The sequence below is a fragment of the Pinus tabuliformis genome, chromosome 7 (genome assembly GCF_031772625.1).
Source record: "Pinus tabuliformis cultivar Carrire ecotype Pingquan chromosome 7, CPIR1, whole genome shotgun sequence".
NCBI lineage: Eukaryota > Viridiplantae > Streptophyta > Pinopsida > Pinales > Pinaceae > Pinus > Pinus tabuliformis.
In genome coordinates this window covers 1,142,666,464-1,142,954,821 of record NC_142293.1, presented here as the reverse complement: position 1 = coordinate 1,142,954,821, position 288,358 = coordinate 1,142,666,464, and positions in this window count along the sequence as shown.

The following is a 288,358-nucleotide window of genomic DNA, read 5'->3' as shown; positions in this document are numbered from 1 at the left end:
TGCTTCTCCTCCTGGGCTGCATGCTGAAATGGGCATGGCTACAGTCACGGGTGAAGGGTCCTCTTGGAGCTTTTGACAGGTATAGTATGTGGGCCTTCATGTATTTGATTTGTCCCCTGGAAAAAAAATGGCAATCTGAGGAAAACAAGACTTTTTACATGACTGTGCAGGGGTATAGGACCAAATGGTGGTAATGGCAGTGGAAAGAGAGGAAACAGGTGATGGATGGGACAAAGGGGTGGCTGCAGGCCTCACCAACAAACTTCAACTCTTAAATCCTCCTCCAGAATCGATTTCAGCTCGTATAAAGATTCTACAGGATGTTTCCTGTAGAAATGCAGAACTTCCTGTAGAAAGCCCTGAAACTTCCTGTAGGAGGTTGAATCTTGACCCGAATGTGTCCAAATCCTGGAAAAAGTGTGTGGCCATGGAGGGAGTGTCGGTGAGGATGCCTGGTAGCTTGGGATGGACCCCTGTCCTTGGTTTGCACGACCCTCTTTATCTGCATTATATCCCTGCAACCTGCAATAATTTCAAAGATCAGACCTGTTTTTTCCTTTTTTCTTTCTTTTTCTCCTTGTTTTTTCCTTTTTTTTTTTTTTTTTTTTGAGAGACAGCAGGGGTGCCTCTATGAGGTTTTCACCCCCACTATCTGCCCTGGGCACCTCAAAGAGGTTTTCACCCAAGGATCTTTTTTATTCCATTTCTTTATTTTTCGAGAGACAGCAGGGGCGCCTCCATGAGGTTTTCACCCTCACTGCCTGCCCTGGCCGCCTCAGAGAGGTTTTCGTCCAGGGATCTTTTTATTCTTCTTTTTTTTTGATGATCAAGGTGTGGCCAGAACAGAGGCAGAACCCTGCTCTATTACCAGCACTGATTTTTCCACAGTTTCAATGAATTCCTGCCTCGAGAGGGGTTTCTTGTAGATTTTCAGTCGATGTCCATTGACAAGCATGGGGATGGCCTCTTCATCAATGGTCCTGATAAGGACTGAACCATTGTCGTTACATTTCTCCACTGTATATGGTCCTAACCATCTTGTCCTCATCTTCCCTTTGAAATCCTTGTATCTTGAGTCATACAGCAGTGCCCAATCTCCCCGCTGGAATTGTTTTTCATTTAGGTGCCGGTCATGCCATATCTTGCTCTAGAGTTGAAATACTTCTGAGTGGAGGAGGGCCTGCATTCTTTGTTCCTCTAATCCATTCAGCTGCAATAATCTCTCACATTGAGCATGGCTGAGATCTAGGTCCAGCTGAGCTGCCACCCTCAATGTATTGTACTCGAACTCTATGGACAACAAAGCTTTCTTCTCGTAGACCAGCTCATAAGGTGTGAAACCGGTTGTGGTCTTCCAAGTGGTGTTGTAGGCCCAGGTGGCCTCAACCAGGCGATCTGCCCAATCCTTTCTGCTGCTGCTCACAACCTTGGTCAAAATCCCTTCCAATGCTCGATTAGTGACTTCCACCTGCCCATTTGCTTGAGGATGATAGGGGGTGGAAGTCTTGTGCTTGATCTTGTGATGAGCGAGCAAATCTTCAATCAGGTTGGAGGTGAACTGACTCCCTTGATCTGTGACTAACTCTCTTGGGTAGCCAAACTTGTAGAAGATATTTTCCCTCAGAAACTCAGCCACCTTTTCTTCTGTTGCTGCTTTGATTGCCTTTGTTTCTGCCCACTTGGTCAGATAGTCGGTGCACACAATGATGTAAGACCGTTGCTTTGAAGGAGGGTTGATAGGACCCACAAAATCCATGCCCCACTTCTCAAATGGCTCAAAGGTCACTTGAGGTTGGAGAGGCATTTCATCTCTTGGAGTCGGTTTCCCCATCCTTTGACATTGGTCACACTAGCTGACGTATCTTCTGACATCCTGATGGAGAGTAGGCCAATAGTAGCCTGCCTGTAGAATTTTGAAGGCAGTCATTTTTGCTGCAAAGGGGCCTCCACAAGGTCCATTGTGATAGGTTAGGAGGATGTCAAAGACTTCCTCCTCCCTAACACAACGTCTCAAGATCTGATCTGGACCAAGCTTAAACAAGTTGCCCCTGATCCATGTGAACGGGGCACTCTTCCTTACAATTCTGCTCTTCTCTTTTGAGGACAGATGCAGAGGAAACTGTGCTGAGACCAAGTAATTTGCTATATCAGAAAACCATGGAGAGAGTACTGAGATAGCAAATAGATGTTCATCTAGCATCTGGTCATCCACTGTTCCTTCTTCACCAGCAGGCAAGTCCACTCTAGACAAGAAGTTAGCAACAACATTTTCCTTACCTGGCTCGTCAACAATCATCAAATCAAATTTCTGTAACAAAAGTAACCATATAATAATACGAGCATTGACATCAAGCTTATTCATTAAATATCTAATCACAGCATGATCAGTGTGCACAAATGTTTGATAACCGGTGATGTAGTGTCTGAACTTGTTTAGGGAATGGACTACGACCAGGAACTCTTTCTCGGTTACAGTATAGTTCATTTCTACCTTGGACAAGTTTTTGCTGACGAAGTATATGGCATATCGGAGTTTCTCCTCAATTTGTCCTAAGGCTGCCCCTATGGCTTTATTCGAGGCATTAGTGTGGATGTGGAAAGGTAGGGCCCAGTTTGGACCTCTCAAGATCGGGGTGGACACTAGCTTTTCTTTCAACTCATCCAATGCCCCTTGACAGTTGTCAGTCCATTTAAACTCAACATCTTTCCCTAAGAGTCCAAACAAAGGCAAGGTTAGCTTGTTGAAGTCTTTAATGAATCTTCGATAATATCCTGCTAAGCCTAGGAAACTCCGAACATCCCTTACCTTTTGAGGAGGTGGGACCCTTTGGATGATAGCAATTTTATTAGGATCCACCTGTAATCCTTGGCGAGAAATGGTATGTCCTAGCACGGTCCCTTCAATCATAAGGAATTCACATTTTTCAGGACTGAGGGATAGGTTCATCTCAATGCACTTGGTTAGAACTTTTCCCAGATTGGTCAATGCTTCTTGGAAGTTGGACCCATAAGGAGTGAAGTCATCCATGTAGATTTCTACCGAATCATGGACCAACTCAGAAAAGATGCTCAATACTGCTCTCTGGAAAGCGGTAGGAGCATTGCATAGCCCAAAGGGAAGGATGCGATAGGAAAAGGTACCCCAAGGACAGGTGAAGGTGGTTTTATCTTGGTCTTCCGGGCTGATTTGGATCTAGTTATACTCGTTGAACCCATCTAGGAAAGAGAAAAACTTCTTCCCTGCTAGTCCATCCAACACCTGATCTATGAAAGGCAAAGGGAAATGGTCTTTCTTAGTGGCTTTGTTAAGTTCCCAGTAATCTACACAGATTCTCCACTTCCCGTTCTTCTTGGGCACAAGCACTAGGGGCGAGACCCACTCACTATCAGAGATAGGATAGATGAATCCTGCATCCAACAATTTTTGCAATTCTTCTTTGACAATGTCCTTAAGGGCTAGATTCATTCTCCTCTGAGGTTGCCTGATTGGTTTACAATCTTCTTTAATGTATATGTGATGGGTATAGACCGAAGGATGGACTCCTTTCATCTCCTTATAGCTCCAGGCGAAAGCATCTAAATGTTTGTTCAGTAAGCTACACAGCTCCTTCTCCTGGGAAGGAGATAGGGAGGAGCTGATCTTCAAAGTTCTTTCGGGGCCAAACTCCACATTCTTAATTCTGGGAGAGGTTGGATCAGTCACACAGAGGTCCACTAAGGTGCTGGCTTGGGTATCCTCCACCAATTCCTCTAAGGACAATGCACTGGGAGGTGGATTCCAAATCAAGGTCTCAATCAAATCATCCTCGGTTTGAGGACCTCTCCTAGTGGTTTTTATGGTGCACAAGGGTGCAGAGTATACCTCATCCTCATCTCCTTCTTCTAGCCAGAGCGGTAATTCATGTTCTAGCAGAGGTTGGGCAGGACGGTATAGGACTAGCTGCTTGGAAATAGGACCATTTTTGATGGTCATGTTTCCAGCTCGGCAACTGATGTAAGCATCCACAGTGGCTAACCAAGGCCTTCCTAAAATGAGGGAGTATCCAGTAAGCTTTGCCTTTGGTTGAAGGACTAAGAAGTCCGCAGGATACTCCCAAGAGTCAACCGAGACCAAGACATCCTCCACAATCCCTTCGGGAGTCATGGTGGCGCGATCTGCCAATTGCAGGACTGTCGAAGTCTTCCTTAAGGAACACTGAAGGTTGAGTTTAAGCATGGTGTCCCTAGTCATCACATTAATGGCAGCCCATAGATCAATCAAGGTATGGGGGATAATGGTGCCATCGATGTGGACATCAACTATAGGACTCCCAGGGTCCAAATAGTTTGGACAGATTACTTGCCCCAACATTAGATCAGATAGTTGTCCTATGACATTGATTGTTAAGGCATCTCTCTTTCTCCTACCTGGGTGCCTAAAACACTTCTCCTTAATCAATTTGTTGTATATCGGTACATCTTTGATGGCCTGGAGAAGGGGTATTTTCACACACAACTGTTTTAGTTCCCCTAGAAGTTCAGTCTCCTCTGGGTTTGGATGTGTGGTTACTGTTAGTCGCTCAAGAAAGGGTGGAATGGATTTGGGTTCACTTTCCTGTTTCTCTTCCTCGTCCTCTGGGGGAGGAGGTTGGCGATCTGGAAGGGTCTTTCCGGATTGCAGGTTGATCTCCTGGATCTCCACAACATAGGTAGGACATGTTGTTTCCCTAGTGTATACCTGCTGGGCCTGTCGGTTGTTGGGGTTCGGGTTTGGTTGGGCAGGCATCTAGGGTTGTCTTGGAGGAGCAGGAGGTAATGGTTGTGGTTGAGCCGGTGGTGGAGGCAGAATGGCGGGAGGAGAGTTGTATTGGGGCCTCCACCCCGGTTGAGGTGCATTCCACTGAGGCTGTGGCTGGACATGTGAGTGAAACGAATGAGCAGTGGGTTGAGAATGGTATTGAGGTGGATAAGACCACGGAGGAGGTGCAGACCAAGAAGGATGAGCAGGGGGACCCCAAGAAGGCATGTGAGCAGATTGGTTGGGGCTATAATAAGCTTGGGATGTCCCTTGCATCCCCTGCTGGTAAGGTCTAGGTCCATGCGGTCTCCTTTGGTTGAGGAAGTAGAGAGGTTCAGTGGGTGCCTCAGTCCCTTGGTACATGGCTTTGAATCCGGGCAAGGTTGGGCATTGGTTTGTGGGGTGGTTCTCCTCACAAACGAAACATACCTCCACTGAGTGCAATGGACACTCGTTCTTAGGGTGCTTCCTCGTACATCTGGGACAGAAAATGGCCAAAGCCCTCTCAGCTTCCTCTTTCTTTTGTTGGATTCGGAAAGTATCAAGTTGCATGGCAATGGTCTGTCTCATCTCACTTTTGAGGTCTTCCATCTGATTAGCAAACTCATGCTTGGAGAAGGTAGTACTAGCTGAAAGTGGATTCCCCCTACCTCTTTTCCGGGCTGCCCTAGAGTGGTTTCTAAACACAGTCTTTATGTCCTCATAAGGTAGTTGGTAAATATCTCCTCCAGCTAGCATGTGAAGGGTATCTAGAAGGTCTTCATGGACTCCTCGGAGCAGAACCAGCGTTAGAGATTTAGGGTCAAGTGTGCACCTGGCCCGTTTGTAGCTAAGTTGGAACCTGTCCTCATAGTCCTCTAGAGACTCATCATTTCCCATGGTCATTCGAAAGATTTCCCCCTTGGTTTCCTTTGACCTACAGTGATCCCGGTATTTGTTGTTAAAGGCTTGCTGCATCTGAGCCCAAGCAGTGATACTGTTTCTAGGTAACCCCATGAACCAGTGTAATGCTGCATCCTTGAGGGTAGAGGGAAAAAGTTTCAACTTTTTCTCATATTCTGTATAGTCATAAGTTCGACAAAGGACAACAAACTCAAACAGGAAGGTATCAGGGTCTTCAGTGGTCAATCCATGGAAATGAGGTAAGGCTGAGGGACTTATGTTCTTCATTTTCATGTCCTCGTTAGTCTCTCGGATGGGGAAGGTACCTTCTATTCTCTCATCATCGTCTCTACCATTTCTGTTGTCAGCCATAGTCTCACAAGGAATATTTTCTTGCTCTTCTTCTGTTATAGGATCTTCGTATATCTCAGGAGGTTCACCTATAGGTTCTTCTGGATCACTGCCACCAAAGAAGAGTGAAGGGTGACTTAGTGAAGTGGTGGGGGTGTTGGGTAGGAATTTTCTGGTATTATCTCTGTTCCTACGAGGCATGAAAGGACTTTTGGTTGTTTTTGCTTATTTTCTGCTTGTATCTGCAAAACTGAAACATATGGAATTGCAACTAACTAAAATCTATCTTGCAGAAATGAAAATGCGGAATTGAAATGAAAGCAGGGAAAGACTAATCTATTTTGCTGAAATCAAATTGCGAGAAGGAAATACTAGACTACACTTGCAAAATTGAAATTCTATTCTACGCTTGCAGAATTGAAAGGTTAATCTACGAAAGTAGGAAATGTCTAGTTTACTTTTGCAGAAATGAAATTGCAGAATGGAAATGAAATAAACTACTTAGCAGAAGGCGAGAGTAGGAAAATAGAAGAAAAGCAGCAATCACAAATACTCTGACGCTTCCCCGGCAACGACGCCAAAAAGAGGTGGTGAGCTCCAGTATTGCAGCAATAATGCTACAACTCCTGGGACTCCCTTCTTTACTTTTATCGACCCGGTAGTTCGTAACAAACTTGGAAGCGACAGTGCTGTATGCACAAGTACTAGCTCTTGCCGCATCTGTCACTTGGTCAGCTGGCACAAGTCCGCTAGGGGCTCAAGCCAACTTTTATGGGCTCTGAGAAGAAGCTTTTTAACCGATGGACGAAAGCTACTTTAAAGAAGGCTGATCTACTTGCAGAAAGGCAGTGAAAAGCTAAAAGAAAATGCAAACCCTAGCAAACCCTAATTCTACCAGCTAACTCTACTGATGCCAAGAAGAGGATGAAAACTACTTAAGGAAATGCCATTTACTTCTAGGAAGGTAAATACATGTACCTAAGCTATTTCTACAGTAACATATGAAAGAAACGTCCTTTTGTATTTTCGAATAAGTTGCCAGAGTTATTATGCATATGATTTGACTGTTTTTGGGCTGTGCAGATGTTATAGACATTTTTGTGCCTCGCAGCATGGAGCATGAAATGTCAATAAATACAGGGATCCTCAGTCCCTAAACATGTTGTTCTTACCCCTAAAAGAACAAGGTCATCAAACAACAGCACTTCCAATCAGTTCTCCACCTGAAAACACTTCAAAACAGGCTAATTTTGGATCATGTCAGCTGCTCCACTGAGCATCTGCGCTGGAATGCAACTGCTCCTCCTTGTACCTGCGCTGGAAGTCAAATCTAATGAAGGCTACCTGCGCTGGGCGAGATTGGCCAAGTGGCACAGTCATTCTGCAAGGTGTCAACTGCCCAGGAAGCTTCCAAACTGACACTTGGTTCATGAGATTCGCCCTGTGATGAGTAAGAGGTACTTGATCACCATGTGTAAGCAAGGATCTCCAAGTGGACTCAAGAACTGAAGATTAACTGAAGAGGGAGAGGACACTAGTCAGCTCTATGCCAGCCTCAAGCTGACTCATCCTCTCTTCTTCTCTCCTATATATAGAGCTCTTCTATGAGGTCTAAGGAGGCTGGAATTTTGTGTAAAGCAAGGAGGTGCTGTTGGTTTACAGTTAGAGCTATTGGGTGATTGTTTTACTAGAGGTGAAGAGGAGAGTTCTTGCTGCTGGGGAGGTGCTGCTGGATTGGAGCCATCAATGGTTGTAACCTTCTCAGAACCCTGTTACTTCTATCAATAAAGTTTTGCATGTTCTCCTATATACTTGTATTGCATTGATGTATTGTATTTACTTGTATATTTGATTCACTCTAATCCATGCATCAGTTATGAGTACATGTATCTTGTAGTTTCCTCTCTTGTTTGTGCAGGATCTGTGTGTAGCTGGACCGACAAAGAGAGCAAGGAGCTGGGAACAAGAGACAAAGAGAGAGGATAAGGATCGACTAAGCGAAAGACACCAGGTTGGTTAATCTTTTCTTCCTTCTCTCTGTACTTTCATAAAGGAAAATATCAAAGCTTTACTTTCAGTTGTTGCTAAAGACTGTCACCTTTAGAGTAGGGATAGGGTCATCCAGGTCGGATACTTTTCCCCACAACAAACTGGCGACTCCACTGGGGAGCCTAGTATCTTGTTGGTGTTTGTAGTATCTTTGCTATTCATTTCCTGAACCAAAGAGTACCGAATCGAAAAGCTTTTGACTATATCAAAAGCGAAGTAGAGGGGCTGCTACTCTTGCTCATCTTTTGAGCAAATTCAAGATTTGAAGAGCTTATCTACAAAAGACTCTTTACTCTTTGTGATAGATCTTCATCCTCTTGATCATCCCTTAGCCTGTACTTGACCTATAGCTTTTTATTTCAGCAAAAACAGTGCATTTTTGAGCTTTTTATGACCCGGAAAACTTTGTAGACGCAACTCTCGTGTCCCAGAGCAGGCTGTCCACTGGCAGTCTGCATTACAGCGCAGGTACTCCCTTCGGGAACTACGCTGAGAGTCAAATTGACAGACCAGAGCCTGCGCTGGTCCAGTTAGCCATTGTCTTGCTCAGTTTTCCCATTGTGTCTTGGCCCTGTTTTCACTGATTTTTGCTGATTGCTTGCTGGTCATTGTACTTGCTGTAAACCACTTCTCCTTGACATTATTCCGCCTCAGTTGTGTGATGAAGCTGTGATTGTTCTTTCAGTATTTCTTGTTTCAGTTACAGTTTCCCATTGTGAAAAGCGAACCAGTATAGCTGTGACCTCTTAGATCCTGAACTGTAAAAGTGTCTTTGTGATCTTAAGAGCTAGTTTTATTACTGTTCATGGCTGTTTGAGTTTGTTTGTTTTTCATATTATGGTTTGAATTCATATATTTTTAGTGTTGAAACAAGTACCTGTAAGGTGTCTTTTCATTTTAGACGAAACTTGTTTGTTTACGCTTCAAATTGAATTCGAAAATTATACAACAATTTCCTTTTGTCTACATCAACATTAAGGGAAAAGAAAAGAAATACATGCATCTTGCATTTGCATTTTTGATAAGTTTGCGTGTCTGATCTAGGAGAAAGTGCATTAGTTTGTGCTTTGTGCTCTGTGTGGAAAGATATTGTTTTTCTCTCCCCTCAGTAGTTAGGATTTTCAAAGCTAAAAAGATTGTAAAAGCTTGCTTATCATTTTAGCTGCATTTAGGAATTTGTACCAATACATCTCGTGGTGATCCTGAAAGACAAACTGATAAACAAGATAAACTTAAAATATATTGAATGAATCTAAAAACGCATTGTAACATAACGCTCACAATAGAGGTCTAGGTAGAGACGTGTTCCGGCATCGTTAAACGTAGTGACTGTTGATCTCTACGAAGGTGGGTGATTCCTCCTGAGGGACGATAGCACTAATACGGACTTGAGCTCCCGCGTACCGTCGCGTATATTGGGAGACCCCTATAGGCAATTATCCTTTATCCTTAGGAAGCCGTGTCGACCGCCCTACTGATCGCGATGCAGTGAACACAGCATTCACGAAGATCGAGCACCCGTACCGTAAAACGTATTCTGTGGTTTCGCGAAAGGTTTGGCACACCCTCTGCCTAGATCTCCAGAGCAGTTTCTTTTGGCCCTTTTCAAACTCTATAACTGAAAAGGTCCAACCGAGCATTTGTCACTTCGGGCTCGTTAATACATCGAAGGCGACTAGAGTCATCTTTAGCTTTTTCTCGACTCTTAAAACATGAAAAAGCAAAGTTGTGTCTAAAAGCGTCTAATAAATTTCATTCAATACGGAAACATAATTCCCCTTTTTGTATTTTAGTTGATCAAGTAATCCGCAACCGTGGAGGAAAGTCAATTAAAACTCCGTCGTTCGGGGAGACTTGCGAGTCAACCGTCTTTGTCTCCGGAACCGAGAGTAGTACGGACGAAGCGAACTCGCTGGACCAGGTCAAAATCTCCTTTTAAAATTGGAACGGAAGTTCCAACAACATCTGAGATTCTGGTCACTCCCGATATTTCTGGAATCCCTGCCTCTATTGAAGAAGTTCAACAGCAACAGAAGGACAGTTGTACTGATCCTAGTCTGAAAACAAGTACTTGCGTAACTGAACCAGTTCCATCTGAAACCGGTCCACAGAGTCTTGTTGGTCAAACAACTGTCGCTGTCGAAGCAACCCCTTCTTCGGCACCAGAAATCTTTTACGGACCTGACGGTCTTCCTCTTCCTCCTGGTCTGATTGCAATAGAGGAAATCGTAGAGGACCAGCAAGCAAATACTCCAATTCACTTTGGAGTAAGTACCCCTCTTTTTCCTTCTGCATCAGAAGTTTGTCTATCGCCACCGGAAGTTCCTGAAGAATCGTTAGGAAGTTTATTGGATAGACTTAAAATGTCTGAACAACCGTCGACATCTAGGACTGTGCCAAATGACACAGCAATAGCAGAAGCTCCTGCTGTCACTCCAACGATGTTTGCCGGCATACCATCTGTCCCAACTAGTTCTCATCAACTAGAAGGAGTCCACCCAGGGACTATTATGACAACTTGGTCTGTTCCAGTTTGTTCTTCCGGTATAATACCCGGTAATTCTTATGTTGAAACTAGACAAATTGATCCCTTTGGGAATCAGTTTGGGCCATCCAGTCCTCAAAGGCCATCTATACCCTTGAGCTCCAGATTGTTACCATATGGGGGGCAATATGCCCTTTCACTTCCCCTTCCGGGGGGATACCCATACGGCAGTTTTCAACAACATTCAGGTTTGACTGAAGTAACGACGAGTGGTTGGGTACCTATGTTACCCCAACAACCAAGAGTTGTATATTCCATGCAACAGTGTGTACCTATGTCTAGTATCCCGACGACGCCAGCAATTGTAACCGTGTCGCAAGTTCAATCGATGCCTGTTGTATGTCAACCCCAAGTTGTAATGCAACAGCCAATTGACCCTGCAACACAACCACAATCGCCAACTGCCGGGACGACACAGATACAAACGGGAACCATAACCCCGCATCTTGGTCCGTCAGTTAGTGTCGCAAAACAAAACATGGCTTCACAACCATGGATGGTGCAATACCAACAACCTCAGTTTCAACAGGTGTACCAGGGGTCTGAGCAACAGATCTTTGCAAATAGTGGGCAACCCTATATTCAGAATGGGTTAAACCAACCACTTTACAGTGGCCAAGCCCACCAACCATATCAGTCATATCAACATCAGTTGCATTATGCTGGTGTGCAAAGGCCTACTGCTCAGGCAATTCCATCGTACCCTGGGTACGCCTCGCCAAACCTGAATCAGCAGTTGCCATTCGTGGCGACCCTAGAATTACCAGATTTACATCGATTAACGAACGATCCAATCGCCTATGCCCATTGGTGGCCAGCGATTCCTCACAAACTTCCTTCGGACATTCCTAAATTCAATGGAAATCCTGGCGAAGACCCGTCGAATCATGTGATGACATTCCATCTGTGGTGTTCATCGAATACCTTGAATGATGATTCGATAAGGCTTCGTCTTTTCCAGAGGACATTGACTGGTCTGGCGGCCAAATGGTATATTGAATTACCTAGAGCCTCGTTCGACAATTTTAGTTCCCTAGCCACGACTTTCTTAACACACTTTCAGTTACCTATAAGGTACGAAACTGGAACAGAGATCTTGACCAATTTCAAGCAGACAACAGCCACACATATATCAGATCATATACATGAGTGGCGCCGTCGGCGCAGAATGGTAAAAACCTATGTTCCAGATCAGCTATTAGCTGAGTGGTTTATAAAGTCGCTTCTGCCTGCTATAACAGAAGATGTGGCCAAGGGAGGCGTCGTAACAGAGGAGCAAGTTATTGCTCGTGCTCAATATTTGGACTTAGTATATACTCAGTCGGGCACGCTCTATGATAAGATACCTGACGCCCCCAGACCAGAATTTTCAATCCCTCCTCCTCCCGGATCGAATAGTGACTCTCATGCCGGTGATGGCGTGATTGGAACTGCAAACGCTAAGTCGACAAGGGATTCGAATAAGAAAGCCCGTAAGACTTCGAATCAAAAAGCAAATCAAGAGATTCTTGCTTCGGAGGTAAACGCTGTATCTACGGATAAAGACAAAAACTCCAATCAACCAGGAAGCAAGAAGAAACAAAACAAAGGGAAGAAGAAGAAACAAGGTGGGTCATCCCCTCAAAAAACTTCTTCAAACCCTCCTGGGCAAGGGAAACAATTTTATCCATGTCAAATATGCGATGAAAATCATTTGACAAAGAACTGTTCGTTCAAAGCTGAGTTAAAGAGGTTCTTTAAAAGTTCCCAAACTTCAGCTGTGTTAACTGATCCATTTCCCGCCCCAGGTCAAAATATGGTTGATAGTGGAAATGCTTCCCCGTCTCAAGTGCTTATGTTGTCGGTTTCTAAGCAAAATGATGCTTTGATCTCGACAAGGAATAAAGATTATGGGAATCCGCCGGTGTCGAACGACAAAGGGAAAGATCAACCCAGTAGTTCGACAACAACTTCGGCAGAAGTTGTACCCCCCCTCACGCATGAATTAACAATAAAGCCACCTAAAGGAGTAGTACACAAGTCGACATTTAACCCTCGCGCCAGAGCGGCGCAACACTATAATATAGTGGAGGATTTGGCCCAATCGCCATCTGCTATGTCGACTCTTGAGGTACTGCAAAATTGTCCATCCCAAAGGCAGGCATTGTTATCAGCAATTGGTGGAGTGGATCCTAAAGATTCCAATCTTGTATCCTTTGATCACAAAGGATATGATCCTCAGTTACCAGCGCAACTAGCTTTCCTTATTCAAGTGAAAGCACTCAACAAAACTGTTCATAGAACGATTATTGATGAGGGAGCATCGACATGTATCATGTCGATGAGTTGCTGGAAAACTCTTGGATCTCCAACCTTGTCGCGATCTTCGACGACATTGAAAGCATTTGACGGAAGGACGTACACTCCGTACGGTATCCTAAATAACTTTAAGATTGAACTAGGAGGAAAAACAGTAGAAATTGATGTTGAAGTCATTGATGGCAATCTTGACTATAACATCCTACTGGGAAGACCATGGATATATGCCATGGCAGCTGTAGTGTCGACATATTTTAGGAAGATCGCATTCCCGTTTGAAGGAGGAATTACGATCGTCGACCAACAGAATTTCCTCCCTAATGGTTCACAAGTTACTGGAAGCATTCCCCTGATCCATGGGAGCGACCATTCAATACAAGATATCGGAGTAGGCTTGCTAAAAGATCCCACAATGATGGGAACTTTCACGTTGCCACCTCCTTTCCATGAAGGGAATATCCCGTTTGTAGCAACATGCAACATGGTATCTTCGTCAAAGGTCGCAGAAGACAAAGTCGTCATGGATTATCAAGTGGTTTTGCCACCTAGCCCTATTGAAATATTGTAGCAATCAATGTTTCAGGCATGGAAGGCGAGCCCAAATCAACGCTCGTCAAGCGTTTGGGTAGATAGGTCCGAAGAATATGGTACCCCATTAGACCCTTGGTCAAAAGTTCATGGGACTGACGAAGAAATCTTACAATCATTAATGATTGGGGGGGCACCATGGAATGATCACCACCATCGTTCCCTTCTTCCAGAATGTGAAGAAGAAACTCATCACGACCTATATCACCCTTCAGTGTTTGAATTCCTAACAAATACTGTAAATACGGTGGATTCAGAGAGAAACCTATCCAATATTGAAGAGACCGTAGCCGTAAACATCTCGACAAAATCTGATGTTGTAGAGAATATTCATGTCGGCAAAAGTTGTTCCCCTTCAGAACTGGAAATATATAGCGCTCTCTTTCGCGAATTTAGAGATGTCTTTGCATGGTCATATGATGAAATGCCAGGCATTGACTCGAGCATAGTTGAACATGAGATTAAAATGTATCCTGATGTCAAACCAGTAAGACAACGGCTTCGCCAGGTTCATCCAAAGAAAGCCGCTGCCATTAAGGCAGAAGTTGAAAAACTTCTCCATGCTGGATTCATCTACCCGGTTCCTCTAACCGATTGGGTATCGAATATTGTCCCTGTTATGAAAAAACAAGGGACGATAAGAGTGTGCGTCGACTATAGGGATGTAAACCAAGCTTGTCCAAAGGACAACTACCCTACACCCTTCATCGACCAGATAATTGATGAATGCGCCGGATGTGAAATCTTTTCCTTTATGGATGGATTTTCCGGGTATAATCAAATAAATATCCGCCCACAGGACCAGTCTAAGACTGCATTTATTTGTCCGTGGGGCACATTCGCTTATCGAAAATTACCCTTTGGTTTAAAGAATGCAGGGGCGACATTTCAGAGGGCAATGAATTATGCCTTCCATGACATCAAGAACATCGTTCAACCTTACCTCGACGATCTTCCGGCTCATTCGCGGAAGCGGACTGATCATCCGCGGCATTTGAGAGCAATATTTCTACGTTGCCGACATTACAAGATAAGACTCAATCCGCACAAGTGTGTGTTTTGCGTCGGTTCTGGTCGTTTACTTGGCTTTGTGGTCTCTAAGGACGGGATTCGTCTCGACCCTTGTAAGGTTCAGGCAATCATTAATTTGCCTCCACCTTCAAATTTGCTTCAGATCCAGAAACTCCAAGGGAAAGCAAATTTTCTAAGGAGGTTCATTCCAAATTACGCAGAACTTGCCAAAGGTTATACTCGTCTTTTGAAAAAGGATGTACCTTTTGTCTGGGACCAGGTTGCGCAAGCTTCCTTTGACACTCTAAAAGATTCTCTAGTAAGAGCATCATTAATGTACGCCCCGGACTATCAAAGAGATTTTAACCTGTATCTAGCTGCAGCAGATACGACCATTGCGATGGTCTTAGTGCAAGAAGTCGATGGAATAGAACATCCTATTTATTATTTAAGTAAAAACTTAAATGAAACAGAAAGTAAATATTCCTATGTTGAAAAACTAGCGCTTGCTGCTGTTCAAGCGATTCAAAGATTTCGACATTATGTCCTCTTTAGGAAAACTACCGTTCTGTCAGATTGCAACCCCATGACGTATATACTGTCGCGACAGTTGCTTGGGGGCAAATATTCAAAATGGATAGCGATCCTTCAAGAGTTTGATCTGGATTTTGTAAAATCCAAATCAAAGAAAGCTCTAGTTTTTGCGGAATTATTGTGCGATCTCCCATCGTCGTCCAACGATGAAACATCAGAAGAGTCAATCGTGGATGAAAATTTGTTTCTGATATCAGTAAGCGATGAGTGGTATGGAGACATAATTGTTTATCTCCAAACCCAAAAATTTAGGCCTAATACCTCACACTCGGAACGGAAACGTATACGATACCAATCTAAAGACTACATGATCGTCGGTGATACACTTTACCGTCGTGGTGTCGATACGGTTCTGAGGAGGTGCCTTACCCATGAGGAGGCCGAAAAAGCCCTGAATGATTGTCATTCAGGCGCGTGCGGGGGACATCAATCTGGATATGCAACAGCACAAAGAATCTTACGAGCAGGATATTTCTGGCCAACTATGTTTAAAGATTGCATAATAGCTGTCAGAAGTTGCCATGCATGTCAGATCTTTGATAGCAAAACCAGAAGACCGCCCGCACCCTTACAGCCGATAGTTGCTGTTGGGCCCTTCGCCAAGTGGGGCATCAATTTCATGCAATGTAACCCCACCCCGACCGGGGGGCATGGGTATATTATAGTCGCTGTTGACTATTTTACCAAATAGGTCGAGGCGATGCCTACATTGGATAACACTGGTGAAACAGCTGCCCTTTTCTTTTTTAATCATGTAGTCGCCAGGTTCGGCGTTCCGCAAGCTATAGTGACAGATCATGGATCGCATTTTCGCAATCACATGATGGTTGAATTAGCTGCCAAACTAGGGCTATCTCACGACAGCTCTACCCCATATTATCCACAAGCCAACGGACAAGTTGAGGCAATCAACAAGATCCTGAAGCGTATGTTGCAAAGGATGATCGGGGTTCACAAGAGAAGATGGCATCTAATCCTGTACTCAGCATTATGGGCTTACCGAACCTCGGTAAAAAACGCCACTGGGTTCACACCATTCCAATTGGTGTATGGCCTGGAGGCAGTATTACCGATCCAGTGCGAAATTTCGTCTCTTAAACTCGCAATTGACCTCCTCCCCGGAACCTCAGAAGAAGAGGCTCGTTTCTTGGAATTGATCCAGTTGGATGAAAACCGTCGTGACGCCGCTTTGGCGAACGAAGCCCATAAGAAACGAGTCAAGGCACAGTTCGACAAAAATGTCAAACCTCGTATCTTCTCTGAGGGTGACTTGGTTTTGCTTTACGACCAAGAATCCGACAAATTAGGAGCAGGAAAATTTAAGTCCTTATGGATGGGTCCTTTTATTGTTAAAAGGGTGTTAGCAAAAGGAGCCTACGAGTTAATGGATTATGACGGAATACCACTGGCGCAACCCCGTAATGGGTTGTACCTCAAGCGTTACTATGCCTAAATAGTAACCTGAGTGCTTTTGTTGTATTTTGTTTTCGCTAAAATGTTTGTTTCGGTTAAAGTAATCCGCCCTTCTCATTTGTTGCAGATGTCGAATTATTCTGAGACATATGTGGGATATGCTGACGGAGCGAGTCGTAGTACGCGGAATTTGTCCTCCGCAGCCTGGGCCATTTTTGATCCAAGCGGCGAGTTAGTGAGTTTCAGAGGTGTGTGTATTGGGCGGTCAACGAACAATATCACTGAATATAGCGCGTTGATTGAACTCCTCTCTGATACCATCGCTCATGGTATACGCCGACTAATTGTTAGGCTAGACTCACAACTTGTGATACTACAACTCACTGGTATATATTTAGTTCGCAATCCAGCTATTTATCGTATGTTTCTAAGGGTTAAGATTTTGGAAAGAGAGTTTGATTTAATTCAATACCAACATATTTCCAGAAACTTGAACACATTAACAGATTCATTAGCAAACTATGTATTAGATAGACATCTACAACATATATAGAAAGAGATGCATCGGTGCTATGCAAGTGGATCACAAATAAACTGAAATAAACTCCGAAAATCAAAATATATAAAGCTGTTTATAGTTTGTACATAATGTGCTGTAATCAAAACAAAATTGGTCATATGACCTAGAACTCAAAAAGATGCTAGGGGGCACCCTAGCCTAGTGGTGCTCATGAAAGTACGTCACGGTCTGTGCGATCATGCGCAAGAGACGAGTCCATCGTCTAGGCACGCCAATAGTGTGCCGCTGCAACTGTAAAGGTAACTCGTCAATCTGTACATCCGGAAGACCACGAGTAAGGCTCTCAACCTGCTCCTGCACAGCTGCATGTATCTCAGTATCACCAAGGTCGCGAATAACAACTCTCCTAGCAGGCTCTGCTGCTGGGGCAGCAACTGGCGATCGTGGACGAACTACTGGACGAACAGGACCAACATCTGCATGCACCCAAGAGTTTGATCAGTTTTGAACAGTAACATCATGAATAAAAACAATAAACAGTGATATGGTCAGAGATTTTACCAATAGCGCCCCATTGCTCGCCATCCGGAAGCACCAAGTCCGGATCACCTCGGTAGTCCATACCCACATATGGATACTCAGAAAATGCCATCTCCTGACGCTCAAACCACCTAAAGAAGGACTCAATGAAAGTGATATGAGGTTGACCAGCATGCCGAGACATATGGTCAACCCACCTCTGCATGCGTGGCTCGGTCGGAGAAGGCAAATCAAGCATGATGTACTGAGGTTGCATCAATGGGATTTTCTCCAAGATAAAGGCAGTCAGAATAGAACCAAATCCAAAGTTCTTCAGCCCCCCGTCCTTTACCTTGGTCAATTGGCTTTTCATCTGAACAAGTACTGCATCACACCAGTTAAACACTTTCGGTTGGAGACACTCCAAGGCGTGCTGCATATAAGATCTGTTGGCAACATGTAAAGCTGCACTACCTGCCATCCTACCAATGGTAAACAGAATGGACCTGAGAGACCTGTCAGTGATGTCACGGATATTGATCTTGCCGTCTTTGCTCTGCTGTGAACCTTCCCGGCAATACTGACGAATGTAGTCCCTGGTGGAATTAGTCCCTCGGACCATACCTGACAAAGAAATGGGGGCACCCCGCCTTGACAGCCCAGTCAAGAAGTACATGTCCTCTATGGTCAAGGGGATGGTTTTCCCCCTAATCTGGAATACTTGGTTAACAGGATCCCAAGCATCAAGCATATACTGCAGTAAAGAAATCTGTGCTCTCATGCTAGAGATACGGAAGAACTTCAGCAGGCCACAGTTCCGAAGCGCGTTCACCGTGACTGGGTCATGGAGTGCAACCATGTCCTCTGCTTCATGTTCTCATTCTCGCCATGTAAGGGACATTTTGTTCAAAGTTCCCTACAATCAAACAAGAGAATGAGTAAGTTCCTGATTTTGATGAAAATCTGGCGAAAAATCATCAAAAAACTCATGCAAAATCAGCTTTTCTAGGTCCAGCGCAGGCAGAGAGCCTTCCCCTTGCGCTGAGAATCAGTCTGCCATAAGGCTGCCTGAAATACAGCGCAAGTTTCGAAAGGGGAACCTGCGCTGATGCCAGGGTGCCCTGATGAAACCCCTGGGGCCCAGAAACCCTGAAAAACATGCATGAAACTAAAAAAGGAAACCATGAAAGTGAAGGGCTAAGGTTTAGCTCCTACCTGGTCCAAACAGCGCCGAAAATCGTCCACAGAATCTCCCGGAATCAGCTGGTGAAAATCAAGGAAGAAGAGGCACCTCCAGAGCTCCAACAAGCAAAATGCAAATGAAATGGTAAATGAGAGGTAAAAACCCCTTTTTATGACTTTTTACACAGTTTAAAGTTAAATATTAGGGTTATAATCTCGTTTTCATGCAAATATTGTCCATTTCTAACAAAGTTTGTTGCAGCAATTGAAAATGAAGTACTACATTTGAAAAGAGAAAAGCTAGTAAAAGTAAAAAATTAAATTTGACCATGAATCGAGCAGTTTTACCTCGAATTTATGCTCGTTAAAAAATAGAAAAGTGTGAGCAAAGTTTCCAGCAGAGTCCAAGCTCATTAAAAAATGAACTTATCCCGGTAAACAACCATTGCGATCGTAAAGTTATCAGCCTTAAAAACCTTGGTCGTGTTTTCATCCGTCACCTCCACTGTCATTTGGCCGATCGTTCACCCCCATATGTGTGTTTACCCATTTTGAGGAACATCTGCGAAGAGTGATTTTCACCTAGCCATCCTTGCGACACTACCGTGATTGGAAAATTCCAATTTGTACCTGGAATCTGCTGCTATCCCTGTTTATCACTCGTTCCTCAAAAGACGAGTCTTCTTTGAGCTCTTTTCACTGACTCGTAAAAAATGAAAAGTTTGCCGAGTTCTGGCCTTCCAGCTCGTTAAACGACCGGAACGCTATCCCTCCTCTAGATTTTAATCTTTTTGGACCTGAGGGATTATTGCACAAAAAGATCGAGCACTTGCCTTGTTCGGCTCGTAAAAGTACCGAACAACCATCCCTTCTGTATTGTTTTATACTTTTTCGGACTTAAGGGATTAGATGACGAAAAAGGAATTATGGAGTTAACTTTCTGTACCTTTTCAGACTCTCTAAAAATGAAAAGGACCGAGTTTTCCTTGTCGTTAGACTCATTAAAATGATTAAATAGCGACAAACTTGTCTTTAGACGAGAACGAGTTTCCCTATTGCTAAGCTCGTTAAATCATAGCGATGGGCTTGCCCGAAGGTCAGGTTATAGAACAAGCATATGTTATCCTCCTCAAGCTTGACAAAAATAAAGAGGTACTGGTCAGAAATGACTGGGGAAAAATTGGGAGAACATCAAAGTTTAATGGTAGCAAGTCACTCTTGAACATGACACTTTTCCTCCATACCACATCGGGTTGGGTTGCTTCATTCACCGGTCTCATCACCATGGTCCTCGCCAAACCATCCACTTTTGGGGTAATGCTACCGATCCATCGCATCAGTGTCGTTATATGTTCAAGAGGGGTCATTCTGAAAGTGTCAACCGTGTCCCATCCACTGCCATACATTATCCTTCATCCATTCATGATCGCCACCCTGAATCATATGTCACAGTTTGTTTTCACCTCCACTAAAATCATTAGCTCCGTTCCGTGTCATTGATGTGGGATTCATTAAGGCCCTCCTTTGACGGATCGCTTCTTGTCGACTTCAGTTCATTATCCAAGAAGTCGACCTAGGAACACCCCCATCAGTACTTTGAAGCTTGCATGCCTCAATGGCGAGTTTCTCACTTCCGGCGACAGGTATACATCAATGACCTTCGACCAGAAGATTTTGCGTGGCGTTCGACGCCAAGTCCTTTATTCACGCCACGTGAATTGTACTGCAGTACCTTGAGGGTCATCGTCATTATTGGTGATTCCTCTCGCGCTTGTTAACGGTTTTCATTATTGACCGGTAATCAAGCGATGTCTTTCCATGTTCGACTTCAGCCAAATTCTCACATGGATCGACTTGTACTTAGAGTGAAGATCGAACGAGTTTGAAGACCCCGGATCTAGTTTCATCCATCCGGGCTGCGATATATATTCAGGAAATATAAAAACATTTGTCATGTACATCATTGCAGCAGATGATCATCCTATTCAAGGGATGATAATTTCAGTAGAAAATTATCAGTCTACCATCAGACGATCGTCTGTTCTATGTACCAAAATGTATTTATAAAGCTGAGCATGGGAATGCCCGCCTTAGCTAGATCATGAAAACAGAATGAAAAATAATGTATTGTATTGTATTGTATTACAGGGCGCCTCCTCAGCACTGGAATGAACTTCGGACCCTCTAGATAAAGCATTTCACCCGATAAACGGCCTCATACTTTAGGGGGCAACTGTTATAGACATTTTTGTGCCTCGCAGCATGGAGCATGAAATGTCAATAAATACAGGGATCCTCAGTCCCTAAACATGTTGTTCTTACCCCTAAAAGAACAAGGTCATCAAACAACAACACTTCCAATCAGTTCTCCACCTGAAAACACTTCAAAACAGGCTAATTTTGGATCATGTCAGCTGCTCCACTGAGCATCTGCGTTGGAATGCAACTGCTCCTCCTTGTACCTGCGCTGGAAGTCAAATCTAATGAAGGCTACCTGCGCTGGGCGAGATTGGCCAAGTGGCACAGTCATTCTGCAAGGTGTCAACTGCCCAGGAAGCTTCCAAACTGACACTTGGTTCATGAGATTCGCCCTGTGATGAGTAAGAGGTACTTGATCACCATGTGTAAGCAAGGATCTCCAAGTGGACTCAAGAACTGAAGATTAACTGAAGAGGGAGAGGACACTAGTCAGCTCTATGCCAGCCTCAAGCTGACTCATCCTCTCTTCTTCTCTCCTATATATAGAGCTCTTCTATGAGGTCTAAGGAGGCTGGAATTTTGTGTAAAGCAAGGAGGTGCTGTTGGTTTACAGTTAGAGCTATTGGGTGATTGTTTTACTAGAGGTGAAGAGGAGAGTTCTTGCTGCTGGGGAGGTGCTGCTGGATTGGAGCCATCAATGGTTGTAACCTTCTCAGAACCCTATTACTTCTATCAATAAAGTTTTGCATGTTCTCCTATATACTTGTATTGCATTGATGTATTGTATTTACTTGTATATTTGATTCACTCTAATCCATGCATCAGTTATGAGTACATGTATCTTGTAGTTTCCTCTCTTGTTTGTGCAGGATCTGTGTGTAGCTGGACTGGCAAAGAGAGCAAGGAGCTGGGAACAAGAGACAAAGAGAGAGGATAAGGATCGACTAAGCGAAAGACACCAGGTTGGTTAATCTTTTCTTCCTTCTCTCTGTACTTTCATAAAGGAAAATATCAAAGCTTTACTTTCAGTTGTTGCTAAAGACTGTCACCTTTAGAGTAGGGATAAGGTCATCCAGGTCGAATACTTTTCCCCACAACAGCAGAGGTGGATATGCAAGAAGAAATGCTTGGGAAAGGTCAAGAAGGTTCAGAGAGGGCCTAAGGGGTCCCTAACACCCTTCCATAGAGTTTCACCGAGTTTGGCTGTCAAGAAACCTCATTCGTGAGCCTCTACAGGAAGTCTGCAGGGGTTCTACAGGATGTCTGTGATTTTCTACAGGATGTCTAGAATTTTCTACAGGATGTTCAGAGATGAGGTTTTTGGTGGATGAATGGAGAGGGAAAGGTGAAGGAGTGAGTGTGGAGGTAGGGTGAGGGTTGGAGATGTTCTAGAACTCGGTGGATGGAGTTGTGGACAGGTGTGGATGGCTGCCTTTAAAACTCGGTTTGGTGGCCTGTGGAGCTCAATCTTGAGGGTGGAGATTTTGAGGAAGGCCATTTAATGCAAGAGACAACCTCCCTACGAATCCTCACCTCAAGCTTGGCTGTCAGATGACCCATGATTGCTTGGTTTTGCTCCAAAATTTGTCCAAAAATCCTGAAATAACCACGTATTAGCCTCCTAGGTAGAGTGACCACCCTTATTCATTCAAATAACATAAACATACTAGGAAAACATGCATAATCTATGAAAAATGGAGGATTGAACAAGGATAATTAGGCAAAATGAGCCCAATAGGTTACCCAATTTGGGGGCTCATCAGATGGGTGGCCACTAATATCCACTTATATATGTCTTGCCCCCTTAGGAAGCAATTCTATCCATTGCGTTGAGTTACTCCATGAGATGGGGAAACTTCTTCTAAAATTTGCCCCTAGTGAGCCATTTGCCTTGGTGCAGGAGCTGGCTTACTTTAACAACCCAATACAACTGGACCCTATGTTGGTGAGTGCTCTTAATACGTGTGTTCGTAATCTAATAAATTTTGCTCTATTCCATGCAATCTAGTTTGAGCTCTATCGGTGTTATCTGCTCTATGATTTTTGAGGTTTCCAACAATGATGGAAGGTATGGCAGAAGGTGGTCCACATTGAACATTGAGTGTAGGCCAAGTAATGGGCAGATACTTAGATCAAAAGCGTTGTCACCCACAAATTTGGTGATGGTGTAAGGTCCATAGAAAAGTGGTTAAAGCTTCCGATGGGCCCCTATAATGTGTTCCTTCTACAAGTGCAATCAAACCTTGTCTTCCACATGAAACTTGTGTGGCACTTGGTGTTGATCATGGCATTGTTTGTACTTGGTATTTTCTGTTTGCAAATATCATGGACCTATTGACATATGCATTGAATTAATTCAACAAACTTGGTAACTTTTTCGGCTTTAGATTGAACATGTGCAAATTCTACATGTGTAGTTGCAAGGGACAATGCAACATTAATGAGACACAAGGGTGGAAATACCAGGCCCACTTGAAAGGGGCTATGGCCAATTGAGGTATGGAGAGCTTTGTTGTAGTTTTGGTGAACATAGGGGAGACTATTATCTCATGTTCATGGATGCTGGGAGTTGTACATGTGCAAAATGTGCACGGTCATCCTGTTGACGCCCTCTATCTGGCCATCTATTTATGGATGAAGGCAGTTGATTTGGTGAGCTCAGTGTCTAACAATGACTAGAGGCTCGACCGTAATGCACTTAGGAGCCTAATATCTTGATCTAATATGATGCTCTACATGATCCCAAAATGTGCCCACACTTGTTTGAAGAAGAGCTTGGTAGTAGCTTTTGTTGTGATACTCTTCTTGTAGGAAACTAAAATAGCCATGTTGGAAAATCTATCAATGACCACAAACGCACAACATTACCATGATTGTATAAAAAATGATAGATATATATTCCATCGCAATGGATTCCTAAGGCCGGTATGGAGTAGGTAGAGGGGTGTAGAGGCCTTGATTCTTAATTGTTGGTTTGGTAATGGCACAAAGAGTGCAGGACTTGATATACTTGCCAACATCATGTCAAAGAGTCATCCTGAAGGCCTAGGAATCCCTTGACCAGTTTTGGCGGGATACACGGTAAAGCCTGAGGGAGGAGTCTCGGTTTAGGACCTGGTGATATGGGTTTGGATTGCGGTAAAGCCTGAGATATTGGTCTCGGTTTAGGTCCTAGTGATCTGGGAATGGATTGCTAAATTCTGAGATACAATGAAATGAAAAATTCCTCAAGGATAGTGATGGATTCCAAATGACATTCCAAGTTCGGTTTAGTTTTGTGATCGGAGCACTGGTTTTGGTGTGATCATGGTTTGGTGAGGGTGGAGGTGGTTTAACCTCTAGATTCCCTTGGTTGTTTTTCGATTTGTTTATCCATGAGATCCCACATTCATGCTTGGAATATGGCACGAGGGTGATTGGCTGAAAGAAAGATTTGGTTCAACCATGTCTATGGTCAGGTGGTACGTGGAAGTCCCGAACCTGGTTGGATTTTCCTATGATTAATGAAAGATAATTTCTCTTACTTTTGTACTTGTTTATATGTGGATTTAATGGTTGTTATATCTCTGTTATTTCCATGGTTTTATGTTGGTTATAAGCATGGTTAATTGACTGGTTCATGTCATGGTTATTTCATGTATTTACTTGTACTTGTTAAAATTATGGATGTAAGACCTAATTGAGGTCATAACAGTTCAAGGGAGAAGGTGGCGATCCTTCTTTTCATGTTTCATGGGAGTTTTTAGTCATTCATTCTCTTTCTTGCATCCTAGACCCGCAGGTTGCATTGATGCCAAGTTTTTGACAGAATCTCAATCCCAGTTGGGGATGGTCAGGCCAAGTCCCGAGATTGACTTTTGGTTTATTAGGATTTTCATCATGTCTTTGATGGACTCTGGAAGTTACAACAAGTTTTTGGAAGTGGCCGTAATTATGTGCTAGAAAAGTGCCTGGAATTTCACAGATGATGGCACAAGTCTATTGGGAAAAGTTCTTGGACATTGGCTTGCAGGCCTGTGAGAGCGTCCAGAGGTCCCTAGACGTTGACATGCACATAATATGAGAAAGTCTAGAGGTCAATAGGTCTAAAAGATCAGTGGGACCCAAGGGCAGGATTCCTGAGTGGCTAAGATGTCTCCTAGGGGTGTTGTTGCTGATGTGGAATGTATGGTTGATGTCTTTCGTCGATTCCATTTCCTTAAGGTCACCAAGGAGGTCGAATCATATCATAGTAAATTCTCATCACATGTTTACCTTGGTTGGCTGGTTACTTGGGTAGATGTGGGAGGAGGGTGTTACAAAGTGGTATCAGAGCATGGTTCACTCCTCAGACTAGATGGGCGGTGTGTTGGTCATGTATTCATTTCAGTGTCATATGTGTTTCTTATGCTTATAGTCCATGTGATAGTTGCATTTGCATGGTTTCAGTCATGGTTGTATTAATGTCATCATGTGAAGGTTGATGGTGTTGTTGTGGAATGTGTCATCATGAGTGCATGGGTGTATATGCATTGTTATGCATGCCAGTGTCTATATGCATGAATATTCATGGTTATGGTTATGCATGTAGGGTAGGTTAGACATGCATTCTGAGATCATTGTATGCAATTAGGTCATCATGATGTAGTTGTTATATTATGATTCTAATGTGTTGGTTGAGATAGAGCAAGAGATGCAGATCATCAAAGTGAAGTTACAACATTGGACCTTGAGGCAAGAGCATGTCCTCATACAAGTTTGGATGTTGGGTATGCAGGTATGTTAGTTAATAGATTGTTACATGCATTAGGGTTATATGCATTAGGTTTATGAACATGTATATTAATGTTATGGTTACATTTATGGTAGATTCTATTTGATTAGTGTAGTCATATGCACGTGTTAGATAGTCATGAGTGGTAGTAACATGTGGTTGTATGCATTTCTATTTTTGTTTTATGTTAGATAGCTTGAAGATTAGGTTATATGTTGTTGATGAGCATGACATATATAACTTGTTGTTGTTATATGCTAGTAACTTAATGATTAGGGCTATTACATTAAGATCTTGATGCTATATGTATCATACTAAGTTGGATTGGTCTATGCGAATGGTTAGGGTTATGAAATTCAGGTACGAGTTAATGTGTTGTAATATTATGTTATACTAATCTATACTGATGGTGCATATGTGATTATCATGTATGAATGACAAATGTTTATGAGTTTATGATGTGAACATGTTAGCTAGTGACTATTATGGATATCATGACCTTATTTATTTTTGAGTTAATATGTTGTGAAGTTATATCATGCTAATATGGATTGATTGTGCAGACAAGATAACCTCCCCTGAGATACATTAAGGTATGAGCTTCTAAATGTCATCTACTTTGTGCTTAATTGTTTGATTATGCCGTCTAGTTGGTGTTTGAGTGTTTGGTGTCTATTATGTCATCAAGTTGATTTATCTAACTTGATACGTTTATAGTTTGTTGAATTTTTTTATTTATTGCATGATATGAGTATGGATATAGATGATTACATCAAGGAATGATATTGTTTTAAGATGATTGTACTAATACATATGTGTTGAGACAATTGATATGTACTTGAGTGTAATAGGTGACAATTGTAGCATTATGCCTAATGACTATGAGTTGACTATGGATTATGACATAATTGTTAGTCTTGGTAAGTTTGATTACAAATTGATAGATATGATTGTCTTGATATTTGGAACATGTGGTTGACATGTGTGAACAGTTGCAGGGAAACATCCCTGGTATTAGCTTGACAAGGTAATAGTTGATGTGCTTATATATGCTTAATAGCTAGGTGAAGTGATAACATATAGTAAGACTCAATTGTAGTAAGGTAAATGGTAAAAGAAAATGAATTGGGCAATACTTCCTTTGGCTATCTTTGGAACCCCTAATTCTAAACGAATGAGTGTTTTGCATATAGGAAGTCTTCTTAACCTTAATCTTGCCTGACGTTATCTAGATATGTGCTAGATTCATGAACTTGTATTTGATAGGTATATTAGTTAGTCTCTAGTTATAGGCAGATCTGTCAAGGGAATTGGAGTTCCTTGAGAGATGGCGTGGCTATGTTCAGTTGCAAGAAACGTGCTTGGAAAAATAAGGTAAGGTAACCAGTTTATTGTTATGTTTATTTAAGCATTGACAATTATGTGTTGATGGCAGTATGATGCAGGGGATTGCATGGCAAAGAGTCTGCCATGAAATCTTGAAAAAGGGCTCGGGTTGAGCTTTCCTTTGGAAGCACTGGGAACCCTGGAGATTGAGTCATGATGTCTGTTGCTAGTATTTTGCTTTTGGTATTTTGTTATTTTCTTGCGCTTGATTTCTATTTTTGTTATATCTAGTGCATGATCATGCCACTTTGGTTGTAGTGTCGTATTGTTGTTGGTTTGCCATGGTTTTCCTCTTGTTTGTTTCTTGTCTTGCATTTTATGTTTGGGGTCTAGGGAATTGGTTGGGAAAGAGGAAAGTTAATGGAGATTAGGGAGAGATGAATGAAACCCAATAGGTGATGTAAGGCATATATGAAGCTTAATGCATGTATAAAGGAATCTAAAGGAAAGCGTATAACAACTAGTTGGATTGGTTGGGTCCATTGGATGGCAGGACAATCATGAGAAAAGTAATTGAGAAAGTAAAGTAAATAGATTGGAGGCGTTAGATGCCTTAGCTACGTTGGAAATTATTGTTATCGATGTTATACATGCATTGCATGGATAAAGGAAGTTCTCTTAACCTTGATCTTATGATATTTGGTAATTTTGTTGTGATCATGATTGTGTCGATGTATATATATGTATACATGTATGTATGTAGGTATGTCATTTTCTGATGAGATCATGACTATTTTGTGCTAATGTTATCTATATATATATATATATATAGATATATATATATGTATATATGTATGTATCTATGTCACTGTCTGACAAGGGCCTCAAGAATCGTTATTGTGGAGGAATGATTTCTTGTGAAGGTGAAGGGTATGAAGAGGTTCTTGGTTTATGAGGAATCAAGTGGGAATAGTAGTCACAAATATATAAGGTTAGTATCATGTGGATATGAATTAGTATTGTATGCTTGTAGTATGCCTATGTTTATGTTATGACATGTAATGTTGAAGGATACATCAATGAAATGAAAACAATGTGTTGTGCGATATGCTAAGATAAGCATGGATGGTAGAGAGACACTGGAAGCAAGGTTGCTTGGTAGAGACAGTGTGGTTTTTGACGTGTGGTAATACTGTTGTGCATATGTTGTATATGTTGTACATGTTGCATTTGTGATGTTGTGCGCATGCAGTGTTGTGCATATATAGTGTGTGTACATGTTGTTTATGAAATGTTATGTATATGGTGGTATAGATAGTGTTGTGCACATGTTAGATATGTAGTGTTGTGTACATAGGGTGCTATGTACATGTTGTATATGCAGTGTTATGTACATATGGTGTTGTGTTCATGTTGTACATATGGTGCTATGTACACATGGTGGTGTGTGCATGATTGTACAAATGGTGTTGTGAGCATGTGGTGCCATGTACATGTGTACATGTGGTGCCATGTACATGTCGTGCATGTGGTGTCATGTACATGTCGTACATGTGGTATTGTGTACATGTGGTATTGTGTACATGTGATATTGTGTACGCGTTGTACAGGTGGTAGGATGTACATGTGGTGTTGTGTACACGTTGTGAAGGTGGTGACATGTACATGTGATGTTGTGCACACATTGTGCAAGTGGTGCTTTGTACAAGTGGTACTGCGTACGTGTTGTACATATAGTATTGGTGTACATGTGGTATTGTGTGTGTCATACATGTGGTGTTGCAGGCATATGGTACTACATATGTGCATTGTGTAGTCATGGTATCATGACATATGTATTCATTGTGTTGTACTCTGTGTATGTATTTGTGTTGTGTTATACACCAGGTGTAGGTGTATGTATTGTGTTATGGTGTACACCGGATGTAGGCATGTGTATTGTGTTGTGCTGTACACTATGTGTAGGCGTATGCATTGTATGTCAGGTATAGGTGCATGTATTGCATGGTGTTGTATGTCATGTGTGGTTACCTGTGTGCGATGCACACTATGTGCACATGGTTGAGGAGAAGGCACTGGGTGTTTGTCAGGTGTGGAAACCGATCCAGAGTGCGTATGGAATAAATACAAAGGTAGAAGCTAAGGATTGAGTAAAGGATAAGTATTAGTATTTTATTTCAGTTTTATTACGCGTGTGAATTATGATTCTGGTTTATGATGGTTACATGTGATTTATGATTTTGATCTATGATGGTTGTGTTTTGAGCTAACCTGACGTGATATATTTATACATGATGATTTGGTCAAAGATGTTAGTTTGAATTGTTGTAATAGGAAGTAAACAATATTGCAAGTGTACCTTATTGACAAGCTACTAATGAGGTATGATTTAAGTTATTTCAATTTATTTTAATATAATGGAAGTTATGTGCTTGGTATAGGAATGCATGAAATTCCTAGTTGGGTGGTCGAAAATTACGACAAGAATTAGAAGCAATCACTAAAGGAATTGGAACATGCAACAGTATGTTGGTAAAGCACTTCAGGAGCAGGGCCATTGTAGGACACTGGTAGCTAATAGTGTCCATTAATTGCCTTGATCATGCTATGACTGGTATGATGGTTTGAGGCAGGTATATGCCTTGGTTGTTTGACCTTCCGATGCATGGAAACCTTGCCAAGGGATGGATTGCCCGGGATAGGGGAATTTGGGGAACTTGGAAGGTGAGTGACTACTCGGAAGGGGATGACTGGATTTCCTGAGGGACTGTGTAGTATAGAAGGGAAGGTCGGGGATATATTTGGTTTGGTCATTAACATTGCTAGATGGAATCAAATGCACATTGGGAGTGCACCTTGGAACTATGAGTCGGTAACTATTCATTGAGGGGACATGTAGTGCGGGATTGTAGCGCTGGACATTGGATGCAACTTTGTCTGTGGAAGTGGATTCTGGACTTCCTGGGAAGGAGGTGAATCCTAGTATTACTTTTAGGGCAGAGGTGTGAGCCTCTGGATTCCCTTGTTGATTGATACAGACATTGTATCCATTTATTTGTTAGTCTAGAAGATGTGAATATGTGGTTATTGTAAATACCATAATGAGTTATGTTATAAAGCTCCAGTATGTAGTATGTTGTCATGTTGTCATGAAGTTTTGCTTTTGAGCAGGTCATTCATTGTAAATACTGCAACAAGCTAAGTTATAAAGCTCCATGGGAAGTATGTTTTCTTTTCAATGGTTTTGCTGAGGTCATGGTGTGTTCTAACACTAAGGACATTGTTCCCCAAGGAGGAGGGTTCTGTAATAACCCTAGTGAAAATTCCATGTAATAAAAGTTAATAAAGGCAAAAATAAGACAATGGGTGAGGGACACGTATTCCAAGCTAAATGTTGGGCAAAGATATCCTAGTGGGCATCATTGGATGTGTTTATGGCTAAAGGTAATTGGAAAAGGCAAAGGCAAAGGCATTAAAAAGGAAAAAGGCATTTAAACACATTTGTTTATGAAAATAAAAGAAAATAGGAGAAAAGTAAGGTGGAAGGTCACATGTTGCATGTGAGGGGGAAATGAAGGAAAATAATGGAAATTGAAGACAATAGAGGCCTCGTTGATAAAAAGGCTTCTGCGAATCAATGGGTAGGCTTGGTTAGTGTAACCTTTTTGTCAGTTCAAGTTTTGGAACTCTATCATTATTCTCTCTCACTCTCTCACGCTCTTAGTCACTTAGAGTTTTCTTGGAGCACTCTAGCTTTGGATCAAGGAAGGAAAAGCAAGCAAAAGGAAAGGAAGGAAAGCAAGGATAAAGTAAGGAAGAGCAGGATTAAGCAACTTCAACAGGAATACTTGCAGGTAGCATATTGCATGTGTGATTTCCTAGCTCGTTTTGACATGCATGGATTTTCATGTTGGTGTATGGTTCTCTTGATGTCGGTGGCATGGTTATACCAGGTTATGACAATGGTTTTCAACCTAGCTTTTCCTTTTTTGGATGCCATGGTGTGTTGGGATGTTTGTCTCGGTTTTGAGCTTTGGATTTTTCAGATGGGTTTAGAATCTGGGGCAAAGGCCTAGGAATCCCTTGACCGGTTTTGGCGGGATACACAATTAAGCCCAAGGGAGGAGTCTCGGTTTAGGGCCTAGTGATATGGGTTTGGATTGCGGTAAAGCCTGAGACAATGGTCTCGGTTTAGGGCTTGGTGATCCAGGATTAGATTACGTTAAAGCCTGAGGGGCAAGGAGATGGAAAATTCCTCAAGGATAGTGATGGATTTTGGATGGAAATCCAAGTTCAGTTCGGTTTTGTGATTGGAGCACCAGTTTTGGTGTGATCACGGTTTGGTGAGGGTTGAGGTGGTTTAACCTCTGGATTCCCTTGGTTGTTTTTGGATTGGTTTATCCATGAGTTCCCACATTCATGTTTGGAATATGGCACGGGGGTGACTGGCTGAAATAAATATTTGGTTCAACCCTATCTACGGTTGAGTGCTACATGGAAGTCCCGAACCTAGTCGAATTTGCCTATTGTAACAACCCTGGTGAAAATTTCATGTAATAAAAGTATAAACAATAACCACGGATGAATGGACACTAATTCCAAGCTAAATGTTGGGCAAGACATCCTAGGGGGTGTTGATTGGTTGTTTATGGCTAAGGAAATTGGAAAAGGCAATGGATAAGGATTTGGAAAAGAAAAATGGCATTTTTGGCAAATTTATTTATGAAAATAATGGAAATTAGGAGAAAAGGGAGGTGAAAGGTCACAGGTTGCATGTGAGGAGGAAATTGAAGGAAAATAATGGAAAATGAAGAAAATAGAGGCCTTATTCATAAAAAAGGATTCTAAGTATCAGTTGGTAACCTTTTGTCAGTTTAGCTTTGGAGATCTTTCATTATTCTCTTTCTCTCTCTCATACTCTTGGACACTTAGAGTTTTCTTGCTACATTTGGCATTGGAGCAAGAAAGGCAAGAGGAAGCAAAGATCAAGTAGCTACAACAAACTTCATTGTAGGTATCAACTTGCATGTGTATTTTCCTTGCTAGATTTGGCATGAATGGGATTGCATGTGTTTCTTTTCCACCATGGCATGGGTTTTTCTCGGTGTGACAGTGTTTCCAACCTAGCCTTTCCATTTCCTGATATCTTTGATGAGATGGGTTCTCTCATTCAGTTTATGTGGGATGGCTGGATTGGATTCAAAGCTGAGAGGGGTGGATCTCTGAATTGAAAAACAAATGGTGTAGTGGTCCCTGAACTGGACTGAGGATGCAAGAAGCCATTGGCCTAGTAACCCTTGAACTAGACTGTGGGTTGCAGTAAAGCCAGATTGTGTGCCTCAGTGGATATAGGAATCCTTTCCAGTGAATGACGGGATATACGGTAAATCCAAGAGGTGGATTTTATCTCTGTTGGGCCTAGTGATTCCGAGATGGAATGCATGAAAAAGCCTAGAGAGTATGTCTTGGTGTAGGGCCTAGTGATCCTTAAATCAGACTGCGGATGCATGGTAAAGCTTGAGAGACTAGGAGGCACTCAAATTCCTCATGGTGTAGGCGGAGAACTGCGGTGGCATCCACATTGATTGGTGTTTTTGATGTGTTCTATGAGTCCCAAATTTATGCTTGGAATATGGCACGGGGGTGTTTGGCTGAAGAGAGACTTGGCTCAGCCAATCTATGGTCGGGTGAAATGTGGTAGTCCCATCACTAGTTGGTTCATTGCATTGATTAATGAGAAATTCATTCCATTGATTTTCATGTGTAAATTTTGTTGGTGTATATGTGGATTTTGATGGCTGATATGTTTATTTTATTTTTGTTCCTATTATGCTGGTTATGTGTACATTTTATGACAACAACTATGTATGGCTCTTAACATGTTTGTACTTTCATATGAATGGATAATGTGTCTATGAAATAATAGATGAATATGCAACAAATGACATGAGGGAACAATGGTTTATAGCGATTCTTAGATAAGTATGAGATCCCTACACTTAATTATGTTGTTTACACCTATAGGCTACATGTTGAAAATATGTTTGATGAAATGCCTGTCATGGCTAGTAGGGGTCTGGTTAAGGTATTGATCAACTTATTTATTTTGAATCATTGTTTCCCTGTACTTTACTTGATTCTGAGCTTTCATTCCATTCTGGGCAGTGGCCTAAGCTCTGGGCTTGAAAAAGTGGCTTAAATCTCGGGTTTGCTGGCACAAAACTGGAAAATTTAGTCCATAGTCACTAGTAGGCAGGCCTATGAGAGAGACTTTAGGTATCTGGTCGCTCCCTTTCCCATAACATGAGAGTGACTTTGGCCTAATAGGTCCTTAACAATAGTGGGACCCAGGGACAGGGTGTTTGAGTGGCCGATTTGTCTCCCGAGGGTTCTGTTGATGATGTTGGATGGCTGTGTGTGATGTTTCATAGATTCCACTTCCTTAAGGTCACATAGGAGGTCGAATATGATCATAGTAGCCTCTCGTCTCATGTTTACCCCAGTTGGCATGGTTAATTGGGTGGATGTGGGAGGAGGGTGTTAATGAGTGGTATTAGAGCATGGTTCAACTCGCGGATTGTATGAGTTGAATGTGTTAGTCATGCATGCATGTTAGTTGCATGTGTGTCTCTTACACTTATATACTTGTTGCAATTGCTTGAGGTTCGATTAGGGTTGTAGTATGGTTATCATGGAGAATTTGATGTTGATTCCATGAAGAGTATTTGACATGAGTATGTGACCAACTATATATGGTTATTTGTCACTTACATGCTGATTTTATGTCACCTACTTACATCCTTGTATGTTAGGTTACATTTTGAATATTTTGATTACATGTATTAGTCTTGTAGGTTGATTGCAAGAACTAATAGATTATGTTTGACTACATGAGTTTATGCATATTTTTAGTTGGCTAGGAATTTCTTATGCACATTGTCGGTTGCATGTGGCAATGTGTATAAGGGTGTAATGGTTATTGTCATGCATGGAGTCAGATCATGCATTGTTGATATGGCCTTGCATTGAGGATTCGATCCTAGTTAGAGTGATGTTTATGAGTTGATGCATTTAATTGCGTATGTCAATATGCTGTTATGATTATGTTATACATGTATCATGCTGATTTTGTGATCTTGCAGAGAAGGTATCCTCCCCAAGATATACTAAGGTACATTGTTTTATTGTGATTTTGTTTATCTGACATATTACGAATTGTAGGAAGAGAAAGATCAAATGATTAGCAAGGTGGTAGATTATGTAGAATCTCCCTATGCATCAGATGAGCAACATGGTGTGGGGCATACTTCTGATTTGGCCGATACATTGAGAAGCTTGAAGGAAGAGATAAGGAGTTGTAAGGCAGATAATGACCGGATCATATAGGCACAAGAGAAGCAGGAAGAGGTGAATGCTATACTTCTTCAGAGTTTGTCAGAACTGTAGCGACAAGGGCCACTTCGGATCAGCCATGCACATGAGGATGGGACTAATGGAGCATATGGTAGTAGATATCCTGGTAGACACAGGTCAGATAGATCTGACATAGTGAGAGATGGCAGGTTGTTGGACACTCCAGAAAGGAGGGGTGATGAGTACATGTATTATTATAATTATGGTTCTGATAGAAATCATGATCATCGTCGCTATCATCCTTATAGGAGGAATGATAGGGGATACTTTCCAGATGAATTCGAGAAAGAAAAACCACCTACTTTTGATGGATATGTGAAGAAGTCGAAAGATGCAGAGGCTTGGGTGCTTGGGGTGAATAAATTATTTGAGTTGCATGAGTACACAAATAACATGAAGGCTAGAATAACTATCTTTAGCTTGAAAGGTAAAGCACACATCTGGTGGGAAGATGCGAAGAAGGTCAGAGACATCAGGACAAATGACTTGAGTTGGCGAGAGTTGAAGAGACTTTTAAGGAAGAAGTACTTGTCAGAAAGGTAATATGACAGTAAGGCAAAAGAATTCTATGAGCTAAAGATGGGATCAATGATAGATGAAGAGTACAGGACCATGGTTCTAGAGCTATTGAGGTATGTATTATATCTTACTGATGAGAAGGCTAAAGTTCAGAGATTTGTCAGTGGTTTTACATTAGTGTTTAGAGATCGGATTAAGTATGATGAACCTTGGTCACTTGAGGAAGTTATTGGGAAAATGAAGCATTTCCATGAGAAATCAAAGCGTAAGAATGAATCTCAACATGGATGGAAGGGAACAGACATAGGTAGAGGTAAATGGAAGGCTAAGAGGAAACGGCCTCAAAATGAAGATGGGAAAGAAAATGTGGCTCCGCAAAAGAGATTAATGTAGCTAGACAAGAACATGGGTCACAACAGCAGTAGCAGCAACATAGAGGTGTTGGTACTAGTCGGTTGGAGTGTTGGACATGTGGAAAGGAACACCTTAAGAGAGATTGTCCACAGAACTAGGGTGGTAGGCCTCATATATACAATGCACAGGAGGCGCAGACTATTGGGGACGTTGGTCAAAGTATTCCACGTATCTATGTAGCAGTGGAAAACAGGTGGGCAGAACACCAGGCATCTATCTGTCATGTCCCTTCCTAAATTATTTTGGAACAAGATTAATTTTTGTATTATGGGGCCAATTTTGGAGCTACTGAACCCCATTCAATTTTATTAGGAGATTAGACTTAGGAAAAGTTATTTGTGTTGTAGTTAAGTTACACATGGGGGCCACCCACAATAGGGAAATACACACTACCTAGTTCTATTTGCATGGAGGTGGTTAAGTTTTGCATGATGGTGGTTAAATGAGGGCCCAAAATGGAGGACGAATTAGAGGGAAAAGTGCTCCATAAAATCTATATTAGGAAGTTAGCTCTCTTCATCTCATTCTTCTTTTTGGTATATCTATTTCTCTTTGGTTGCTCAAGCTTCTTAGTCGAGTCACTGTCTGTTTAGCACGAGTTCTTTAGGCTGATATCTCACCCTTTCTTCAGGGGAGTTTAAGTTCCACCATATGAAGGTTTTCTGCATTTCTTCAAGAGGAGGACCTCATTGTGATTTCCAGTAGTGGCATTCACTTTTAAGTGGTGCATATTAATAGAGGACACAGTGAAGAGGATGTTGAGTTTGTTGGTGGTGTCTTGTAGTGGAGTTTGGGTGTGAGAGTTTCTAAAGAGGAGGGTAGGGAGGATTTCCAACAGTTGGGATAGTTTGGAAGTTGGTTGTACTTATTGCTTTGTAGTGTGACTTTCACACTACTTGGGCCAGCACAGAGGCAACACTAGGAGCTCACTTGGTGGGTAGAGTATTAGTCCTTGAGGCTCAACTTTGCCATGGAGGTTAGAGGAAATACTTGGATTGGTGTTTGCTTCCCTTTCCGAGTTTGGAGGAGGATTTCATGGCCATTCCTTGCAAGTCATATTCTTGGAGTAGTTTGGAGGGCATATACCATAGAGGAGGCTGAATTTGGGAGGTTGGATTTAGGCCAAACCCTTTCTAGGTTTTTTTAGGTTTTGGACAAGGAGTGTGGGGTTGAAGTTTCATCATTTTCTGAGCATCAGAGATGGGGTTTCTTGCAGTTCCTTTCCAGCCAGCAGTACAGTTACTAGGAGACATCATAGAGCATTAGAGGAGGAGTCATCTTTCCAACATTGAGATTATTGTTTGACACCTGGGTTCTGTCCAGCTTACCCTTAAGGCAAGTCCAGGTGCATTTTCCATACTATTGTACTTGCTCCATTCCATTAATAAAATGGCTTAGCTGGTTCTCATTTTTGATGTGTATTGAGTGTTTGCTGATCATTTTATTTTCCTGTGTATAAATCTTATTTTCTTTTGCATATCACTTTTTGTTTAAGTTTGGAACATTATAGTGGTATTATAGCTTAGGTTCTGGCTCAGCTGTGCGAAAACTTTTCTATGAGTGAGGAGGACCGACAAAATATTATTTACAAAAGACAAAGGTACTGGAGCAGGGAAAGGGAGTTGGAGATTACTCCAGACATAGAGGATCGTGGGAATACTGCGGTAGAAAAAGATATGGAAGAGCCCAAGAGTAAGGAGGAGATGGCCTTTGATAGTCTCTTGAAGGCTTTGAGTGATTTGGAAAAAAGGCAGAAGGAGATATTGGATGCGATCAGGATGCAAAATTGGGAGTGGAACACTCACCAGGAGTTTGTAGTTGGAGAGACTTCAGGGGCCTCTCAATAGTTCGATCACCTTTCACCTACTACGTAGCGGCCATCCTCAAGTGAGCCAACTCGAGCTACTTTACCCTCTTTTATACATTTGGTGCAAAGTGATACTGGTGGAGGAGAGGATCCATTGTTGATGGGGGCGCATTTCAGGGAGTGGAAGTCCATGGGTGCAGACTTCAGAAAGGCTATGACCTTCGGAGACTTTTGCAAGCTCAACCAGAATGAGAAGGGGAAAGGATATGGTACACAGAACTATGAGCCACATCGTTCTATGGGGAAAATTTATTTCCTACATATGATGGCACTACCAAGTGCACAACACATGCTTAGGTAGAGAAGCTAGGCACATACTTCCAGCTGAATCAGATGATAGAGGTAGAGGCCATCAAGATGGTCACATTTCACTTGGAGGGGGAGGCACACGATTGGTGGTTTCATGGTTTGTCCACTCTGGGGCATGCCAGTGTGACCTCCTATGAGGAATTCACATGGAGAGTAGTGGAGCGCTTCGATCGAAAGGATCTAGAGGCTAAATTCAGGGAATTGACCTAGCTCAAATAGACAGGGCATCCACAGCATTATATCTTGGTGTTTTTGAGGGTCTCAGTCATGGTAGCTGATTTGTTAGATGCGAGGAGAGTATACAATTTGTAGAGGGGTTGACAGAGCCATTGCAGGGACTGGTGAATTCTCGCAAACCATCGACTCTTCTGGAGGCAGTATCTTGCACTCAGGATTTGCAAGGGGCTATCCCCAAGACCTGAGCTCCATTTCCTTCATGCACTCCCCACCCTCAGAAGGGAAGTGACACTAGAGAACCCACAACGTAGAAAGAAACTCAAGGGCGGGGTTAGTTGGATGACGAGACCAGGAGAGACCTCAGGAGGAGGAAGTTGTGTTTTACATGTCGAGAGCCTTAGGCACCTAGTTATCGATGCATAACGAGCAAGGCCCATTACATCGAGGTATTCTCAGACAGTGAAAAAGAGGATGATGGTGAGTTGGAGTTTGGTGGTGGAGATAGCGAGGATCTAGTAGGGAGAGGACCACCACCAGCACCACCTCAGGGAGGACCATCCTTCGCACCAACTAGGGGAGTCCTAGCTTCTTTGCGTGGGATTCCCAAATTTTTGACTATGAGGATCTGAGGTATGGTGTAGGGGAAACATGGTTCAGTCCTTGTAGACAGTGGGGCCACTGATAATTTTATTCTCAAATGAGGGGTTTTCAGTCCTCATACTAGGAGAGAGGACTATGCAGTGCACTAGATATGTTCCCGCTCTAACAATGAATATGCAAAACTATTCGATGACATACCACTTTTTCATGGTGGATGTACCAGACACCAATGTGGTACTAGGTCTCTAATGGTGTTAATCCCTTGGCTAGGTTACCAACAATTGGAAACAACTTGTGATGGAGTTTGTTAGACCGGATGGCAAGCCGATGGCTCGTAGGGGCATGCATTCATACCCCCCTCAGACATTTTCGACCCACAAGATGGAGGCTGATTTGAGGCATGGAGACATAGCATGGGTAGTAGAGCTAAGGATTTCAGAGGCTGGGGGAAAGAATATACCACCACATTTGGACAAACAGGCAGTATTGGATAGATATCCAGTAGTCTTTGGAGATATACTATTGGGACAACCACCTGACAGGGGATTAAAGCACACTATAGAGTTGGATCATGGTGTGTAGGAAATCATCACTACACCCTATAGGCATCCAATTCCTATAAGGATAATATTGAGAGAGCCATCATGGAGTTATTGGTGTTGGGTCACATCAGATCGAGTTCCAGTCTATTTTCTTCTTTGGTTGTGCTGGTGAAGAAGAAGAACGAGACTCTCTACATGTGTATTGGCTACAGGCCTTCAACAATAAGACGCTTAAGAACAGGTATCCCATTCCACACATTGATGAGTTTATGGATGAGCTTAAAGTAGCCAAGTAATTCTGTAAGATCAATTTGCAGTTAGGGTATCATCAGATCCGGGTGAGAGAGTAGGACATTCCAAAGACAACCTTCAGGTGTCATTATGGGCATTTCGAGTTCCTGGTCATGTCTTTTGGGTTGATCAATGCGCCAACTACTTTTCAGTCATGCATGAACCATGTGTTCTGAGACCAGTTGAGGAGGTTTGTATTGGTATTCTTTGATGACATATTGATCTACAACAGGACATGGGAGGAGCACCTACAACACTTAGAGACAGTCTTGCGTATATTGGAGGAGCAACATTTCTACGCCAAGATGCCAAGTGCGAGTTTGGGTTGAAAAAAATGCTTTACTCGGGACACATAATAGGTGAAGATGGGGTCAAGGTGCACAAGGAGAATATTAGGGCCATTTGAGATTGGCTAGAGCCCTAAGATGTGATGACATTGAGAGGATTTTTGGGCATTTGAACCTACTGTCGAAAGTTCATGAAGGGCTTCTCACAGTTGGAAGCACCCCTTACTGATCTGACTAAGAAGGGGGATTTTGCATGGACAGAGGGAGCTCAGACAACATTTTATCACCTCAAGGAGGTGATGAGTTGTTTTCCAGTATTGGCACTGCCATATTTTACTTATCCTTTCACATTGGAGTGCGATGCATCAGGTGTGCGGATCAGCGAAGTCTTGTCCCAAGGAGGGCACCCCATTGCCTTTGAGATTCCAAAGCTTCTACCTCATGAGTTGTCATATTCCATTTACGACAAAGAGATGCTGGCCATAATGCATGCATTGGACAGATTTAGACAATACTTGGTTGTGAATTGATTTCGGATGAAGAGGGATCACAACAACCTTCGCCATTTCATGGGGTAGTAGGGCCTCAATGATAGGCAATAGAGATGGGTCAGAAAAGTGTAGGCCTACACTTTTGATATTGAGTATATGTGGGGGAAGCACAACATAGTGGCGAATGCACTATCTAAGAGACAAACCGAGCTTTCACTCATGAGAATTTCTCATGACTGGAAGGCTCAGTTATTGGTAGAGTACTCCAAGGATTGTTGGGCGTGCGAGATATTGGAGGGTAGCTATGCATATGAGCGCTACAGGGTGATGGATGAGGTTATTTATTATAAGGGGCACATATTTTTGGTTTCAAGATCACAGCTAAGAGAGTGCGTCCTTCGAGCAGCTCATGATTCTCCTTTGTCTGGGCACGAGGGGTTTAGGAAGACCTATATGGTAGTGAGAGAGCGCTTCACTTGGAAAGGCATCAAGGGAGATGCGTTGAGGCATGTGCAGGGGTGTGAAGCTTGCTAGAGGAACAAAGGAGAGTTGACCCATCCAGCGGGATTGTTGCAGCCTCTTCCCATCCCTAAGGGGAAATGGGAGAGCATATCCATGGATTTCATCACTGAACTTCCCTTGGTGCAAGGGAAGGATTGTATTTTTGTGGTGGTCGACCGACTGACCAAGTTTGCACAATTATTTCCCATACCGACACGAGATTCAACCTCACAGGTGGAAAATTTGTTCTTCAGGGAGGTCTTTTGTCTGCACAGACTCCCTAAGACCATATTCAGTGACAGGGATAACCGATTCCATGGTGGATTTTGGTAGGAGATCTTTAGACTAGTCGGCACTGAGCTCACCCTGAGCACCAACTATCATTCGCAAACCGATGGTCAAATAGAGAGGGTAAACCAATGGTTAGAGGGATATCTCAGGAATTATGTGACAGGGTAGCAAAGGGCTTGGATTTGATGGTTGCATCTGGGAGAGTATTGTTACAACACCACCCATCATATGTCCATTGGTATGAATCCTTTCCATGCCTTATATGGTTATCATGCATTGTCTTTTGCTGATATTGTTTTTGGAGACAATAAAGCCCCAAAGGCCAAGGATTGGATCCTAGAGAGCTAAGATATTCTCAAGGCTCTTAAGAATAACTTACAGACAACCTAGAACCAACAGAAGATGTATGCTGACCAACATCGAGTAGAGAGGAATTTTGAGGAGGGGGACTTGGTCTACCTTCGATTGCAGCCATACTGACAATCCACATTGAAGCAGAAGGGGGCCGAAAAGCTGCAGCCGATATTTTTTGGGCCATATAGAGTGATCAAGAGGGTTGGAGAGGTGACTTATGAGTTGGAGCTACCGCCATGGAGCAAGATTCATAACATCTTTCATGTTTCATGCCTTAAGAGGGTGTTGAGGCAGCAGGTTACAACACTCACGGAGTTGTCTCCACTTGATGATGAGGGGAATTTGATCATAGAGTCAGATGCCATCTTAGAGACCAAGGAGAGGAAGCTTAGAAGCAAGATCATTAGAGAGAATTTGGTGCGTTGGAAGAGTTTACCGGATGAGGATGCCACTTGGGAAGGAGAGCACATTCTTGAGCATCCAACATTGAAGTTGACTAGGGAGAAGCAACATTTGGGAGGGGAGGATTGTCATGTCCCTTCCTAAATTATTTTGGAACAAGATTATTTTTTGTATTATGGGGCCAATTTTGGAGCTAGTGGACCCCATTTGATTTTATTAGGACATTAGACTTATGGAAATTTATTTGTGTTGCGGTTAAGTTACACATGGGGGTCACCCTCACTAGGGAAATACACACTCCCTAGTTCGATTTGCATGGATGTGGTTAAGTTTTGCATGATGGTGGTTAAGTGAGGGCCCACAATGGAGGATGAATTAGAGGGAAAAGTGCTCCACAAAATCTATATAGGGAAGGTAGCTATCCTCATCTCATTCATCTTTTTGGTATATCGATTTCTCTTTGGTTGCTCGAGCTGCTTAGCCAAGTCACTGGCTGTTTAGTATAAGTTCTTCAGGCGGAGAACTCACCCTTTCCTCGGGGGACTTCGAGTGCCACCCTAGGAAGGTTTTCTGCATTTCTTCAGGAGGAGGACCTCATTGTGATTTCCAGCAGTGGCATTCACTTCCAGGTGGTGCGTATTACTGGAGGATGCAGTGAAGAGGAGGTCGAGTTTGTTGGTGGTGTCTTGTAGTGGAGTTTGGGTGTGAGATTTTCCAGAGAGGAGGCTAGGGAGGATTGTCAATAGTTGGGAGAGTTTGGGAGCTGGTTGTGCTTATTTCTTTGCAGTGTGACTTTTGCGCTACTTGGGCCAACACAGAGACAACACTGGGAGCTCACTTGGTGAGTAGAGTATCAGTCCTTGAGGTTGATATTTTCCATGGAGGTTAGAGGAAATACTTAGAGTGGTGTTTTCTTCCCTTTTGGAGCTTGGAGGAGGATTTCGTGGCCATTCCATATAGGGCATATTCTTGGAGCAGTTTGGAGGGCGTAGGCTATAGAGGAGGCCGAATTTGGGAGGTTGGATTCAGGCAAAACTCTTTCTGGGTTATTCTAGGTTTTGGCCAAGGAGAGTGGGGCTAGAGTTTCATCATTTTCTGAGCACCAAAGACGTGGTTTCTTGTAGTTCCTTTCCAGCCAACATTATAGTTATTGGAGACATCGCAGAGCATTAGAGGAGCAATCATCTTACCAGCATTAAGATTATTGTTTGACACCTGGGTTCTGTCAAGCTTGACTTTGAGGAAATCCCTGGTGCATTTTCCATACTAATGTACTTGCTCCATTCCATAATAAAATGGCTCAGATGGTTCTCATTTCTGATGTGTATTGAATGTTTGCTCATCATTTTATTTTCTTGTGTATAAATCATATTTTCTTTTGAAAATCACTGTTTGTTTAAGTTTGGAACATTACACTATCATTGAGATGGATGGGAAGATCTGTGATCACGTTATTTCTATTTTGATTAACCCTGGATCTAATTATAGCTATGTTAGTCCTGACTTGGTGGATAAGTGTGGTTTGAGTAAGGGATTGCATGTAGAGTCTTGGTTAATGTAGTTGGCTATAGGTACAAAGAAGCGAATTCATCATTGGGTAAGAGCTTGCACATTTGATTTAAATGGAATGCCTACAAGAGCGCATTTGAACGTGTTACCGTTGGGATCATACAGTATGTTGTTGGGCATGGATTGGTTGTATCTACATAGAACCAAGGTTGACTATTATGACAAAGCTATTGAGTGTGTTGATGACAATGGAGAACCAAGAGTCTTGCAGGGTAAGAAGAAAGCCACATCAGTTAGGATGGTGACAACTATGCAAGCAAAACGTAGCTGTAGGAAAGGGTGCAAGCTATTTGCAGTACACATTTCTAGTGATAAGGGTAAGGAGGTTGAGGATGCAGATGTGTTGAACAAATATCCAGTGTTGCAACAATTTCAGGATGTATTCCCTGAGGACATTATAGAGTTTCCACCTCATAGGGAGGTAGACTTTTCGATTGAGTTAGTGCCAGGGGTAGCTCCAACATCGAAAGCACCTTACAGGATGAGAACACCTGAGTTGGTTGAGTTAAAATTGCAGCTGAAGGAAATGTTGGACAAGGGATACATTAGGCCAAGTGTATCACCTTGGGGTGCACCGGTCTTGTTTATGAGGAAGAAAGATGGTACCCTCATATTATGCATTGATTACAGGCAATTGAACAAAGTGACTATCAAGAACATATATCCTTTGTCGAGGATTGATGACTTGTTCAATTAGCTAAAGGAAGAATCAATGTTCTCAAATATTGACTTGAGATATGGATAGCATCAGGTACGCATCAAAGAGGAGGACATTTACAAGACTACACTCAGGACCAGGTATGGGCATTATGAGTTTATTGTTGTTCCATTTGGCTTAACTAATTCTCTAGATACATTCATATGTTTTATGAATAGTGTGTTGCGACCATATTTGGATAAGATTGTTATTGTGTTCATTGATGATATACTGGTATATTCTAAAAATGAGGAAGAGCATGCCGAGAACTTAGCAACAATATTGAGGTTGTTGAGAGAGCATCAGTTGTATGCTAAGCTCAGCAAGTGCAGTTTCTTTCAGACTGAGGTACACTACTTGGGGCATGTGGTCTCCAAGGAGGGCATTGCAGTAGATCCAGAGAAGATAAGGGCCATCATGGAGTGGGTAGCTCCTAAGAGTGTGGATGAGGTGAGATATTTCATGGGTCTGGCAGGTTATTATAGGAGGTTCATTAGGAAATTCTCATAGATTTCTTATCCCATTACATCATTGCAAAGGAAAGGTAAGAAGTTCGAATGGACAAAGGAGTGTGAAGCTAGCTTTGAGCAACTTAAGCAGTTGTTGACACATGCACCAATACTACATATTGCAAATCTGGACAAAGAGTTTGTGGTATGCACAGATGCTTGCAAGAGAGGGCTTGGTGGAGTCCTTATGAAGGATGGCAAGTGGTATGTTATGAGTCCCAAAAACTAAACAAGCACGAGAAGAACTACCCGATGCATGATCTTGAGTTAACAACAATTATACATGCACTGAATATGTGGAGGCACTATCTTCTTAGTAGGCGGTTTGTGCTTATGAGTGATCACATTGGGTTGAGGTATTTGTTTGACCAGCCAAATTTGAACACCAGGTAGGCTAGATGGTTTGCCACGATCAACAAGTTTGATTTTGAGATCAGGTACATCAAAGGTAAAGAGAACAGGGTGGGATATTGGAGGACATGTTGAGGATGTATGTGATGCATCAACAGTGGAAGTGGGAAGAGTATATTCCTTTGGTAGAGTTCGCATACAACCACGGTTATCAGGAGCGATTGAGTATGAGTCATTTTGAGGCATTTTATGGGTGGAGTTGTAACACTCCAACTAGTTGGAGTGATCCAGTTAGTAGAGTATTTATTGGACCATATATGTTGGCCAACATGGAACAAGAGATTTAGGTGATCAAGAAGAATCTCAAGAGAACACAGGATAGGCAGAAGAGTTATTTAGATAGGAACATGTTTTTTAAGGAGTTCCAGGTTGGGGAATATGTGTACTTGTGCATCAAACTAAAGAAGAGATCCTTGTGGATTGGATCATGTGCCAAGATGGCACCATGGTTTTGTGGACCCTTTAATATCATTGAGAGGACCGGGTTAGTAGCCTATCGACTTGCACTACCTCCGATAGTGAAAGTCCAAAATGTTTTCCATGTATCTTTGCTTGAGAGGTATGTGAAGGATGCTGATCATGTAATTGATTGGTCTGTATTACAGGTGGAACCAGATGGAGAATTCTAGTTGGAGCCTCAATGTATATTACAGAAAAAGGTGCTCATTCTCCATAACCGAGCAATCGAGCAAGTTAAAGTGCAAATGAAGCACTTTGGGCCTGATGAAGCTACGTGGGAGATGGTGGATCAGATGTGGGCCATGTATCCTTCCTTATTTTCCGGTTGAGGCAAAGCAACTTGATATGGCGGTTTGGTATTTGCTTTATGGTGTTTGATATATGCTATATGATCTTTTGATATATGCTTAGACATGGTGTTTAGTATATGTTTTGACATATGCTTTGGCATATGATTTGGCATATGTTTTGGCATATGTTTTGGTATCTATATTTATGGTGATGTTGCTATATGTACCCATGTGTATGGATGTAAATACCGTAACGAGTTGTGTTATAAAGATCCACTATGCGGTATGGGTGTCATGTCATTATGGTTATGTTATCATGTTATTATGCTATCATGTGGTTATGTTATCATGATGTTATGATGTCATGTGGATTGGCACTCAGCAGGATGATCATTGTAAATACCGTAATGAGCTGTGATATAAAGCTCCACTATGCAGTATAATCTCATGATTTTTTGCTCTTAAGAAGATCTTTCATTGTAAATACTGCATCGAGTTGTGTTATAAAGCTCCATGAGCAATATGTCTTCTTTCAGCAGGTTGCTGAGGTATATGAGTGATTGAACACCAAGGACGGTGTCCCCCAAGGGGGAGGGTTCTGTAACAACCTTGGTGAAAATTTCATGTAATAAAAGTTAAAAACAATAACCATAGATGAATGGGACACTTATTCCAAGCTGAAATTTGGGCAAGACATCCTAGGGGTGTTCATTTTGTTGTTTATGGCTTAGGAAGTTGGAAAAGGCAATGGCTAAGGCTTTGGCAAGGAAAAATGGCATTTTTGGCACATTTATTTATGAAAATAATGGAAATTAGGAGAAAAGGGAGGTGAAAGGTGACAAGTTGCATGTGAGGATGAAATTAAAGGAAAATAATGGAAAATGAAGAAAATAGAGGCCTCATTCATAAAAAGGCTTCTGAGGATTAATTGGTAACCTTTTGTCAATTTAGCTTTGGAGCTCTTTCATTATTCTCTCTCTCTCATACTCTTAGACACTTAGAGTTTTCTTGGAGCATTTTGGCATTAGAGCGAGAAAGGAAAATAAGGCAAGAGGAAGCAAAGATTAAGCAGGGAAAGGCAGGATCAAGCAACTACAATAGGCTTCATTGTAGGTATTGACTTGCATGTGTATTTCCCTTGCTAGATTTGGCATGCATGGGATTGCATGTGTTTATTTTATACCATGGCATGGGTTTTTCTAGGTGTGACATTATTTTTAGCCTAGCCTTGCCATTTCCTGATAGTTTTGATGAGATGTGTTCTCTCATTCAGTTTATGTGGGATGGTCGGATTGGATTCTAAGATGAGTGGGGTGGATCTCCAAATTGAAAAACACATGGTGTAGTGGTCCTTGAACCAGACTGAGGACGCATGAAGCCGCTTGCATAGTAACCCCTAAACCCGACTGTGGGTTGCGGTAAATCCAGATTGTGTGCCTCGGTGGGTCTATGAATCCTTGCCAGTGAATGGCAGGATATATCGTAAAGCCAATAGGTGGACTTTCTCTCTGTTGGGCCTAGTGATTCTGTGATGGAATGCATGATAAATCTTGGAGTATGTCTTGGTGTAGGGCCTAGTGATCCCTAGATCAGACTGCAGATGCATGGTAAAGCCCGAGAGACTAGGAGGCACTCAAATTCCTCACGGTGTAGGTGGAGAAATCCGGTGGAATCCACATTGATTGGTGTTTTTGATGTGTTCTATGAGTCCCACATTCATGCTTGGAATATGGCACGAGGGTGATTGGCTAAAGAGAGACTTGGCTTAGCCAATCTATGGTTGAGTGGAACGTGGTAGTCCCATCACCGGTTGGTTCATTGCATTGATTAATGAGAAATTTATTCCATTGATTTTTATGTGTAAATTTACTGGTGTATATATGGATTTTTATGGCTGATATGTTTATTGTATTTCTGTTCCTATTATGCTAGTTATATGCACATTTTATGACAACAACTATGTATGACTCTCAGCATGTTTTTACTTGTATATGAATGGATAATGTGTCTATGACCTAATAGATGAATATGCAACAAATGACTTGAAGTAACAATGGTTTATAGTGATTCTCAGATAAGTATGAGATCCCTACACTCAATTACGTTGTTTACACGTGTAGGCTACAAGTTGACAATATGTTTGATGAAATGTTTGTCATGGATAATAAGGTTCTGGTTAAGGTCTTGATCAACTTATTGCTTTTACATCATTGTTTCCTTGTACTTTACTTGATTATGAGCTTTCATTCCATTCTGGGAAGTGGCATGGGCTCTGGGATTGAAAAAGTGGCTTAGATTCCAGGGTCCTTGGCACAGAACTGGCAACTTTAGTCCACAGTCGCTAGAAAGCAGGCCTATGAGAGAAACTTTAGGTCTCTAGTCGCTCCCTTACCCATAGCATGAGAGAGACCATGTCTTAAGAGGTCTAGAACAACAGTGGGACCCGGAGACAAGTCATAACCCAGGGACAGGCTGTTTGAGTGGATGACTTGTCTCCTAAGGGTTCTTTTGATGATGTTGGATGACTATGTGTGATGTCCCATCGATTCCACTTCATTAAGGTCACATAGGAGGTCAAATATGATCATAGTAGCCTCTCATCTGATGTTTACCCCAGTTGGCATGGTTACTTGGGTGGATGTGGGAGGGGGTTATTACACCTATGATTAATGAAAGATAAGTTCTCTTGCTTTTGTACTTGTTTATATGTGGATTTATGGCTATTACATCTCTTTTATTTCCATGGTTTAATGCTGGTTATAAGCATGGTTAAGTAACTGGTTCATTTCATGGTTATTTCATGTATTTACTTATAACTATTAAAATGATGGATACAAGACCTAATTGATGTCATAACAATTCAAGGATGAAGGTGGTGATCCTTCTTGTCATGTTTCATAAGGGTTTTTATTCATTCATGCTCTGTCTTGTATCCTAGACCTGTAGGTTACATTGATGCCAAGTGTTTGACAAAATGTAAGTCCCAGTTGGGGATGGTCAGGCCTAGTTGTGAGGTTGATTTTTGGTTTATTAGTCTTGTCATCATGTCTTTGATGGAATCTGGAAGTTACAACAAGTTCTTTGCAGTGGCCAGAATTCTCGGCTAGCAAAGTGCCTTGACTTTCACAGACGCTGGCACAAGTATGCTGAGAAAAGTCCCTGGACGCGGGCTTGTAGGCCTGTGAGAGGGTCCAAAGGTTCTGGGATGTTGGAATGCCCATAGCATGAGAGCGTCTAAAGGCCAAGAGGTGGAAAATATCAGTGGGACCCAGGGGTAGGATTCCTGAGTGGTTGAGATGTCTCCTAAGGGTGTTGTTGCTGATGTGGAAGGTATGGTTGATGTGTTTCATCGATTCCATTTCCTTAAGGTCACCAAGTAGGTTGAATCATATCATAGTAGCTTCTCGTCACATGTTTGCCCCAGTTGGAAGATTACTTGGGTAGATGTGGGAGGGGGGCGTTACAAGGACCATGCATTGTAACTACATTATGCCAATGAATAATACTTGTTTTGAATGTGCTCACTAGTGTCATGCTTTTATGATCCAGATTCCAAATCTATTAGCATCACAAGGAAACTAATTATTGTTAATAACAACTTGACTATCATCTTGTTTTTATTTGTTTCTTCTTCCTTTTCATCGTACACAAATTATAATTCACTGGAAGGCAACTTTAATATGACTAGTGAGAATACACAGGAAAATTATTGTTTTCTCTCTTGCTTTCATCCCTTACTCTTTCGTGTGCAATTTGCATGTGCCTCAAATTTCTTGGGCTGCTAATGGCTATGAAAATAATTTTTTGTATGATTTTATGGGATTCTTAGGTGTATGCTATGTTTTATAGATATTAATGAATTTCATACATGAACTCATATGGCATGCAGATTATTTGATAAGTAGACTGCATGCTGATTCATGCCATGCAATTTAATTGGTGAATGAAAATCTAACATAACTTACTTCTTGAAAGTACTCTTGTTGGTACATATATTTATCTCTTGAATTGGATTAATTTTAGGATTAAACAAGAAACTAAGTAGGATAGTCAGAGAAGCAACTTTTCAATCATCTCACTGTGCCATGGATGTGCTTTATGGATTATGCCATCCTCGCTTCTTTAAATAGTATAAATACAACATAATGGAAATGAATCTTCTTTTTCAATGGTAAGAGAACAAGCTACCAAGAGGTCACTTTTCCTCTCTTAATCTATTCTTAACTACCATTACACATGGTCAGTGCTATACATACATTTATATGATATTCATACACAAGACTACACTTCAACTACTTTATTATATTAGACTATAACATATTTTTTTTTTTTTTTGGTAGGTAAGACCCATGAGGGATTTGAACCAGTGACCTATCACACAGAGTTCCTTAACAATGCACCCATTCACCATCAATCCAAAGCCCCATGGGCGACTATGACAGATATTACTAATCAAAATCCTATTTGATTTCTTTAGAAAGTAGCATCATGTTCCTTTAATAGCAGAGAAGTGAATTGCATTTTTTTTAGGTGCATTTAATGTCATCATATGGGACATGTTGATGAGTGGATGAGAGCTGCAGGAATTAACAAGTAACTTTATTTTTCAATACAATTGTAACTTTATTTTTCAATACAATTGTAACTTTATTTTTCAATACAATTTTGTCTTGTTATAATTCCTTGTTGTTGAACATATATAGATTTATCTAAACAATGAAAAGATATTGAGAGTCAACAACATATTTACTCTTACTAATCATGTTTTTGTGGCTTTCTACAATTTAAGCTTTCCATTTGTTCTTTAAAGGATGATCTAATAATAGAGATATTTTTTTCTAGTTTTGAAAACAACCCATGCCTCAAGGGTCCTAAATTGCAAGGGGGAGAAACATATGATTCAGGATGTTGATGGAAGCAAGAAGGATGCAAGGAAAGTTTTGTGGAGATGTCATTTTGTAAACAAGGATAAATTTCAGTCTCTCATATATATTCTCCATGTTTGATTGAAAAGAAAGTTCTATGGTTAATGTTCCTTTGTATGCAACTACATGTAGAAAATTCCCACCAACTTCCAGACCTGCTCTATTGGTCTATGCAATATTGTAATTGAACTAGATATGAGCTTTACTAAGAAATCATAGAAAATATTTCCAGATACTATGTCTGAGCAGTACTAGTTCTCTGCCATATATTGATGTATAAGACATGAATGCTAATAGATAATTAAAATCCTACTGCATTAAATGCATGAGAATGTGTGCTCCTATTGTTATGTGTTCAATTGTTATTACGATATGTCTCTCTGAAGAAAATAATTTAACTCCATTTTTTCTTGTCCTCGGTGACATCAAGCATGGAATGTGTCTTTTATTTAACTCTAATTACAATTCTCAGATTGGGCCTAAAGTTGTTTGTCTCCAATTATATGATTAAATCAACTAATGGAAGTGATGGGGCAACATTAAGGTAAATAAATTGCTCAATTCAAAAGCATCTTGTAGTTGTGAAGGAAGCAACATCTTCTCTTTGATTTTAAATTTAAGTGTTACATTAATGTAGACATGCATTTGTATGCACTTCCAAAAGGGATGATCACATTGAAGTCAATTTTACAATTTCTTGTATTATTTAGTGTCAATTTATTCCAAAAAGTCAAAAACTATTTTCTTGAATTGTATGAACTGTGGACTAATAAGATTGTGGTCTCATATAACTATGAGGTAACAATAGACGCAACCACAAATATACGTAATAGGGGATTTTTCTTCCTTTTCATTATTTCAATATGCATGTCATCTTGATCTGTAGCTTGTGAAAATGATGTGGCATAATTTAGTAAAGAATATATTCAGTTCTAGAATCTAGGGCATGGTAACCTATTTAAGATCTATTTTTTTGTTTAAGACAATCTAGTATATGAGGCTATCCTATTATTGTATCCTTTTTACTTCATTTCATTTTATTCTAGACTTAGCTTTGGCATTTTCTAGGAGTTTTTTTTGTACTCCCACATCATATAAGTAATCTACAACTTGAACTTTTTAGCATGTAACTTAGTTGACATGATTGTTCCTAAGATTTCCTTGAAGGTTGAATACTAAGTTTACCAAGGTGTTATTTTCTATGGTGACATTTTAGTTGCTTTCTTTATATAGGTTATCTGGCCACATAATGGCCACTATTGCCCAAATGAAGAAAAATTGTTCGAGTTTCTTTCTTTTATGGGGAAAAATGGCATTGACAATATTGTTGATGTTGAGGTATATATCGTATAAATCCTTTATAGTCTACTTTAGTTTATATTCCAGTGTTCATCATATTTCATGTCTTATACTCTGCATTTTGTCTTTTTTCTTTTTCAAAAAAGGAATTTAGTATTGATGGTAAGAAGCAGGAATTGAAGAAAGAGGAGAGAAATATCACCGGAGCAACAAAATGCAAATGAGGGGGAGAGAGAGAGAGAGAGAGAGAGAGAGAAGAAAACTGGTCTAATGGTACCCATAGATCCAATATCCCCCATAAGACACACACATAGAGAGTGATGGCCAAGTTTTTAGAGTTGGTGAATTCACCTACAATGCCTTGACAACATAATGATAATGTTTTGAAGTGATGAAACAATATTTAATGTGTAAATTATACTCCAACCAATATTAATTTGGAAATTCATATTGTAATACTTGACATTTTATATAGTATAATTTATGTGGTTGAAATTATTTATAGTTGCACTTGATATTATTTAGTATTGTAATTAACATATGTAACTTTGCGTTTTCATATTAAATGAACATGTGTTATACAAAATTTATACCTACGGATAAGTATATCTTCCCTAAGTGGGTAGTTACACTTAGAACAACTGAAGTAAATATGTTTAACCTTTTCCTACAATAAACAGATAAGATAAAAGAACCTACTTGTGATCCTTCACTTCCTTTGATCTCCTTTGAGTTGCTCCCATCGCTCCCGCTCAAACTGAATTCGCTCAATTGGTACCTGCCAACATAAACATAAGACGACAACAATCAAAGCATATGATCTATTTATTGTAAAAAAATGGAATCGATAACATTTGAACATACATTCATCATAGATATAGACAAAAGTATTGGAAAAGGAACAAACAACTTTATTGATTGATAGAAGGAGAAGTTACACCCAATGTGGTTCGATCTCGTGTCACTCATCCAGCTTAGTCCAAGCCCTCATCACCCAACATCAATCTAGCAGCATAACTTACTTTGACAATGATTTCAAGTCTCTAAACCAACAATAATTCTCTATAATATCAAAGCCCTTTGGCTCTATGATGGGAGGCCAATTTATAGATGAATGCAATATACTAAGGATCCAATGAAAATTTCAAGGATTCTCTCCCTGTGCATGCTTGAGTGGGCTTAGGTTCTCTACAATGTAGCCTTGAATGGGGCTACCTTCTCTACAGAGCACTTACCCTTGACCAGGGGTGCGCTGGTGACCCAAGGAAGCACTTCAGTAGGGTTTGAAGTCAGGAAGCTCTCATGGTTGAAAGCACTCAATGAGGTGGCATGTCTAGGGCATGTAGAAATTGAATTATAGTTTGATAGACCCTATATACACTGATTTGATCGTCGGGAGTGATGTGACCAAATAGACCTGTAACAACTGCCCCCTAAAGCATGAAGTCGAAAATGATAATGTTGAGTAATATGCCTTATGATGTGATGAGGAGGATCTAAAGCAGATGGTGACCTGCATCAATTACAATACATACTATCATGATATCTTTGAATTTTCATGAATTGCTGAGGGAAGGCATACCTATGATCAACATATAAAATTTTCATTACATGTACATAAATCAAACAGTTGTCTACAAATATAGACCCATGATAAGATGACCATCTATGTAAAGCCATCGTACAGACGATTTAGTACTCTCCTAAAGTTGGAGCTCGGATGGATGAAACCAGATACAGGGTCCTCTATCTCATCCAATCGTTTGCTCAAGTACGAGTCTAACCATGTGAAAATGTGATCTGAAGTTGAACATGCGAAGACACTGTCTGATTACTAGTGAAAGATGTACGCTGTTAACGGACACGAGAGAAATCACCAATAATGATAATGATTATAAAGGTACTTCAATACATTCTGCATGGTGTGAATAGATGTTTTGATGTCAAACACCATATAAATTCTTTCGGTCGAAGGCCTACGATGTCAACCTGTCGTCGGAAGCGAGAAACTTTCCATTGATGTATGCAATCCTCAAGGTACTGGAAGAGTGTTTATAAGTCAACTTCCTGGATAATGTGCTGATGTCAACAAGAAGTGACTCATCACAGGAGGACCTTGATGTGCCCCCCATCAACAACACGAAATGAGTGTAATGATTTTGAAGACAGAATGTGACTAATGACACAATGTTAGGAATGGTAGCCATGAAAATGAAGGTTTATGAGTATTGCAAAGGATGAAGTTTACTGAGTGACTTCTCTTGAATATGTCGGCGACACTGAATGAATTGGCAGCATTTACCAAAAACCAAAGTGATGGATGGTGTGATAGACCATAGGTATGATAACCATCAAGCAAACAACCCAACCCAAATAGGCACAGAGTTGAAGTGAAAGTGTCATGTTCAAGAGCGACTTGCTATCACAATGTGATTTATCCCTTTTCCCATTTTCCCTAGTCATTGCTGACCAATACCTCTTTATTTTTTAACAATCTTGAGGAGGATAACATATGCTTTGATGTATTATTCTACCCTTCGGGTGAATCCATCATTATGTGATGTTTTAACGAGTCTAATGAAGGTGAAACTTGGTCTTGTCATGATGGAAAAGTTTGTCGCTATTTTATGCTTTAACGAGTTTAACGACAATGAGAACTCGGTCCTTTTCATGTTTAGAGAGTTTGAAAAGGGACAAAAAGAAAACTCCACAAGTTCTTTTTCGTAAATTTGTCTCTCAAGTTCAAAAAAGCGTAAAATAATACAAGAGAGAACCTATTGACCATGTTCGATCAACGTATTCCTTTTTCATAAGTAATCTATCTCAGTCTGGAAAAGGGTTAAACTTATACTGAGTAGATGTCGTTTCCAATCCATTTACGAGTTGAAAAGGACAAGCGCCTGACAATATTTTCATATTTTGAGAGTCTAAAAAGAGATGAAAGAGGACTCTAGGGGGTTCCTTTTTCGATGTTTAACAAAGCTCGAAAAAGAGATAAAAGTATGCTCTGTGGTCAAAAGTACATTTTACGATCATGCACATCAAATTCACTATGTCAGCTGTAAACCTACTCAAAGAACCACCAAATAGATTAAACATACATGTTTCATTGGTAAAAATAGGTAAAAACTATAGTTTATTCATTTAATGAACATGAAATAACCATAAAACAAGAATTTACCAAGTCATTTTACCATTTGACATTTACCATTCAGTTTTGTGCTTTGAACCAATTTTTTACCTCAAACTTCAACAGATAATTACGAGAGATTCTGTGGATCATTCTTTGTGTCATTAGGACCAGGTAGGAGATCTACCTCTTCTCTTTCATTTAAGGTCATTCTTTTTCAATTTCAGGCAAAATTTTTAGGGTTTTGGGGTCCCTAGGGTAAATATATCATGCCCTAGGATCAACGCACCCTTATGCATCAAAAATTGCGCTGTAGAGTAGTCAAACAGAAGGGAAACTGCTCTGCATTGCACTGTCTAAATATCAGGGGTGCGTTGGGCACAATTTAGAAATTTGATTCATCATTTCTACCCAAAATATCTTTAGTTTTTTGCATGAAATGGATCCTAACTAAGCCTATGGTGTGATTTTAGACTTTGATCGGATTAGAATGGCTATCACATGGTGTGAAAGAGAACATGAAGAACAAGATATGGTTGCCCTAAATGATCCTGGTACTATTGAGGCCCTCAGAGATTGTGGGTTACTCAAATATTTCAGGTTATTCGGGATGAGGCAATAGTTAGAACTATTGCAGTTCTTGGTTCATTCATGGGATCCAACGGAACAAGTTTTTCACATAGGGGACAAAGTGCTCCCTATATTGATTGATGATATTTACTTTCTCACAGGATTGTCGAGACGTGGTGCCCCCATTTCTCTTTCAGGTTCTACCTGTGGGGGTGAACCAATGAGGGAATACATTCGACCATTCTGCTGGCCAGGTACACAACCTAGAAAAGATGGAAAGGTAAACATTAGGGATGTTCGTGATATGCCCTTGCGAACAATCCTCTTTACTATCACAAAGTTGGAGGGTAGCGTGATACTTCATGTCGCGAATACATCATACATGCAGTATGTGCTCGAGTTTCTCGAGCCAACTATATTCAACTGGTGTGAGGCAGTGCTCTCTTTGATGAAAGAGCATCTGAATAAAGTAAAAAGTGGCAAGACAAAAAATTTCAGCTATGGATCGATCTTGATCGCTTTTACTTTGGAGAGAATTCCATTGATGCAACCTTAGCATGTGACACTGTTAGCTAGTCCTAGAGATCCACGGATGTAGAGATGGGTAGAGTTGATGGCTAGACATGCTGGTCAGCCATCAGTCTCATTTTCTACCGCATTATTTATTTGGCTATGTCGAAAACATATTGTCATACAGGAGCATCCATATGCAGGGATAGATTTCTATAGAGATCCAGATTTGAGATTACCAGTGGGTGCTCAATGGGGTGCTATAGGTAAATAGTTTTGACCATGTATTTTTGATTTTTTGATTTTTTAAATTTTTTTTGTGTTTTTTGATGTTTCCAAGACTAAACTAAAATGTTCTCATGTATACAGATGTTGGCAATGTTCGACCAATGGGTCATCAACAGGAGGCGGGTGAGCCAACGGGGAGAAAGGTCGAAAGAGAATTTCTCTAGGATTTAGATCTGATCGAGACACTGGCGAAGTTGCAGCATCATATAGAGGGGTTAACCCTCTATATATTGGATGTTCGGATCGAGGAGTTACCGATGATACTACGATGCCATACTAGTAGTGTACCTAGCCGTTGGATGAGGTTATTGCGCATGATATCTTAGGCAGTGACCTGTTATCATGAACATCCTTAGATGTACTTAGGATGATTTACAGTATGCATTTTGAGGTTTTGAGGTCAGATGACCAACATGTCTTGGACACAAATTTTTGTAAAAACTTTGAACATCTATCTATTTTACTTTCAGTGTTTTTGTATGGTTATGTGTAATCCTATTCAACTGTTGATGTGAATTGAAAATTTACTCTTTACATATGTCGTAAATGTCTGTTTAACACGTAATTCACTAAAGAATCAGTCAATGTGTTAAAGTTTCTGGAAATGTGTTGATATTGAATGTAATCAAAATATCTTTCCAAGAGACGAACTCTAAGGAATATACGATGAATAGTTGGATTTCAGATGGTACAAAAATTCGTAAGTTGTAATATGACAAGTTGTGAGTCTAGCCTAATGATGATTCGATGAATGCCAAGTGAAATGGCATCAGAGAGGAGTTCAATCAATGCACTATACTTAGCGATATTGTTTGTAGAACGACCGATACAAATCCCTTGAAAACTCACTAACTCGCCACTTGGAGTGAATATGGCCCATGCTGTAGAGGATAGGTTCTGCGTACTACGACTAGCACCATTGGCATAACCAACAAATGGTTCCAAAGATTCTGACATCTGCAACAAATGCAAAGCAGATTAATAACCACATAAAAACTCTAAAAGTCACACTGTGACACACACATGCAATCAAAGCATATATACAATGTTTTTACTATGCATAATCAAGCATAGTAATGTTTAAGATACAACCCGTTTTGGGGCTGCAATAATGGAATTCCATCATAATCAACCAAATCGTAAGCGCCTTTTTCCAAAACACGCTTGACAATGTAGGGGCCCATCCATAGTGGTTCAAATTTTCCTGTTCCTAATTTATCGACTTCCTGATCATAAAGCAAGACCAGGTCTCCTTCTGAGAATATGCGAGGCTTGACATTGCGGTCATATTGCGCCTTAATTCATTTCTTATGTGCTTCGTTGGCCAATGCAGCTTCACGATGTGTTTCATCTAGATGGATGAGTTTTAAGAAACATGATTTCTCATCAAAAGTGTTAGGTAAAAAGTCAATTGCGAGTTTTAGTGATGAAATCTCACATTGTTTTGAAAAGATTGCGTTAAGACCATACATCAATTGGAAAGGTGTGAATGCAGTTGCGTTTCTTACCGAGGTTTGGTAAGCCCACAAAGCTGAGTACAAGATCAAATTCCAGTTTTGCTTGTGAACTCCTATCATTTTTTGAAGCATTCGCTTAAGGACTTTGTTCATGGCTTCAACTTGTCCATTAGCATGTGGATAATAAGGAGTAAAACTATCATGTGAGAGTCCTAACTTGGCAATTAATTCAATCATCATGTGATTGCAAAAATGCGAACCATGATCTGTAACTACAGCTTGTGGTACACCAAACCATGCAACCACATGGTTGAAGAAAAAAAGTGCAGTTGTCTCACCATTGTTGTTTAATGTAGGCATCGCCTCGGCCCATTTCGTAAAATAGTCAATGGTGATAATAATATACCCATGCCCCCCGACTGAGTGAGGGTTACATGTCATGTAATCAATGCCCCATTTTGCAAATGGTTCAACAGTGACGACAGGATGCAGTGGTGCAGGTGGTAATTGAGTTTTATGGTAAAAAATCTGGCATGCATGACAAATTCTGACAATAGTAATGAAATCATTAAATATGGTAGGCAGAAGTAACATACATAGAGAATTTTCTGTGCATTAGCATAACCAGATAAATGTCCACCACAAGCACCAGAATGACAATTATTTATAACTTTTTCGGCTTCCTCATGTGTGAGGCACCTATGAAAAATCGTATCGATACTGCGACGATGAAGGGTGTCACCAATGATCAGGTAATATTTGGATTGATATCGAATATGCCGTTGTCACAAGCGAGAGGTATCAGACCAGAAAGTTTGGGTTTGGATATAGATCAATATATCTCCATACCAAGGGTTAGATGACAAGATCATAAACATAGACTCATCCAGAATTGATGGTTCTGTTTTTGAGTCGATGGCGGTAAAGGGAAGGTCGCAAAGAAGCTCAGAAAAAACTAGAGATTTCTTTGACTTGGATTTGATGAATTCCAAATCAAATTCCTGCAAAAATGATGACCCATTTTGAATATTTCCCCCCCAGCAATTGATGTGACAAGATGTATGTCACAAGGTTGCAATCTGAAATGATAGTGGTCTTTCGGAGCAGGCTATAATGGAAAAATCTCTATACAGTTTGAATGGAAGCCAAAGCTAGCTTCTCCATGTAATAATACTTAACTTCCGTATCATTGATATTACAACTCAAATAATAGATCGGATGTTCAATCCCATCTTCTTCTTGGAATAAAACCATAGCAATGGTTGTATATGCAGCAGTGAGATACATGAAATAATCTTTCTAATAATTAGGGGAATACATTAATGACGCTCAGATCAGGGTATCTTTGAGAGCATCAAAGGAAGCTTACGCAACTTGGTCCCAATGGAAGGGAATTCCTTTTTTCAAAAGACAAGTGAATCCTTTAGCCATTTCGGCATAGTTGGGAATGAATCTCCTTAGAAAGTTAGCCTTCCCTTGGAGTCTCTATAATTGAAGTAAATTGGAAGGTGGAGGCATATCAAGAATTGCCTTAACCTTCAAGGGGTCGAGTCGAATTCCTTCTTTGGACACTACGAAACCAAGCAAATGACTAGAACCAACACAAAACACACATTTATGTGGATTGAGTCAAATTTTGTAGTGTCGGCATCGTAAAAAGATGGCTCTCAAATGTTGCTGGTGATCAACATGTTTCCGTGAATGAGCAAGTAAGTCATCTAGATAGCGTTGAACGATGTGTTTGATGTTGTGGAAAGCATAATTCATTGCCCTCTAAAAAGTTTCCCCAACGTTCTTCAAACCAAAAGGGAGTTTCCTATATGCGAATGTGCCGCAGGGACAAATAAAGGCAGTTTTAGATTGGTCTTCTGGGAGGATATTGATCTGATTATAGCCAGAAAAGCCATCCATAAATGAAAATATTTGACCAAAACTAGCATAGGCTTGTTGACTAGAACTTAGGTAAGCTTGCTATTGACCAAACCCAACATAGGCTTGTTGACCAAGTCCAGGATAAGTTTGGTACTGTTGGAATTGCTGTTGTTGATATTGTGGCTGCCACGGTTGTTGATACAACGATTGTTTCCCACCAGTATAAGTTTGACCAGGTTATGGATAAATTGGACTAGTATAAGTCTGAGTCATCCCAGTTAATGGTAAACTGGCCTGAGGTTGTTGGATTCCAGACATAAATGGTTGTTGTAAAATGGCCTGAGAAGATTGAGTTTGTAGACTTGGAACTTGAGGGTAAGAGGCTGAAGGACCAACTTGCAAAGGTTGAGATACAATAAACTAATATTGCAACTGTGGTAAAGTCGTAACGATGGGCATAGTAGGTATGGATGAAGCAAGTTGTATTGGTTGTGATGAATACACAAGCCTTGGTTGAACATGCATTGTAGGCTGCCATTGACAAATAGTCATTCCAGAATAAGTTGGACCTAAAGATGACCGTATACTGCCATATGGTGCCCCCCCAGAGTATGAAGAATAACCGGATTGGTCATATTGTTCTCCATATGGAGGTAATCCAGTGTTAAGTGGATACATTGGATGGTAACCAGATGGACCATCTTGATATTGAATTGATGGATCAAACTGTTTAGTATCCGTAAGTGAAGAACCAGGTAAAATTCCTGTGGATGACATGGGTGAATACCATGGACTAGAAGAAACATTGGAGTGAGTTCCAGATAATGATTGGTAACCCAATGGGACAGATGGACCACCATACAGATGTGACTCAGGTGTTGTGGTAAACATCGAAGAAGTAGCGACAATAGATGCTGTCACAGCTATAATAGATGATACAGTCTGGGATGTTGTTTCAGCCATAGTCAAATGACCCAATAAATGTCCTAATGAATCTATGGGAGTTTGAAAGTAAACAGGATCAAGAGGAGCAATATAAGTTAACCGAGGAAAAGAAGGATAAAGATAAAGCCCTGGTCCAAAACGAGTTGGAGTTCTAGGTGAAGTTTCTTCTTCAAATTCCTCTTCAATAGCAATCAAACCAGGTGGAAGGATTTCACCATCAGGTCCGTAATAAATTTCTGGTGTTTGACTCTGCGGTAAAGGAGAAGTCTCAACAGTTACAGATGTCTGAGGATAAATCGATCGATCGTCTTCCAGTACGGGAACAACTTCTGGTTGTTCAACTTCGAGATCCAAGTGGGATCCAAGTGTTCTAGTAAAAGAACAACAGGTTCAGGATGAATTTCTTGAACAACTTCTGGTTGAGGATCAAATTATTTTTGGACAACTTCAGTTGCCATTTCACTAAGTTCACTTCCAATGTCCTTAGGTAATTGTAAAGGTTCCACTTTAGTAGCAGATAAACTAGTAATAGTAGGAGTAACTGGAATCGTAGTACTTACTGGTATAGGTGACTCTGGTAAATTATATGAAGAACCAGAAGTTTGTGATGTACTGGACTCAGTTAAACGAGACTGCTTTCACCGACTAGGTGTAGCTTTAGGTGGTAAAGGTGGTTTACTCGCTGTCCTATGCGAACGATGGGGTAAAGGTTGATTTTCTTCCATGATTGCTGATTGATTTTATTATAAAACGAAATAAATAAAAAGAGGGTAATGTAGGCAAAATAATTACCAAGTAACTGTGAATTGATTTTCTTCCATGATTGCTGATTGATTTTATTATAAAAAGAAATAAACACAAAGAGGGTAATGTAGGCAAAATAATTACCAAGTAACTGTGAATTGCAATATACCACCTCAGAGGAGCCAAGGACTTAACATACGTGCAGGTAATCTCCCCGAATGCTATTTTCGGTGTATCACAATATACAAGGCGACTGATTTGGTTACATATGGATGGATATCAACCTAATGTAGTCCTCCCAAATATACCCGAAAGTATGTGGAGGCCTAATCCGTGTTAGCACTGTCTAATGCGAAACCGCACAGTGAGAGCATTCCCTTATACTTTTCGTACTATAACACCGCCCGATATACCTGAAAGTACGTGGATGAGCTACGATATACTTACGTACGTGGAATGAGGTATCACACTCGGAATGTATCGTAGACCATTAGTGACAACTACTATGTTTAACGATGCTAGAACACGTCTCTAGCCTAGACCTCTAAATGTTATGCGTTAAGTTACAATGCTCCATTAGGTTAATTGAGATAAATTTTAGTTGATCTTGTTTAAAAGTTTGCCTTTCAGGTTCACCGCGTGATGTTTCTAAAACTCCTAGAATGCAACTAAGATGGGAAACATTCTTTTCATTTGATTTAAACAGTGAAAACCATAACTAAAAAAGGGATAGAGCAATCATAATCTCTAAACAAAGAACATAGAGCACATCTAATGAAACTTTCCCTATACCATTCCTACAAGTAAATACACACTTCTAAATGCATTATGCATGTTTTTATTTTCATTCCTTTAATGTTTAGATGAACATAAAGAAACTAAATGCACAAATGATCAATCAATGCTTTTCACAAGAAAAAAGACTTTACGACAACTTCTTTTTCAGAAAAGTAAAGGCTAATAAATGTAAGCTAACTTTGGGATTGATTCGACAATGATAAATAAAACATAAAGAAACATTGAACAAACGAAGCCAAAGTGGGCATGGAAAAGAAATGCTAATTTGGACTTCAAGGACAGAGAAACATTGACCATTCAAAAAACAAGATGTGAAATAGTTTGGAAAAAAATCAAGCAAAAAGATGGGTTTTTGGCTTGACAGGGACCAGCGTAGCCCTGAGTGGGAGACAGTGCATTGCAGAGCACTGTCTCTAGGCTAAGGTTGCTCTGCAGCACACTGTGTCAAGAAAAATAGTGCGTTGATGCTAGAGAGCACTACCAACACACAAATAAGCACACATTTTGACCAAACAAGCTTCAAAATGACTGAATATAGGTAAATGAACTCAAGAAAAGTCTACTGGTGCTGCTAAGACAAGGGATAACTACCAGGAACGATAGTCACTCCCCAGTATGGTCGCCAATTTGTTATACGGAATTTATACCTACGGATAAGTATATCTTCCCTAAGTGGGTAGTTACACTTAGAACAACTGAAGTAAAGATGTTTAACCTTTTCCTACAATAAACAGATAAGATAAAAGAACCTACTTGTGATCCTTCACTTCCTTTGATCTCCTTTGAGTTGCTCCCGTCGCTCCCGCTCAAACTAAATTCGCTCAATTGGTACCTGCCAACATAAATAGAAGATGAAAACAATCAAAGCATATGATCTATTTATTGTAAGCAAATGGAATCGACAACATTTGAACATACATTCATCATAGATATAGACAAAAGTATTGGAAAAGGAATAGACAACTTTATTGATTGATAGAAGGAGAAGTTACACCCAATGTGGTTTGATCTCGTGTCACTCATCCAGCTTAGTCCAAGCCATTATCAGACCAATAACAACATCAATCCAGCAGCATAACATTACTTTGACAATGATTTCAAGTCTCTAAACCAACAATATTTCTCTATAATATCCAAGCCCTTTGGATCTATGATGGGAGGCCAATTTATAGATGCAAGTGGTTTTGTCATTAATATGGCATTGAATGGTTTTCTATAATTGGATGATTAGTTTCCATGTTCAAAGGGATGAGAGGATAGAGGATTATATGATCCAAGGCTATCCTAAGTCGAGCTCATCTTGATAGGATAGGAGTTGGGTTCATTCTAGAAGGCTCTAGAAAGGAGGAATATACTTAGGATCCAATGAAAATTTCAATGATTCTCTCACCAACGCAGGCTTGAGTGGTCATAGGTGCTCTGCAACGCAGCCTTGAATGGGGCTGCCTGCTCTGCAGAGCACTTACCCCTGACCAGGGGTGCGTTGGTGACCCAAGGAAGCACTTCAGCAGGGTTTGAAGTCAGGAAACTCTCATGGATGAAAGAACTCAATGAGGTAGCATGTCTAGGGAATGTAGCAATTGAATTAGATATTGATAGACCCTATTTACACTGATTTGATCATCGGGAGTGATGCGTCCAAATATACCTGTAACAACATGTACATTGTGTGACATTTATTTTATTTTATTTTATTTTAGTTGCAAAATCATACTAATTAATGTATGTTTATTAATAATGAACACAGAAAATCAATCTAAAACTACTAAATTAGTAGTTTATGTTGATTAATTATGAACATAAATAAAATGAATATGCGACTAAATTAATTACTTATAATGATTGTTAATGAAATGAATATAAACTACTAAAGTAGTCATTTATACAATGAATATGAAACTACCAAAAAAAGATAAATGACTACTGCAAATGATAAATTTGTGATTATAAATGACGACTAAATTTTGCATATATACGACTATTAGTATCTAATTTATAGTATCTTATAACATGACCAAAATTTAGTCATATTTCTTTTGCCATTAATTGGTTTCAAACGATGACTAAAATTTTCATATATATGACTATTAATAGCTAATTTATAGTATCTTATAACACAACTAACATTTTGGTCATATTTCTTCGGTCATGAATTAGTTTTTTTGGGTGATCATTTAGTAATATATTTTGTTGTATATTTGGTCATTAATTGTGGCAGTTAACGACTAAATAAATGACCAAATTAATGACTAAGCTAAAAATGACTAAAAGTGGTCACGTTATAAGATACTATAAATTAGCTACTATTGGTCACCAACCGAAAACTAGTTGTTTATATGCAAATTTTAGTCATTTTTTTAGTGACTAATTAACCATTTTGTACTAGTGTTCACTCTCTCTCACTCAAAATTATCATAAAAAGTTACAATACAATTCCATAATATAAAAAGAGGGTTGCCTTCTAGGGGAAAACCCTAAATTAACATAACTTCTATCGTCAAATCATCTGCCTAATGAATGGTCCAGATTGACTACGAAATTACAATATTTTATAAGGAATTGTTTCATTTATTTTTAGCTTCTGGGAATTGCCCCTGAACCCTTTCCGTGGGGGGAGGGGAGCCTCATAAATTCGTTGTCGCCCCCCTGTGTTATCACTTGGATTGAACCTTAGGCTGAAGGAAGGCAATGCCAGGGTAACCACAAACCACGCTTAACCAAGTAGCTAGCCCTACTAGGCCGGGAGAGGGCTCTCTCCGTAAGGATCTTAGCCAAGATGAATGGATCAGGAAAATAATTTTAGGCTAGGTATAGTAGCACAAAGTTTTGATTTGATTTTGAAGGGGTTTTGCTGGATCAGGAGGAGCTGGACAGTTTAGGTCTAGGGAATTAGGTCAAAATTGTAGGGTGTTCAATGGGGCAAGGTAGGCATAAGGTTTAGCACTTTATGGCTTGATGGGGTGAGATGTTTAAGACTGGTGAGAAGCTAAGAAGAGCATGTGAAAACCATGGATCCTTCCTAGACTGCAGAAAACATGAAATGGTGAATGTTTTCCCAAAGCAGAGCATTGATGTAATGAATTCTGCCTATCAACTTGAAAGCATTCACTTAGAAGTAATGAAATGATTAAAAAAGTATAAAAAACACATTAACATATGATCACAAAAGAATAAACTGTACTAAAACTCCATACCACATGGATCCCATAAAAATAGCTGCAATTCTTATTAATCTCCTGCTAAACTGCTACAAAATGATGTACAATCAAGGTCTGAGCATCCAGCTAAGTCCAACCCTTTAAAATGAGAAAGAAGAGGAAGATATAGGCTTTTTTCAACCTCCTCCATCCTCAGGGGTCGAATCCCTAAGATGAGGAGCTAATCTAACCAACATTGAACAAGAAACAGGAATATAGGCATCTTAACAACTTGCCTCTAAAAGTGAAAAACTGATTCATTTGAGCTCAAATTGACTTTTAATGCAATGAATCTACCCTCTACTACTAATTATCCATCATATTAAAATCTGAAGTCATCATTTACAATGGTAAAACATCCTCCATGAGAGAAAATCCATGAAAACCATAAAAAAATAGAAAAATAGCCATCCTGTGCAAAATCTGCCCTACGCGCAGCGCCACTTTCAGGTCCCTTTTGGAGGCCTTCCCGACATCCAAATTGATCTCATGATAGCTCATTGGAAAGGTCTTCCAATCTAGTTTCTTCATTTGATGCTCATTTGACCCATAAAAAATTGATTCTCCCAAGACTGCTTCTATGTGTCCAACAAGTGGCAGAGAGGTCATTTTTAGGGTGTTTTTTGACCTTTTGGTGGACCATTTCTACCCCAAAAACATAGAAAATCCATAGGGTGCATGTACTCATAACTAAAAATCCAAAAATGCAAACCATTTGTGCTTTGGGTGCCCCTAGTAAAAGCGCAACGCTAGTGGTGCTGCACGTTGAGGCATATTTTTTGTGTGTAAAATTTCAAAATTTGCAAGTGACAAAAACTTTTCCAAACTTGACCAAAATTGGTGAGAAGCACCATCATCAAGTATCCTGATGAGCCAAGGAAACTTCAACAAGAAACCTAACCCTATCCTCTTCCTTTTTGCCTTTTAGAGCTCGCCTTAGCCTAGCTTTCATATTTTTGACCCTCATGTTGCAAATTTTATTTTGAGTCCTGTAATGGTAGGCCACGTGTCTCATCATCTGGTTGTCTCTATTGGATTTCTGCAATAGCTTATGTAGGTGCAAATTGACTCTCTCAAGCCAAGTCTCTCTATCATATTCAATTTCCTTCTCAATAGGAGTCAAAGTGACCTGTGCTTCTTTGTCACCTTGCCATTTTACCTTGAGAAGTTCTAGCTCCATGAGGACCTGCTTGTCACTCAAATGCTTGTTTTCTTGTTCCAAATATGTGATGACATACTTGGCCCTCTCCAAATTGTCCATCAAAGCTTGGAATTGGGCCTCCTTTTCTTGTATGATGATTTCCATTATTGTTTCTTCGTCCTGAGCCTCTAAGTCAATTATTTCCACACCAAGATGAGTATAACGCTGCTCCAGCTCATCATGCTCTGTCAGATCAAAGTACCTCTCTTTCTCCTCATCATCAAAACTCTCCTCCGGCATCGTTTCCTTCTGTTTGTGCAGCTACTGCATCTGTCCCTGCTATGTTGATGAAGAAGGCAAAACCCCTTCCACATCCTGTGGAGCTAGCATTTGCCTATGGGTAGATGAAGAAGACAAGGTCCCTTCCACATCCCATGGAGCAAACACTTGCCTATCAGCTGCAAACAATCTCCTTGTGCCCCTCTGATATGTCATGTAGGTCCCGGGCACCTCAATGGCTTTAGTCTCTTTGACTTCCTCATTTGTTTTCACCTGAGCATTGCTAGAAGGTCCCCCTGCTTCTTGAGACATTGGTAGAGGAATTTGAGGACCCTTGAAGATGTCATGAGCAATAAATGTCTCCTAGGAGATGTTGAGGAGGATGAGATGATGAAGCACAATGATCTTGATCAGGGAATAATGATAGAGATTGCTCATCTGCTGAGGGTATGGATTTTTCTGCACAAAATGGGCCATCTTCTCAATATTCCTAAACAAGAAATAAGGGAGGTTTAGCATCTTCACCCTGGTAAAATGCATGAGGAGCCTGATGTGATAGGTGTACAACTTGGAAAATCTACCCTCACAAGTGAAATATTTCATGATGATTTTCATCATGGGGACATACTTGTCTTCAAGGAATCTGAAAGGAAAAAGTCTTTTCACCTCATTTCTGTACTGGGGTTTGATATAAGGCTCATAATAATGTTCATCCAGGTCTTGTGCATTGTACCACTTCTCCCCTACATTCAGAATCCTGGTTGCATCTGCAATGATGGAAGGTGAGACTGTGAATGTCACCCTAGCAAGAGTTACCCTGTTGTCCTGAGGATGGGCTACAAAAAGTCTGGTGAGCTCAGGGTGGTGTTGAACTCTCTCTACCTACTCACAGAACTCATAACACCCTAGATATCTGAAACAAGTGACAACTAACTGAGAGGCCTGCAATTCTCTGAGGTTTGATGGCTCCTCCCTGATAATTCTGCCTCCCTTGTGTGATTTTCTCTTATGCCTAGGTCTATCTGCTGAACTGTCACTACCTGTGTTTTCCTCCTCCTCATAGTCTTGGTCCTCTCTGTCCATGTTTGCAACGCTTAAGGTTGTATGAAGGGAATGAGTGAAAGTGTTTTAGGGGTGAGGGGATGGGAGATGACCTTATGGGCTAGAAAATGAATGAGGGAGTAGGAATCATAAAAATGAGAGGGAGGGCTTGGTTTGTTTGAAATATTGCTTTTTTGGAAGAGGGCTAAGTGGATGTGGTTGTTATGGAATGATGTATGGAAGGGGTTTATGGTTTAGTGATAGGTGATAGGGGGAATAATTGGGGTTTAGGGTTTTGGCATAACCAAGGGAGAATTTAGGGTTTAGGCATAACCAAAGGAAATTATGTCTAAAAGTTGAATTGCAAACCAACAATGTAATGCGAGGACAACTTACTTGTATGAAGGGAAGAGAGGGCAATCTTGAAATTTTTTGAAGTTTTGAGGCCTTTCTGGCCCTTCTGCTCAATGCGCAGTGGCAAGGCACAAATGCGCAACACCACCTCTAGAAGTGCAGCGTAGTGTAACATTACACTGTGAAAATCGCCAGATGCGTAGCACCAGGCCAAGATGCGCAACATCAGTCTGCCTACGCGCAACGCTACTTCACCACTGCGCCACCCTCCAGAAGCGCAACGCCACTTCTCTTTTGCTCAAAACTCACTCAACCTTTCCTCTTCTCCTCACTTTTTGACATCTTGCTTTCCAAATGAGAATGATGAACTTGAAAAATGAAATGTGAGACCTTGTATAGGATTAAATTTTTATTTTTCACTTGAAAAACCCACTTTCTAATGTTTCTTGACCTTCTTCAAAACTCTGTTTTTAATTCCTTTTCTTCTTTGTTTCTTTTTAGGTGGATAATGCTCAACTTGAACTGATTTTTGCAGTGTTTCTTTGTCTTGCAGCAAGGAGAGATGCTTTGGTGTAGCTGGGATCATTTATTACATAAAGTGACTTAAAATTACATAAGAAATACAAATTAACTCAAAATACTCTGTTTTCACCTCAAAAACATGTTTTTTGAGGTGAAAATTACATTAGTTTAAAAGATAACTATATAGTGACTATGACCTACAAGCCATCATGCTTGACTTATTTATCATCCTCATACCCTTGCTGCCCTTTATTTACACTTTTAAATCATGCTCTTGACCTTGGTAATGAAACCCTAAGACCTAATGAAAACATGCCCTATGACCTAATGAAAGCATGATTGAAAATTGACCATGAAACCATAACTGAAGACAACCTGAAGAAGGGTCAACAAGTATACTCTATGAGGGAGAAATTAGATTTTCTGAAGAGAAGACAACCATCAATGGATCAGTTTGACATGACCTAATGAAATGATGTAAAAATTTCAGTATGGGACCCCTAAAATGAAAATGCAAAGAGAAAATTTTGATCCCTGATGGAAGTATGCAGATACTGACACTAACATTGGCCTTATTGGGGATGGCAGCTCCTTGGAGGTGTCAAGAACATCGTAGACCAAGTGCCTCATCCATTGGGCAATACGGTCAAACAAAAAAAAATGAAAAATGACTCAATACACACTAAAAACTGACTCACAACCAACTCTAAACTTGACTATAAACCAAATCAACCAAACTTGACACAAATCATTCAAACTTTATAGCCTTCACTTTGGGCCCCAAGCTCAGATGACAGTGTACTTGAAACCTTGCAAGGAAAAGCAAACTGGTATATACAATGAAGGTGAAGCAACTTCAGGGAACAACCTCAAAAGTAATAGTGCTTTAGGAGCCTACCATTCACTGGCCCTCCTGAACATTCCTGACCATCCATTTCCTTTAACAAAAATGCATTCTGTCCTCGATAAGCTGAGATTTTATATGGTCCTTTCCATAAATTTTCAAACTTACCATGCTTTCCCTTTTCCTCACTCCGTTCATTCCACTGCAGCACTACATCTTCCAACTGAAAATCTTCGGCTTTGGTTTTGTGGTCATAAATTTTCTTTATCTTCTCTTGCAACCAGAAAGTGTTTTGGGAAACCTCTTCCCTTGTTTGCTAAAGATGAATCATTTGATTAATTCTACGCTGAATATCATCCTCTTCGCTGCTAGCTTCCTGTAATAATCTCACGACCGGAACTGCAAGTGATGTAGGAAATATTGTATCAGTACCATAAACCAACTCAAAATGTGACATACCTATTGATTTCCTGCTGCTCACTCTGTCGCCTACAAGGAATTAACAGGATTTCAATGCCAATTCTTCTTGTTTACCTCTAACATTTTCTTGGTAATGTTCACCAAGGATTTATTTGATGACTCAGCCAATCCATTGCATTGCGGGTAGTATGACGTGGAATGACCCAATGTAATATTGTACTTGTTGCAAAACTCAACCATCTTCTTGGACTTAAATGCTGTTGCATTATCTGTTATAATCTTGTGAGGGAAACCAAAATGAGACAAGATATTATATTCTAAAAATTGGATAATTACCGTGTTTGTGGCTTGCCTTGTCGGAATGGCCTCAATCCACTTAGTGAAGTAATTGGTAGCTATCAAAATCCATCTGTGTTGTGCTGATGATGTGGGATGGATTTCCCCTATGAAATCAAGTCCCCACTGCTGGAAAGGTGCATTTATTTCAACTGGCTTCAAAGGAAGAGGAAGCAATTTCCTTTTTCCTTGAAAAACTTGGCATTCATGGCAGGCCATAACTATCTTATATAAATCTAAAACAAAGTTGGCCAATAATATCCCGCTCTCAACACTTTGTTAGCTTTTGTTTTCCAAAACAAATGACTGCCACAATCACCTCTATGAAAATCATTCATTATCTGCTAAGCTTCATCTTCAACCAAACAATTAAGAAGAATTCCTCTCGGATCTTTACAATAGATAGCACTATTTAAAATGCAGAATTTTGCAGACTTTAGTTTTAGTGATATACCTTTACTTCTTGACATTCCAGGAGGTGGAAAAAGATGCTGAAGAACATAAACTATATCAGAATACCAAGGTGATTTGAGAAACATTTCTAATACTTGAATGAGTGAGCCACCATCTTCGTCCTCTGACATTGCTGCAATGAGATTTATGTCTAGAGCATGCAAATTTGATTCAGCCATCAGTTTTGCCAAGCCTTGTCCTTTGATCAGTTTGGTAGGTTTAATCTCAAGATCATACTCCAACATTACTGCTATCCACTTACCTCTTCTCCCCTCCGGATTAGTTTGCATGAGAACATCCTTGACTGCTGCGTTAGGAACATATGCTATAGTATGTGAATGCAGAATGTATACTCTGAAATCCTTCAATGCTTTTATAAGAGCTAGTGCTTGTTTTTCAATGATATTGTAACGCAAGGCAGCATCTCGAATAGTCCTACTAAAAAAAGCAATGGGTTGCTCCACCTGATCCCTCTTTTGCATCAACACCACAACCATGGTGTGCTCGGATGCAAATGAAAATATAATAAAATCATGAGTATAATCAGGACTGATCAAGACTAGGGCTGTGGTCAAAGAAAACTTTACCAAGTTGAACAATTTCATGGCATCCTCGATCCATTTCACAGTGCTTTCCTTTTTCAACATATTAGTTATTTCACGTAAATGCTCAGCCAAATTTGTTATAAATCTACGTAAGAAATTCATCCTACGATTGAAAGCCTGAATCTCCTTTTTTTTGCGTAGAAAGTCTATACGCTGGATTGCCTCCACCCTTGAAGGATCAATGCGAATACCATCTTTATAAATTATATGACCAAGGAGTTTACCCTCGTCCATGGAAAAAAGACTCTTTTTCAGGTTTAGAGAAATCCCGAACTTCCTACATTTCTAAAAGACAATCCTTAAGTGGTGCAAATGCTCATCATCAGAACTAGAAAATACCGTCAGATCATCTAAATAAACTACCAAGAAAACATCCTTCTCATTAGCAAAAGCTATGTCCATCACCTGCTGAAAAGTGGCTCCGACATTCTTCAATCCAAATGGCATTTTGGCATACTAAAAAGTTCCCCATGGTGTTGTGAAGGCAGTTTTGTCTTGGTATTTTTCATGCACCAAGATCTGATTATAACCTGAGTAGCCATCTAGTAGTGACATCTGTGATGCTCCAACTACTCTTTGCAGAATATGGTCCATCTTAGGAAGAGGGTAATTATCCTTTAAGGACACTTTGTTGAGGTTCCAGAAATATATGCACAACCTTATTTCTCCGGTCTTCTTTCGTACCGGGACGAAATTTGAAATCCAATCAGAAAATCTAATTGGAACAATGATGCCAGCTTTAAACAATCTATTTACCTCTTTCTCGATGGATGGCAACAGCTTTGGATTGCTTCTTCTCAACTTTTGTCTAAAAGGTTTTTGATCCGAATTGATAGGAATAGTATGTTGAATGATATCCTTGTCATACACTTTCAAATCTGAATAATCCCATGCAAAAACATCAGAAAATTCAGAAAGTAATCTAACATACTTAGCCTTTACTTCGGGAGACAATGCTTTTGATAACTTTATAAGCTTGGGATGGTCCGTTGTTCCAGGATTTACTTCTTCAACTCCTTTGTCCGTAAGAACCAAGGTCGGTTTTCTTGCTACATCATCTTGATAAAAAAGATCCTCTAAAGGTACGAGACCTCTAGGAATAATATTGTCCTTCAACTGTAAAACCTCCATCTGATTTACCTCAATATCTTGTTCATCGAAATCACAAACATCATCAATGGAAGCATTCTTAAACTTTCCTTCATTCTGCAAAAAGGCATTAATTTCATTATCATCCCAAAAAACTTGCCAATACCTCAAATTATCAGGAACAACAAGCCTATGTTTGACATGAATTTCAAATTTGTTGCTAGAATTCATTGGAATCTTCAAATTGCTGGCTGCAGTGGTGAGTGAATCTGCAATGATGTTTTGAGTCCGGGGCACTGCTGTCAAGGTATATTCTGGAAACATCCTCAAAATATCCAGAATTTCATTTTTGTAGGCTCTCATCCGTGGATGTTTTGCTTGATATTCTCCTTTTACTTGTTTAATCACTAGCTCTGAATCACCATAAATAGAAATCCTTTTCGCATCCAGTTTCTTCAAAATTTTAAGACTTGTAATCAAAGCCTCATACTCCGCTTCATTATTAGAGCAATCAAAAGCTAACTTGTAAGAACATACGCTAACATTACTCGGGACTTTGGCAGGCTGGAAAGCAGGGCTTTGAATCCAAATTCCAATACCAGCACCATCCTTACCCACAACGCCATCGAAGTCCATGCTCCAAAGGCTGGCTTCATCTTCTAGATGCTAGAATTCTGTTTCTTTCTCAACCTTACCTTTGCTGATTACTTCATTTTTCTGCTCTTCACTGACCTTTTGCTGCTGTGTAGGCTGCTCAGAAGAAATTGCTATTTTTTCCTTTTCTTGATTAAGAACTGCTTTAAAATTCTTGGAAATTTCTGGTACATCATCTACTTCTACAAGCTGAATATCTACATCATTCAATCCACTATCAGAGTACAAAACAAAGGACTCTAAATCAGTATGTACAACATTTATCAGATGATTCACAGGCTTCTCTTTACTAGTGATCATATACTTCATTTTCTTTTCCCGGTACAACTTCCTCAATTGACCGAAAACAGGGATGGTAGCATAAGAGAAGTCAAGTTGTACAATTCATTTGAGTTTAACACCCCACGATCTAGATAAGAGCATACCAAATCAAGGCGGTATATCAACAACTACCACATCCATCAAGACATTTTTGGCTAGGATTTGATCTAAAGAAACCACCAAATCTTTGATGAAACCAATGCAACGAACTCTACCAGAGTCAAAGGAGTACAAATCATGATATTTTTGGGTGATATCCAAACCCAAAATTTCCATAATGGCTTTAGGCATCAAATTGTGGGAAGCTCCACAATCTAACATAACATTATGGAGAATATACTCATGTAGTCTAAGACTCAGATAAAAGGGAGGGACTTCGCTATCTTCAGGTTGAACTTCTATGGCTGGACCAAAACTGAGTTCAGGATGATCATCCTCGACATTCACCATGTTTGACAAAGGATATATTTGCAATATTCTAGATACATGGTGTTTATAATTGCTATTCTTAACAAGCTCAGTCAAAGGAATGGAAACTTTTAATTTGGCAATTTCACTTTCTAAATTAAAGGATGGAACTTTTTCTACCTCTTTGACACCAATGTCTTTCTTGTCTACTTGCTCTTTCGTTGCACTATATTTTTGCTAATTGTTCTTCTCATTTGCAGTGATACTTGTTGATGGTACTGTTATCACTTAAGAATTCTAATTCCCAAATTGCTCACATCAGTTTGATGGTAAAGGTTCGGTGCTGTCTAGGTTTGATTTTTTGTTTGCCTTAGAATCTGAATCTTAGGAGTCTTGATGGTATGCTTAAATAAAGGTCAACTATTCATTCTCATTCATCACTGGTCTCATAACTCACACAATTTCCATGTGTCACCTCTGTTCAAAGGTTATTATGTGTTACAAATCTCTTTAGGTGATTTCGTAGCACATAAATCCTTTTTAGGTGTTTTCGTAGCGCATAAATCCTTTTTAGGTGTTTTCGCAGTGCAACATGCTTTAGGTGATTTCGTAGCGCATAATCTAGATTTTACACTGGCTGCGCTATGAAATCGGAGATTCGTGCAATCCGTAGAAAATATTTCTTAACTGTCAGATCTGTCAAGTTCAGTTATGGTTGCATCATCCACTGTCAGCTTATACACTTCACATATCATGTCCAACCGCTTATCTTCATTATTACAGTCGTTAGGTACCTTGGTACACTCGGATTGCAAGTTTCAAGAAGAGCCAGACATTCACAGTCATAATTATGATTGTATTCATTGCATGAGGAACAAATCTGCAAGCGTTCAATTTGAATGCATTGTACATCAAGCGAGGCAGTTATCAAGCGAGGCAGCCATTCAAGTGAGGCAGGGATCGAAGATTGAGCAAGTGCCAGTATTTCAAACCTTCATTATGCTGAAGTCTCATGGAAGGATCTCTAGAAAGAAAAGAGCACAGGTCAGGTAGATGTTTGAGGAACAAACCTAAAGGGGTAGAAATTATCTTGAGGAACAGAGAAGTTGAGCATGCATTCAAGCAGGTTGGATGTTGGAATTTTTGCGAGAAACTCCAGGGAGGTCATGCGCAAATAACCAAAGAATTTGCCTTGAATTTCACAGGACTAAATTCAAAGGTTGGGATGCTTGAATTGCAAATCTCACCAGAGGTAATATCCACAATTACTGAGATTCCAAAGGGACAAGAAAGTTGGTTTAAAAATTTTAAATTTGATATAACTCCCTGCAAAGAATTTCTGAAGCTGGAGTTCATTGACTCAGATTTAAACAAGTTTGTGCCTAGAAATTATGTCAAGGACTCATATGCTAATTTGCTTACTTGCATACAAAGGTACCTTACTTGAGAAGGGAGATATAACAAGGTGTATTCATATCATTTCAAGCTTCTGCTGCATTTCACAGGAAAAATATCTCTTGATTTACCTTTCTACTTATTTCGTAGCCTAAGCAAAATATGTGACAAGGTGCAGCTGAGGAAAGAAACCTGTGAGACCTCATTGTTTCACCATGGCTTAGTTAAGTTGACGTTCTGCATGAACTCTAGAGAGTAGGTAGGGACTGGCCCACATTTATGTTTATGTCTGGTTTTAAAAATGAAACTGGTCTCAGTCCCCAAGCTGTGAAAAATTCTCCACCAACAACTGGTCATCATACAGAAAGATCCAAGAGATTCACCAAATTGAAAGCTAGGAAACAAGTAAGGGAGCCTGCCAGATCAATGGTTATCCAAGACACACCCCAACAGTCCCTGAAAAAGAAAACTCAGGTCGAAGAAGGTAGACGTGAATCATCTGCAGGAGAAGTAGTCCAGAGAAGAATGACTAGGAGTCAATTAGCTAAGGAAAAAGGCAAGAAGGTGGTTGCTGAGGAAAGCCCTGTTTCAAAGGGAAACTTGAATGACTTACTGCAAGCCATTGATATTGAAGAATCTCCCCTGGTTCAAGCAGATTTGATAGCATCAGGTAAAGACAAGACTAAAAGAACCAAAGCCTCGAAAAAGCTCAAGTTTGATGATCAGGTTGCTCAATTTGTCTTTAAGCCAAGAAGACCCATGACGAGGAATTTAAAACAGATACAGGAGATGCTGCCGGAAACAGGTGAAACAGAGGAGATCACAAAAACCCATGACAGACCTGTGACTTCATTACAATCATCATCTACAATATGAAAGAAACCAGCCACGGGAAAACAAGCGGAAAGAAGTTATATGAATTTTAAACCTTTTGTTATACAAATGATAGTATTGTAAATGACTTTTCAATCAGCTTTAAAAAGGGCTTTGTCATCACACATGTATATGGGTCAGGCTTACAGCACATGAGGAACGTGGCACTCAAATAGATGGTTGGGTAATTAAAAGAAGATCAACATGGTTAGTTGGTTCCAAATATCTTTGAGGAAACCAAAAGCATAAAAACATGATAGTTTCCTACTTCTCAGCAGCAGTAAAGGGATAAAACATTAAGGACCAGTAAGGAGCTTCGAACATCCACCACAGCTAAATTGAAGGAGACCACCTGTCAGAGAAAGAGATTTGATTGTAATTAATGTTATTACCAGCATGATCTGGAGTTAGACTCCTAATTGTCTTAGGTTTCTAAAACGTCTAGTTAGCAGTTTGTTACATTTAATAAGTAGTTAAAGTTTGAATAGGTGTCATAGCAAGCAGACTTCGAGTTCCCCTCATGCTGGAGGAGGAATCTCAGTCTTGTAAATAATTCTATATATAGTAGGAACAACAATGTACTTGGGGTTGGAAAATTTCAGAGAAATTGGAACTATTGTGCTATGTATATGACTCTGTTTTAGTAATACAAGACTTGACTTTACTTCTCAGGAATCAGAAGGAGTTTACTATTCAGAATGTTGTGTATTATCTTCTCTTCAATATTTGCAGTGGTATAGATGTGTGATTACTTAGAAATCACTGGTTGTGCTCTAATTTCCTTCACATATTTATAAACTGTGTGCCCTATATGTTTCTGGTGTGTTCTGAATGGTAGAAATCTAAATGCCTTGACTTCTATGTAAGGTTGATATCATTATTATACTGGAACAGTTGTGACTCCATAAGCCCAATGGATACCTTTTAATTGTATTTCAACCACTCTCATTTTTTTATCTTTGTTTCAAAAGAGTTAGCCATCTTAATCATAATCAAAAACATTAATCCGTTGAGAGAGCCCTCTCAGGTTGGGGAGGCTAAACCTCAACCTAAAGCTGGTTTGAAATAGTTACTTAAGTTCTTCCTGGTCAGCAGTCTTCCAGGGTCTGATTTTGAGATAATAGGTACCTTGCTAGTATTCAGATTAGTAAGCTCTTTCCTTTTATTCTGAGTGTTTGAGGAATCATTCTTGGATTGCATATCCCTTCTTTTTTGAATGGCATTGACCGGTACATCTCTGCTCCTTAAAGAGTACTGCCTCTGCTATGCAGTCAAAGCATTCATATAACCATGCTGATAATCATCAGATTCAGCCTCCAAAACCACATCATTTTCTAAGATGTAATCCTCATCCCTTTGAATGTTTGGAACTTCTGCATATTATTCATCTTCGGCTAGAAATACAGGAATACCATTAGCAGTGAAAAAGTGATTTGTTTCAATTACCGGATCTTCCTCATCTTCTTCTTCCATTCCTTGAACATAATTCTGTTGTAAGGGAGTTATGATCTACTGTTGTCGCGTTGGTTTCTCTGGTGCCTTTTTTTCTCTTTGCTTGATTTGGAATTGGGGTTGCCACTGTCCTCTTAAATTTGGATTCCGGATTGTGATGGATAACCAGTCAATCATCCTTTCCACTGTTCAAACCAATGTATCCATCTTTACATCTGAAGTAGATGTTTCTTCTTTCATGGTCAATCTTTTCTCAGATCTCATTCTTTCTCTTTTGGCCAGAAAGTTTGCTTCCACACTCACAACATTCTTTTGCATGTCTTCTAGTGTGGTAGGATCATGTTCCTGCAACTGATATGCCATATCAACATTGAAACCATTTGGAAACTTGAGCAAAGCCAATACCTTCAGTGGTTTAATGTTTGCAGGAATAGCATTGTATACTGCATTAAACCTCACACAATAGTCTTGCACACTCTCACCGACATTTCTTTTGATGTTCTCATACTCGGAAAAAATCTGAAGTGGATTCTTCTTCACCTCTCACCGATCCAAGAACTGCCTATGGAGGATTGGTAAGGTGGTGATGGAAGTTTCCGGTAAATATCTGAACCATTTTCGAACTTCACCTCCAAAGCTTTGTATAAACAATCTCATCGTCACATCTTCAATATCTACTTCATGGAGGTCAAAGAAATCATTCATTTTATCATCATGTTGCTAAGATGTAATGGTTTGAGTGGCATCAAAGAAAGGTATTTTGGTTTGATAATTAGCGAGCATGGCACCAAGATTCTGAGGTAAAACAAGGGGTGCATACCGGGCAACCATAACTCGAGGTGGATTTAAAGCAAGGATTGGGCTACTAGGAGTTGATGCAGTAGTTGATGGAGAACTGGGAGTAATAGGTGATTGATGGGGAATGGTAGGTTGATAGGGAAGTGAAGGTATAAATGGAGGTGGGGAATGAACTTCAGAGGTTGAAGGGAATAATGGTGAACTAAGGGTAGTGGATACTGGTTCAGAAAGCTCAGGGATCTTAGCAGTAGTAAGGGATGATTGAGGGGAACTCAGAATATACTCATCAATTGACTGGTTCGTCTTTTGGACTTCGAGATCTGAAATAAAATCTGGATCTAGAACTATGTTTTCAAGTGCACTTTTAGACTTGGTTCTAAATAGGGAAAGGTCAAACGACAGATCAAAGGAAGGTCTTCTAAAACCAACCACTCATCAGGGAAAGAATCTGCTTTTATTGAAGGTGTTGGACTAACTGAACTTTCTTGTATTTTAAGTCTTCTTGAAATTAGGTTAGGATTATCCACTACTAGGGTAGGGTTTAAATCTAGATTGGCCCTAGTGTACTTTCTCAAAGCAAGTGTGCTCAAATCTCAAAGTTTTATATATTGCTTTACAACATTCCAATTCAGCCTAATAAATTCTAAAACTCATCATCCATAAGTTTAAGAATTCAAAGGAAAGATACTACCAGGGTGATTAGTCTTTCATTCCCCAGTATGGTCGCCACTATGTTATCACCTGGATTGAACCTTAGGCTGAAGGAAGGCAATGCCAGGGTAACCACAAACCACGCTTAGCCAAGTAGCTAACCCTACTAGGCCAGGAGAGGGCTCTCTCCATAAGGATCTTAGCCAAGATGACTGGATTAGGAAAAGAATTTTAGGCTAGGTATAGTAGCACAAATTTTTGATTTGATTTTGAAGGGGTTTTGCTGGATTAGGAGGAGCTGGACAGTTTAGGTCTAGGGAATTAGGTCAAAATTGCAAGGTGTTCAATGGGGCAAGGTAGGCATAAGGTTTAGCACTCTAGGGCTTGATGGGGTGAGATGTTTAAGACTGGTGAGAAGCTAAGAAGAGCATGTGAAAACCATGGATCCTTCCTAGACTGCAAAAAACATGAAATGGTGAATGTTTTCCCAAAGCAGAGCACTGATGTAATGAATTCTGCCTATCAACTTGAAAGCATTCACTTAGAAGCAATGAAATGATTAACGAAGTATACAAAACAAATTAACATATGATCACAAAAGAATAAACTGTACTAAAACTCCATACCACATGGATCCCATAAAAATAGCTGCAATTCTTATTAATCTCCTGCTAAACTGCTACAAAATGATGTACAATCAAGGTCTGAGCATCTAGCTGAGTCCAACCCTTTACAATGAGAAAGAAGAAGAAGATATAGGCTTTGTTTCAACCTCCTCCCATCCTCAGGGGTCAAATCCCTAAGATGAGGAGCTAATATAACCAACACTGAACAAGAAATAGGAATATAGGCATCTTAACAACTTGCCTCTAAAAGTGAAAAAACTGATTCATTTGAGCTCAAATTGACTTTTAATGCAATGAATCTAACCTCTACTACTAATTATCCATCATATTAACATTCAAAGTCATCATTTACAATGGTAAAACATCCTCCATGAGAGAAAATCCATGAACACAGTTAAAAAATGGAAAAATAGCCATCCTGTGCAAAATCTGCCCTATGCACAGCGCCACTGGCCCAACGCACAACGCCACTTTCAGGTCCCTTTTGGAGGCCTTCCCAGCATCCAAATTCAGCTCATGATAGCTCATTGGAAATCTATTCAAGTCAAATTTCCAAAACACTTGGAATTTCTTCATTTGAAGCTCATTTGACCCCTAAACACTTGATTCTCCCAATACTTCTTCTATGTGTCCAAAAGTGGTAGAAAGGTCATTGTTAGGGTGTTTTTTGACCTTTTGGTGGAATAGTTCTGCCTAAAATACTTAGAAAATACATAGGGTGCATGTAATCATCGCTCTGAATCCAAAAATTAAAACCATTTGTGCATTGGGCGCCCCTAGTAAAAGCGCAACACCACTGAGGCATATTTTCTGTGTGTAAAATTTCAAAATTTGCAAGTGACAAAAACTTTTCCAAACTTGACCAAAATTAGTGAGAAGCACCATCATCAAGTATCCTGATGAGCCAAGGAAGCTTCAGCAAGAAACCTAATCCTATCCTCCTTTTTTCCTTTTAGAGCTCGCCTTAGCCTAACTTTCATCTTTTTGACCCTCATGTTGCAAATTTTGTTTCGAGTCCTGTAATGGTAGGCCATGTGTCTGATCATCTGGTTGTCTCTATTGGCGTTCTAAAACAACTTATCTAGGTGCAAATTGACTCTCTCAAGCCAAGCTTCTCTATCATCTTCAATTTCCTTCTCAATAGGAGTCAAAGTGACCTATGCCTCTTTGTCACCTTGCTATTTTACCTTGAGAAGTTCGAGCTCCATGAGGACCTGCTTGTCACACAAATTCTTGTTTTCTTGTTTAAAATATGTGATGACATACTTGGCCCTCTCCAAATTGTCCATTAAAACTTGGACTTGAGCTTCATTTTCTTGTATGTTGATGTCCTTTATTGTTTCTTCGTCTTCAACCTCTAAGTCAATTATTTCCACACCATGATGAGTATAATGCTGCTCTAGCTCATCATGCTTTGTCAAATCAAAGTCCCTCTATTTCTCCTCACTATCAAAACTCTCCTTCGGCATCTTTTCCTTCCCTTTGTGTAGTTGCTGCACCTGTACCTACTGTGTTGATGAAGAAGGCAAAGACCCTTCCACATCCTGTGGAGCTAGCATATGCCTATGGGTTGATGAAGAAGGCAAGGTCCCTTCCACATCCCGTGGAGCAAACATTTGCCTATTAGTTGCAAACAATCTCCTTGTGCCCCTCTGATATGTCATGTAGGTCTCGGGCGCCTCAATGGCTTTAGTCTCTTTGACTTCCTCATCTCTTTTCACGTGAGCACTGCTAGAAGGCCCCCTTGCTTCTTAAGACACTGGTGGAGGAATTTGAGGACCCCTGAAGATGTCATGAGCAATAAATGTATCCTAAGAGATGTTGAGGAGGATGAGATGATGAAGCACAATCATATTGATCAAGGAATAATGATAGAGACTGCTCATCTACTGAGGGTATGGATTTTTATGCACAAAATGGGCCATCTTCTTAATATTACTGAATAAGAAATAAGGGAGGTTTAGCATCTTCACCCTGGTAAAATGCATGAGGATCCTGATGTGATAGGTGTACAGCCTGGAAAATCTGCCCTCACAAGTGAAATATTTCATGATGATTTTCATCATGGGGACATACTTGTCTTCAAGGAATCTGAAAGGAAAAAGTCTTTTCACCTCATTTCTATACCAGGGTTTGATATAAGGCTCATAATAATGTTCATCTAGGTCCTGTGCCTTGTACCACTTCTCCCCTACATTCAGAATCCTGGTTGCATCTACAATGATGGAAGGTGAGACTGTGAATGTTACCCCAGCAAGAGTTACCTTGTTGTCCTGAAGATGGGCTACAAAATGTCTGGTGAACTCAGGGTGGTGTTAAACTCTTTCTACCTGCTCACAGAACTCATAGTACCCTAGATATCTGAAACAAGTGACAACTAATTGAGAGGCCTGCAATTCTCTAAGGTTTGATGGCTCCTCCCTGATAATTCTGCCTCCCTTGTGTGGTTTTCTCTGATGCCTAGGTCTATCTGTTGAACTGTCACTGCTTGTGTTTTCCTCCTCCTCATAGTCTCGGTCCTCTCTATCCATGTTTGCAAGGCTTGAGGTTGTATGAAGGGAATGAGTGAAAGTGTTTTAGGAGTGAGGGGATGGGAGATGACCTTATGGGCTAGAAAATGAATGAGGGAGTAGGAATCATAAAAATGAGAGGGAGGGCTTGGTTTGTTTGAAATATTGCTTTTTGGGGAGAGGGACAAGTGGATGTGGATGTTATGGAATGATGTATGGAAGGGGTTTAGGGTTTAGTGATAGGTGATAGGGGGAATAATTGGGGTTTAGGGTTTAGGCATAACCAAGGGAAAATTTAGGGTTTAGGCATAACCAAGGGAAATTATGTTTAAAAATTGAATTGCAAACCAACAATGGGAGGACCACTTACTTGTATGAAGGGAAGAGAGGGCAATCTTGAATTTTTTTGAAGTTTTGAGGCCTTTTTGGCCCTTTTTCTCAATGCGCAGCGCCAAGGCACGAACGCACAACGCCACCTCTAGAAGCACAGCGCAGTGTAAAATTACACTGTGAAAATCGCCAGACGCACAACGTTGGGCCCAGATGCACAACACCAGTCTACGTACATGCAACTTTACTTCACCACTGCTCCAAACGCGCAGCGCCACCCTCCAGAAGCGCAACGCCACTTCTCCTTTGCTCAAAACTCACTCAACCTTTCCTCTTCTCCTCACTTTTTGACTCCTTGCTTGCCAAATGAGAATGATGAACTTGAAAATGAAATGTGAGACCTTATATAGGAGTAAATTTTGATTTTTCACTTGAAAAACCCACTTTCTAATGTTTCTTGACCTTCTTCAAAACTCTGTTTTTAATGCCTTTTCTTCTTTGTTTCTTTTTAGGTGGATAATGCTCAACTTGAACTGATTTTTGCAGTGTTTCTTTGTCTTGCAGCAAGGAGAGATGCTTTGGTGCAGCTGGGATCATTTATGACATACATAATAAATACAAATTAACTCAAAATACTCTGTTTTCACTTCAAAAACATGTTTTTTGAGGTGAAAATTACATTAGTTTAAAAGATAACTATATAGTGACTATGACCTACAAGCCATCATGCTTGACTTATTTATCATCCTCATACCCTTGCTGCCCTTTATTTACACTTTTAAATCATGCTCTTGACCTTGGTAATGAAAGCCTAAGACCTAATGAAAACATGCCATATGACATAATGAAAGCATGATTGAAAATTGACCATGAAACGATTACTGAAGACAACCTAAAGAAGGGTCAACAAGTATTCTCTATGAGGGAGAAATTATATTTTCTAAAGAGAATAAAACCATCAGTGGATCAGTTTGACATGACCTAATGAAATGATGTAAAAATTTCAGTATGGGACCCCTAAAATGAAAATGCAAAGAGCAAATTTTGATCCTTGATGGAAGTATGCAGACACTGACACTAACACCCTAGACCCCCCTGGTGGTGATTAAACGAGTGGCATTGCCGCCTTGATATGAACAGGGATCCAATGCGACTGGAACAAAAACCTCTAAACAATCAGGAATATAATCAGGCTCCACACCAAACAATCTCCCACATGGATACTGATTATAGAAACTCCACTGCTGCTTCACTTGTTGGATAATGTTTCCACTTTGGACCTAGTTGTTTCTCATCTTCATCATGATACTTTAATACCAATTGAAACTAAGCATGATATCAATTTCTCCATGGTTAAAACTTTTGTTAGCATGCCTGCATGATTCTAGCTACTGTGTATCTTTTTCAGCTTCAACTATCCATATTCCAACCTTGACCATATAAAATGGTACTTGAGCTATATATGTTTAGTCTTAGAATGAAATGATGAGTTCTTTGCAAGATGAATGACACTCTAGCTGTCACTGTATAACTTGCCCAGATCTTGATTCTTGTCCAATTCATCCATAAACTTTTGTAACCAAATCATTTCTTTACTAGCCTCTATAGAAGCAACATACTATACTTCCGTTGTTGAAAGTGCAATAATGTTATACAACTTTGAAACCAAACTGAAAATTGCACCACCTACAGTAAACACATACCCTATGGTGCTCCTCTTGTTATCTCTATCACCTGTCATATATGCATCAACATATCCATGTAGATAAATTCTTGAACCACCAAAGCATAATGTTTGATTTGTAGTACCTCTCATATCCCTGAGAATCCACTTCACTACCATCCAATACTATTTTCATGGATTTTTCATATGCTTTCTTACAACTCCCACTGCATGTGCAATATCAGGCCTTGTGCATAACATTGCATACATTAAGCTTCCAACTACTGATGCATATGGAACTTTACACATATAATCCATCTATTCCTAAGTCTTGTGACACATCTCCTTACTTAGTTTGAAATGGGTAGCTAAAGGTGTACTAACCGGTTTTGCATTCTGCATATTAAATATTTCCAACACCTTTTCTATGTACTCACACAGAGATAATGTTAATTTACGATTTTTACTGTCTCTAGTTATTCTCATACCAAGGATTTGTTTTGCGGCACCCAAATCCTTCATTACAAATGAATTTGCAAATTTTTCTTTGAGCACATTTATTTCCTGCATGTTAGACCTTGCAATAGGCATGTCATCTACATACAATAACAATATAATATAGCTTCCATCATTTTTATTTTTACGATAAACACAATGTTCAAAGTGACATCTAGTATAACCTTGTTCAGACATAAACCTGTCAAATTTTAGATACCACTGCCCTAGACCTTGTTTTAGGCCATACAAGCTCTTCTTCAATCTGCACACTAATTTCTCCTTCCCTTTGTTCTCATACCCTTGTGGCTACTGCATATAGAGCTCTTCCTCCAAATCCCCATGGAGAAAGGTTGTCTTTACATCAAATTGCTCAAGATGCAATTTTTTTGCTTTTGCAATACTTAAAATAGTTCCGATTGAAGTCATTTTAACAACAAGAGAAAATATTTCATCAAAGACTATACCTTTCTTTTGTGTAAACCCCTTCATAACAAGTCTAGCCTTGTACCTCTATTTACCTCCATATTCTTCCTTCAACCTGTAAACCCATTTATTCTGCAATGTTGTTTTACCTGCAGGCAACCTGACTAAGTCCCAAGTCTAGTTATGTATCAAGGAGTCCATATCTTCTTTCATAGATATCTCCCACTTCTTCCTGGTTTCTACCTACATTACTTCACAACATTATGGTTCGCCAGAATCAATCAACAATACATAATATAATGAAAGAGAGTATTGTTCATTAGGTCTACTTATCCTAATAGATATTCTAACACCACTTTCCGGTGTTTGAGGTGCCTGTTGTTGTTGTGGTTTCTATTGTTATTGTGGTTGCTGATAATTATAATTTTTAGGCACCTTTACTTTTCCTGTGATCTCATCAAGCACTATGTATTCTTTGTTTTCCTTTGCTTGCATCTGATCCTTATACAAGAACTTTTCATTGAATATGACATCTCTTCTCCTAATGATTTTGTGATTTTCATAATCATATAAGAAATAACCAAAATCATTAACACCATATCCAATAAAGGTACATTTCTTTTATTTTTCCTCAAGATTTGTTCTATTTTCTTTATTAATGTGGACAAAGGCTTCACAACCCAAAGTCTTTAAAAATGAGTAGTTTACCTTTTTACTTTTCCATGCCTCCTCCAGAATACCACCACCCAAGGAACTTGAAGGCCCTCTGTTTATTAGATAAACAATAGTATATAAAACATCTGCCCAAAATTATAAGGGTAATCCTACATGAAATATCATGCACCTTGCATGCTCCATGATTGTCATGTTCATCCTTTCTGATACACCATTTTCCTGTGGTGTTCTTAGAACTGTCTTCTCTCTGTGAATTCCATGCTCTAGACAATAGTTATGAAAATATTTGCTACTTTATTCACCTCCATTGTTTGATCTAAGACACTTCAACTTCTTTCCTGTCTTATTCTCAACCCAAGCTTTCCAGTTCTTGAAAAAATAAAATACATCATATTTATTTTGAATAAAATAGATTTAGGATTTCCTAGTTGTGTCATCAATAAAAGTAACATTATAGTGAAAACCACCGAGATATGACACCAAAGCAAGTCCCCATACATATGTATGCACAAGCTCTAATTTTTTGCTCTTCTTTTCCTTCCCAACTCTGATAAATCTAACTCTCTTATGTTTTCCATAAACACAATTTTCACAGGAATCTGTAACACCCCTCCTCCCACATTTACCCAAGATAACTGATCCACTGAGGTAAACATGTGACAAAAAGTTACTATGATATGATTCAACTCCCTATGTATAGTTAAGGAAGTGGAATCAACATGACAAGGCCAATTTGACCTTGCTCAAAAGCTACAGAACTTTCAGGAGCCATCCAACCACTTTAGGTGTCTAACCCCAGAGAGAAATTGTTTTTTCACTAACCTAGAGTCTTCATCGCTCTCATGACAAGGCATTCATGCGACTGGGACCCTCTAGTTTCTCCCACAACAAGGCATCCATGTGACTATGGCCTTTTTGAGGTAGTTCAGTGCCAGTTACCCCAAATTTTGTGCCACTTTTTTAGGGCCAAGACTCAGGCCACTACCTAAAACTTCATTAAACTTCCAAAAATGATAAATAACATTGAAACAAGGTTACTAATGATAACACTTGGACAATAACTTGATCTGACCCCTACTAGCCATGACAAACATTTCATAAAACATATCATAAACATGAAATCTACAGGTCATAACAACATATCTGAACATAGGGATCTCATACTTATCTGAGAATCGTCAAGAGGATAGATACCTCCTCATTGTAGAAGAATTTTTATCTATTAGGTCATTCATATATTAAAATTTCATATAATAACCAAAACTTGATGAGAGCCATACATCATAGCTCTCATAAAACATGCTTACAACCAACAAATAACTAGAGATATATCAATGAGGAAACAACCATTGAAGCCACATAATGGTAAGAACATTTACTCATAAAATACCAAAGGAAAAAGGAGCTCTTATTAACATATGCAAATCCACCCAAGTCAGGGACTGCCACATACCACTTGACATAGATTGGGCTGAATCAAATCTCTCTTTCAGTCAACCACCCCCATGCCATATTCCAAGCATGAATGTGGGATCTCATGAAACTAATCAAATGAAACCAAAACAGGGCTTCCAGAGGTCAAACCACTTGAACCCTCAACCAGTGATTCTACCTCATGGTCAGACATCACTAACCATCACCAGATCGACCTCTACCCAAGTTGATTAGGGCTCTAGAGTGTTTGTTCAAACCAAGGCTTCCAGAACTAGTAACTCAACCCACTGCTGCTACCAGGCTCTATAGAATTTGTCAAACCATGGATTTTAGGACTAGTAACTCAACCCACCAAGTGATTTAGAGAATTTTTCCAACCAAGGCTTCCAAACATAGTAACTCAACCCATGCTATTATAGGGCTTCTAGAGTGTTTGTCCAACCAAGGCTCTAGGGACTAGTAACTCAACCCACAACCATAAGGAACATGAGAATCAACTAGAAAAAAAGAGGAAAAAAATCCACAACACCATGGCTATCCAGGGAATGGAAAGGCTAGTAAAAACCACTGTCAATCCAGGAAATCCTCCATGCCAACGACGGACCATAATCAAGAAACCACATGCACGTGCCATGCATGGAAAAACTAGCAAGGAAAGAATACATGCAACTCAGTACCTACAAGAAAAACCCGCTGTAGTTGTTGATCCCGATGTACTCTTTTGTGCTTATCCTCTTCTTTTTCCTTCTTGCTCCAAATCCAAAGTATGCCACACTCCTCCAAGAGTGCTCCAAGAAAACTCTAAGTGTCCAAGTGTATGAGAGAGAGAGAGAATAGAATGAGAGCTCCAAAACTGAACTGCCAAAAAGCTACAAATTGATCCTCAGAAGCCTTTTTATTAATGAGGCCTCTATTTTATTCAATTTTCCATTATTTTCCTTCATTTTCTTCCTCACATGCAACCTGTGACCTTTCACCTTCATTTTCTCCTATTTTCCATTATTTTCATAAATAAAATGCAAATAAACGTCTCATGCCTTTTTCAAAGCCTTTTCCATTTCCTTTTCCAACTTACATAGCCATTAATTTATCGCAAGTGATTCCCATCACTATGTTTTATCCCAACATTTAGCTCGGAATACGTGTCCCATGACCTTGGTTATTATTTTTCCTTTATTAACTTTATTACATGGGTTTTTTAGAAAGGCTGTTACAAAACACTCCCCCTTGGGGGAACATCGTCCTCAGTGTTCAATGACACCTACAACCAACAAGACTATTGGAAAGCAAAACATACTGCCCATGGAGCTTTATAACTTAGCTCGTTGTAGTGTTTACAATGAACAACTTGTTGTAAAGCAAACCAACATGACAAACATAACAACGTAACAACATTAAAACCATACCACTTATTGGAGCTTTATAACACAGATCATGGCAGTCTTTACATCCCTATACATATATACATATACCAAAAAATCACACCAAAACATATGCTGAAAAAATTTGCTCAACCAACAAATATGGAAGGATACATAACCCGCATCTAATTGACCATATCCCATGTAGCTTCATCAGGCCCAAAGTGCTTCCACTACACTTTAACCTACTCGATTGCTTGGTCCTGGAGCATGAGAATATTTCTCTACAAAATTCACCGAGGCTCTGGCTAGAATTCTCCTTCTGGATCCAACTGCAATACAGACCAATGAATCACATGATTAACATATTTAACATACTTCTTAAGCAATGACACATGGAAAACATCATGGAATTGCACTATCGAAAGCAATGTAAGTTGATAGGCTACTAGTCCAGTCCTATCAAGAATATTGAAAGGCCCACAAAACCGAGGTGCCAGCTTGGCACATGATAAGGAGTTCTTCTTGGGTTTGATGCGCAAGTACACATATTCCCTAATCTGAAACTCCTTAAACATGCTATTATGATTTGCATAACTCTTATGTCTATCCTGTGCTGCCTTTAGATTCTTCTTGATTACCTGCATTTCTTGTTCCATCTCTGCCAACATGTCTGGTCCTATCAACACCCTGTTAACTAGATCAGTCCAACTTATGGGAGTATTATAACTCCACCCATTCAATGTCTTGAATGGACTCATCCTCAGTGAGTCCTAATACCCATTGTTGTAAGAAAACTCAACCAATGGAAAATACTCTTCCCACCTCCATTGTTGATGCATCACATACATCCTCAACATGTCATCCAATATCATGTTGACCCTCTATGTCTATACATCTTCTATGGATGATAAACTATACTGGAGGACAACTCTGTACCCAAACCTAAAAGCAACTATTTCTAGAACCTATAACTAAACTTGAATCTTCACCTGATACTATCTTCTTTGGAACACCATGCAACCTCACTACATCTCTGATGAAGACCTATGATACATCATTAGATGAATATGTAGACTTCATTTGAATGAAGTGCGCTACCTTTGTCAACCTGTCAACCACAACCATAATATAATCATGTTGTCTAGATATCCTTGGTAAAAATGTAATGAATTCCATGGAAATGACCTCCCATTTCCACTCTAGGATCGGAATTGGTTGTAGTAGACCACCTGGATGCTTATACTATGCTTTTACCTATTGACAATCCAAGCACCTAGCCACAAAATCTTCCAGTTCTTTCTTCAATTTAGGATAATAGTAGAATTTCCTCACCGCTGTCAATGTCTTCTAATATCCTGGATGACCTAAATATAACTTAGCATGAAATTTCCTCAATATAATCTTCTTGAGCTCACTATCATCTGGCACATATATCTTGTCCCTAAATATGACCAATCCATCTGCTGTGAGATGGTAGTCCACACCCTGATCACGTGTACCCTTTTGTAACCTATGCATAAGCTCCATATACCTGTCATCGCTGACCTGCCTTCAATATTTGATCTTGTAAATATGTTCCATAGGAGCTCACATATGCTATATAATTCACCCATATCCCCTTGCTAAAATCATTTGCAACCATGTTCTCTTTACCTTTAATGTTCTTGATCTCAAAGTTGAACTCACTGATCGTGGCCAACCATCTACCTTGCCTGACATTTAGATTCTGTTGGTCAAATAGATACCTCAATCCACTGTGTTCACTCATCATTACAAACCTCCTAAGAAGATAATGTCTCCAGATCTTCAATGCATGGATGATCGCTACCAACTCAATATCATGTGTCGAATAATTCTGCTTGTGCTCATTCAAATTCCTTGATTCATAACATATCACTTTTCCTTCCTGCATAAGGACTCCACCAAGCCCTCTCTTGCAAGAATTTGTACATACAACAAACTCTTTGTCTGAATATGCAATATTTAGAATTGGAGCATTTTTCAACAACTACTTCAATTGCTCAAAACTCATTGCACATTCCTCTGTCCATTCAAACTTCTTACACTTCCTTTGCAATGATGTAATAGGATAAGAAATCTATGAGAAGTTCCTAATGAACCTACTGTAATACCCTGCTAACCCCATGAATGATCTTACCTCATCCACATTCCTAGGAGCTGCCCAGTCCATGATATCCCTTATCTTTTCTAGATCCACTGTTATGCCTTCCTTGGAAACCACATTCCAAATAATGTACCTGTGCCTGAAAGAAACTGTATTTATTGAGCTTAGCATATAACTGATTCTCTCTCAACAATCTCAATACTGGTGTTAAATGTTCGACATGTTCTTCCTCATTCTTATAATATACCAATATATCATCAATGAATACAATAACAAACTTGTCTGAATAATACCCTGCAATAAACTATTCATAAAGCAGATAAAAGTAGATGGAACATTAGTCAATCCAAATGGAACTACAAAAAACTCATAATGTCCGTAACTGGTATGGAAAGCAGTCTTGTAGATGTCCTCTTCCTTAATGTGTACCTAATGGTATCTTAATATCAGATCAATATTCGAGAACATGACTACTCCCTTCAATTGATCAAAAAATTCATCAATCCTCAGCAACAGACACCTGTTATTGATGGTTACCTTGTTCCACTGTCTGTAACCAATGCAGAACCTAAGAGTACCATCCTTCTTCATAAAAAACATTGATGCACCCCAAGGAAACACACTTGGCCTAATGTATCCCTTGTTAAGCATTTCCTTCAACTGCAACTTCAACTCCACCAACTCCGGTGTGCTCATCCTATATGGTTCCTTTGAAACTGGTGCTGCCCCTAGTAACAAATCAATAGAAAAGTCCACTTCCTTGTGAGGTGACAACTCTGAAATGTCTTCCGCTGTTATGAAACCAGCTCAAGAAAATATAGAAAAGATAGATCAATGCCTTAGAATTCAGCCTCTTCGAGGGGGCAACCTCCTTTACATTACATAAATGAACAATTCTTTGATGATACAAATGAAAAAACCTCCTTTCTATATATAGGACTCTAAGGAGTCACAATATAATCCAGCCGACCTAACAATAATAATATAAAGCCACAAAAATAACAATAGAGGGATTCTATGGGGCACAGAAATAACAACATGGGGGTAATAGGGCACAACAATATAAATAAGGGGTATAACTACAATAGTAATGGGGTAATCACTAGTATTATAGGGACCCAACATGCCCCTCTCCTTCAAAAAAGTGTTTTCCTCAACGCTTGAGTAGTTCTGGATACTTCTGCATAAAATTCTCATCCTCCCATGTGGAATCTTCAGCGGATAAGTTCTTCCACTTGATAAGACACTTTGAAATTGATCGATTTCGTAGTTGTCGAGTTCTTGTTTCTGTGACTGCTTCCGATTCCAATATAATTTTTCCTTCCTCATCAAGTTCTGGCAATATTGTTTGCATTGGGAGCTTGTCACCTATAACCTTCTTTAAACATGAAACATGGAAAACTGGGTGCAATCGAGAAGCTGCAGGAAGCTCCAATTTGTATGCCATAGTACCAATCTTTTGCAACACCTTGTACGGACCATAATACTTTGGTGATAATTTATTATCCTTCTTAGCTTGCTTTAGGGACATTTGCTTATATGGTTGTAGCCGTAGGAATACCCAATCACCTACATCAAAACTTCTTTCACTGCGATGTTGATCTGCCTGTTGTTTCATTCTATTTTGTGCCAACACGAGGTTATCCTTTAAGAGTTGGAGGACTTGTTGTTGATGTTCGATGTGATGTTCCACTGCCTGAACCTTAGAATTTTCTCTTAAATATGATGTGATGGATGGTGGTTGATACCCATAAAGTGCCATAAATGGGGTCATTTTTTTGTTGTATGGAAGGAAGTGTTATACCACCATTCAGACAGAGGCAACCATTTGACCCATTGTGTCTGTTTATCAGATACAAAGCAATGAAGATATCCTTCCAAAAATTTGTTTACTATCTCAGTTTGCCCATCAGATTGAGGATGATAAGATGAGCTATGAGCTAACTGAGTACCAAGACAAGAAAATAATTCTGTCCAAAAATTTCCAGTGAAAATGGGATCTCTGTCACTTACAATAATCTTTGGGTTTCCATGTAGCTTTTGAATTGTTTCCATAAATGCAGTAGAAACTGTACTGGCTTTAAATGGATGTGATAATGCACAAAAATGTGCATACTTGGTAAGTCTATCAACTACCACCATGATGACACTCTTTCCCTCAGACTTGGGTAAACCTGTGATAAAATCCATTGAAACCTCCTCCCAACGTTGGCTTGGAATGGATAAAGGTTGTAATAGACCCGGTGTCTTAATTGTTTCAACTTTATTTTGTTGGCAAACCAAACATTCTGCCACAAACTTTTGAATATCTGATTTAAGGCCATCCCAAAAAAATTCCTTCTTAACCCTGTGGTAAGTTTTTAAAAATCCCGAGTGCCCTCCTAAGGGAGAAGTGTGCAATTCCATAAGAATCTTTTGTTTTAGCTGGGAATTCTTACAGAGGTATAAGCGATCTTTGTACCATAATGAATCATTTTGCCAGCTAAATGTATCAGACGTACTGGAATCTTGTTGTAGCTTTCGAATAAGTGCCCACACTTCTTCATCATTCTTCCATTCCTCCCTTGCTTCGTTTATCCAATCTGGTTGGATAATAGAAATGGCGCACAACAATGCTTCCACATCCTCATCCTTTCTTGAGAGTGCATCTGCCACCACATTTTGCTTCCCTTTTTTGTAGATGATTTCAAAGTCATAACCCAACATCTTTGTGACCCACTTTTGTTGCTCTTCAGAGGATAATCTTTGTTCTAAAAAGTATTTAAGGCTATCATGATCCGTTTTTACCTTGAAGTGTCTTCCCATTAGGTAGGGTCGCCATTTCTTAAGTGCATGGAGTATTGCCAACATTTCCTTCTCATAAATAGCTTTGCTTAAAAACTTTCCCTTGATTGGACGACTTTCAAAAGCAATGGGTCTTTCATCTTGCATTAGAACAACACCAATTCCATTTCCTGAAGCATCACATTCCACAATAAAGGTTTTTGTGAAGTCCGGTGTAGCTAAGACCAGTGCTTGGCACATTGCCTCTTTAAGATGTTCAAAGGCCTTTGTTGCTTCTGGAGTCCATGAAAATGCATCTTTCTTCAATAATGTTGTTAGAGGTGCTGCTATTCTCCCATAATTCTTAACAAACTTGCGATAATACCCTGTCAACCCAAGAAATCCTCGCAGATGCTTTATGGATGTGGGGATTTTCCATTCCTTAATGGCTTTAATTTTGCTAGGGTCTACCTTAACTCCTTCATGAGATACAATATGACCCAAATATTCCACCTCCTGGACTCCAAAGAAACATTTGGATCTTTTTGCATATAATTGTTTCTCCTCCAATAGTTGTAGCACCCTGTCAACATGTTCAACATGATCCTTCCAAGACTTGCTGTAGATTAGTATATCATCAAAAAATACTAACACAAATTTTCTAAGGAATGGTTTGAAAATTGAATTCATCAAACCTTGAAATGTTGAAGGTGCATTGGTAAGGCCAAAAGGCATGACCAAAAATTCATAATGACCCTCATGAGTTCTAAATGCCGTTTTCAGAATGTCTTCAATCTTCATTCTGATTTGATGATATCCTGAACGAAGATCCAACTTGGTGAAGTAAATTGATCCATGCAATTCATCCAGTAATTCATCAATGACAGGAATGGGGAACTTATCTTTAATAGTGAGCTTGTTGAGCTCCCTATAATCCGGACACATGCGCCATGATCCATCCTTCTTGTGCACCAATACTACTGGAGTAGAGAAAGAACTTTGACTTGGTTGAATTATACCAGCCTCTAGCATTTCTGCAACCATACGTTCAATTTCACTTTTTTGGACATAGGGATATCTGTACGGCCTGATGTTTGGAGGAACACTTCCTGGAATCAGATGAATAGCATGATCATGATCACACATAGGTGGGAGACCTTTGGGAGTCTCAAATACCTTGGAATGATTGTCCAGGACTTTTTGGAGATCTGGAGAAATAGATGATTCCGATGTGGAAACATCTAGCGAACATAATTGTGCAATTACACCTCTTTGCTCCTTTTTTAGAAGCTTTGTCATACCATTAGAGTTGATTATCTTTCCTGGTTTCCCTGCAATACCCCTTAATTCAACTTCCTTTCCTTCCGTAGAAAATTTGATGAAAAGTTCTTGAAAATTAAAAGCTATTGTACCCAAGGATTGTAGCCATTGGACTCCTAGTACAACATCAGCACCTCCCATTGGAATGGAAAGCATTGGGCTAGTCAATACATATTCTCCCATGGATAGCTTGATATTATGGCACTTTCCAGAGCAATTTATTGTTCCTCCATTTGCAATCATCACTTGACACTCTGGTGCTGGATATAGGAAGCAATTCAATTCTTTTGCTACCCTACAATGAATAAAATTGTGGGTGCTTCCTGAATCAATCAACACTATTACCTTTTTCTTCTTGATTTGTCCTTCTATCTTGATGGTTTGAGGAGTGGTAATTCCCGCCAATGCATTACAAGATATGGTCGGATTTATTTGTTCTTCATCTAGGCTTTGTTCCTGGAGTATATCTTCTTCTTTTGACCTTTCTTGCTCCTTTTCTTCTTCCTCTTCACAATCTATGTAGAATAATTTCTTCTCAGCACACTTATGACCTTTAGTGTATTTGCTATCACAACTGTAACAAAGCCCTTTTGCTCTTTTTTCTTCCAATTGTTGTGGTGTCAACCTTATAGGTTGTGGAAGACTAGGGGCAACAACACTTCCGTCTTTATAGTTGTGAGTGGTATGCTTCCTGGTTGCCATAATTTTGCTTTCCATTTTTCTTGCTAACCTGAATGCCTTCTCTAATGAATCAGGTTCCCAAAGGTGAACATCATGTTGGATATTATCCTTTAAAGACCCTATGAACACATCAATCCTATGCTCCTCTGGAATATCTTTTACCCTTATGTTCAATTTTTGGAACTCCTCAATGTGCTCCATTACTGAACCCTTTTGTTTGAGACTTATCAATTGGCTAAAAAAAGTGTTGCTTTTTGTATCTTCATAATGTGCTATCAATTCTTCCGTAAAAATTGCCCAAGTGATAATTTTTTTACGAGAGCAAAGCCATTGATACCATACAAACTGATTTGGTTCCAAATATATAGTTGCCATACGTACCTTTTGTGTGTTTTGCACATTATTGAGATCGAAGAACTGCTCCATCTGTAATATCCATGTGGCGGGATCCTTGCCATCAAACTTCCTCATATCGATTTTTGGAATATGGTGGGTCTTCGATCCAACATTAGTTCTATGGAATCATTATTAACATCACTTTTGTTCACATCATGGGTTTCCTTTACAACCTTTTCACCATTAGTAAGTATTTCTTGTAGAAAATTTGTCAAATCTGTCTTCAAATCTGCCATGTCTGTTTCAAATCTGTCTTCAGATCTGCCATGTCTCTCTTCAAATCTGTCTTCGAATCATCCATCTTAGATTCCATGACCTTTATCTTAGATTCCACGCCATTTATCTTAGATTCCACGCCACTTATCTTAGCTTCTGTTAGCTTTTGTGAGCGTGACATTTGTTGCACTTGTTCTTGTAATTTTGATATATCATGTAGCATTTCTTCCTCTTCTTCATGAGTCATGCTAGAGATTTCAGGTTCCTTACTAGGTGTTTGAATTTTCTTTCATCGGGGCATCAGTTACCGATAATAATGCTTTAATATGCCCTTTGAATTCCGTTAAACCAAGCTTAGACAAAAAAAAAAAAAAAAACTACACACCTATTTTCACTTTATAGAAGCCTGATATTGAATCTGATGTCTCTCTGTAATTTCGAATCATCCAGTTCTGAAATTGCGACCTGTAGTAGCCTTCTGCGTCCTCTTTCTAATGCCACAAGTCTGACCCAAATTGGATTCTCCAAGGAAGAGTTATGTGAAATCTCCCATAGTGACTTGCTTTTAGACTAGTTCAGTAGAGCGAACTTGTACGATGTGCCACGAGTCACTGTTTCAACCTTTGAATTTGAAACACACACACAAGAAACTAAAGTCCGTCCTATTTCTGTTCCTTCTTACGAAATTTCAATCCGATCCCCAGAGAGAAAGTTATGATGATTTTCCCCAGGTCACCTGTTTTGAGTATAATTCAGGAGTCTGCAAAAGACCAAATTCCTCAGATCATATCTCCGTAAATATCGCTCTAAAAGCTCTGAAATTTGGACCCAAGGTTCAGCGCAATTTCTTCTCAAATGGGTTTTTTTTGCGACTTCTGAAACATCACAGAAAAAAAGTTATAGCGAAAATGCCACGATGACTTGTTTGGATCAACGAAACCCTAGAATCCAAAGCCTCTGATACCAATTGTTATGAAACCAGCTCAAGAAAAGATAGAAAAGATAGATCAATGCCTTAGAATTCAGCCTCTTCGAGGGGGAAACCTCCTTTACATTACATAAATGAACAATTATTTGATGATACAAATGACAAAACCTCCTTTCTATATATAGGAGTCTAAGGAGTCACAATATAATCCAGCCGACCTAACAATAATAATATAAAGCCACAAAAATAACAATAGAGGGATTCTATGGGGCACAAAAATAAAAACATGGGGGTAATAGGGCACAACAATATAAATAAGGGGTATAACTACAATAGTAATGGGGTAATCACTAGTATTATAGGGACCCAACATCCGCAAACACATCTTGAAATTGTTGTAAAACCGAGTACTTTCTCAAGAGATCTGCATCCTCAACTTCCTTACCTTTGTCACTGGAAATATGCACTATGAATAACACACACCCTTTCCTATGGATGCACTTTGCCTGCATAACTATGCCTTCTTCGTACCCTGCAAGACTCTTTTTTCCCCAGTGTCATCCAAGCACACAATGACCTTGTCATAACAATACACTTTGGTTCTATGAAGATACAACCAGTCCATACTCAAAAGAAAACTATATGATCCCAACGACAATACATTCAAATGTGCTGAGGTAGGCATACCATTCAACTCAAATGCACAAGCTCTGACCCAATGATGAACTCTCTTCTTTTCACCTGTAGCCAACTGCACTAACCAAAAGTATTCATGTACTTCTTTATTCAAACCAAACTTATCCACTAGGTCAGTATTACCATAACTATAATTAGATCCAGTGTTAATCAAAATAGAAACAACTTGATCATAAAGCTTATTGTCCATCTCGATAATAAATGCTTGGTGATCTGCCTCCCAGTTATCTAATGATGCATAAATCCGAGGAATACTCTGTCCAACATCCCCCACTTTTTGTGCCTCCTGAGCATTGTAGATATGAGGCCTACCACCTTTATTTTGTGAACAATCTCTCCTACGATTATCTCCTCCACAAGTACAACACTGTAAGGGCTTCTTACCATCACCCTTGTTCTTGTTCTGATCCTTATAACAAAATCCATGTCCTCTATCAGATGCATTGAACTTCTTAGGAGGTGTTGCATTCTATTTGTTACCTATGTCTTGAGGTCTTGTTTGCTTTTAATCCCATTTTCATTTATTATTCTCATTACCTTTCCAATCCTTCTTAGTTTCATATTTGCTCTTTGATTGATCTTAACAATGTTTTAACTTCCTGATGGCTTCCTCCAATGATCTAGACTCATTGAACTCAATCCTATCCTTGAATGCTACTAGAAACCCACTGAAGAATCTCTGAATCTTGGCCTTCTCCTCCTTGAGGTAAGGCACATATCTCAATAACTCCAAAAATCTACTAGTGTACTCCGTTATAGATCCCATCTTCAACTCATAGAATTATTTTGCCTTGTCATCATAGTATCTCTCCGATAGATACTTCTTCCTGAAAAGTCTCTTGAACTCATTCCACGTCAAATCCTCTTCTCGAATGCCCCTGACATTCTTTACATCTTCCCACCAAATGTGTGCTTTACCTTTAAGATTGAAAATCACTATCCTGGCTTTCATGTTCTCTGAGTAATCATGTAATATGAAGAACTCATTCATCCCAAGCAACCATGTTTATGCATCCTGTGACTTATTCATTTACCCATCAAATGTAGGTGGCTTTGCTTTCTTGAACTCATCTGGAAAATATCCCCTATCACTCCTCCTGTAAGGATGATAACGATGATGACCATGATACCTATCTAAACTAGAACTAGACTAAATCCCATTTCCACTGCCTTGTTGATCAGGTGTATCCAAGAATCTACCATCTCTGATTGTGTCATCTCTATCCAACCCATGCCCACCATGTGACCTACAACCATATGCTCCATTAGTCCTATCCTCATGTCCATGACTGATTCTAAGCGGTCATTATCTTTGCAAGTCTGACAAGATATGAAGAATCACTGCATTAACTTCTACTTGTTTCTCCTATGCCATAACAAGTATCTCTTGTGATTGAATGATTCGGTCATTATCCTCTTTGCAAATCCTTATTTTTTCCTTCAAACTTATCAAAGTGCCTTCTATGTCAGGAGAATATCCCTCACCATGTTGCTTATCTGATATATAGGGAGAATCTCGTGAGTTGTAGTCTACCATATTTCCAGTCATATTTGATCTTTTCTTCCTACAAGTTATATCATGTTAGCTAAATCAAATCATAAACAAATCAACGTACCTCAGTTTAGTTCAGGGGAAGATTTTTTCATCTACAAGATCAACCAGATTAGTGAAATACATGTATAATCATAATCATCACAGTATATAGACAACATCTTAATCATAACCTAGTTACCATGCATTATGCCACAACTACACACCAACTAGACATAATGAATTCATAACAACATATATAAAACACACATTGTTACAGATCCATTTGGGCACATCACTCCCATCATTTAGATCAGTACTATTAGGGCTCATCAAACCCTAATTCAGTTGCTACATGCCCTAGACAAGTCATCACTTTGAATGCCTCCTTCCCTGAGAGTTTCTTGGCCTAAAGCCCTCCAGAAATGCCTCCTTGAGGGACTAGCGCAGCCTTGGTTAGGGGTAAGTGCGCTTCAGTGTAGGTAGGCCCATGTCAGGGTGCTTTCCAGAGCACTTAGGCCCACTTTGACCTGCGCTGGGCGAGATTGAGCGAAATCATCATAGGGTTCTGGGAATATTCTTATCTTCTGGAGCCATCTAGAAGATTCCCACACTTATCATCTCCTATGAGCTTGAAATTGGATAGGGAATGAGTTAAGTAACCTCATATCCTCTCATCCCTTCCTCCATGGAAACTAACTCTAAGTTTGGAAGGCCATTCAATACCCTCATTTATGACCAAACCTCCTCCATTTTCCTATAAATTGAGCACTCATCTAAGTGATCAGGGGCTAGACTTTGAGAATTTGTAAGGAGATACTGTTGGTGTGAGGTTTGAGATTGTAAGCAAGTATTATTATGCTGCCAGAGTGTTGTGCTTTTGATGTGATGTTGGTTGGAACCCAAGTTGGAAGAGTGACAATGGATCAGACTTCATGGTTGTAATTCTTCCTTCTACTTAATAAATCTGTTTACACCTTTTCCCATATTCTTGTCTTTATGTATGATGATTATATGTGTAAATGCTTTCGATTCCATTTTCTTATAGTATATAGATCTCTTGCTTTGATTGGTTTTTGTCCTTTGTTTATGATTGCAGGTACTTGTCGAGTGGATTAAGTTCGAGAAGGAGAAATGGGAGCCATACAAAGGAGACAAAGGGAAAGCGAAAGATAACAAGTAGGTCCCTTGTCTTATTTATCTTCTATAGAAAAAGGTTAAGCACTTTAAATATGTTTTTCTAGGTGTAGTTGCCCACCTAGGGAAATTGTGTTTATCTGTAGATGAAAAATTCCACATACCAAATTGGCGACTCCACTGGGGAACGATCATCATTTCGGGTAGTTTACTTTCTTCCTAGTACACCCTAGTAGACTTTACTTGCTTCCATTGATCTTGTTTCAGCCTTTTTTGAAGGGATTTTTGGTAAAAAATGTGCTTGAAAGCTCCTAAGATGGCCTCTTTGGCACCAGCGCAGGTTTGGTAAGGAGACAGAGCATTACAGAGCACCCCTGGCTTGAGGACAGTGATTTGAAGCACATTTTCTCCCATTCAAGGCTGCACTGATCCTCCTTAGGTCAAAAAATCCCTCCTTTGACTTGATTTTTCCCAAATTTCCTTCTGTTTCTGCTTGCTAAAAGATCAATGATGCTTGTGTCTCTGAAATCAATTTGTGTTTCCTTTGCTAGCCCTACTTTGGCCTTGATTGTTTAGTGTTTCTTAAATTATTTCTTTATCACTATCAATTCATTGTCAAAGTTAGTTTATAGTCGATTAATCTTTGCTCAAAAGAAAGTGTCATAAAAGTCTTCATTTCTTTCGAAAAGGAACTGTCGTAAAGTCTTCGTTCTTTCAAAAAGATTGATTGATTGTATGTGCATTAGTTTCCTTTTGTTCATTTCAAAATTAAGGGAATTGAAAAGAAAAACTTGCATTGTGCATTGAAAGAGTTTGTGTGTGCTCATAGGAATAGTTTAGGGAAATTGCATTAGATGTGTTCTTTACTCTATCCCTACTAGCTAAGGTTTTCATTGTTAAAATTGACTGGAAAGAATGCTTATCATATTAGTTGCATTCTAGGAATTTCAAAGACATCACTTGGTGAACCTTGGAAGGAAAATTCTTAATCAATATCAACTTAAATGTTATATCAATTAACTTAATGGAGCATTGTCACTTAACGCAAAACATTTAGAGGTTTTAGGCTAAAGACGTGTTTCGGTGTCGTAAAACATAGCAGCTGTCACTAACTTGTCTACGATACATTCTGAGTGTGATACCTCATTCCACACATGTGAGTATATCATAGCTCGTCCACATACCTTTAGGTATATAGGGCAGTTTTACAGTACATAAAGTATAAAGGAATGCTCTCATTGTGCAATTTCGCATTAGACAATGCTAACATGGATTTTGCCTCCACGTACTTTTGGGTATATATGGGAGGAATAAATTAGGTTGCTATCCATCCTTAGGTAACTAAGTCAGCCACCTTGTACACTGTGATACACCAAACACAACATTTGGGGAGATTTCTTGCACGTATGTTAAGTCCTTGGTTTATTGAGGCAATATATTGCAGTTCACAGTTGCTTGGTAATCCTTTTTCCTAGATTATCCCTCTTTTGTTTTGTTATGTTATTTTGATTAAAATAAAATTAATTGACCGCGGATAAGATCCTCCATGCTCACTCCTTAATTGATCTTAGGTTGAGACATATGGCAACAACTTCGAAGTCCACTGATCAAGGAATTCCATTTGATGGGAATCCTAGTCCTTTTCCTCCTTTCGGAAATATTGGTGCTCCTTATATGGCTACATTGTCCCTTCCGGGATTTACCATTAGCTTTCCAATATGGTTGTTTTCAACCTCCTTGGTTCAAAATGTCGTGATTTCTCCGCAATTGAGTACTCCTCCAACTCGACAAAATCAACCTCCAGTTGATCCTAAAGTTGACCCTTTGCCTTCTTCCTCATTTTTTTCTTCCTCCCCTTCTTCCTCTTCACTTGGTGAATGTATTGACACTAGTAACCAGGTGGCTAAGAAGAAGAAGAAAGGGAAGAAGAAGAAGAAGAAGAAGAAGAAAATTCAACAGGGGGGAACCAAGCAACCATTGCTTTGAATGCATTTTCTGATGAGAAACCGTCTGATAAGCCCCATAAAGTTCGATATCCATGCAAACTTTGTGCAAGAGACCACCTTCTTCGGAATTGTTTTAGTATTCCTCAGATCTTAGAAGAATGGTCTTCTCGTTCACATCATTCTGTGCCATCAACTTCTGGAGATCCTGTTGGTGACACACCATCAACTAGTGGTAGTAAAGTTCATGGAAAGAAGGGTAAAGTTAAGTTTCCCTGTAGGTTATGTGAAGGGAATCACCCCATTCACCTTTTTCCCTATTTGGATGAAGCCAAAAAAGTGTTGGATAACTGTCCTGCTTCCCCGCAGTGACTTCCATATGGTTACAGGAGACTCTCCCTTAATCCTTCACTAATTAATAAAGTGACTGACCTAAATCAAACATCGATCAAACCCACTCTCTCTGAATGTGAATCCCATGAGTCTATACCTAACCAACCACAGGTCGAGGAAACATTTGACTTGATTTCACCTTTAGGTAATCGTACCTTTCCTGTAGAGAGTGAGTATGACACCACTCATGTTCTTTTCGTTTCTTTAGATTCCAATGAGCTTGGGGGAAATCCTCCATTTCCATCAAAACAAGAGGAAAATCCTCTTGTTCTCGTAACTCAAGGGGGTAATTCTCTCGTTCTTACGATACACCCTCCAAGTAGTCTGATCACTTCCTTTGATTGGAATCGACTGGCAGGATGTCGTCTTCCCTCTTATGTGCCTTTCTAGATCATAGTAAAGGTTTGTAATATGATTGTACTAGGCACTATTATAGATGAAGGTGCATATGTGAGTATTCTTTCCTCTACTTCTTGGAAAGCACTTGGTTCGCCACCACTTGTGCTTGTTACCCAGAATCTATTGGCTTTTAATAGAGGAACCAATCAACCATTGGGGATCCTTCCTCAGTTGCCTATTACTTTGGGAGGAAAATTTGTTTATCTCAATGTGATGGTAGTCCCAGGCCCTTTAGATTAAAATTTACTTCTTAGGCGCGACTATGTTTATGACATGGGAGCTATTGTTTCAACACTCTTTCGAGTGATGTGTTTCCCGCATGAAGGCACAATTGTCACCATTGACCAGCTTTCATTTCCTAGTCCAAATATGGCCTCCAGTCAACCATCTTCCCTAAATGGTCCTTTTGTCCCAATGGTGTGCCTACATCAACGGACGATCAATTCCGTGATGTTGTATATTATGTACTGGGGGCATTGGAACCAGATCTCTCTAATGATCCCTTCCAAAGCATTGTTTTCTCGTCTGATGAGAACCTCTTGGAAGTCATGACCTCTTATGGGTCGTGAACAAAGGAATATGAGGATAATTCTTTTACTGTATCAACCTCATTAAAAAATGAAACAGGTCACATGAGGATAATTCTTGGTCTTGTGTCAGCCTAGCTAAAAAATGAAATAAGGAATATGAGGATAGTTCTTTTACTGTGTCAACTTCATTAAAAAAAAATGAAACAGGTCCCAGAGCATAGTTCCTTGTCTTGTGTCAAGCTCGTTAAAAAATGGAACAAAGGATATGAGCATAGTTCCTTGTCTTGGGTCAATCTCGTTAAAAAATGAAACAAGGAATATGAGTAGAGTTCCTTGTCTTGTGTCAAGTTCATTAAAAAATGAAACAAGGTCCCCTAAAGCAAAGTTCCAATTCGAGTCTTTGAATAGATATCGTAAAATCCCAGTCGAGTCTTTCACTTGATCTTGTAAATGAACCTTCATTCCATCCACCTCATAGCCATGAGTAGTCTACTTAGGTGAATGCAATGAAGCTTGGGGGGCATGCATCTAGAATCGAGTCATCATGCTGGGGGCATGTAAACCAATCCAAGCATAGTTTTTCGTTTCAAGCCTGTGTAAACATGATGAATCGAAGCATAGTTACCTATGGTTAAAGCTTGTGTAAAGATGAACCCATCTCCATCTTAACCCTCATGATTGCCATTCTATCAGCCTCTTCCATCAGATGAGCCTTGGTTTTTCTCCTTCCATTGTCACTATCTTCTTGGCCGATCATACGCTTTCACTTGGTTGTTTTAACCTTTTTGAGAAACAGTTGCAATGAGTGGTCTTATTAGCCAACCTCTTCACATAAATAAACATGTTTTGAGAAGTTCCAACACTATCAGAACCAATTGCTATCCTAGACACCACTCGTTCCTCTAAATGGAGTCCTCTTTAAGCTCTTTTTAGACTCTCAAAATATGAAAATATTGCCAAGAACTTGTCCTTTTAAGCTCGTTAACAGATTGGAAATGACATCTACTTAGTATAAGTTTAACCCTTTTTCGGACATAGATAGATTATTCACGAAAAAGGAATACGTTGATTGAACATGGTCAATAGGTTCTCTCTTGTATTGTTTTACTCTTTTTCGGACTTGAGAGACAAATTTACTAAAAAGAACTTGTGGAGTTTTCTTTTTGTCCCTTTTCAAACTCTCTAAACATGAAAAAGACCAAGTTATCATTATTGTTAGACTTGTTAAAACATCAAATAGTGACAAACTTGTCCATCATGACAATACTGAGTTTCACCTTTGCCAGACTCGTTAAAACATCACATAGCGATGGATTCACCCGAAGGGTGGAATTATACAACAAGCATATGTTATCCTCCTCAATCTTGATAAAAAATAAAGAGGTACTGGTCAACAATGATTGGGGAAAATGGGAAAAGGGGTAAACCACTTTATGGCAGCAGGTCGCTCTTGAACATGACACTTTCACTTCATCATTGTGACTACATGGGTTGGGTTATCTACTTGATGGTCATCATACCTTGGTCTATCATACCATCCATTATTTTGGTTTTGGGTAATGCTGCCAATTCATTTAGTGTCACCGACATGTTCAAGAGAAGTCACTCAGTCAAAAATTCATCCTTTGCAATACTCATAAACCTTCATTTTCATGACTGCCATTCCTAAACCTTGTGTCGTCAGTCACATTCCATCTCCAAAAATCATTATACTCATTTCGTGTCGTTGATGTGGGATACATCAAGACCCTCCTGCGACGAGTCGCTTCTTGTCGACATCAGCACATTATCCAAGAAGTTGACTTAGAAACACCCTTATAGTACCTTGAGGCTTGCATACATCAATGGCAGGTTTCTCGCTTCTGGCGATAAGCTGACATCACTGGACTTTGACCAAAAGACTTTGTATGGTGTTCAACATCAAAACATCCATTCACACCATGCAGAATGCACTATAGTACCTTGAGGACCATTATCATTATTAGTGATTTCTCTCACGTCTGTTAACGACTTACATCATTGGCTGGTAATCAGACGATGTCTTCCCATGTTCGACTTCAGATCACATATTCACATGGTTAGACTCGTACTTGAGCAAACGATTAAATGAGATAGAAGACCCTAGATATAGTTTCATCCATCCGGGCTGCGATTTCAGGAAAGTACCAAATCATCCATACACTGGCTATACATTGATGGTCATTTGATTATGGGTCTATATTTGTAGATGACTATCTATGTACTTGTAATGAAATTTTATATGTTGAACATGGGTATGCCTTCCCTCAGAAATTCATGAGAAAAAATAAAAATATCATGATATTATGTATTGTAATCGATGCAGGTCATCGTCCACTTTGGAACCTCCTCATCACATCGTAAAGCATATCACTCAACATTATCATTTTCAACTTCATCCTTTAGGGGGCAGCTGTTACAGATCCATTTTGGAACATCACTCCCCATCATTCAGATTAGTACTATTAGGGATCATAAAATCCTAATTCAGTTGCTACATGCCCTAAACAAGTCATCACTTTGAATGCCTCCTTACCTGAGAGTTTCTTGGCCTGAAGCCCTCCAGAAACGCCTCCTTGAGGGACCAACATAGCCTTGGTCAGGGGTAAGTGCGCTTCAGTGCAGGTAGGTCCATGTCAGGGTGCTTTCCAGAGCACTTAGGCCCACTTTGACCTGTGCTGGGCAAGATTCAGGGAAATCATCATAGGGTTCTGGGAATATTCTTATCTTCTGGAGCCATCTAGAAGATTCCCATGCTTATCATCTCCTATGAGCTCAAAATTGGATAGGGAATGAGTTAAGTAACCTCCTATCCTCTCATCCCTTCATCCACGGAAAATAGCTCTAAGTTTGGAAGGCCATTCAATACCCTCATTTATGACCAAACCTCCATTTTCCTAGAAATTGAGCACTCATCTAAGTGATCAGGGGCTCGACCTTGAGAATTTGTAAGGAGATACTATTGGTGTGAGGTTTGAGATTGTAAGAAAGTGTTGTTATGCAGCCAAAGTGTTGTGCTTTTGATGTGATTTTGGTTGGAACCCAAGCTGGAAGAGTGACAATGGATCGGACTTCATGGTTGTAATTCTTCCTTCTACTTAATAAATCTATTTACACCTTTTCTCATATTCTTGTCTTTATATGTGATGATTATATGTGTAAATTATTTCGATTCCCTTTGCTTATAGTAGATAGATCTCTTGCATTGATTGGTTTTTGTCCTCTGTTTATGATTGCAGGTACTTGTCGAGCGGATTAAGTTCGAGAGGGAGCGATGAGAGCCATACAAAGGAGATAAAGGGAAAGCAAAAGATAACAAGTAGGTACCTTATCTTATTTATCTTCTATAGAAAAAGGTTAGGCGCTTTAAATCTATTGTTCTAGGTGTAGCTACCCACCTAGGGAAATTGAGTTTATTCGTAGATGCAAAATTCCACATAACACACATTTATACACAATACACACAAACACTAACATGCATTCATGATGAACACATTCTGACAACAAAACCATCAACTTTTGCATGACATCACAATGGTAACCATGATCACCACCATGAGCACCACCATGCATACAAAACGAGCACATAAAACACAAGCATAATGACACATCATGTACATATGAAAACACATTCCTGCAAGGAGAACAGAAACCAGACATCACCCAAGGAGAATAGAAGCATGATTTGATACCACTCTGTAACACCTCTTCTCCCACATTTACCCAAGCTAACTAGTCGACTAGGGTAAACATGTGACAAAGACTTACTATGATATGATTTAACTCCCCATGTACAGTTAAGTGGAATTGACATGAAAATACCAATCTGACCTTCCTCTGAAGCTAAAGAACCTTCAGGAGCCATCCAACTGCTTCAAGTGTCCAACACTTGAGAGAACTTTCTTTTTCATTGAACTAGAGCCTCCACCACTCTCATGATAAGGCATGCATGAGATTGGGACCCTCCAATCGCTCCCACAATAAGGCATCCATGCAACTGTGGCCTGTTTTAGATAGTTCAGTGTCAGCGACCCCAGATTCTGTGCCACTTTTTTAGGGCTAGGACTCAGGCCACTACCCAGAACTTCATGAAACAAAATGATAAATAACATTGAAACAAGGTTACTAATTATAACACTTGATCAAGGACTTGATCTGACCCCTACTAGCCATGACAAACATTTCGTCAAACATATCATAAGCATGAAACATACAAGTAATAACAACGGATCTGAGCATAGGGATCTCATACTTATCTGAGAATTATCAAGACGAATGATACCTTCTCACAGTAGCTGCATTATTATCTATTATGTTATTCATTCATTAACATTTCATATACTAAACAAAAAATGATGAGATCCATACGTCATAACTATCATAAAACATGCTTATAACCAACAAATAACAATGATATATCAATGAAGAAACAACCATTGAATCCACATAATGGAAAGTACATTTAATCATAAAATACCAAAGGAAAAAGGAGCTCTTATTAAAATATGCAAGTCCAACCGAGTCAGGGGCTTCCACATACCACTAGACCATAGATTGGGATAAAATAAATCTCCCTTTCAGCCAATCATCCTCGCGCCATATTCCAAGCATGAATGTGGGATCTCATGAAACAAATCAAATGAAACCAAACCCTTGCTTCCAAAGGTCAAACCACTTCAACCCTTAACCAGTGATTCCACCTCACGATTGGATGTCATTAACCATCACCAGATCGGTCTCTACCCAAGCTATCCAAGGCTCCAGAGAGTTTGTTCCAACCAAGGCTTACAGGACTAGTAACTCAACCCAATATTTTACAGGGACTCCAAAGCATTTGTCCAACCAAGGCTCTAGGAACTAGTAACTCAAACCATAACCATAAGGAACATGAGAACCAACCAGAAAATAAGAGGAAAGAAACCCATAACAACATGGCTATCCAGGCAATGGAAAGGCTAGGAAAGACCACTATCAATCTTGGAAATCCTCCATGCCAATGAAAAATCATAACCAAAAAACCACATGCATGTGCCATGCATGCCAAAACTAGCAAGGAAATCATACATGCAACTCGGTACCTACAAGAAAAACTCATTGTAGCTGCTAATCCCATTGTCCTCTTACACTTTCCTTCTCTTATTTTTCCTTCTTTATCCAAATCCCAAGTATTCGACACTCCTCCAAGAGTGCTCCAAGGAAACTCTTAAGTGTCCAAGAGTATAAAAGAGAGAGAGAATAGAATGAGAGCTCCAAAACTAAACTGACAAAAATATACAAACTGATCCTCATAAGCCTTTTTATTAATGAGGCCTCTATTTTCTTCAATTTTCCATTATTTTCCTTCATTTTCCTCCTCACATCCAACTTGTGACCTTTCACCTTCCTTTTCCTCTATTTTCCATTACTTTCATAAATAAAATTCCAATAAAAATCTAATGCCTTTTTCAAAGCCTTTGTCATTACCTTTGCCAATTTCCATAGCCATTAATTAATCACAAGTGACCCCCATCACTATGTTTTTGCCCAAAATTCAGCTTGGAATACGTGTCCCACGACCTTGGTTATTATTTTTCCTTTATTAACTTTATTACATGGATTTTTGGCCTGAGCATCATCAATAAAAGTAACATAATAGAGAGAGCCACTGAGAGATGACACGTGGGCAAGTCCCCATACATCTGTATGCACAAGCTCTAATTTTTCACTCTTCTTTTCCTTCCCAACTTTGATAAATCTGACTCTCTTCTATTTTCCATAAACACATTGTTCATAGAAATCCAAATCAACGTGCTTCAAACACGACAACAAATTTCTTGAGTAAAGAATTTGAAACCCTTTCTCATTCATGTGCCCAAGCCTCTGATGCCACAAGTCGTATCTTCTCCTTTGGAGGTTAAATCATTTACATAATTAGAAATACCATTACATAAATACAATGTACCAACCTTTTCTCCTTTTTCTATTACCAGGGATCCTTTAGTGACCTTCTAGGTTTGTTCTATAAAAGTAGTTACAAAACATTGACCTCCCAACTTCCCCATTGAAATTAGATTTTTATTCAGATCTAGAACATGCCTTACCTCCAATAGCCAATGGTTTCCAATTTTTTGCTTTATAAAAACCTTACCCATTCCAACAATTTTATAGGGTTTATTATCACCGAGACGGAACTGTCCAAAATCTCCTTGAACATAGTCATGAAAATGTTTCCTATCAAGTGTGGCATGGAATGAGGTCCCTGAATATACCACCAATGCATCAATAATATTTTCTAAAGAAAGAATCAAAGCATATTGCAACACATCACCTATCATATTCACTGCATGATTGTTCTCTTGTTGTCCATCTCCTTCGTTTCCCTTCCATGACTTATAGTATTTCTTCAGGTGTCCTTTCTTCCCACATTTCTAGCACACTATCCCTAATCTGGACTTGGATCTTCCTTTTCTTGACTTACTGTGATTTATTGGGATCCTTCTTCTTTCCATTTTTCTTCCCCTAGTCTCTATAGTCAAAGCAATATTTGATGTCTCACCAGAGCTTTTATATTGCATTTCCTTGTTAAGGATGGCACCAACAAGATCATCAAACTTTAAAGTACTAGATCCAGAGACAAAGTTACGAATAGCCATAATTAGGCCATTAAAACCTTCTGGCAATGAGCATAGAAATAATAGAGCCCTAACATCATCATCGAAGTTTACACCTACAAAACTTAACTAATTGGTAACCATGTTAAATTCATTTAAATGATCAACAATGGATTCTCCTTTTGACATATTCATGTTAAATAGATTATTCGTAACAAATACCTTATTTTAGGCTGAGGGTTTTTCATATAGTTTGGCCAATGTTGTCATTAAACCTTCTGTTGTCATTTCCTTTGAAATGTTAAATGCTACCTTTTATACTCTTATACCAATAGGTGTCATATTTCATGATTGACTGGTTGAGCTTTATAATATGTTCATCCTTCCTTGTTGCAAAGGTTTCCATATTACCAAAAAATAAAAAAATCTAAAAAATGTAAAGAGGATATGCCCTAAAACAAAAATCAAAGGGTAAAAAGAATAAAATGGTCAAAAGGAAAAAAATGAAAAAAAATGAAACCCAAACAAAAATAGACCAGGAAAGTGTGCAAGTCCAAAAAGCCACTACTTTTTAATCTTTTCTGTAAAGAAAGCATTGTGTGCAGCTTGTTGAATTTTATGCCATAATTGATGAATGGCCAAATAGCTTAATCTTGGCTAGTTCATGTTTGAATTCCATGTTTTAGAGATAGAGAATAAAAATCTGCCAAACTGTTTAATCTTGGCAGATAAGTAGATAGATAGAGAAGCAAAGGAGCTCAACTATTTAATCTGAGCCCTTGGATGTAATAAGTGCAGACTCAGGTAGGTTTTCCATGCAAAAGAAAAGAAAAGTTGATGAGGTTTTGCTAGTACAAGTGCACCCATAGAAAGAGAAGAAAAAATGCTAGGCAAAGTAGGCCGGGTAGGTAGAATGGTGTTGTAGAATGATACTTGTGATGGATTATGTTTCAAAAGGTGTGTTGACTTTGTTGGGTCCCTATAATACTAGTGATTACCCTATTACTATTGTAGTTATACCCCTTATTTATATTGTTGTGCCCCTATTATCCCCATATTGTTATTTCTGTGCCCCATAGAATCCCTCTATTGTTATTTTTGTGGCTTTATATTATTATTGTTAGGTCGGCTGGATTATATTGTGACTCCTTAGACTCCTATATATAGAAAGGAGGTTTTGTCATTTGTATCATCCAAGAATTGTTCATTTATGTAATGTAAAGGAGGTTGCCCCCTCGAAGAGGCTGAATTCTAAGGCGTTGATCTATCTTTTCTATCTTTTCTTGAGCTGGTTTCATAACATTTGGTATCAGAGCTTTGGATTCTAGGGTTTCGCTGCTCCAAACAGGTCATCGTGGCATTTTCGCTATAACTTTTTTTTCTGTGGCGTTTCAGAAGTCGAAAAAAAAACCCATTTGATAAGAAATCGCGCTAAATCTTAGGTCCGAATTTCATAGCTTTTCGCGCAATATTTGAAGAGATATGATCTGAGGAAGTTGGTCTTTTTGCAGACTCCTGAATTACATTCAAAACAGGTGACCTGGGAAAAATCGTCATAACTTTTTCTCTAGGGATCGGATTGAAATTTCATAAGAACGTACAGAAAGAGGATGGAATATAGTTTCTTGTATGTGTGTTTTAGATTCAAAGGTTAAAACAGTGACTCGTGGAACGTCATACAAGTTCGCTCTACTGAACCAATCTAAAAGCAAGTCACTATGGGAGATTTAACATAACTCTTCCTTGGAGAATCCAATTTGGCTCAGAATTGTGGCATTGGAAAGAGGACGCAGAAGGCTACTACAGGTATCAATTTCAGAACCTGATGATCTGAAATTATAGAGATACATCAGATTCAATATCAGACTTCTATAAAGTGAAAAAAAGGTGTGTAGTTTTTTTTTAAATTTTTGTGTAAGCTTGGTTTAACGAAATTCAAAGGGCATAGTAAAGTATTATTATAGGTAACTGATGCCCCGAGGAAAGAAAATGCAAACACCTAGTAAGGAACCTGAAAGCTCTAGCATGACTCATGAAGAAGAGGAAGAAATGCTACATGATATATCAAAATTACAAGAACAAGTGCAACAAATGTCACGCTCACAAAAGCTAACAGAAGCTAAGATAAGTGGCGTGGAATCTAAGATAAATGGCGTGGAATCTAAGATAAAGGGAATGGAAGCTAATATGGATGATTCGAAGATAGATTTGAAGAGAGACATGGCAGATTTGAAGATAGATTTAAAGACAGACATGGAAGAATTGAAGAAGTTGCTACAAGAAAGGGTCACTAATGGTGAAAAGGTAGTAAAGGAAACTCATGATGAGAACAAAAGAAATGTTAATCATGATTCCATAGACGCTAATGTTGGATCGAAGAATCACCATATTCCAAAAATCGATATGAGGAAGTTTGATGGCAAGGATCCCGCCACATGGATATTACAGATGGAGCAATTCTTCGATCTCAATAATGTGCAAAACACACAAAAGGTACGTATGGCAACTGTATATTTGGAACCAAATCAGTTTGTATGGTATCAATGGCTTTGCTCTCGTAAACAATTTATCACTTGGGCAATTTTTACGGAAGAATTGATAGCACATTATGAAGATACAAAAAGCAACACTTTTTTTAGCCAATTGATAAGTCTCAAACAAAAGGGTTCAGTAATGGAGCACATTGAGGAGTTCCAAAAATTGAACATAAGGGTAAAAGATATTCCAGAGGAGCATAGGATTGATGTGTTCATAGGGTCTTTAAAGGATAATATCCAACATGATGTTCGCCTTTGGGAACCTGATTCATTAGAGAAGGCATTCAGGTTAGCAAGAAAAATGGAAAGCAAAATTATGGCAACCAGGAAGCATACCACTCACAACTATAAAGACGGAAGTGTTGTTGCCCCTAGTCTTCCACAACCTATAAGGTTGACACCACAACAATTGGAAGAAAAAAGAGCAAAAGGGCTTTGTTACAGTTGTGATAGCAAATACACTAAAGGTCATAAGTGTGCTGAGAAGAAATTATTCTACATAGATTGTGAAGAGGAAGAAGAAAAGGAGCAAGAAAGGTCAAAAGAAGAAGATATACTCCAGGAACAAAGCCTAGATGAAGAACAAATAAATCCGACCATATCTTGTAATGCATTGGCGGGAATTACCACTCCTCAAACCATCAAGATAGAAGGACAAATCAAGAAGAAAAAGGTAATAGTGTTGATTGATTCAGGAAGCACCCACAATTTTATTCATTGTAGGGTAGCAAAAAAATTGAATTGCTTCCTATATCCAGCACCAGAGTGTCAAGTGATGATTGCAAATGGAGAAAAATAAATTGCTCTCGAAAGTGCCATAATATCAAGCTATCCATGGGAGAATATGTATTGAATAGCCCAATGCTTTCCATTCCAATGGGAGGTGCTGATGTTGTACTAGGAGTCCAATGGCTACAATCCTTGGGTACAATAGCTTTTAATTTTCAAGAACTTTTCATCAAATTTTCTACGGAAGGAAAGGAAGTTGAATTAAGGGGTATTGCAGGGAAACCAGGAAAGATAATCAGCTCTAATGGCATGACAAAGCTTCTAAAAAAGGAGCAAAGAGGTGTAATTGCACAATTATGTTCGCTAGATGTTTCCACATTGGAATCATCTATTTCTCCAGATCTCCAAAAAGTCCTGGACAATCATTCCAAGGTATTTGAGACTCCCAAAGGTCTCCCACCTATGCGTGATCATGATCATGCTATTCATCTGATTCCAGGAAGTGTTCCTCCAAACATCAGGCCGTACAGATATCCCTATGTCCAAAAAAGTGAAATTGAACGTATGGTTGCAGAAATGCTAGAGGCTGGTATAATTCAACCGAGTCAAAGTTCTTTCTCAGCTCCAGTAGTATTGGTGCACAAGAAGGATGGATCATGGCGCATGTGTCCGGATTATAGGGAGCTCAACAAGCTCACTATTAAAGATAAGTTCCCCATTCCTGTTATTGATGAATTACTGGATGAATTGCATGGATCAATTTACTTCACCAAGTTGGATCTTCGTTCGGGATATCATCAAATCAGAATGAAGATTGAAGACATTCCAAAAACGGCATTTAGAACTCATGAGGGTCATTATGAATTTTTGGTCATGCCTTTTGGCCTTACCAATGCACCTTCAACATTTCAAGGTTTGATGAATTCAATTTTCAAACCATTCCTTAGAAAATTTGTGTTAGTATTTTTTGATGATATACTAATCTACAGCAAGTCTTGGAAGGATCATGTTGAACATGTTGACAGGGTGCTACAACTATTGGAGGAGAAACAATTATATGCAAAAAGATCCAAATGTTTCTTTGGAGTCCAGGAGGTGGAATATTTGGGTCATATTGTATCTCATGAAGGAGTTAAGGTAGACCCTAGCAAAATTAAAGCCATTAAGGAATGGAAAATCCCCACATCCATAAAGCATCTGCGAGGATTTCTTGGGTTGACAGGGTATTATCGCAAGTTTGTTAAGAATTATGGGAGAATAGCAGCACCTCTAACAACATTATTGAAGAAAGATTCATTTTCATGGACTCCGGAAGCAACAAAGGCCTTTGAACATCTTAAAGAGGCAATGTGCCAAGCACCGGTCTTAGCTACACCGGACTTCACAAAAACCTTTATTGTGGAATGTGATGCTTCAGGAAATGGAATTGGTGCTGTTCTAATGCAAGATGAAAGACCCATTGCTTTTGAAAGTCGTCCAATCAAGGGAAAGTTTTTAAGCAAAGCTATTTATGAGAAGGAAATGTTGGCAATACTCCATGCACTTAAGAAATGGCGACCCTACCTAATGGGAAGACACTTCAAGGTAAAAACGGATCATGATAGCCTTAAATACTTTTTAGAACAAAGATTATCCTCTGAAGAGCAACAAAAGTGGGTCACAAAGATGTTGGGTTATGACTTTGAAATCATCTACAAAAAAGGGAAGCAAAATGTGGTGGCAGATGCACTCTCAAGAAAGGATGAGGATGTGGAAGCATTGTTGTGTGCCATTTCTATTATCCAACCAGATTGGATAAACGAAGCAAGGGAGGAATGGAAGAATGACGAAGAAGTGTGGGCACTTATTCGAAAGCTACAACAAGATTCCAGTACTTCTGATACATTTAGCTGGAAAAATGATTCGTTATGGTACAAAGATCGCTTATACCTCTGTAAGAATTCCCAGCTAAAACAAAAGATTCTTATGGAATTGCACACTTCTCCCTTAGGAGGGCACTCAGGATTTTTAAAAACTTACCACAGGGTTAAGAAGGAATTTTTTTGGGATGGCCTTAAATCAGATATTCAAAAGTTTGTGGCGGAATGTTTGGTTTTCCAGCAAAATAAAGTTGAAACAATTAAGACACCGGGTCTATTACAACCTTTATCCATTCCAAGCCAACGTTGGGAGGAGGTTTCAATGGATTTTATCACAGGTTTACCCAAGTCTGAGGGAAAGAGTGTCATCATGGTGGTAGTTGACAGACTTACCAAGTATGCACACTTTTGTGCATTATCACATCCATTTAAAGCCAGTACAGTTTCTACTGCATTTATGGAAACAGTTCAAAAGCTACATGGAAACCCAAAGATTATTGTAAGTGACAGAGATCCCATTTTCACTGGAAATTTTTGGACAGAATTATTTTCTTGTCTTGGTACTCAGTTAGCTCATAGCTCATCTTATCATCCTCAATCTGATGGGCAAACTGAGATAGTAAAAAATGTTTGGAAGGATATCTTCGTTGCTTTGTATCTGATAAACAGACACAATGGGTCAAATGGTTGCCTCTGGCTGAATGGTGGTATAACACTTCCTTCCATACAACAACAAAAATGACCCCATTTATGGCACTTTATGGGTATCAACCACCATCCATCACATCATATTTAAGAGAAAATTCTAAGGTTCAGGCAGTGGAACATCACATCGAACATCAACAACAAGTCCTCCAACTCTTAAAGGATAACCTCGTGTTGGCACAAAATAGAATGAAACAACAGGCAGATCAACATCGCAGTGAAAGAAGTTTTGATGTAGGTGATTGGGTATTCCTACGGCTACAACCATATAAGCAAATGTCCCTAAAGCAAGCTAAGAAGGATAATAAATTATCACCAAAGTATTATGGTCCATACAAGGTGTTGCAAAAGATTGGTACTATGGCATACAAATTGGAGCTTCCTGCAGCTTCTCGATTGCACCCAGTTTTCCATGTTTCATGTTTAAAGAAGGTTATAGGTGACAAGCTCCCAATTCAAACAATATTGCCAGAACTTGATGAGGAAGGAAAAATTATATTGGAACCGGAAGCAGTCACAGAAACAAGAACTCGACAGCTACGAAATCGATCAATTTCAGAGTATCTTATCAAGTGGAAGAACTTATCTGCTGAAGATTCCACATGGGAGGATGAGAATTTTATGCAGAAGTATCCAGAACTACTCAAGCGTTGAGGACAACACTTTTTTGAAGGAGAGGGGCATGTTGGGTCCCTATAATACTAGTGATTACCCCATTACTATTGTAGTTATACCCCTTATTTATATTGTTGTGCCCCTATTACCCCCATATTGTTATTTCTGTGCCCCATAGAATCCCTCTATTGTTATTTTTGTGGCTTTATATTATTATTGTTAGGTCGGTTGGATTATATTGTGACTCCTTAGACTCCTATATATAGAAAGGAGGTTTTGTCATTTGTATCATCCAAGAATTGTTCATTTATGTAATGTAAAAGAGGTTGCCCCCTCGAAGAGGCTGAATTCTAAGGCGTTGATCTATCTTTTCTATCTTTTCTTGAGCTGGTTTCATAACAGACTTTCACTCCTGCAAGGCAGATATTTTGATGCAGCTCAAGCGAGGTAGATTCATAACTAACTTCCCTTCATGTTTTTCCCCAAATCATTTACTGACTTCCCTAACGGTATTAAGATCTTCTTGATATCCCGAAAAATCTACTCATTCCATTTCATCAATTGCCTAAGTAAATTCCTATTTTTACTTAGGGAAATAGCCATATTTCTCATTCATAAAACCTTTTTCCCCTTCAAAGCCTAAGTTAAACTGCAAAAGACAAATTGTTTTTTAACTTGGCGCTTTCATTTTTCATCTTTTCATATTAACAATTAACCTTTATTATATAACTCCCATGTAAAAATTTCCCTTCCCCGTACTATGTAAATATAGCAAAAAAACCCCGCATTATTAATATTTCCGCCCCTGGTTAACTATAACCATATCTGCTGTATATAAAAAAAAATGGAATTGATAAACTTGTTTGAAGTTTATTAAGAACCATAGCCCCCGCCGCGCTAAAGGGATTAATCACCATCTGGGTCGATTAATAACCAAGCCCCAACCAATGAAAATAACCCCGAAAACCATAAAAAAAATTATTTATTTGTTTGGCCCCACAACATAATCTCCCGCCATCTCCATGCACCGTCCACTGTCTGATCAGCGCCCTCACATCCGACGGTCGATGATCATTTCGCGGCCGCCATCATCGCCAAATGTTAACGCGTGGGGAACTGGTGGTTTTGCCGCTGTACCAAGGACATGCGTCGCACTCCAGCTGTGATCCCTTGCCTCCGGCCCGATACCGCCCAGCCCCAAAAGCGGTGCGGGCAAAACTGCTTACCACCGCCCTCTGCTGACATCATCCACTAATGTCAGCTGCCCTTCGCTGATGTCACTGCCATGTCATCTGCCCATACTCCCGCTGGCATCATCCGTCCTTTAAAACAAAAAGTTCCCGCCAAGCTTCATTTTTGTCAAGAAGAAGGGAAAAGGGTTATTTTTGTTATGTTTTTCTACATACAGCGCTCCGCGCTCTCCTGCAAAGTAAAATCACCGTGTTCGAAGTTCATTCTCGACCGCCTCCAGACTAGAAAAAGACTCCAGCAACGAGCTCTCGGCCTCTGCCGACCTGCCATTTTACAGTTTCTTCCTCTACAAACACAGTTTGAACCAAACAGAAGGACTTCCGAGCTTGCAGAAGAAAGAAATAAAATTGCCAGCAGAAGACAAGTTAAAGTGTATCAGTTCAGCATTGAAGGCACAATAGATCAGCATTAAAGAAATATTAGATCAAAATTGAAGGCATAACAGATCAGCATTAAAGAAATATTAGATCAAAATTAAAGACACAACAGATCAGCATTGAAGAGTATCAAATCAGAAGTCAAAGTGTATCAGAGCAATTAAGGTGTATCACATCAGAATTAATGCACAGTTAAGGCAGGCAGTCAGCGCAGAGCTACTACAGAAGACAACTGCAAGACGAACCCTAAAGGCCTGCCTCCAGCACAACATCAGTTATCTTTCTCGAGCTACTTCTATGTTACTTGTAAACTATTTTAGGTTAAAAATAGATATTATCTCACAGCTGTTATGAGATATAGGTTGTACATATTTTGTTGTATAAAAGACCTCCTCCATTAGAGTTTGGGAGGTGGTCTGTGGTGGTGTGTAAATTTCTTAGACTGTGTTGTAATACTGAAAATTTTGGAATACAAAGCTATTGGAAACATCTGTTGTCTGGCCTACTGGATGAAAAATTGAAGCAGAGGACTTGTCATAGAATTCTTGAATCAACCTCCGGATCAATAAGTCCCCTGTATCTTGTGTTTTACATTTTTCTAGTTTACTATATCATCTGTGTTTCATAATCTGAATGATAAAGAAAAAGGTTAATTCTATAATTTGCTTGATTGCACTCTGTATTCAGTATTTATTATTCTCTGTGTTTTCTTCAGAATTAGAATGAACAGTGAACTCTTAATTTCTCCTGTTTCCTGATTCTTTCATGTTAATTACTTGGTGAATAATTCTTAACTGCTCTTTGTCAATAATCACTCATTTTCCCTTTTTCAATATGTTGAAGGATTCTTAATTTCCCTTCACCCATTTGAGCCCATTCCACCTACTTTCAAGTCTCAATTTGTTCCCTGTTTGACTTCCTTGCTTTGTAAAACCATCCTCTGTTAACAAACCAAATCCAGAAAGCCATCTTCTTTGAATCCATCATGCCCAATGGACTGAACTATTCTGTCTTACCTCTCCGTTCTATTGAATCTCACCACCCAAACTCAAAGAAAACCCTTGAACTTCATAACTAGCCTAAAAACCTTTAAAAAACAAAGCTAAATCATAAAGAGAGAGCCCTCTCTGGATACAAATTGGCTGGATTCTACATCTAAAAGATTGTTCTGTGGTTACCTTGGCAGTATTCCCTTTCTTACAACTTTTAGGAAAAACCTGAGTGATAACACCACCGACACTGCCAGACATAGCTGTATTGTTCCTAGTTCCTTTCTTTCGACAATCTATCATTCTGTGTCCATCACACTCATCAAATTCTTTGTTTTTCCGCTCAATGGTAGGTACAAATATTTCTGATACATATAATATTTCATCTTCATCTTCCATAGCTGGTAGTTTTGGTTGTTAAATTTCTCTACGCTAAACCTACCATCTTCTTCCATTGCTCCCACTTGAATGAGGAACACTTATCTCATGCGATTTTATTAGCCAAATAGACCTTTGGCTCTAATACCCATTGTTAGAAATTAATTAACGGAGTAATGAAATACAAAAAATATTGTGAAAACACAAATACAAAAACTCATAAAACAATAAAGACACATATATACGTGGTTCACCCAATTTGGGCTACATACATAGAGAAACAACAAGTCGTTCCTTTTATATTATCCAGCAAAATGAAGGGATACAACCTACAACAGATCTGCTATAATTTCTTCTTCTCTCTCACATATCCTCCACTCTCTCTCGCTTAGAATAATCATACACAACCACAATAAAATTCCCTCATATAAACCAAGGTTTTCCTTCTAGGGAAAAAACCTTAAATTAAGATAACTTATCTATTAGATCATACACCTAATGAACGACCCTTATTGACTACGAAATTACAATATTTTATAAGGGGGCACTTCTCCTGAACCCTCGCTGGGGGGGCTCATAAAGTCATTATCGCCCCCCCTAGCGGTGATTAAATGGGCGGCGTTGCCACCCCGATATGAATAGGGATCCAACAGGACTGAAACAAAAACCTCTAAACAATCAAGAAGATAATTAGGCTCCACACCCAACATCCCTCTGTCTATCTATACCATAATCCAAATTGGGTAGTGTCTTTGAGGTACCGTAAAACATGCTTTGCTACCTTCCAATAAAATTTGGTCAGCCTAACCATAGCTTGGCTCAGCTAGTTCACTAAATAACACATATCTGGTCGTGTGTTCACAAGGTTCATTAGGGAATCCACTAGCTACCGATAAATGGTAGCATCCACTTCTTCACGTAAAGTGGCATCCTCCTTCCTTTAGTTGGTCGGTAGAGGTGTCTCCATGAGTTTACAACTCTCCATGTAGAATCTATGTAGTATCTCATTGGCATACTTTCCTTGAGACACAAAAAATTCCCCATTTCCTTCCCATACTTCCAACTCGAGGAAGTATTGCATGAGACCCATGCCCTTCATTTCAAATTCCCTTGCAAGATCCTCCTTGTAATATTTGATCAACTACTCATCACCAATCAATATTAAATCATCAACATATAAAACAATGATAAGCAATTTACCTTCTACCAATATATGATAGAGGTTTGCATCTGCCTCACTTTTGGTGAAGCCCAAACTAGTGAGATAAATGTCGATCCTGGTATACCAAGCATGGTGTGCTTGTTTGAGACCATACACTGCTCACTTGAGTATGCACACATGAGACTCCTGATCAAATGTCTCAAAAGCTTTCGGTTTCTCGATGTACACCTCCACCTCAATAACTCCAATGAGAAATTCTATTTTTAGTTCCATCTAGTGGATATTCTACCCCATCTACGTAGCTAGTGCAATAATAGATATAATGGATGAATACCTTGATACATGAGAAAAGGTTTCCTCATAGTCAATTCTCTCAACTTGAGAGAATCCTTTTGCCACCAATATGGTCTATACTTCCATATGCTTCTGCCTATTGCATGCTTAACCTTAAATATCCATCTTGAAACCACAAATGATTTATCTATCGGTCTTAGGACCACTTCCCAAAAACTGTTCTTTATAATGGATTCATATTCTTCCACCATTGCATCAACCCAAATAGGTTTTTTAATTGCTTCCTCGAAAGAGGATGGCTTGGTCTCTGCAAGCTTAGTCATTATAGCCAATGTGCCTCTCAGGTGGCTTCTTTTTCCTGTGCAAATTTGAAGAGATGCCCACATTCTCCCTCACATCCTGCACTAATCTATCATCTTCCCTGGTCCTTTTTCTTCCTTCTTTGGATGGTTATTCTTGAGTGGATGTCTCCACTCTACCTCCTCTCTGCTCCCTAATTTGTGGCTACTTCGAAACTTCTTGAGGCTCCTCTCGAGGCTACTACTTTGGAGCTAAAATCTCCTCCTCTGGTGGGATCTAAAGCACCCTCTCACGAGAGCACCACATTACTTTCTCCTCATCAAACTTTAAATCCCTTTGCACAATTGTCATTCTAAGGTAAGGTAAGTACACATGGTAATTGTGTGGCATTTCGGTGTAACCCAAAAAACCTCCCAAATATGTTTTTGACTCAAGCTTATTCCTAGAATATTTGGAGACATGGTAGTAAACAAAGGATCCAAAAATCCTGAAGTGAGACACATCCAACTTTATTCCTGAGAAAACCTCGTCCGGTGTAATCATACCAAGAATCTGATGAGGACTCTGGTTTTTCAGGTAGGTTGTTATGTTACATGCCTTCTTTCACACATAAATTATTGAAGTCATTCGAAACATACTCACCTCCATTGTCACTCTTGAGAGCCTTCACCTTCTTGCCGATCTCTTTCACAACTAGTGCCTTGAATTCTACAAACTTTGAGAATGTCTCATCCTTCTTCCACACGAAGAATATCCAACACTTTCTTGAGAAATTATCATTAAAAATAACAAAATATTTATGTATGGTAGTGGAGGATATCGAGAAAGGTACACAAACATCAAAGTGAACTCTTTCCAAGACTGTATGTGCTTTATTGTCTCGATCATGGAATGTGGATTTTACATACTTCCCTATGGTACAACCTTTTCAGACATCCTTCTACTCAAGTGATCCTTTAGGGAGGAAAGTGGTTATTTGCTGCATAAACTTTAAGGTGCCATGATGCAAATGGCCCAATCTCCTGTGCCAAAGTTCACCAATATCATAACTTTGCACTTTCTCCGCCTTACTGCTTAATGCAACACATTATTCCACATCAAGTTTATACATGTTCTTCACAAAAATCCCAATATGATTCACATGTCTAGTGGCTATGTGTCTCGGGAATGATTTCCCTTTGCTGAAGATCACATCATAACCATGGTCTTCCAAAATTGCTATAGAGATGAGATTCTTATTTAGGCCTAGAACAAATATGACATATTTAAGGTGAAGAAGGGGTCCTAACTCCCTCTGAAAGATTACTATACCAATATCAGTAGCACTATACCTTCCATCATCCCCCAACTCAATATGCATTGGGAGATCTTTCTCCTCCAGGTCACCAAACACTCTCTACAAGCTGTCATATGGAACGAGGCAGTCATATGGAACGAGGCACTAGAGTCCAAGTACCACACATTCCCCATCACCATGTTGGCCATACATGTGATAAGGAAGAAGTCAAGCTCAAACGGTGAAGTTAAAGCTTCACCTGCCGCTCCTCCTAATTTATTATTGCTAGAATTTTTGTGTGGACGCTTCATAGCACAGTGCCTGAATTCATGACAATTGAAGCATTTTATTTTGGACAAGTCTTTCTTCTTTCCCCCATGGCTGGATTTGGTTTTATATTTATTCCCTTTTCCCTTCTTTCTGTTTCCAACCAATGCAAAATTTTCTTCATCCTTGCCCTTGGATGAGGTTCCAACTCCAGTATTCTGCCTAATCTCTTTTTGTACCAAATCGGATCACAAGTGTTCCTAATTTGTTAATTTCTCCCTCTCCTTCACCGAGTCATGGAAGCTATGACAACTTTTGGGAAGGCCTAGAATAATTAGGCTCACAAGGTCATATTCTGAAACATTCACACCAACCCCTCCAATATCATCATGAAATTGTGTAAATATGCTTAGATACTATATGATAATGTCATTCTTCTGCATCTTGATATTTCAAATTTTGTCATTGGGAGTCACTTTATTACGGTCACTGCTATTTTCGAACAGATCTGTTAGTTCCTTCCACATTGTGAAAGGAGTTTATTTCCCATGGATATTTGAGGCAATGTTGTCTTGCACTCCCTCCAATATTATTCTCCTCCCCTTGGATGCATCTGTATTCCATTGAGATAGGTTTTTGGTATCAACTAATCCTGGTTTTGTAATTTTTTTCTTGACATATTCTAGCAATCCATTATCATCAAGCACCGCCTCCATGTGATCCTTCCATGCAATGCAATTCAAGCTGCCTTATAATGCATACTCTAATCTCATCCTGTTGAAGGTCATATTCCCAACTTTCAAGAGATACTGGTACATTGAAGCTGTAAATTCGAACCTCCTGAGAAACAACTTCAAAATCCCTATTCTAATGTGAATCATGCGCTGATACCATGTAGAAATATGGCGTAGAATTGCAATTTCTCAAGAAATTTTAATCTAAATCAAGAAACGCAATTCTATTCTTCTGCTTTGCGAAATTCAATTCACAATTTAGAACAATAATTTCAAACATACAATAAGAAATAGCACACATGCACAATATTTTTAGGGGAAAGAAATTGCTGAAAACCCCTTAAACCTACTTGCATTAATCATATGAATAGAGAATGTATTAAGATTACTAGTTCTCTCTGAGGTCAACCTACAAGTGAATAACCTATATCTCATCTCAGTGAGAAGCTCTGATACCATTTAGAAATGTGGTGTAGAATTACAACTGCTCAAGAAAAGTTTAATCTAAATCAAGAGACAAAATTTTACTCTACTACTATGTGGAATTCAATTCACAATTTAGAACAAAAATCTCAGACATCCAATAAGAAATAAAACACATGCACATTATTTTTCTAGGGGAAAACAATTGCTAAAAACCCCTTAAGCCTGCTTGCATTAATCAGAAGAATAGAGAATGTATTATAATTGGTAGCTCGCTCTCAATTCAACCTGCAAGCGAATAACCTATCTATATGCTCAATGAGAAGCTCTAACCCAAACTTAGCAAATTTCTGCCTTTGCTTGAGCTCCTATTTCCTTGTGCAAATATTGAGGAATTAGGCCCCTGTTATTTAGGAATTTTCCTCCAATTGATTTGTACAATTCCCAAGGTTGATCATCTGACTGCATGCAACACCTGTACACTCAAACTAGTATAAAACTGATGTTACTTTGCCTTGGAATCTCCACCATAACTGGGGAATTCAAATTATCTGCATGCACTAGCTATTTTGGGCTGACTGATCAGTTAACAAGATGATCACTGAGTTATACTGTTGTCCCACTGCACAACTAACCTTCCACTAGTTCTATCAACAATTAGAACTAGATTAACTGAAAACAACTTGAAATTGATCTTGATTGCTACAAATTAGAAATCACACATGCTTAACTGAACTCCAAGCCCTCTAACTCGAATTTACTGAGCGAACTGAGTGATAGGATCCATGTCACCTCAGTTAACCACCTCCAAGTTGTTTCCTGATATGGAAATTCAAATTTTCTCAATTTTGTTGAAATATGGCAACAAGAATATTCCAATTTAACTTGTCCTTGAATTAAATTGTGAATTAAAATCGAATTTAGTCTTAACAACTGCTTGGAAATAATTAATTAATTTATTTTAAATTAATTAGTTGGAGAAATTCAAGTAAGAAGTCTTTCTGAAGTCATGCAAGAGTTACCTTAAATTAAGGAGAAAAGATTGAGTTATATTTGAGTTGTAATTAGTTAACTCAGTTTACTAAGTTAAGTCCAGTTAGATTAGTTCCAAATTGTTTGAGGAACTAATAGTGAGTTAATAGTTAGTTGATGCATTAATGCATTAATGTACTCAACTAGTGCTACTCCAGTTAACTAAAGATTCCCTCATCAGAAACTCATGCATGTCTATTCTGAGAAAGACCCAATACACATGAAACTCATGCATATCTAGTGTGGGGTTTTTAGCTGAGGCTTTCCCCAAAGTACTTTTTTCCAGAAATCCTTCTCCATCTCCCTAGCCCAAGATCACCTTCGCCCACCTCTAATATGCAAGAGGAAATCCTGCCTCTACCATTTCCCTAGCCTGAGCCCACCTCCGCTCACCTCTGAGTTGCAAGAGGAAGAGCCTACACCCACCTCTGAGATGCAAGAATAAGAGCCTCTGCCATCGTGACAGGACCGGAGGGAAATCCAAATCGAGGGCCTAAGGAAGAGAAAATAAAGAGGACAAAATGTCTTTGGTAAGTGTCGGCTACTCCAACCCCACCTCTCAGCTATTTTGTATGTTTTTTTACATCCTACTGCAACATTTTTTTTTACTTATTACAAACGCAAAATATTTGGCATTAATAAAATCAAGAATGAATGAATAGGGCTCAAGGTATAAAGCTACGCTACGCTCAAGGTATAATATGATACAGCAAAAACCTTTCTAACCTTTACGTATCCCCAACTAAAACCTATGGAATAAACCTCTTTCACCTCGGTGAAAGAACTCTAATCCATACTATGCTATAATCATAAAAATTATTTGTAATTACATTGAGAGTGTGAAGAATATAATACAATGAGGCTCTTGCCTTTTCTGCCATGTCTGATTTGTGTATATTTCTGATATTTATTTTATTAATGTTTTATTAGTTGATTGAATATCCTTCAAGAGAGGCCATTGAAACTTAATTCTTATTCGGAGAACCTCCAATAAAAGGAGCTCTGATATCATGTGGCAGTTGGTCACGAAGACTCAAAAGAATCGAGGGCGTAGAGCAGGTAGAGCACCTAAGTGCCAAGAAGGAATATCAGAGGTTGAAGACATCATAACTCTTTTTAATTCCTTTTTTGAAAAACTTCTGATGAAGAGGGGCTCCAACATAGACTACTGCTTGGTCACAAAAATACAAAGGAAACCAGTGCAAAACCAAGGACCCTAGGGACCCTTTCTCTCTCCTCAAAACTGGACACATGGAAACAGATAGTTGGCTTTGAGAAGCTAAAAGAGAAGATTACGTCAATATAATGTGGTTAGAAAATGAAACTTGGAAGGCGATTCCGACATTCTGGAGGGTCTAAAGGGATAAATATGGGTGACACGTGTCACCACTCAGGAGGCACCGCATGGAGATGATGATGCCATCATGACATCATTTCAGAGGTCTATATTTCAGAGGTAAGAGAAGTCATAACTCTTTTATAATTAGCTTTTGAAAATTTTCTGATGAAGGGGGCTCCGATATTATATGGCACTCAGACATGGGAACTCCATAGAACCAAGGGTGCAGAGTTGGGGCCAAGCACCAAGAGTTATGAGCTCATCGAAAGTGGGAGTTTTCATAACTCCAATGTAAATTCTCTTAAATATGATGTGATGGATGGTGGTTGATACCCATAAAGTGCCATAAATGGGGTCATTTTTGTTGCTGTATGAAAGGAAGTGTTATACCACCATTCAGCCAGAGGCAACCATTTGACCCATTGTGTCTGTTTATCAGATACAAAGCAACGAAGATATCCTTCCAAACATTTGTTTACTATCTCAGTTTGCCCATCAGATTGAGGATGATAAGATGAGCTATGAGCTAACTGAGTACCAAGACAAGAAAATAATTCTGTCCAAAAATTTCCAGTGAAAATGGGATCTCTGTCACTTACAATAATCTTTGGGTTTCCATGTAGCTTTTGAATTGTTTCCATAAATGCAATAGAAACTGTACTGGCTTTAAATGGATGTGATAATGCACAAAAGTGTGCATACTTGGTAATTCTGTCAACTACCACCATGATGACACTCTTTCCCTCAGACTTGGGTAAACCTGTGATAAAATCCATTGATACCTCCTCCCAACGTTGGCTTGGAATGGGTAAAGGTTGTAATAGACCCGGTGTCTTGATTGTTTCAACTTTATTTTGTTGGCAAACCAAACATTCTGCCACAAACTTTTGAATATCTAATTTAAGGCCATCCCAAAAAAATTCCTTCTTAACCCTGTGGTAAGTTTTTAAAAATCCTGAGTGCCCTCCTAAGGGAGAAGTGTGCAATTCCATAAGAATCTTTTGTTTTAGCTGGGAATTCTTACAGAGGTATAAGCGATCTTTGTACCATAACGAATCATTTTTCCAGCTAAATGTATCAGACGTACTGGAATCTTGTTGTAGCTTTCGAATAAGTGCCCACACTTCTTTGTAATTCTTCCATTCCTCCCTTGCTTCATTTATCCAATCTGGTTGGATGATAGAAATAGCGCACAAAAATGCTTCCACATCCTCATCCTTCCTTGAGAGTGCATCTGCCACCACATTTTGCTTCCCTTTTTTGTAGATGATTTCAAAGTCATAACCCAACATCTTTGTGACCCACTTTTGTTGCTCTTCAGAGGATAATCTTTGTTCTAAAAAGTATTTAAGGCTATCATGATCTGTTTTTACCTTGAAGTGTCTTCCCATTAGGTAGGGTCGCCATTTCTTAAGTGCATGGAGTATTGCCAACATTTCCTTCTCATAAATAGCTTTGCTTAGAAACTTTCCCTTGATTGGACGACTTTCAAAAGCAATGGGTCTTTCATCTTGCATTAGAACAACACCAATTCCATTTCCTGAAGCATCACATTCCACAGTAAAGGTTTTTGTGAAGTCCGGTGTAGCTAAGACCGGTGCTTGGCACATTGCCTCTTTAAGATTTTCAAAGGCCTTTGTTGCTTCCGGAGTCCATGAAAATGCATCTTTCTTCAATAATGTCATTAGAGGTGCTGCTATTCTCCCATAATTCTTAACAAACTTGCGATAATACCCTGTCAACCCAAGAAATCCACGCAAATGCTTTATGGATGTGGGGATTTTCCATTCCTTAATGGCTTTAATTTTGGTAGGGTCTACCTTAACTCCTTCATGAGATACAATATGACCCAAATATTCCACCTCCTGGACTCCAAAGAAACATTTGGATCTTTTGGCATATAATTGTTTCTCTTCCAATAGTTGTAGCACCCTGTCGACATGTTCAACATGATCCTTCCAAGACTTGCTGTAGATAAGTATATCATCAAAAAATACTAACACAAATTTTCTAAGGAATGGTTTGAAAATTGAATTCATCAAACCTTGAAATGTTGAAGGTGCATTGGTAAGGCCAAAAGGCATGACCAAAAATTCATAATGACCCTCATGAGTTCTAAATGCCGTTTTCGGAATGTCTTCAATCTTCATTCTGATTTGATGACATCCTGAATGAAGATCCAACTTGGTGAAGTAAATTGATCCATGCAATTCATCCAGTAATTCATCAATGACAGGAATGGGGAACTTATCTTTAATAGTGAGCTTGTTGAGCTCCCTATAATCCGGACACATGCGCCATGATCCATCCTTCTTGTGCACCAATACTACTGGAGCAGAGAAAGAACTTTGACTCGGTTGAATTATACCAGCCTCTAGCATTTCTGCAACCATACGTTCAATTTCACTTTTTTGGACATAGGGATATCTGTACGGCCTGATGTTTGGAGGAACACTTCCTGGAATCAGATGAATAGCATGATCATGATCACGCATAGGTGGGAGACCTTTGGGAGTCTCAAATACCTTGGAATGATTGTCCAGGACTTTTTGGAGATCTGGAGAAATAGATGATTCTAATGTGGAAACATCTAGCGAACATAATTGTGCAATTACACCCCTTTGCTCCTTTTTTAGAAGCTTTGTCATACCATTAGAGCTGATTATCTTTCCTGGTTTCCCTGTAATACCCCTTAATTCAACTTCCTTTCCTTCCACAGAAAATTTCATGAAAAGTTCTTGAAAATTAAAAGCTATTGTACCGAAGGATTGTAGCCATTGGACTCCTAGAACAACATCAGCACCTCCCATTGGAATGGAAAGCATTGGGCTAGTCAATACATATTCTCCCATGGATAGCTTGATATTATGGCACTTTCCAGAGCAATTTATTGTTCCTCCATTTGCAATCATCGCTTGACACTCTGGTGCTGGATATAGGAAGCAATTCAATTCTTTTGCTACCCTACAATGAATAAAATTGTGGGTGCTTCTTGAATCAATCAACACTATCACCTTTTTCTTCTTGATTTGTCCTTCTATCTTGATGGTTTGAGGAGTGGTAATTCCCGCCAATGCATTACAAGATATGGTTGGATTTATTTGTTCTTCCTCTAGGCTTTGTTCCTGGAGTATATCTTCTTCTTTTGACCTTTCTTGCTCCTTTTCTTCTTCCTCTTCACAATCTATGTAGAATAATTTCTTCTCACCACACTTATGACCCTTTGTGTATTTTCTATCACAATTGTAACAAAGCCCTTTTGCTCTTTTTTCTTCCAATTGTTGTGGTGTCAACCTTGTAGGTTGTGGAAGACTATGGGCAACAACACTTCCATCTTTATAGTTGTGAATGGTATGCTTCCTAGTTGCCATAATTTTGCTTTTCATTTTTCTTGCTAACCTGAATGCCTTCTCTAATGAATCAGGTTCCCAAAGGCGAACATCATGTTGGATATTATCCTTTAAAGACCCTATGAACACATCAATCCTATGCTGCTCTGGAATATCTTTTACCCTTATGTTCAATTTTTGGAACTCCTCAATGTGCTCCATTATTGAACCCTTTTGTTTGAGACTTATCAATTGGCTAAAAAAAGTGTTGCTTTTTGTATCCTCATAATGTGCTATCAATTCTTCCGTAAAAATTGCCCAAGTGATAAATTGTTTACGAGAGCAAAGCCATTGATACCATACAAATTGATTTGGTTCCAAATATAAAGTTGCCATACGTACCTTTTGTGTGTTTTGCACATTATTGAGATCAAAGAACTGCTCCATCTGTAATATCCATGTGGCGGGATCCTTCCCATCAAACTTCCTCATATCGATTTTTGGAATATGGTGGGTCTTCGATCCAACATTAAATCTATGGAATCATGATTAACATTACTTTTGTTCACATCATGAGTTTCCTTTACAACCTTTTCACCATTAGTAAGTATCTCTTGTAGAAAATTTGTCAAATCTGTCTTCAAATCTGCCATGTCTGTCTTCAAATCTGTCTTCAAACTTGCCATGTCTTTCTTCAAATCTGTCTTCAAATCAGTCTTCAAATCGTCCATCTTAGCTTCCATGCCCTTTATCTTAGCATCTGTTAGCTTTTGTGAGCGTGACATTTGTTGCACTTATTCTTGTAATTTTGATATATCATGTAGCATTTCTTCCTCTTCTTCATGAGTCATGCTAGAGCTTTCAGGTTCCTTACTAGGCATTTGCATTTTCTTTCCTCGGGGCATCAGTTACCGATAATAATGCTTTACTAGGCCCTTTGAATTCCTTCAAACCAAGCTTATGCAAAAATAAAAAATAAAAACTACACACCTTTTTTTTACTTTGTAGAAGCCTGATATTGAATCTGATGTACCTCTGTAATTTCGAATCATCCAGTTCTAAAATTGTGATCTGTAGTAGCTTTCTGTGTCCTCTTTCCAATGCCACTAGTCTGAACCAAATTGGATTCTCCAAGAAAGAGTTATGCACAATCTCCCGCAGTGACCTGATTATAGACTGGTTCAGTAGAGCGAACTTGTATGAAGTGCCACGTGTCACTGTTTCAACCCTTGACTCTGAAAAATATATAAAAGAAAACTACAGTTCGTCCTCTTTCTGTAACTTCTTACGAAATTTCAATTCGATGCTCAGAAAGAAAGTTATGACGATTTTCCCCCGGTCACCTGCTTTGAGTGTAATTCAGGAGTCTGCAAAAAGACCAACTTCCTGAGATCATATCTCCGAAAATATCGCGCGAAAAGATCTGAAATTCGGAACCAAGGTTCAGCGCGATTTCTTCTCAAATGGGTTTTTTTTTGCGACTTCTGAAACGTCACAAAAAAAACGTTATAGCGAAAATGCCACGATGACCTGTTTGGAGCAGCGAAACCCTAGAATCCAAAGCTCTGATACCAAATGTTATGAAACCAGCTCAAGAAAAGATAGAAAAGATAGATCAACGCCTTAGAATTCAGCCTCTTCGAGGGGGCAACCTCCTTTACATTACATAAATGAACAATTCTTGGATGATACAAATGAAAATACCTCCTTTCTATATATAGGAGTCTAAGTGGTCCCAATACAATCAAAGCCTACATAACAATAATATTGTAGGGCACAACAATAACAATAGTGGGCTTCTATGTGGCACAATAGTAACAATATGGGCACTACATGGGCACATCAATATAAATAAGGGGTATAACTACAATAGTAATGGGGTAATCACTAGTATTATAGGGACCCAACATATTCTACTACCTCCCTTTCTCAATATGGATGTCCCAAGATTTCTCCTGAACAAATATGCCCCATTTGACTTTCCACAACCCTTGAATTGTATGACATAAGACTATGTCAAGTTCTTGCTAAGATTCACAGGGGAAGATGACATTTTAGCATAGAGGCATGTAGAAACTTTTTGTGCATTTGCAAAAAATCTCAATGTCGAACACCTATGTGTGGTGTTAAGACCTTTTATCCAGTCCCTTGATGGGGAAGCCAGGAAATGGTTTAAATCCATACCAAATTCTTCAATCACTACCTGGGAGGAGATGGAGAATTATTTCATGCAAAAATGGGGAGAGAAAAGGGACCATGTGTATATCCTCACTAAATTCAATGCTATGAAGAAAAACATAATGAAGATGCGTCAAAATTCATAAAAATGTTTAACAAATTGTACAATAGTCTCCCTACTGAAATCAAACCTCCACAAGTTGCTGCTAAAGTGGTTTTTGTTGGGGCCTTTGAACCAGAATTTGGTTTCACTCTTAGAGAAAGGAAGTCTTGCTCCTTAGACCAGATTCAAATAGATGCTTTAGAAGTTGAAGCAAATTTCACCTCTACTGGGAAGTGGAGAGGGAGAACTGATCATGGAGATAAGAGAAGGGGAAAAGAGGAAGCTAGTTCCTCAAACCAAGGAAAGGAAACTCAAGAGAAGAAACTTGAGGAAATGAACAAGTTGATAAGAAACATATCTAACAAGCTTGTGAAACTAGAGTTAGAAAACAAAAACCCTCCTCGACAAAACCAACCAGCTCCTAACCAAAGTTTCAATCCTCAGTATAGGAGACCTCCTTTGTAGCTCTTGCAAAGGGAGAGAAGGGAGCAACAAGATCACATTCAACCTCCATTGTATTTGGAAGATGATCCAGAGGAAAATGCTGAAGAAACAATAGAAGTCCAAGAAAATCAGTTTTCTTCTCTTTCAGAGGGAGAAAATGAAATAAAGGCCAATGAAGTAGAAGGGGATGATTGGGAGGTGTTGGAAATAATACTTAGAGGGGGGGGGGGGGAATCAATATTTACAATTTAATAAATTTTAATTTCACAATCAGATTTATATACGCTACTTCAGTGAAGTGAACTCGTGTGTGCACACAACTGTTATTAAGGAAAAAATTGTATAACTAGAGAACTTATGATTCATTTAATTCATCATGTTTTGATATTTAATTAGTGTATCAGTACTTTATTAAATAGTAACTATGTGCAGTAATAACGTAATAAACCATCACACATAAGAAACACCATGAACACCAAGATTTAAGGTGGAAACCCAATGTGGGAGAAAAACCACATGCTATGGCCATGTTTGTCTTTTTTTTAATATAAAGAAAATTTGTTTATAATCATGTATTGGTTCAGACTCATACCAGTACGTAGGCACCCACCTGTAAAAAGCTACAACCTTCTCTCGTTCTCTAGCTTCTACTGGAAGGGAGCTACAACCCCCTAGCTCTTGTACTAACCGATATGTTTACCAGTACATATACATCGACCTGCAGAAGGCTACGACCTTATCTCTTCCTCTAGGGACCATGTTTCATAAATTTTCAGACTAGATACTCTTTGCACATAAGCTCACAATTAATCACCACTGCCATAATTGCATCTACCAACAATCAGTCAATCTGAACAGTCAGATCACTGTAACTAGAATGTTGTGCTAAACCCAGAAACCTACATCATCAACCAGAACCAACTATAACCTCACAAATCATATGTCAAAATGTTTACACTACTTTAGTGAAGCCAACCTACGTGTATATGCTACTTCCTTTAATCAAACCTGCGTATACCTCCAAAATTAATGAATCATAAAAACCTCTGAATCAAAACTGTATCAACCAGTAACATTCTAAAGATCTACTGTCAAATTACAAAGACCTAAATAGACAGAAAAAAAGATCACCCTTCTCACTTAATCAATCAATCAACCAAACTCAATCTCCTTATGCATTCAGTTCTACTTTCAGATCTATGAAGACATCATTGATAGACAACAACAAAACTAAAACATTGATAAGATCGATTAGTCATTTCTGAACAACAGGATTTTCTTTTGCATACGCCACTTGGAAGAGTTGAAGCAACGTGTATACGCGTCTTCACCAAGGCGAACCAGCGTATATATCTGAAAATACTAACTTACAACTTCGCTGCTATTCCAGACTTCAGACATACCCAGATCATGTCATTTCAAGATTAAAACATGTGTAGGAAATCAGATCTAGCACAACTAGTATCAAATCTTACAATGATAAGTCATTTTAGGTCTCATGATCCTGATCCAACAATGTATCCAAGGTGCACAAAATATTTCATATCATATCATAATCATAGCCCCTGCAACAAAAAATATACTTCAGATAGAAGTATTCCTGAGAAACCCTTTCACATGCACACTTGGCCGTTTGATCTTCTCCTCCTTATATAGTTTTTGGCCTTTCTTAATACCTCGGACCGAAAAAAACACTTGCAACTTGTGGAATTCTTGGATGGGATAAAATAACTGTTATTCCGCTCAATATAGTGGGCTAATACCATGGTATTGACCGTTGGTATTATTTAATCTTAATTTTTTTTTGATTTTCCAACCCATACGCATTTTTATTCTTGTGAAAGTGCGTGCATATGTATATGCTCTTTTTGTTCTGTGAACTCGCATGTATACGCTTCTTGGAAAAGGTTAACATGTGTATACAACTTAAACTAACTTAAAGCATCACTTTTCTTCAACTTCTTGATTCTGATCTGTAGTCCTTTGTTCTAACTTCCTGTTCTTCTAATTGATTGATCTGTTACCTCGGAATTGACCTGTTACAATGTGAATTTCCCTTTATCAATTCTGCACTGACCTGTGAATGAGTTTCCATCAAGGACAACACCTATATCATAATGCCAACAATATCCCCCTTTGGACTTGATGGTAATCATATTGGTGTTGATTACTTCAAGTTGTAGAAACTGTTAGAGATATCAAGTAACACCGCAACACAAAATATTCTCCACCTTTGACATCAAGGGAAAAGGGCGGACCAAGATATTCTCTCCCTTTGAGATATACTATGATTTCCATGCCCCCCATGAGTACATGTAGAGTCTACAGAGATATTTTTCAAAATAATAACATGACTCTATAACTCAAATAAGTGAGTATCACTGCCCTATCACCAATGAATCATACATAGATCAATCAACCAACCAAGTGGGGATATAGCAAATGTTCATACACGATTGAATAATTTCAATTATTACGTCATCCTTCCCATGCATAGTGGGAGTACAAATTACATCATATGTCCAAAAGGAATCATTTATAGACAATGATAGAAAGAGACATTATTACATCATAGTCATTTACATGACCTTTACAACAAATGATATGAACATCTAAAACCATAGCTAAATTCAACAACCATGATGCCAACAATGCATAATGTTTTTAAAGGCTAATGCTCCCCTTGAACCTGTGCTACCTGTGCATTGTCAACAAAAATTCATCAAGACATCTTCATTAGTAAAATAAACAACAATGAACAAATCATATCAACAGACTATAATCATCAATATTAGACTGAACACCCATGTCAGAAATTGATTTTGAATCTGACCCCCTTTTTTTCTATCATAAATACACATATGCTCCTGCAGCCACAAAAAATTGTGTATATATGCGATTGTTCTTCATGAAACCTACGTATAGGAACTATTTTTCTAAAAACTAGATTTAACAGTAGGATGATGCAAAAACTACTCCCAACTTTTGTCTGAGATATTCAAATGTTTCTTTGGGAATCAGTTTGGTAAATATATCAACAACCTGTTCTTTGGAGGGAACGTACTCCAATTTAACCTTTTGATCAAGCGCTTGTTCTCATAGAAAATGGTACTTAATGGGTATGTGCTTGGTCTTGGAGTGCATGACAGGATATTTCGAAATACTAATGACACTTGTATTATCACATAGAATGGAGATGGGTGGAGAACATGCGATTTGAATGTCTTGCAGTGTTTGCATCATCCAACGTAGTTGTGTGCAGCAAGATGTAGAAACCACATATTCTTCTTCAGCTGTAGATAAGGAAATCAAACTTTGTTTCTTGCTAAACCAAGACACTAACCACGATCCCATATAGAATGCACCTCCACTAGTTCTTTTTCAATCATCAACATTTCCTACCCAATCCACATCTGTATATGCATGAAGAGTGAGATTTGTATCTTTAGGATACCATAAACCAAAGTCTTGAGTTCCTTGGAGATATTTGAATATTCTTTTTACATCATGAAGATGTGATTCCTTTGGATTTGCTTGGAACCTTCCAACAATTCCTACTACATGCATGATATCAGTTTTGGTACCTGTTAGATAAAGTAGACTTCCAATATTAGATTTGTATGGTGGTTGATTTACTGTAGGTGATAAATCGTTAGAACTGAGACTAAATCCTGTTACCAGTGGAGTACATACTGGTTTAGAATTTCCGTTTCGTACTTCTTTAGAATTTGCTTGAGATATTTAGTTTGTGAAAGAAAAATACGATCTTTTGTTTGTTGTACTTGTAGACCAAGAAAATAAGTTAGTTCACCAAGTAAGGAAATTTCAAATTCTTTTTGCATAACTGAAGCAAAGTTCTAACTCATAGATTCTCCATTGCTACCAAAGATGATATCATCAACATAAACAACAATCATTAGCAGTTTATCATTCTCAATCTTTGTGTATGAGTTTTTGTATGCAGATCCTTTTGTGAAACCTTGTTGCTGTAGATATTTGTCAAGACGATAATACCAGGCCCTTGGAGCTTGTTTCAATCCATATAGAGCCTTTTTGAGCTCGCATACAAGTTTTGCATCATTTCCTAGAATGAATCCTTTTGGTTGTTCAATATAAACTTCTTCTCATAAATCTCCATTAAAAAATGTAGATTTTACATCCATTTGATACACATTGAATTTTTGAAAACTTGAAAGAGAAAGAAAAATTCTTATGGCTTCAAGTTTGGAAATAGGTACAAAAGTTTCTTCAAAGTTTGTTGAGCATACCCTTTACAAACAATTCTTGCTTTTTTTCTAATAACCTCTCCATTTTCATTCAACTTATTATTGAATATCCATTTTGTTCCTATAACATTTTTATCATGCAGTCTATAAACTAATTCCCAAGTATCATTCTTTTCAATTTGGTCAAGTTCTTCATCCATGGCCTTAACCCAACATTCATCTTTGCTAGATTCATTAACATTCTATGGTTCTATGGAGGATAGTAATGCTAGATAACTAGAAGTTCCTACAAGAGTCCTTCTTGTCTGTACTCCAGACCATTTTCCTCCAAGAATTTGAGATTCTAGATGATTCTTTTGAACATACCTGGATGGAGTCTTTTCCCTATAAGTCGTATCTTCTTTTGATGCTTCATTGGTTCTTCTTCTATATCATTTTGATTTGATGCGGAAAAGCATTCACCGTCTTCCTTTGTTGATTTCATCTATTCCAGATTTCTGCATGCTTCATCAATTACTACATCAATGCATTCAACAATTTTTCGAAGTCTCTTATTATAACATTTGTATCATTTACTTATAGATTAATAATCAAGAAGAATTCCTTGGTCTGATCTGGCTTCAAACTTACCAAGTTTTTCATCAGTCTTTTTGATAAAACATTTGCTTCCAAAAACTCTTAAGTGTTTTACAATAGGAGGCTTACCATACCAAATTTCATATGGAGTTTGATCACTATTTACCCAATTAGCTTTGTTGAGAATATTCACAGTAGTATATGCAGCTTCAACCCAAAAGGTGGCAGGAGTTCCAGATTCATCAAGCATAGCTCGAAGCATTTGTTGAGCTGTTATTTTCATTCTTTCCACCACGCCATTTTTTTTAGGAGTTCTGGCAACAAAGAACTGCCTTTTTATTCCATGTTGTTCACAAAATTCAAAGAATTCATCTGATATGAATTCTCCTCCTCGATAAGATCTAAGACATTTGATTTTTCGATATGATTCATTTTCAACTAAATCTTTGAATGCTTTAATATTTTCAAATGCTTCATCTTTATGCTTTATTACACCAATCCAACTGATGCAGGAGAATTTAGACCTAGTAAGAAATGTGATGGAATGATCACATGTTGTGACTAACAAGGGGTTGGAAGATAAGAGATTAGTTAATTTTATTTATTTAAATGTGTGAGAGTGTTTATTTATTGTCAAATATGAGAAAAGGGCATAGTGGTTGATTGATCCTCATTGTGTGGAGATCAGGCCAAGCAGTTAGATTTATTTGGTTTTGAATAGGATATGAGGGATTTGAAAGCTTAATTTAGCATTTGTTTTATTAAAGAGTGGAGTTGAAGAGATTCTTTAGGAGAGAGTGATAGATTTCTAGATTTGAACTAGAATTGGTTCATGAATCCATTCTTGTATAAATTATGATCTTTTTGCATAATTCGAGAGGTTAGATAGGTTAGATTCAAATGGAAAGATAGGATGGATGAGTGAAGGGAGAACTAAAACAGTCGAATGTGACTATATCCTTGTAAATATTGTAATACCAAATAGTGTGAATTTGTGTATACCATGTGTGGGAATTTGCATATGTATGTGTTTTAATAGTCTTATGGTGCATTGGCTATGAATCTGAGAAACACTATGGAATTCTCTGTTGAATAGCCTGAATGATTGATGGAATTTTCCATTACGAGATTAGTATTTAATTGTTTAATAAACCCTATGTATATGTATGTAGAATTGGGATTCCTTTTTGGAATGAATGGAGGGATCAACTAGAAGTGAGTGCAATTGAATTTTATAGTAGCTAGAAGAAGATTGAGAATATCTTCTGAAGTGGAGAATGCAGATTTTTCCCAAATTCCTAAAGGATGATAAAGAAACAGTGAAGGCGAATGGATGGTGAGGATTAGATAACATTGTTGAGAACAAAGGATGGACGGCTTAGATTTAAGTGCAGATTGCATGTTATATTGTTTAAACACTTCACAAGTCAACAATCGTGAGAGTGTTGTGATCGTTGATCAAAGGATATCTACGGTCATTGGGTGGTGAAGACATGCATGCATTAACCAGAAGAGCGGTTTCCCAAAGGTGGTAAGCAGATTATCGGGCAGCCTCAAAAGCGTAAGCGGTTTCTAGAAAACGGACCTGATGAGGTTATGAGCCGAGATTTAATTGAGTTGAAATCTAGAGGTGATCAGACCATCCGTTGAATGGATGATCGGACGGATATCGGGTGCGAACAAGCGAGGAGGTTAATTCGGATTTTGGACCTGATGGGGTTTTATATAACAAGGTTTAACTGTCATTGAAGTCCGACCATCTAGACCGTTCGTTGGATGCTGGATCGGATGGTGATCGCGTGGGAATGTGCACGCGAGTTAATGGTTGAGCGGACCCGATAAGTTATCAACGCAAGTTTAATTCTATTTGAGGTCCAGTCTTATGCGTCGGAGTGGGACCAACGTCTGTTGGTCGGGTTTGTTGTATTGCGTTGTTTGTTGAACGACCGATGATTGGTCAGATTTTTGTAAAATCCACCAATGTAAAAGTGCTTCCTATGTAAGTGTGGGGCCTAACTCATAGGGCACACGTGGACATTTGAAAAGACACAGTTTGGCTGCATCATTTTGGTATCAGAGCTAGATCAATGCTCTGTAGAGATTGGTTGAGAGACTAAATTTTAATTCCAGCATATGTATAATTGCACTGAAGTGAATTTGATACAGATGGGGATTAAACTACAAAGGACACTGAGATCAGAATGGGGAAGTAGTGAACTTTTGATGAAGGTCTGGTAAGAATGTTTATTTTGATAATTTTGCAGAGATGTGTTTTGAATGTCTAAAGAACAACAAGGGATTGAAATTTCAAAGGAGAAGATGTTTTCCTTTCAGGAAAATGAAATTTCCATGTAAGTTGATTGAATGATTGGTTTGATTTAAAAGGTAAATTGAAATGAAAGGTTTAGAAGTTAAAGCTAAATAGAAGAGTGGTTTTCTATGGCATTGAAGTCATTTAAATGATTTGAAGAATTTTGTGAAAACTGAGAATGATTGAGGATTGCTTAAAGAATTGTTGAAGACAATGATATCGATAGATAAAGGAACAGTTAGACTGAAGGTTGGATTCAATAGATCTGAAAAGAGAGTCATTACAAGGAATGAATTTTGGAATTTGTAGAAGAAAAACAAGATTTTCTTATAAACAGGTTATTAGAAGGAATTGATAGTGTCTGTCATGAATTGGTAAAAATAATTGAAATTCAGATCTAATCTTAATTGATCTTGAAAGCTGAAGAGTCCATTATGAAAAGTAAAATGGGAAATAGTTGTTGGCTGTATGGAGTCTTTTGAATGGAAAGTCTAAATGAAATAGTGAACAGATGAATCTTTTGGCAAAGATTTAACTGATGGAATGGGAATTAGTTTTAAGACATATTTGAAGGAAAAGTTGTAAGTTTAGAAGGTTAATTTGATGTATCTTGAGCTAAGATTGTGCAGGTCAACAGAAGCAATGGAATTGTTGAAAGGTAGAATGAGTTGTACCAACATCATAGCATATGAGCTATGTTAAAGAAGATAGAGCAAGAAGAACTCTCAGATGAGTAAAGGTGATAGTACCCAACAGTAAATGAAATTACTAAATGAAAGAAGGAAGTGAGCAATTGAAGATGCAGAGCCTAGAGTAAGGAGTGTTCAAGAGGAGATGAGAAAAACTTCCAACTATGGTTGTGTAGAAGTTGTTGAGGCAGCTCCACAGTTGTGATTATGGGTAGAGTTGTCTTAAAGATAACAATTCCAACAAGAGGAGTGTTGGGTAGAATTGTTAGTCAGTGGAAGGTTTGAGGAAAGAACCAATGGGTGCCAAAACGCTAAACTCAGAAAATTTTGGTGAGGCATGAAGGAGACTTGTTATCGATGAAAAAGGTTAGTTGCAGCTCACTAGTGAACAAGGAAAGTTCACCAAAGGAAGAAATGGAACTGACTATTGGTAGTTATGATAGGGGTATAGAGGAAAGTCAGAAGTAGAGGAAAAAGAGTGTTGAAGTAGTTGGACTCAAAGGAATGAGTAAAGAAGAAAGGAACATAGAGTTGGCTGAGATGAAGATAGAACTCAGTCGTTTGAAGAAGCTAGTATTGAAAGGAATTAGAGAAAAATGGAAACAAGGATTTTATGTGGGAAAAAGAGTTAAATGGCCTGTCAGAGAATTGTTTGCTGAGAAATTAATACTCCGAACAGTTGAGGATGAAGGAGTAGAATACATCTGTGAACCAGAGAAAGGATCTCTCCTTGGGGAAGGAGACAGTGATGACAGTGATGAAGAACTGATCTATGCATATCAGAATGAGAGGAATGTGTTGGTAACATCTTCACAGACAAGAGAATCTCATATTTTTGGGATTAATTATTTTTGTGAATGTAAAATTGCAGGTATGCAGCCTAATGAATTTGAACCTATGTATGAAAAGGTGAAAGAGGCAGAGGCAAGAAAACCACAAAAGGAGATGCATAAAGACTTTCAAGACTTCAATTGGTGGAAGAAATTAAAAGGTATGGCTAAATGGTTGTGTCTTCTCTTAGTGAAAACTTATTGGATCATGTTAGAAGGAATTTTAGCAGGGATAGAAGACCAAGGGGAAATGGAAAAAGGAAAGGAAATAAATGCATTGCAGATTTGTGAAATGAAGAGAAGAAACGCTGACATAGAGAACTCAATTGAAGAAGTTAAGTCAAGGAAATCTTTGAAAGATCAAAGTCTTATCATAGAAGAGGAGGAGACATTGTTATCTTATTTGGATAAACTGAGTGTTGGAAGAAATTGTGTAGAACAGGAAGGTATTCTACAAACTTATGATGAAGTTGCCAAGCATAGTCAAGAAGTTGCAGTCCTAGAAGTTTTCTTTGATGAGGAAGAAATCAGAGATGTTGAGGAAGAATTTCTCAATAACTTAGTGAACTATCAGAATAGTTCAGAGAAGCATGAGGATCTGATCACTGAGGCTTCAAATGAAGAGCCTTGTATTTTTGAAATTGACATGTTGTGTATATTTTCAGGTTTGACAGGTAATGAACAGCAATTGGACAATGTGCTTATGCATGTTGATGAAGAAGTGAGATTACTGGAAGAAATGGCTGAAACAGAAAGATATTTTGAGCATGTATTTAATAATTTTGAGAATGATGGTATTGACAGGGAAATTGTCATGATTAAAGAAGCTGAAGATAAGAAAATGAAAGTTTGTGATGATAACCAGAATGAAGTATTTTTAGTCGAGAATCAAAATGAAAGTACTATGGAAATTATGAAGGAATATAAGATGATGTTGATAGATACAAAAGTTCAGGAATTCTACGATTTTAAAGTGGATTATTTTTATGAATCTGTAAACCATGAAGAAGCTTTAGAAAACTAGAATTTTGTTTCTGATGTAGGAGAAGATGAAACAACATCATTTTTTTGCAATAGTATAAGTATAGAAGATGAAAGGATACTTCATAATGATATGCTCCAAGAAATCCTAGATATTGAACTATTGAATGATAGTCTTGTGTCATAACAAGGAACACTGTGTAATGCAGGGGAAAGTATTGGAATGAGAATTGATGATAGTTTCATAACTTTTGCAGAAGAACAATGTAAAGATTTGATGGTAGAATTATCGATGAGGATTGAAAACTATAGTTATTTTGAATCTGACAATTGTGATGGAAATTTTGTTTTATACAGGGAGGAGAAGTCATATGCAAATGACATGCTTATTGAATATGAAGGAATTGGAATTTTCTTAGAAAAGTTATTAGATGAACCTAATAACATAGAGGAAAAGATTATCTTTAATGATAGTGAAAGGGAAGTTGTAGAGTACAAACAACAGTTTGTAAATGACAGGGGCGAAGAAGAATTGGACATAAATTTCATAATTTCTATGGTGAGGAGAAATACAGTAGGCAAATGTCAGTGGAATTCAGTTGAGAACAAATTGTAAAGAGGAACTTGAGAAATTGTGGAAGATGAAGATAGTTAAGAAGAGGGACAGCAAGGAAGAGAAATTAACAAAAGGAATTTGTATCAGCAAGGAAAGAGGACAACAACAAAATAAGATTTGGAAACCTAGAGGAACATAAGTGACAGTGGCAGAAGAATTGAATCAGTAGCATGATGAAAGTGATGACCAGTTACAAAGTAAAGTTTGGGATACTGGATGATCAACAGAAGAAACACATGACCAGGAGGTCATGAAAACTTTCAACTTTGGGAGTCTGATGCAGGAGCATTTAGACCTAGTCAGCAATGTGATGGAATGATCACATGTTGTGACTAACAAGGGGTTGGAAGATAAGAGATTAGTTAATTTTATTTATTTAAATGTGTGAGAGTGTTTATTTATTGTCAAATATGAGAAAAGGGCATAGTGGCTGATTGATCCTCCCTGTGTGGAGATCAGGCCAAGAAGTTAGATTTATTTGGTTTTGAATAGGATATGAGGGATTTGAAATCTTAATTTAGCATTTTTTTTAGAAAAGAGTGGAGTTGAACATATTCTTTAGGAGAGAGTGAGAGATTTCTGGATCTGAACTAAAATTGGTTCATGAATCCATTCTTGTATAAATTATGATATTTTTGCATAATTGGAGAGGTTAGCTAGGTTAGATTCAAATGGAAAGATCGGATGGATGAGCAAAGGGAGAACTGAAACAGTCGAATGTGACTGTTTCCTTGTAAATATTATAATACCAAATAGTGTGAATTTGTGTATACCATGTGTGGGAATTTGTATATGTATGTGTTTTAATAGCCTTATGGTGCATTGGCTGTGAATCTGAGAAACACTATGGAATTCTGCGTTGAATAGCCTGAATGACTGATGGAATTTTCCCTTACGGGATTAGTATTTAATTATTTAATAAACCCTATGTATAGGCATGTAGAATTGGGATTCCTTTTTGGAATGAATGGAGGGATCAACCAGAAGTGAGTGCAATTGGGTTTTACAGTAGCCAGAAGAAGATTGAGAATATCTTCTAAAGTGGAGAATGTAGACTTTTCCCAAATTCCTAAAGGATGATAAAGAAATAGTGAAGGTGAATGGATGGTGAGGATTAGATCACATTGTTGAAAACAGAGGATGGATGACTTAGATTTAAGTGCAGATTGCATGTTATATTGTTTAAAAACTTCACAAGTCAACAGTCGTGAGAGTATTGTGATCGTTGATCAAAGGAGATATACGGTCATCGGGTGGTGAAGACGCGCACACATTAACTAGAAGAGCGGTTTCCCAAAGGTGGTAAGAAGATTATTGGGCGGCCTCAAAAGCCATAATTGGTTTCCAGAAAATGGACCCGATGAGGTTATGAGCTGGGATTTAATTAAGTTGAAATCCAGAGGTGATCGGACCGTCGGTTGAATGGATGATTAGTGTTGGGGGGAAAAGTATCTAATGCAGAATGCCTCTATCCCTACTCTGAAGGTGATAGTACTCCAACAACAACTGAATGCAAAGCTATTCAAAGTTTCTTCTTTATGAGATGAGAGAGGGAAGAAAAGGATGATCTACTAACCATTATCTTGCGCTTATAGTCGATCCAGTCTTCACTCCTTGCTGCTTGCTCCTAGCTCCTTGCCCTTTCACCGGCCCAGCTACACACAGATCCTGTAAAAGCACAAGAAAAGGAAACTACAAGAAGCATACATCCATAATCGATTATAGGATTAGCATAAATCAAATGTACAAACATCTATTCATCATAAAGACACATGCACATAGAAGAATCTCGAATACTTTATTGATAATAGAAGTAAAGTTCTGAGAGAGTTACAACCACAATGGGCCCAATCCAGCAACACCTCCCAGCTGAAAGAAATCTCCTCTTCACCTCCTTCAAGCAAACACCCAATAGCTCTAATCACAAACCAACAGCACTTCCTTACTTGCACAAAATTCCAGCCTCCCTAGACCTCATGAGAGAGCTCTATATATAGGAGATTTGGAGAAAGGATGAGTCAGCTTGAGGCTGGCATAAAGCTGACTAGTGTCCTCTCCCACTTTAGTTAATCTTCAGTTCTTGAGTCCACTTGGAGAATCTTGCTTCCACTTGGAGATCAAGACCCTCTTACTCATCATAGGGTGAATTCCTTGAACCAAGTGTCAGTTTGGAAGCTTCCTGGGCAGTTGACACCTTGCAGAATGACTGTGCCACTTGGCCAATCTCGCCCAGCGCAGGTAGCCTTCATTAGTTTTGACCTTCAACGCAGGTACAAGGAGGAGCAGTTGACATTCAGCGCAGATGCTCAGTGGAGCAGCTGACATGATCCAGAAATAGCCTGTTTTTGAGTGTTTTTGGGTGGAGAACTGATTCTTAGTGCTGTGGTTTGCAGACCTTGTTCCTCTAAGGGTAAGAACAACATGTTTAGGGACTTTGGATCCCTCAGATTATTGACATTTCATGCTTCATGCTGTTAGGCACAAAAATGTCTATAACAGTTGCCCCCTAAAGTATGAGGTCGTTTATCGGGTGAAATGCTTTATTAGGAGGATCCGAAGTTCATTCAATCGGCTGAGAGGTGCCCTGCAATAAAATACAATACAATACATTATTTTTCATTCTGCTTTCATGATCTAGCTGAGGCGGGCATTCCCATGCTCAGCTTTATAAATGCATTTTGGTACATATAACAGACGACCGTCTGATGATAGACTGATAATTCTCTGCTGAAATTATCATCCTTTGAGTAGGATGATCATCTGCTGCAATGATGTACATATCAAATGTCTTTATATTTCCTGAATATATATCGCAGCCCAGATGGATGAAACTAGATCCGAGGTCTTCAATCTCGTTCGATCTTCACTCTAAGTACAAGTCAATCCATGTGAGAATTGCGCTGAAGTCGAACATGGAAAGACATCGCTTGATTACCGGTCAATAATGCAAACCGTTAACAAGCGCGAGAGGAGTCACCAATAATGACAATGACCCTCAAGGTACTACAGTACAATTCACGTGGTGTGAATAAAGGACTTGGCGTCGAACACCACGCAAAATCTTCTGGTCAAAGGTCATTGATGTATACCTGTCGCCGGAAGTGAGAAACTTGCCATTGAGGCATGCAAGCTTCAAAGTACTGGGGGGGGTGTTCCTAGATCAACTTCTTGGATAATGAGCTGAAGTCGACAAGAAGCGATCCGTCAAAGGAGGGCCTTAATGAATCCCACATCAGTGACACGGAATGGAGTTAATGACTTTAGTGGAGGTGAAAACAATCTGTGAGATATGATTCAGGGTGGCGATCATGGGTGGATGAAGGATAATGTATGGCAGTGGATGGGACACGGTTGACTCTTTCTGAACACATCTCTTGAACATATAACGACACTAATGTGATGGATCGGTAGCATTACCCTAAATACGGATGGTTTGGCGAGGACCATGGCGATGAGACCGGTGAATGAAACAACCCAACCCGATGTGGTACGGAGGACAAAGTGTCATGTTCAAGAGCGACTTGCTACCATCAAAGCTTCGAGGTTCTCCCAATTTTTCCCCAGTCATTTCTGACCAGTACCTCTTTATTTTTGTCAAGCTTGAGGAGGATAACATATGCTTGTTCTATAACCTGCCCTTCGGGCAAGCCCATCTCTATGTTTTAACGAGCCTAGCGATAGGGAAACTCGTTCTCGTCTAAAGACAAGTTTGTCGCTATTTAATCATTTTAACGAGTCTAACGACAAGGAAAACTCGGTCCTTTTCATTTTTAGAGAGTCTGAAAAGGTACAGAAAGTTAACTCCAAAATTCCTTTTTCGTCATCTAATCCCTTAAGTCCGAAAAAGTATAAAACAATACAGAAGGGATGAGTTTTCGATTACTTTAACGAGCCGAATAAAACAAGCGCTCGACCTTTTTGTGCAATAATCCCTCAAGTCCAAAAAGATTAAAATCTAGAGGAGGGATAGCTCTTCCAGTCCTTTTAACGAGCTGGAAGGCCAAAACTCGGCAAACTTTTCATATTTTACGAGTCAGATGAAAAGAGCTCAAAGAAGACTCGTCTTTTGAGGAACGAGTGATAAACAGGGATAGCAGCAGATTCCAGGTACAGGTTGGAACTTTCCAATCACGACAGTGTCACAAGGATGGCTAAGTGAAATCACTCTTCGCAGCTGTTCCTCAAAAGGGGTATACAATCATATGGAGGTGAACGATTGGCCAAATGAAATGGAGGTGGCGGGTGCAAACACGACCAAGGCTTTTATGGCTAATTAAATTTACGATCACAATGGTTATTTACCGGAATAGGTTCATTTTTTATTTAAAAATGAGCTTAAACTCTGGGGGAAACATTGCTCACCGCTTATATTTATTTTTTAACAAGCATGAAGACCGCGTTAAAACTGCTCGGATCTTGCGTTTATTTTTTAACGAGCATGAACTTTATGCTAAAACTGCTCGATTTGTGGTCAAATTTTTGATTTTTTACCATTACTAGCTTTTCTCTTTTCAAATCTAGTACTGTATTTCGAATTGCTGCAACAAACAATGTTAGAAAATGGATAATATTTGCATGAAAATGAGATTATAACCCTAATATTTTACTTTAAACTGTGTAAAAGCCATTAAAAGGAGTTTTTACCTCTCATTTACCATTTCATTTACCATTTCATTTGCATTTGGTTTGTTGGAGCTCTGGAGGTGCCTCTTCCCCCTTGATTTTCACCAGTTGATTCCGGGAGATTCTACGGACGATTTTCGGCACCGTCTGGACCAGGTAGGAGCTAAACCCTAGCTCTTTCTTTTCATGGTTCCCTTTTCCTGTTTTTTGCCTGTTTTACAGTCTTCTTGAGCCCCTGGGGTTTTGCCAGGGCGCCCTAGGATCAGCGCAGGTTTCCCTTTCGAAACCTGCACTGAAGGTCAAGCTGCCTTAAGGCAGTCTGACCCTCAGCGCAAGTGGGAGACTCCCTGCCTGCGCTGGGCCCAAAAGGACTGAGTTTTGAGGTTATTTTTGATGATTTTTTCGCCAGTTTTTCATCGAAACAGGAACTTATTCTCTCTCTTGTTTGCTTTGCAGGATGACTTGAGCAAAATGTCCCTTACATGGCGAGAACGAGAACATGAAGAGGAGGACATGATTGACCTCCATGACCCGGTCACGGTGAACGCGCTGCGGAACTGTGGCCTGCTGAAGTTCTTCCGGATCTCTAGTATGAGAGCACATATTTCTTTACTGCAGTATATGCTTGATGCTTGGGATCCTGTTAACCAAGTGTTCCAGATTAGGGGGAAGACCATCCCCTTGACCATAGAGGACATGTACTTCTTGACTGGGTTGTCAAGACGTGGTGCCTCCGTTTCCTTATCAGGTACGGCCCGAGGGACTGATTCCACCAGAGATTATGTCCGCCAGTATTGCAGGGAAGGTTCTCAGCCGAGCAGAGACGGCAAGATTGTTATCCGTGAGATTACTGATCGGGCTCTCAGGTCCATTCTGTTTACTATTGGTAGGATGGCCGGTAGCGCAGCTTTACATGTTGCCAACAGGTCTTATATGCAGCATGCCTTGGAGTGTCTCCAACCGAAAGTATTCAACTAGTGTGATGCAGTACTTGTTCAGATGAAAAGTCAATTGACCAAGATAAAGGACGGGAAGCTGAAGAACTTTGGATTTGGTTCTATTCTGACTGCCTTTGCCTTGGATAAAATCCCACTGATGCAGCCTCAGTATATCATACTTGACTTGCCTTCTCCGACCGAGCCACGCATGCAGAGGTGGGTTGACCACATGTCTAGGCATGCAGGTCAACCTCAGATTACTTTCACTGAGGCCTTCTTTAGGTGGTTCGAGCGTCAGGAGATGGCGTTTTCTGAGTATCCATATGTGGGTATGGATTTCCGAGGTGATCCGGATTTGGTTCTACCGGATGGCGAGCAGTGGGGTGTTATTGGTAAAACTCTTTGACCACATTACTGTTTATTGTTCTTGTTCATAACGTTGCTGTGCTTCATTCTATCAAGACTTTTTAATCGTACTCTCGGGTGCATGCAGATATTGGTCCTGTTCGTCCAGCAGTTCGTCCGAGATCGCCAGCTGCTGCCCCAGCCGGGGAGCCTGCTAGGAGAGTTGTTATCCGCGATCTTGATGACACTGAGACTCTTACAGCTGTGCAGGAGCAGGTTGAGAGCCTTACTCGTGGACTTCCGGATGTACAGATTGACGAGTTACCTTTACAGATGCAACGTCACACCATTGGTGTGCCTAGACGATGGACTCGTCTCTTGCACATGATTGCACAGGCCGTGACGTACTATCATGAGCACCACTAAGCTAGGGTGCCCCCTAGCATCTTTTTGAGCTTTTAGGTTATATGACCAATTTTGTCTTGGTTACAGAACATTATGTATGAACTTATATAAACAGCTTATATATTTTGATTTTCGGGTTTTACTCTGGTTGATTTACGTGATCCATATGTACAATCTTTGATGATGTGTCCTTTTTATAAATGTTGCAAATGTCTATCTAACACATAGTTTGCTAATGAGTCGGTTAATGTGTTTAAATTTCTTGAAATATGTTGATATTGAATTGAATCAAATCGTCTTTCCAAGATCTTAACCCTTAGGAACATGCGATAAATAGCTGGATTGCGAACAGAATATATACCATTGAGTTGTAGTATAACATCGCTGAGTATAGCGCGTTGATAGAACTACTCTCTGATGCCATCACATGTGGCATACGCCGACTAATTAGGTAGCCCCTTCGGGAACTGCGCTGAAATGTAGACTGCTAGTGTACAGCCTGCAATGAAGAACGAGACTTTCGTCCGTCTTGGTTTCCGGGTCACAGATTGCTCAAAAATTCACAGTTTTTGCTCAAATCAGAAGCTATCAGTCAAGGACACACTAAGGGATGTGAAGGAGGATGAAAAGCTATCACTAAGAGCTATTTAGAGTCCTTGTGGATCAGCTCTTCAAATCATAAACTTTCCCAGAAACTGAGCTAGAGTAGCTGCCCTCTACTTTGCATTTGAAAGATCCAAATGCAGTTCGATTCGGTACTCCCTGTGTTTATGAAATGAATAGAAAAAAACACAAACAACCAACAAGATACGATCCCCAGCGGAGTCGCCATTTTGTTGGGGGGAAAAGTATCTAATGCCAAATGCCTCTATCCCTACTCTGAAGGTGATAGTACTCCAGCAACAACTGAATGCAAAGCTATTCAAAGTTTCTTCTTTATGAGATGAGAGAGGGAAGAAAAGGATGATCTACTAACTGTTATCTTGCGCTTATAGTCGATCCAGTCTTCACTCCTTGCTGCTTGCTCCTAGCTCCTTGCCCTTTCACCGGCCCAGCTACACACAGATCCTGTAAAAGCACAAGAAAAGGAAACTACAAGAAGCATACATCCATAATCGATTATAGGATTAGCATAAATCAAATGTACAAACATCTATTCATCATAAAGACACATGCACATAGAAGAATCTCGAATACTTTATTGATAATAGAAGTAAAGTTCTGAGAGAGTTACAACCACAATGGGCCCAATCCAGCAACACCTCCCAGCTGAAAGAAATCTCCTCTTCACCTCCTTCAAGCAAACACCCAATAGCTCTAATCACAAACCAACATCACTTCCTTACTTGCACAAAATTCCAGCCTCCCTAGACCTCATGAGAGAGCTCTATATATAGGAGATTTGGAGAAAGGATGAGTCAGCTTGAGGCTGGCATAAAGCTGATTAGTGTCCTCTCCCACTTTAGTTAATCTTCAGTTCTTGAGTCCACTTGGAGAATCTTGCTTCCACTTGGAGATCAAGACCCTCTTACTCATCATAGGGCGAATTCCTTGAACCAAGTGTCAGTTTGGAAGCTTCCTGGGCAGTTGACACCTTGCAGAATGACTGTGCCACTTGGCCAATCTCGCCCAGCGCAGGTAGCCTTCATTAGTTTTGACCTTCAGCGCAGGTACAAGGAGGAGCAGTTGACATTCAGCGCAGATGCTCAGTGGAGCAGCTGACATGATCCAGAAATAGCCTGTTTTTGAGTGTTTTTGGGTGGAGAACTGATTCTTAGTGCTGTGGTTTGCAGACCTTGTTCCTCTAAGGGTAAGAACAACATGTTTAGGGACTTTGGATCCCTCAGATTGTTGACATTTCATGCTTCATGCTGTTAGGCACAAAAATGTCTATAACAATTAGACAGATATCTGGTGTGAACAAGTGAGGAGGTTAATTCAGATTTTGGACCCAATGGGGTTTTATATAACAAGGTTTAACCATCATTGAAGTCCGACCATCCAGACCATTCATTGGATGCTGGATCAGACGGTGATCGTGCGGGAATGTGCACGCAAGTTAATGGTTGAGCGAACCCAATAAGTTATCAACGCAGGTTTAATTCTATTTGAGGTCTAGTCTTATGTGTCAGAGTGGGACCAGTGTCCGTTGGTCGGGTTTGTTGTATTGTGTTGTTTGTTGAACAACTGGTGATTGGTCGGATTTTTGTAAAATCCACCAATGTAAAAGTGCTTCCGATGTAAGTGTACGGCCTAACTCACAGGCCACACAAGGACATTTGAAAATATGCAGTTTGGCTGCGTCACGAACACATTATAGAAAAATCGTCAATGAATAAAATGAAGTATTCTTCTCCACGGGGTGAATTTTTCCTTGTTGGCCCACACAGATCAGTATGAATGAGTTCAAGAGGTTTACTTGCCGATCCTTATTTCTCATTGACATGAACTCTGGTTTGCTTACTGAATTGACATGGTTTGCAGATGGTATTTTCTGGGATGCTGATATCTGGAAGATCACAAACTGCCTTGAGTCTGCATGCTTTTCTTATTTGAGAAAAGCTTAAATGCCCCAATATTTTGTGCCATAACTAGTTCTCTTTTGTTTTTATTAGATAGAATTGTTCTTGACCTCCTTTTAGTATATATAGATTTCTTGGAGTTCTTATACCTTTGATTATTATCTTTCTTGTATCAAGCTCACGGACCACACATTTGTTTCATCGAAACACAACTTCATTTCCTTGAGCACACATTTGACTGATACTCAACAAGTTATGCTTTAAGCCATCAACATACATAACATTTCCATATTTAACATTTTATTTCAAATAAACAAAACCTTTACCCTTAATGACAGCTCGCGTGTCATTTCCAAAAGAGACATTCTTTTCCTTTTCTAGAGAATTATATGAAAGGAGTTTATTTTTATCACTTGTCATGTGTTTAGAGCATCCGCTATCAATGTACCACTGATTTTCTTGTCCTTCTGCAAATAGAGCTATGCCACATATTTCTGATTGAAATTCCTTCTTTCTCCATACCTTGGAATTTGATGATGTTTGCTCCTTTTGAATTGTTGGCCGAAATTTTCTCCTCCATTTAGATTCTTCATGAGCAAAGTTATTGCAAAATGAACATTCAATTTCATATTCAAGAGGAGAAAAGTTATTATAAGAAATTTTCTTGATTCCTGTCACACTCCTTTATTTTCGTGCTTCTCTAATCATGATAGTTTTGTACGCAACACATTGAGCAACCTTATGACCAAAGTTATGGCATGAAAAACATTGTCCATTAAAGAAATTCCTGTGATCATAAGATCTTTTGGTATTGTTTAACTTTTGGTCGATGCTTCTACTGATGTTAAATATTGAAGTAAAATGAGCATGATTTACCTGAGGAGTGCTTTTAGGGTTTTGCTAAATATTGACACATAATTCACTAGTCTTTTCTACATCAAGATAACTTTTGGTGATGGCTGATGAATTTTGTGATTGGGATGTTTCTCCATTATATCAAAGACCAATATTTATAAGAGGGGAAAACTGAACCTTGATGATTTCATCTAAAGTTTCTGATCCTTTAGCAAATTTAAGATTAAGAGACTTTGTCTTATCAACTTCTTTTCTTAGACCCACTACATCACTTTTTAATTTTCATTGTGCTTTTCTTTTTCAGTGAGTTGATGTGTCAAAGTGTTTATAACCATATTCTTTTCTTCCAAACATATTTTAAGTTGAGTGATTTCTTTAATAAAATCTTCCTCTTATAAAGCATCCATAAAATCATCATTGTCATAATCCATGAGTAGTTTAAAATCTTAGTCAGATTCATCTTCATCACTGTTAGACATACCACCACTATCTTCATGAGTATAATAGCTTTTTCTATTGACAAATTGTTTTCTATTACCCTTTGCCAACTCCTTTCCCTTTTCATGATTATATTTATGAGGACATTTTGTAGCATAATGGCCAACTCTACCACAAGAAAATCATTTGAATGGAAGCTTACCTCTGAATCCTCCGGAACTTCGTTGAAGCTTCTTGACAAAGTTTACCTCATCTTCTTCTGAAATATATCCTGATTCATTGAGATCTTCCTTTTATTTTCCCTTTGCTAAAGCTTTGAAAGCGACTTCTCTAATATCTGATGGACCTCCTTTCCTCATTTCAAAGGAAGTTAAAATTCCATGAAGTTGAAAAACGGTAATAGATTGAAGATCCCGATTTTCTTCTATGGCAGATACTTTTGACTCAAATTTAGAAGACAAATATCTCAATATTTTCTCTACTAAAGTAGCCTCCTTTATTTCTTCACCCAAATTATTCATACAATTTACAATCTCATCTACTCATAAAAAGTAACTAGCAATACTTTCATCACTATGCATTTTGAGAGTTTCATACTGAATTCTGAGAGTTTGGAGCTTAGCACGTTTTACCTAGGAGTCTCCTTCGTATCTCTGAATGATTTTATCCCATATTTCTTTGGTTGTCTTGAGCTGCATGACTTTGACGAATTCTGATTCTAACAGACTTCCCAATAAAGTATTGACTACTTTGGCATTGGTTTCATATAACTTCTTACCTGCTATATCTGTAGGTATTGCTGCTGGAAATTGGTATCCTCCTTCCACAATTTCCCAAACATTAGCTCCAAGCAACTGAAGATAGGCTCTGGTTCTTATCTTCCAATATACTAAGTTGTTTCCATTGAAGATTGGTGGTTTGATAGATCTCGTGCCTTCGTGATTTTTCATCTTGAGAGATCTCCCTCCAATTGATCAAGCTTCTTCTGAAGGACCTACTATAATACCAATTGTTGGAAATAATAGAGAGGGGGGGGGGGGGGGGGGGGGGGGGGGCGGCAGGGGGCAAGTGAATCAATATTTACAATTCAATAACTTTTCATTTCATAATCAAATTTATATACACTACTTTAGTGAAGTGAACTCACGTGTGCACACAACTGTTATTAAGGAAACCAACGTATACCCAGAGAACTTATGATTCAGTTAATTCATCATGTGTTGATCTTTAATCAGTGCATCAGTACTTTATTAAACAGTAACTATGTGCATTAATAACATAATAAACCATCACACATAAGCAACACACATGAACACCAAGATTTAAGGTGGAAACCCAATGCGGGAGAAAAACCACCTGCTGTTGTCATCTCTGCCTTTGTTTTTAATATAAAAAGAATTTGTTTACAATCTTTTACTAGTGCAGACTCATACCAGTACAAAAGAACCCACCTGTAGAAGGCTACAACCTTCTCTCGTTCTCCAGCTTCTACTAGAAAGGAGTTACAACCCCTTAGCTCTTGTACTAGTCGATATGTTTACCAATATGTAGGTGCCGACCTATAGAAGGCTACGACCTTCTCTCCTCCTCTAGGGACCACATTTCATAAATTTTTCAGACTGGATATTCCTGGTACATAATCTCATAATTAATCACCACTACAATAACTTCATCGACCAACAATTAGTCAATCTGAATAGTCAGATCACTATCATCAAAACACTCTGTTGAACCCAGAAACATGCATCATCAACTAGAACCAACTGTAACCTCACAAATCATATATCATAATGTATATACTACTTCAGTGAAGCCAACCTGTGTGTATATGCTACTTCCTTTAATCAAACCTATGTATACCTCCAAAATTACTGAATCATAAAAATATCTGAATCAAAACTGTATCAACCAATAACATTATGAAGATCTATTCTCAAATTACAAAGATCTAAATAGACATCAGAAAACATCACCCTTCTCACTTAATCAATCAATCAACCAAACTCAATCTCCTTATGCATTCAGTTATACTTTTAGATCTAAGAAGAAATCATTGACAGACTACAGTAAAACAACAACACTAATCAGATAAATTAGTCATTTCTGAACAACAGGATTTTCTTTTGAATGCGCCACTTGGAAGAGTCAAACCAGCGTGTATACGTGCCTTCACCAAGGTGAACTAGCATATATATCTGCAAATACTAACTTACAACTTCACTGCTATTCCAGACTTCATACATATCCAGATCATGACATTTAAAGAATAAAACATGCGTATGTAATCAGATCTAGCCCAACCAATATCAAATCATACAATGATAAGTCATTTCAGGTTTCATGATCCTGATCCAACATTGTATCCAAGGTGCACAAAATATTTTAGATCATATCATAATCATAGCCCCTACAACATAAGGTATACTTCAGATAGAAGTATTCTCGAGAAACCATTTCACTTGCACACTTGGCCCTTTGATCTTCTCCTCCTTATACAGTTTTTGGCCTTTCTCAATACCTTGGACCAAAAACAACACTTAGAACCTGTAGTATTCTTGGATGGGATCAAATAGTCATTACTCCACTCAATATAGTGGGCTAATACCATGTTATTGACCCTTGGTATTCTTTAATCTTAAATTTCCTTGATTTTCCAACCCACATGCGCTTTTCTTCTTGTGAAAGTGCATGCATACGTATGCACTCTTTTTGTTTTGTGAACTCGTGTGTATATGCTGCTTGGACAAGGTTAACTTGCGTATACAACTTAGACTGACATAAATCATCCTCTTTCTTCAACTTCTTGATTTTTATCTGTAGTCCTTTGTTCCAACTTTCCGTTCTTCTAATCCATTGCCCTATTACCTCAGAATTGACCTGTTACAATGTGAGTTGCCCTTTATCAAATCTGCACTGACCTGTGAGTGAGTTTCCATCAAGGACAACACCTATATCATAATTCCAACAAGAGGCACCATTGGATGATGGTGAGATCAAAAAATATTGTAGATAGTTTGTTGACTTCATGTAGGCCCAGCTACACAAGAAATATGATCTTAGATCTTCTAGGAAAAGATCTAGAATGCAGGATCAAAATGAGGATTCCTCTCCCACCAATCCTCCCAAATTAGCAAAGAAAGGAAAGAAGCCACTAGACCAAGCCTCAATAAAAAAGAAAGACTCTTCAAATTCCATTCTCCACAAGTCCAAAGTTTATAAAATAGAACAGTTTCCCTTACAATCCAAACTAGTCAGGGACAAAGAAAAAGAACCCGCTGACATGGTCACAACTGATAGGAATCCCCCTGCATTAGTCTTAAAAAAGAGATGGAGAAGGTCTAAATATGTGTTCCCTTAACTGAATTATTGAAACAACAAAATTACAATTTTCAAGTATCTCAGTTCATGTGTCCTCCCACGATGGCTCCTCTGTAAGACAACTTGAACCTCCAAGAAGAAACACCCATGGTTGTATTGAGATCTCATGTTGAGGAATAATACCCTTCTACCCCACTTTCTATGTCACTTTGGTGATTCATGAACTTCTCTGACACCACTGTATGCTCGATTCAGGAGCTTCTCACAATATGATGCCATTGTATGTTATGGAGCAATTGGGGCTGAAAATAACAAGACCATATAAAGACCTCTATTCTTTTGACTCCAAGAGAGTAAAATTTCTAGGGGTTATTAAAGACTTGGTGGTCAATTTTGCTCAAATCCCTGTGAAGAGTGTTGAAATGGATATTGTAGTGGATGATATCCTTGCGAGGTTTGGTATGATCTTGTCCAGATCATGGGGATAGAAAATTGGAGGATCCATTAAAATGGATTTAACGTATGCTACCATTCCTATTTTTAGTGGATAAGAGCGTTGATTAAATAGAGAATAGAGATTTCTGAAGACAATTACAAGGACTGACTGATCAAATAATTCCCCTGTGTATGGTAGAGAGAAATATTTATCTTGTTTTTTTTTTTAGAGGAAGATGATAAAATCCTGGATGAGACACAGGTGGAATGTGTTTTCCTACTAGACCAACAATCACTGGAGTGTGACAAAGTATGGAAGCTATACTTTCATGGTGCTTATTCTGGGGAAGGAAATGGGGCATGTGTGTTTTTGGTATCCCTAGAAAGAAGCTTGACCCCTCTCTCTTTCAAGCAGGAGTTTGAAGCCACAAATATTGTTGCTGAATATGAAGCTTTGCTACTAGGTCTGCAAGTTGCCAAAAATATCAACATTGGGCACTTGGCAGTGATTGGGGATTCAGAGATGGTGGTGAAAAAAATACGAAGTCATTGCCAAACCAAACATTCAATATTGAAGGCCTACAAAAATTAGGTATGGCATCTAATTGAGAAATTTTTATTAGCTTTTAATATCTATTTTTTGCCCAGAGATGGAAATCAGATGGCTGATTCCTTAACTGTAGATGCCAGTAAGTTTAAGTCTCCTTAAATCCCCTTACTTAGATATGAAATTGAAGTCATATACATGCCTTCAATACTAGAAAATGTTAATTATTGGAAGGTTTTTGAAGATGAGTAACAAATCAAACTCTTCATGGAGGTCGTTGGATAATTCTCAAGCCCAGAGATTGATCAAGAGGAAGAGAAAGTGATAGATGAAAAACAAGGCAAGTCAGAAGAAACCATTGTCGGCCACAAAATTTTACAATTGAAAGGTAATATTATCCCCAAAGGTTTGGCTTCCTTGGAAATATTGTTCAACTCAATTGATATGGCTGCCAAGCCAACATAGAAAGAATTTTAAGAATAGGTGGAAGACTGCAATATTGGTCCAGATCAATATCCTTGGATAATTAAGTTGGCCAAAGGAGTTTGTAATGAATACAAAAAAAGGTACTTTGACCTTTTTAAGAAGTACATGGACATGTTTGCTTGGTATTATGATCATTTAAAAACATTTGATACTAATATCATCCAACATAAAATTAGTTTGAAGAGTGGGGCGAAACCATAAAAACAAAATCTTAAGCAGATTAACCCTCTATTACTTCCATCAATTGAGAAAGAGGTGAGGAAGTTGCTCCAGGCTAAAATTATCATACCTCTAAGGTATTCAGATTGGGTGGAAAATCTAGTTCCTGTTAGGAAGAAGAATGGGGAAATAAGGTTGTGTATTGACTTTAGGAATCTGAACAAGGCCTCACTAAAGGATAATTACCCTCTGCCTAAAATGGACTACATTTTGCAAAATGTGGTGGGCTCTGCTTGTATGTCTATGATGGATGGTTTTTCTGGATACAATCAAGTAGATGTGCATCTTGAGGATCAAAAGAAAACTTCTTTCACCACGCCTTGGGGAAAGTTTATGTATGCCATAATGCACTTTGACCTCATTATTAATGCAGGATCCACTTTTTAGAGAGAAATGGATATAGCATTTGTGGGAGAACAAGATAAGTTTGTGGTAATTTACCTAGATGACATCACTATTTTTTCAAAAACATATGAGGAGCATATTGAACATCTACGACTCACTTTTGAGAAATGTAGAAAATATGGTCTACCTTTAAATCCTAAGAAGTCTCAGTTTTCTCTAAGTGAGGGAAAGCTTCTAGGAAACATCTTGGAAAAAGAGGGGGTGAGGATAGATCCAAGAGGATGGAAGCCATCAAAAACATCCCATTACTGAGAAATAAGAAAGAAATCTAGACTTTCTTAGGTATAATAAACTTTTTAAGGAGGTTCATACCCAATTATGCTGAGATAATTAAAGAAATTACAGAGATGTTGAAGAAGGATAGGGAGGTAAAATGGAATGAAGAAGCTCGGGAGTCATTCTCTAGGATCAAAAGGGCCTTTGTAGAAGCTCCTGTATTAGTCAGCCCTGACTATCTAAAACCATTTTTCATTTTCTCTTTTGCTTCTCCTCATACAGTGGATGTTGTCTTATTGCAGAAAAAATATTGAAGGACATGAGAAACCAATAACATTTTTTAGCCAGGTGTTACGAGATGCTGAACTAAAGTATAAAATTTTGGAGAAGCAAGCCTATGCCTTGGTCAAGGACCTGAAGACCTTCAAAATATATTTCATGCAATCAAGCATAACATCTTATGTTCCTACAACTGCTGTGAAAGACATTCTGGTACAAGAGGATAGTGAGGGAAAAAGAGGTAAATGGATTGCTAAAATCCAAGAATATGACTTGGAGATCAAACCCATGAAGCTGATCAAGGGGCAGGGATTAGATAAAATCTTGTCCGAATCAAACTGCCAAGCCTTGGGTATAAATTTGCTGACAGAGGAAGGAGAAATCTGAAGAGAAGAGGAGCAGAATAAGGTCAAGACCGCAACACAAAAAATCCAAATGAAGTACCTCATGTCTCACTGGTATAAAGATATAATCCACTATTTACTTTTTTTGAGTTGTCTAGTCAATTTTGATAAAGTTAAATACAAGGATTTGAGGCTACAAGCCTAGAAGTTTTTCATTTCAAATGGCCAACTATATTGGAAAGACCCAGTGGGGATTTTTCTTTTATGCCTGGTTGAAGAAGAGATCCATAAAGTGATGGATGAGTTCCATAATTGTGTGGGGGGGGACCTTATAGTTGGAGAGATAAAACCCATAAAATTATCAAAGAAATTTTCTATTGGCCCAAGCTATTTGGTGAGGTACATGCATATGTTTGTGCCTGTGAGAAGTGCCAAATGTTTTTTGACAAGAAAAAATTAGGACTTTTTCCTTTAATCCGTGTTTTTGCTGAAGAAATTTTTAGACAGTGGGGCTTAGACTTCATTGGGGAAATAAACCCACCCTCCAATGACCAACATAAATGTATTCTTACAGCCACTGATTACTTCACTAAGTGTTTGGAGGCAATCCCAGCTAGAAATGCAACTGATGTCGTGGTTATGAAATTCATGGAGGAGAATATCCTTGCTAGGTTTGGTTTCCCAAGGAAGATTATCACTGATAATGCTCAAGTTTTTAAATCTTCCAAGTTTCTAAGATTCTTTGAGTAGTATAACATCATTATGGGTCACTCCACTACCTACTATCCACAGGGAAATGGATTGGCTGAATCATCAAATAAAACCTTGGTAAGGATTCTTAAGAAGACAATATCAGAAAATTAGAAAAACTGGGACTCACAATTGAAGTTTTCTTTATGGGCCAATAGAGTTACTACCAAGAGCTCAATTAGGAAATCTCGTTTTGAATTAGTGTATGGGAAAGCTACAATTTTCCCTATACAACTAGCAATGCCAGTGGCCAAAATTCTACAGGATGTTGATGAAGAGCCAAATTCTCTAACTAGGAGGATCAATTAGCTGGTAGAACTTCAAGAAACTAGGGGGAGGTGACTCAGAATCTGATTCAATATCAGGAAAAGATGAAGGTTCTGTTTGACAAAAAGGCAAAGATAGAACCTTATAGCCAAGGTATTTGGTGCTCAGGTGGGATCTTAGATGAGAACATAAAGGAAAACATGGAAAATTTGATCCCTTATGGTTTGTACCTTTCAAGGTTGCTGAGGCAAAGGGGAACAATACTTTCTTGTTGGAAAAATTGGATGGTGCAGTGCTTGAGCTCCATGTGAATGGGAATTTTCTTAAGCTTTACTTCCAAAACTAAAGAGGTCCATTTTCACCCACTGTACATGTTGGTGAGCCATTCTATATACCAGTAATTCTTTAAGTTCTTAATGTTTCTATTTTTTTCCTTTCCATATACTTGAATAAAATGACTCCATTCCCAATGGATAGAAGACACTAATCTGTAGGTTCTCAATGCATCAATTGCAAACATTGTCTCCAATTGGAGCTAGTGTTTTCACCTACTACACCTTTTTGAAATTGTGTCAAATGATGTCAAATGGTGGCCAAAAAGGGGAACTCTGATATTATATGGCACCCAATCATGGAAAACCAAAGGGACCAAGGGCATAGAACTGGGTGGAGCACCTAGGTGATAAGATGGAATTTCGGAGGATGGTGGCATCAGAACGTTGCTTTAATTCTTAATTGAAAAGATTTTGATGAGAGGAGCTTTGATATATGTTGGCACTTGGTCACAAAGACCTAAAAGAATCAAGAGCTCAGACCAAGGCCAAGCACCTAAGTTTTATAAAGAATTTTGGAGGGAGAGGCCATCATAACTTTATCTTAATTCTTATTGGGAGAACCTCCAATGAAAGGAGCTCTAATATCATGCAGAAGTTGGTCACGAAGACTTAAAAGAATCAAGGGTGTAGAGAAGGAAGAACATCTAAGTACCAAGAAGGAATATCATAGGTTGAAGGCATCAAAACTCATTTTAATTCCTTTTTGAAAAAAATTCAATGAAGAGGGGCTCTGATACAGAATACTGCTTGGTCCCAAAAATACAAAGGAAATCATCGCAAAAACAAGGACCATAGGGACCCTTTCTCTCTCCTCAAATTGGACACATGGCAACATACAGTTGGTTCCGAGAATTTGACAAGGTAGATTATGTCATCATGATGTCGTTGGAAAAGGACACATGGTAGGTGATCAAGTGCTCAAAATTAGGCTCAAAATCAAAGTGCTAGAATCTTGATAAAATTAGATATAGACTTAAGAGCTCATCATTCTGATTACAATGGTGCAAATGACACTCAAATTCGAGCTCATATGTAGAAGTTAGAGCAAGTCAAAGTTCAGGTTTGACTTGGACACATGGCATGATTGGATGAAGTGGCAAGGTCCTTCAGCGAATGAGGAGGCACCAAGTGGCAAGCTGCCATTTCCCCCCACATGTCACAAATCACAATTGCAGGCGAGTCGGCATTAAAAATCGACCCTAGAACAACCAAGGTGCGATGTAATAAGGCAGGTAGGAAGACTTTCAAGAATCGGCTGGAGGCGCGATGCGATGGATCGCAATCACACATCAGAGAAGGGAAGGCATTACAAAAAATCAGCCCCAAAACACCTAGAGTTGTGATTCGATGGATCACAAATCGCAATTGCACACTGCAAGAAAAAATAGTCCTGCATTATGATTACCCATCGATTCACCACTAAACTGCAATTTGTGATAAGTTCCCGGATGTGAGATGTTTATCGGTTCCAGTTTATAGTGCCGTCGGGTCCTCCACATCAAAATCTCACAATCGCCCACCGCGTACACAAAACATAAGCCTACTGGTCCTTTCTGATTGTGATTTATGATAGACAGTTGGTCGACAGAATATGGTCCACCGCGTGGCGAAATTTTTGCCCAGTGAGCACAATTTTGTGGCTATTTCATAGGATCATGCTGGAAATGGGGTAATTTGTGGAGCGAATAATGGGAAAACAAGGGGAAGTCATAAATTCTTCAGTTTTACCCCAATTTGGATGCAAAAAGAGGTTAGATATCCATTTTTGGACATTTTGAACTGATTGGAGCAGGTTTCAGAAGCATTTGAGCATTGTAAACACATACTTTTACACTTTTGAGCATAATAGAGAGCCCCAAGCCATTGGAAGTTGGACCAAGGAGATGTAGCCCAGGAGGGGTGAACTTCTTTATCATGTGCTTGTTGTACTATGTTTTTGATGATGTTCTGTATATGTTTATGTTGTTGTTCAGTTTCTGATTTATGTTAAATTGCTCATAAAATTAACATAAAAACTCTTCATTTCACTTACAAAAATTCATGAATCCTTAAGCACAATGAAATCATTTTGTTAATAATCTAAGGAAGATCTTAGCATTGCAAACTAATATTCTAAATCAGTTCAATTTGGTATCAGAGCACTAGGTTTTCTTTATGAAAGAAGGATTTAATTGTTTGCAAGTTTATGTCATGATTACAAGGTTAAAACTCAAAATAGGTGAAGGAAAGATGGTTGGAAGCCTTGAAGTTGGGTCAAGGGGAAGAAGAGCAAGGTTTCCACATTCTCCAACACCAGTTCAACGTCAAGTTGTAGTTGAGACTCTAGAGATATGACAGAGATGGTGAAGGTCCTCTATGAAGAGAGGAATACCAGGTTGCAAGGGGAAAGTTCCAATCCTCCCAAAGGAGAAGGATCTTCAGGAGGAGGTAATGGAAATGGAGACAAACCTCCACCATCTCCACCATATTCTTCATCTTCTTCTTCACAAGCATATTCACACTCTTCCACTAATACAATCCTTACTGATACTCATCATCATTCTTCAAAAGGAACTAGTAAATCAACTTTTTTAAAACTTGATGTTAAATTTGAGCTGCCCATGTATAATGGTGAAGTGAATGCAGAGAAGATTGATAATTGGATTCGTCAGATGGAGGTATAGTGCAAGATCCAAATCCTTCAAGAGGATGACATAAAGATTCAGTTAGCTTCCTTGAGAATGTAGGGTGCAACACTAGTATGGTGGGAATCAAAGACCCAAGAGAAGATTAAAAAACACGAGAAGATCTCAATTTCTTGGAATGATTTCATTTTTGTAATTAAAAGACAATTCTACCCTCTAGCTTATATGCAGAAAGCCATCATGAATTAGCAGAACTTTAGACAGCTAAAAGGTCAAAATGTGCAAGATCACACCTAAGAATTCAGAAAAAGGTCTTTGATATTAGGTGTAGATTTAAAATCACAGGACACATTGCTGAAGTACATAGGGGGTTACAAAGCTACCTTAGGCATACTATATTAATGTTTAATCCCAGTAATCTAGATGATGTGTGTGTGCAAGCCACTCATCTTGAGGCAAGAGGGAAAAACACCCTAGAAGAACGTAGTAAAAATCCATTTAAGGGTAAAGAGAAAGAAAAGGGTTTCAAGGGGAAGAAAAATGCATCCATTAAAAAGGAAGGAGAGAAAACAATATGTAAAAATTGTTCCAGAGAGGGTCACGATGAAGCTCATTGTTAGAAGCTTCATCCTGAAATGAAACCAAAAAAATTCAACAATAAAGGAAAAGAAAAGACAACTGCAATCACTCAAGAAGAGGATTTGGGATTCGAATTGGGTGGTGAAACAAAAATCGCAGCCATCGGGTTTCAAGGAAAGGAATCCATTGCTAGCACTAATTCTTCAAACTCACATAATGCAACTCCAAATTAAAAGAGGAGAATAGAACTGTTTCACATAAGGGTGATATCGAAACATAACAAGATTGATACGTTGTTTGATAGCGTCTCTCAAGCCAATTTTATCATATAAAACATTGTCAAGATTTTAAATCTGGAAACTCCACATCATAAACTGTGTCCACTTGGATGGGTATGTGACAATGCACAATTGCAGGTTATGAGAAAGTGTAAACTGAAATTCAAAATCACTGCAAAATTCATAGATGAAGTGGAGCTTGACATTGTGCCGTTAGATATCTATGGCATCATTTTGGGCAACCCATACCTTTATGATAGAAAATATATTTTCCATCGACATGAAAACAAATATCACATATTCAAAAATGGAGTGGAATATATTGTGATAGCTCACAGAAAAAAACAAATCTTTCAATTGTTGATGTAGGGCAAATGAAAAGTATAGTGAATTCGAGCATGAATGTTGTGCTTCTCATGATAAAACCTGAGAATGATATTGATTATGAAGAGTTTGATGGCTGTAACTCAAATTTGAAAATTGATTTGGTTGACGTTGTTAACCAATATGATGAAATGTTCAAGGAATCAAAGGGATTACTTCCCAAGAGGGGAATCTAACCTAAGTTACAGTTGCAACAAAAGTGTCTTCTTCCTAATATTGGCATGTACAGGATGTCAGTGATGGGAAGCACATAAATTAAGACGCAAATCCAAGGATTATTGAATAAAAGGATCATTCGGCCTACTCCTTTACCATGTGGTGCACCTCTTGTTTTGGTGCCTGAGAAGAATGGTAAGCATTTCTTTGAATGGGATTCAAGAAGTGGTTTTCATCAAAGTAGAGCTGTTGAAGGAGATATAGGGAAGACGAAATTCAAAATGAGGCAAGGTTTGTTTGAATGGTTTTTTATGCCTTTCGTTCTTTTCCATGCTCCTACTACTTTTACGCATATGAAGAAAGATGTATTGAAGCCATTTATATACATGATATTCTATTTGGATGACATTTTCATTTTCAAAAAATTTCATTATGAACATGTCATGTGTCAGAAAAAAATACTTGATGTCATATGTCAAGAACATTTGTTTCTGAAAATGTCAAAGTATATGTTGGATAAAACTTCTTTTATGTACTTCAGCCATGAAATTGGTTCTTCCAAACATGTTTAGGTTCCCAAAGGCTTTTTGGAAATCTGTGTGGGACGTGGAGAAGATTACTTGAAGCTATACTTCTCCAAGATTGAAGCCGTAATAGTCTGTGATGGTATTGATTCCATTCCTGCATACATAGGTGAAAGAATCATGCATCCCCGCGACGTTGCAGATGCATTTGCTTTGCTCACAATTTACATACGCAGGCTCAAGATAGTCATTTGGATAAGAGTTTTTTTGGGAGTAGCCCAATGTTGGAGGAGAACTTTTGTGAATTTTTCTTCTATTTTAGTTCATTTGCATTCATTGGCAGTTGTGAAAAAGGTCTTCCAGTGGGGAGGTAAACAATGAGAGGAATTTGATGCTTTAAAACAAAAGATTAGTATAAATCCAATACTTGTTTTTCTAGACTTGAGACATTAATTTAAGTTTCAGGTTTCTGTATGTGACTATGCCATGGGCACAGTCTTTTTGCAATGTGGTAAGCCCATTTATTTTCATTTAGAAACTTTAAATGATAAAGTGTTTAAGTTGCAGCGAGAAAGGCACTTCCATTGGATGGGTTTCCTTATACAATTCCACTTGGTCAAAAGGTATAAGAAAGGTATAAGCGACAAGTTTGTTGATGTAATTTCTAGGCCTATAGTTTGTATAACTACTTTCCTCAAGCATGATTTTGTTTTACATGAAAGTTATGTTCAGAAAAATACATACTTTCAAGATGTATATTCAAGCTTGAGTCAAAGGAATCAAGTGGAGGAATTTGTTTACCATTTGCATCATAATGTATTATATCATCTTTGTAAGAAGGATGTTGCTACTGATAGTAAAATGGAAAAGGCTAAAGATTTCATTGAACGACTCCAAATGGTACATCAAATAGTGCAAGAATAGCTTGAAATGGTTAAGGCAACTACATAGAGAGGCACGACAAGAATCATGGAGATCACAAGTTCCAATTCAGTGATCAATGGATCGATATTGGAAAGGTGAGGGAATTGTACCCTCACCTGTTGGTCAATTGAAAGTGATATTTTGGGGTCCAAAAGACTTCCAGTGGGGAGGAGTGATCAGGTGCTCAAAATTAGGCTCAAAAATCAAAGTGTCAAAATCTTGATAAACTTAGCTTCAGATCGAAGAGCTCGTCATTCTGATTCCAATGGTACAAACGACACTCAAATTCGAGCTCATATGCAGAAGTTAGAGCAAGTCAAACTTCAGGTTTGACTTGGACACATGGCAGGCATGGATGATGTGGAAAGGTTCTTTAGTGAATGAGGAGGCACCAAGTGGAAAGCCATCATTGATCCCCCCTATCGAAAATCACAATTGCAGGTGGGTCAGTGTTAAAAATCAGCCCCAAAACAACCAAGGTGCGATGCGATAAGGCAGGGGGGAAGGCTTTCAAGAATCGACAAGAGGTGCGATGCAATGGATCACAATCGCACATCAACGAAGGGAAGGAATTATGAAAAATCAGCCCTAGCATACCCGAAGTTGTGATGTGATGGATCACATATTACAATCACACACTGCAGGAAACAGAGTCCCATAATATGATTACCCGTTGATTCACTGCCGAACTACAATTTGTGATAAGCTCTTGGATGCAAGATGTTTATCGGTTCTAGTTTATAGTGTCATTGGGTCCGCCACATCACAATCACAAAATCTCCCGCCATATACAAAAACCTTAAGCCCATTGGCCCTTGCCGATTGTGATTTGCAATAGACAGTTGGCCGACAGAATATGGCCTGCCACGCGGTGAAATTTTCACCCAGTTAGCGTGTTTTTGGGGCTAATTTGTAGGATCATGTCAGAAATGGGGCAATTTGTGGAATGAATAATGGGAAAACAAGGGGAAGTCATAAATGCTTCAATTTTACACCAAATTAGATGCAAAAATAGGCTAGATAGCCAATTTTGGACATTTTGAACTGATTGGAGTAGGTTTCAGAAGCATTTGAGTATTGTAAACACATATTTTTACACTTTTGAGAATAATAGAGAGGCCCAAGGCATTGGAAGCTGGACCAAGGAGATGTAGCCCAGGAGGGGTGAAATTCTTTATCATGTGCTCCAATGGTGAAGGGGCTCCGATATGTGGTGGCGCTTGGTCATGACCATCCAAAGAACCAAGGGTGAAACATGAATTAAAAATGGAGATAGGCCCCTGACAAGAGCCCAAATGATTTAGCACCCAAGCATTGAGCCTGAGGTCACGTCCCCTGGTACCATGGGATAAATAGGAAGAGGGCTAATGGAAGAGGAGCTTGAAGGGATCAAAACTTAATGTTTTTGGAATGTTATTTCAAATGAATTTACGAGGATAAAAGGCTCTGATATTGCAGTGCCTATGCATTAAGAATTTGGTCATAGGCAGTGGACCCATGGTTGATAAGTGAAAGAGGAGCTTAAGGAAGAGGAGCCAAGGGTGATCGGAGTTCTGTGTTTTCGTAACTATCTTTTATAAGAGTTATGAGATGTATTGCATTTTGATAGTATAACCTAGAGTGTATGCAGGTGGATGGGTTGGTAGCTATGTCACGGGACATCTTCAACACCACCACACCTAATCATGGCCAGTTCCAAGAGGGGAGATTAAACAGTTAGGGTGAAAAAGTGTGATAGGAATATTGGCCAATAACCATGAAGGAACACTATGGAAGTGACATGGCCTAATTAGAGGCAATCATAGGAATTGAAATGGAGATCTTTTGTTATAGCCATCATTCATTTTTCCCATGTTTTGTTATTTTGTAATTTCTGCATTTTAAATAAGGAATCAATCTGTTATGTAATCATTTGAACATGCACACGCCAAGATAGCTAGTTGTTCAGATAGCTATAATATTAGAATATATTGTGTAATTGTTGATTCAAAGCTCCCCCTCTACCCATAAATATGGGGAAGCAACTCATTTGACAGGTTCCTAAATCTTGTTCCTAGATGTCCGAAATTTGTCTTTGTGGGTATTCCAAGTTCTATGTACAGAAAGAGGTTCCAACTCTTGGTTCAATTCCTTGTTCATGAGTTGCTAATTCTTATACAAATGTCAACTATGTTGGATCTATGATATTGACTCCATTTTCAAATATTAATGAAGCAAATATGGTGATTCCAAGCGGAGTAATGTGTAGTATGTGTTCCCCTATGTTTGTCATTTCATGTATGTTTATCTTCCTCTGAAATTGTGTAAAGAAGTTTTTGGTTTCACTCTCAAATTATGGATTTACTTATTTTATAGGGTAGCAATGATGCTTGTGCAATTACATATTTACTAGTTTTATATTGTAGCCAATAGTACTGTGAGATCACAAATTTACCAATGTTATTTTGTGACAAAATGTACCCATGAAAATATAGAGCTAGAAACCTTAAATGTGCTCCACAATTTCTACACTTTCATCTCCTTATTCTTCCATGGTTCAGTTATGATTCGCTGCTTAGGATTATGTGTTATCAATCCATTTGCATTGAATTCCTTCCTTACTTTCTCCCTCTCCATTTTTAATACAATGAAAAATATTAAGATTCATTTTACTGTGTGTCAGGCACCATATAAGGACATTTATCCTTGGGATGAGCAATATCTGCCTACATATATATATGTGTATGATTAAGTATACCTTGGTGAAGGGTGATTTAACCAAGTTCTGAATCAATCTAATTCCAGTTATATTAAATACAGAGTGAAACACGAAATCTCAGTAAATCCTCAAAGCACTCCTCTAAGATGTCCTCGGAATTGACCCTTTCCTCAACTAGGGGGTTATCTCTATGAACTATAACAATTTCCATAATTGAACACATAAATTTTTTAAATCTCTATCTTCTAAGTTTTAAGAATTTCTTCATTTTGATAGTCCATTAAAATATAATTACATAACATAAAGAGACTTTTCATGTTCATTGAACTATTCTCTCAATATTTTCTTATATATTCTTATTATTTTATATTTAAAATAACTTTAAAATATATAATATAATATGAAAATGAAGTGATGAAAAGTACAAATAATTTAATTGAAAAACTATGTTAAACTAATAAAAAATAATAATTTACAACATGAAGAATAATCATAAACTAATAAAGAAATATCTAAAAATATCTTTATCATAAATATCTAAAAACCATTGGAGAGAAAACTATGTGACAAACCCTAACCCCTAAGCTTAAATACATTGAAAATTTTTCAGCTGAACACACATGGTGTCAGGCTTGGAGGGGGCTTCCCCCCTGCCAATGAATTTCTGGTAGCTTTTCAATCTCTGGTGGCTGGTCTTTGCAAGAAATCCCATTCAAAAGAGTAGCAATCCAAATTGATGAAGCATGTTGAAAACATCCCCTCGGTCATGCTTCTGCCAACATTTAGAAGAACCACTTTGAGTTATTTGGTTTGCGCCCTAGTAGGAAAGTTTATGGGCATGTTTCCCTCCCCCAAGTTGATTGATAAATGGATCAACAAGAACTTGAAGCCTAAGATTAAAGGGAACATTTCCCTCTTCGCCTGCAAAAATATATTTTTCACTTTTCGGTTTGAATATAGGGAGGATAGAGACATTATCTTCTAGAATGGGCCCTACTTCTTTGGATCCAGAGGTATGTATATCAACTCTTGGTCTCTTTATTTTGATCTGGATGAGGACATCCCAATGCAGTCTTTGTCAGGGTCAAAATGCTGTGTCTTCCTTTGTCATGCTTGAGTGATGATTCCTTAAGAGAAATCAACAATGGAGTAGGAATATATATTAACTGAGCAAATCCAAAAGGAAATCAATTTACAAATGAAAAAATATGTGTGGAGGTTGATCTTGAGAAAGGGATTCCCTCTGAAATCAATATGACATAGGGAAAATGGAGCCATTGCCAAGTTTTGGATTATGAATAGATCCATTTCAAGTGTATTTTCTTCCAAAACTATGGCCACTTTTCTAGAGATTATAAAAAGGCTTAGCTCGAAGGGAGAAGATTCAAAATAGGGTCGAGAGGAACAATGGAAAACACAAAAAAAGGGAGAAATAAAGGGAGGATAGGACCCCCTATAAATCCTCAAGGTCCAAGTCAAAATGCATCTTCATCCTCCATAAACTATTTTGGAGTCCTCTAAAACCAAGAAGTACAAGATCTAGTAGTCTCGTCACAAGAAATCCTAGAAGGAAATGAAGACCATCAAGGAATAGAAGAAGGATAACTTTTAGAATTTTCTTCTAAGAATAATGTGACCCCTCCAAAAAAATAACCCTCTCTAGAAAAAGACTAAAGCAACAATCAGAATCAGTTGGCGTCAAAGCCCATGAGTATTCCTCAAGGTTAATTAGATTCAAAAGGCACCACCTAGGCTAATCCAAAAGGTACCCCAAGTCATCAAAAGGAGTAGACCCTGGATTTAGGGTTTAAACAAGAAATAATAGGAAAAACATGAGAAAGCGAGATGAGAATACCAACCTTGAATTGAAAGGAAATAAAAGAGGTGATACTCCAACAAATTAGTAAGGGAGAAAGAGGTGGAGTTGAAAAAAAATTAGGAACTTGTCCTCAAATCTTAGATATATTAAATTCAATGATAAACCGAGAGAAATGAAGTAGTAAAGTGGGAGGAGGTAAGAAATCAAGCTCCCTCATATTATAATTAAGATAGTATCTTGGAACACAAGGGGATTGGGACACCCCATGAAGTCCCAATATGTAAAAGGATTAGTAGCTATGGAAAACCCCCAGATTTTATTGCTTCAAAGAAAATGGTGAGATGATGAATCTCTCAATTTTTTTTTGGCAAGATCATAGTGGGGTAGCTAAGAGCTCCAGAGGCGCATCGGGTGGCCTTGTGACCTTTTGGTTGGATGTCCATTTCATTCTCATTTCTAGAAAAAAAATATAGATTTTGGATAATAGTGTGATTGGAATAGATTGAAACCAAGGAGCAGTTCTCAATAATAAATGTGTCCTATTAGATATGGAGAAAAGTATGAATTTTTGGGACTCTCTTATCTCTCTCAAGGCGGCGAAATGGCAGAAGGATAGTATCATTGGGGGAGATTTCAATAGAATTATGTATTCGGCAGAAAAGTGAGGGGAAGCATCGTTCGTGATCCATTTAGGGACCGATTGGAGGACTTGATTGATTAATGGTTTTTGATCATTATCATTCCCAAGAAAGGGAAGTATACATGGACAAATAAAAGGACAGGGGATGGCCACATTGCTTCTAGATTGGATCATTTCCTTTTGCATAGTAATTGGCTAATCAAAAGGATTGAATGTATATAGTCAATCCCAGTTCAAAGTGAATCAGACCATCATCCCATTTAAATTGATATTGATCCTCTGGAATATCTTATCCCATTTAGATAAAATCCATCTTAGATTCAGAAGGAAGGAGTAGTAGATGTTATAAAACAAGATTCGAATGTTCTTATCATTGGTTCACCCACCTATGCTTGGGATTCAAAGCTTAAAGCAGTAAAAAAGAAACTTCAAACCTGAGTTAAGGAGAATTACAAACCCCAAGGATTTAAAAAAAGGATTTATATAATTAGCTAGAGAAAAATTATGCATTGTAGGAAGTCCAGAGAGTAGATGGTTGGCATATAGAGAAAGAAAAAGAACTGATAAAAAGAATCCAAGAAGTGTGTTGGAAAGATGAGTATTAGTGCTTAAAGTTGCAAAGCACATGGCTGAAAGTGGGAGATCAAAACAAAATATATTTCCATAAGCAATCAAAGGTGATGAAAATCTACAATCATGTAAAATACAACACCCTCGAAGGGTGCATAAATTCATCCTTAAAGGAAAAAATTAAGAAGGAAATTTTTTATCACTTCCAGAAGTTGTACTCAGAAGATTCATAGTTGGACTTGGCTAAGGCTAGTGAATTTTTTCTTTGTATTCTAATTATTATTTCCAATTCATAAAACTAGATGTTATCTAAAGAAGTTGATGAAGAAGAAGTAATATAGGCCATCTGGTCTATGGACCCAGATAAAGCCCTTGGGCGAGATGGCTTCCCTATAAGATTTTTTCATTCCTTTTGGAATATTATTAAGAGGGAATTCATGTGAATGATTAATTCCTTAAGGTGGAAAGAAAAATTGGGAAGGATTATGAACTCTTACTTTCTCACCCTAATCCCAGAGGAATCAAAGTCATCCTCCTTCTCTCACATCCATCCAATTTCTCTTCATAATTTGGTCTACAAAATTATCACCAAGATCATCATCAATAGGTAAGAAAATTTCTTCTGCCAATCATTTCAGAATACTAGGGAGGTTTTATGAACCATCATGAAATCATGGATAACATTATATTGGTTCAGGAAACCATTCTTACAAGTAAGGAAAGAGAAGAACTAGGTATCAACATGAAAATAGATATGTTAAATGCGTTCAATTAGGTAAGACATTCTTTCCTCCTTTTGGTTATGGAAAATTTTGGTTTTAGCAAAGAATTATTAATAGCCCGCATTGGTGCTCAATGGATAACCCCTTTGGTGAATGGATATCTCTCATTTTTTTTTTGCATCTAGAGGCCTTAGACAAGGCTATCCTCTCTCCTCACTATTATATATTCTGGTTGTCGAGAGATTAAGTATAAATATCGAATTAACAAGAACAAAGGGGTGATTAATGGGTTGTAGCATAACCAAGAACATCAAGGAAATCACCCATTCCCAATTCACCAAAAACAACCTCCTCTTGGGGTGCGGGGGGCGTTGTGGTTCCAAGATCATAGCTCACCATTTTTTATTGGTATTATACTCCTTGAAATTATTAGCTGGATTAATAAATAGAAGGAAGATTCATTTGTTCTGATGTAATTTCTCTGATGTCACTCTTTATGATATAACAAGGATGTTGTAATTCCAAGCCGGGATTGGGCAGGAATATTTCAATTATTTTGAAATCCCTAATTCCATAGGGAAGGCACGTTAAGACGTTTGGTTCAAGGTCATCCAAAAAAAAATGTAGGCTTCGGGTGCTCAATGGTTAAATCTGACCACAAGTACTATACTAATAAAAGATGTATTATCGTCTTTTCCAATATACTTATGCTCCGAGCTCTTGGCCCTAAAATAAATTATAAATCATATCAGGGTGCTTATTTGTAAATTTTTATGGCAAGTTGGAAATCACAATGATAAAATATTCGATCTATTTCAATGGAATATCGTTTGAATTCCTAAATATTTTGTGGATTTATTAATTAAAGATCCTTATCTCATGAATCTGTCTCTTGGAGCCAAAATTGTGTGGAGAATAATCTCAGACTCGAAGTAGTGGTCGAAGTGTGCCTTCTTGAAAATGTATTTCCATAGAAATCACCTTTTAAGAGAAGAAACAATAGATTGGTTTGGTTCGAGATCAAATATTTGGAAATTTTGCAAAAAATAACCCCTCTTTTGATCGAGCATCTAAGATGGAGGTGAGGTAATGGTGATCACGTTAATATGTAGAATGCCAAATTTCACAGACAAAGTCCATTAAGGAATCAAGTAGTAAGGGAGCTAGTAGATTGGATGGCACAAAAAGGACTTACCAATATTAAAGACAACAAAATGGGATGATCATGCCATGTGTTATGGTTGGTCCTTCCCAAGCATATTTCCCATCCTTCTTACACAGTTGGGAATTCATGTGAGATCTCTCAAAGGTATGTCTCCTATATCTCAAATAGAGCAAAACAATCGCTCCTGGAAATTAAGCCCCAATCATCTATATTTTGTTCAAGAAGGCTATTCTCATTTTGTAAATCAATTGCCTCACCTTCCAGAAGATAAGTTATGAAAATCAATCTAGAGAAAGGGATGACATAACAAAGGTTAATATATTATGTGGGAATATTAGACATAAAAAAATCATCACAAAAGAAAATATCCATAAGAGAATTATCCAGGTACCTTCTCGATGCTCTTTATGCATGATCATAGAGGAAAATATACATCATCTGTTTAATTCCTTCTCCTTCTCCTTAGTTCACTAGAGGGAGGCCTTTGTGAATTTAATCCATTTAGAATCTATTCCAAATGACTGGGTGGAAATTTTCGTAACATGGAATAGTAAGCATCCATGGTCATGTAAGTCTTCTTCTCTGATCATGAGATTCTAGTCAACACTCCCAAAATATATTTGTTGGTCAATTTGGTTGGCAAGACAGCGACCATAATTTTCAAGAATGAGGAACAAGATCCCTCCAATGTGGCCCTTAAGGATACCTTCCTATTATTTGAGACAATCAATTCCCAAAGATTCAAATCCTCCGTCCTTGAAGAACTTTCCTCACTCGAAATGGATTGGATTAGGGTGGGATCTCCATCAAATCAAGCTCACAACTTCAAGCTCTATTTTAATAAAATAAATATCACCTCCATTTTATCAAGAAGTGACAAAATTACATATTTGGAATTCCAATCAACACCAATTTTCACTATTCTTCATTGGTGCATAGAAAATAAATCCAGGGGCAAGAGGAGTGGGAGGAGTGATTCTTGGCCCTGAAGGACAAATAAAAATACATTTTTTAGGGGATTAGGAATCTAGAAATTGATAAAAAATTTAGGAAATCTTGATATTTAATGACTCAATGATAGTTGTCCAGTGAGTTTGGGAGGCATATTGTCACTCCAAAGTAATCTCCTCTTCCATAGTGACAAGGATACTACTCCAACTCCAAAATTATGATAATTTTGAACTCTTTCATGTGTGAAGGAATTTAAATTTCTCAGAAATTTTCTTCCCAAATCAAGGATCAAAGTTGACATCAGGAACATTAGAACTTAATAACGAAAACACATCAAATTCTTCCTTGCCATGAGGTTTCCAAATATTATAGTGGGACCTATTGTCACTGCAACAAACACCCCCCAAATTGTTTTCTATACTATAATTTTGGAACCTACTACGGCTCTTATGATTGTTCATTCCAGTCATTCGAAGTCACTTACTCACACATGCTCAGTCCACAATAACTTCATGAGTGCATTCCTTTATGCAAGCTTGAAAAGGTATAACAAATTCCATCAATATAGATCCCGTGCAATGTTCAACCTATGTCGACAGTCACTATGCACTTTCAATTGAAAGTCTCCCACTTTTGGTTGTAATTATTCTTGTATTTCTGCGAGTTTTGCCAGTTGTCACTTTTGTGCACCTTCATTTTCGCAAGTGTCACTTTCATGTTTATGACTATCTATTTTCTTTATTTTCATTTTAAAAAGTTTTGTTTTCATGTTATCACCACTCTGTCATGTATCACTTTCAATTGTTGTTCACATTTTGCAAGTGTCATTTGTACTTTTACCTTAGTGTCACAAGCGTCGTCTTTTGGCATGGGAAGTGTTACACATTGTAAAAGAAAAGTTTTGGTTCATAATGGGAGTAAAATTTGGTACCAATGGGTCTTATTTACCACGTAGACATGTACTAGACCCATTCCCAAATTTTTATGCATTTTCGTACTAGTTTCATCATTGTCATAAAAAATTGTATCTTAACTGTCCCACCTAGGCAAAGGGAGTCGATCGTACATTCTTAAAGGGATATTTTGATGCATTTTCCTACACTATTGTGTCCTCTTTATCATAAGGAAATACATCAGACATATTCCCCAAGTATTGAGCACTTTCATACAACTGTCATCACTGTCTTCGCAAAGTGTCACTTAAGTGTCACACTTAGAGGAGGTTGTTGTATTGTCATCACATTGAGGGGATCATGTTGTTTTTGTGTACTAAGTGTTCAATGTTGTTTCATAATTGTATAGTGTGTGTGATCATTCATAAGTTCAATCCTGATATCACTTCTACCTTATTGATCCTGCACTTAGCGAAATCCTAAAAAACTTTCTTCTCGACTAACTTGACCCAACTTAGCCTCCTTGAATGATGCATTACACAGTAACAAGGCTCAAGCTCCCCCCTTTCCTCCTAGAACTACACAATGCACATTTCATGTCTCTAAGGACTATGCATTGTGCAGTAATAGTTCTCAAGGATTTCCTTCCTACCCTAAGAAACTATGCAATCCTACCTTCCACCCAGTTTCTTGCTTTGCATTTTGTAGTCTCAATCATCAAGTTTTCTCTCTAAGTCCTTGAACTACGCAACTGTGCAATCTACAGTCTCCCTCCAAAACCGCACATTGTGTAGTATCAAGGCTTAAGACTCCCTCATTGACATCCACTATTGTGTAGTTTACCCTTCCAGTCAGTATTCTTCTATGCATTACGCAGTGGCAAGCCTTAGGTTGTCTCCTTAGATCCCTATGCTATACAATTGCAAAATATGTAGGCCTCTCTCTCTCCTGTGCTAAGCATTGGGAAACTTGAAGGCTTAAGACTACCTCATTGAGCTCCTTAACTACGTAGTCTCCTTTCCCAGGCCTAAAGAATTGTGCATTACATAGTCTCAAGCTTCAATCCATCACTCGTAGACCTTGGAACTACACAATACCCAATCCCTGAGTCTTCCACCTTTTCCAATGCCTAGTGCCAACTCAATTAACTATTTTTAGGAAGCAAGCTAGACTAGGAGACTTTAGACTGATGTTGTATCGTCATGAGTGGATTTCACTTGCAAGTACTATATATTAATATGAAAGGATGATGCTCGGAGAGGAGGTGAAGATTATGCTAAAAGACACTTGTGAAGCTGAAACCATGTAGAGGTCATCAAGTGAGAAGATGAAGGAAAATCAATTTATGACAAAATACCAAAGATCATGACCACATGAATACGCCATACCATTCAGTACTTTGGACGGTGAAGATGATTAACAAAGAAAATATTTCATGATGATGAAGTACTGAACATACCTCTCATGAATATTGAAGACAAAGCAACAACAGAAGTAGCTTGACATTGCCATTTCATCATGGAGTCCATGTCATCATTGTCAAGTATTGACTTGTACCAGTGCCATCACAATTTCATGTGTGTCCATGCATATTGCCACATTATTTGTGGATATAATGATGTAATTATCAAAAGGAAAGGAAAAAATGTAATGTGTCGAAGTCCAAGAGTCACATGTGGAATATGAAAAGTCACATAGTCATATATGGAAAAAAGAGTATTTAGGAAAATTCCAAAGTCATAGAGAAGTTCAAAGGTCAGATTAGAAGTCTAAACATTATGAGGGAAGCTCAAGAGTCATGGGGATATGTAAGGTCATTCCTCTTGTTATAAATGCACCCTCATAACTCAAGAAAAGGGTTTTTTTGGAGGCTTAGCCTTTGGAGAGCTATCCTTAGCTTCTCCAACTTAGCATAGGAGAGAAGATAATTATTTGGAAAAGGAAGAAGTGACTTAATGTTCCAATATTGGAGCTATTGGCTTGCCATTGTAATTGTATACTTGGATCTTTCACCTTATAACCAAAATCTCATTGAGGCAACACACTTTCATGCATATGTTGTAAGAATATTCTTTGATGTTTGTGATATATGTTGTTCTCATCTGTATTAAATAAATTGAACTATTTCGGTGGATTTAGTGCTTATCATGTTGAATATGTGTTGTATTTTCTTTATTTTTTGTTGTTTTTGTGTGAACTTTTTCACTAGATAACTAAAAAAATTTCCTTGATCTCGCATGTCTCTCTTAGGATGGTACTATTACTTTCCTTCTAGAGGCTCACTTTTATTTCCTTCTCATGAGAGTCTCCATTTACACATTACAATTAGTGTTTCACAGTGTCAACTTTCTTGCTGATTCCAAATATTATGTGCATACTCTCTTATGTGATTCATTGCATCCAAGAAAACCTTAGTGTTATGGTAGCCAGGCCAATACTTTGGATGGGGCTCCTACTCCAAATGTTGTGAGCTCTATTTGGGACTTCACATCAGGGAGGCCCCCATGGTTAACAGATTTCCAACACTGTCAACAAATGGTGTTACAAGGAGGGCCAAATGACAAGTTGTGCCCATTAAGTCTATTTTCAAACTCTTATCTTAAATGGCTCATTCCCAAATCATTCTTCTGGGGTGCTTTTCAAATAAATCCAATGGTAAACTTTCAATCCACGAGGAACCTCTTCATAACTTGTCTCAATTAAGGTTTGATGGTGAGGGTGAAATATCCATAGATGAGCATATATCTAATTTTCTCTATTTTTTGAATTCTATGAAATATATTATGAAGACGATTCTCTTATACTTTTTGTAATGTCCCAAATGGGAATTTGAATAGTAGATACTAGAAATAAACTTGAACAACAAAATAAATGTAAATAGGGACAAAACCAGTAAATAATACACAAACAGATGTTGATAAAATCAATGATCCATTTTATTAATCCAATGAAAAGAGTACAACAATGTGAAGGAATAGTGGAATCCGAGCTTTCTAAGAAAGTGAAGAAAAACCCAAAAAAATATCTCTGACCCAACTGATGAATGGCTCTAGCAATGATGTAGATGACTTGATGAGAAGACTGCTGCAAACTAGCCACGACAAGAGAAGACTGCTACAAACTAGCCATGACAAAAATGTTATCTCCAAATTCCACTGAAGCACTGTGATATTTCTGAGTGAAATCTCCTCAAGATTATTCAGTTTCCTTCCAACACCCACTAGCACGACCGAGGGTTTCCATCCTGGGGCTAAGAAGGAAGTAGATAATTAAGTTCTCAACCTCTCATACAAAAAGTAATATCAAATCCAAGATGTCCCCTAATGGCCTCCTCCTCCTCTTTTATAAATCTGATGGACCCCTCTAGAAACTCCATTATTATTATTATTATTATTATAATCATGGAGCACATTTCCCTCTTTTATTTTAATTAAAATATTCTTTTAAATGTGAGAAAAGAGTAAATTGGCCACCATATCTCCTCAGGTCACTAAAAATCTCTTCTAACCATCTTGTCTTGTAGATCTTCTTGTTCTGGTTCCAACGAGCTATTACACTAAGGCATTTTGCCAAGTTTTCCTCCTGAAATGCCATCTTAAGCGTAATTATTCGAGTCAGGCTAATTAATAACTATTTTTTGAAAGTTGTCGGAATGCCACAGAACGAAAAGAAAACTATGCAAATGATGGAATATACCAAGAGAATGTCATCGGAGGTCATAAAAACTCCTCAAAACCCCATGAAACACCTCCAGAAGCCCATGGGCCCATTGATGAAGTAAACCTACACTTGTGACCTATCTGCCCCAACCCTGAAAGTCCATCCTAACCATGCCATGAGGAATACCAGAAAAAGGAACATTACAAGTCCTCTTGCCCCAAGATTTCATGCCCTCAAGCAATCCAAACCTGTGGACAAATCTGGTGGCCCAATGCAGTTGAGACCCAATGCCTGGATCCCATATAAATTGTTGGGTGAGGCTACGCCTATGTGTCGACCCACCCCCACCAAGAAAGGATCCTTCAATGCCCCGATCCCAAACCAATCCCTGATTGAACCTATCATCAATAAACCCCCTCGATCCCAGTGCCACCAAGCATCAATGCTCCATGTCTCCTGCTATGCTACAACTTCGGATGTGAATGTTGCCCCATTGACTGCGTATCAACTCATTACCTCTCTCCAATCCAACCTTTGGAATAGACCGAGGTTAACCCTAATCTGCTGATGTTGGGCTAGTGTTATACAGGAAAATGACCTCCTCATTAGCCCAAAGGAGAAAGACACATTTGTTGAATAAAATACCTAAATTACAAACCTAATTTCCATAGTAACGCACCCCAGAAACATACAAGGAGTGTTATAACGCTTTCCATCTCTTAGCCAAAGGTGTTAGTCCCTAGGTTAATGCTTTGTTTTTCCTAAAGGGCAGCGTTACTAAATATTTATGAGATTGCAGAGGTCAAAGCACGAGTTGACTAACTGACACTCCACTTTTCACTCAAATGTCAACTTGAAAAGAAGGAAACATCCACCTATGGCCTAAATAAGGACATTGATATTCCCAACGGAGTCTCATGGGAAGGGAAAGAGCAATAAAATGATGAAACATCCAAGCTTTTGCCTGAATGGATCTCATGAAAGAATTGGCAAGGATGAGCCTCTCTCCATCTATATATTGGAGGCTTTGTCATTGTAGAAGAGGTCGAATGGTGGTCAAATAGTTGTTGAATGTTTGCAAGATATTTAGTATTTTTATGCTGCTAACAAGAGTAGAGAGAGAGAGGGTGGAGCAAAAGGACTAGAGGAGGCTTGATCCCTCCAAGATGGTTGTAATCATTCTTCTTCTATCTAATAATATAGATTTTTTTTTCTGTGTTGTCTACTTGATGGTGTCGATATTGTGTTCCTATAATTTTTTATTTGATTCCATGATTAATACATAGCTTATATGCATGCTAGGTTGTATTCTTATATATTAATGTTTTGATTATCAATGTTTATATGTTGTAGGATTACTCTGTGTCTTGTCTATGTGCAGAATCTGATCTAGGACCTAGCAGAGAGGTCTTCCACTTTTCCACATTGAGTTCTCCAGTAGGGCTACACCAAGGACTGAGGTAATCCTTCTCCTTTTACTTTGTCAATCATGGATTAATATGAATGTATGCGTGATTATTTGTGACAATTGCAGCTAATCTTAAAAAATCTACCTTGGGTACCAGGAAGACCCGAGAGGATATTTCAGCCACAACCACCTATTCATTAATCCCTGTAGCAGAATTGGCGACTCCATTGGGGACTAATACTAAGTTCCCGGTTTTAATATTTCAAGTTCCCAGATCTCTGTTTCTTTCCAGGCCTTCCTGTTCTTCTTGCTTCCTATTATGATCACTTACAATGCTTCACAACCTCCTATGCTATGCATAGCCTTTGATCAGACCCTGAATGACCCTTTTTACAACCTTTTCTTCTGTAATGCACCCTAGCTGTGAAGTCCAGTGAGTTATAGCACCCCCCAGGATTTTGGACAGAGTGTTAGTCTTGCTATTAACACTTTGTACCTTCTTCTAAGAATCGTTAGCTAATCATTATCTTGATATTCACCCTATTCTGTGAATTCCTGGGTTGGGAGGCTGCTTGTAGTCTATTTTAGGGATCCACAAATGTGCACTATGTTTGGTTCCCTGCTTCTATGATCATTTTCTTTTTAGGAAAATAGGTTAAGTGCATTTGTTTTTCAAGAAAAGAAAACAATTTTTTCTTAAACGAATTTCTGTTTTAGTTGGTTTAATTCTGTGTATATCTTGGGTTAGTTGTTAGAGAGCATTGAATGTATAGATGTTGTGCATGTGTTTACTGCATTGGATGCAGGGTAGTGAATTGATGTATATAAAAGTCTCTCCTTGTAGAAAGACTTCTTCATCGAATTGAAATTGAAAAGAATATTTTCTGCATAGTTTGAGTCAGAGTCTCATGAAACTCTATACGTCAACACCCCCTCCGAAGAAATTAATAAAGTACCTTTAAAATCAATATTGTAATAAAATAAATCAACAAATCTTTTGAGAATACACACATATTAGTCTAGGAAAGGATATTGGGCTAGGATGTGTGAGTAAACTGCCCAAGATCACAAAACTAAGACTAGTGTCATTAAAGAGAGTAAAATCCTACTGCACTCATATCATCTGGGACCACTCCCCTTAGAAAGGAGTTAAATATGAGACAACATTGGAATGTGAGAAAAGGTATCCCACCTTCAATTTCATATCCATTAGGCATTATGTGTATCGGGGATTCCCTCGAGAATATCAAAGCTGAGTTGGGGACTGAGGTATCCTGCCCACACAGCGTACTGTCTATGACCATGACCTCCCTAGTGGTGTTTATGATTTGAGGTAACCATAGTGGCCAGAATATTTTAGGGAAGAACATAAGGTGATTGGGGCGGGATGCCATAGTACCTAAACAAATGAACCTACTCTATCTTTGGTTTTTGGGAGGGTGCTCATCTTCATGAGAGTACTTGGCCCCTTAATCTGAGGTTCAGGTGAAGCTCAGGAGTAATCGTAACTGTACATTTGGCCAGATATCTCTTTTATCCATTGTGATATTGGGTTTCATCTTGAGCAAATGATATTTATCAGACAAAGACATATTCCCTGACTTCTTGTTGATTGACTTTTAGAATATTTTTTGATTTTTATGTGTTGGTTTGTTATCACTAAGACTATAATAAATATCACTTTAATTTTTATGGATAAAATATATCGGTCACTATGGCTAAATAAAACCCTCGTCATCAATATAGGTGACAATGAGGTCTTCCTCCTCCTACCCTAGAGGATCAGCTGAGCGTTGGTGATCCATATTCTCCCTCTTTGGGAAATTAGTCTCTAGTGGTTAACACTGAATCACACAATACTTCCCAAGACACCATATTTCCTGAGTACTTCTTTAACAAAGGAGTTTTACCTCCTTATAATCCTCCCCTCACTGATCCTCTTGAACCAGTGTTGATTCAAGTAGCACTTGTACCTATCATGTATTCAAAATTACCCACATCCAACATTCCCTCGACGACTAATGGGTCGTGGTATTTTGTGGACAAATTTGGTCCACCATCACTTCCTCAACCTATAGTTAGGAACACACATTTAATTGGTTACCCTGCTACCTAGACTATGCCTAGTCTAAGTAACTTAGTTACACTTTCTATGAGTGGAACCCAGTACATCCCAGTTTTTCCCCATTTTGTGTATGCTCCTGGACCTCTGGCTATCACTCCTAGTAGCGTGGTTAGCACAACTACCTTCAATAACCTTTTTGGTTGGAGCCCTTTGTTAAGTTCAAACCCCCAAGAATTTACAACTACCTTCAGTAACCCTTTTGGTTCAAACTGTTGGCTTGTTGGGGCCTGACCCAGGTTTAGAAGTAATTTAGCCAAATAAATCCCGTAACTACTGCCCCTTTTGGCAACAGTCCACGAAGTGTGGAATGAGGTCTCACCCGAGGTAGTATGGGAGGGTGTTGGAACTAGGTTTCCGCACCCTAGGGATGTCCTGATGGGGTTTGGGAGGTTCACGACCTGATCCTGCATGCTTGTGCTTCTCTACGTAGTTGTCTGACCTTCCTGTAGCTCTGGTACAGATCACGAAGAGGCGTTGTCTAGATCCTTTACTGTTGGGAAATTTATTGGGCTTAAATTGCTGCATTAAATTATCAACCAGGGAAACTCGTAAGCTTGTGATGATGCCAGCAAAATATATGCAGGAGTAGGCAACTAAATCTATGTCTAGCTAAATTATTTACGATTCAATATAATATGCAAGGGAAGAGGCTCCTAACTAAGGAGGTCCTGGTTGTCCTTCCCTACAGTATCATAGAGAAATCAATGATTACATAAAACTAGAAACTTGAAATGAAGACAAGAGAATGAACTTTAATTGTTGTTCAGATTCAAATAGAGAGAAAGACTAACTTAGTCTCTTGATTGTCCTCTCATGTACTAATCTAAACTAAACTAAGATTCATCCATAAGCATAAGAAATGAAATAACTTGAAACTTAAAAGCAGAAGAATGAATTTCAATTATCATGCAAATCAAATAGAGAGAGAGCCTAACTTAGACCCTTGGTTATCCTCTCATATGCTGATAAGATTCTAATTTAAAACTCATTCATCAATCACAAACAAATCCTCAAACATCTAAGCAATTAAATGAAATAAGATCTAATATGAAATAACATGTTCCTTTGATCCTTCTAGAGTGAGCTCAATTCTCCTAAGAACAAAGTGACAAGTTATTCCATATACTACATTAAGGAAACTTATATCTAAAACTACATAATGGAAATATATGTACAACTTATATCTAAAACTACATAACGAAAATATATGTAAAATGAAGCTTTATTCTATTCCATCATAAGTTGGATACAATGCTCCAAGAGTCCTCCTTTTGGAATGGAGGAGGTACTCCTATTTATACAATGAGTTGAGATAACAAACTCATAATGATGATCCACTAATCTCTCCTTTGACCCACATATTTCTCAACCATCTAGACACATAACCCTATCCTCCATGATCTTCTCCATGAGGTCCATGATCTTTTCCATGAGGCTTATCTTATCAAATTCGAATTTGATCATTCAAGGCCACATAAAGATGCCCTAGAAGCTTCCTTTGTGCCTACACATGTCAACAAACTCATTCTAATTGTTAGGTATAAGTATAAGCATCTTATTTTCTAAAGTTTAGCCATAAATCCACTTAAAAATGTTAAGAATTAATAAACTTTGGAAAAGCATTGTTATAACCCAATAATGAGGTAAATGTAATGATATGGAGGTGGAATGGAGGTGACATGAAGGTAAAATGTGAAGATATTGGTGAATAATGGAGTGAAAATAGGGACTATTTTGAGGCCCAACATTTACCCTTACTGTGTTATTATTATAGATCTGACTTAATTTTGTGGGCACAGGAGTCTTATCAATCATATAAAAAGTGCGCGTAGACATAAACTGAAAAGAGATCCATAAAAATATAATAGAAGCATAAACACACAGATCTACGAGCAGATGTACAATATGTCAGGATCAACTTATCTTTTATTAAACTTTTGTTTTGTTACAATCCCAACTCTGCCCTGCGCACTTAGCTGTAGGGGTTCGCGCACATAGCTGCGGACTCTACCAGGCCTCTGCGCACACAGCTGCAAAGCCTCTTCTTACTACAACCCATGACTCAGACTTACAGAATCAGAGTGACTTTCTCATTCAAAACCCATAATACTTAATATCAAGACTAAAAACTTCCTTCTACCCTTAGAGCCTTGCTCTATTTATACATTCCCATGGTCCGCAGACCATGGGTAGGTTGACACATTCTATATTAAATTACAATATTTTAGGGCGGACTACCCTAGACTCTTGCACTCCACGCTGCTCAGCTCACGTTCATCATTGGGGACTTCCAAATCATAAGCGAATCCATCTTCTACATTCACACTAGTTCCCCATAGTCTTCTGATGTGTATTCCCCCATCGTGCGAGTGTCACGCGCAATACCCATGTGTTAGAAAATTATATATTACGGAGCAATGGAACACATAAAATATTGTAGAAATATAAACACAGAAAATGCACAAAACAAGAGAGACACAGATATACGTGGTTCACCCAGTTTGGGCTACGTCCACCCCGAACAGCCAGTCCTTCCTTTCTATTATCCAACAAAATGAAGAGACACAACCTACAGCAAATCCGCTGTAATATCCTCTATTTTCTCTCACAGTCTCACCTCTCTGTTTCTCGCACACACAGAATACACATCTATCACACAGCCTCAAATACAATGCCCTCATACAAAGAGAGGGGTTGCCTTCTAGGGCAAAAAACCCTAAACTAAACATAAGTTCTACCTTCAGATCATCCGCCTAATGAACGGCCCAGATTGACTAGAAATTACTATACTTTTACAAGGCAATTTTACAGCTGTTTTTAGCTTCGGGGGCACTGCCCCCGAAACCCCCCGCCAATGGGGGGCTCCCAAAGGTCACAGCCGCCCCCCCCTGGACCCCACCTGTAGCGAATATTTTACGGGCGGCGTTGCCGCCCCCATTTCGAACTGGGGTCCAATGTGGTGATTGTAGGAATTTACAGGGTAAGTTCCTCAGAAAGAACACCAAAAGGACACCGCTCACAACCAGATCACAGATCAATACACCAGTATTTTTGACGTGGTTAAAACCCTCAAAGAGGGAAATAGTCCACGGCCTGAGCCAACGCGGCCACTTCAGGCAATTTATTAATCAAAGAATGAAAATTTACATAAGCTTCTCTCATGCACGGATTACCCTACAAATGACCCTCCATGCACTTTAAATAGAATTCATGGACCAATTGGGTGTCAAGCCACGGATCAAGTGTCGGTAATACCGAGGAGAGAATGAACCGTCGGATCACTACATATCGTGACCGTCAGATTGTAAGTTACAAAATTTACAACGGTAAAGAAACACACTTTACCTAACTCTATACCTAACTCTACACTAGACCAAGTTGAACTTAACTATATCCTATGTGTCGGAATATCCTAACATCCCCCCTTAAGAACAACTTGGGATAGGATTGAAGGATTTACAAATATGACACAATAGGAGAAGGAAGGAGGCACTAGAACCTATCCCCCCTTAGTGACAACTTCCTGAACTCCAACCATAAATCGAAGTTTAGTGAACTTCGCCTCTGTGAGAGCCTTTGTGAAGATGTCTGCAACTTGATCATCTGTTGAACAATATTGCACTTCAAGAACATGGTCGTGAATGAGCTTTCTGATGAAGTGCATGTGCAGTTCAATGTGTTTGCTGCGCTGATGTTGGACTGGATCTTTGCATAGCTGAATGGCACTTTGATTATCACACCAAAGTGTAGTCGGATGCTGCTGCTCAAAGCCAAACTCTGACAGGATCTGACGAAGCCACAAGGCTTCCTTACTAGCTTCTACGGCACCACGATACTCTGCTTCTGCTGATGAAACAGAAATGGCACCCTGTTTCTTGCAAGCCCATGTAATAGGTCCTGAACCAAGAGTGAAGACATAACCGGCAGTAGACTTCCGATCATCAGGGTCACCAGCCCAATCGGAATCAGTGAAACCAACCAATAGAGGAGATGCTTCGGCACTGTAATGAAGCCCAAACTGAACTGTTCCTCGAACATAACGAAGTATTCTTTTAGCTTCTTTCCAATGACTTTCACGGGGTTTTGAATGAACCGAGCAACAAGGCCAACAGCAAAGGAAAGGTCAGGACGAGTATGGGTTAGATACAAAAGTTTTCCTACAAGTTGACGGTATAAGGTAGCATCAACTTCAGGAGAAGTACAAGTGACTGAGAGTTTGACTCCAGACTGAAAGGGAGAAGGGGCTGGCTTACAGTCTTCCATGTGAAAATGACGTAGAATATCACAAGCATACTTGGACTGGGAAAGGGAAATACCCTCCTTGGATTGCAAGACTTGAAGACCGAGAAAATAGTGTAAGTGTCCTAAGTCTGTCATTTCAAATTTCCTTTTGAGGCTAGACTTCACATGGTTTATAAGGTTGGGATCACTACCAGTAAGGATAAGATCATCAACATAAAGAACAAGGATGATAAGAGAGTTGCCCACTTTCTTGGTGTAGACAGTATTGTCAGAATGACACCTAGAAAAGCCAGATTCTAAAAGAAAGCTATCCATTTTGGCATACCAAGCCCGAGGAGCTTGTTTGAGACCATAAAGGGATTTCTTAAGTCGACAAACAAGGCTGGAGTCCGTTTGTATGAAGCCAATGGGTTGTTCCATATAGATTTCTTCATGCAAGTCCCCATGCAAGAAGGCAGATTTAACATCCATCTGATGGACTTCCCATTTGAAAGAGGCAGCAAGGGAAAGAACAAGGCAGATAGAGTTCATTTTGGCAACAGGGGAGAAGGTTTCAGTGTAGTCAATGCCTTCAACTTGTGAAAATCCCTTAGCAACAAGACGAGCTTTATGTTTATCAACTTTCCAATCTGGTCCATACTTGGTTCTGTAAACCCATTTGCATCTAACAAGTTTTCGTCCCTTTGGTAAAGGAACAAGATCCCATGTATCATTTGCCAATAATGAATGATATTCTTCATTCATAGCTGCTTCCCAATCTGGATGGCCTGAAGCTTCTACAAAGGTGTCAGGATCATAATTTACTGGAGCTTGAGCCAGTAAAGAAGAGGCTCTCTCGAACTGAGAACGTGTGCGTCGCTGATCTGTAGGATCACCGGCAAGATCACCTGCTACATCTCGAGTAGCACGAACCCATTTTGGAAGCTCAGGAGCTGAAGGAGGATCCTGAGATGGTGGGGGAGGATTGTCATCCTCACTTTCATCATCTGAAGAAGAAATGTTTTCAAAGGTAGAAGAGATAGGGAGAGGTGGCACATCCGCCGAACTAGGCTCGCAGGCCGATATATTTTCATCAAATTTTACATCTCTTCTAATGATAACATTTTTGGACTTAAATGGAATAAGTCTATAGCCTTTTACATCTTCAGAGTATCCAACAAAAGTGCATTTTTCACTCTTAGGTTCTAAAGCTTTATGCTTTTCATCTGGAATATGGGCCCACGCTTCACTTCCAAAAACACGAAAGTGACTTACATATGGTTTGATTGAGCTCCATGCTTCTTCTGGAGTGATATTCTTTAAAGCCTTAGTAGGAGTGCGATTTATTATGTAATTTGCACAGTTAATTGCTTCTGCCCAAAAACTAAGACCAAGTCCTTTAGATTGCAGCATACAATTAGACAATTCCTTTAAGGTGCGATTCTTCCTTTCAGCTACACCATTTTGTTGTGGAGTATATGGAACAGTATGTTGCATTTGAATTCCATTCTCAATGCAATAGTTGATGAATGTGTTTTTAACATATTCTCCGCCATTATCAGATCTTAACTTAAGAATTTGATGTCCAGATTGTTTTTCAACAAAGGCCTTGAAGGCCAAAAAAGTGTTAAATACTTCACTCTTGAGTTTTAAGAAGTATACCCAAGTGCGTCTGGAGAAATCATCAATGAAAGTTAAGAAGTACTTGCAACCAGAGAATGACACAACTGGAAGTGGACCACATAAATCACTATGCACAAGCTGTAAAGGGGCTGAGGTGTGCCAAGAGGCACGTTTTTCAAAACTGTCCTGATGATATTTTCCGAGTACACATCCGGAACAAACACCATCTCTGCAAGATACCATAGGAAGACCTGTCACCATATTTTCTTTACATAGATGCTGAAGGGAGCGATAGTTTAAGTGACCAAATCGCTCATGCCAAAGTTTGCTCACTTCATCGTTACGAGCAACAAATACTGAGGGAAGATTTGATGACCCAAAGTTGTGAAACTTATACAACCTTGTAGAATCATCAACAATGCCAGTAGCCAAAATCTGTTTAGGATATTTTAAGTCCTTGATTACAACATCATGAGGTGAAAATTCAACGATTTTACCTTCACCTGAATGAGTTATCTGATATACAGATAGAAGGTTGCAGGATAAGGTTGGAACAAACAATACATCATTAAACTGACCATTGTCTAGATGAACAGTTCCAGTCCCTACAACATTAAGAGATCTATCATCACCAACATATATATTTTTGGTGTTACAATCATTTAAAGAAGAAAACATGGCTTTGTTTTTGGCCATGTGATAAGAAGCTCCAGAATCAATGAGCCACTCATGAGAATGAGAAGAAGAAGATACATTTAATGCATAGCCAGACCGAGATGCTTGACAACCACATGCAGAAAGTGCCATTCCTGAAGATGAAGTGGAAGTTGAAGATTGCCCCAAATGGATGTTATGCTTCTTCATTGCTGCTTCCAAGGTTTCCATCTTTTTAAAGCATTTTGATTCTAAGTGGCCATCTCGATTACAAAAGTTGCAATGTCTGTTAGTCTTCTTCCATTTGTTTTTATTGGTCTTATCATTTTGCTGAAATGATCTTTCATTTTGAGGCTGAGTTTGCTTAGGACCCTTGTTTGGTTTAGGACCATCCTTTTTAGGATATGACTTCTTAGGATTCTTTGAATTTGGTTGCTGCTGGGCGGCTAACGCTTTCTTGGAAGAGTTTCCAAGATTAAGAAGACCAAGGTGTAAGAGTTTTTCTTGTTCTCTTATTAAAGAATCACAAAAAGAGTCAAAGGAAGGAGGCTTATAGTCTTTTCCTTGAGAAATGAAGGCTTCCCTTGTAGAATGGAAGGTGGAAACAAATACAGAGTAGGCTGGTCCCAACTTAGTAAGGATGGAATAAATAAGGTTACTATCTTCTTTCTTAACCTTAACACCTTCCAAAAGATATCTAAGGGTTTTTAACTTAGACAAGAAATCTTCAATGCAAGAAAAATTATTAGGGTCCAATGTAAGCAACTCATTTTCAAGTTGATGGGCTCTAATTTCATTTTTAATCCCAAAAACTTTATTGATTTGTTCCATTGCTTCATGAGGAGTTTCAAGTTCTGCAATATGAAATCTAAGATCTGGAGAAATAGACATCCCTATCAAACCACGTGCTTGATCTTGTCTATTTTCCCATTTAGCAGCCTTGTCTTCATCTTTCGGTTTCTTTTCTTGGCCTGTGGCTATTCGGTAGAGACCTTTACTTCTAAGTAAATCCTCCATGTAGGACAACCATTGGAAGTAGTTGGTGCTGTCAAGGGTAACTTGGTATTGACTTTCCATTTCAACAGAAGCTGAAGCTGAAGATGCTGAAAGTAAGTGTTCCAATGGATAGATCTCGAAAAATTAGGCTGGTTTAAAAAAAACGGCTCTGAAAAAGGCTTCCGGATGAAGAAGTTATGACTTTTTGAAAAAAAGTTGTTGAAGTTGCCGGCAAAGTGCGGGAATGTGCGGAAATGAAAAAGTCCGCCCCCACAAAATGGAGACTTGAACCCAAGACCTCTACTCTCTTAAAATAGCTTTGAACCAATTGATCTATACAAAAAATTTGAGAGAGAGAGAGAGAGAGAGAGAGAGAGGGGGGGGGGGGCCTTGGGTTGCGTGCTTGCCTTGAGAAAGCTCTTTTTCCCTACAAAACACAAAACACAAAACCCAACACGGACATGCAAAGAAAACGAACCTTACGGCTCGAAGTTAGCTTTACCCAAAAAACTAAATATTTTCAAAAATGAACCTTGCGGCTCAAAGTTAGCTTTAGCCGAAAAACTAAATATTTTTCTCAATGTTTTTGATTTTCCGAGATCACACTAAGGTGCAGGGAAAAGAGCATACGCATGAGAAAAATCTTTCCTTTCTGTTTCTGATTTGCCTAGATCGCATAGAGTCGCAGGGCAAAGAGCATATGCAGAAATGAAAGGTATAGATCCGGTTAAAAAAAAAGCTAAATAAACCGAAACCGAAATAAGCAGAGAGAAAATAACAGTAAACTGCAAATAAACACTGTATACCTCCAGATCTTAAAAATGACGCAGCTAGGGCTACCGGAAACCTTTTCGTGTGAAACGAAAGGGGTTCCTCACTGGAACAGATGCTCCGAACACAACAGAGTAGTCCTCTCGGCCCGAAAGCAGTCAGAAACAACAGATCTAGGAAACGGCAGTCGGATGCAGTTCTACTGGCTTCAGATTTGGATCACCAACGGACGCGGCCCTCAAATAGCTCTGATACCATGTAGGAATTTACAGGGTAAGTTCCTCAGAAAGAACACCAAAAGGACACCGCTCACAACCAGATCACAGATCAATACACCAGTATTTTTGACGTGGTTAAAACCCTCAAAGAGGGAAACAGTCCACGGCCTGAGCCAACGCGGCCACTTCAGGCAATTTATTAATCAAAGAATGAAAATTTACATAAGCTTCTCTCATGCACGGATTACCCTACAAATGACCCTCCATGCGCTTTAAATAGAATTCATGGACCAATCGGGTGTCAAGCCACGGATCAAGTGTCGGTAATACCGAGGAGAGAATGAACCGTCGGATCACTACATATCGTGACCGTCGGATTGTAAGTTACAAAATGTACAATTGTAAAGAAACACACTTTACCTAACTCTATACCTAACTCTACAATAGACCAAGTTGAACTTAACTATATCCTATGTGTCGGAATATCCTAACAGTGATACCTTTGAATATAGAAGATAATCAGGCTCCACACCCAACACCATGTTAGTGCACCGCACTACTGCTGTTCCAGTACTGCACTTTCAAGTTTGTCTAAGAATTCATCCACTCTTTTTACCCCATCATATGTTGGTAGTTCCCTTGCTTCAGTCATTACATAGCACAATGATCTAATCATCATGTTGCAATTCAGTGTTGTTACTTCGTGCAACCGGTTCTGCCAACGTTCTATTTCTTCATCTGAATTTGAAGTACAAGAACTATCATGCTCCCATGAAATTATACCATCTGTAGTGTTATCACCAAAATAGGACCCTGATAGGCTGCTGATTAGACTATCTCAGTGTAACTATTTTAAACCAATCTTTTAGCTAAGGCTTAGCCTCCTTATCCTGAGAGGGCTCTCTCAAAGGGTTAATGATATTGATTAAAGATATGGATAGATGGCTAACTCTATGGTTTGGATTTTATATGTTTGTAGATTGGAAGATGGAGACTTGCTACCATTGGGCTATGGAGTCAGTGACAGAGATAAGGATAACAAATAGCTCTTCTTATAAAACTGAGGCTTGTATATACTTCAATGAAAGAGTGACACATTCAAGAAAGTCTCAATAACTTGAAGTTCATAGGAGTCAGAGCATGTGGGCATGAATTCTGAGTAATGATACATCAAGGTATTCAAAAGGAAAGAATTTAAATTGATAGATCAGAGTTTAATACCTACATGGAAGTCAGGGCATTCAGCATTTAAACATTCAGAACATAAACTCATATGGGACCACACAGTTTATGAATGTATACAGGAAGTCAGAGCACATTCAGTGAATTCTGAGTGATTATACATCCATACCACTGTAAGAATTAAGGAAAGGACAACATCACATATTCTGAACATAAAAAATCCTTCATGAATCCTGAGAAGTAAGCATTAAGACTATGGAATTAAAGCATTTCAAAGATAAAAGATGAAGCTCACTGAAGTACACTAAGAATCTCAGCTTCAGAAAAGTCCAACTGCTTCTGTATATATCAATCCCTGCATATCATTTACAAAAGTAGTCTTTTTCTCTAACATTTTCCAACCCTTTGCTAATTCGACCTCTTGCTCTATATAAAGCATTTACAATTAGGATTCCATCATCCCTCATCAAGAGAATTCGAATTTTCCATCAGTGACACCTATTCTAACCATAAAACAAACCATTAATTAGAACTAGCTGTTAACTAGGAGTGCTAGTGACCTAATACAACTAGGAGTGTAACTCATTATTATGATTACAACAACCTTATCTAAGCATTGAAGCATTCTTTGACAGCTGCAACCTCATGAAATCTAATTTGATGAAGCCTCCCACGTGGTCACCCAACTGCTGATGACAAACCCTAGAAATTAGGGAACATGTTTCCCTGTTTTTAGGTTTAGATCCTTGAAAATTGGCACGTGGGACAGAGCCTTTATCTCTTCATCCATGACACATTTTACGAAACTAAAGGAGGTATTTGTAGCCCATGTTGTCCAGAACAAAAACCTCTCCTGGTTTTTTAAAACATTTCTCCAACTGTCCAGAAACTGTCCTTGAAAAACACGTGGCAAACAGGAAAAATCCGTTTTCTGAAAGTAGGGTCTCAATGAAAGCTTAGTATCTCCCAACTGAAAACACTTATGAATAAAGTGAGATAGGTTATTGTATCTGGAAAGTTTATGAATAGAAACCTCCCTCAGAATTCCAAAATACATATTCTTGTAACCAGAAACGGATCTTGAAAAAGACTGCTAAAACCAGAAGACAAAGCCTGACTTTCAGCAGTTTCGTAGCGCAAGTTTAACCATAAATTTATCCCACCTCAGAATGGAATTGAAGAAAATGAAAGAGGTTTATGTAGTGCATCATGTTAGGAAGAAAAGCCTCTTTCAGTTTGTAAAATTAAGTTCTCGGCTGCTCAGGAAAGCTTTTGGAAGTTAACTAGTAAAAACAGTTTTTCTGCTAAAACAGGCTGCTACAGGGGTTTCGTAGCGCGCTACGAAAACTCCTAGTTCAGTGATTTCGTAGCTACTTTCAAAATTTCTCCAAAATGATGTGAGATATGACTTATAAACACCTGGTAAGACTTCTAAAACATGGAATGAGGCTGTCAAACATTATTTGAAGATGGACATGAGACTCTAACCCTATGACTTAGACTCTAAAACATAAAAATGACTTCACCATGACTGATACAAGAATTGAGAAACCATGTAAGTTGTCCAAATTTTTTAAGGAAGTTTTACAGTGATAACAGTGGCTCCACTAGGAATAGTGTGCCCTTGTGGTACATTAAGAACCTGTAGCTCCAGTGCCACTATCCATCCTCTAGAATAAAACTCTGAACCTCTGCCCAATTTTCTCCCCAAGCCTTTAATGATTTCTGAATGAAGAATTCAAACTGCACCTACTGAAACAGATGCTCAGTCAACCTACTCTGAGCTTATTTGCACATTCCTACCTACCCTATCAGCTGCAATCTCCACTTGTAGCTCAAGGAACATGAAACTTCCAATGAAGCCAGTCATCAATCTGATCTAACACTTGAATCCTTTGACTGTGCTTGAAACAAAAATAAACCAGATACTGAAATAACCAAGGCAGCATGAGGTGTAACTGTTCTTCAAGATGAAAATATAACTAGAAGCCTGAACAGTAAATCTTTTCCATGTATTCAGCTATAAGGTCAAAAAACACATGGTTAGTTTGATGATTCTCACAACTTTCTATATCTTTAGACAACTGATCCTTAGCCACACAAAATTCCTTTGATGTGCTATCCAACTGCCTTTCTGCATGATTCCCATAGACAATGTAATTTTCCTCACTATTGTGATCATTATTTGAAGTAAGCTGCTGCAAGGAATTACAAAATTGAACAACCTTTTCCTCTGCCTGAGGGCTATAAAAGCTATTTTCCAGTACTTCTTCTTGCTGTTTGCAATCAATTTCATATTCTTTATGATCAAAAGACTGACAAATCTGCTGCATCGTTTCATTCATGTCAAAGGATGAAACATGGTTTTCACAAATAAACCCCTGCTGATCTTCATGCTGCGTTTCATGAGATGTTATACTTTCTTCTTGGTGCTGAAATGCATTGTTATGAAGAGCCTCTAAAATTTCTTCATCCATAAATTCATCATCATCATAACAATCCTCCAAGTACTGAATAAGACTTAAAGAATGTCTACAGCAATCTTTGAGCAACAATAAGGAGGGATGACACTCTTTATACATGTCATAGAACACATCATGGAAATCAGCAAGAGAATATAATGAACCATTTTCCAAACTTTTATACCAAGACCATGCTTTTCCTTCTAAAGTGGTCATAAACATCCTCATGAGACAATCCTCAGGAAAGTGAACCTTAAGACTGCATACATGCATATGAAACCTAACCAAATGAAGAGCAGCATTGTCTTTCTTTTCATCTTTGAATATCGGAAGATCCTCTAACCAATCAACCTTTGGCATAGGATTTGGAAAACCAGGGATATGAGACCGATTCATAGGAGCATACCTGGCATTCATTCTTGCAGTGGAATTCATCTTGAAACTTCATCAAGCTACTGATCTTCTAGCAGTGGAGTCACCTTCCAATTTCTTATTCGATGTGTGGAGTCGCCAAGGTAGTTTTGCAGCCTCAAAAATATGTCTGAGCTCCTGCTACCTTCAGAAGTTCAACCTCTTAATTTCGGGAATGAATAGACTTCAGGCTCCCGGCAGACGCACCAAAATGTTATCACCAAAATAGGACCCTGATAGGCTACTGATCAGACTATCTTAGTGTAACTATTTCAAACCAATCTTTTAGCTAAGGCTTAGCCTCCTTAGCCTGAGAGGGCTCTCTCAAAGGGTTAATGATATTGATTAAAGATATGGATAGATGGCTAACTCTATGGTTTGGATTTTATATGTTTGTAGATTGGAAGATGGAGACTTGCTACCATTGGGCTATGGAGTCAGTGACAGAGATAAGGATAACAAATAGCTCTTCTTATAAAACTGAGGCTTGTATATACTTCAATGAAAGAGTGACACATTCAAGAAAGTCTCAATAACTTGAAGTTCATAGGAGTCAGAGCATGTGGGCATGAATTCTGAGTAATGATACATCAAGGTATTCAAAAGGAAAGAATTTAAATTGATAGATCAGAGTTTAATACCTACATGGAAGTCAGGGCATTCAACATTTAAACATTCAGAACATAAACTCATATTGGACCACACAGTTTATGAATGTATACAGGAAGTCAGAGCACATTCAGTGAATTCTGAGTGATTATACATCCATACCACTGTAAGAATTAAGGAAAGGACAACATCACATATTCTGAACATAAAAAATCCTTCATGAATCCTGAGAAGTAAGCATTAAGACTATGGAAGTAAAGCATTTCAAAGATAAAAGATGAAGCTAACTGAAGTACACTAAGAATCTCAGCTTCAGAAAAGTCCAACTGATTCTATATATATCAATCCCTGCATATCATTTACAAAAGTAGTCTTTTTCTCTAACATTTTCCAACCCTTTGCTAATTCGACCTCTTTCTCTATATAAATCATTTACAATTAGGATTCCATCATCCCTCATCAAGAGAATTCGAATTTTCCATCAGTGACACCTATTCTAACCATAAAACAAACCATTAATTAGAACTAGCTGTTAACTAGGAGTGCTAGTGACCTAATACAACTAGGAGTGTAACTCATTATTATGATTACAACAACCTTATCTAAGCATTAAAGCATTCTTTGACAGATGAAACCTCATGAAATCTAATTTGATGAAGCCTCCCACATGGTCACCCAACTGCTGATGACAAACCCTAGAAATTAGGGAACATGTTTCCCTGTTTTTAGGTTTAGATCCTTGAAAATTGGCACGTGGGACAAAGCCTTTATCTCTTCATCCATGACACATTTTACGAAACTGAAGGAGGTTTTTGTAGCCCATGTTGTCCAGAACAAAAACCTCTCCTTGTTTTTTAAAAAATTTCTCCAACTGTCCAGAAACTGTCCTTGAAAAACACGTGGCAAACAGGAAAAATCCGTTTTCTGAAAGTAGGGTCTCAATGAAAGCTTAGTATCTCCCAACTGAAAACACTTATGAATAAAGTGAGATAGGCTATTGTATCTGGAGAGTTTATGAAGAAAAACCTCCCTCAGAATTCCAAAATACATCTTCTCGTAACCAGAAACGGATCTTGAAAAAGACTGCTAAAACCAGAAGACAAAGCCTGACTTTCAGCAGTTTCGTAGCGCAAGTTTAACCATAAATTTCTCCCACCTCAGAATGGAATTGAAGAAACTGAAAGAGGTTTATGTATTGTAGAATGTTAGGAAGAAAATCCTCTTTCATTTTGCAAAATTAAGTTCTCGGCTGCTCAGGAAAGCTTTTGGAAGATAACTAGTAAAAACAGTTTTTCTGCTAAAACAGGCTGCTACAGGGGTTTCGTAGCGCGCTACGAAAACTCCTAGTTCAGTGATTTCGTAGCTACTTTCAAAATTTCTCCAAAATGATGTGAGATATGACTTATAAACACCTGGTAAGACTTCTAAAACATGGAATGAGGCTGTCAAACATTATTTGAAGATGGACATGAGACTCTAACCCTATGACTTAGACTCTAAAACATAAAAATGACTTCACCATGACTGATACAAGAATTGAGAAACCATGTAAGTTGTCCAAATTTTTTAAGGAAGTTTTACAGTGATAACATGTAGTCAGGTTCACCCAATCCTGGTCTTGTGTTGTTATCTGGTAAATGCAATCTATCTCATTGTCGCTATCATCGTCACGCATAGGTTCCATGTAGCCCACTCCTTCGGCTGGATCTAGCGGAACTACTACGCATAGAGACTTTTTCTCGAATATCATCTTCCTCTTTTTCAAGTTGATGACTCCATTCATATCAGTGGCCCAATATATTCCTAGCAACATGGGATAAGGATTGTTTTCATCAACAATCTCTATCACCTCAAAGTATGTCTACGTGCTCGCGCCTTCGATATCCATTGTTACCCCTATAACCTCCCCATGGGCAAGATCTTTTGTTGGTTCACTTTCCGTAGTTGAATCAGGGACCACCACAATGCGGGCCTGCCCATGCATTCCCATGTCTACTTTGGTAATACATTTGCATCTGAACCCAAGTCTAGGATCACTTGATCCATCTCATATTCGGCAATCTGCTTCGTTAATCTCATTTCCCTCCTGGTGTGCAATGCATGCCTTCCCAGCTTTCAGACTACGCGTGGTTCCCCTGACCCTGTGCACCTAGTTATCAACTCCTGTAGTCCTTTAACTACCTTATTATCACACAACAATTTCATGCATGTCTCTAAAAAGGTAGTTAGCATAGAAGGATCCATCCCTGTCTCTGGTTGATCCTTACTACTTGTAGTAGAGGTCTCCGCGAAGCTCTTCTTAGCTTCCATAAATGTCTCCTTGGCGCGTTCCAAGTCAAACTCAGGTTCCTTTGTAGGAGCCTTACGAACCCATGTTTCTTCCTCGAGTTGCTTCCCCTTACCTTCCCCTATGGTCACGCCGCTTCTGAGCACCATGTTCATGTTGGGGTCTTCTTTGTGTGGTTCAGACCTCATCATTTGGATATTCTGAGTTGGAGTAGGTTGTAGTACCCCTTTCTCACGCATCTGTGTGATCAACATAGGACAATCTACCATTTCATGATCAAATTTCTCACAGTACGAACAAGATATTCTCGTTGGGTTGGTACAATCGCGAGTGCAATGCCCTAGTCCTCCACAATTGTAACAAATTAATTGTTCGCGACCCCTTCCTGGTCCCATTCCCCCTCATCCTCGACCTCACCCTTGAGATCCACCGCATGCCATCCCCACTACTGGGTCGAGGGCTCGTGTTTCTGTCTGCGTCCAATAGGCTGGGGTTCGACCATCATTAACTCTTAGCTCCCACCAGTACGCTCATTGTGGCCCACTGATATACAAAAATTGCAAAAGAGCTGCTGGGGGTCTGTGTATTCTTCTGCAACAAATGACAGTTGTTCATCGTGTGCTTTCCTCCCACCTAACGGATCATGAACTAGAGCGCGGGTGCTGCACTTGGCCCTACCTGTGCCTCTAGTCTCAACAAAATTGGTCCCCCTCCTGCCAAGTAGTTCATGAATACTAGACAGTGATCCTTGTCGTGGCCGTGGCCTTTACATTTTATGCACCACACTTCTTTGCGCACCTCTGGCCATGGCTCCCTATCCTATTTTAGACTCTGCATCTCTAACCATATATTTTGTAGTTGCACATGGATTTGTTGGACTCCCAATCCCGGATCCTATATCGGTGTTTCATGCAACCTTATTGCCATTTCCAATGCTTCTGCCTTTTTTCAGGGAAAATTGTTTATGCAGAACTGCTAATCCCACTAAGGTGTGGTAGCTACCTTAGAAACAAACAAAGTAAAACTACTTTCGTTTTCCTTTATGAAAGATAGATGAGAGAAGAATAGAGGAGACCAACCTCTGTCTTGCGCTTGGTTCCTTGCTCGATTCCTCTCTCTTCTGATAGTCCTTTGCTACTTGCTTCCTTGTATACCCAGCTTTACAGAGTACCTGTAGAATCAAAGCAGCATAACACTATACGAGAACATGGATCTATTATCATAAACAATCTAGGATCAGATGTAAATTGACCATACAAATGCACAAAACATAGATTACACAAGAGTATGGAGGAAAACTTGAATAGCTCTATTGATAATCAAGAAAGAGCCAAGAGAGTTACAACCAGTTGTTCTGACCCAGCATCATCCTCTCAGCAAGTAAGCCCTTCTTCACCTCATGCAAAGCTTAGATCACCCAACACTATGATGTTGCTTCAAGAAACCAACAACAATTCCTTACAAGATGCAAAATTCCAGCCTCTGGATCTCTGGGATGAGGGATCCATATATAGATATCTGTAAGGGAGATGGGTCAACTTATGATTTGATTAGTGTCTTCCCTCTAATATTTCTTGCTTCCACTTGGATATTGATGATCTCTTACTCATCCTTGTTTGAATTCAGAAAGGCAAGTGTCACAGGAGAAGTTTCTGGAAGATTCCATGCTTCTCCACCTCGCGGATTGACACTGCCATTTGTCTCTTCTTGCCCATCGCACCCCATAGAAGGGATTTTTGAAATGAAACGCACCCACTAAGTGTACTTAGGTGAGATGCAACGCACTTTGCCTATGGAGCAGGTGAAATGATCCTGTTTTGACCAGTTCTGAGTAGTTTTTCATGGAGAACTTCTGGGAGAACCTGTAATCAGTTGATCTTGTTCCTTTAGGGGTTGGAACAACACTTTTAGGGACTTAGGAGCCCTTGGTTTATGGACATTTTATGCTTGGGGTTGTAGTGCCCAAAAATGTCTATAACAGTTGCCCCCTAAAGCATGAGGTCGTTAATCTTTTTTGATGTCAGGTGAAATGATTTATCACGACGATCCGAAGTTCTTTCAAGCTGGGAGGAGACCTGTAATAAAATACAATACAATACATTATCTTCATAATATTTTCATGATCTAGCTGAGGTGGGCATTCCCATGCTCAGCTTTATAAATTCATTTTCATGTACATAGGATAGACAATCGTCTGAGTGTAGACTGATGATTCTGGTAGAGCCATCATCCCTTTGATTGGATGATTATCTGTGCAGAAATGATGTACATTTGATGTCTTTATTTTCCTGAATATATATCGCAGCTCGGATGGATGAAACTAGATCCGGGGTCTTCAATCTCGTTTGATCTTCACTCAAAGTACAAGTCGATCCATGTGAGAGATGTTCTGGAGTCGAACATGGAAAGACATTACCTGATTACCAGCCAATGATGTAAGCTATTAACAGGCGCGAGAGGAATCACCGATAATGATAATGACCCTCAAGGTACTGCAGTACAATTCACATGGTGTGAATAAAGGACTTGGCATCGAACACCACACAAAATATTTCCGTCGAAGGCCATTGATGTAAACTTGTCGCCGAAAGTGAGAAACTTGCCATTGAGGCATGCAAGCTTCAAAGTACTGAAAGGGGTGTCCCTAGATCAGCTTCTTGGATAATGAGCTGATGTCGACAAGAAGCGATCCGTCATAGGAGGGCCTTAATGAATCGCACATCAATGACACGGAATGGAGCAAATGATTTTAATGGAGGTGAAAACGGTCTGGTGATATAAGGTTCAGGGTGGCGGTCATGAAAGAATGGAGTGTGAATGTATTGCAGCGGGTGAGACACAGGTGAATTCTTTGAGTGACTTCTCTTGAACATATCGACGACACTAACATGATGGATTGGTAGCATTAACCCCAAATTTGGATGGTGTGATGTGACCATGGTGATGTGACCGGTGGATGAAACAACCCAACTCGACTTGGATGCGGAGTGAAAGTGTCATGTTCAAGAGCGACTTGCTACCAACAAAGTTTCTTGAAGTTTTCTTCCCAATTTTTCCCCAGTCATTGCTGACCAGTACCTCTTTATTTTACAAGCTTGAGGAGGATAACATATGATTGTTCTATAATTTGCCCTTCGGGCAAACCCATCGCTATGTTTTAACGAGCCTAGCGATAGTGAAACTCATTCTTGTCGGCTATGGACAAGTTTGTTGCTATTAGGTTTTAACAACTTTAACGACAAAGATAACTCTGTCCTTTTCGATTTTAGAGAGTCTGAAAAGGGACGTAAAGGAAACTCCAAAAATCCTTTTTCGTCATCTAATCCCTTAAGTCCAAAAAAGTATAAAACAATACAGAAGGGATGAATTTTCGATACTTTTAACGAGCCGAACAAAACAAGCGCTCGATCTTTTTGTGTAATAATCCCTCAGGTCCAAAAAGATTAGAATCTAAAGGAGGGATAGCACTTCTGGTCCCTTTAACGAGCTGGAGAGGCTAATGGCTCGGCAATATTTTCATATTTTACGAGTCAGTTGAAAAGAGCTTAAAGGAGACTCGTCTTTGAGGAATGAGTGATAAAATTGGGTAGCAGCTGATTCCAGGTAAGGTTTGGAATTTTCCAATCACGGCAGTGTTACAAGGATGGCTAATAGGATCACTCTTCGCAGCTGTTCCTCAAAAGGGGTAAACAATCAAATGGAGGTGAATAATTGGCCAATACAAAGTGGAGGTGATGATGGGAACACGACCAAGGCTTTAAAGGCTGAAGTACTACATTCACGATGATTATTTACCGGGAATTAGTTCATTTTTTATTGAGCTTAAACGTTGGGGGAAACATTTGCTCATCGCTTATGTTTATTTTTTAACGAGCATGAAGTCTGCGTTAAAACTGCTCAATTAATCCAGTCGTATAATAAGAATGTCTCATATATGAAAACAACAATTTTTAAAGTTTTGCCCCACATCCTTTCTTTATGCAAGTTAGGAAACGACCAATCCTACGAGTTTAAAGGGTTAGAGGACCTACAAATTTAAAAAATAAATGGTCGCTCTTCGCTTGCATGCCAAAAGGTTTGCATGCCCCCAGGTATAAAATAGAGTTTCAAGGTCACCTCTTATTCTACCGACAAAACATTTGTTTTATCAGGAAAGGTTTACCTCTTTCAGGTTACCAAAGATTGTTTTATCTGCACCGCAAACAAAACACTTCTTCAGCGATGCCTACCGAAATAGACAAAGGCGAGTGGCGCAGACGCCTCCACCCACATAACTTTGACAAGGGAATCTTATTCCAGTCCAACCCCCTTTTCCAATCACAGACGAGAGTGTTAGACTAGTCATATATCTCTCACGGAAACCTATCCTATATCTGAAGTTTTCCTGCCGAAGCAGACCAGGGTGCATGCCCCCTGGGTTTCAGTCATGTCCCCCGAATCACTCGCGCTCATCAGGTGGATGGACTGGGGATTGATGAGACATTACTTGTGTGAAAAGACCATTCAGGGATGGTATATGACTATTTGCTATGTGTGAACCGGGAAATGAAAGCTGGTCTACGAGCTTGACCACTCTTCCTTCGTGCGGAAAACACATTACTCTAAAGAGTGATGAGACAATGGCTCCCATGCAATAAATATAGTCTCGTCCAAGGAGTAGATTATAATCCAAGGGTCCTTGGACTACCATTACATTCATGTGAACAGTTTTCCCTCTCAATGTTATGGGCACATTGGGGAGGATCCCTGATGGTCGACTGGTTCCTTTGTCAATGCCTGTTAGATTTCTCATCTCAGGCAAAAGTGATGGCGAACCAAGCGCTTTCCAAGCAGTCAAGGAAAGGATACTCACAGAAGCCCCTCCATCTATGATGGTACCAGCCATAACCATTCTATATACTTGAGCAATGATTCAGAATGGTACACTAGCCGGTAAACGGGGTCTGCCTAGCTGATTCTAGTCGAAGGAAACAACTAGGTTGCTTGGAGGTGGGACCGAATAGATGGTCGGGTACGACTCTGACGAACTTCCTTCCTGCGGTAAAGGAATGGGTAAATTTCCCCCATGTTCATCGGAGTCTGTGCTTACGAAAAGAATTTGGACGGTATCATCCTTGTTCTCTTCGGTGATTGTATCATCTGAAGATGGAACCTCTGAAGGCAAGACCGGGTCAACTACCACCTCGACCTTTTTACACTCGTCTGGTATGGGTTCAGATGGTTTATCTTCAATGATAGATGCTTCGGCCGACCACCTGGGCGGGTCAGCCGGATTTTCAACTAGCGACGGATTCAACAAGAGTTTCTTATATCCAGGAGGAAGTCGTAACAGTGAAACTGGACGATCGTCCAAAACTCTTTTAGCCTCATCTAAGAAGGGACAACATGGACGGAGTGATCGCCTTCACACAATTTACAAGGAAATTTGCACTTTCCTTTTTGTCCAGGGGCTTCACTTTCACTAGTCAACGGTGTGTTTTCAACATGATCATCAGAGGTTGACGACACTGGGTTGTGCAAACGAGGAGACCAGTCCCTTAAGATCCGAGGGATGCAGGGACAATCTCTATGATAGTGATCTCCTTTGCAAATGACACATGGCGATTTAGGCCTGGTCGGTGCAGTGTGTGGATTTTCGCTAGACGACGCTTGGTTGCCCCCTTTCGCCTTTGGCTCTTCTCTTTCTTCTTCTTTTCCTTATTCTTCTCAGATACTTGATTTTTGGCTTTACCAGCCCCATCAAGTGAAGAGGAAGGAGGAGAGGAAGAATTGTACAAAGTAGAGGGTTGGGGGGTAACTCTGGAATTGTCTAGTTGCTGACTCGATTGTTCAGGAATTGCGGTGTTCTGAACGACGGAGGTTGAGAAAAGCCATACGGGCAAGCCAATCGTCAATCCTGGAAGTGACAATGTGGTCATGTGGGGTGCACCAACATCTCCCCAAGAGGAGAAGGGACTAGGATTTCCTCCAAGGGGAACTCCTTGGTTGGTAGACTCCATTTTCTCAACCTAAGACCAACGTAGGAAAGGTGACGATTATTCCGTTTAAAATAAATTTTAGACACTTTGACACAACTTTTTTTTTCAATTTTAAAGAGTTGAGAAAAAACAAAAGATGACTCTAGTCGCCTTCGATTTTTAATGAGCCTGAAGTGACAAGTGCTCAGATGGACCTTTTCTGTTAAGGAGTCTGAAAAGGAACGAAAGGGACTGCTCTGGAAATCTAGGCAGAGGGATTACCAAACCAATCACAAAACTGCAAAATACTTTTTACGGTACGATAGTCAATCTTCCCGAATGTTGTGTTCAGTGCATTGCGATCGATAGGGCGGCAGACACGGCTTCCTATGGATAAAGGATTAAGCCTATTGTGGTCTCCCAAAATATACTCGACGGTACGTGGGAGCACAAATCCGTACTAGCACTTATCGTATCAAAGTGGAGGAATCACCCAACCAACAGTGAGAACAACAGTTACCAGGGTTTACGACGCCAGAATATGTCTCTAGCCTAGACTTCTAGATGTTGTGCGTTAGGTTCCAAAGCGTTGTTAGATTTATTAAATTTATTTTATAGTTGATCTTTCTTAAGAAATTTGCCTTTTAGGTTCACCGCGTGATGTAGATGTACAATTCCTAAAATGCAATCTAAGATGATAAACAATCTTTTATCTTCTTTGTGCAATGAAAATCCTAGCTTCCAAGTAAAGAAAGACAAAATTCTTTCAACAAAGAGCAAAGAGCACACACTATATGCACTGTCCTAAATCAAACCAATCAAACAATCTAAATGCAAATGCACATGCATGTATTTGTTTTCAGCCTTCTTAATATGTGAATGATAAAAAGAAAGCTAATGCGCAAATCTGAATTACTTTTCAAGCGACAATTACTAACAAGTTTCTTTTCAAAATCAAAATGAAGACAATGACAACACTTTGCGATTTGGAAATGAAGACTTGTTTTCGACACTAGAAAAACTACTAATTCAGATCAAATACAACAGTAACAGGGTAATCGACTATCAAGAGCAATCAGACTCTCTTCTATTACTGAAAACGACACTTGCGACACTTTCAAATCAAGAAACGATAGTACAATTACATTACTTTTTTGCAAAGGAGAACTGAAAATGACTCAAAAAATAAACAAAAACATTTATAGTTCTTTGCGCAATGGAGGCGGAATAACAGCAAGGAAAGGGGTTTCAAACAGAGGTGTATTGACTACAGGCAGCAAAATTCTTGAATAGATCTGAAAAGAGTGAACACAAAAACCAAAACTCAGGAACAATGCCTAGTTTGATCAGCGCACCTGTAACACAGTGAATTTGAAATGCAGCGCACCTACTACACTCGGGAAGTGTGCTGAATTTCAGATTCACAGAACAGAGAGTGCGTTGGGCCAGGGACGAGACTTTGCTTGGGTTCCGGGTCACAGTTTGCAGTTCAGTTCAGGGATTTTGGCCGAGCAAGTGGTAATCAGTAAATCAACAACAGGGGTAGATCTAAGGAGGTTACTAGAGCCACCACAAGGGCAATTAGAGAGTTTGTAAATCAGTTGTTTAATTCATAAACAAAACCCGGAGATTGACTGAAGCGACATTTATCTACTTTGCATTTGCATAGCAAATGTAGTTCGAAAGCTACCTGGCTCAACTTCAGGCTCTGTCTGTAAGTTTATAAAGTAAACAAATGTAGATAAACAAACAACCTAGTCACTCCCCAGCGGAGTCGCCATTTTGTTACAGGGAAAAGTGTCTATGCAGAACTGCTAATCCCACTAAGGTGTGGTAGCTACCTTAGAAACAAACAAAGTAAAACTACTTTCGTTTTCCTTTATGAAAGATAGATGAGAGAAGAATAGAGGAGACCAACCTCTGTCTTGCGCTTGGTTCCTTGCTCGATTCCTCTCTCTTTTGATAGTCCTTTGCTACTTGCTTCCTTGTATACCCAGCTTTACAGAGTACCTGTAGAATCAAAGTAGCATAACACTATACGAGAACATGGATCTATTATCATAAACAATCTAGGATCAGATGTAAATTGACCATACAAATGCACAAAACATAGATTACACAAGAGTATGGAGGAAAACTTGAATAGCTTTATTGATAATCAAGAAAGAGCCAAGAGAGTTACAACCAGTTGTTCTGACCCAGCATCATCCTCTCAGCAAGTAAGCCCTTCTTCACCTCATGCAAAGCTTAGATCACCCAACACTATGATGTTGCCTCAAGAAACCAACAGAAATTCCTTACAAGATGCAAAATTCTAGCCTCTGGATCTCTGGGATGAGGGATCCATATATAGATATTTGTAAGGGAGATGAGTCAGCTTATGATTTGATTAGTGTCTTCCCTCTGATAGTTCTTGCTTCCACTTGGAGATTGATGATCTCTTACTCATCCTTGGTCGAATTCAGAAAGGCAAGTGTCACAGGAGAAGTTTCTGGAAGATTCCATGCTTCTCCACCTCGCAGATTGACACTGCCATTAGTCTCTTCTTGCCCATCGCACCCCATAGAAGGGATTTTTGAAATGCAACACACCCACTGAGTGTACTTAGGTGAGATGCAACGCACTTTGCCTATGGAGCAGGTGAAATGATCCTGTTTTGACCAGTTCTGAGTAGTTTTTCATGGAGAACTTCTGGGAGAACCTGTAATCAGTTGATCTTGTTCCTTTAGGGGTTGGAACAACACTTTTAGGGACTTAGGAGCCCTTGGTTTATGGACATTTTATGCTTGGGGTTGTAGTGCCCAAAAATGTCTATAACATGCCTGGGTTGAAAGCTTCTGCTATGATAGTGCCATCCTTAGGTGTGGTGTTCAAGACGCCACAAACCACACACGGTGTTGCGCATCCGTTAGCATCATATTAGCCTCGTGGATCATACTCTCCAATCTTTGATATAGATCCCATGGGGTTTCGCTTGGAAGCATCACGATCTCTTTAAATCCGATGATTGATTGTGTCTCTAATTTCAGTCGGCTAAATTCTCTGTTCAGCGCATTCTGGATCTCCGTTATTCCTGCATTTGGGTGATCATTTGAGTGCTTGATATACCGTGTCAATGCGTGATCCTGCAATGCGCTCACCAATGTGGCCTTCTTAATGTTGTTATCCATGAACCCATGTTCTTCCTGCACTGCTCTTACTACGAACTAGAACTAATCCAGATCCTCATTTCCTACTCCTCTGAATATGGGTAGCTTGATCGCGCTCGCCATGCTGAACTGTGGGGTTGGTGGAGGTGGGGTGGTTGAAGATGGAGGTGAAGGAGGTGAAGCGAGAGATGGCATAAGTGGAGGTGATAACTGTGGAATGTGCTTCCTTATCAAAGTGACCACACTTCTCGGAGAAACCAGAGCGCTCTCCTCCTCGCTTTCTCGTGAAGGTGAAATTAAAGGACTGTTTCCTAATCCTTCAATACCTTTGTAGATCTTTCCACTCCGTGTCGTTCCAAACATCAATGTATTCACATAACCCACTTTTCACATAACAACATGTTAATCCAGGTATTCAGGGATTTAATGTACCTACCTCGTGGTCCCTTGAGAAAACGTCATTCTACTTCGCTATATTTCACGGTCGTGTCTACCGCGAACTCAGTGATAAATCCCCCTATTATCCGGTCGAGCCAATGGTTCAGGGCCCGCGCGATCTTATCTTCTGATGCCTCTAGTCTTTGCACTAACTCCGGAGTCCACACTATCAGCTGATCGAGCTTATACCTTCCCTGGTTGTCAGCTAGCCTCACGATCCACTCATATAGTTCAGAAGAAAAGGACATGAAGAAGATCTCATGGATTTCCATATATACCTAGCGATCCAGCCACCTTTTCTCAGATATCTGTAGAGTTCTGTTTTCCTGTGTCACAAAATCATGAAGCTTCTGATCCAACCACTCCTCAATTTCCTTCTTTGTGGGGTTCCAGTGTTCCAACATCAAACATCCCTTAGGCAGATCCTGGTCCTGGCAACAGAACCATTTGTTGGCTTGTTGGGGCCTGACCTAGGTTCAAAAGTGATTTATCCAAACAAATCCTGAAACTACTAGCCCTTTCAGCAATAGTCTACGGAGAGTGGATTGAGGTCTCAGTTGAGGTAGTATGGGAGGGTGCTGGAACCAGGTTTCTGCACCCTAGGGATGTCTTGATGGGGTCTGGGAGGTTCGCGACCTGATCCTGTGTGCTTGTGCTTCTCCGCACAGTTGTATAACCTTCGCGTAGCACTGGTACAGAGTGTGAAGAGGTGTTGTCTATATCCTTTACCCTTATTGTGTTATTATTATATATCTGACTTAATTTTGTGGGCCCAAGAGTCTTATCAATCATATAAAAAGTGTGTAGACATAAACTAAAAAGAGATGCATAAAAATATAACAGAAGCATAAACACACAGATCTACGAGCAGATGCACAATATTTCAAGATCAACTTATCTTTTATTAAACTTATGTTTTTTTAGAATCCCAACTCCACCTTGTGCACTTAGCTACAGGGGTCCACGCACACAACTGCAGACTCTACCAGGTCTCTGCACACATAGCTACATAGCATCTTCTTATTACAACCCATGACTTGGACTTACAGACTCAGAGCGACTTTCTCATTCAAAACCCATAATACTTAATATCAAGACTAAGAACTTCCTTCTACCCTTAGAGCCTCGCTCTATTTATACATTCCCATGGTCCGCAGACCATGGGTAGGCTGATACATTCTATATTAAATTACAATATTTTAGGGTGGACTACCCTAGACTCTCGTGCTTTGTACTCGCATTTTGCGGGGTCTTTACATTACATTGACCAAAAACTAGGCTTTAAGCCCCAAAAATCCGCTATGGGGGGGATCCCCTGCCCAACAGGAACCCTTTGCTAAGATCAAACCCCCAAGCTCAGATGCTTGGGGGAAATGTTCCCAACATGAACATATTAGTCGGGGGCATCACTATCCCCCCTCAGTGTTGGGCGCAACCCAACTTGGCCTAGTTTTTGGTGAAGACTTAGCATTTTGTGGAGCAGAGTGAGTAATGGAGCTTGCAGTGGAGTGTGAAGTGGAATGCACAATGGAGCAGTTGGAATATACCCTATGATATAAGGGAATTAGAGTGGGTCGAAGCCCCTCCTTTTTGTAAAATCATGTGATAATGTAAAGGATCAACGGTTTTAGCTACATGTTTTAAGGAGTCCATGGTATCTGGACCATGGTATTGTAATGATGTAACCCTTGATGTAATAGTATATATAGGGTGAAATAATAAAAAATAATCTTCAATGAATCGTTGAGATCCAGATCTGTGTTATGGTTGTATGATTGTGATATGTAGTTTTGTGGTGAAGAAAAAGGCTTTGTAGCTGAGCACATAGAGGCATGAGTCTACAACTGAGTGCACAAATGAATTGCAACTTAGTGCGTAGGTCAATAACTGTTTGTTGTATAAGAATTATTATTATAAGCAATATTTCTTGTGGACGTAGTCCCACTTTGGGATGAACCACATAAAAATGATGCCTTCATGTGTATATTTGCTTATTATTTGTTGTAGTGTAGTATTTTATTACAGTTGCACTTTATTTCAACACAATGATGATTTATGGCTTTATATGATATGTTTAAGTGATTGAGTGAATGAGATGAAGTAATTTATGAATATTAATAATAAAAGAACATAAAAAAACCACATCTCCACATCCCTCAAGGCTATAGAAACCTGCTTCTGCATCCTCCCATAGTCATTTCGGATGAGACTGCGATCTACTTCCAGGTCATTGCCAAAAGGGCCAATCATTAAGGGTTGTTTTGGTGCATAGTATAGATTGAACCTGGGTCAGCCCAATCATAGCCAAGAAATGGTTTTGTTGCTGGGACCGAGATCTATTTGAGGGATATTTTTATGTGGAATTCATTGAAGAAAGAGATTCAAGGCTCGCTAGAACTGAAAGAGCGAGAATTTGCAGATCAAGAGAAAAAAACCCCCATTTGACATCTAAATATTGGTTACAGAGATATATTCTTATATATCAATACGATATTTTCTTCGCATTATTTCTCATTAAACTGTACAAGTGGATATTGAGGTTGATTGAAAGAAAGACCTATTTTAAAGGTGGAGAACCTACGACCTAGACTCCTAAACTGATACAACAACTCAAGAGCACTGACAACGGGATTTAAAGGGATGTTGATTTATGGATTGATAACATCTTGGGAGGAATCTTTGAAACTCTGGATTAAGATGCTTCTGTGTGAAAAGGGAGTTTGACGGATGCAATCAGATTGTTAGTTTACTTATGTTTGGAAGCAGAGAGAATATATTTGAACCAAAGTTCGCAATAACGTGAAGTGGAAAGAGATATATAATAGATACCAAAAATAGATCTCGTGGACAAGATTTGAATACCTTTTTAGAAACTGAGTATAGTCCTATGTTGAGTGAATGTGAAAGTGAAAGAGAAGAAAGCAACCTTGATAAGCCCCAGGTAGCTTCACAATATTTTCTTCAAAGCCTTAGAGTTTGCAAAAGCCAAAATCCAGTAATAGCTAGGGTATTTTTTGCACTCCCCATCCCCCTCCCCCTAGTCCCTCTACCCCTCCTATCCCCCATCCCCCTCCCCTTACTCATCCCCCTCCCCCTCCAAGAAGAAATATGACTGATGATATTAAGCTACCTATTTTCAAAGGAATTGGATCAGAGGATGCAAAACAATTATGGTTTTTATGTGAAGAAGTATGGACCGCGAAGAAGATCAATGATGAGAACATAAAGAAATCGTAGCTCGTTACGAAATTCCAAGATAGAGCATTGACATGGTATATGAAGTATTAAAATAATAAAATTATAACATTTGCATATATTAAAGTATCTCTAATAAGAGAGTTTAAGAAGCCGAAGTCTGAGTCACAGTGCATCACTGAGTTAAAATAAATCAAACAGAAACCTATTGAGTCTGTTTGGGAATTTGATCAGAGATTTAAGGTGTTATTGGATCAAGTGAGCTTCAACATAGCTCCACAACAACATCAATAATGGTTTATAGTTGTGTTGTTACCGCATATCAGATTACCATTGACACAACAAAAGATAGCAAGTCAAGACGAAGCTCTACAAATTGCGATGAAGTTGGAAGCTTCACCTATAGGAGATACTAATGCAGGAATGCAACAAGTTTAGAGTCAACTGGTGAACCTAACCTTGCAGATACAAGATATAAAGAAAATAAAAGAAGTTAGAGAAGAAGTATGGTGTACAAAGTGCATATTAGAGGGCCATTCTAAAGAATAATGTCCTATCTTCAGGGATTATTTGGCTAGTGGAGCACCAAACCCTTTGAATGCAGGATTCATCCTATGGTACGAAATATGTAATACTAGAGGCCAATATCATTCAAAATATTGTTACCTATTACAGAAATATGTGCAGACTCCAAGGAACCTATATTGCAAATTCTGTAAATAAGTAGGACATGATGAAAATAACTGTTGAGCTTATGAAATAATGACAGAGAGTGGTGCTAACGCTTATAGAATGAAAGTAGAAGAACATGGGCATGAAAGGAGTGGACAACGTGGTGGTCAAGGAGGCTACCAAGGAAGAGGTCGAGGTGCTAGAGCTGGTCGAGGATGTGGACATATCATTTTATATAACTACAGCCAGGCATGTCACTTTGCAAGAGACTATCAGAACCCTACTATGACATGTAAGTACTATGAATCCTTTGACAATGTAATTGAAGAATGTCATGTACTTATGGCAAAGATGAAAGAAAAAAGAAATCAGCAGCTGACACAAAATATTCAAATCATGACTTCTGAAAGGAGGACTGATGAACCTCGAATTAGTATTGTCACTAGAAGTGGAGATGCGACCAGAAGTGATAAAGTGAATGAAAAGAAAGAATCTAAAACTACATGGGTCAAAAAAATTGCTGAAAAAGCTCATGCTTTTGATATTCAGAAGGAAAAAGAAGTATTTATGGAAGCAAAGCGAAGTTTTATGGATGCTGGAGCTTCGACCTCTAGTGTGCAGCCAATGAAGAGAACTAGCTATGACGTATCATCAACTTCGACACAGAATCAAGATTCGACACAAAATCACATTCTGACACAAGATCACACTCCGATACAGGACCATGATTCAACAAATCAAGCATGTATTTTAAAATCTTTTCTGCAGACTTGTATGAAATTGTTAAGAAATCAAAAGGATGTAGAAGGGATTTAGGAGTTGATAGAATCCCGTGCATCCAAAGAAACACAATGAAGTGAGATGAATGAAGTAAATAATTTTCATCAACAAAAGAGAATTGGAAGAGAAATGAGGCTTAGTGCGCAGATAGGAGAATATGAAATGGAATAAATTATTCTAGATCTAGAACTGATGCTGATGTCTTAACAAAGCAGACATGGGATTTAATGGGTAAGTCAAAGCTACAGTGGTCACCTAGTTAGTTAAGAATGGAGAATTAGCAAAAGATCTTCCCGCTAGGAAGACTACCAGGGGTCACAGTGAATATTGAGGGAGTTCACACTACTACTGATTTTGAAGGAATAGAGATTGTCGATGACAACAACCCTTACCCTACATTGCTTGGAATTGATTGGGAATTTGAAAATATGGCTATAAATAATATGAAGAAGAGACAAATGATATTTGAAGGAAGTAATATGAGATTAATTATTCCCTTGGATCCATCAGAAGGAGTAAAATATACAAAACCAGTCAAAGAAGAATACTGGGCAGGTGACATAGATAGTATCTATCAACTAACGGAAAAAGAAAAAGATTGGATTAAACCTACTGTAGAGGGAAAGTTGAGTTGGGAACATGATAGTTCTCGTAGCACAAACTCAGAAGAATAATTGGAGAATTGGAAGAATAGGATGCATGAAGTATCCACAAGACAATGTGCAAGAATTACCAAAGTAGTTTGTTGTATGACATATGAGGTATGTAACCTACCTTCTTATGATAGGTTAGGTGATGTAAATTATTTTATTAATGATCATGAAGGAAAATTTCCAGAAAATTAAAGGTTGTTAGCCTTGGATATAGCCTTGAAAGCTACTCCTGCTAGATGGTAGGGTGTACACAAGAAGAATATAGTATATTGGGAGAAATGTCGAAGATTGATGTGGATCAGATTTGGATAGATAAATACAAAGATAGGGATGAAATATAATGGTGAAACTGATCCTAGGAGGCATATCCAACTATGTACTACAACATGGAAGGAGAATCCAAAACAAGAATTGGTACATGGATTCATTCATACATTAGACAATTCCTAAAAACTGGTACCTAGAAACAGAGCTTTGACATGGTACCATGAAACAAAAGGACATGGTTGATAGCTTCATATTAACATTCAACTTCTAGGATTATTTTCCATACGAAGATTTGGATCTTTAGATATTCAAGAAGAAAATCTTTGAGAATGTAACGCCAATGACATGGCAACAACTTGATTGGGCTACGTAGATAGGAAATGCACTGGAGTGCTATAACCTTATTGTAGATGAAGAAGAATACCCTTGCAATGTCGAATTAGAAGAATCAGAAGGATATCATGAATTAAAAGGACCTAATCTAGATATACTAGATATAGCAAAGCCACTGAAGATCAAGAAGGTGAACATAAGATCAGAGAAGGAACTGAAGTTTGCAACAATAGGATACTACTATGATGAAGAGATAATCAATAAAGTTACAAAATTACTTCATGAATATCAGGAACTCTTTCCTGCCAAGTTTTTAGCGATGAAGGGTATAATAGGAGATCTAGGAGTTATGAAGATTCCCCTTCAGCCTGATGTGAAGCTATTCAAACAAAGACCTTACAAGTTGAATGCGAAGTATAAGAAGAAAGTAAAAACAAAGCTTGATAAGATGATATTAGTAGGAATTAATGAACCAGTAGAACAATTAGAATGGGTGAGTCCTATGGTGGTGCAAGAAAATAAGACTCAAGGAGAAATTAGGATCTGTGTGGATCTGATAAAGTTGAATGATGCATGTTTACATGATCCCTTCCCTACCCCTTTCATAGATGAAGTGTTAGACAATGAAGGAGGTCAGGAATCTTACTCATTTACAGATGGATTTTCAAGTTATAATTAGATTAGGATTGTACCTGAAGATCGACATAAGACCACATTTGATACAAAATGGGGCTCATATGGATACACAATAATGTCTTTTGGATTAAAGAATTCCCCTACTATATTTTCTAGGGTGGTAGTTGCAGCCTTTAAGGAATACATTCACAAGTAGAGGTATATTTTGATGATTGGACAATATTTGGATTGTTGAGAAAACATGTTGGAAGCTTAAGGCTTATGCTCGACACATGTAGACAATATCAGATCTCTCTGAACCTAAAGAAGTGCATATTTTGGGTACATTTCAAAATATTGTTAGGACATATTGTTTGTAAGAAAGGACTAATGGTGGACCCTGCTAAGATTGCTATCATTGTGAATTTTCACCTACCAAAGGTACTAGGACATCTTTGCACAACATTGGGACATATTGGATATTATAGGAAATTCATCAAGGGTTATGCACAGATCATTGCGCCTATGGAAAAATGGTTGAAGAAGGTTGTGAATTTTCAGTGGAATGAAGAAAGTCAGAAGCACCTCGACATATTGGAAAAAAAGGGTTACTGCACCTAGACTAGTATTTCCTAATTGGAATAAGGAATTCCATGTCCATGTGGATGTCTCTTCTATAACTTTGGGAGTAGTACTGGCACAACCTGGTGCAAAAGATATTGATCATCCTATAGATTTTGCAAGTAGGAAACTATCTAAAGTAGAAAAGAACTACACGATTACAGAAAGGGAAGGATTGGCCATGGCATATGCTTTACAGAAATTTAGACACTATTTGATGGGGCCACAATTTAAAATGTTTACATATCATTCTGCACTGAAGTATTTGGTTAAAAAACCTGCCTTAGGAGGAAATATTTGAATATGGTTACTATTATTCTAGGAATATGACTTTGAGATCATTATTAAACCAGGAAGACTGAATGTAGGGTCTGACTATCTGTCAAGATTAGAAACAGGGGAAGAACCAACCAGCATATAGGATAAGATCCATGATGCACAATTATTTGCAATCATAATTTTAGATGACCATTTTTCAGATATCATTTATTTTTTGACCATAGGGATGGCTCCTTTAGAATATACTACGTAACAAAAGAAAGAACTAGTGGTTAAGGGATCTAAATTTTCATTGATAGTAGGGTAGTTATATAATATGGGACCAGCTGAGATATTGCGCAGATATGTTCCTGAACATGAAAGACATATGATTCTAACAAAATCTCATGGTGGCGCAACTGGTGGACATTATGTAGGAAAAGCAAAATATTTTAAAAGTAGGATTGTGGTGTCTTACATTACATAAATATGAAAAGAAGTACTGTAGAGCATGTGATGTGTGTCAAAGAACAAGAAAACCTTCAAGAAGAGATGAGATGCCATTGGTACCAAAAGTTACATTTAAGGCCTTTGATAAGTAGGCCATTTATTTTGTTGGACCCATCAACCCACCTAGAAAGAGGATTGGTGCAAGGTACATAATTACAACAACTGATTACTTGACAAGATGGGCCGAAGCAGAACTAATAAGGGACTACAACACAGAGACTACTGTGAAGTTTAATTTTGAGTACATATTGTCTAGGTTTGGATTTCCAAATATTTTGATGAGTGACCAAGGTTCACACTTCCTGAAAAAGACTATTGAAGCATTTACTGAGGAATTCCAAGTTTATCATCAGAAGATTACACCTTATCACCCTCAGGAAAATGGAACAGTAGAAGCAATTAATAAGATTTTGGAGAGTGAACTTACTAAGGTATGCAATGTGAATAGAGATGTCTAGGACCTTAGAATCACAATAGTATTATGGGCTTAAAGGAACACATACAAAAAGTTGACAGGTCAGACACCCTTCAGATTATTTTATGGGCAAGAAGTTCTGATGTCCATGGAATACATTGTGCCTAGCTTGAGGATTGCAACTTTTACAAATATGGTAGACCCTGGCATAATGGAGGAAAGAATGTTGCAGTTGATTACTTTGGAGGAAAACAAATTTATAGGAGGATTTCATAAACAGGTATAGAAAACAAGAGAAAAGGCCTGACATGATAGACATATTAAGCAAAAGAAGTTCCTGGTAGGAGGCCTTGTTCTCCTCTATGATAGTAAGTTTATAAAATTTCCAGGAAAATCCAAGATGCATTGGTTGGTACCATACATTATGAAGCATATTATTGGTGGAGGTGTAGTTCAATTAACAAAGTTAAATGGAGAATTGACTCAGGGAAGAGTAAATGGAAAAAGGTTGAAGCTGTATAGGGACAACCCTGTCCCTACAACCTTGCGCTAAAGAAGAAAGGATAAGAGTGTTAGTGCCACCTACAGTTGAAAGTGGGAACTGGACTATAAAATATGCTGCAGAGAGCTTTGACGTAGGAAGTTACTTCACTATAGTCTAGATTATGTCGAAGTACATAGGAACTGCGACATAAGAAGGGATGTTCGCTACACTCTAGGATGTGTCGAAGTTCACTAGAAAAATATGACTATTAAAAGGGAAAGTTAACTCGAAATTTTTATAAAAAGCCACCCCCTGCCTAGATTAAACACTTTGCTGAATTGAGAATTTGAGTGTTGTTGCTGTGAATAAATTGCAGAAGATTTAGTTTTCGTATGTTGTCTGAGCATTCTTGGGAATAAATTTTTCATAATTTTCGTGATAAGGGCTTACCTGGAATCATGGAATAAGTCGCAGCAACTGCTGGTATGCTCGCAACATCAGTTGATATGCCCACAATAGCATTTCCCGCAGCATCATCATCACAAAAACAATGGGGATCCCCGAGAAAGAAACCAACCAAAGAGCAGAGAACAAAGAACAAGAAAGACAAGAAACTTGTCAAGCCTAACCAAGAAGATGAACAAATAAAAGACAATGAAGAAGAAATAGAGGAGGTGCAAATGGAAATAGGTGGCATAGCATTTCCATTGCCTCTACTACCCTACATTCCACTGAGAAAATCAAATGCTAAACTCGTAAAATATTCGAAGGATGTGAAGGTTGGCACTTTCACACTCTTATTGCTAGAGAAAGTACCATTTACTGGGGAATTACTTTGGAAAATACCACAGTTGAAGTTAATAGACTATGGATTCAAAGAAAAGAAGAATTACCCACAAATCACACCAGATAGATATCTAAAACAATTACACTACTCGGAGAGTGGTGGGATGAGGCTAGAGCTGCAATAGTGGGTGAATGGATTAACATAGTCAGGATTGATGAAAATGCTAAATGTGTCACACTTCGGCAAAAGTCTGGGGAGAATGGCTTGTGTTTGAAAGTTTCTCGTGCTGGTGCACGATGGATACCTATGGATGTGGAAGAGGATCCCCATAGACCCAATTTTGATCTAGAGAATCACGAGACTACCATATCAAGGTGGAACCCCGTAAAAGTATTTGTGGGAGAAGATCATGACTGAGCCATAGCTGAAAACATGAAGAAGAAATTTGGACTCACAAAAGGGAAGCGTGAGTATGACATCAACTCAATAAATGACCAAGGGGTTCACCTCACAACACACATTGGCTGGGAATATTATGAGAAAGTGTCGGGCTAATGAAGTCCCTGCACTGGTGATTTCATTAGCTGCGCAGTGTGCCAACAGGGTTTAGTACAATTGGGCTGGATATCTTTGCAAATAATTTCTAGATGACTGTCACGAGGTCTAGGAGAAAGGTAATACATTCCATTATGCATGGTTGATCTTAATAATTGCAATGTTGGCATGGAGAGAGCCAGAGTATTCACAGTTCCCTCTGGTAGAATCAAATGTTTGTGAAGCCACGTTGTATACCTCGCTATGCTATACCACTCACTGTCGCAAGTAATGGAGAACCGAATGTTTTTTATTATTATACCATATGGATTTGCATATGTTGGTGAACCAACACTCTCACTTGTCGCCGAGCCTATATGAGTAGTATATCATTATTGTGAAGTTCAAGGATGATTTTCACAAAGTGTATGTACAGGATCGTAGTGACACAAAGAAGAAATGGCATCCCCTGTCATATTTGGTAATGGAGGATGATCTCCTCGCACAAGTACAACAGTGGCCAGCAGAATGGATGACTGCCCTAGAGGCAGAATCACAAGATAGTGCGATAGAGGAGGACACAATGCAGCATGGCGAAGCAAGTGAAAAGGACAAAGATAAAGATGAGGAAGGATTATAAGAAGAGGAGAAACATGATGAGGGTCACGAGAATCCTCTTGAGGGAGATGAGCAGAATAAGGACTCAAAAAAGAAAGAGACAGACCCTGTTGTTGCAGGAAAAAGGGAGGTAGGCACCGAAGCTTCCTCAAGAACCAAAAAGAAATGGAAGGTAGATAAGACAAAGGGTATAACACTAGTGGTCCTCACTGAAGGGGACCTGGATTATAACAGGGACAAGATACAAGAAGTGACAATAGAATCGTGGAGTAAGTTGGAAGATCAATACTATGCACTTATAATAGGTGTCAAAGAGCGGATTTCAGAACTCAAAATACTAGCGCAGAGAGTTAGACAACCATTGTAAGTAGTGGAGAGTAATGGAGAATAAAGACAGATAGAGCCTACACTTGTAGCAAGGCTAGCATTGATACCTGAAGGAGCACTACATTTTGACTCTGTCGAAGTTCAACAATAGGATAAATAAGAGAAGAATATCAACATGAACATCATAGCGGTATCATTACAAATATTACACAAGATGTACTTGGAAATTATAGAGGAGATGAAGCTGCATGAAACAACACAACTCGTAGTTGAATATTCAGGTAGAAAGGGAGCAAGCTTCGCTACAAGAGAATCTCATCCAGATGATCTAGGAAAGGGATCAAGCAGTTCAGCAGTAGAAAAATCATAAGGAAGTAGTTGAAGAAACATGCAGAGAGATCCTGGGCCTTGATGTCTGAGAAGAAGAGCCAATAGAAGACAAGGTCGCAAAGCTAGGCCTTGCAGTTAAAGAATATAAGGAGAAGATCATTGTAGTACAGTTCAAATATGAAATGCAAATCAATGAGATACAGATGAATATGTAGCCAACCATGCCATAGGAAGTAAGAGAGAAGAAGGAGACTGACCTGAAGGCTGCAATGGCCATCATCTCCATAATAGTGAAATATTGTGGAAAACTTTTGGACGAGAGTTTATATATTTTGAATTCGCTGCTGGAAAATCCAAATGTATAGAAACTGCAGGAAGAAATTCCATAGAAGTAGCAGGAGTTGGAAGAGATATGGGCAACCATGAAGACCTTACCAATCTCATAGAATCTCACCAAGATCAATGAGGGAAAGACCCTTCAGAAAAAGATAGAAGAGCTAAAGAAGGAAGAGCAGGTTTTGACATAAATAACTTAGCCATGGTAGGATGAGGTTGTTCAACTATCACAGACAGTAGATGAAAAGCTTCAGGAGCTTCGATGGAGGGAGACAAAAATGCTACAGAAAGCTATAGAACATGTGATAGAAGCACTATTGGAAGAGGTGTGCAATGAAGAGAAACAATTTACAGAAACTCTGAAAAGATTCAATAATGTCATAACAATATTGTAGAAAAAATAAAAGGAAAAGTGGATGAGTGACTCGAGACAAGTCACGAGTGAGTGTTGGGGGCTTGTTGGGTGTAACCCAACTTGGCCTAGTTTTTTTTTAAGACTTTGCATTTTGTGGAGCAAAGTGTGTAGTAGAGAAAGCAACGAAGTGCGAAGTGGACCGCAAAGTGGAGCAGATGGAAAATACTGCATGGTATAAGAGCGTTAGAGTGGGTTGAAGCCCCTCCATTTTGTAAAAGAATGTGATAATGTAAAGGATCAATGGTTTTAGATACTTGTTTTATGGAGTCCATGGTATGTGGACCATGGTATTGTAACAATGTAACCCTTGATGTAATAGAATATATAGGGTGAAATAATAAGAAAATAATCATCAATGAATTGTTGAGATCCATACTATGTTATTGTTGTATCATTGTGATCTGTAGTTTTGTGGCAACGAAAAAGGCTCTGCAGCTAAGTTCACAAAGGCCTAAGTCTATAGCTAAGTGTGCAGATGACCTGTAGCTTAGTGCACAGGTCAAGAACAGTTTGTTGTACAAGAATGATTATTATAAGCAATAGTTCTTGTGGACGTAGTCCCACATTGGGATGAACCACAGTAAAATTGATATCTTCATGTGTATATTTTCTTATTATTTGTTGTAGCATAGAATTTTATTATAGTTACACTTTATTTCAGCACAATGATGATTTATGGCTTTATATGATATGTTTAAGTGATTGAATGAATGTGACCAAGTAATTTATGAATGTTAATATAATAAAGGAACATAAAAATACCACATCTCCACATCCCTCAAGGTTGTAGAAACCTAGTTCTACATCCTCCCATAGTCACTTCGAGTGAGACTGCGATCTTCTTACATGTCGTTTATGAAAGGGCTAGTGATTAAGGGTTTTGTTGGTCTGCAATATAGATCAAACCTGGGTTATCCCAATCATAGCTAACACTCTCCCTATAGGACAACTTGGATCATCATTGATTGACTTACCTCCTCCAAGTGGATGCTATTCTAGTGTCAGTCATGTACCTATGACAAACTATATGGCTAGTGGAATCCCTCAACACGATCTTGCTCCGTCTATTTGGGAACCCCCTCCTCAACCTCAATTGAGTCAAGGGGGAACTTTTTATCCCAAGGGAAACCAATATTTTTCCCCCCAGCCTTATATCCCTTATGGACTGCCACCATATATAATTGTTCCACCATAGCAAGGAGGCTATTATCCAATGAATCCTATGTATCTTGTTGGAAACAACATGATGGGAGGGCCCCAAGGTCCTTCAAGTCATTCTTCATCACTATGGTCAGACTCGGGGGCACAAAACACTTTTCGTTTTTTGGCAATGCTTGATATCCCCAATTTGTATAAACTGACTAATGACCCCTTCTATCATAACTTACATTCGCCCCCAATACTTCACAAGATACCTGCCGACATCCCAAATTTTGAAGGGAAACAAGGGATGATCTAGGTACACATGTCACCACCTATCATCTATGGTGCGTATCAAACTCCATGGTGGATGATAGTATCTGATTCAAGATCTTCCCCCAAACCCTTACTGGAAATGATGCCAAGTGGTAGATTGAGTTACCACATGCATCAGTCAATACCTTTGGTGCCATGGCAATGGAATTTTTAAAACACTTTTAGCTTCCTATCCGCTACGAAACCGGAACATAACTCCTTACTACCTTGCACCAAGACACCTCTAACCACATCTCTAATCACATCCATGACTAGAGACATAGGCGAAGGCTTGTCAAAGCTCCCATTCTGGATCACTTGTTAGTAGACTGGTTCTACAAATCACTTCTTCCTCAAATTGCCAAGGATGTTTCCTTAGGTGGTGCGGCCACATAAGACCAATCAATTCATCATGCCCAACATTTAGTTTTGATTTATTTTCAGTCTGGAACATTATACAATGTAATCTGATATGCCCCTCGAACTTCCACTTCTCCCGATACTCAACAACTCGGTCTGCACGCTGACAGTCTCGTCGGTGCTACCTCTGGGGTTGTCGTAAAACAATTTAGAGGATGAGTTGCCCAGTTGTCTGTCGATACTACTACTTCTACCCAATAAAATTCTCTTCCAACAGTTATGATAAACTCTATGCAGTTTACACAAAAACCTAGTAGAAAGAACGAGAAGAATAAGAAAAAAACCTCTCCTTCTAAAGAGCATCCCGCTACGTAGTACAACCCCAAACAAAAAGTTGCTGCCAAATATGATAGTGGAAAGGAAAAATATGTCAATTTCCCTTAAAAAATCTATGTAGAGGACCACATGACACAAAAATGTCCTCATCTTCAAGAATGCACATATCTTCTTGTTCAAAAGGACATTGACCGTACCCCTGCAGTCCTAAACAACCCTTTCCATGCTCAACAACAACAACATCTTATTTCAAACCCACCGCAACCCCCACAAGGGGGGATGACGGTTCAAACCATCCTTCCTATAGTGAAGGATCATCAACTGTTTACACCTTTGAAACAATTGATCTTCAAATGTGAACCAAAACTTATGAAACTCCAGTCGTTGACACTCTAGATGTTGCCTTAAGTTCAAACCCACCGCCTCCTAATGATATTCATAACAAAAGGCTTATTTATGATTGTTAGGTCCCTATAATACTAGTGATTCCTCCATTACTATTGTATTTATATCCCTTATTAATATTATTGTGCCCCTATTGTGCCCATATTATTATTACTGTGCCCCATAGAATCCATCTATTTTTATTTTTGTGCCTTTATATTATTATTGTTAGGTTAGCTTGGTTATATTGTGACCCCTTAGACTCCTATATATAGAAAGGAGGTTTTTTCTTTTGTACCATCGAAGAATTTTTCATTTGTGTAATGTAAAGGAGGTTTCCCCCTCGAAGAGGCTAAATTCTATCTTTTCTATCTTTTTCTGAGCTGGTTTCATAACATTTGGTATTAGAGCTTTGGATTCTAGGGTTTTGCTGCTCCAAATAGGTCATCGTGGCATTTTCACTATAACTTTTTTTTGTGACGTTTCAAATGGTAAACAAAAAACCCATTTGGGATGAAATCATTGTAAACCTCGGATCCAAATTTCAGAGCTTTTCGTGCTATATTTGCAGAGATATGATCTGAGGAAGTTTGCCTTTTTGCAGACTCCCGAATTACATTCCAAACAGGTGACCTGGGGAAAATCCTCATAACTTTTTTTTCTGAGCATCATATTAAAATTTCGTAAGAAGCTATAGAAACAGGATGGACTGTAGTTTCCTATGTATATTTTTTAGATCCAAAGGTTAGAAAAGTGACATGTGGCACTTCATACAATTTCTATCATCTAAAAAGGTATATAATCAGGTCATCTTGGGAGATTGTGCATAACTCTCTCTTGGAGAATCTAAATTTGATCAGACTGGTGGCATTGGAAAGAGGACGAAGAGGGCTACTGCAGATCGCAATTTCAGAACTGGATAATATGAAATTATAGAGATACATCAAATTCAATATCGAGCTCCTTCAAAGTGAAAAAAAAGTGTGCAGTTTTTTTTAATTTTTGCATAAGCTTGGTTTGAAAAATTAGTTTGATGGAATTCAAAGGGCATAGTAAAGAATTATTATCGGTAATTAATGCCCCGAGGAAAGAAAATGCAACATGATATATCAAAATTATGATACCAAGTGCAACAAATGTCACTCGCACAAAAAGTAACAGAACCTAAGATGGATGGTTTAAAGAAAGATGTAGAAGCTAAGATGTATGGCGTGGAAGCTAAGATGAATGATGTGGAAGCTAAGATGAATGACATGGAAGCTAAGATGGATGATTTGAAGATAGATTTGAAGACAGACATGGAAGATTTGAAGATAGACTTGACAAAGTTTCTACAAGAAATTCTTACTAATGGTGAAAGGGTAGTAAAGGAAACTCATGATGAGAACAAAATAAATGTTAATCATGATTTCATAGACTCTAACGTTGGATCGAAGAACCACCATATTCCAAAAATCGATATGAGGAAGTTTGATGGCAAGGATCCCGCAACATGGATACTACAGATGGAACAATTTTTCGATCTCCATAATGTGCAAAACACACAAAAGGTATGTATTGCAACTTTATATTTGGAACCAAATTAGTTTGTATGGTATCAATGGCTTTGCTCTCGTAAACAAATTGTCACTTGTGAAATTTTTATGGAAGAAAAGGAACAAGAAATGTCAAAAGAAGAGGATATACTTTAGGAACAAGCCCTAGATAAAGAAGTAATGAATCCTACCATATCTTGTAATGCATTGGCTGGAATTACCACTCCTCAAACTATCAAGATAGAAGGACATATCAAGAAGAAAAAAGTAATAGTGTTGATTGATTTAGGAAGTACCCACAATTTTATTCATTGTAAGATAGCAAAAGAATTGAATTGCTTCCTATATCCAGCACCAGAGTGTCAAGTGATGGTTGCAAGTGGAGGAACCATAAATTTCTCAGGAAAGTACCATAATATCAAGCTATCCATGGGAGAATATGTACTGAATAGCCCAATGCTTTCCATTCCAATGGGAGGTGTTGATGTTGTACTAGGAGTCTAATGGCTACAATCCTTGGGTACAATAGCTTTTAATTTTCAAGAACTCTTCATGAAATTTTCTGCGGAAGGAAAGGAAGTTGAATTAAGGGGTATTACAGGGAAACTGGGAAAGATAATCAGCTCTAACAGTATGACAAAGCTTCTAAAAAAGGAACAACAAGATGTAATTGCACAATTATGTTCGCTAGATGTTTCCACATCAAAATCATCTATTTCTCCAGATCTCCAAAAAGTCTTTGACAATCATTACAAGGTATTTGAGACTCCCAAAGGTCTCCCACCTATTCGTGATCATGATCATGCTATTCATTTGATTCCAAGGAGTGTTCCTCGAAACATCAGGCCATACAGATATCTCTATGCCCAAAAGAGTGAAATTGAACGTATGGTTGCAAAAATGCTAGAGGCTGGTATAATTCAACCTAGTTAAAGTTCTTTCTCTGCTCCAGTAGTATTGGTGCACAAGAAGGATGGATCATGGCGCATGTTTCTAGATTATAGGGAGCTCAACAAGCTCACTATTAAAGATAAGTTTCCCATTCATGTCATTGATGAATTGCATGGACCAATTTACTTCACCAAGTTGGATCTTCGTTTAGGATATCATCAAATTAGAATTAAGACTGAAGACATTCCGAAAACAACATTTAGAACTCATGAGGGTCATTATGAATTTTTGGTCATGCCTTTTGGCCTTACCAATGCACCTTCTACATTTCAAGGTTTGATGAATTCCATTTTCAAACACTTCCTTAGAAAATTTGTGTTAGTATTTTTTGATGATATACTAATCTACAACAAGTCTTCGAAGGATCATGTTGAACATGTTAATAGGGTGTTACAACCATTGGAGGAAAAACAATTATATGCAAAAAGATCCAAATGTTTGTTTGGAGTACAAGAGGTGGAATATCTGGGTCATATTGTATCTCATGAAGGAGTTAAGGTAGACCCTAGCAAAATTAAAGCCATTAAGGAATGGAAAATCCCCACAGCCATAAAGCATCTGCGAGGATTTCTCGGGTTGACAGGGTATTATTACAAGTTTGTTAAGAATTATGGGAGAATAGCAGCACCTCTAACAACATTGTTGAAGAAAGATTCATTTTCATGGACTCCAGAAGCAACAAAGGCCTTCGAAATCTTAAAGAGGCAATGTGCCAAGCACCGGTCTTAGCTACACTGGACTTCAAGAAAACCTTTATTGTGGAATATGATGCTTTAGGAAATGGAATTGGTGCTGTTTTAATGGAATATGAAAGACCAATTTCTTTCGAAAGTCGTCCAATCAAGGGAAAGTATTTACACAAAGCTATTTATGAGAAGGAAATGTTGGCAACACTACATGCACTTAAGAAATGGTGACCCTACCTAATGGGAAGACACTTCAAGGTAAAAATGGATCATGATAGCCTTAAATACATTTTAGAACAAATATTATCCTCTGAAGAGCAACAAAAATGGGTCACAAAGATGTTGGGTTATGACTTTGAAATCATCTACAAAAAAGGGAAGCAAAATGTTGTGGCAGATGCACTCTCAAGAAAGGATGAGGATGTAGAAGCATTGTTGTGCGCCATTTCTATTATCCAACCAGATTGGATAAATGAAGCAAGGGAGGAATGGAAGAATGACGAAGAAGTGTGGGCACTTATTCGAAAGTTACAATAAGATTCCAGTACATCTGACACATTTAGCTAGAAAAATGATTCGTTATGGTACAAAGATTGCTTATACCTCTGTAAGAATTCCAAACTAAAACAAAAGATTCTTATGGAATTGCACACTTCTCCCTTAGGAGGGCACTCGAGATTTTTAAAAACTTACCACAGGGTCAAGAAGGAATCTTTTTGGGATGGCCTTAAATCAGATATTCAAAATTTTGTGGTGGAATGTTGGTTTGCCAACAAAATAAAGTTGAAACAATTAAGACCCCAAGTCTATTACAACCTTTATCCATTCCAAACCAACGTTGGGAGGAGGTTTCAATGGATTTTATCACAGGTTTACCCAAGTCTGAGGGTAAGAGTGTCATCATGGTGGTAGTTGACAGGCTTACCAAGTATGCACACTTTTGTGCATTATCACATCCATTTAAAGCCAGTACAGTTTCTACTGCATTTATGGAAACAATTCAAAAGATACATGGAAACCCAACGATTATTGTAGGTGACAGAGATCCCATTTTCACTGGAAACTTTTGGACATAATTATTTTCTTATCTTGGTACTTAGTTAGCTCATAACTCATGTTATCTTCCTCAATCTGATGGTAAAACTGAGATAGTAAACAAATGTTTGGAAGGATATCTTCGTTGCTTCGTATCTGATAAATAGACACAATGGGTCAAATGGTTGCCTCGGGTTGAATGGTGGTATAACACTTCCTTCCATACTACAACAAAAATGACCCCATTTATGGCACTTTATGGATATCGGCCACCATCCATCACATCATATTTAAGAGAAAATTCTTAGGTTCAAGCAATGGAACATCACATCGAGCATCAACAACAAGTTCTCCAACTCTTAAAGGATAATCTCGTGTTGGCGCAGAATAGAATGAAACAACAGGCAGATCAACATCGCAGTGAAAGAAGTTTTGATGTAGGTGACTGGGTATTCCTACGCCTACAACCATATAAACAAATGTCCCTCAAGCAAGCTAAGAAGGATAATAAATTATCACCAAAGTATTATGGTCTGTACAAGGTGTTGCAAAAGATTGGTACTATGTCATACAAATTGGAGCTTCCTGCAGCTTCTCGAGTGCACCCAATTTTCCATGTTTCATGTTTAAAGAAGGTTATATGTGACAAGCTCCTAGTTCAAACAATATTGTTAAAACTTGACAAGGAAGGAAAAATTATATTGGAACCGGAAGCAATCAAAAAAACAAGAACTCGACAGCTACAAAATCAATCAATTTCAGAGTATCTCATCAAGTGGAAGAACTTATCCGCTAAGATTCCACATGGGAGGATGAGAATTTTATACAGAAGCATCCAGAACTACTCAAGCATTGGGGAAAATACTTTTTTGAAGGAGAGGGGCATGTTAGGTCCCTATAATACTAGTGATTCCCCCATTACTATTGTAGTTGTATCCCTTATTAATATTGTTGTGCCCCAATTGTCCCCATATTGTTGTTACTGTGCCCCATAGAATCCCTCTATTGTTATTTTTGTGGCTTTATATTATTATTTTTAGGTCGGCTTGGTTATATTGTGACCCCTTAGACTCCTATATATAGAAAGGAGTTTTTGTCATTTGTATCGTCGAATAATTGTTAATTTGTGTAATGTAAACGAGGTTGCCCCCTCGAAGAGGCTAAATTGTAAGGTGTTCATCTATCTTTTCTATCTTTTTGTGAGATGGTTTTATAACAATGATCTTCTGATCCACCCCCTAAAGGGTCACTTCGTCGCACAGCACACAATACCTATGTACATGCTACCGAGAACTACAATATTGTAGAATGTTTGGTGCAAGCACCATTAGCCATGCCTACACTCGAAGTATTGAAAAACTGTCCAGCACAACAGAAATATTTTCTTTCGGACATTAGTGGAATTGATCCTTAAGGTTCCATGCTAGAAATTTTTGACATGGAGAAAAGTAAGCCTTGTCTTTCCCACCAACTTGCATGCCAGGTGCAAGTCATATTGAAAGGCAGAGCTATCTATAGCATGGTCCTTGACGAAGGCGCTTCAACCTACGTAATTTCCAATTCATGTTGGCTCGCCCTAGGTCCTCCCACCCTAACACCGCCTTCGAATTCCCTTAAAACATTCGATAGCCACACTTTCATCCCGAAAGGATACCTTTCCAACTACCTCATCACTCTAAGTTGGAAAATGATAATGATGGACATTGAAGTTGCAAATCGTCATCTTGACTATAATCTACTTTTGGGTCGCAGTTGGACCTATGCCATGACTTCCATTGTTCCTTCGGTCTTCCAACTCATCCTATTCCTATTGGATGGGAAAATAGTCACAATTGACCAACTTTCCTTTTGTACCCTAGATTACTCCATGTGCCTAGTGGCACCATGCCCTTAGTGGGTGGCATACTTGACTCTTATGTTAGTGTTGGCACCAGTCTTTTGAAGTGTTCCTCCCTGTTTGGTTACTTTTCTCTCCCACCTCTTGAGGTTCCAAAAACGATTTCTATGGTCTCCACCTTTCCTCATGACCCAACCAATCCCTGGATCCTCCTGACCCCTTCAAACATTGACTCTTATGGAGAACAAATGTTGCTTTCACCAGTTGAATTGGATCAAGCATTCAATCTGCATCTGATTTTTTTTTCTCGCTCCCTAAACTGAAAAAAGACATATTGAATTTTCTTCATTTAACTCGTTAAAATTTTATGAAGATCTATTGAGTTTCTATTTGTCTGACTCATTAAAATTTCATGAATAATATCAAATTTACTTTGTATCCTCGTACTTGTAACAAAATGAGGTAGACATCTATTGAGCATAGGTTTATCACTTTATCTGGACTCAGTAGACTATCTTACAGAAAAGGAACTTTGCCGAGTATACTATTAAACCTTTGTCACACCTTTTCATCAACCATGACAAAGGTACCCCCTGGAGTTTCTCTTTATGATCTTTTCAGACTCTCTAGATATGAAACAACCTCCAAGTTTACCCATCTAGAGCGTTAAACTTAATCATATGGGGAAAAATTGGACAACACAATAACTCCATATCTATATTCAGAAGGATTTTTTGGTAGCACTCTATCCTTTTAACATGGCATTGCCTTAGCAAACCTCTTTTGTCAGCCTCTCACCAAACCTTACAATTTTCTGAGTTTAGCCTTCATACTTTGATGTTTTTTCATCCCTGTATCCTAACAATATTTGGTGTTCATGAGTGTAATATTCCTACTAAACCTTTTTGTTGTGCCTTTTATTATTCAAGGGATTCATTTATCCTCCACTTCCTGTATCGACCATTGCTCAAAATTTCTCCAAAACAATCATTGTTGTCCTGTTTCATGTCAACTGATGTATGACACCTCATTTCCTACCTTTTGATAGATCTCTTCCTATCGACTCCAACACTTTATCTAAGAAGCAGATCCAAAAACATATCAGTACCCTGGAACTTGCAGTCCTTAGTGGTAGGTTACCTTGTATTTGATTGGGGATTTTCATCATTGGCTCTGAGTTGAATGATTCTACGATTGTTGGATGAAAACATCCATCTCACACTCGCTAAATTTTATCGTGCATCTTGGATACCATCATCCTTATCAGTGGAAATCCACATGTCTGTTAGTCGTTTTCATCATTGATTGGTAATCAGACGATTTCTCACATGTTCGACTTCAAATCCTTTATTCACATGTGCAGAAATATGTTGTTCAGATAAGTAGTGACCAAGACCTTGGGTAGAGGCTTACATCACTCAACCTTGTTTCCTCTCCCAAGCTACATATATTGTTTTCAGAGACAACTCATCAAGTTGATCATATTATGACATAGTTCCACATTGTGATTATTGATGGACATGATCTTCATACCTATTTTTTGAGAAATCACTTTGACACACCTACTGAGCACGGGAATGCCTGACTCAGGACATGATATTATATTTTTGACATATGTGGCTTATTTAAGGTCTCCCATAGTCCCGAAGCTCCAATCCTCTCTCTCTTTTTTACTACAATATCTATAAAGTATTTTGGCCACCATCTTCATCTCTAACCTCACACTTTAGGGGGAATCTGTTATATAGGAAAATTACCTCCATCAACTCAGAGGAGAAAAACACATTGGTTGAGGACAAGACGTAAATTACAGACCTATTTTCTAGGGTAATGCACCCAAGAAATAAACAGAGAGAGTTATAACGCTTTCCATCTCTCAGCCAAAGGTGTTAGTCCCTAGGTTAACACTCTATTTTGCCTAAAGGGTAGCGTTACTAGATATTTATGAGATTCCAGAGGTCAAAGCATGAGTTGACTGACTGAAACTTCACTTTTCACTCAAATGTCAGCTCAAAAAGCAGGAAACATCCGCCTTGGACCTAACTAAGGACATTGTTATTCCTAATAGAGTCCCATGGGAAGGGAAAAAGTAATAAAGCGAGGCAACATCCAAGATTTTTCCTCAATGGAACTCATGAAATAATTGGCAAGGATGATGATCTAGGTGGATGTCGGTGGCCACCCACCTATTCCAGTTGAACCCCTACCACTGTCTCTTTCAGTTTTTTCAGGTCTTGAACTTATGGAGCCATTTTGAGACCCTAAATGACATTTTGTTTTAGGTATCTAACTAATGTTGGACACTCAAAATTTGTATTTCTCGGATAGATCTTTCTAACGAGGTTTTGTGCGCATCAAACGAAGATCATATGCCAAAGTTATGACCTTGGGAAGTTGATGTACCAATTTACCCAAACGGGGCCCATAATTTTGGCGCTTCATCTCCCAGGGTTAGGTTTTTGGATGTTTAGGGTTTTCCATTATTTATCAATAATAAATAGGCCTTTGAGGCTCATTGTAACACAATTTAGAGGCATGTAGCTGCCACATGTCTCCTCAGAGATAAGCTACCATCACTCAAGCTAGTCTTATTTCCATTTTGTTTTTTTAGCATATTTCAGTTTTTGATATTAATGAAATGAAGTGTTATTTATACTGCATCTCTATATTTATGGTTATATCTATAATTTGTTGCGTTCTTGTTTAAATTTATATTAATGGTATCAGAGTGGTCTTCTCTTTATTTGTTTTTCTTTGCATGTCCCAAATGAGGATGTGATATAAGGAGTTAGGGCTTGAACTGGTCGAACCTTTGCAAGACTAGAGTTGCAAATCTCGATGGCCTCCCATGGCGGAAGAGAAGAAAGACGAGGGTTTAGGAGATCCCTTCAAAATATTTCTTGAAGAAACCCTTGAGTGACAGAGGAATGCGATGATGGCCAACTTTTCCCAGATCCTTTAGCGACTACCCAAGGGCGATGCATCTCCTTCCAACAGCTACCATGGAAGTGCCACACCCTTCAAGGTACAAGTTAACTTTGACATCCCCATATTTGAGGGTCAAATAGATGCAGATGCCATAGATAAATGGTTAAATCTTCTAGAAGGATATTTTTCTGTTCATGATTTTTCTAGTCGGGAAAAGATTACTTTTTCACTTCTCAAAGCCTCCTCCCATGTCAACGACTAGTGAAAAACCTACTGTGAGAAGAAGAATTAAATTACACCCTCACTATTTTCAGTCGCACCAACTTAGAGTTCGTTTTGGGATGCCATCAAGGAGTAGTACTACCTTATCGGGAGCTATGACGATAAATACATAAAATGGATCATGTTGTGTCATGGAAGGGACCAAGACGTGTCAAAGTTTACCAATGTTTTTGATACCCTTCGTATAAAGTTGGATATCAAGGATTTTGAGAAACATTTGGTACTAAAATATCGTGACTGCCTACACGGGTACATCCATGATGAGATGGATTTCCTGGACATGGCATACCAATATTTTATCAAGATTGAGCAGAAGTTTAAATATAAAAAAATGAGACTTTGGATCTACGAATCGGGAGCAAGGGAAAGGTGCCCCCAAATCGTAGAGAAAATGGAAAATCCAAGGTGGGGTGACCCACGATAACCTGTTGAAGCTGCAAGCAAAGAAAAAATCCACGAAGACAAAAAGGGACATGGAAAAGTGGTGTGAGTTCCATAAGAGCTCCACTCACAACACGAGTGTTGGGCCAAGCAGTCACTAGTGGCCAAGTTGAAGGCTTCCGAGTCAGATGCATATTTTGACTCTGAGTGAGAATCTGACAAGGGGAATGATAAAGGGAAGCAGATCATTGACACGAAGCTTAGTGCCACTGTGGCCACCATCAAGATCCAAAAGATTGAGCTTGAATATCTAGAGGAGGAGGAATGCCTATTCCACTCACAAATGTGGGTGAAGTGTTCTCCGTTGCAGTTCATTGTCGACAGCAGGAGCCAAAAGAACCTCATTTAAGAATATGTTGTGAAGAAACTAGCCCTACCGACTACAACACATTTGCAACCATACACCATTGGGTGGCTTCACAAGGACGAGATCTCCACGTCAGCTAGAAGTGTCGCCTTCCCTGCAACATCAAGCCCTTCACGGATGAGGTACTGTGTGATGTTTCTCCTCTTGAAGTTTGTGATGTATTATTAGGAAAAACATACTTGTGGAAGTGGGATGCTATATATGAGTCTAGACCTCGCTATGTTATTAGTTATTTGGGTAGTAAGTTATACATGATACTGGAGGTAGACCCACCTACTGCCATCTCTTTGATCTCTGCTAAGAAATGCAGTAATATCATCTCCCAGACTGAGAAATTTTTTTTTTCTTTCTGATTCACTCTCAAAGTAAGGGGAAGATCATAGCCACATCCATGGCCCCCGGGAAGGGTTCCTCCATGCAGTAGAAGTAGGTGGATATGGTTGTGGTTGTGGAAGAATACAAGGACATCTTCTTCTCACCCATAGGGGTACCCTTGCACTGTCAAGTCAAGCATTCGATCGATCTAACTCCTGGAGCACCTCTACCCAACGGGCCGATATATTGCCACTCCATTCTAGAAAATGAAGAGATCAAGTGGAAAATCCAGGATTTGCTGCAAAAAGGGCACATCCAACCAAGTTCCTCACCTTGTGGGAACCTGATTATACTTGTACATAAGAAGGATGGGACCTGGAGGCTCTACATTGATTATTGGACACTAAACAAAATCACTGTCAGGAACAGGTATCCAATCCCATGGATTGATGACCTTCTGGACAAACTCAAGGGGGCCAAGTATTTCAGCAAGATTGATCTAATTAAATTTTGGCGATGAGCAAGTTCCAATAAAGCCCACAGATGTATGAAAGACTGCCTTCAAATCAAAGGAAGGCCTCTTTGAATGATTGGTTATGCCCTTCGGGTTGACCAATGCCCTTGCTACTTTTATGAGGCTAATTGATGACATATTGAGGTCCTTCACCAACTCATTCGTGTTTTTTTATCTGGATTACATCCTCATCTTTAGCAAGAGTTGGGAAGAACGCTTGCAACACATTCGACAGGTCCTTCAAACCCTTTGACAGCACAAACTGTTTTCCAACTTGGAGAAATACACCTTTGGCATGAACTAGGTCCAATATTTGGGTTACACATTAGATGAGTGTGGCCTGCATGTAGATCTGACTAAGATCCAAGTCATTCAGGATTGTCTAGCCTCGACCACTCTAACAGAACTTCACATCTTTTCGGGACTTGCAATTTTTTATCAGAGGTTCATGTTGAGATTCTCCCATATCACTTGGCCTTTGAGTCTGATTACTAAAGGTGGGGCAAAATAAAATTTTTCCTCGTCTGAGTCCCAACATAAGGTGTTCATTGAGTTGAAGCACCGACTCTGCTCCACACCGATACTCACATTGCTAGACCTGCAGCAGCCATTTGAAATCGAGACAGATGCCTCAGACTATGTTATTGGTGTAGTCCTCATCCAACACAAACATCCAATGGCCTATCATTGTGAGACACTTTCTAATATAATTCAGAAGTACCCCACCTATGATAAAGAGATGTATTCCATCGTGCATGCTTGCTGACAATGGAAGCATTACGTTCCAGGGAAGGAGACAATCATCCACACCGATCACCGACCTCTTCCATTTATAGAGACAGAAGGGAAGTTGAAAAATGATTTCCATTAGAAGTGGTCTACATATATGCATCAATTCCACTTGAACATTAAATACAAAAAGGGCAGCACCAATAATGTTGCATACTGCCTCAGCTGGCCCCTAGTTGCATTACTGACTACTATTCTCAACTCTTGTGGCCATGAGACCTATGGATGGCCACAACTATACAAAAAAAATCCAAAGTTTGCCTCCACATACCAGATGCTAGTAGATGGAAATAAACTTCCTGATTTCCACCTCTAGGCCACCTTTGTGTTCCTTCAAGCGAGTGTGGAAAGCTGATTTGGGAGGCGCATTACAGTCAGGTTGCAGGACACTTTGGTGTGGAGAAAACTGTGGCTGTACTATTAAGTACTTTTATTTCCCAAACTCCGACTGGATGTTGGGAAATATATCAGATCTTGCACTGCTTGTGCCATCGCCAAGCCAGCCATCAAGAATCAAGGCTTGTACACTCCTCTGCCTACTCCCATCCAGTCATGAAAATCCATCTCCATGGACTATATGTCTATGACTCTATCCTCACTTCTACCAAGAATGGTAATGACTGTGTATTTGTGGTCGTGGACAGATTTTCTAAAATGGCTATATTGGCAACCTGCAAGAAGATTATCATAGCAAAGGAAACTACCAAAATATTCTTTGAACGAGTATGTGTACATTTTGGGATCCCACAGACCATTATATCAGATTGGGATAGTAGGTTCTTGAGCACATTATGGTCAAGCCCATAGACACTATTGAACACCAAGCTCACCAAGTTGACTACCTTCCATCCCCAGATTGATGGTCAGATGGAGGTCGTCAATAGGATGATAGTGCACATACTCCACATGTACAACACCAAGCATCCTCGAACCTGGAATGAGAGTCTTCCATATGTCCAACACAGTTATAACAAAGCTCTACATATCTCAACTGGTCGTAGCCCCTTTCATGTGGGTCTAGGATTTCAACTATTGTGTTCGATTGACGTTGCCATGCCTCATGCGACTACATAGACAGAATCCACACATGTATTATCCGACGCTGATAAAGTGACCAGATTTATTGAACACATCCAACACATTTTCCAGCAAGTTCATAACATATTGGAAAATTAAAATTCTAGGTACAAGTAGCGACATCATCAACATCGGGTGTCACACAAGTTTTAGGTGGGCGACAAAGTTTGGTTGTATTTGTAGAAATAGTGCCTTACCGGAGCCCATCGAAAGATCATACCACTCCGATATGGTACTTACACCTTTACCAATGCGATGGGAGACAATGATTTTGAGCTCAACATTCCCCCATTCCTTGGCATGCACCCAATGTTTAATGTGGACCACCTTTAACCATACTTCCCACCATTACTAGACACTTCAGACATTGCAGAACAACTCACACCAACAGAGTTAAACCCAGACTGCATGGAATAGGCCACAACCGATATGATTATGGATACATAGGTGAAGAACAATCACCAATAGAAGCTCCAACTCTATCATATTGTCAAAGTTTGCCAACTCCTGCACCAAGGCAAGTGGCTCACCAGGGACTAAGTTTAGTAGAAGTTTACCCATCTCATGGAGGCACACAACACAATGGGGACCATTGATTCCTAAGGCGAGAGGAATAACTCAGGTGGATGTTTGTGTCCACCCACTTATTCCACTTGGACCCCCACCACTATCTCTTTCATTTTTTCAGTTTCCTTAATTGTAGCACAATTTTCTATTTTTGGCAGTTTTTCGGCCCCTAAACTTCCAGAGCCGTTTTGAGGCCCTAAACAATGTTTTGTGGAAAAACCAGAGCAAACATGGGGCTTCAACCAATGTTGGCCACTCGAAATATGTATTTCTCGGATAAATGTTTCTAACAACATATTGTGTGTGTCAAACAAAAATCATATGTCAAAGTTACGACCTCGGCAAGATGATGTACCAATTTACCCAAATGAGGCCCACAGTTTTGGCACTTAATCTCCTAGGGTTATGTTTTTGGATGTTTAGGGGTTTCTATTGTTTCTCAATAATAAAAAGCCTTTGAGCCTCATTATAACATAGTTCAAAGGCATGTAACCACCACATCTCTTCTTAGAGATAAGCTACCATTGACTGAGCTAGTCTTATTTCCATTTTGTTTGTAAGCATATTTCAATGTTTGATATTAATGAAATGAAGTGTTATTTCTGTTGCATCTCTATATTTATGGTTATATCTATAATTTTTTGCGTTCTTGTTTAAGTTTGTATCATATGAGCCTCTCCATCTATATATTGGAGGCTCGGTCATTGTAGAAGAGGTCAAATGGTTGTCGAAAGTTTGCAAGAGCTTTAGTATTGTTATGCTACTAAGAAGTTTAGAGAGAGAGAGAAAGAGAGAGAGTGGAGCTGAAGGACTAGAGGAGGCTTCATCCAGCCAAGATGGTTGTAATAATTATTCTTCATCTAATAATATAGATATGTTTCTCTGTTGTCAACTTGATGGTGTCGATATTGTGTTCATGTACTTGTTTATTCGATTCTATGATTAATAAGTAGCTTAGATGCATGTTATATTTAATTATTATATATTAATGTTTTGATTATCAAGGTTTATGTGTTGTAGGATTACTCTTTGTCTTGTCTATGTGTAGGTTCTGATCTAGGAGCTGGCAGAGAGTTCTTCCACTTTGCCACATTGGGTTCTCTAGCAGAGCTACACCGAGGAATGAGGTAACCCTTCTCCTTTTTCTTTGTCAATCATGGATTAATATAAATGTAAGCTTGATTCTTTGTGACAGTTGTAGCTAATATTAAATAGTCTGCCTTGGGTTTGGGGAAGACCCAAGAGGCTATTTCAGCCACAACCACCCGTGCATTAATCCCTATATTATCTAGTGATACTGAAATATTGATGAGTTGTTAGTCCACAACACACTGCTCATTGGGACATGCAATAACCCTCTCATCTAAGGGCTCCTGTTGTACTATGCCTCAAACAAATACTGATACTCCATCAATAGGCTATAAACTCATGATCACCCACAAATCTATCTCATGAAGAGAATCAAATTCAAGGACACTTATGTATGGAAAAAGTATACTTTGTTGTTGTTGGTCCATTCTCAACTCAGGTTGCTCTGTCCAGTCCATCAACAAGATTTGTCTAAGGAAACTTGCCCCACTCTATATAATAGGAAAATGTGGGCAATATGTGCTACAACCCCTGTCTATGTACTCTTCGATAGGGATGCGACCTGGAAATACTACAACTCTACCAAATTCCACTACACCTATCTACATTGCATCAATAGGTAGGACCAAAGATAGATGCACCACCATCCCCAACATCTCCTCCCTCCTTTGGTCAAGAACTCCATGCTCCTATTGTCTACTAGCCTCCTACAAAACTACCCTGTCAACCTCCAACACCTCCTGAGGACAAGTATCTGCAAATAATTCCATCCTGCTAGGTGTCTATACATTTGTCTGCTCCTCATCAATGGCTAACCCCAAGGGTGGTTGCTCATCCTACTCCATCACGGGCTCAATATGAACCTCCAACTAACTCTCCCCAAAAGGCTCATTAGGCATGCTATGCACATCCTCCTCCTCAGCCGACTCATGCTCCACCATATGCTACTCATGCTAAATCATCACTGGTGATTCATAATCATGAATGTCTTCCATAGGCTCCATTGATTGCTCACCATACACACCCGAATATAAATATGGCCTCATATCAACAACTCCACATGACTCACGCTCCTTAGAGGCATTCTCGAATGAACCCATTGAATCATCTAAAGAATAATCCTCACCCTAAGAGTCAGAAGGAATATCTGCCTTCTCTACCTCTATCATCCCCTTAGTGTCAGTCAAGCATGAGTAATAATTTCCCCAAGGTCCCTTTCAAATGAATTAGAGACCCTTCCTCCTCAATTCATTCTTATTGCATGATCCACTAGACCTGAGCAACTCCTCCCTAGTCAACTGTCTCCTAAACAACCCAATGTTTTACTCAACCAACCTTTCATCCAATTTATAAGCAATAGGTGAAACTAGTTGTTCTCTCCTCCAAATGGTCAACAATCTAGCCTGCAACTTCCTGCAAATGGAATCACGATCTCCCATAACTGAAGACAAAATGGACAGCATGTTTTCTTTGACCATGTCAGGGTGATGTTTCTTAATGTTAAAGAAACATTGGAACATCTGATGGATCAAGTCATCACACCCCAAATCAAGCATGGTTCAATAAGATATAACCAAGGCCATGGCTTCTAGAATCTCAAGCTTCTTCCCAAAAGTAGGACCCTCATTGTTATCTAAATACTGAAAGGTCTCTACTATCAGTCTGGAAAATATCCTCATAATATCATCATTGTAAGGGGGTATAGGTGTGGTCAACCTCATGATGTTACTAAGACAAGATGAAAATAGAAGTTTACCCCTTCACAATGGTACTCCATGAACTTGGGTTGCATTACAGAAAGCATGGATGGTTTTAGAGCCCAACTTAGTTTCTTCCCCTCTGATTGACTTACCTTGGAAAGAAGAGAATCTAGTTCGTCCAGTTTGAAAAGAGCTTTCACTGTGACCCTCATGTGTTTCAAATCTGTCCCAAGTGAAAATAGTTTGTGTCCTACTTCCGACTCCTTCTACAAATCCTTTGGCTACTCTTGTTGAAGAATGACATGGAACCCTCTTGAGAAAGTTTTGTTGATTGTTGATGCTGATTTATTAAGGGAATTTATGAGGGTTTGATGCATGTTTTACTCAAGATGTTTTGGCTGACCTCTCTTGAATTATAACAAAACCATACAATGATGAGGTAGCTCAAGACTCAGACTAATTTGAGACTTGAAAAAAAAAATATAATAGACTTCTTTTTATGCATCAACTAGTAGTGGATATAAGACATGGACTATTTAACAATGAAACAACAAGTGGACACCCCTATTGTAAATGATGACTATGAACAAAACACTACTAATAGGATCAGGTAGTGTTGTGTAGAAGAGAGGCTCTATTATTGTAAGTGACTTTACTTGGGAAATAAAATCTAGCCCCTTGTGGAATTTAAACAAAGTGTTGTGTTATCCCAACAATTGAACAAGGTACGTTGTAGACATGTTTTTATTTGTTTTCTCAAAGAGATACATGCACAATCATATATAGATTCCCAAGACGCCCATAAATTTCTGGAAATGATAAGGCACTATAGATGATTTATTAATGTAGTAAATGAGCTTCCCTTCACTTACTCATAAATACATAATGGTTACTAACTGATTTTTATCCCCAGGAATAAAGGGACTTTAAATACAAAGACTTCAACTATGATAACACAAGTTGCATGACAAAATACAAAGATTGGAAATAGAGTGGAGGAACCTGGGTTGTTTCAGCTTGTTTTTCCAACAACAATAATGTGAAGTTGTCACAGGATTTGGTTAAAGATAGTAGTCCTTTCTTGTACAACCAACATATCAACCTTCGATGTATCAGTCATAGCAAGAAAAGAGACAAGCTATATAAACTTAGAAACAACAACCCTAAAAATGAGACATAACTAGCAAATCGCCCATAAAAAGAAGGAATCATAGCACGTTCCAATTGAGGGCAATCTCCAGAAAACCACATGTTCTTCTCAGCTAGTAAACCCTTCACAAAATCCATCCCTTGATGAAAAATATTCAGTGTCATGCCTATACTTTTTTATGGCTCCCTGGCTAGAAATTAACAAAAAATTCTCCACTAATACTTCTCAAATCCTTGAAATGATAAGCATGGATAAAACTTTCCAATGATATTTTAATTATGGAAAATGTAATTAGTGACAATGCACCTGACCTTCATACAACTGTAAATCGACCTTTTTAATTCTCTTTGGAGAATTACAAGCAAAATTTTGATGCAGGCCTAGAGCTTGCTCCAACTAATGAGAGGGAAATTAAATTTGCTGATAATATAATGCTTGGAAATCTTATATCCCTATGGTACCTTGCACTTGGCTTCACAGAGAAAAACTACTACATCTCTTGAGATTCCTCTGATAGTCCAGTGAACTCAACCTGCTATCAAAGACTGAGATGATGATGAGAAAAAGTATGTAATCTCCAGCCCAAATACAAATCACTAATAATATGCCTTGTCCAAGAAGAAGAAAAAATCACTGATGTTTGAGGCAACTTGGCCTTGTGAACAAGTTGTGGACAAAAATCCTAAGAAATAGACTAATGTATATTTTGAAAACAATTATTGTAGCAATGGACAACAAATGCCAATTTTTTTCTCTGATTCACCCCTCGATTTATATTCTTTGCTAATTCAGAAAATTGATCAGCAATGGACAAATGACTACAAACTTCAATGATGGCATATCACATCCTCCCTTGACATGTAATTCAACCTCCTATTTATCAGATAATTTGACCCTCTATCTCCACAATGATATGAACCAATTGCTGAAGATTACACAGACAATCGACCTCCAGAGGTTCTAAACATTTTGACCCACATAGGGATTAATTCAGCCTCAGGTATGGATCCTCATGTAGCAAATTCATCCCTTTAATTCTGAATGAAATTTAACCTTCCCAATGATGCGATAAATCAATTCATTGTTGAACCAATTTTCCTTTGAAAGATATCAATAAAAAAGGGAGATTAAATTTGGAACCAATTGATCAACTCCTTATGCGTTCGACCTTACATACCCACACATATCACACTAGATGAAATAGACATTAGCCTTAGTCTTATTGGGTGAATTCAGCCACTCTTTTTAAGATATTCATTCCCAGAATTGCCTCTAGCCTTAGAGATCTTGAAAATGGCGGCCACTTCTTCAAAAGAAATTTTCCCGTCGGCTCCTTTCCATCTTGGCTACATGTCACACGGAATTTGTCAAGGGTGCGGACACGACTGACCTTCCTAGAAGTCTAAGACATTCTAATGACAAACAAGACAAAATGGAGTGATCTTTCTCTAAATACACCTTTTACAACATGAAAACTACAAGTGTTTAGGCTTACCTTATTCCAAAACGTTGTTGTTGAAGTCCGTTCTTGACGATCCGGATGAGCTCCTCCTTCAAGTCAATTCCTGCAACCACAAACAATCAAACAATTACCAAGCACTTGCATTTCATATAATAAAACATATATTCAACATGCAGACCAAGGAACACATGAAATAACTCATTAACACAAGCTATTGAGAAAAATAAACCAGTTTGTATTAATAACGAAACAAAGAAACTCTTACAACCTGGCCTTGGTGTTGTGCAAGTTCCTCCCAGGGTCCATCAAGGGTTTTCCTCTACTTTGACAAAGCTCACCCTCTCCCAAGTAGAATCAAGTGAAGACAATCTCTCCTCACAAAGGCTCTAATGGAAGACCTAAATCCTGCAGCATTTACCCAAAGAAAATGTATAGCTCCAACCTCCCCTCCTTCTGGCTCAATGACTTTATTTATAGTGTTGTAAAGAGGTTATTCAGGTCCACTATCAATGGGATCATCCCCCTCTATGGGTGGGATAGCTCCCTTATTGATGGGATAAGTCCCCTCTTAATAGAGATACATGAACCAACTGGAGGCGCATCCATTTCATCAAACCGACCTCTAGAATGTTCTAGAAGTAACCACAAGTAACTTTCTCAAGATAAAACTTGCGCATTTTGCCTTTTACAGGAGGACGCACCTGTCCTTTAACATACAGAGCGTCCATCGACGCAGTTTTTGTGAACATGGCCTGCGTCCCCGCAGGTAAGGCTAGAGAGAACCTGCGACCCCAGAGATAAACATAGTTTTTACAAGACTTTCTCTCTTCTTTGAGTTTGAGATGGATAACAGAGGCATAAGACTTGCCTAAGAGGGTAGCATGACTGTTGATTTGAGCCATACTAACTGTAAGTAGTCAAGGTGACATTTTTTAGTGTAACAGATTGCCCCCTAAAGTGCGAAGCCTGGAATAGATTGGTGTTTTGTAATTCTAGGAAGGGTGAAGCGCTTTATCATTTCAAGGATTGACTTGTGGATGACCTGGTTGGAACCTGCAATTTTCAACACAAAATACATGTATAAGATTATATCATCACTGAGGTAGGCATTCCCATACTCAGATTCAAAACTTTAACTAATGGACTAACTATTCTGATACAGGAATGATCTTGCAGTACATCATTTTTATAGACTTTTGTAGACACAGTATGGACGCAGCCATCTGTTTATGATTAGTCTACATAGATAATGAATACAAAACTCCTCGCAGCCTGGATGGTAGAAACTAGATCCAGGGTCTTCACTTCTACTTCCCGAATTGGTACGATTCTAAGCATGTGATTAAATGATTTGATGTCGAACATGTTAGAAACCACTTGATTACCAGTCGATGATGTGAACTGTTAACAAGCGTGAGAGAGACCACCAGTAATGTCAATGGTTCTCAAAGTACCAAGCACAACCCGTGAAATGTGAATAGATGTTCTGATGTCGAACACTCCACGGAATCCTTTGATCGAAAGTCAATGATGTAAATTGTCGTCAAAGGCGAGAAACCTGCCATTGATGCATGCAGACTTCAAGGTACTGTCGATTCCTAAGTCATCTTTCTAGATAATGTGTCGATGTCGATAGAAAGCGACTTGTTGCAGGCAAGCCTGCAACGCGAAATCATTGTTCAAGTTGAAGAAATGTTGCTGTAAGGACTGACTCAGGGATGGTCAAATGGATGACAAGTATTTTGCAGATGAAAGTTTTTGCTTGCAGACCTTTTGAACACATAACGACACGACAGATGGCTTGGTGACGAATAACTCAAAGTTAATCCCCGGAACCCGGTTAAAGACTTTCAAAGTGGTTTGATCAACTGTGAGGTAAAAGATTTCCCAACCCAGGTGAATGAAAAGTGTCGTGTTCAAGAGTGGTAATAAAGTTTCTTTTGAGACAAAAGGTAACAAACAGGTTCATTCTTCTCTCTTTTCCCCCACCATTTCTGGCAAGTACCTCTTTATTTTTAACAAGCTTGAGGAGGATAACATATGCTTGATTATAAGCTCATCCTTCGGACGAGTCCAACCTAGTTTAAATTCGAACCCTAGGAAGGAGTGGTTCGTTCCTGTTTGTAATTGAACAGGTCCTCTACTGTAAAAGTTTAACGAGCCCAGTATAGGAGAAACTCGGCGTTTTTCAATTTTAGAGAGTCTGAAAAAACTAAAGGAGACTCCACGTTGAACTTTTTCGTACATTTGTGTCCCTCAAGCCCGAAAAAGTATAAAATAATACCTGGGGGAACCGCTTGATCTTGCGACCAAGGAGTATTTTCATAATTAGTGCCACTGACCTGAAAAGTAAAAAGCGGTCAAGGACACGTCGTTTTATTTCCGTATCGAGTTTGAAACGACAAAAACCCGGCAATCTTTTCCTGTTTTTAGGAGTCTGAAAAGGGCTTAAAAGAGAACTCCAAGGTTTCACTTTTTCTTAAGTTTTAACGAGTTCGAAAAAGGGATAAAAATGTACTCATGGTTTTCACTTTTTCGTAAGTTTTAACGAGTTCGAAAAAATGATAAAAATGTACTCATATGGCCGACTTTCAATTTAATTTACGAGCAGGAAAAGACGGAAAGAACTTTTCACTTTTTCGTAAGTTTTAACGAGTTCGAAAAAATGATAAAAATGTACTCATATGGCCGACTTTCAATTTAATTTACGAGCAGGAAAAGACGGAAAGAACTCGGCATTTTCATTTGTTTTACGAGAATGAAAAATAGCAAAATAATCTCGGGATTTTCATGAGTTTAACGAGTCTTGAAAATAACTGAAATTGACTCGAGATAGGTTTCATTTTTACAAAAGCTTGAAACAGATAAAAACTATGCTTCAAATTAGTTTCATTTTTACACAAGCTTGAAACAGAGATAAAACTGTGCTTGATGCCCCCTAAGCATAACTGTTAGAGCGCATGCCCCCCAGCTTCATTTCATTCAACTAAGGTGGATGAAATGAAGGTTCAAGAACGAGATCATTTGAAAGACTCGACCTAAAACTGTAAGAAAATTATGCAAAAACTGAAATAACTAACCTAAACGTACAACCTAACATCTATGAGGTCTAGTCAAACTCTCGACTCAATTAGAGGAGGATTTGTTTCATTTTTTAACGAGCTTGACACAGGAAAAGAACTATGCTCGGATTCGGTTTCATGTTTACGCAAGCTTGAAACGAAAAACTATGCTTGTTATAAGTTCACATGCCCCCAGCATAAAGATGCAAACCAAGGTACATGCCCCCCAAGCTTCATTGCATTCAATGAGGTGGATGGAATGAAGCTTTACTTTCAAGATCTTGGAAAGACTCGTGGGAGTTGTTTCATTTTTTAGTGAGCTTGACACAAGACAAGGAACTATGCTCATAACTACTTTCTACAATCTACCTAACAAAAAAATATACTCTAAAAACCTTGATTCATTTTTTAACGAGCTTGACACAAGACAAGGAACTATGCTCTAAAAACCTTGATTCATTTTTTAATGAGCTTGACACAAGACAAGGAACTATGCTCATGACTACACTCTACCTACCCTTGTTTCATTTTTTAACGAGCTTGACACAAGACAAGGAACTATGCTCAAAAAGTTCGCATGCCCCCAGCATAATGATGCGAAATGAGGTACATGCCCCCCAGGCTTCATTGCATTCAACCGGCTGGATGAAATGAAGGTTTACTTTCAATATTTAACTTGAAAAGGGAGTTGTTTCATTTTTAAAGAGGTTGACACAAGAAAAGAACTATCCTCATACCTGATTCATTTTTTAACGAGGTTGACTCAGTAACAGGAACTATCCTCAAACCTGATTCATTTTTTAATGAGGTTGACTCAGTAACAGGAACTGTCCTCAAACCTAATTCATTTTTTAATGAGGTTGACTCAGTAACAGGAACTGTCCTCAAAAATCCTTGATTCATTTTTTAATGAGCTTGACACAAGACAAGGAACTATGCTCATGACTACTATCTAGAATCTACCTACTTAACCTACCCTTGTTTCATTTATTAACGAGCTTGACACAAGACAAGGAACTATGCTCAAAAATGTCGCATGCCCCCAGCATAATGATGCAAAGCGAGGTACATGCCCCCCAGGCTTCATTGCATTCAACCGGCTGGATGAAATGAAGGTTTACTTTCAATATTTAACTTGAAAAAGGGAGTTGTTTCATTTTTAAAGAGGTTGACACAAGAAAAGAACTATCCTCATACCTGATTCATTTTTTAACGAGGTTGACTCAGTAACAGGAACTATCCTCAAACCTGATTCATTTTTTAATGAGGTTGACTCAGTAACAGGAACTGTCCTCAAAACCCTACGTTCTACAATCTACCTACATATCCTAAAATCTAGCTGATTCATTTTTTAATGAGGTTGACTCAGTAAAAGAACTGTCCTCATGCTAGCCTATTTCATTTTTTAACGAGGTTGATACAGGAAAAAACTATCCTCGTACACACTGATTCATTTTTTAACGAGGTTGACTCAGTAAAAGGAACTTTCCTCAGACACACTGAGCATGGCTTCTAACTGGAAGAAAGACATCTCAATGGACACACCTTGATCATGGCTTCCAAGAGATCTTCATCAGAAGGAAGAACAGTTCTTTGGAAGGAACACATGTCAAGGGACTCAAAAGGGATAAGAACATCGTGTTCAAGTAATCCCATAGAGTTTTCCATGTCAATTACCGGATCTAAATCAACAGTGAGAGGCTCACTTACATCGGTAACTGAAAACATGGGGTCAGTTGCCACATAATTAACCCGTGGCAGGGTAGATACCACTTTAGAATCAGGAACATTTAGGGGTGTCATATTATTGGTAGTTGAGACAAGACTAGGGAACGAAAGCTGGTCTACAGTCACAATACTGCCATTGTGAGGGAAATACATCACGCGAAAGAGTGTCGATACGACAGCTTTCATTGCATAAACATAGTCTCGCCCAAGGAGTAAATTGAAATCCAAGGGACCTCGAACTACCATAAGATCAATACAGACAATTTTACCTTCCAAGGTAATAGAAAACTTAGGAAGGATCCCTAAAGGTTCACTAATGGTTCTGTTAAAAGCTTTCAGATTCTGCGTAATAGGCGCAAGCTGAGGGGAACCCAAAGCTTTCCAAACAGCTGAGGATAAAATACTAACAGAAGCACCTTCATCTACCTGAGTACGATGTATGTCCCTACCATCAGCCTTGACAATGATTTGGAAAGGGATGGAGGAAGGAAGACGAGGTTCTGTCAGTCTATTCCAATCAAAGGAAAAGACCTCAGTACTTGGAGGGGGTTCTGTAGAAACAAGTGAAATGCCCCCCGGCATAGAAGAATCTGATGTAACAAGAAGAACATCAGCGGTATGAAATTTACTCTCGAAAGGGAGAGTGTGATCGATCGAATGTGAAATTGAATCGACCACTTGATCAACTAACGGATCATCAACCTGAGTGACATGAGTTTCACTCTCCAATGGGAGAGTGTGATCGACTAGACTTGAATTTAAATCAATCACTCCGTCAGTTGACGGTAGGTTGGGAGAAAGTTTACGGTAACCAGTTGGAAATTCTTGCTGTGGAACAGTAAGCTTTTCCAACAATTTTGAGGCTTCATCCATGTGAGGGCAAATGTGAGTTTGATGACTCCCTTTGCATAACTTACAAGGAAACCTAACTTTACCCTTTTTCCCAGGAACCTGACTATCACTGGTTGATGGATCAATGGAAAGTTGATGAGATTTTTCTGACCATACTTCCAAGACCTTTGGAATACCAGGACAATTGACAAGGAAGTGGTCACCCTTACAAAGCCTGCAAGGGTATTTGGGTTTACGATGCATGTCGGAATTTTCCTCAACACAACTAACACTTACAGCCATGGTTGGTTGGTTGACTTCTTTCTTATCTTGCTTCTTCTTCTTCTTCTTCTTCTTCTTCCCTTTCTTCTTCTTCTTAGCCTCCTGGTTACTAGCATCAAGGCTTTTACCAGGCGAAGAGGAAGAAATGGAGGAAGAAAAATTAGGCGAAGAAGGTAAAGGGTCAACAGAAGGTTGGTGATGTTGAGATGGTGAACTCTGTTGAGGTGAAGCATCCGGTTGAGATGGAACAATTGGAGTATTTTGGGCCAACGAAGTTGAAAATAACCATATCGGTAAACCTATTGTAAATCCAGGTAATGACAAAGTAGCCATATAAGGAGGACCAACATTTCCAAAGTAAGGAAAAGTACTAGGATTCTCATTAGGAGGGGTCCCTAGGTTGATAAATTCCGGAACATTTGCCATTATATTCAACTTCTGTGAATTTTATTAAAAATTTAAAACTAAAATTAACAATTCACAATTCACACCTAACAATTAAAATTCACAATTCACACCTATGGTCTCTAAAAGTAAAAACAAACAAATTAACACGCGCTATCAAATCTAGGAGTCAAACCATACACAAACAGTAGCCTTCCGGACCGAAAACACTAGTTGGTGATGAAGCCCAACATCGCCGAATTCAGTACAGAAGTGGTGGGTGGAACAGTTACCCCGGCAACCTGCTTAATGAATAGACCGGACCAAGTTCCTCCACTTTAACCGTCTCGAAGTGAAGTGAACCCCCCGGAAAATCCAAGTGAGTATAACCGACGTCTGCTCCAGGTACAGTGGGACCTTCCCTCCACCGTCACCTCGGTAGAACCCTAAAGATTATGGTCACTAAGGTCACCAATAGTAACAAATACACCTGGGGGAACAGTCTAAACTCCGACAGCGCGCAAGGGAAGAGTAGCAAGCTCAATCCCCTTACCGGCTCCTTGACAACAATCCAAGGTTTACCGATAAGTGACCCCTGGCTCCTCGACAATGGTTAATCCGAGGTTTACCGTTTGTAATACGTACTGTCTGGCGTCGTTCCCAACGAGGGGGGAATGATCCCCTCACTGGTTCGGACACGAGCTCGTGCTTCTCCTTTAAGAGGAGCTTTCCCAGAGTGCAGTTGAAACAATTGGATTTATTCTACTCAAGATAAACTATCTGTTTGGTTTTGTAGTCTTGGAGAGTTAAGTACTTACCTACTCCAAGACTCTAGCCTAAGCTATGTTGGTGTTTCAGAGCCCTAGAAATGTAAAAATTACTAGATGAATTTTAATTAAGCGCTGTGTTATTAAGGCTGTTATTACTCAAATGGGTAAATGGAGATGAAACCAATGGTGTTATGACCCGACTCAACTGAATGCAATCGAATATGATAATGCAATCCTTTCAATTCGATGAATCCTAACTAAAGTAAGGAGAGAGTTTCCATTCACTTCCAACAATGCAAAAAATTGATGCAATAATTTTATCAAGAAAAACTAATGCAAATCAATTCCAAACCAATTTTTTTTTATTTTTATTTTTGTGTAAATTCAAATCAAAGAAAGCTGATCTAAATCTACGATTGATTTTTCAGAATGTAAACTATGCAATTGTAATCTATGCACAATTCACATGAAAAGTATGCAAATGTAATCTATGCACATTTTTCAATAATATTCTGAAAATGAGAATTCTAATTGTGCAAATGTGATCTATGCAAGAGAATTCTCAAACACAAGACGATTCTAATGTGATCTAAGAACCAATCAAGTGCAAGTTGAGAAAATTGGGTGAGAGTTCCAAAGATCAAAACATAAAAACACTCAAAGGCGATTAACACTCATACACAATTTAGCCCCCCCCGGCGAATGAGGGGGAAATTTTTTTGCAAAAACAAAAGCAAAAAGATGCAAAATTGTGAAAAGACTGAGACAAACCTCCAAGTAATGATCAAAGGAAATCAAATCAAGAATTTCTCAAGAAAGAGACTCAAAACACCCAATTGATGAAAGCTAAGAGCAGGAACAAGCTCAGGTGAAAATTTTTGACAGGGTACTAAAGGATCTGGGCAGAAAACACTAAGAAAAACCAAAATCTAAAAGCAATTTAAAGCAAAAATGGAATTTTCTTAACTTTTACAGGAAGACGCAGGCCACCCGTTGTCACAGGTGCGGGCCCGCACTGTGCAGTCGACAACAGCGCGTCCAAGGACGCACTGTGCAACACACAGAGAGTGCGTCCTTCTGGAAAAAGAAAGAAAAACCAAAGCTAACTAAATCTAAAGCTAAGCCACCCAAATACTATTTCTCACAGTCAAAAACCAGAAAATAAAAATGATTTTCACAAAGCAAAGTTCATATAAAGGAAAAGACTCATTCATTAATGGATTCCCCAGCGGAGTCGCCAATTTGTCACACGGAATTTGTCAAGGGTGCGGACACGACTGACCTTCCTAGAAGTCTAAGACATTCTAATGACAAACAAGACAAAATGGAGTGATCTTTCTCTAAATACACCTTTTACAACATGAAAACTACAAGTGTTTAGGCTTACCTTATTCCAAAACGTTGTTGTTGAAGTCCGTTCTTGACGATCCGGATGAGCTCCTCCTTCAAGTCAATTCCTGCAACCACAAACAATCAAACAATTACCAAGCACTTGCATTTCATATAATAAAACATATATTCAACATGCAGACCAAGGAACACATGAAATAACTCATTAACACAAGCTATTGAGAAAAATAAACCAGTTTGTATTAATAACGAAACAAAGAAACTCTTACAACCTGGCCTTGGTGTTGTGCAAGTTCCTCCCAGGGTCCATCAAGGGTTTTCCTCTACTTTGACAAAGCTCACCCTCTCCCAAGTAGAATCAAGTGAAGACAATCTCTCCTCACAAAGGCTCTAATGGAAGACCTAAATCCTGCAGCATTTACCCAAAGAAAATGTATAGCTCCAACCTCCCCTCCTTCTGGCTCAATGACTTTATTTATAGTGTTGTAAAGAGGTTATTCAGGTCCACTATCAATGGGATCATCCCCCTCTATGGGTGGGATAGCTCCCTTATTGATGGGATAAGTCCCCTCTTAATAGAGATACATGAACCAACTGGAGGCGCATCCATTTCATCAAACCGACCTCTAGAATGTTCTAGAAGTAACCACAAGTAACTTTCTCAAGATAAAACTTGCGCATTTTGCCTTTTACAGGAGGACGCACCTGTCCTTTAACATACAGAGCGTCCATCGACGCAGTTTTTGTGAACATGGCCTACGTCCCCGCAGGTAAGGCTAGAGAGAACCTGCGACCCCAGAGATAAACATAGTTTTTACAAGACTTTCTCTCTTCTTTGAGTTTGAGATGGATAACAGAGGCATAAGACTTGCCTAAGAGGGTAGCATGACTGTTGATTTGAGCCATACTAACTGTAAGTAGTCAAGGTGACATTTTTTAGTGTAACACTACAATCACAATGATAAAAATATATTCTCCTAACTTGGCCTTGTAATGGTTTTTACGGACACACCTGGAAACAATATGCCACAATTTTAACAAAAATCACATACTCCCTTTTTACTTTGGTAAAATTCCCATGGCCCATCTAAAATAATATGCTAGGACCCTCAAAATAATTTGACGCTTTTTTTTAATAAACTTTGGGTTAAGAAATAGTGCAACCAATGTAATATTCATATTCATCAATAAGAAGTGCTCGAACTCTTTATGGAATTATTTGACGCCTTTTAAAATAAAAAATTTAGAGAGTCAACCCAATAAATTAATGATGTTCACAGTGTCGTGGAATGAACTTAGCTCATAGCAACGACTGGTACCCCTGGCTAATGAACGATATTTGGTTTCCATATGGGCGCATTTTGATGGACTCCTTTACATAGTGTTGAAAGTTCACGCTAGTCACACGATCAATTTATTACAACTTCTGAAATGGCACTTGTTTTGTCTTCATATGAAGGTTTAGATCTCCTCCAAAGAAATTTAAAATAGGCCCAACATTCTGTAAAAACTGATTTTGGTTTGGAAATTTTACACAAAACCCTCAAGCTAGCAGGAATACCAGCTCTAATACCACTTTTCTTCCTCACCCTTGAAGGTCGAGTTAACCGATGGTGTCATACCTTACCATCTTCTTCCATCCACTCATTTGGTCATTTCCTCAGAGAGCTTCATTAATCCTTTGATAGGTATGATTATTAGGATGTTCTTAAAAGGATTAACCAACTAATAATGAAGCCTAATGAATTAATTGAGTATTTTTCTAATCTATTCCTTCACCTTTATTATGAATTTCCTAAAGAAGATATAGATTGGGATTTATTTAAACAAAAGTTTGAGCATTTGATTTATATCTATTACATGGAGAGTTTGAACCCCTTGATGATTCTGCTCTCCAAAATTTTCAAATACATGAGACACCACTAATTTCAGAGGAGGAAAATATTAGTCCTTTCATTCTTGTCCTCCTCCTTTTCTTGTGCCTTGTGTTGAATAGATTCAAATAAGAAAATATGAAAATAAGATTGTTGATCTATCTCTTCAACATTCATCCACTTCCCATGATTTAGATCCAATTGAGGAAACCGTGGAATGGTTCCTGGAACCCAAGGTGAAGACTAATCCTTCCATTCTACAAGATGATATTAATGCTCATAACTTCACTCTTAAATCTGGTTTGGATACTAGTCATCCTCTATCATCTACATGCCATGACTTTTTCTACCTTGATATACTTGATCAATCTACCTCACTAACTAGTTCTTTAGGCTCTCTTGATTTTCAAGATGTTGGTTCAAATTGTGATAAAGTACAAGGTGGTTATATTACACATGTAGAGGAGCATAAAGGTGAAGATACTTTTGATCTCTATTCCCTCTTTCAAAACCCTCCATGTCAAGATGTTGTTCCTTCATTCTTAGATGATTTTCAATCTACTAATCTCGATAGTCAATTGAATGGATTTGATTTGTTTAATAAATCTATAGTCTTGGGAAACCATCATTCTGATGATGATGATTCCATTGATGTATATGATGATCAATGCCCAAGTGCACCTATTAATCTTTCAGTTTCCCAAGAAAATTTTGATTTGAAATATTTAGATCAAGAGTTTGTTTCGGTCAAAGAAGATGTTCTCATGGAAGCTTCTGCTTCAATTCCTCTTTCCTTCTGTCCTATTGCTTATATGTCTTTCTCTTCTGATCTCCCACTTGATAAGCAAAATTATGAATTGTCACAAGGTAGTGAGGTCATCCATGATGAAGAAGTGAGCAATCAAATCATTGAGTATCCATTCTATCCCTTGTCATTTCTAGTTTTGCATGAAGGGAATTATTTGCTCGAGTTACTCATGAGATTGATCCAATCTATCCATCCTTTGATTTCCAATTAGAAGAATCTTTTGACTTGATTAATCTGGTTGGTTAAGTTGTAAAATCTGATCAAATTAGTGATAGAGATGGTTTTCATTCAGATATTAGTGGTGTTATTGAAATCACTAGTAGTATTTATCCTCACACCATGCATGATTTGGTTCAATCTTTGAAATGTGATTTTACAATCATTGAAAGTTTCAAGACTTGTCAGGAATTCAAGGCACTTCAACTTTTGTTGATGGTTATGTTAGGATCTAGCAACTTTGGTAAGATCCCCAAACTAAGTCAGATCTGATTTTCCTCACAAAATTATTTGTTTTGCATGGTTTCATTGGATGTAAATTCTTTCTTGAAGAATTTTTGGTATTTCAGATATAGTATTTCTGACTTTCAAGATTCGGTTTTTAATCAGATTGAAGATTCTAATTTAGTTAGTTCATCTTCATGCAAATATCTTGTGCCAAATTTGGGTTTGGAATGTATACCTTTCATGGATGCACAAAGCTATGAAGTTGATCATTTTAAATATCATCATTGGCCGAAAGAATCATGCCTATCAGGTTCTTTTGAAAATAATCAGCTCCTAGTTTTTCTTGTGAATGTTGTACTACTAATCCTTTTCTTCATCGCACCAGAAATCCTCTTGAGTGTTACTGAATGCTTGAGTTATTTGGTGAATCAAGTTCCTCTTTTTCATCCACTACATCTTGATTGGTTTCATGTATTTGCTATATTGGCATTCCTTTTCAATTCTTTCGATGATTATGATGCTAGTACAATTTGTCACCAGCTACAAGGGAATGGTTTGTTACATTCATCACAAGAGGAAGATGATTCTATTATTCAAAGAATTTGTAAAGTTGTTCAAATTGACCTATCTTTATTGTCTATTAATCAAGAATCTTATGCTTTAATCGGTACATTTGCTCATAATTCTGGTCCTGATGACTGTCATTCAACTTATCATTTTCCCACCAACATATTCGATGAAAATTATTCTACATCCTTTAATCTTTATGGTTTATCATCTCACTATTCGGATACTTGTCAAGCAATTGAGGCACTTCAACCATCACTAATGATTATGCCATGCCCTCACTATCTTGAAAAGCCTTCTGAACATGATTATATTCATTTTTACTCACAAGATTCTCATCCTGATCCCATACCTTTATTGAAAATTCATCTTTTCAAGTATTTCAGGGTTTTCAAGAGAATTATTCAAATTTCATGATCTAATCTATGTTCAATTGCAAGTATCATACTTATCAAGCCCTTTTTCTAATAATAAGCTTCATTTTTTTCTCATTCTTGCTAAGGAGGGCAATACAAATGAAGATGCATTCACAAGAATATTTAGAGGTTTGTTTGATTATGGTTTTCATTGAAAAGGTAATATTTCAAGTTGGTTAGAAGTAGTGGCTATGGAATATCCTTCTACTAACAGGGAATACCTTCAATTTTTTGTGAAAGTTATTCAACCTCTTATATTTTATGTTATACATTGTTTTATATCTATTTTAATTGCTCGTATCTTTGTGTATGTAGGTCGAGAGTAGTTATAATGGCTACATTGGAAATTTCATTATAATTGACCCTGACCTTCTAGTACGGAGTAGGTCAAGATGCATACTAGTCTCCCTTGCACACTCATCCTACACTCACTCTCTGTAGTCTTTCTTGTGTTTTCTTACTTTTTTCTTGCATCTTGTTTTTAGTTTAGCCTCCATTTTCTTTTTCCTTTTGATTTTATTTCCTTGTTGTGTCTTGTCTCTTATTTTGTGTTTTGTTTAATAAGACTTTGCATGAAGGATGTTCCCTTTGGCTTGAAAGATAATGTGGTGAAATTTGAAAAGGGTAATTGTGATGATGAACGATGCTTGGCTTATCTATTATCTTCTTCACGATCTTGGGTTTATATGTTTTGGTCAATGATATTTTAATGGATACTACAATCCTTTCGTGAGGAAAGATTTTTGTAGAACCACAATACTTGTATCTATTTTAGGAACCTCATTTCTAAGCTTTGTGTCATAATTTTTTAGTATTTATATGCTGATCCAATCAAGTAGAGAAGGAAAAGGGAAAAATCTATAACGAGAAAATGTATATCAGAGGTAAAAATATGTTTGTCTGAAGGGAAAACCTATTTTTTTCTCAATAAATTGGGGTCCCTCTTCCACCCAAATGAAATAATAAGTGTCGAAGCATAGTACTATAAATATATAAAATAAATAAAGGGTGAAAGAAGAGAAAGTCTTCCTACATAGAGAGGTGAAGCAAGTTACCTCATCAGGGTATTGTCCAGTCTCGTTGGCTACGAAGCAATGCTTGTGTTCCTGTAGTGACTCTACAAGGGTACCTTATAGGCCTGCTGGCAATAGAGAAACACCAAAGATGAAAAATCATACTCTAATTATCTTAAACTCACCATTATATATTACCCTCCTATTGAATCAAAACAATTATGATAACAAATAGCTGAGTGAATGTGTTTAACTGAGAGAGGAATGAAGGGGAGTACATTTATAACTAGGCTAAGTGGAAAAACCTGAGTAACCCACACAATGAACCAATACTTCTTGCAAAACTAGACCTTGTGCATAAAGCTAGATGAAGGCAGAGAAGTTGGAGTTCTACCAGTGTGTCACCAAGTGTTGTCGCTACAACAAACACCCTCCAAAATTTTGTCTACACTTGAATTTTGTGTTATGAAACCAGCTTACAAAAAGATAGAAAATATAGATAAACGCCTTCAAAATAAGCCTTTTTGAGGGGAAAACCTCCTTTACATTACACAAATGAATAATTCTTGGATGATACAAATGACAAGACCTCCTTTCTACATATAGGAGTCTAAGGGGTCATAATATAATCAGAGCTGACATAACAATAATAATGTAAGGGCACAATAATAACAATAGTGGGCTTCTATGGGGCATAATAATAACAATATGGGGACTACATGGGCACAACAATATAATAGGGGGGTTGTGCTAACAACAATAAGGGGTTACACTAGTAGTATAGGGACCCAACATTTTGGGTCCCACTATGGATATTGTGATTGTTCATTCCATATTCATTTTATGGTCAATTGATGATTTGTTGTGTTTGAGTCTTCTTCTCATATTGTAAGTGTCAATGCCACATTCTCACACTTGCTCCATTTGTAATAAGTTCATGAGTGCATTCCTTTACGCAATCTTGAAAAATAATAACACAGTCCATCAAGATAGTGCTCGTGTGATGTTAAACCTATGCTAGCAGTCAGTGCACACTTTTAATTGACATTCTGTCACTTTTGGTTTTGGTTGTTCTTTTATTTCGGTGAGTTTTTCCAATTGTCACTTTTACGCACCTTGGCTTTCACAAGTGTCCTTTCATGTTTATGACTATCTATTTTAATTTTTTTTTACTTTATTAAGTTTCTCTTTCATGTTATCTTTTCTCTAGCATGTATCTCTTACAAAGTCGTTCTCATTTTGCAAGTGTCATTTCCACTTTTCTCTTACTGTTGCAAGCATCGTCTTTTGGCATGGGAAGTGCCATACATTGTAAAAGCAGATTTGTGGTTCATTGCAAGAGGAAAATTTGGTACCAATTGGTCCTATTTACCACGTATACATATACTAGACCCATTCCCAAATTTTTATGCATTGTCGTACTAGAGTCATCACTGTTGTCGCAAAGTATATCTTAAGTGTCGCGCCTAGTTGAAGGGATTAAATTGTATATTCTATAAGGGAAGTTATAATGCATTCTCCTACACTAATGTGTCCTATTCATCATAAGGAAATACATAAGACATATTATCCAAGTATTGAGCACTTTTGTGCTAGTGTCATCACTATCATCGCAAAGTGTCCCCTGAGTGTCACATTTGGAGGAGGTTGTTGTATTATCATCACATTGAGGGGATCATGTTTTTATTGTGTACTAAGTATTCAATGTTGTGTCTTCAATTTCTATTAGTGTGTTTGATCATTCATAAATTCAATATTCGTCTCACTTCTACCTTATTGATCATACACTTAGCCAAATCTTGAAATTCTTTCTACTCGACCAACTTGACCCAACTTCGTCCCCTTGAACTATGGATTAAGCAGTAGGAAGGCTCAAGATCCCCCATTTCCTCCTTGAATTTTATAATGAAGTTCCTGCCTCTAAGGAATTCACATTACATAGTCATAGTGCTCAAGGATTTCCTCCCTACTCTCAACAACTACTCAATCCTGCCTCCTATCCAGTACCTTACTGTGCATTTCACAGTCTCAGTCAACAAGTAGTCTCCCTATTTCCTTGAACTGCACAACTGCACAATCCACTGATCAGTCTCCATCCAGAACTACACATTGTGCAGTCTCAAGGCTCAAGATTCCCTCACTAACCTCCAAAACTGCAAAATCATCTTATTAGTCTCCCTCCAAAACTACACATTGCGTAGTATCAAGGCTCAAGACTCCCTCACTAACCTCCAAAACTACACATTTTACCCTTCTAATCAGTCTCCTTCTACTCATTGCACAATGGAAAGCCTCGAGTTGTCTCCTTGCCTCCTTGAGTAGTGCAATTAAATAATCCCTAAGAATCTCTCTCCCTCTCCTGTACCGTGCATTTAGAAAATTCAAGGCTCAATACTACCTCACTGAGCTCCTCAACTATGATGTCTCCCTTACCAGGCCTCCAGAACTGTGAATTTTGTAGTCTCAAGCTTCAGTCTATCACTCATGGCCCCTGGAGCTATGCACTACATAATCCATAAGTCTTCCTCCCTGTCCAATGACCAGTCCCAACTTAATCAGTCATATTCAGGAAGCAAGCTAGAGTAGGAGACTTTAGATTGATGTCGTCTTGTCATGAGTGTATTTCACTTACATGTACCATATCTTGAAGTGACAGGATTATGCTCAGAGAGGAGGAGAAGGAGACTATGCTAAAAGAAACTTGTGAAGCTAGAACCATGAAGAAGTCATCAAGTGAGAAGACAAGGGAACACCACTTTACAATAGAAGACCAAAGATCATGAGCACATGAAGACTCGATATCATTCAACCCCTTGGAGGGTAAAGATTAAGATCAAAGAAGATATTTCATGAAGATTAAGTACTGAACGTACCTCTCATGAATATTGAAGATAACATAACAAGAGAAGCAACTTGGCATTGCCACTTCATCATGAAGTCCATGTCATCATTGTCAAGTTGTGACTTGTACTAATACCATCACAATGTCATGTGTGTCCACATGTCTTACCACAGTATTTGTTGATATAATGAAGTGATTATCAAAATAAAAGGACAAAATGTATTGTGTTGAAGTCCAAGAGTCACATCTGGAATATGAAAATTCACATAGACATATATGGACAAAATAGTCTTTAGGAAAAGTCCAAATTCATATAGAAGTTCAAATGTCACATTAGAAGTCTAAGTTTCATGAGGGAAGCTCAAGAGTCATGGGGATATGTAAGGTCATTCCTCTTGTTATAAATATACCTTCATAACTCAAGCAAAGGGTTTTTTTAGGCTTATCCTTTGGAGAGCTAGCCTTGGATTCTCCAGCCTAGCATAGGACTAGAGAAGATCGTTCTTTGGAGAAGAAAGAAGTGACTTAATGTTCCACTATTGAAGCTAGTGGCTTGCCATTATAACTGTGTACTTAGATCTTTCACCTTATAACGAAAATCTCATTGAGCCAACACACTTTCATGCATATATCGTAAATGTTGTAAGACTATTTTTTGAATATTTGTGATATATGTTTTTCTCATCTGTATTAATAAAATTGAACTATTTTAGTGGCTTTGGTGCTTATCTTATTCAATGTGTGTTGTATTTTCTTTAATTTTCATTGTGTCTATGTGAACTATTTAAATAGATAACTGACAAACCTTTCCTTGCTCTCGCGTGTCTCTCTTAGGATGGTACTATTACTTTTCTTCTAGAGGCTCACTTTTATTTCCCTCTCGTGAGATCCTTCGTTTACACATTGCAATTGATGTTTTATAGTGTCAAATATCTTTTTGATTCCAAAGGTTATGTGCATACTCTCTTATGTGATTGATTGTAGACAAGGCAAACTTTATAGTTATGGTACTCAGGTCGATACTCTTGTTTTGGGGAATATGGTATCTACAGATAAATAGTAACTACCTAGATAAGTAGCCATATCTAGAACAATTGTTTAAAGAAATTTAGCCTTTTCGTATAAGAAATAGATAAGACAAAGAGGATGAGAAGACCCACTTGTAGTTTCGCTTTCCTCTTGTCTCCTTTGTATCGATCTTGTCGCTCCTTCCTGTACTTAACATGCTTGAGAAGTACCTGTAAACATCAACAAAAGACAAAGAACTGATCAAAGCAAAAGATCTATTAAATACAAGTAAATGGAATCAGATACATTCACACATAAGCATCATATAACAAGATAAGAATATGGGAAAAAGGTTCAAATACTTTATTGAATAGAAGAAGGAATTACAACCATCGAGTCTGATTCGAAGTCACTCCTCCAGTTTTGGTTCCATCCACATCACATCATAAGCATGACATTCCAACTGAGTAATGACACTTACAATAGCCTCAAATCTCAAACTAACATTATCTCCTTACAATCATCAAATTCCAACCCCTAATCACTTAGATGAGTGCTCAATTTATAGGAAGATGGAGGAGGTTTTGTCATAAATGAGGGTATTGAGCTGCCTTCCAAACTTAGAGTTAGTTTCCATGGAGGAAGGGATAAGAGGATAGGAGGTTAATGGATCCTTAGCCTATCCAATTTCAAGCTCATAGGAGGGGATAAGAGGTGGGATCCTTCTAGAATGATCTAGAAACAAGGAATATTCCCAAAACCCTATGCAAATTTCACTCAATCTCTCCCAGAGTAGGTCAAAGTGGGCCTAAGTGCTTTGCAGAGCACCTTTGCATGGGCCTAATTTCTCTACAGAGCACCCTTACATGGGCCTACTTGCACTGGTCCTTCAAGGAGTCATTTCAGGATGTCTTAAGGCCATGAAACTATCTGGGAAGGAGGAATTCAATAGGTTGACTTTTTTAGGGCATGTAACAATTGAAATTAGGGTTTGATGAGCCCTAAAAAATTGATCTGGATGACGGGAGTGATGTGCCCAAATGGATCTGTAACAACTCCTGATGGGGCTCCTACTCCAAAAATTGTGAGGTCTAATTGGGACTTCACATCATGGAGGACCCCTTGGTTGAAGGATTTCCAACAACGTCAACAAATGGTGTTAGAAGGAGGGCTAGATGACAAGTTTTGCCCATTGAGTCTATTTTGAATCTCTTATATTAAATAGCTCATCCCCAAATCATTCTTCTAAGGTGTTTTTCAAATAAATACGATGGTAAACTTTAAATCCCCAAGTAACCTCTTCATAAGTTATCTCAATTAAGGTTTGATGGTGAGGGTGAAATATCCAAATAGTGTGAGGTATAATTTGGCCTTCACGTCGGGGAGGCCCCCTTGGTTGACAGATTTCCAGCACGGTCAACAAGAATGTTTAATTCAATACATGAACATTTAATAAGGATAAATGTTGAATCTTGTTTGAAGCATGACATAAGATGACAAATCAAGATATTGGAATTACATGATTATAATGTTTAGCGACAATCACTTATGTATCAACCTCAATCATTTCCTCAGGAGTACTCCTAGTGCCTCATCATTAATACTTAGCCAACACACTTTCTCCCTCTCTGCCTGGTGGATCACAAGACCTATTTTGGGTTTTGGATAATTATATTTCTGAGGCAGAGACATTTATTTCCCATTATGCCGAAGTCATTCCTCTATTATCATCATAGCATATGGTTTTTCTAGAAAGGAACTCCCAATTATTTCACCTTGGATTTTTCAGGTCTACATTCAATGGAGATTGAGCAGGATATTAGAGGTCACATGGTTTTGTTCAATTATTGTAGTAGGATTTTTTAGGCTCGAGTATCTAGAATCAATATTTATACCCCCTTTTTCCTTTAAGTCAGGCATGGTCTGATTCTATCATCCCTGGTCAATATTGAGCTTGTATCTACAAATTGGTGCCATTTCTAGATAAATTTGTCATAGCAACTGCGGGTTCTTCTTCCCTTGACCTTGACTTTGTAGACATTAAAATTTTTAGATAGGGTTCTTTAGATGACAAAGAGCATTCAAATTGCTTTCAAGTAGAGACAATAAGTGGAGGAAAAGGCTCTTAATTCTTTGCAACCGATAAAAAATTCTAAGCTTGAGCTTATGCAAATCAAAATCGACCATCTCCAATATGAATTAAGGATAAAACTAGAAGCTATCCATTGAAAGATGGTGGAGATGGAGGATCTGTATATCGTTGGGCTTTAGTTATCCCTAGAGGACCCCAAGTTAGGAGATGAAGAAATGAGGAGGAGAGGAAGGTGAACTCGAGCTCTTGGCCAACCATGTTAATCCGATGAGGTTCTTGGCACTGAGTTTTGGAACTACTTTTATTAATTTTTGTTTTAATTTAGTGCAAATATAGTTGGTATTTATGTATCTTTGTTAAGATATTTAGCAAACATATTTTTAGAATTATTGGAAAAATATGCCACAAGCTTAGACTGCATGTGTACTGGACCTCATAATGCAGGTAGATGAATTGTGTAAGGGTTTTGGCCCATAATCCATATTTTGCTTATTTTTAAATAGAAACTCTCTAACCACTTCTTTAAAAAAAAGATATCAAAAAAACTGTTTGTCATATTAAAATCATTAAAAAATTATATTATATATTTATATTATACATAAATTGATACTATATATTTATATAAAACATTAATAATACAATAAGTCATGCTAACTTTAATGTCCAAAAGAATTGCAAAACTAAGTCAATTTAAAACTTTATAAAATAAAAATATTAAGGATTGTTATGCGTGTATAGGACTACCTTGTCATATATTAATTCTTAATTGTGAAACTAATATATTTTGAAAAAAAATATAGGTTATCAAACAACATTTTAAGATTTGTGAATATTGGTATAGAGAGGTTTGATCTTGGACAAGAGCACCTAGAAGAGAAAGGGTTTCACTTCGTCATCTTTAAGCACATTAATAGTGCCCTCAAAGCCCTAGTGGAGCCAAGCAAGGAGATTGACAATCATATGACTGTCACCAATCGTAGAAGCCATGATATCAATGGTTTGAATGATCATGGGTTGAGACAATCAAGCCCTAATGAAATCCATCTTGGTGGTCATCTAAATAACAATCAATTGGTGAATCTACCAATGTTTTTTTTAATGGGGCTATATTGATCCATGGATTTTGTTAAAGCATTGGCAACTATGGAGGATAAAATATCTTCATCGAAAATATTTATTTCATTTCGACTCATATTGTGATGAAACCATACTAAATGGAGAACAAATATGAAAATGTTGTAAGAGGAAGGCTCCACGCGCCATTTAGTTTCATAGCAGCCAAGCATACTGTAAAGTTTGGGGATTTCAAGAAACTGGCGTCACCAACAATCAGATTCATCCCTCCCCAAAGCTATGTTCAATAGGTACCTAGGTTTAGATGTTTGTGCTCAGAGGCTTGGCGTGAGGCATTTTCATATCTCAAGCCCCCTTTGTTTGCAGGTCCGTTTTTGCTGCCAGGATGAGGTTTCTACTTGAAATCTTGCATCTCTTACGATATTGTGAAACTGATCTCAGAAGGTTCCTTTTGTATGCATATCAAAGCCACAAATCTCATATCCTCACTCGCAACCATCATATATGGGTAGGTTAGAATCCCATATGGCCATTTTCGGCTCCTATTCAGAGGAGGACAACTTCAAGATCAAAAATATCTAAGGGAGTACAACATATTCAAGGATTCCACGATTTATATGGTATCAAGATTACAAGGTGGCGTCAAAGGTTGGGGTACATCCTCCTCATCCCAACCCAAATCCTTTAAGGATGTCCTTAAACTAGAACCTCCACCTCCAAACCCTAAAGATCGATCTGGACCAACATTTGTGGTGGAGAAGGTAGAGTAAACAAATTCTTATGAGGTAAAGAATGGTGTAACTAAACTCGTGGCTTCAAATTGTGAAAGATAAGGGATTATTTATTGTTTTAATGGATTTTCACCCATGTCATCTACTCTCTGGGAATGGGTTTACCAGAAGTGGTATCAAAATATAAAGTTTTTATTTTACTCAAAAGGATTTTTGTGGTGTTCTTCAATAAGTTTTAGGGCGGGCATAATTTTTTTGACAATGGCCCCTGGTTTATGGCTGGTTTGGGCTCTCAATGCAACCATGGTTTTTGAAATTTAATCCTCTATTTATGACGTCTCTGGAAACTCGGGTAAGGATTCCCAAATTACCCATCCATTTGACATGTTTGGACATATTAGAGGACATGGAAAATTTAATAGGCCACTTCATCAAAATTGATAATAAAAGGGTTTCAAAGGGAATTCTCACTTTTACCAAGATATGCATTGAAGTGGATCTCACCAAAGGGTTGGTGGATAAAATCTTAGTTAAGTGGGGGGTAAGGTTTTCTTGCAACTGTTGATTTATGAAAATACTTCTTTAAGTTGCATGACTTGTCAATGACCCAAACATATTCAAAATGTATGCCCCTTTTCACCCTAGTCTACGAAACAAACGAGTTGTGGATGGAAAGATCCAAAGGGAGCCAAAGGATCCAAGAATAATTCAAGGAAAATGTAGAGTAAACCTCAAAAATCGATGAAATTTACCACCAAATGAACTCCTTTATCCCTAGCGTAGCCTTAGAGGGCACCATCTAATTCTTTAGAGGAATATATTCATCCTTCAAATGAAAAGGAAAGAGAGTTATCCATAATTGTGGATTTTACAATGAGTGGGAAAAAACATGCCCATGACTTAGATTAATCAGGTAGTGTTAAGGAAACGACCAATATGGTATAACCCTTGGCAAATGAACTATTCCAAATAAATGATGTCAATATTTTATTTACAGCTAACCCTAATATTTCAACAGGATGGATTGTTGTCCGCAAAAGAAAAAAAGAAGAGAAAAAAATCACGTCCAAAACTAAGATATGATATCAAGAATGTAGTAAGTGTAGTTTGGTGTATTGGGCTAATAGGTGATGATGATATGATCTAATATGATTTTATGAGGCAATACAATTTAAATAAAAAAATAAATAACATTTTAAAAACACCTTTAAAAATATATATGACTTTGTGGAAGTTTTTTTTTTTTAATTCTTTAAGTTATGGTTCATATATATATATAAATTATACGCTGGTTTTGTTTTAACTAAGTATAGTATTTTAGAAAACACCTTGGAATGTTATGTGAAATTGTTATAGTTTTTTTTCCCTTATAATTTAAAAAATAAATATATAATATTTGGAAAGAAAAGTTGGTACTACATAGATTCAATATCTATCAAAATTTAATATTAATATTAAGAATTATCTAAAAATATTATTGAAAACCATTTGTAATATTATTTGAAATATTATTGAAACAATTTTTTTATTATTTATAGTATGCTTTTGTTTTATTTCTATGATTATTAATTTCTTTTAAAAATTTAACTATATGTGTCAGGTTAGGAGGTAACTCCACGAAATGAATTGTGTTTTGCATTAAGATGGAGCATGAATATATACATGGATACAAAAACTATTGGGTTTCATCTCCCAATGTCTCTTCGTTTTCCAATTCTCTTTATTTTCCTATTTACAATATTTACATGGATTTACCTAATCCCAAATATTAGGTGTCAACATCCCCCCCTTAATCTGAAGGGATGTTGGTAAGTCCAAGCATCATTCTGAATATTTCAAGCTTTTCTCTTCCAAGTGCTTTGGTGAAGATGTCTACGCTTTGCTCATTTGTGGAATAATGGCGTATGTGGATTGTCTCGGCCTCAACATGATGTCAAATCTGATGGTATTTTGTATTGATGTTCTTCGTTCATGGAACTTTGGATTCTGGGCCAAAATTATTGCAAAAGTGTTATCAATCAAGAGAGGAGTTGAATGCACTTGTTTCTCCTGCAAATATTCTAAAATTTTCTTGAGCCACACAATTTCCTTTATTTCTTCAGTTGCTTCCACATATTCTGCCTCAGTTGTGGAATCTGCTGGAACTAATTTTTTGTGTGACCTCCATGCGACAACGCCCGATCCAAGACTCATAACATAACTTGAATTAGATACCCCAGTTTATTTATCTCCATCGAAGTCTGAATCAGAGTATCCAATCAAGATGAAGTCGCCCACCTGTGTATACTTAAGTCCAAAGTCTTGAGTTCCCTTCAAGTACTTTAGAACTCTTTTTGCAACAGATCAATGATGCTCATAAGGATTTTTCATAAATCTATAGAGGATTCCAACAACAAATAAAATGTATGGTTTAGTAGTAGTAAGGTATTTGAGACTTCCTACGTGCTATTTATACTTTGTTGCATCCTCAAATTATTTTCCTTTAGTGGATGTGAGATTTAATTTCTATTCCATTGGAGTAGTCAAAGGATTGCACTCAATCATGCCAAACATGTTCAACGAATCTCCAATGTACTTCTTCTGAGAAAGGAGTATAAACTTAGGATGTTGAGTTACTTCAATACCAAGATAGTAGTGAACATAACCCAAATATGTCATTTTAAAACATTTCCTCAATTCCTTCTTTATGGATGCAATGTAGCTCTCATTGTTCCTTGTCATCATAAGATCATCTATATACCCAACAAGATATACAACTATTTTTCCAACTTTCTTGACAAACAAAGTTGCATCATCAAGATCATAATTTTTGAAGTTTAGTTTCAGAAGATGATAAGTTAACTTCTCGTACCAGGATCGTGGTGCTTGCTTGAGGCCATACAAGGATTTTACAATCCTGCATACTTTATGTTCCTAACCCTTCACAACAATTCATTATGTTTGAGACATAAAATCATTCTCTTTCAGATCTCCATTCAAGCAAGTAGTTTTAAAATCCATTTGATGGACTTTCCAACCATTTTGTGCTACCAAGGAAAAGAGTGTTCGGATGGTAGCCCATTTTGTTGTGCGGGAAAATTTTCCTCACAGTCGACCCCTTTCTTCTGTGCAAAACATTTTGGGACAAGCTTGGTTTTATGCTTGTCAAGTGAGCGATCTACTTTATACTTGTTCTTGAAGACCCACTTTCAACCTATTGGTTTGGTTCCCAATGGAGGATCAACCAACTTCCAAGTGCCATTCTTTATCAAAGCATCATATTATGTTTGCATCACTTCTTTTCATTCATCATGAGAAGTGTCTTCTTTGAAGGAAGTTGGTTCAAAATGTATAGACAAATTCAGTTCATAATCATAAGAAACATCCATATCAATCATTGAATCATAATCTTCTACATCACCTCCATTTTGTTTGGTTGAGCTGCTTGTTCTTGTCTTTCCGACCTCATCAGGACAAACACTTTCAAGTGTCTATGTCAGCCATTTTGGATGACCTTTCTAAGATGGCCTAGGATGCTCGATTGATAGAGTTGGGGCTTAATCAAGATTTAGTCCCCCAATTCTATCAATCACATCAATCAAAGTGCCATAAGTTCCTGGAGCTTCATGTGGGGGAGAGAGTGCTTCATCAGAAGATTCAACAGATTGATCTAATATAGGCGTCCCCCCTTCAAGATGTGGAATCTCATTATCAAATTCTTGAAAATAATTTGCATGTATGAATAGTGATTAAACTTCCGCTCAACAACATTGTCAATCTTGGAAGATTCAAGAAAGATCACATCTCTAGATATTATAAAATTCTTGTTCACTTCATCATAGAGATGGTATGCTTTGGAGGTATTTGAATACCCCAAGAATATACAATTGCAAATCCTTGCACTGAGTTTGTTTCTATGTTCCTAAGGTATCAAGGAATAACAAGTGGAACCAAAAACCCTGAGATGCCTCACCGAAGGAATGTAGCCATACCATATTTCATAGGGAGTCTTGTTTTTTATAGTATTAGATGGACACATATTATTTTTATAGACAACACATAGAACTGCATCAACCCAAAACATCAGTTAAAAATTCTTGAAAAACATCATGGAATATACCATATTTAAGATTGTCCTATTCATTCTTTCAATTACGCCATTCCGTTGGGTATTATAAGACACAGTTGTTTGATGTTTGATCCCATGCTGGTGAAGATAGTTTTCAAATTCATTTGATGTGTAGTATTTTCCATTATCAATGCGAATAGACCCAGTATGAGATTATGCATCATTTTCAATTCATGCATGAAAGTTCTTAAATGTTTCAAAAGCTTCATATTTTTTCTCCAATAAATAAACCCAATACATTCTGGTGTAGTCATCAATAAATGTCATCATATATTTATTACCATTTGCAAAAGTAATAGGCATTGGGCCACATAAATATGAATAAATGAGTTCAATTTTTGTATGTTCTCTGGAATGAGAATCATGAAAATATTGTTTGTTGTGCTTTCCTAAGATACAAGCATCACATTGCTTAAGTTTCCTAGGAATTGTAGGCAAACCAGTAACACCATTTTTCTTCAACAAATGAAGGTTGTCATAGTTCAAGTGTACAAATATAGCATGCAATAAAATACTTGATGGAAATGTACCTTCATCATAGTGATAACTGTATGAGAATTTATGTGCATGAGCGAAGGTTTATTGCAGCTTCAAAAGTCTTTTTTCTTCTATCCCCGTCATGACAAGTGAGTGACTTGATGTTTTTTCGGCCTCAAACTTTCCATCAAATATATGAATCGAGTGTCCTTGGTGGTGGATGTGGACCAAAGACAACAATTTTATCCTCAAATCTGGGAGACATAGAATATCATGCAGAAGAAAGTCTGGAGGACTAGATAGTTTGAACCTGATGGTGCCAAGCCCCGATGGCTTGATTTTTGACCTGTCTGCAAAGTATACTTCTCCATCAACATTGTCAGTGAATTCTTCAAATATATCTCTCATGAAATTCATGTTTAAAGTTTCTCCTGAATCAAGCAACCAATCATCTTTCCATGAAGCAAGTGAAGCATTGAATAATTCTTCAGTTACTCCAATGTTGCAATGTGCCACAGCATAATGAGTAGATTCAGGTGCTTTACCTTTCCCTTCATTTATTTCTTGCTCAATTCGGTCCCAAGGAAACTTACAAGTGGAAGCATCATGTCCATCACTATTACATCATATGCAATGAAGATCAAATTTTTCTCCTTAGAACTATCTGCCCCTCCTGCCTCTAAAATTCTTCCATCCTCTTCCTCTAGAAGAATCTTGTTCATGATTCTTCTCTTGTGCAAGGCATACAACTTCTTCAATAGACTAAGGATTTGTCTTCTTCCCAAAATATTTCTCTCTTTCAACAAACTTCTTCTCAAGGGAGTCAAAGGTAATCTCCTTAAGATTTCCACTTGCTTGCAATGACTCAAGATAATGTGAATAGGTGGGATATAGTGCCTTGAAATAATCTATGAGAGGAATGTATATTTCAACACCAGTGGATTTTATGTCATGCATAATGGATCTTAATTTTGATGTTAAGACAAGAGGGTCATCATTTTTCAATTCAAGACTGAACAACTTAATCATCAATTGAACAACTTCAAGTTCAGAGTGCGAGTCATACAATTCCTTCAACTTCTTTAAGGCTTCAAAGGAATTTGAAAATGGTGAAATATGTTGACTCACCTCTTCATTTACTGACACTGAAATCAACGTATAGGCTTTGTTGTTCTTGTTTTCCCAAATGGAAAGCTCCTTGTCTAAAGCGGGATTTTCAGGGGCATTGTCTCATTCTCCTTCACAAACTTCTTTCCACAACTCATTGAAAATGAGGGTGTGTTTTATCTTCCGGTACCACTTAGGATAGTTCTCTTTGTCAATGACAACTGCTCCCACAATAGATATGATTGAATGCATCATAAATTTTTAACCGGACTCAAAATACTTGTAATACCTGTGCAACTAATTAATTTTCATGTAATTATGTATTCAAATGATAGCTCTAAATATTCAAATAATATACCATTCATAACATACACTATCATATGGCATATAATACCATCCTGGAGCTACCTTGGTTGGACAAATGCTCTAGAGCCCGGTAAAAGCTGTGGGTTGAGTTACTAGTCTTGGAGCATTGGTTGGACAAATGCTCTGGAGCCCTGGAAGGCTGGTATAGAGACCGATCTGATGTTGGTTTTGTGATGTCCTGCCGTGAGGTGGAATCACTGTTTGATGGGTTGAAGTGGATGGCCTCTGGAAGCCCTGGATGAGTTTCGATTGATGTGTTCTATGAGCACCCACATTCATGCTTGGAATATGGCACGTGGGTGAATGGCTAAAGAGAGATTTGGCTCAACCATTCTACGGTCGGGAGGAACGTCAAAGTCCTATCTTGAGTTTGGATTTTACATCATTAATGAAAGGTTATTTCTCCTTGTATCTCTATGATAATTTTGATGGATTATATATGGTTTATATGGCTATGATTTCATTAGTATTTATGCCCCTATTATGTTGGTTATTTACATGTTTTATGACAACAACCATGAGTGGATCTCATAATGTTCTCACTTGTTATTGAATGAGCAATGTATCTATGACCTAATGGATGAAATGGAAGCTAATGTGATAAGGAGACAATGCTTCATAGTGAATCTCAGATAAGTATGAGATCCCTACACTTAATTATGTTGTTTACACCTGTAGGTTACATGTCGATGATATTTTTGAAAAAATGCCTGTCATGGCTAGTAGGGTCTGGTCAAGGTCGTGAACAAGTATTTTATTTAGTACTGTCATGTCCATGTTACTTTACTGATTTGAAGAGATGGATCGGTTCTAGGCAGTGACCTAGGCTCCGGGCTTGAAAAAGTGGCTCAAATCCCGGAGTCGTTGGCACATCACTGACAATTTTGGTCCACAGTCATCGGCAAGTAGGCTTGTGAGAGTGAATTTAGGTTTTTGGTCGCTCCCTTGCCCATAGCATGAGAGAAACTATGGCCCAAGAGACCTACAATAGTAGTGGAACCCAGTGACAGGTTGTTTAAGTGGCTGACTTGTCCTCTACGGGTTCTTTTAATGATGTTGAATGTCTGTATGGTGTGTTTCCACCGGTTCCGTTTCCTTAATTTGACTTAGGAGGTCGAATCATATCATAATGGCCTCTCATCGCATGTTTACCCCAGATGGCCGACTGCATGGGTAGATGTGGGAGGAGGGTGTTACAGATTCTTTGACAAGTAAAACTTAAGGCTATTACACCTTAGTGATTCATAGACTAAACTGACCAAAATTAATAGTACAAGGCCAATGCCATAATTCCTATGATGGGACCCTAGCAGTTCCAAGATTTGATTTTTAGGTTTAGCTCCTTTAACTTTCTTTGGAACACCTGCATTAAGCTTCCTCCTTGCACTAAAATAACTTTCCACCACTGTTCCAATTTTTCAATCAAGTCCTCATTTTGGAGCCAAAATATCTCAAAGCAGAATGAATTGTTCCTAGGGACCATTTTTAGATCAATATCCAACCTAATTGGCCAATGATCAGATCCTAAAATAGGGAGGATCATTGCTTCCAAAAAACATCTCGGGCTAGGGTTTCTTCAGAGAGAAGGAACCAATCTAGGCAGTAATCCACCTGATGTCGACAACCCCTCCTATTATTCCAGTATTGGAAATCATTGCACGTTTCCACTTCCACAAGCCTAAGATCTTGGATGACTTCCAAGAATGAAGATGCGACTAGGTCCAACCTCCAAATCTCACCTCATTTTTCCTCAAGACTATGAATCATATTGAAGTCTTTATCAATTATCCAACATTCATCCTGAAGAGACTACCTAACCCACCTCAAATCTGATAAAAACTTCTCCTTTTGAATGGGGACAAAGGGGCCATAAATCATTGTTAAATTACCACATTCCCCAATCCCCAAATAATAGAATTAACCAGCAAGAATAGTGGGGATCACTAGCCAATATTGAAACACCATCTTCCGAGGGTCCCACACCACTGTTATCCATCTAGAAATACCACATACATCAACCACCATTACTTCACTTCCATGCCAATGTTTACCCACTATATCTACAAGCTTCTCATTGGAAACATTTTTTTCCTGTAGCATCACAATGTCTAGTTTCTCTTGATTTAACTTTGACTTCATACATCCTAGCTTACCCTTGTTATTTAACCCCATAATGTTCCAAGAGATCAATCTCATTGGGGAATTAAGGAAATGCATTGATAATATTCCATGATCTAGCTCATTTTGTTGGAGTTCAACAAGTATTCTCTAGCTTCCTTGAGTGCATCCTTATAGGGTTTATGCCCTCTTTTAACCTTTTCAATACCATAGATTGATTTTGGTGAGAAATTTGAGATCCATTATCCTTTTCTGAGATAGGTGGCCATAGATCTCCTTCTTGGTTAGCATAACGTTTGAGTAGATATGCTCATAGTGCTCATAGTCAAGTGGCTAGGGTTTTTATATGTTCATATACATGCAGATGCAAACATATGAAGCATGTTGTCTCTTCTTGGTAATATATTAAATCTTCACAAAATCATCGATCATATTTTCAATTCCTTCCAAAATGTCAGGTTCCCAAAATTCCTTTGGCAAAGAAAAGAGTTGAACCGAGATCATAGGCGCTAAGAATTTCTCTTTCTCTGGATTGTAACATTCTTCCCAAAACCTCATGAATAGGCCAACAATGTTCATAAAATACAAACCATTCTCAAAGACCCTCTTTCGATCCTCTAGATCTACAAAGATGACCGTTAAGAAACCTTGGGCTCTTAGGCATAGTTCAACTGATACCTTCAAATCCATTTTAAACCAGATCCACTTTACTATATCCTATTCTTTCAGCTAGCTGCCCATGAACTTATAAATCAGAGCATGACATTTCATAAACTATCGCAATTTTTTCACTCGATTATTCAGGATTACGAATCCCATATTCATTGTTTCTTTTTAGAGGCACCGCCCTTGCATTTTTTCTTGTGATTGAGCCCCTACCACTAGGGTTTCCTCTGGAACATTTATGCTAGATGAAGAGTCTTCATTACCATTTCCCATGTTCTGGGAACCTATCACAATGTTAGGGTAGGAGGGGGTTTCGCCCCTCCTCGAGGGGCCACTCATTGGTCACTCAGGATTTGGAAGTGGGAAGAGACTACCCACTCACATGAGGGGATGCTATTGTCAACGACCACCGTCAGTCTTTAGAAAATTCTGCAACAAATACCAAACCCTAGTAGAACGCATCACTGTCAAGTATTTTTACTTTTAATGTTAGTTAAACTTAATGAATAAATTATTAGGTCTCTTTACCTTTGACTTTGGATTTATTTAATTAATGTTTAATTTAATTTCTACCTTTATTATGATTTTTAAATGTCTTCATTAAAATGAGGTATTATTAATGTTTATTTAGAAATGAATTAATGATTAGATTATTTATAATTAAATTAATAAAATTATTATTATTTATAGTGTTATTTAGCTATAATATTAATTAATTATTTTCTAAAATAAATTTTTATATTATAATTTAAATAATAATAATTTATATATATTAAAAAAAATCATTTATATAATAGTTACAAAAATATTTAAAATTCATAAAAGTGTTCCAAAATTGATGTGTTTCAAAAGTAGCCAAGTATTTTTACTTGATAGCTCGCAAGAATATTTCCTTACATACTAACATTTTAGCATTTCCAAAAACATATAAGATTGAATTCCATGATACATGAAATAAAAGTGTTCCAAACATTTTGTGTTCTAAGAATATCCAAGTTTCTTTACAATAAAATTTGCAATTATATTTCTTTATATACTAGCTTAGTAGTGAAATAAGCTTTTCCTTAAGGTGTAATTCAATTAATTGTTGATAATGTTGTTAGGAATTCAACTAATTCCATATTAGAATGTGTCCTTTTTAAATCCCTCTACCTAAGTTGTATTATTATAAGCTTATAGATTTACCGAGGCTCAATCCCCTAAATGCAAGGAAGCATCACTTGGTTTCCATGTGAGCTTCCTTGGAAAAAATAGTACAATAAAATTACAAAACATGAATTAAGAACGGTTGAAATAAAGCCCTATCCAATAGCTAGTGAGCAACCCTGCCCTACTAGTAATGTGGAACTTATCTTGAAAGTCTCTTAGGTTGTCATGATGGATCAAAGTTGTCAACAACATTTCTGGAAGAAAAAGGTAGTCACATGGATGAAGATTTATATTTTAGCCAAATATTTTTCGCTCAAAATATTTCATTCTTAAAATAGAGATATAGATATGTGATTCTTTCCCTTGATGCCAGAATTTGAGAATGTGTTTTCAAAATTCCATTCTAAATTAATCTAAGATTTTATTGGCTTCCCCGAATCAAATGAGTTTTTGATATCTCCAAAACCAAAGACATTTTATCTTCCTAACTTGTCATTACAAGACCTACTTAATTCATAAACATTTTCCACCATAACATAACAATAATCATAATTCTCTTTATCTAAAGAATATATCAACATTGTTTGTAACAAACCAACCTAAATTCATTTTAACTCTAGATCTACCAAGCATTGAGAGGGATCAAATCTTTTTTCACTTTAAATGAGGTTTGCATCTCAAAAAAATTGATCCCTCTTGGCACTTAGTAGATCTGGAGTTTAGATGGATCTAAGATGGTTTAATTATTAATTATAATTAATTATAATTATAATTATGTTATTTATTTATTTTACCTAGTCAAAATGTTAAAGATTACAACATCGCTACCATATTTGGATCAAATGTTTACATAGGAGTTAAGTTTAGTTATGAACCTTAAATACAAAGAAATTTTTTAATAAAAAATGGATCAGGTGAGGGGAAATCTTGGATAAAATATAATATTGTAGTATTATATGTTAACCAATATTTATTACCACCCCACACAATAAAAAGTGGCTAGGGGTGAGGGAAATACTAATTAAAATGTAATATTATTACATTTTACCTAATATTTACCATTACCCCCAACCTAAATATTACATTTTACTCAATATTTCCCCTCACCCCTGTGAATTTTATAGTTGAGTTTGCTTTTAAACTTCAAATATAAAGAAAAATTACAATAAAAAGTGGACCAGTTAAGGGGAAATATTGGGTAAAATGTAATATTATAGTATTATATTTTACCCAATATAACCTAGTAAAAAGTGGATGGAGGTAGGTAGAAATATTAGATAAAATGTAATAATTACATTTTACCTAATATTCCCCCACCTCCTCCCCTCACCCCAACTCACTTTCATAGTTAATCTTATTCATTTCTAAACTTACCATCCTAGATCCATCAGAGCTCTATAGAATCATTATTACACATAAATTAAGAGAATATATTACATATATTATATTAAAGTGATTATCAAAGAAGGCATTGAAATGAAGAAGCAACTATTGTTTTGTATGTTATGCAATCCTACTTAACCCTACTCTTCATAAAAACACCTTTTTGAATCACTGAATAGCCTCTAGGAGTGGGATGAGTAATTTGGGCCATTTTTGGCAAACCACATGCATCTACAACCCCTAATCCTCTCTTCGCTCACCATACTCACATGGGCAATACGGGAGTTGGCTCCAGATCCTGTCCATGTAGTAACTACATCAAAAAATGTATAAACTACTCACATTCTCAAGGACAATGCAGGGATACACAATAACATAAATCCACTCTCAAAAAATATATACTATTCTCTTCCCATATTCCTAGTCTTGCCAGTGAATCAACTCAATAAAATTAGAGGGTAGATTTTATTAAAAACATTGGAATAACCTTGAGCAAAACCCTAATAATACAAAAATTCAAACTGTAGTTTGAATTGCTCACGTGTTTCTCTCATTTGTAATAGCTCCAGGTGGTTGAAGGGAAAGTACCCTAGGGTCCTTTGGGCTAAGACTCTACCAGACTGAAAATTGCTTATTCAAAGAAACACACACACAGCCATCATTTTTACTTTTAAGCAAATTCTAATGTTTAGGGTACGTACCTAAGGTCCTACGTTCGAGAAGGCCTTTAGGGTCCAAACCCTTCTTGGAGTTCCCTTCTTCTTTCTTTGACCTGCAAGACAAACAAATCAAAGAACACAACAGTACATGTACAGATACTTATGTATAAACCATCTTTATGCTATAAAGTTAGTTATAAAAATCTTTAAGTAACCACTTGCATAAGAATTCAAGACAAGAATCTCATAAGCATAAAGAAAGATTGTTTCGGGAACAAAGACGTGTTTCTTTATATATAAAGGCAAATAAAGTACATATATCGGAAAGATATCACCTGAACACCTTCAGCAGGCTCCAAGCAAAGCTTCCTCCCGGATTCGCTCCAGCCTCAAGCCTCCAACAAGAGCTCCTTCCAAGTCCTACTCAATGATGATATCAAGGATGAATGATCACCAACACACATGGAAACAAGGGTTTCCTATGCAAAATGGGGGAAGTGCAGAAAGCACCAAGGACTTCAAACCTGGTCTAAGGGAAAAATCTCAGCATAATAATCTTGCTCTCTTCTCTCTCCCCTTGGCCTTCCCTTTGATGTCTTTTTATACCCTCTCCAAAGTAGTTTTTTAGTTAGGAGTTGGTTGGGAACAGTTGGGCCACGGGCAATAACAGGTGATCCAGCAGGTAAAACCCGCGATCTCCGCCCGAAAAAGAGGAATTTATTATTTTTTAAGTGTTTTAATAGATACACGCGGGTTGGGTATAACAGACCCGCGTGTACACGCGTTTAACTCAGGGCAATGTCGCGTATAGGGAATAAAACACTGTTTTTTAAATTTTTGGACCAGGTCTGGAAGGAGGGGTTGCCCTAGGCCATGAGTGCAGCATCACAAACCATAAGAGTGAGATTTGGAGCTATAACATATGTATGAGGTCAGAAGGGGAACATTATGGCCGAAATATATTAAGTAAGTACAAGGAAAGGAGCTCTGCCGAAAAACCGAGGAGGACTTCACCAGAATTCAGCCTGCCAAGCCATCGAAAGGAGATCAGAAAGAAACACTGTCTGAGGCGGGCATACCCATGCTCAGGAAAAGTAAAGCATGTCCGCATATCAAGTACAAGCGGATCCACTAAGTATACAAGTATAAATGACTGGAAAATACATAATGGATCATCTGATCATAATGAGTAAGTACATGTCTGAATATCACATATAAGACTGTCAATGATGCTGAAAGATGCAACGGATCACTGAAATCAAAGACTGATCCCATAAGGTACCAACTGAACATGATGGAATAGGATGGTACTACACTGCAAACTCAGGTGACAGCATATAGAATGTCGCCATGACTGACTGCAACATATAAGGTGGAGTGGTATCAACTAGCAGCAACAGGAGCAACTGTCAAGTGAACCAACGAATGCTGATACAACTTGAGGTCTTCACCGACCGCCGTGGTACATTTCTACACCATGGGAATAAATGATCTGAAGTCGACCATGTGAGAAATCGTTTGATTACCGGTCATTGATGTATACCGTTAACAAACGCGAGACTACTCACCGATAATGATAATGAGCGTCAAGGTACCCAGTACAATCTAACAAGTGTGAATAGATGAACTGAAGTCGAACACCTGTAAGAATCTATCAATCAGGAGACAATGGTGGTTTCCCACTGTCGATAGCGAGGAATCTGCCACTAATGACTGCAAACCCCAAGGTACTGCCAAATGGACTCTAGATCTTTGCCCCAGAGCAATGAGTCGGAGTCGATAGGGAAAGATCCGCTAGAAGGAAGGCATTAAGGCATCCTCCATCAATCTAGCGCGAGTGTAACCCGTAGGCCAATAATGTGGAAGGAATCAGATGAAAAAAGATGTAGTAACCCAACCGAAGTACGTTTCCGGCGTACACAAGATGTGGCTAGCGCACGGCAGAAACCCTCTGAACCAACCAATAATGAAAGCTGACACAGAGGCGAGGTATCCACCAATAGGGTCAAATGGAAACCAAGGTACTGCATGAATCCCAATGTGTGATAATGTATGCTGATGTCGAACACAAGGGAAACCACTCAGTCAAAGACCCATGATACTGATCGATGCTGAGCACAAGGTGACCTATCAATAATGAAAATAGGGCCAGGGTGCGGCTCTAGGCCTGTCCTCAAAGCAAGGTGTCATCGTCGATAAGGACAAGACCCGCCAGCAAGAAGTCAATGGGGACCTTCTCAAACCGGCACAAGTAAAGGACCAATATAACTGATGTGATGATAGACATGACACTGACAACCAGGGATGGCCGACTGAAAAATGAGTCAAGAGACACCGCAGAAAGGCCGACTCAGGCTAACTTCCCTTGAACAAAAGCACGACTCAATGTGACTATGTGGCAGCATATGATGAATCTGTATAAGTTTGTCATGCAGGAGGCACGAACGAACCCTCCATATGATTGGAAGAGATAACCAATCGGGGGAGAACTGACTCGATAACAAGGTTATGGCGTACCTAAGTCAAACTAAATCCCACCCATGCGGAGGAGACTTTTTTGAGTGCTTTGTTCAAGGGCGACACGACTGACTCTAGCTGCCAACAATAAATGGAAATAATGTCCCTGTTCCCACTCTTTTTGGAATATTTAATTTTTTTGTCTTTTTCTGATAAGCCGGAAAAAGAATAAAAGAATGCTATGGTACAGTGGAAAGAATGAGTGTCGGTGAAACATATGATCTAGTTCTTGGGAAAGGAACGTTCCTATGCTCAATGCAGGGAGGTGAAAAACTGGTCAGTGACACTCAGAGGTAAGTTCCTTCCACGGATCTGGGTATGTCAAGCTGCAGAAGTCAAGGGTATGCAAGGTTGATTTTGCAGACGTCATGGTCAAAAGTTGGCTTAAACACGAGTCCAAGTGAAGCCGGCTATAGGCCAAAAGGTGCAAATGGTCAACATGCAATGCAAAAGTACAACTCAACACACATAGGAGCCTCTAGGGTATAAGGCCAGAACGAAGCGAAGAAGCATAGAGGAATGAGTCTTCAACGCATAAGTCATGGCGGGACTACAGAGGACTCCCGAGCCTACTCAAAACGAAGCAGCATGGGCAACAAATGTCAGTGAGGTGCTAACTAGGATGCCCATGTAAAAGGATGGCTCTACCATCATGTCATGATTTAAAGAATCGGCGAGTGAAAATGGCTTACGAACCATAACATGATGGGGTCGACCCTACGGCAGATGTATCGGTCAAATGGAGGCTAGTATGCATAATGCAACGGAAAAATGGTGTCCCTAACCTATATGCCAGTGAGAACACGATACCTGCCATGACGGGTCAGCAGTCATGGAACCGTCTCGAACCGTCGAAAAATGTCCAAAATGTCTTGAAAAACAACCCAATCTCGACATTCCAAGCTCCCAAGTTAAAAGTGACATGAAACCAAACAAAATAAAATTTTGAAAAAATTTTGCATTTTCAAAACTTATAAAAAGAAATTTTGGACTTACCATTTTCACCGTTTGACTTGGAGAGCAAAAATTGTGGAGCAAAAGGAGCAAACTTCCCCGTGACTTATTCAACCGTTCAAACTTGCCGAAAACTTCCAGGTAAGCACTAAACTTGTCTTGCAATTGATTGTGATAGTTTTTAGGAAGTTTAATTAATGTTTCACCGTTAGACTTTTGCAAAAAATTGCTCTGCGGCGTACACGCGGGTTGGCTGTATAGAACTCGCGTATACGATGGCCCTACACGCGACTGTATACAAGGGAACCCGCGTGTGCGCAGCAAACTAATTTTATATACAAAACTAACGGATGAAAGTGATTTTTTCTTCCAGGATGACTATCACATGGCGTGAAAGAGAGCACTCAGCTGTAGATAATGAAGTTATGAACAATGATGAGGCATTAAACGCCCTACGGGGATGCGGATTGTTAAAATTCTTCAAGTTGCCAAATATGAAAGCAAACGTGCGTCTGCTCGAGAGACTCATTGATTATTGGGATGTCGAGGAGGAAGCTTTTGTGATTGATCAGATGCCACTCAGGGTAGAAGTGGAAGATATATATTTCATCACGGGCCTTTCCCGAAGGGGAGAGGTAGTAAACTCCCGGGGCAGGACCCGGAATAGTCTCAGTGTAGACGACTATGTTCAAATTTACTGCCCAGGTCATCGGAAGGTCGGGAGCCAGATCTCTATCCCACACGTGGAGAGTTTGTCACTGCAGATAATCTTGTTCACCATAGCTCGAGTGAATGGATCATCCTCACTACATCAGGCATCACGGGTCAACATGAGCGTAGCAGTGGACTGTCTCACCACGGTGTTTGACTAGTGTACTCCTCTACTTGCCAACATGAAGGAACAGCTTGCTTCTATCAGGAGGGGACAGACCAAGAACTTTGGGTACGGAACCATTTTATGCACTTTCTTCTTCGAGAAGGTTCCCGCACTCCGCCCCAGGGTAGCAGTTCCCATCAGTAGTCCACGTGATCCACGCATGGGCCGGTGGGCTGACTTGATGAAACGTCTGGGGGGTGGGGAAGTGCCTAGGAATGCATTCGATGATGACTTTTTTGCTTGGTGGGAGCAACAGATCATCGCCATAGATGACTACCCCTATGCTGGGCTGGATTTCCGAGGAGATCCTGATCTAGTGTTACCACCGGATGCAGCATGGGGCGAGATTGGTAAGATTTTTGATTTTTATGATTTTATGATTTTTTTTGGATTTTTCAAATATAATGATAAATTTTGAAAAATATTTTTTGATGAGATTCAAATGACTAATGTGATGATCATGTTCCAGACATTGGGCCTGTGCGACCAGATGGATTCCCGCGGCATGGACGGCGTGGTCGAGGAGCCGAAGAGGCGGCTGCGGATGCGGAAAGGACCCTCAACAACGTCCAGCGACACTTGGCGAGACTGAGCTACCAAGTACCGATGGCCGAGATAGAGGACCTTCCTCCAGATATGCAGCGTCATGTGGTTGGGATTCCACGTGACTGGGTTCACGTCTTTCGGCGCGTGGCCACTGCTATAGTTACTTATTTAGCTGCTCATCCAGAGCCGAGGCGTTAGATGTGCCTGACATGATTATGGGCATTTGAGTCCCAATTTTGTATATTTTTGGACACACATATGTACACTCGAGACGCTTTGCGATATATATATATATATATATATATATACAGTTTGACTTTTTGATGCATGATTTTATGATGATGAATGATTGATATGCCAGTCTAATGCTTGATTAGCGATAGAATCAGCTAACCAATTTTGAGATCTTGGGATGTGCAAATAATTAATGTAAATAAATGATCTTTGCAACAACCTCACCCTTAAATATTGGCGATATAATAATGGATCTCTAACCCGATAAATGTTATTTAACTGAGACACTATCAATTGAGAATCAAGATATACTACCAACGAGTCGATCCCATAAGAGATTGCCTCGGATAATAAATTGATAACAGCTGTATACTCGGCCATATTGTTCGAAGCAGGACCGATACACACGCCTCTCGATGTCATCAACTGACCAGTTGGGTAATAAAGTACCCAAGCTACAGAAGCAAGATTCCGAGTGTGCCGACTAGCACCATCGGCGAATCCAAAATAAACCAAATCATCCATCAGCACCTGCCAAGGCAGACCAAAAAGTGCTGATATCAGAAAACGCTCGATAATATATGTATAAATATATACATAAAATACAAAGAAGTCATCGCCCAGCCTGAACTAAGCAAAGTACTTCTTTAGGTAGAGCCCATCAGAAGGCTCCGCCAACTGACTCCTAGGGATGTTTATAGGTACGACGATCGAACCAATCAATATACTCTCTTCGGCAAATGAATGTGCTGGAGCCAAAGGGACCGTACAAACATCACTAGTCGAACAGGAGGACCGAGATTCTACTTGATGCACAGGGGAATAAAAGTGTAACCGACGATGTAAATCTTCCAAAGGTCGATCTACGGCCGTCATTGCTTCGAATATTGCTTCATCCGATGGAAAAACAATATCCGAGCAATCCGATGCAAAGGTGGAATCAAGGGTCCGAAAATGAGCCACATCACCATCTATTTCTTTCCCAAAGGAAATAGTAGAATGGTTATCTACAGAGTTATCGATAGATTCGCATCTAGGTTCCACTGTAAATATAAGAGATTCTATTCCACCCACCTTGTCGTCACCTGATGTGGTCGCAGACGAAGCCAAGGTTCCAGGATTCGAAGAATAAGGAGTTTGGACAAACTCTCTCCATAAAGGATCCCTGGAGGATGAAATTGTATCTATACCAGCTGTAGGAGGGGGAAGATTAAACGTACCCATCAATGAAGAGTACATCCCGACTCCTAGACTCTCGGTAAGCGGACGGGGGTTACCCACTAAAGGAATAGTAGAGTCAGAGTTTGCTTGAGGATCAACTGGACAATAGTCCAATTGGTCAACCTTAACGATTTTCCCCTCATGAGGAAAGCAAATGACACGAAATAGAGTCGAGATCACGGCATCCATCTCGTATACCCAGTTCCTTCCTAATAGGAGATTATAATCTAGGTTAGCGTCTATGACCTCTACTTCAATATTAACGACCTTTCCTCCAACACATATAGGAAAAGCCGGGATAATCCCGTATGGCCTATGAGAGTGACCATCAAATGCTGTCAATAGGGTAGGTGAAGGAACAACCGACGGTGACCCAATGGCCTTCCAGCATGACATAGACATGACACATGTGGAAGCTCCCTCATCCACAACCGTCCGAAAAATATTCGTTTTCTGGTAGGTAGACTTTATCTGGAAAGCCATGTGATGAGGAAGTCTCTTTTTGACATTACTCATATCAAAAGTGAGAGCTAAGGAATTAATTGGATCTACTGCCCCCATTACCGATAGCAAGGCACTTCGTTGAGCAGGGCATGACTGGAGAACCTCTAACGCGGACATAGCACATGGACTTTGAGCCAGATCCTCTACAATGGAGTAATTCTGGGCTGCCCTAATATTAGGGTTGATAGTCGCGCGTTTTGCGGGACCTTTCGGTACTCGAGGTATAGTCTCAACAGAAGGTCGCTCAATATGAAGTGGGTTGTTAGTTTCGGGAACTGATTTACCCTTAGAATTTTCACCTTCACCATAATCGCGTGACCGTGTGGCCACATTAGCGTGAGCACCCATCATGAAAACATTCGAAGACTTGTCCCCTTCCTGGTTGCCCCCTGAGGAGGTCCCAGGATTCGAATTTGCGCCAACAAGAAGTTGCTGCCCTTGGGGAAACGGGTTAGTTAACACAGCTTGCGAACTAGAAGTCCCTTGCTGTCCTAACAAGCACTGAGCGTCTTCAATTCTAGGGCAAAGATGAGTTAGATGGTCCCCACTGCATAACTTGCAAGGGAACTTAACTTTCTTTCTCGACTCACCTTTACCACCACCAACGTTGTTGCCGGATTTATTTGCATCGGGCTTCCCATCTGAATTCTTCTTCTTACCACGTCCCTTCTTTTTCCCATTGGAATTTTGATTTCCTTTGGGGTTATCGGATTGGACGGCGTTGATGGAAGAATTTTGGGAAGCTTGAGGATTAGACATTGTGACTTGGTTGTTAGGAGCAGTTTGTAATGACAACTGCTGCAATTGATTCAACAAGTTCACTGTAGTCGAGTCTACTGACCCCACAATACCATCCGCATGCGGACCTGGCTTCGGCTTAGCTAAATCAACCTTAGATCCAGGAGCATCTGGCAAGTACTTTTGGAGGATCCCAGACTAAGAGTAAATCAGTTCTAACTGCTGGGCCCTGAAAATGGCTTGCTCCTCAGAATAGACCCCAGACATGGAGACATCCTTGGAGATCTCAGGTTGCAAAGACTTCAAAAACCACTCTAGACGGTACTCCGGAGGGATTTCGGCTTTGATGAGCCTCTTTCTCCGTCTCCATTCCTGAATGTGATCAGAAATGTGGGTTGCCTTATCCTGACGAAAGGTAGCCAGAAGTTCTGTTCCGGCATCATAGCGGACAGGCAACTGGAAGTGATTCAAGAAGATATTGGCTAAGTCTGTGAACGATGTAAAGCTGCCCCCTGGCAACTCAATGTACCATTTAGCCGCATTACCAGTCAAGGTGCGCTGAAAGAGTCTCAACCTAATCGAATCCTCGATGAGGGAGTTGGATGAGCACCACAAATGGAATGTGGTTACATGATCGCCCGGATCTTCACCACTCTTCCCTTCGAATTTTGGAATGTCCGAAGGGAGTTTGGTTGGGACCGGAGGCCATGCCGGATTATACCTGATTGGGTCATTTGTTAACTTTGTGAGATCTGGCAAGTTTAACGTTGCCAGAAATGGAAGCCTCGGAGGACCTAGGGGATTCCACCCAGACTGGGCAGAACTCCCAAAGTTCTGAAAAGATTGTCCTGGAATTTGGGAGGCACCAGGCTGCCCGAAGTGACCAGTAGAACCGGCTGAACCAAAAGGCAAGCCTTGTGGTCCAGCAAAATTCGGAGTTTGACCAACTCCTGCCGTATAACCTCCATAGCCTGCAAAGTTTCCTCCTAAAGAATGGTAAGGAGTTGATAACCCCTGATATGGGTTCCAAGCCGAAGCAAGGGGAGGAATGCTTTGAAACATGCTAACCGTGGAATACGGCCTACTTCCTTGTTGGCCGATAAATGGATTCGCAGTTCCTGCGCTACTAACCCCAGGGTTATTCCAACCTTGGAAAGGATTGCTGCTTTGTCCTATTGAAGAAAAAGGCATGGATCCTACCGTTGGGTTGGAATGTGGGATATGACCACTTCCGAAAGGAAAACCCTGGAATGAAGCCGATCCGCCCATCATGGACGTAGCGGCACTGAACGGAACCGATGGAATACCCTGTGATTGGGTGCCAAAAAGGAAGGAACCAGTACTAAAAGCATTGGTTTGGGCATTTCCACTCGTGGACGGAATGGAGGTAGACCCCACCAAAGATGTGCTAGCAAACGATCCGAACAAGGAAGCGGAGGGGATGGAAATGGTTCCTCCCCCTTGCACCGATGTTGGGGTTTGCATAGTCGCAGCACTCGTAGAAGCCATGCTTCCAGTAGTGATCATAAATGGTAAGCGCGTAGCGTAACTTGGACTCGCTGGTCTATGTGATGGAGTCCCGACGTATTGCAATACGTCTGGATAACTAGATGGTAGTGGAGAATTTGGAATCACTAATGATTCTGAAAGTTCTTCTACCTCTACGTTATTTTCCGCTTGAAAGCGAACTCGAGAAGGGACTGGAGTGTCCCTCTCTTGCTCAGAAGTGCCAGGCCTTGCTTGGCCGCTAATATCCCTGAGAGGAGGATCAATCCCCAATGCGTCAACCGGCGTGGGACGGGCCCTACCGGTAGTATCCCCTCTGTGCCTTCTAGGAGAAGGCTCTAAACTAGGTGGCGAGAGACCACGAAGTCTTCGAGACCATCTTGGAGACCGGTCAGCCACTTTGAATTTTTTGTTATGATCTAACTAAAGACTCAAAAAATTAAAAGCTAAGCCGACTAGGAGCACAGAGCACACACTATAAAGTTCCTAAAGATACAGCCAGTCAAACAACTTCCAAGTATTTCCGCTCCGGGTGATTTGGACCGGACACCAAAATACGAGAAAGTGAATCAAAGGGCCTTCCGAAGATAGTCTGGGATGATGAGGGCCCAGTCCTATCAGCGAAGGTATCAGAGGAAGTTACGCTGACCTCCTAACAACAGCCTGCGCCGGTGCAAGCCCCCAAGCTTTGCAAGGGTGCCCTCCAGTAGTACTGTCGAGAGTGATACAACGTCGACCTCAGGTGCCACGGGATTCCCCTCCGCAGCCACCTATGCAGATCCCTAGGAGAGGCAACTATGGGTACCAACTCGTCGCAGAAGCCAGGCGGAACAGTCGTGAGGTAAGTTCGGACAAGTAGGAGAGGGGGTATCTCTCTTCCCTGTCTTCACAGACCCTCGTGCTTAACTCCTAGATCCGGAGCTTTCCTGGTCTTCCTAACGCTATTGGATTTACTCTCGTTAATCAGACTCTTATGTTTGACGTTTTATGTGGCCTTGGAGAGTTAACTCTCCACTCGCCTAATCCAAGGCCCTAAAATCCTAGACTTGTTGATGTAATAACTAAAACAAAAAGTTCTAGTGGATTTTAATTAAGCGCTTGATTTTATTAGGCTGTTCTTTAAGTCACAGGGTAATGGAGATGAAACTTGTGGTGTTTTTATGGACGCAAAAGAAATTAATAAAACTTAGCTACATGCACATGCACTTTTGTTTTCGATGAAGAGCAATTTCTATGAGGTTCAGAGGTACTTGTAATATAAACAAATTTTCTTTTTCTTTTCAGACTCCACACTCACAAAAACTAACAAAACTAAATATGTCTAAAAAGAGATGCAAATCTTACCCTAATGCAAGAACTATATGTGGATGCAAGATTCAAAGACTACTCTAAAAACAAAGAAGGAAAGTTGCTGCTTTACCAAATTTTGTCTTGCCACTAAAATGCTTAGATAGAAGATGATGTGTTACCAATCATTTCGTCCAAACAATAAAAACAAGTTCTAAGATAAAAACAAAGCACTTTCACTTCGCAAAAAAGGAAATCAAATGAGAAGCAAGTTTAAGAAAGCGAAACTCAAAAACTTTCAAAAGATTTTCTTTCAATCAAACCAAAAAGTCTTTTTCAAAGGAAAGCTCTCAAAAATACTGACACCAATGATTGATAAATGGGCAACCAAACACTTTTGTGAATTGACACCTTTCAAATGATGAAAACTCAACAAAAATAAATGTGTTTGAAATCGCTTTTGACAATCAAAAGCAGCAATGAAAGTCCCAAAAGATCAAAAGACAAGTTTCAAGAAAATGATAACAAACAACTTTCCCGAAACGAAGGAGCAAATGGTCACAAAAATGATTTCGTTAAGCAAACAAAAGTGTCATCAAAGCAAAAATGGACACAAAGATTGAACCCAATCTTCCTACTTTGCCGAAACAGAGCAATCAAGATTTTTAAACAGAAATCTTGTGTGTCAAAAATCAATGACGCTTGCAATCAACGAAAACAAGACTAATACTCCTTATGACTAGAGAGAGTTCAGAACAAGATGCCCCCTGTCAAATAGAGAACTGTTACTGGAGAAATAACTGCTTGACACTGACCCAAACCACCAGACAAACATTCAGCAAAAAGAAAATTTATAAATCTTGAAATTTATGTAATATACGCGCCTGCAATTAAGTGCAGAATGCGTGTACACGCGACTGTAACTAAGGAAACCTGCGTATACGCGGGTTCACTTAGTGCAACTTGCGTATATACGCTTCTGTAATCCAGGAAAAGAGCGTATCTGAAGTCTTTCAAGAAAAATAAAAAAACACAGACTGAAAAACTGGAAAAGCTTGGAGTTCAAGAAAAGATCAGACAGTCAGAGCCAACAAACAGAGGGGCTGAGCCTTGATTGGCTTGAAGACTACCCAAACTAGGAACAACAAGAGTGTTGTCCCCAGCGGAGTCGCCAATTCTGGTTGAAGGGAAAGTACCCCTAGGGTCCTTTGGGCTAAGACTCTACCAGACTGAAAATTGCTTATTCAAAGAAACACACACACAACCATCATTTTTACTTTTAAGCAAATTCTAATGTTTAGGGTACGTACCTAAGGTCCTACGTTCGAGAAGGCCTTTAGGGTCCAAACCCTTCTTGGAGTTCCCTTCTTCTTTCTTTGACCTGCAAGACAAACAAATCAAAGAACACAACAGTACATGTACAGATACTTATGTATAAACCATCTTTATGCTATAAAGTTAGTTATAAAAATCTTTAAGTAACCACTTGCATAAGAATTCAAGACAAGAATCTCATAAGCATAAAGAAAGATTGTTTCGGGAACAAAGATGTGTTTCTTTATATATAAAGGCAAATAAAGTACGTATATCGGAAAGATATCACCTGAACACCTTCAGCAGGCTCCAAGCAAAGCTTCCTCCCGGATTCGTTCCAGCCTCAAGCCTCCAACAAGAGCTCCTTCCAAGTCCTACTCAATGATGATATCAAGGATGAATGATCACCAACACACATGGAAATAAGGGTTTCCTATGCAAAATGGGGGAAGTGCAGAAAGCACCAAGGACTTCAGACCTGGTCTAAGGGAAAAATCTCAGCATAATAATCTTGCTCTCTTCTCTCTCCCCTTGGCCTTCCCTTTGATGTCTTTTTATACCCTCTCCAAAGTAGTTTTTTAGTTAGGAGTTGGTTGGGAACAGTTGGGCCACGGGCAATAACAAGTGATCCAGCAGGTAAAACCCGCGATCTCCGCCCGAAAAAGAGGAATTTATTATTTTTTAAGTGTTTTAATAGATACACGCGGGTTGGGTATAACAGACCCGCGTGTACACGCGTTTAACTCAGGGCAATGTCGCGTATAGGGAATAAATCACTGTTTTTTAAATTTTTGGACCAGGTCTGGAAGGAGGGGTTGCCCTAGGCCATGAGTGCAGCATCACAAACCATAAGAGTGAGATTTGGAGCTATAACACCAGGTTAAAAGTTCATGCAATGAAAGTTAATAAATGTAAAATAAGACCATAGGCAAGGGACACTTATTCCAAACTGAATGTTGGGAAAAATATCCTAGTGGGCATCACTTGTTGTGTTTTATGGCTAAGGGAAATTGGCAAAGGCAATGGCTAAGGCTTTGGAAAGACAAAGAGGCATTATTTGGTATTTTATTTATGAAAATAATGGAAATTAGGAGAAAAGGAAGGTGAAAGGTCACAAGTTGCATGTGAGGAGGAAAATGAAGGAAAATAATGGAAAATTGAAGAAAATAGAGGCCTCATTAATAAAAAGACTTCTGAGGATCAGTTGGTACCTTTTGTTAGTTCATTTTTGGAATTAGTTTTAGAGAAGAGAAGATCACCAAGAGGAGAAAGAAAGTAAGCAAGCAAGGAAAGGGAAGGAAAAGCAAAGAAAAGAAAGACAAGGAAAGCAAAGGAAGGCAAGGATCAAGAAACTTCAGCAGGAATATTTACAGGTAACATACTGCATGTGTGATTTCCTAGAGGGTTTTGGCATGCATGGTTTGTGCATGTTCGTATATGATTATTTTGCTGTTGTTGGCATGGATTTTGTCAGGATTTGACAATGGATTTTAGCCTAACTTTGCCATTTCCAGGTAGCCATGGCGTTATGGGATTTTTCTCAGTTTGAGCTTTGGATTATCGGATGGTTTTGGAATCTGGGGTGAGTTGGTCTCAGGAAAATTCCCAAAGGCCTAGGAATCCCTTGACCGATAATGGCGGGATACTTGGTAAAGCCTAACGGTGGAGAGAGTAAAATTCCTCAAGGATGGTGAAGAAACTTTGAGGCATCCAAGCTCGATTTGGTTTTGTGATCTCAACATTAGCTTAGGTGTGATCATGGTATGGAGAGGGTGGAGGTGATTTAATTTCTGGATTCCCTTGGTTTTCTTTGGATTGGTTATTCCCATGAGATCCCACATTGATGCTTAGAATGTGGAACAAAGGTGATTGACTGAAAGAAATATATGGTTCATCTAGTCTATGGTCGGGTGGAACGTGGGAGTCCCGAACTTGGTTGGTAATTTCCAACGTTTAATAAAATCTAAGTTCTCTTGATTTTGGTAAGGAAATGTATTGGTTATTATGTGGCTTTAATGGTTGTTCCCATATTGTTATTTATCTAGTTATATGTTGGTTATAAGCATGGTTATATGACATTTCTCAGTCATGGATCTATTCGTGATTTTACTTGTAACTGAATAAATAGTCAATGTAAGACCTAATTGATTATATGACAGCTAATGTGAGAAGGTATTGACCCTTCTTATTAAACATCAGTTAAATTTTCAGTCCCTTATGTTCAGACTTGCATTCATGACCTGTAGGTTGCATATCTACCAAGTGTTTGAAAAAATGCCAGTCCTGGTTGGGGATAGTTAGGTCAAGTCCCATTTCCAATCTTGGTTTGTAAGCATTGTATTCACATATTTTATGAGTTCTGGAAGTTTCATGGATTTTTGGGCAGAGGGTTAGCCCCATCCTTGGAAAGTATCCTTAATTCTCATGGTCACTAGCATAAAACTGGTAGAAAAAGGCCACAGTCGCATTGATGTAGGCCTACGGGAGAAACTGGGAACCCATAGTTGCATGGAGGCCTTCACAAGGGAGCGACTGGGGCTCATGTTTAGTGGAAAATGAGTTGTTGTGAGGGATTGGGTAGTTGGAGGGGTTGGGTTACTCCTGGA